Source organism: Pseudorca crassidens, chromosome 20, assembly GCF_039906515.1.
Source record: "Pseudorca crassidens isolate mPseCra1 chromosome 20, mPseCra1.hap1, whole genome shotgun sequence".
Classification (NCBI taxonomy): Eukaryota; Metazoa; Chordata; class Mammalia; order Artiodactyla; family Delphinidae; genus Pseudorca; species Pseudorca crassidens.
Window position 1 is genome coordinate 39641314 of NC_090315.1, and position 288358 is coordinate 39929671.

Below are 288358 nucleotides of genomic sequence, written 5' to 3' on the forward strand. Positions count from 1 at the left end.
CTATTGCAGGAGCCTAGCATGACCATTCATCCTTGCCTGGAATATTACAGATTTTTGTTTTTCTCCCTACATAATTGTTAATGCTCATCAATCCTAAAACTTTTCACTTTAAAAGTATCCTGGTTTTGTCTTCCCTAATTCTAAATACCCAGTACTCAAACTTTTGTTAAGTATACCATTGTATTGTTACCATGTTACTTAATGTTACGTAAAACTATTGTCAAGTAAACCCAATATTCACCTTGATTAGAGACATAATGCAGAGATGAGAATGGTTTCAGAGACAAAGATATTCTTTATAAAAAAATATATATATATATATATATTCTTTCTAAGTATTTCTCTGCTTCCTGAAGGGCAAAATAAAATCCTTCAGGTTGTGAGTTCTCTTTCTTCATAATCAGCCTGTTAGTATCTCCCTATGCTTCCATTATCTCAATTGTAATATATATTCTTGGACATTAATATCCTAATGTATAATATAGATTATAGCTCTATCCTCTAAGCCTATCATTTGGCAATGTGACTTATTATGCATTCAGAAATATTTGGAGTATAAAATTAAACAAAAGAAGCATGTAGCTATCGAATGACTACGTGTAAAAATGTCTTTGGCACTTTGTTTGCAATTAAAATATTTCTAAATATACCTAGCACACCTCTGCATCCAATTTAAAAAAAAAAGAATGTAATTGGTAAAATTTTATTTTCTATAAATAGATATTCATTTAGTTTTTACCCCCCGAGAGTCTTCAATTACAGTTAGTTTCTATATATTGTCAAAGTTCATAAAATATGCCCTTTAATTTAATATATTAGAGCTTTGACAAAACAGAGTCTAAAAATAAAATGATCCATTTTTGTCACCTGTTTGTTTTTTTTAACTATTTTTTCTTAAACAATATTGCTCCAACCATACACAGACTTTTTTGGGGGGATCAGTATGGAACTTCCATTTTAACCAAGAGTTAATCTCTTTGTGTTGATTAAAATATCCTTTTATTCTTGAAACCTCAGCAAAATGAACTGAAAGCAAAGATGTGGAAATGGGTTTAAAAAATGTAAAATCTCTGGCTCAATCTATCAGTTAAACAGTTTATTATTTTATAATGAAAAGACACTATCACTAATAGGTCAAACATTCTCTCATTCTCCTGTTATTTTCTCTTTTTTTGTGATGGTAAATACAGTGTTGTTATCTTTGGACAGGATGACAGCTTCAGGCAAGAGGTACAACCCCAGGGAATAGCACTTTAATTTAAAAAGCCAAGAGGAGAAAACACAAGAGGAAATCAGACAAGGCAAGACTGGAAACAAAAGCTGCATTTATTTCACAATCAAAAGCTGGACAAGGAGCCCCTGCTAATCTCAAGCAGACTCCAGAGGCTGTACTTTTAATAGCAAAACAGAGGAAACAGAAACAAATGGCGAAAACCTCTTCCGTGAGGAGTTGAAGACATTCACTGTAAGAGGATACCCAGGATGTTACTTTCTGGAATAGATGTATAAGGGAGAGGCATAATTTTCTGACACTCTGGGTATAAGAAATTACTTTCTCTTAATTTCTTTAAAGGAAGGTGTTTATAAAGGAAAGACAGTAGTACATCTTCCATTCCTCTGTCAATACACAAGCATTTGTGAGGACCTACTAAATAGTAAATACAGGAGGAAGACAGTGAGATAAGAAATAAAACGTAATGTTCTAATTCCAGTTTCTAGAACAGATCATTTGGAGTTTTAACAAAGTACTCGTGTGGATGAGATATTAATATTGGACCACAATCTCTTAAAAGTCTATATATGATTATAACAATATATATGGTGATATATATACCCTGCTATCTCAGCGACTAGCACAAGCTTGACAGTTAGTACTCGCATGCATTTCTTGAACTAAACCATTGAAAGATATGTGAAATAAAATTCATATTTTATGTCAAGACAAGAAAAATGTAAACATAAAAATTCTTCTCTGCCCTTTGGCCTCCCCCTCCCCCCACTCTGCATTGTGTATCCTCATTATGCATGGACCAGACCTCCCCCATTGGCAGGAATATCTGTTCAACCATAAAGAGCAACATCCTCCTAGCATCAACAAGACAATGCCTTAAAAGATAACATTCCCTCTTGATCTTATAAGGGGTCACATGACCCACCACAATGATGCTTAGATCTGGATTATGCAAACTGTCAATAATATGTCATCTGATGTCTCAAAAAACTTATATAACTGTGTTTTGACTTCTAATAGGCAGAACAGTTCTCAGAGTTTCTAAGATGCTCTTCCCGGATTATATCCTCAAATTTAGCTCAAATAAAATTTTTCACTTCTTTCTTAGATTGACTGACTAATTTTTCATCAACAGATATGAGAAAGAAAAACTTGGAGTGCTCTGGGAGTATTTAGGAGGGGCAGGACAACATTATTCAAAGGTGGTGACTTTTTAAGCTTAGTCTTAAAGAAGTAAACATTAAGTGTAGAAAAACAGTGATCTGGTTTTATCAGAGACAAAGCAGGATGTGTAGTTATGTGAAAATTTCTCTATGCTTAACTGTTCATGAAACAGAATGAGAGAAAAATAATACACGATGGTGATGATGAGGAGGAGGAGAATGACTATGGTGGTGGTGGCGACAGTAATGATTATGATGATGATAACAGAATTCTCAATATTTAAAATTCCTGTTGGCTTCAGTGACTGGTTAAACTGTTTGCAAAGTTAGCAACTGTTCATTAATCTTCATAAAAATCCAATAAAGTAAATGCAATTCCCAGGATAAATTGTCAGTATTTTTTAAAGCCTAGGGGAGAATAACAATATAGTTACATGGGTTAAATAAAATAGCATCTTTCAAATTTGGGGGAAGAAATTATATCAATTCAATATGGAAACTCTGGTTATCTATCTCATGGTAATTAAATGTTCTGAATGATATATGTGCATGCTTTTAAAAAATAAGAATGGAGAAAAATAGACATTGATTTAAAATACAGTTCACTAGCTAGGAAAAAGTAAAACATGAGTTGGTAAAAGGTAATAAAAACATCTTTATGGTGGAACATTTGCAAAATATAAATTCTATATCAACCTTTTATTTTATAGTCCCAAAACTTTAAATGACTTAAGATCTCATAGATGAACATGATGCTAGACCCTAAATCTGCTGACTAGCATCCAAGTCTTCTAGCTTCTAAATTGCACCAGCAGCACATGTGGTCTTTCTTCTCCTAGTTCTTAAATCAATTGCTTATATGAAGTCATTGTTTATGAGCTAGTCAGAGAAGTTAATTAATCTTTAGTTAATATCTAAAATAAGGAGGCCTTCTACACTTGCATTATCGTTTGTTACAAGTTATCAAAGTAACAGAGAGCCCCTGACAAGTATTTAATAATTTTAGTTCAAAATCCACTCCTTCTTCTCCTCCCTTGCTTAATATTGATTTTTTCTTACTGCAGCCTAGTTCTTACTATGGGGAAGATTTACCCTGCAATTCTCTATTACCTTTCATGCACTGCTTCTCAGGAAGGCAAAGCTGACTAATGTGACTTACATTTTATTTCAATTAATAATATTTAATATTTAGAGGAGTTTACAGAACAATTGAGCAATTGAGTTAGGGCTATTTAAATCTCAAATTATAATTGTAGGTTTGTCTATTTCTCCTTCCAGTTCTATCAGTTTTTCCTTCACCTATTTTGCTGCTCTGTTGTTTGCTGCATACACATTTAGAATTGCTATGCCTTTTTAATATTTATTTATTTATTTATTTGGTTGTGTTGGGTCTTAGTTGTGGCAGGCAGACTCCTTAGTTGCGGCGTGCTAGCTGGTTAGTTGTGGCACGTGAACTCTTAGTTGCAGCATGCATGTGGGATCTAGTTCCTGGATCAGGGATCAAATCCAGGCCCCCTGAATTGGGAGCGCAGATTCTTAATCACTGTGTTAACTATGGAAGTCCCAGAATTGCTCTTTTTGATGGATTGACCCATTTATCATTATATAATGTCATTCTCTGTCCCTGGTAAATTTTTTGGCTCTGAAGTCTACTTTATTAGATATTAATATACCTACTCCTGTTTTGATCGGATTAATGTTTGGATGATATGTCTCCTTTCATCCATTAAGTTTCAGACTGCCTATCATGTTATATATGAAGTAAGTTTTTTGAACATAGCAGATAGTTGCATTTTGTGTTTTAATCCACTTGTGCCAATCTTTGTTTTTTAATTGGTGTATTTAGATCATTTTAATTTAATTATTGATATGGAGGGCCATTTTATTTTTAGACTCTATTGGCTCTCTCTTTTTTATTTTTCTCTTTTCTTTTTCCTGTTTTCTTATGGGTTACTGGAAAATTTTTAGAAGTCCATTTTGGTTTCTCTATAGTGTTTGAGTTTTCTCTCTTTGTACAGATTTTTTAGTGGTTGCTGAATGTAAATATTACATTATATACACATATATACACACACATATTTTATCACAGTCTATGGTATCATCATTTTACCAATTCTCACAAAGCATATAAACCTTACCTTCCTTTAAGTCTCTTTACCCTTCATTTTTAATATAATTTTTCTTAAATATTTACTCCACGTACATTTAGAACCACATCAGAGAATGTTATAAATTTTGCTTCAGTTGCCAAAAATAAGCTATACCTATTTAACAACTTGTTAAAATGCAAAATTAGTCACTTATTTTTCTAAAAAAATAACCACTTCAAGCTACTAAGGACCTACTGAATAGCACAGGGAACTCTACTCAATACTCTGTAATAACCTGTATGAGGAAAGAATCTAAAAAAGAGTGGACATATGTATATGTATAACATATGTATATGTATAACTCTGTTGTACACCTGAAACCAACACGACATTGTAAATCAACTATACTCCAATAAAAATTTTTAAAATAATAATAATAAAATAAAAAATAACCACTTCAGAAATAATGTTAAATTTTATGAAGTTTGATGGCATCCTTGCATATCTTTTCAGTCATTCTTCTGTAAGTTAAAATTAACATGATGAATATAGGCCCATTATACTAAGTCGTACTTTAAAAAAATTGTCACTGGATTATGTACCCAGAGATCACTATATATTTTAAGCTTTCTTCCATTCCCCACTTTGCCTTTTATATTATCAGAAATAATTTAATAGCAGATCTCATGTACTTCATTCTACCATTGAAGACTCTGAGTACTAATAGTCTGTGAATGATGGATGTGAAACACATAACCCAGGTTCCTGGGAGGGAGAGTTTAATATCCATCACTTTCTAATGTCCCCATGTGGACAGAAATTCTCTAACAGAAAATGGAAAAAGAAGTGCCAGCTATAACTTGAAATCAACGGGCAGCCCTGTCAGCCATGGGGTTAAGTGTCTCTGTGGTATCATTTCTAGATCTTTTGCTTTGTTTAAGACACACTTGCCACACAATAGATAGGTGAGGAAACAGTGAATCAATAAAGATTTAAAGTTTTAAAAAAATGATAGTTGTGTCATGAACAGAGGCAAAAAAAAGAGAAATTGCTGAATAGTTACCTAGCCAAGTACAGACACTGCCACTTCACAGAGCTTGCCCTCTTTTTCCAGCCTTGTGCATAGCCTTAGAGCTGTCTAGTATCCCCTTCTCACAGAAAAAGAAACTGAGACCAGAGATATTAGTTAATTTTCCCAAATATATATATATATATACACATATATATAATTTACATAAATTTTTAAAATCCCCAATAATTCCTCTCCATGACACGTGAAGCAACACAAAGCTTGTTAAAGAAAAGTAAACCACCTCAAGAGCTGCTGCTACGCAAGCACATTTGGGAACTAACAGCATGAACAAAATTTTAGAAAAAAATTCAGAGAATGAATCAGAGCATTAATACTGGGACATTCTTCTTTGACTGGAAAGAACCAGATCCGAGTCTTAAATAGAGTATAAAATTGTGGCAGGAAGGAATATAGGATGATATTGAAACTGGATAAAACACCATGAATAGAAGCCTGCAGATAAAAATGCTTGAATGATAACAGAAACAAACATTTATTGGACGCTTACCATGTTTGTCTCCCTTAATCTTCACAACAATAAAAACAGGAATTCTATACATTTTATGAAACGGGGATATTTGAAAAGATCAAAAAGCAACTAAGAGGCAGGCTTAGGGTTTCAACACAATACTGGACAGTCTTACCACAGGTGTTTGGCCTTGACTGAAGCTTTGCCAAGGTGACTGTAAGAACTTTATATTCTTGACTGCATCCTAACGGGATTAGATACCATTCTCCAGGTGGTGAGATGTTTTTATGGTATTTGAATACGTAGTGACATTGTCAAAGATAAATCTGGTGACCATATGAAACCTGGATTTTAGTACCAAGTTCCTGAACACAGGAAATGAAGTTAGGAGATTACTGAAGTACTTTGGATGATCGCAAGAAAGAATCTGCCTAAAGTGGGATTAGTGGTCAAGGAAAAGAAAAATGACTATGGGGAATGCTTTGCAAGTAAATGAGTTGCATAGAATACAGTCATCAAAAGGACAGGATAAACTGTCTGTTTCACTTTTCATGTCCTAAGATATTTTTTCCAATGAATTAACAAATTAAATCAGAAAGTTGACATTTCAAAAGTGGTAGAAAATGTGGCAAAGCTTTCAGCCTCACAAAGGTGATGAATTTACTCACATAAATGTAGTTTGGATATAGTTGGTAATTATTTCAAATTATAGGAAAGGGATGTAATATTAACATGATGGAGTACTTCATAAAATTCATGAAATCTCTGATATTTTATTAAACACAGTACACTAAAATTCCAAATAAATGCATAGTAGTTATTAGGATTAGTAATAAAATATGATTATTTTTATAATATATGCTGATTTCAGCAATATCGATTTTGCCTTATTTATATTAGGTTACTGAAGCTATACATTACTTACACTGGTTACTGTTCAAATTGGCACATTTATACCTTTTCTTCTAGTTATGTAACTGGCTTTCTTTTTATTCTACCACATTATCATGGTGAACTTTTTTCTTGACTGTTGGCTTTATTTTATCATGTATTATCTGCCAAGGGGCATTAAATTAGTTCTTGAAATCTAGTTGGAAAGGGGAACAGCTGCTGGCAAAAGCAAAAACATGTATTTTTCTTATTTTCTATGTAGTTTCTTGTATAGTCCTTTTTCAGATTCGCAGTCAACTAACATTAGCTGAGTGCCTACTTTGTGCTTTTGTAATGGGGTATACTCAGAAATGCTAAAATTTGCCCAGCAACAAGAAACTTAAAATCAACAGTTTTAGAAGGAACAGAATTGGCGGCAGTAAATCCAGGCCAGATTTTTTGAGCCAGAGATAGAAAAGCTGAGAGTAATTACACTTACACACTAGTGTGAGAACTAGGGAAATCTCTCTCTTCAAGTTCTATATCTCAACATTACAATGCAGCGCAAGCTACCCAATATTACTGAGTGTGGTTCTGAAATGAACTTATAATTTCCTCATAGAATGAGGAATGTGTCAATCACACTTGGTTAAAAGAAAGAAATGTGTCTGTGTTTGATATGTGCTATTTTCTTCCTGTGGTGTTAAGGTCCCCTTGATCTTTAATTTCCCTGACTCTGTTCCTGTCTTTTCTGAGAGAGAGAGAGACAGAGAGACAGAGAGAGAGAGAATATGTGTGGTGTGTGTGTGTGTGTGTGTGTGTGTGTGTGTGTGTGTGTGTGTGTGTGTGTGTGTGTGTGTGTGTGTGTGTGTGTGTGTGTGTGTGTGTGTGTGTGTGTGTGTGTGTGTGTGTGTGTGTGTGTGTGTGTGTGTGTATTATAGTTCTGGGCCAGGACCATCGACCCTGGATGTCATGTTGAAGCAACCTGTGTAGGCAGTGTTACAGATTCTTAAATCTACAGACCTATGCACAAATCTTCATAATTCTCTGAATTCCTCTTTCATGGCACTGATAATAATTTTAATTAACTGTTGGTATAATTATTTGTCTAGTGGCCATTTCTCTCTAGAATATAACTTTCATGGTGACAAAGGCCTTGATCTTCTGGTTTATCTTTGCATTTCAGCACCCAAAGCAGTGGCTCACACACACAGTTTGTCTTAAAACCCATAATTTAAGGAAAGCAATGTGTATAATACTGACACAATGCTAAAGTATTCAAGGGTTTTGTTTGTTTATTTATTTTTGGAGGGTATTATTGATAACGTTGTTCCATTTAGGAGCCATCTACTTTTCATACTCTTAATCTTACTTTCTCCAGACCCTTTTCCATCCTTCTCCACCCTTATTTGGGACCTGGGAGGCTGACCTGTTAGTCTACATTAACCAGATATCCTTGTTCCCAGCTTCCTATTAGATTCAGCCAATGCAAGGAATGGACAGGACATGAGAAAACGATGAAGAAATGGGTCAGAATATTTATTATCCCTCCTCCTGCCCCGCTAGACCATGTGTTCCTCTATCAAAGACCATTGTTCCTATAATAAGCCTTCCTATTTCCCAGAGGTACACCGTAACTGAGTTACAGTAACCAAACTATATTAGTTTCCTAGGGCTGCCATAACAAAATACCATAATTTGGGCTACTTAAAACAAAAATGTATTGTCTCGCAGTTCTGGAGGCTAGAAGTCTGAAATCATGGTATCAGCAGGCCCATGGTCCCTCTGAAACCTGAAGGAAAGAATCCTTTCTTCATACCCCCTGTCACTCCACGCTATCCCTTAGCTTATGGATGCATCACTCCAATCTCTGCCTTCCTCGTCATATGATGTTCTCCCTGTAGCCTGCCCCCTCATGTTTCTCTGTCTCCACATGGCCATCTTTTTATAAGGACAGCACTCACAGTGGATTAGGGGCTCACCCTTCCTCCAACCTGACCTCAACTTAACTAATTACATCTGCCAGGACACTATTTCCAAATTAGGTCATGTTCTGTGGTACTGGAGGTTAGGACTTCAATTTATACTTTTTGGAGGGACACAGTTCAATCCATGACACAATCCCTCCCCTACACCTTTAGGTCTAGAAGTGCTAAGAAACACCTCCTGCTGCTTGCCTATATGTTTTTCATCATCTTGTTGTTTCCATTAACTCTGTCTTTGCCTTTGCATATACTCCTTTCATTCAGCTCCCTTGGGTATTTCTCTTGAGTGTGCCTCTGTTTCCTGCCAGGCCCCTCATCGTGTGAAACTGCTGTCCCTATTTTCCCAAAACTCAGTGCAGTATTTATGAAATTTGGCTTGAACTGGATGCGTCCAAATTTTAGAAGTTTTGGAAGAAGGAAAAAAAGCTAAAAAAAAAAAAAGTATGGATTAAGAGCTAATTAAGGTTTTAAAATAAAGGCATCATTCATATCCAACTGCAAGACACAGAGCTCTATGATTTGACCTTTAGAAGCAAGAAGGTCCATATTTGTCTGATAAGCTGGGGACATCATCAAAGGTGGATGTAGCAAACTGTTATTTTTTACTGAGGGTATCCAATTTGCCCTTTAGACATCAGCTGTCCTGGAAACTGACAGGAACTAGTAAAAAGGGTAAAGTCAAATTTTCAAAGCCATTTGTGAATTATAAATAAAATATAACACCGTATATTGAATTGTCACTCCAAACCCCTTGCTCACTGATGATAAGGAGATCTGTGCCTGCTTTAAAGTTTAACTTGACCATCATTCACCAAAAAGACATGTTAAGTCACTTTAGAAAGTGATTACTGGAATGGATGTGCTAACATGCATCTATATTTGCAACCTCTCCTTAGCACTTTTCACATACTTTTACTTCTCTTGTCTTCAACCTATACAAACACCAGTTTAATGATTTGAGAAATGCACGTCAAGTATCACTTTCAAGTGGTGGAAATTACCCATTTGGATATGACATCTTTGTTATGAACAAAATAGTTTAGAATAGTGGTGATTTTAGCTACCCTGAAAGTGTGTGTGTGTGTGTGTCTGTATGTAGGTGTGCTTTGTTACAGATTTATCAATAGTCCTCATGAAGAAATCTTCTGGTTTAAGCAGTAAAATATTGAAGTCTGCGAGACAGTAACCTTGAGAATGTGTACCTGACTTTCCTTATGCATAGACCAAATTAGCTCATTATTCCAGTTTAAGGGTCCACAAATTTTCATTTTACTTTAATGCATTTCTCAGAATAAATAATGTGAATGTATTCTGACCGAAAGTAAATTCTATCAAAAATATCAGAATAACAACATTAGCAAATAGAACAGTTTATTCACATAGTTTTACGTCACATATTTGCCTTTCCTTTCCTCAGTCTGTACCCAGAAAGAAATGAATACTGTGGGATTTCAGTGTCCATTTTGGTCTTTAAAGCACAACAAAGTGTTGTAATATCATAGAAAAAGAAAACCACTGCAATTTAAAGAGACCCGGGTTCTAGTACTAGTTCTGCCTCAAATTTGAAAATTCTAGACAATGGGAAATTTGATTTCTCTGGGGATACCTATGTGTTTTTCTCATCTATATAATGTGAATATTCTAAATTATGTCTTGTTTCTTGTTCAGATCTGTTACTATGTGACCCTATGAAAAATTTACCAACTCATGTGCCATGGCTTATTATTTAAATAATATAAACCTCTTGAAATTTGGATAGAGATGGCAAAGACATTTCTCATTAGCCTTGTAGGGTGTCTATACATGTGGTCAACACAAATAAAATACTAGTTCATGATATTCTTAATGGTATCTGTAATTTCAAAGTCCTTCTAACTTGTTTCAATTTATTTTAAAAGAAACTGGGGCAGATGTCTAATACTAGAAGTATGCGAGAAACTTTCTATGATAAACATCTTCTAAAATGGCTCCCAGTGATTTCCACCTTCTGGTATTCTTGTTTTTATGTAATCCCTTCCTTTTGCATGCAGGAACAATCTAGTGACTTGCTTCTGATAAACTGAATACGGTAAAAGTGATGAGATGTCACTTCCAAAATGAGGTTATGAAAGATTTTGTCTTCCATCTTGGCTCACCCATTCTGCCTGGCCAGTTCTTCTCACTTACTTGCTCTGATGAAGCATGCTGCCATATTGCAAGCTGCCCTATGGAGAAGCCCATGTATCAAAGAACCGTAAGTAACATTTAACCAGTAAAATGCAAGAAACCACAAAACTCTTTTTAGCAGTTCCTGAGAAACGGAATCCTTCCAAAAACCACGTGAATGATCATGGAAGGAGACCCTTCCCCAATCAAGCAAACACCTTGATTGCAACCTGTGAGGAACCTAATGCACTGGGGCCAGCTATGCCACAAGAGAATTACTAAACTACAGAAACTGAGAAAAGAAAATATATTTTTTTAAGCTACTAAGTTTTAGGATAATCCATTACATGACAATAGATAAGCAATATGCTTTCTCTTTAGCATAGAGAGTGAATGTCAGAGGACAGACAGCAAAAGCAAGAAGAACTACAATTTTGCAGCCTGTGGAAGGAAAACCACACTCAAAGAAAGACAGACAAAATGAAAAGGCAGAAGACTTTGTACCAGATGAAGGAACAAGATAAAACCCCAGAAAAACAACTAAATGAAGTGGAGACAGGCAACCTTCCAGAAAAAGAATTCAGAATAATGATACTGAAGATGATCCAGGACCTCAGAGAAAGAAGTGAGGCAAAGATCGAGAAGATGAAAGAAATGTTTAACAAAGACCTAGGATAATTAAAGAACAAAGACCTAGAAGAATTAAAGAACAAACAAACAGAGATGAACAATACAATAACTGAAGTGAAAACTACACTAGAAGGAATCAATAGCAGAATAACTGAGGCAGAAGAACGGATAAGTGACCTGGAAGACAGAATGGTGGAATTCACTGCTGCGGAACAGAATAAAGAAAAAAGAATGAAAAGAAATGAAGACAGCCAAAAGACCTCTGGGACAACATTAAACGTAACAACATTCGCATTACAGGGGTCCCAGAAGGAGAAGAGAGAGAGAAAGGACCTGAGAAAATATCTGAAGAGATTATAGTCAAAATCTTCCCTAACATGGGAAAGGAAATAGCCACCCAAGTCCAGGAAGCACAGAGAGTCCCAGGCAGGATATACCCAAGGAGAAACACGCCAAGACACATAGTAATCAAATTGACAAAAATCAAAGACAAAGAAAAATTATTGAAAGCAACAAGGGGAAAACAACAAATAACATACAAAGGAACTCCCATAAGGTTAACAGCTGATTTCTCAGCAGAAACTCTACAAGCCAGAAAGGAGTGGTGTGATATATTTAAAGTGATGAAAGGAAAGAACCTTGGAGAAAGAAGAACAAACAAAACCCAAAGTTAGTAAAAAGAAAGAAATCATAAAGATCAGAGCAGAAATAAATGAAATAGAAACAAAGAAAACAATAGCAAAGATCAATAAAACTAAAAGCTGTTTCTTTGAGAAGATAAACAAAATTGATAAACCATTAGCCAGACTCATCAAGAAAAAGAGGGAGAGGACGCAAATCAATAAAATTAGAAACGAAAAAGGAGAAGTTACAACAGACACCGCAGAAATACAAAGCATCATAAGAGCAGCTCTATGCCAGTAAAATGGACAACCTGGAAGAAATGGACAAATTCTTAGAAAGGTACAACCTTTCAAGACTGAACCAGGAAGAAACAGAAAATATGAACAGAACAATCACAAGTAATGAAATTCAAACTGGGATTCAAAATCTTCCAACAAACAAAAGTCCAGGACCAGATGGCTTCACAGGTGATTCGATCAAACATTTAGACAAGAGCTAACACCCATCCTTCTCAAACTCTTCCAAAAAATTGCGGAGGAAGGAACACTCCCAAACACATTCTATGAGGCCACCATCACCCTGATACCAAAATCAGACAAAGATACTACAAAAAAAGAAAATTACAGACCAATCGATGAATATAGATGCAAAAATCCTCAACAAAATACTAGCAAACAGAATCCAACAGCACATCAAAAGGATCATACACCATGATCAAGTGGAATTTAACCCAGGGATGCAAGGATACTTCAATATATGCAAATCAATCAACGTGATACACCACATTAACAAAATGAAGAATAAAAACCATATGATCATCTCAATAGATGCAGAGAAAGCTTTTGACAAAATTCAATATCCATTTATGATAAAAATTCTCCAGAAAGTGGGCATAGAGGGAACCTACCTCAACATAATAAAGGCCATATATGACAAACCCACAGCAAAACATCATTCTCAATGGTGAAAAACTGAAAGCATTTCCACTAAGATCAGGAACAATACAAGGATGTCCACTCTCACCACTATTATTCAACATAGTTTTAGAAGTCCTAGCCATGGCAATTAGAGAAGAAAAAGAAATAAAAGGAATACAAATAGGAAAAGTGAAGTAAAACTGTCACTGTTTGCAGATGATATGATACTATACAGAGAGAATCCTAAAAATGCCACCAGAAAACTACTAGAGCTAATCAATGAATTTGGTAAAGTTGCAAGGTACAAAAGCAATGCAGAGAAATCTCTTGCATTCCTACACACTAACAATGGAAAATCAGAAAGAGAAATTAAGGAAACACTCCCGTTTACCATTGCAACAAGATAAAATACCTAGGAATAAACCTGCCTAAGGAGGTGAAAGACTTATACTCAGAAAACTATAAGACACTGATGAAAGAAATCAAAGATGACACAAACAGATGGAGAGATATACCATGTTCTTGGATTGGAAGAATCAATATTGTGAAAATGACTATACTACCCAAAGCAATCTACTGATTCAATGAAATCCCTATCAAATTACCGGTGGCATTTTTTACAGAGCTAGAACAAAAATCTTAAAATTTGTATGGAGACACAAAAGACCCTGAATAGCCAAAGCAGTCTTGAGGGAAAAAAATGGAGCTGGAGGAATCAGACCCCCTGATTTCAGACTATACTACAAAGCTACTGTAATCAAGATAATATGGTACAGGCACAAAAACAGAAATATAGATCAATGGAACAGGGTAGAAAGCCCAGAGATAAACCCACGCACCTATGGTCAACTAATCTATGACAAAGGAGGCAAGGATATACAATGGAGAAAAGACAGTCTCTTCAATAAGGGGTGCTGGGAAAACTGAACAGTTACACGTAAAAGAATGAAATCAGAGCACTCCCTAACATCATACACAAAAATAAACTCAAAATGGATTAGAGACCTAAATGTAAGACCGGACGCTATAAAACTATTACAGGAAAACATAGGAAGAACACTCTTTGACATAAATTACAGCAAGATCTTTTTTGATCCACCTCCTAGAGAAATGGGAATGAAAACAAAAATAAACAAATGGGACCTAATGAAACTTAAAAGCATTTGCAAAGCAAAGGAAACTACAATCAAGACGAAAAGACAACCCTCAGAATGGGAGAAAATATTTGCAAACGAATCAACAGACAAAGGATTAATCTCCAAAATATATAAACAGCTCATGCAGCTCAATATTAAAAAAACAAACAACCCAATCCAAAAATGGGCAGAAGACCTAAATAGACATTTCTCCAAAGAAGACATACAGATATCCAAGAAGCACATGAAAAGCTGCTCAACATCACTAATTATTAAAGAAATGCAAATCAAAACGACAATGAGGTATCACCTCACACCAGTTAGAATGGGCATCATCAGAAAATCTACAAACAACAAATGCTGGAGAGGGTGTGGAGAAAAGGGAACCCTCTTGCACTGTTGGCAGGAATGTAAATTGATACAGCCACTATGGAGAACAGTATGGAGGTTCCTTAAAAGACTAAAAATAGAATTACCATATGACCCAGCAATTCCACTACTGGGCATATACCCAGAGGAAACCATAATTCAAAAAGACACATGCACCCCAATGTTCATTGCAGCAGTATTTACAATAGCCAGGTCATGGAAACAACCTAAATGCCCATCAACAGACAAATGGATAAAGAAGATGTGGTACATATATACAATGGAGTATTACTCAGCCGTAAAAAGGAACAAAATTGGGTCATTTGTAGAGACCCAATGGTTCTAGAGACTGTCCTACAGAGTGAAGTAAGTCAGAAAGAGAAAAACAAATATCGTATATTAACGCATATATGTGGAACCTAGAAAAATGGTACATATGAACCAGTTTGCAGGACAGACGTAAAGACAAAGATGTAGAGAACAAACGTATGGACACCAAGCAGAGAAAGTGGGCGGGGGGGGGGAATGAAGTGAGAGACTGGGATTGACATGTATACACTAACAGATAACTAACAACAACCTGCTGTATAAAAAATAAATGAAATAAAATTAAAAAAAAAAAAGTGACTGCCAATGTAGGGAGTGGGGTTAATAGCCTACTTTTGGGGGTAACAAAGTAGTAAAGTAAACCTAAGTAACGATTGCAAAAGAGACAAGTGGGTTCTTTTCTCCTGGTAGTCTTGGATTCTCAGACAGAAAGAAAAAAAAAAAAATCAGAAGCCTTGGAATTAGGAAGAAATAAATTAATACATTTTGCCTTGCTTGCTCGCCTAAGTCATGTTGTATCACTTACACGCTCTGGATCTACAGCAGCTTACTCATTACAGTCCGGTCATGTTTACTCAAACAAATCAGGTCCTTCCTTTCATAGGGTCTTTTTCCTTGACATTCCTCTTTCCTAGAACATTCCTTCTACTTCACATTATTGGCGTTTTCCTTTTCTCTGTTTCTCAGATTAATATTCACCTTCTAAGAGTACCCTTTCAAAGTATTTCTCTCTCTTTTTTCTCCATCCAAGCTACTTCTTTTTCCTGTGTAGATCAGTTACAATTTACAATTATTTATTCACTGTTTGTTTGGGGTTTTTTTTCCTACCCACTGGAATGTAAATGCCAACGAGTAGGTTTCATGTCCTTTTTATTCACTCTTTATTCCTTAGCATCTTAGCTGAGTGTCTTGAACAGCCAGGGGACGCAATGAAGCCTTTTATGTGAGGAATGTGAAAATGGGTATGGGGGACAAGCCAGTTAGCATAAATCCAGGACCAATTTCAATGTCAATGTAAGTATCAAAAGCAATTAGATACATCAATATATAGCAGATATGAAAATTTTCTTTGAATGTATCTTAGAATTTATAACTCTTTAATAATTCACTGAGCTGTTAGTCACATTTGAAAAGTTGTTTTTGCTGTCATTTGTTTGTTTTTGCTTCTTTATGGAAGTGGAATTAGAAAGCTCTAACCCTGGTGCTTAGACAAAAGTATATAATTGTAGTTAAAATAAAAAAAGAATGAGTATAATTCATTATACTTTAATTTGGAGACACACTTTTACTTTTGGACTGCCCATCATTCTATAATACTTGGCAATGCACAGCCTCGATGGGTAAGTTACCTATAAAATGAGAAGATAGATGTGTAAATAATATGAGACCCTCCTAAATCTAAAATACTTTACTATTTTATTTCAGTCTCAATTTTATTATTATATTTAATTTTATATTTTATAAGTTATACTGTATTGTTACTTCAGGACTGTGGTCACCTGAAACCATCTGTCAGTGAGCTTATTATGAAAAAAAATGTGGCAGATTTTTTAAATATCCCAATTATTCAGTACTTCACATATGCAGTCATGCTGATATATTGCTTTGCAGCCCAGTCTGGCTCTGGGCCAGATCATGTGACATGCTCTGGCCAGTGAGATGTTAATAGACATGATATAAGCAGAGACTTGAAATGGCTTTCACTTTGGGTCTTGCTCTTACCCTTACTCTTAGGACACTGACACCATAAGAAGAACATCCCAAGGCTGACCTACTAGTCTAAAAAAGAAAATGAGAGACGTGTGAAGCATAGCAACTAGTCAGTCCACAGATACATGTGCAGCTCAACAGACGTGCAGAAATTTAAGTGAGACTAGTAAATGTCAGATGTCCCTTGGCTATCTCAGCTGAACCTCAAAGATGCATGAGAAATAAATCCTTAGTGGTGCATGCCACTGAAGATTTGGAGAGCCTTGTTACACAGCAATTCCTAATTGTTATTAACAGGGAACATGTATTACAAAGAGTAATGTTATACTATGTTTTTTAATGCAACGCAAAATTGTAATGTCAGTTAGCAAGCAGTCAGCTTCTGACTCCATGAAATCATTCTGTAACATAAGAATTTTGATGTTTGATTATGTTGAAATAAAGACAAATTCCCTAAGACCTATATTTTTAGAAGCACCTATGTTTGAAAACCCATTAGGAACAAATGATACTTCTCATCTTTCTGAAGTGGCTTAAGATGCTACGAAAATTTGAAGGTGGCATGGTTAAAATAAAAAGGAAGAAAATAAGTGAAAATGGTAACTTTGAAAGGGACTGATTTTTGGAGTTTAAAACTTCCTCATATATGAATAATTTTGCTTTACTAAATTGTAAGTTTGCTATTATCTTTTGATTATATCTTTTAAATATTTGTGGTAGCTTACAACTCATGAGAAAAAAAAATAACATATGTGCTAGTGTTCTCTTGTTTGATATATCTATTAGACAGCATAGATCAGCTCAGATAATTTATTTATTTTTGCCTATATTTATCTCCACTGTTGTGTTGTAAATTCCTTCAGGGCAAGAACCGTGTCCTTTTCACTTTACTATTTCACAATAATTGTTTGGCAAACTGAGCTAAATTAAATTTAAGATCTATTGAAGCAAACAGCTGTATGTAGAAATGCACAAAATCATGACCTGAGAGCATGATAGCTGAGGTACAACAAGAACAACTCTTCTCAAAAGGCAGTCATTGTCTGGGACTTCCCTGGTGGTGCAGTGGATAAGACTCCCACCCTCAGTGCAGGGGGCCTGGGTTCGATTCCTGGTCAGGGAACTAGATCCCACATGCATGCTGCAACTAAGAGTTCGCATGCCACAACTAAGGAGCTGCTGAGCCACAACTAAGGAGGCCTGGAGCCACAACTAAGGATACCGCCTGCCATAACTAAGACCTGTCACAACCAGACAAATAAAAATTCCTAAAAAAAATGGCAGTCATTGTCCGTCATGTCTCCTCAGAGAACATGAAGACACAGGAAAAAGTATTCTGGTATCTGAGAACACTTTGTTGATGATAAGTTAATTAAAAACATATTTTATACTAAAATGCATATTGATATTTTACCAAGGAGAATGGCATCAGATTATCACAGTTTTAAGCTAAGATTCAAGAATTTAAAAAATAATTAAATAGCAAGTAATCATGGAGGAATTATTTCATTCACCTCTACCACTCATCGTACTTCAGTGAAGAGTCTGGGACATTCTAATATACTGTGATCATTCATTCTATGTCTCTCAGTAGCTCAAAAGCTCATCCCAGTGCCAGGCCCATTTAAAGGAGTTAAAGCTTTCTTAGATAGATAAATGGATGGATGGATCAACCAACTAATACCTGTTGGTGAAGGTAAAGATGAGATTGTCTTCAATTTTAATAACATATCACACACACAATATGACTAAATTACGTAGTAGAGAAAGTAATAATTTCCCTAAGAGACAGAACCATTGAATCTTTCAAAGTCTCATGTCTATATTTTTCATTGTATTAATTGTTACCTATTTTTAAGTCCTAATTATTTTATCAACAGATACCTCTTTTTGACTATTTGTTTTTCAACTTTATGGGGGTATAACTGACAAATAAAATTGTAAGATAAAATGTTTTACACAGTGATTTGGACTATTTCTTTCTTTATATTTATGTACCCAAACAATAAACTACATTTTTCTGTATAAACCAGGCACTATTCTAGGCACTGAGGCTGTTGTGAGACAACAATGGACATAAAATCGCTCCACTGGAAGTTACAAACAAGTAACTCGACGTGAGACAGGGAAATACAGAGTGCTGCAACGCTTCTGCAAGTTTTCAGACAATATTTCCTAAAAATTTAGTTATTTTTCAGCTAAAATTTGAAGAATCAGGAAGGATTAAGTAGGCAAAGTGTGGAATTAAGAGGGTTCCAAATGAAAGAACATGTGCTGACAAACTACCTTCAAGCAAAAGGTTGCACAACAGAATAAGTACAAAGATTCTTTAAATAGAGGGAAGGATGGCATCATGAGTAGTGAAAATTTACTCACTTCTAAGCACAGTGATAAGCATTTCAAATGAAATCTCTCATTTAATTAATTCAGCTATCCAGTGAAAAATGTTGTATTAATCTTTCCTGTTCTTAAATGAAAAGAAACTAAGGCTTTGAAGAGTTAACTTACAAAATCTGAACTCAAGTCATATGATTCAAAGGCTGCTTTCAAAAACCACTTTGCAAGATGATACTTTGTAAAGTGGCTGAAAATCTTTAAGGGCTTGCTTGGCTCTAGATATGATGATTTAAAACTCACATAAACCCTTAGCATTTAAAACTCACATAAACCGTAGCAGGTAGATACAAAAATAATGATTAAAAACTGAAAAAAAGCTTAATAGGGTAAGTAACTTGCTTAAGTCTATGAACTATTTGTGGTGAATTGAATCTATGTACTCCAACTTCAGAGTTAATGTTATTAACCACTGAGTTATAAAGAAACATTTGTATCACACCATACTTGTTAGTAATGGTAAGAGGGGTTAACCTTACTGTCTTCAATCTACAGAGATGGCATAAGTAACTATATGTGTTTGGTTTTGATAATATCATTCCAGGAGGATAATACCTTCTCTAATTCATAAGGTCACTGTGAAGATTAATAATACTTTATTACATATAAAAACTAAATCTTAATATGACACACAAAGCTCTTCACAGTCTTACCTCTACTTATCATTTTAGCATCATCACTTACCAAACTGCCTCTCGAACCCAAGAATTTGTCACACAGAACTTCTCAAATCATGCTATTTTCCCTGGTGCAAGCCTCTATTAAGTTGCTGAAATTAGCCAAGTTAACTAGGATTTCAAATCAGTCTATCAATACTTGCTATTTGCTGGTTGATTTGATTAGCAACAAACTTTCAAACAAAAGGGTACAAAGTATTAATAAATGCCAATTATATTTCAGGTTCATGTTTATGTATTCACATACATGCCTGCTCATAAAATTTTCATAACCCTAAGAAATATATTATTTCTCCTACTATAAAGATGACTAACTTGATGTTTAGAAAGGTAAGGGATTTTCCCATGGTTAAACAATTAGTAAAGTAGAATGAATTGAGGCCAGGTCAGTTGGATTCCAAAGTTCATTACATTTTATTAAACCAGATTGCCTTAGTTACTTTTAAAGCAAAGCAAATGTTCAGAACTAGTTTTAAATTAGTTTGAAACTTATCTTAAAACTTGCATACAGTCATGATTGCCAAAGCATTTCCATCTTTATGTAAAAAGGATGTAATAATGCATATAAATTATCTTGCACTCAATAGAGCTAGTTCCTCTCCCATTTCTTTTTTTTTTTCTAGCATCTGTGATATGGTTGATGATGGATGTTTGCAAGGTCGGATGACAGATGGGGGCCAACATGTCTAGTTTGAGATTAAGGAATTAAAATTGGAGATTAAAATCAAGTATCTCAAAGCAGGGTGTGGACTGGAAATCTTAGAGCCTGGTGATGCTCTGATTCTCATCAAGATTCAAGTTTTTAAAAAATGTCTTTTCATTTTAATTTACACCTCTTTGGAGTAGATAGAAATACTACTGCACCATTCATCTAAATGAAGAGTGGAAGATGCTTTTCACAATAGTAATGTGATAAGTTCTTGGCCATCAGTGTGGTCTCCAAGAGCCATCTGTTCCCAGAGTCGGTGAGCAGTAGGATTTATGAGCTATTCCCAACAAACTGTGTGTGTGGCAGGGAAGGGCAAATCCAGCTGCTGTTTATTTTCATCAAACATCTTGATCTGTTCTTCAAACACTGCAAATTTGATGAAACCTCAAATAGAATTTGTCAAACACTTTTCTTTTCTAATTGGGAAAACGATTTGAATGTTATGAGCAATTGCAAAAGATGGTTCTTATTCATTCGTAGTTACATAAAGTCACCAATGTTGTAGATACTATCAATGCCCCAGATTCCCAGGGCCTGCCAAAACAAACAAATATGAACGTGCACAAACTCTTACACTAACACAAACACACAAACTACCTTTCCTTTTAATCTGTCCAAAATTATGCAGCGGTCTGAACTTTGGGAAGTGTGTTTTGTTCCCTTTAATAAATATATTAATTTCAAAACTGTTGAATGAATATCAACATGATTGCTAATAATCATCCTTACTATGTATTCAGCATTGTTTAAACTCTTTAAGGGCTTTCTCACACATTATTGCTGTGTGTAACAGAACCAAAATGATAGAGTTGAAAGCTTTTAAAGATCATAGACCCAACCCTTTCATTTAAAAAAAAATCAATTCTATTGAGGTAATTTGCATATAATAAAATGCATCCAATTTAAGTACAGTTTGAGTTCTATGCGTTTTGACCATGTATTCACAGTGTAACCACCAAAATTGTGCTTTACGACATTTTCATCACTGCAAAAGTTTTCTTTGTGCCCCTTCCCAGTCAACCCCACCCACTCCTGGCCCAACTGACTGTTTATCTTTTTTATCACTTTAGAATTGTTTGGTCTTTTCTGAAGTTTCATGTAAACAGCACCTTGCAGTATATTTTCTTCTATATTTGACTTATTTTGTTTGGCATAATATTTTTGAGAATCATTCATGTTCTTGACTATATTAAAAGGTCATTTCCTCTTTATTACTGAGTAGCATTTCACTGTATGGATATTTCACAGTTTGTTTATTCCTTAATCTGTTGATGGTCACCTTTTTTTTCTTACCCAATCTTTGGCTATTATGAATAAAGTCGCTATGAACTTTTCTGTGCAATTCTTTATGTGGACATAAGATATTATTTCTCTTACAACTATCTCAGTGTAAAAGGAGACAAGGACTGAAAACTTGGTTATCCGAACCTCAGTTTAATTTCTCCCAATTTACATAGTAAGGGTCTACATCCAAACTAATCACCAAGAAGTCTAAAATATCGTGCAGGATGACTTGTCTGCCCGTGACTTCGAGTGAGTTACTCAGTGTCCATGAGCTTCAGTTCTCTTAGCTCTCAAGGCTCATTTGAATCTTTCTGAGGTGACAGGCACTGCACAAGGAGTTGTTTTATGATGAAGAACAAAACAGATATGGTTACTGTAGAACTCAATTGAAAAGTAAGACTCGTGTGTGTGTGTGTGTGTGTGTGTGTGTGTGTATAATTTCAAAATATGATGGATTCACTGAATAATTCATACAGAATTCTATAATTCAGCTTTTGTCTGGATGATTGGAGAATGCTCTGAAGTAGTGAAAATTAATCTGAAGTTCAGAGAATGTGAAGAGCCAGGAATGTGCAGAATTGCCCTAAGAGCATCAAAAAGAGAGAACAGCGTGCATAAATGTCCGGATGCGTTAGAAGATGGAGAATAGTAATTGAAGGGGGGAGTGGATTGAGATAAGGCTATGAGTCAAAGCAAACTTTCTTTTTTTTAAACTTGTTTTTTAAATCTATGGAATTGTAATTTATATACAGTAAAAATGCATACCTCTTAAGATTACAGTTAGATAAGTATTTGGAATGTATTTTGATAAGTATTTGATAAATGTATATACCCATTAATCAAACCCCAAATCAGGATGTAAAGATATAGAACATTTCCATCACCTCAGAAAATTCCACCAGATCCATTTCCTTTCAACAGAGACTCATTCTCCTACAGCTACTCCCACCAAAACGCAACTACTCTTCTGGTTTCTATGGTGGACGTAAATTAGCCTAGATTAATTTTGCCTGTGGTTAAAACACACAGAAATCACATCATATGTAGACTTTTGTGTCTGGTTTCTCTTGCTCAAAGTGATGTTTCAAGATTTATCCACATATTGTGTTTATTTTTATTGTTGAACAGTATTCCAGTAAATGAAAATATCACAACTTTTTTTGAACTCATTAATCTATTGATGAGCATTTGGTATTGTTCTAGTTTTGAGCTAAGGCTTTTATGAATGTTCATATATAAGTCTTTTGGGCAACTATGTTCAATTCTGGGAGTCAGGATGCTAGGCCATAGTACAGCAGTGTGTTTAACCTCATAAGAAAATGGCAAACAGTTTTCCAAGTCATAGTATCACTTTATATTCCCAGCAGAAATGTATAAGAGCCCCTATTCTTGATGAAATCACCAACATTTGGCTTTTTTTTTTTTTTTTTTTTTTTTTGCGGTACGCGGGCCTCTCACTGTTGTGGCCTCTCCCGTTGCGGAGCACGGGCTCCGGATGTGCAGGCTCAGGGGCCATGGCTCACAGGCACAGCCACTCCGCGGCATCTGGGATCTTCCCGGACCAGGGCACGAACCCATGTCCCCTGCATCGGCAGGCGGACTCTCAGCCACTGCGCCACCAGGGAAGCCCCTGGCATTTTTAATTTTTCCATTTTTCTCCTATTTTGACTTTTTAGCTATATTTCTTCTTTTCCTTAAATTTGTTTGCTTTATTTATAGTTTTTAGTACTTGCTCTTAGGGTTAACAAAATTCACCCATAAGTTACCACAGTAAAATGTGAGTTAAACTATTTATATTATTACGTGTTAAATAAGAAACTTATGATGGTATTCTTATATCTACTTTCTCCCATCCTTTAGGCTATTATTACTCATATGTGTTTCTTTCATATGTGTTATAAACTTTAAAAGATATTGCATTTATTTTTGCATCAAATCAGTAATTGTCTTTAAAAACAAATAAGGAAAAAGAAATAATTTTTATATTTATTCACATATTTAAAATGTCCACTGTACTTCATTCCTTGTTGCAGAAATTGAGATTATATCTGGTATCAATTCCCTTTCAAGTAAGGAACTTGTATTTCTTGTTGCAAAGGTCTATGAAGGGGTTCACCCCTCTCTGGAATTTATTCCATTAAGAGTTCTTTGAATCCACTCTCCTTAGATAGCTTTGTAGAAATGTATGGCTCTTCATTTATCTTATTTTCCCCTTGATGAAATCAAGGGAATGTTGGTCTTTTGTGACTTTCCATGAACTAACTGAAAAGTTAACTCTCCTCAAGGAATGAGATTTCAAAGATCTTGTATGTGCTTCTGTTAAGTGAACTATGGTGTTAGCTATAGCGGGGAAAAGGAAAACTTTGATACAAATAAGTTTTCCAAGTAGACTCAACAGTTTTTGTTAACGGTTTGGAGAACAGGGGTGAATAAGAAACTAAATAGGAGGGCACTATACATAGCTTGAAAGATATTGGGACGTGACAATGATGTTTCTATGTGAAAGTGGTGTGTTGTACCTGGAAGGCCCTTTTAGAAGGTGAGTTAAATATGAATTGGCTTTAGCTGGTCTTGGAGAAGACTGCACTTCTGAAAATTATCAATACATAAAAAATATATTGAAATAAGTTATTATCAAATAATGAAAATAAAAGGCACATACACTTAAACTTTTAGGTAGATGGAATGAGAAGAGATATATTTAGTTTATTAATGAAATTGTCCTGGGATAATTGCAATCTGATCTAAAGTATGAAGGGGGTTGTGAATTGGGAAGGTGACTGTATGGGTCATTGTGGGGATGGCGGCTAGATTTGTTTAAAAGTAGCCAATCTGGTTCTAAACTATGTGCAGCAAAAGATATGTAGAAAATTAGACAGGTATATATTTGACATAATATATGCTCACCAGATGTTAGCTTACTTCACTTCTCTTAATCATGCTTACCACGCACATGCACATAAATGCATGTGTGTGTGTATACACACACACACATTCACAAATATACTCTTCTTCTTTTGACATTTCCTCTAAGTGCACAGAAAAGATGATAAATGCAGTAAGTGAGAAGCATGGGTTAAAACAAACAACCCATTGCTTTGAGAGAAAGATGAACCGGGAAGATTTTTGCTGGCTATTACAAGACTCATCTGGCCACAAAAGAGGAATAATCATACCCTGTATCCTTTACCATGCAAAATCCTATTTTCTGGGGGATATTAGGAATTTTAAAAGTTTGATGACACCAGAGAATAGTGTGTTTGTATTTGCAGGATCTCTTCCATGGGAAAACCACCTCTCCCAAATTCCATGTTGTCTATTTGGAGTTGCCAGTTATCCAGTCATAGTGTTGTGCACATGACTTAAGTGAGGTCAAAAGTTTTGGCTGAGACTTGACACAAGTACATGGTATCAACTCCTCCTGGTGGAGGAGGTTGAGTAGGGAACCTGGAGTTCTACTTTCACCCTGTAGGAACTAGGAACTAGGAGGCACCTACTCCCATGCCATGCCAGAGTGGCATCAGAGGAAGCCAACTAAAAGATAAGGTTTAAATAAGATCCAGAGTCCCATAATATAATACCCTAAAACTGAGTGTTTCAACAGAAAATCACGAACTGTTTCAAGAACCAGGAATATCTCAAACTAAATTAAAAAAAAAAAAATCTCTAAAGGCCAACACTAAGATGAACAAAATATTAGAAACAGTCATCATAAAAAATACTTCAATAAGTAATTAAGAACACATTTGAAAAGCGAAAAAAATAGAAAATCTCAGCAGATAAACAGAATACCTCAGAAAAAATAAGTAAATACATAGAAGAACTAAATGGAAATTATAGAACTGAAAAACAATGAATACAATTAAAAGCACAAGAAATGAGCTCAGATGCTGAAGGAAGGGGGCAGAGAAAGAGAATTGGCAAATTGGAAGATAAAATAACTAAAATTACAAAATCTGAAGAACAAAAAGAAAAAAATGAAAAGAAAAGGAACAGAGGCTCAGGGTTTAGTGGAAATGTAACAAGAGATCTGACACTTGTGTTCCCAAAGTTTCAGAAAGAGAGAAGAAAGAGGGTAGAGCTTAAAAAAGTATTCAAAGAATTAATGTCTAAAAACTTCTGAAACATTTTGAAGAATATAAACCTACAAATACAAGAAGCTGAGCAAACTCCAAACTGCATACACCTCAAAAACTCCACACCAAGAATACAGTAAACAAACTTCTGAAAAATAAAGACAAAGAAAAAAACTTTGAAATCAGAAAGATATGACAGTTTAGGAGAAAAACCACTTGAATTACAGCAGATTTATCATTAGAAACAATGGAAGCCAGGAGGAAGTGGCACAACATTTTTCTAATGCTGAAAAAGGCCTGTTAATTCAGTATTCTATCTCTAGCAAAATTATCCTCCTCTTGAGTTTTCTAAACTATGTTTGGTGGTTGAAACAAGAGATAATACTGTCTGCTGTGCTTCAAAATGTATTTTTAAAAAAATATTTAAGATAATTTTTTCTAAGGAACCTCAACAGAGGTAAGGTTTATAAGTTTTACTTGAAGTGGTAAAATGATGACATCAGGAAACTTGAGATGATATGTATTAACTTTAGCAACCACTGAAAAAGCTATACAAAGATATAAACTCATGAGCACTATAGAAAAATAAAAATGCATTTCTAAAAGATGTTCAGGTATTGACAGTAAGGCAGGAAAAAGAAAAGAAAAACAAAATAAAACAGAAACCACTGCAACATAAAAGGCATATTTAAGCCCTAAAATATCAATAGTTTAATTAACTGTAAACGGTCTAAATATGCTGGGAGAGAAGGAGATTTCTGGCTTCCACTGGAAGTGAAACTGGCACTATAAACCATCAGAGGGGAAAAGAAAATAAAGATTTATACCATCTTCCTTTATTCTGTCTGTTTATTGATTAGTGAGCATTTGGCTTTGTGTGGTGAAGGTCTGAGCCTATATGCCCTTTCCAGAAATTGCAGAATTCACCAAGAGTTGCAGTATTAACAACCACAATGCAAAATATTATCCAAGATTATACATTTCTAAGACTAAACATTATGTCAGTGCAGAGCCAGAATGTAAACCTAGGACAAGAGACCCCTTCTTAACCCCTCCATAGAGTTTGCCATAAGGAGTTTATTGTCTAGTCAGGAAGAGTGTTAAAGAAAAAATATATATATTCGTGACACTTGTTGAAGATGGTAAGAAAGACTTTACTCAAAAAGTGTCATGGCAACAGGTGTGGAATCCACTGCAATGTGGTTTTACAGTGGGAGAGAGAAGTTGGACACAATTCTGAATACAGTATGGGCAAGTAGGAATTTATTGTGAAGGAGTAGGGTAGGAGCCAGTAGATGGAAATTTATTAAGAGGATATATCAGGATAAGGAGGGATGCTACACTAAACTGGTCTAATAGGATTCTTGCTAAAGATAGGCCAGGGTGATCAGACATCACTTGGGGGATGGTGAAAGGCGAGGAACCTGATCAGATATTGAGAGTGATCAGACTGAAATTGCAGGGGGTGGGGTGGGGGTAGTTCCGGTTAAACTGACTTAGCAGGATTTTTGTTAAAATTGGACAACACGGACACAAACAGGGAAGTTCAAAAGTCAGGGCTAGTTGAAAAAGAGTTCAGGGATCCCTCAATAGAGTTTAGTCAATGAGAGAATCTTTGTTAAAAGAAATGAGTAAGTATAATTCAGGGAGATAGAATACTTAACTAGAGATAACTAGATGATTAGAGAAGTAGTTAAGCCATGCATAGGGAATTAGAGATGCAAAGTACAGATGATGCTGACTCTGCCAGGGAATATCAGGGAAGGTTTTACTTGATTTCGTTAGCACAAGTTCGTGTGCCTGACTCACAGTGAGGCCAAACACACCAAAACATCGGAGTTTGGAGTAGAGAAAGGTTTATTGCAAGGCCATGCAAGGAGATGGGTGGCTCATGCCCTAAAAGCCCCAATCTCCTCAAAGGGTTTCTGCAAAGCATTTTTAAAAGACAGGTGAGGGAGAGGCGGTCACAGGGTATGTGACCACCTCATGCACAATTCTCTGCTTGTCTGATGGTGAGGGAACAAGGTAGTGTCCGGGGGTTAACATTATCAGTCCTTAGGCTCCTATGTGCTCATGGTCATCCAGTAGTTAACATCTTCCATTTGGTGGGGTTTTTCACATCTGTAAACAACTCTGGAAATGTGCATTAAATACTGTTATCTAGGTACTTCAGAGAGGAGCTAAAGCAGAGGATATGGGGGAAGGCCTGTCCCAGGAAGGCCCCATAGGGTCCTGCTCGGTTACAATTTTAGCTTTGATAAATTTAGGTATTTTCCAGACAACAGTGAGGAGGTATAGGAGTGAAGCATTTACAAAGGCTTAGATATATTAATAATAAAAATCCCCAGTGATACTAATTTAATTCACTTGATATTTCAGGAACACTGGTTACATACAGATATATGTGTTGGTAAATTTTTTAATTTGGAGGGGAAAAAATATCCTTAATAGCTATAAATTCTAAGGTAAGCAGAAATTAAAAACTAACTTCAAGTTTGACTTTCTTCAATGTCAATATATCTGAAATTTACATCCTCAAAAATAACTTTTCTGCTAAGTATATGATTTGAAGCTGATAGTTTTACATATCTCTTTCACTAAAGTTTTATAGATTTAGTTCTGAAAAGTTTAATTATTTTCTCTTTATATTATATTTTAAAGAAGAGCATAGTTTTCTAGTCCTTTGCTATTCAAAGTGTGGTTTGTAAATCAGCACTATTAACCTCACTTAAGTGCTTGTTAGAAATGTAGTGACTCACATCCTACCCCAGGCCTGATGAATAAGAATCCGTCTTAACAAGATTCTTGTGTAATCCTATGTACATTAAAATTTGAGAAACACTTTTCTAGTTGATTAAAATAGAAAGACAATTAATTCAACTCGGGGTTTTTGTTATTTTGTCTTTGATAGAATGAATCTGACCCTTCCCTCAGAACATCAATTCAGAAATTAATACCTAAATGTTTGTAGTTAATGGGAATTTACTCTCAGTATTCATATCAATTGGAAAATACATTTCATTTTTGTTTGTTACCTGGTATTTAAATTCAGGTTGTCTCAGTCTAATCATTCTCTCATTTAATGAAAATAAATACCAGTTGTATTATTTCTGAATCCATATCTTGTCATATCTTTTCTTCATTAATTACTTGTTTTTTCTTCCTGTGTGGCTATGTTTTATTCTTGTTTTGTGCTATGTGTTGAATCTAGTTTTTATTATGTCATAAACACAAACAGATACACACCATGTGGGATTAAATCTACTTAAGAACCCATAATTTAATCAAAATGATGAAGCCACTGATTTTTGTATATAAATACATAAATATATGAAAAATGATAATTCTCCAATTTTTTTCATAGCCAATTGCCAGCAGGAAGTTTTTTATTTCCTTGGGTGTTAACAGGATGCTTCTGTAATTCATGTGAAAATGAACTGTGCCTTAATGCATGTTCTCCTCAATGCCTTAGGGTAAATTCCTGGCCATTTGGCCTGGATTTTAACAAAATACAAGATGTATTTGTTTGTCCCATAGAACACCTTACTTCTGGCCTTCCTTTTTCCAGAAAGACTCCATTCTTCTTAAGAGGACCCCAGCTGTAGCTTTGATTGAGGCATTCATTCTACAGCTGGGGCAAGCTTTCTCTGAAATGCAGCTGGAATAGGCATTTCAAAGGCCCACCCTGTTATACAAATGCTTCTATTTTCCATGTTACAGGCAGACACCCAGTAAAGTGCCCAGACACACAGGCTGTCAGAATAGAAGCGACATGAATTTCTTAAGACTATCATCATTTTTTGGTTCATCTTTCATCTGGAATAATTCAGTAAAAACACACAGAACAACCTAAACATTGGATGTTATGGCTAAACTATCAAATTGAAGGTATCATTCACATTTCTTTGACTGACACCATGATTACTCTGAGAGATACACAAGGAATTGCCTCAGGGAGATGGTGACTGAATGAGATAGAAGAAAAGCAATCGCAATCACAATTGCTGGTTTGCCCAGTAAAACTATGACTGTTTTAGAGAATAAAACCTTCAGGTCATCATAACCTGTTCTCCTTAAACATCAAAATCATATAGCCATTTTTCATATGCAAATTTTATGCTTACTAAGCAACTTTGATAATTTTGCTTCCCACATATTTTTCCTATAAGGAAAGAATTACATGATTAACAAATACACCACATACTAAGAGAATGTCTCATTATAATGGGTAGGGAGGGTGCTCAGTAATTATTACTTTATTTTTTTCTTCAGTTCAGTGATTTGTTTAAGTATAGTTGGCCTACAATATTATATTAGTTTCAGGTGTACAACATAGTAATTCAATATTTTTTTAGATTACACACAAAATTAGATTACACATACAAAATTGCAATAACTATTACTTGAACGAAAATTGAATGGATTTATTTGCATTCCAGTTTGTTTAGGTCAATCTCTAGTGACATTTTTGAACGGGAAATAACCTCCTCAGATCCAGCGCATTCTACAGCAATGAGAAGATTTTTAGCTACAAGATCAAAGGCCAGTCATTTTGTTAGGGGAACCACTGACTGAAACCACACTGGCAAGGCACCACAGTAACCATTTGCAGGAGTTATCTTTTGACACAAGGTCCTGGTAAGGAACACGGGATTAACAAGCCACCACGAATTGCAAGAATTCAGGAAAGGTCAAAAGGAGAGAGGAGACGCCAGTCCATATGCCCTACCAACCTCCCAGAATCCTCCTTGCTGGAATCCATCTTGGCTAAGTGATGCGTGTGCTACCAGGAAGGACCCTGAGTCAGAATGATTGGCCAGAGACAACCTGGAAACTAATCCCATCACCATAAAACCCAAGACTGTAAGCCACGTGGCAGAGCAGTTCTCCTGCGTTCCCTTACCCTCCTGCTCTCTGCCCGGCGCACCTTCCCAATAAAGTCTCTTGCTTTGTCAGCATGTGTGTCTCCTTGGATGATTCATTTCTGAGTGTTAGACAAGAGGCCACTCTCAGGCCTTGGAAAGGGTCCCCCTTCCTGCAACAATTTGACCTCCAAAGTAAGGTCATCTAACATGGACTCCTGGCCTAAATCCATATTACAATATTATAAAATAACCTACAAAAGTCATATTTCACACTAACATATTACATATCACATATTCATTAGCCAAGAGGATTTGAATAAATTGAGCATACATGAATTATGTTTAACTGTTACAGAAACAAAATTATTATCAATTGATATCCTCAAATGCCATTGACCAGTATATTTATCACTTGTATATACAAGATGTATCTGTCTTATCTGTCATAATTTAAGTTAGCTTAGAAGACTTTTCTGTCTTAACTCCTAATCAGCATAGCATTGACAGGACTTTATTACTTCGCAAATCAGAGTTCTAAACTTCTGTGAGCATTATATTTTGCTTACTGATTGTTCCCATGGTGATCCCCTGAATAAAAGAATAATGCCCTTGATCAAAGGATCCTGGTTTTCATTTTTATAAGTCAGGTTAATGGTGTTGTATACTACATTTGAAGCCATTTCATTTTAGAGACACAGCTTGACTTTCAGCCACAAAACTTGAAAGTAAAAAGATTTTGGGGGTTATATTTGATAATTCCTACCTGAATAGTATGCCTGTTTCTTCCTATTTAAGGAGTCTGACATCACACTTTTTGGATAGTTTCACGGACTTCTCTTTTTCTAGTCAACCTTGTTTTACTGGAGGGGCCAAATACTGCTAAGAACAGATTTTAACTTCTAGATGTCACTCAAAGAAGCAGTAAGATATAGAGGAGAGAGGCTGGGCTGGGAGTCAGGAGGTCTTTAAAATGCCAGGATTGGAAGGGACATAGATGTCATTTGCTCCAGCAGTTCATGATGTGGGTGTTGTCCTCAGCATCACCCCTACCAATAAATCACCTATTTTTTAGACTTTTAAAAATTATGTTAAGTAATTAAAAATATTAAAAAGTTGAAACAAATGAAAAAGAAAAGAAAGAAGAGACGGAGGGAGGGAAAGAGAGGGAAAGGAAAAAGAAAAAAAAAAAGGAAGGGGGACTTCCCTGGGGGTGCAGTGGTTAAGAATCTGCCTGCCAATGCAGGGGACACGGCTTTGATTCCTGGTCCGGGAAGATCCCACATGCCACAGAGCAACTAAGCCCATGTGCCACAACTACTGAGCCCACATGCTGCAACTACTGAAGCCCACACGCCTAGAGCCTGCACTCCACAACAAGAGAAGCTACTGCAATGAGAATCCTGCATACTGCAATGAAGAGTAGCCCTGCTCGCCACAACTAGAGAAAGCCCGCACAGCAATGAAGACCCAACGCAGCCAAAAAAAAATAAAAGGGAAGGAAGTAGGGAAATAGTTACTCTTATCTCCCATCACCCAGAAATAACCGTTTAACTGTAGACCTTCTTGAAACATTATAGAAATAAGGAATTCAGTTTTGAAACATCCCGTTCTATATTTTGGGCTCTGATTATGTCTTGAAAGGCTCACCTTTGGCATTTTGTAGCTTTCACCATTGTAGCATGTCTAATTTTGATTTCTTCTGATATTTCAAGAAGATATTATATCCCTTCTGAGTCTACTTTCCTCCCAAGAGAACTAAGAGAGCATTTTTTCGAAATTTTCTGGAGTATTCAAGTTTGGAGTTTTGTTGTCCTTCCAAAGCCTGGAATTATTGCCTTCTAAGAAAAAATGAGCAAGAAAACAAATAGACAAAAGATGCTGTGTGTAACTGGAGATAAAAGACAGTGACTGACAGCCAGACGAAATTCAGTGTGTGTGTGTGTGTGTGTGTGTGTGTGTGTGTGTGTGTGTGTGTGTGTGTGTGCGCGCGCGCGCGCGTGTGTGTGTGTTATAAACTTTATTTTTCAGAACAGTTTTACTTTTACAGAAAAATTAAGCAGAAGGTACAGGGCTTTCCTATATACTCCCTACTCCTACTTGTGCACAGATTCCCCCAATATCAATATCCCCCGACAGAGAGATTTGTTACAGTTGATGAACTTACACTGACATATCATTCTCTCTCCAAAGTCCATAGTTTGCATTAGAGTTCACTCTTGGTGGTGTACTTTCTATGGATTTGGACAAATGTGTAATGACATGTATCCACCAATGCAATATCAGAGTATTTTTCACTGCCCTAAAAATTCCTCTGTGTTCCACTCTTCATCCCTCCATCCTCCTTCCCACAACTCTGGGCAACCACTGATCTTTTTTACTGTCTCCAGAGTTTTGCCTTTTCCAGAACATGATATAGTTGGAATTATACAGTATGTAGATTTTTCAGATTGGTTTCTTTAAATGCATACTTAGTAGTATGCATTTAAATTCCCTTCATGTCTTTTCATGGCTTGGTAAAACAAACAGTGTTGCTCACCAACTGGTTCTACAAGGATTAAGCCATTAGCCGCTGTAATCACTGACCTACAGTATACTCTGCAAGGAATTCAGGAAAAAAGAACAGGGTAAGGCACTCTGTGTTTGGGGAAAACAGGCAAAATAAGCCCTTAGCTAGTTAGATATATTTTAGGAGGAATTATTTTATCAGCCTGGATTCTTGCATCTTCCCCTACTTAGAAAAGCACTAAAATCATTAACTGAGATACTTGATCCTTGTGACTAGTAGTAACTTTCTACCAAGATGTATGCTGGATTGCACAAACTCCTTAGCCAAAATCTCATATATTCTGGCCACTCCCTTTACCTCTTCAGAGCAGTTCCTCAGAGCTATCTGAGAGCCTATCTCCTGGGCTATAGCCCTCAGTAAGACACTGAATAAAACTCAACTCACAGCTCTTACATTGTGCATTTTTTTCCAGTCGATAGCTTGATAGCGCATACCTTTTTAGCATTGAATAGTATCCCACTGTCTGGATGTACCACATTTTAGTTATCCATTCACCTACTGAAAGACATCTTGGTTGCTGCCAAGGTTTGATAATTATGAATAAGGCTGCAAAAAGATATCTGTGCATATTTTTGTGTGCACATAAATTTCCCACCCCTTTGAGTAGATAACAAGGAGAATGCATGCTGGATTGTACTGTAAGAGTATATTTAGCTCTGTTGGAAGCTGACAAGAGATGCTGCTCCTATCATTCAGAAACCTCCAAGGGAGCCTCTGCATCAGGAACAAAGGGCAAAATCCAAATATGAGAATAAAAGATGCTCTAGCACCTTTACTGCTTAGGAAATTACAAAGGTTTTAGGAGCTTGGGCTAAGAACTGGGGATGAAGAACAAAATATATACTTATTATATCACAATATCACAGGCAGGTTTTTTTTTTTTAATTGTTGAGTTTTTAAGAGTTCTTTGTATATTTTGGGTAACAGTCCTATTCAGGTATATCTTCTGCAGATATTTTCTTCCATTTTGTGGCTTGTTTTTTCATTCTATTGCCAGTGTCTTTCATAGAGCAGAAGGTTTTAATTGTGATGAAGTCCGTCTTATTAATTCCTTCTTTCATGTACCATGTCTTTGACATTGTATTTAAAATGTCATTGCCAAACCCAAAGTCATTTAGATTTTCTCCTATGCCACCTTCTAGGAGCTTGAGTTTGTGTTTTACATTTAGTTCTATAACCCATTTTTGAGTTGTGTAGCAATTTAATTTTACTGTGGTTTCAAAATGTTGATTTTGGGGTTGATACTGCACATGGTGTGTAATTTGAATCTGAACCTGTCAGCATAATATGCAGAACTCAGTCCCGAATAGAAAAATATATACATACATACATATGACTCTTTTGGATCCCAGGACAGGCCACACCAAAATATGCCTCAATAGCATATTGATTATTTTGAATTAAAGTTACTTAATAAACTGCCCATCAAGGGAGGGGCTATATGTATACATATAGCTGATTCACTTCATTGTACAGAGGAAACTAACACAACATTGTAACGCAATTATACTCCAGTAAAAATTTAAAAAAAAAAAAAAAAAAAGAGGTATATGTTGACCCTTCTCTGCATCCCTGAAATCAGGAAAAATCTCCCATCTGAAATGCTCACTTCTTGCATTTGGAGGTAGAAGGATACCCTTATTACCAGAGATAGGGAATTTGGGTTGAGAGCCTACATAAACAAATCTTGTTACTTCTTTACTAATTTACTACCCAAGCCCAAACTCTGTTTAGATTCTTCACTAATTAAGCACCCAAAGCCTAATAAGTTTCTTTGTCAATTCTTCACAAATTTATCGTTTCTTTGTCTAAAAAGTATAAAAGCTGCCTGCTTTGGTCACTTCTTAGGTCCCATTTCTATGAGACCTCAATGCATATGAATTAAAATTTGTTTCTTTTTCTCCTGTTTATCTGTTTTTTGTCAATTTCATTATTTCTTCAGCCCCAAGAACTCCCCCTTCCCAACAATTCTATTTCAGAACATCAAAAAGTCTTATCCATCAAATGGACACCCATCCACAAATCTTCAAGCTGAGAATCTCTAATAACTTAAAATTCAATGGCAGGAATGGCAGGAGAGGATACCAACTTTATACATCAACGATTGAAGGACAGAGGCTCCAGTTTCTGCAACTAAGCCTATCTCTTCCAATTCAACTCAATCTAATAACAATAACAACAATAGTAATGACATCAATAAGCATTTACTAGATGGTAAACACCATGCTAAAACGTTTTGCATGTAGTACCTCATTTAACTTTTACACCACCACCATGAAATACAGATAGAACAGAATAAAAAGAGGGTTATAGGCATTTAGTACCTTTCTTAAGGCCACTGAGCTAGTAAATAGGAACCTAGGATTACAAATGAAAGAACATCTGAACTCCAAATATCATAAAATTGTCTTGGACCTCTATGCCCGTTCTACCCTGTTGGGCATCTTTCTCAAGGTCTTGTCCTGATGCACAAAACATATTCCAGAGCATTCAATAACCATTGCTATCCCTTACTGGTATATGCTTCTTGCCAAAATGTACCACAAACAACTCCTGGTGAAAGTTTTATATGCATTCACTATTTGTTTTTGCTTAAATCCACATAATACTTCATAATACTTTAAGTAATTATGACGTATGCATTCAATGGGACTTTCCTGTTAATTTTAATATTATACAAACCATACAAATACTATATAATAATTCATCTTTTATTAACAGCATCATTTCAAGAAAAAATTATATTGTCACAGTTCATACTACTGAGAACCATTTATATTCATTCCATCTTCTTGATTTCCCCTAAATCCTATTTCTATACAATCCTGATATTTTCTTGTCTGAAATATGTTATTTCAGATAAAACATGCATAATTTAAAATTATAATTATATGAATTGTATAGAAATGTAAATACCATAACTTGTTGGGAACAAGAGTTTGCTGAAAAGACAGGAAATTTGGGGTCCTTGAAACGTAACCATGCCATCAAAAATGAAAAAAGTCTGGCACAATTATACAGATATTACCTAGTGTCACAGAAATATTACTGGAATGGTACGCAGAAGGCAGGCTCATAGAGTCACAGACGTAGAAAACAAACTTATGGTTGCCAAGTGGGAAAGGGGGGGCAGGGATAAATTGGGAGATTGGGATTGACATATACACACTACTGTATATAAAATATCAATAGATAACTAAGAAGAACCTACTGTATAGCACAGGGAACTCTACTCAATACTCTGTAATGATCTATATGGGAACAGAATCTAAAAAGAGTGGATATATGTATATGTATAACTGATTCACTTTGCTGTACATCTGAAACTAACAGAACATTGTAAATCCACAATACTCCAACAAAAATTAATTAAAAGAAAAAAAAAAAAGGCAGACTCCACCAATAATTAGCATGTGATTTTCTTCCAGGCTTCCCATTTGTAAACCTAATATCTTTGACTAGATCAATGGTTCTGTAACGTGTCAGGGAGGGCATCAGAATCACCAGCAAGGCTTGTTATCAATAGTTCCCTGGTCCCACTTTCCAGAATAGCGGAGACAATGAAACGTTTTAGGATATGTATGGATGTATGAATGTAGATAGGTAGGTATTCACTCATTTTGCAGCCTCTCCAGGTGATTCTAATAGTCTCTAAGTTAGTCTTTCAGAATAGATTATATCTGAGATTGTTCCCAGTGTCAGGATTTTTTTACCCATCAAAATCTTTATTATTTTATGGATCTGAAAGTGTTTTATGGTGGTGTTAAATTAATTAACAAGAGGGCCATTACACTGCGGTGGTTCTAATGTCTTAGCCTACCTACGAAAACTAAACCTAAGCCTATAAATGCCTCAAGGTTAAGAAATCAAAACCTAAGCGTAACCAATCACAAACAGCCAAATAGGCTTTTCCAAATGAGGCAAATGCTTAAGCTATAACTAATCAAATAATTTCCTTGATTTGCTTCCACTTTTTCTCCATGTCTTTCCCCTAGCTCCTGGCTGTGGAGTGCTCCTAACCATTCCCAGTTTGGTACTTCCCCCTTGGTATTGATTTTTGCTCAGATAAACTCTTAAAAATGTTTAATATGCCTCGGTTTATCTTTTAACAGTGGATGGGATAATTTCAGGGCTCAATTATGCGTACTACAGCATGACATAATGGTCAACAAAAAGAAGCAGTATGAGCTTACAAGGATGGAGAGGGTATGGCTCTTTGTGTTATGTAGTAAGAGATTCTCAACACCTTTTCCTTCTTGCAGGTATGATTCTTTTTCTGGACCAGAAAATTAATGCTCCTAATCCCTCAAATTTAAGTTTCTTCCCAAGGTGGCTGTACCAGAGAGTACAGTTTATGTAAGAGGAATGCTTTGCTATGGAACAAAATCTGTCTGGGAGAGTTCCCAGGTAGGAGAAGGGCAGCTCAGCTGGCGGGGAGGAGCTCCAGCTCTACATGGGTCACACTGACTATTGACACCCAGGTGAGGCTCTTGTTTGCTCAAACACACAAGGAAATTTCTTGATCCTGCTCTTGTTGCTGAACTGGCAGAAGGTAGAGTCTGAGTATTTAACGTGATTTCATTGTTAGCTGTATTGGCTTTCTCATTTTAGCATATTGTGTGAGAAGTCACTAAGAGCAGTCACTACAAGAGCAGAAGTGATTCTTTGGCTCTGTTATTTAAGAAATATTTATTTAGCACCTATTATATGACACTATACTAGACTCTAGGAATAGAGCAGGAAATAGGAAAAACAAGTTCCCTATCCCAATGGATCTTATACTTAAGTAGGAAACAATCATGGCAATAATAATAATTATAATAAATGTAGATACTATTTATTGAGAATGCAATAGGAAGTATGCTACATGCTTTAGCTCCCTGTGACCTCATAACATCTTGGGGGTAGGTATGATTCTTATCTTGATTTTACAGTGGGGATCTTGAAAAAGAAAGTCACTTAGCCGAATGTGAAACTAGATGCAAACCAGATCACGATCTAGTCCTATTCTGTTCTGGATTATGATCTGGATTTCAAAGACTTCATTACTCTCCAGCTGTCTGACTTAAACAGGTCACTTAATTTCCCTAAATATCACCTCTGATGATCAGATTCTACATTTGTGAAATAAGATTAAAATTGCCTACCTTGCAGTAAACTTGTGAAAATTAAATAAAATTAGAAAAAAAAAAAGTTCCAAGGTCAAAATCTGGCCAGCAATTCATAAATGTCTATTCTTTTTCTGAACCTCACCCACAACCTACTTTTCACTGACTTCCTCCGTTAAAGAAGCAAAAGGTAAATTACTGAAACACATAGTTACCATATCATGTGAAACAGGGAATTCAACCATGCAGGCTGGCAGGCCTTACACATGACGCTGTGATAGCCTTCCTTCATGCAGAAGACACACTGAGTGAGAAATCTGGGTTCTCCCCTATCTTGATACAGTGAACCAGAGAACCTGGACACACATAAAAAGAATAGAAGCCACATGTGTCTCCAGAGTTTAGATGAGAGGTGCTCCAAACCTGTGTCCCCCGAGAAGTCAAGCTTTTGTAACTAGGCTGTTCCACAAACACATCTAGGGTCTGAAGCAAGGATTACCTTTCAACTACAAATCCCCTGATTTCTAGCATTGTTTCCATTGGAAGATATGATGAGTACCATCTTGGAAGACTGAGAACTCATCTTAATTTGGCAGCAGTGAATTCCTCAATGCTGATATCGGGCACCAGTGCCTCTGCAAGGAGAAAAGGGATTGGGTTGGTACCCCTGAGGATTTTTATTATGTAACTCTTCTCTTCTCACCTCTAATCTCCAGAAGATGCTTTTCTGATGTAGATGTTAAGATGGGTCTCCAGCTTAACTGGGTACAAAAATAATTTGTATGAATAATCCCTGTTCTGGGAGGTTAGCTGGATTCAGTAATACTCAGGTATAATCACAAGTGTCCTTGTAGTGGTTGGTTTTTAAAGCAATCTCTCACCATATAAGCCTCTTGTGGTCAATGTAGACTTAGGAGAGTGTGCACTGTTAATTATTCATTCATTAAATACATTTAAGAGTGTGTTTGAAATGTTATGTTGATCCCCAGGGTAATCCTTGAAGTCTACATCACTCATTTAGAATTTGGTGCGCATCAAGGAATCTGCTAGTGAGTTTAGAAAAGGTGAAAGAAAGTCTGAATTCTCAAGGCAAGAAACTTGAGAAAGGAAAGATAATGCTAAGGGCTAGGGTATTTAGCAGGGGTTAGTGAATTAACATTTGTTTAGCACTAAGCACTTTGAAATTTTTTTTCTTGTTTAATTCTCACAGTAAAGCACAGAGAGAAGCATCATTAGCAGCCATTTTACATTTAAGCAAACTGAAACTCAAAGAGGTTAAGAAACTGTCTCCAAGTGACACAGCTTGTAACCATGTAGCAAGTTAAGATTCAAGGTTCTTTTTTCCACTGAAAATTTAGCAAAAGTATAATTTTGCATACAGGGCTGGTACAGTTTATATATTCTCTAGTCTTGGTTTACTACACTGTATCTCAAACTTTTTAAATATTAATTCACCTGGAAAGCCAAGCACTGTGCCTTTTACTCAGTCGGCAATCAATAGTCATGAGTGATAGTAATGTTTCTGAATGTGGTTGAATAGAATCCTCTTTCATCATTCATCCTTTACCACAGAGAGATCCAGTGCTTCTGTTTTAATGGTTTACATGCCTGAGGACAAAAGACTTACTTTGCTTAGGGCAGGAGAAGGAAGGGAAGTTGGAAGGGAGGAGGCAGAGAAAGAGAGAGAAGATCATTGAAAACCAGGAAATTTTAACCTAATATTCGCTAAGCCTATAACAGGGAAGAGCAAAATCTGACTCCATGTTGGATCTGTTTCTTTTACTTTAGCCCTTGCTTTTCATTGCTTTTGTTGTTATAGTCACTAAAAGGATGCTGTCTATAGCTGTAAGCATACATAATAGCCTGCCTCGGTGAACCCTGCCCCTCTGCCTGAATGTTAATCTAAAGTGCATTTGTTCAGCTCACAGGGAGATATTCCGACCCTGCCCAACTGTGAATGGCTGCAAGAAAGAAGAAATTAATACATCCCCTCCCCGAGGCTGGCCAAACCAGGAGATGTTTTGCAAGACTTATGGCCTTTTTATTTTACTTCCTCACCTCCTCCCCTCTCTGTTCTATAAAAGAAACTAGCATCCAGATTATACTCTAGAACTTTAGTCCACCACATTCTCGGACGCCTGGCTTTCCGAATAAAGTCACTATTCCTTGCCTCAACACCTTGTCTCCTGATTTATTGGCCTATTGTGTGGCAAGCAGAGTGAGCTTGGACTCGGCAAAAAGCCTAGGCATATAAATGGATAATTTAAAGTCAAACTCTAAGTGACCCTATTGGCTATTTCACTGAAATACCCAGATAGTAACTAGGCAGGATTTGTAATGAAGTTGAGTATTAATTTGAGTACTATTGTACTATGGCAATAACAGGACAAATGAGGACGATAAATAAACTACTGAGTTCATAGAAAGCAAAATGCCCTTGTACATATATTTTCAAATACAACATACTCTTTAAATTTTAGCATTAGCTTGTATTTATCATGCATTAAAGGGTGGCATTTGATAATACTTCTTATTCTCTTTCCCTCCCTCCCTCCTTCTTTCCTTCCTTCCTTTCTTCCTTCTTTCCTCTTCTTTTCCTTTTTTCCTTCTTTCTTTATTAAAGTTATTTTCTGGAAAATTCCATGTCAGTGTCCCTTTTACTTATTTATTTTTCAAATTTCTATTTGTCCAAGAAAATCAAAAGTTCTTGGAACCAAGTGCCAGACCTGAGAATACAGTTGAATAACCTATCCAACTAGTGTCCAAGCTCAATGACCAAATGGTAGTGTGACTTTATGCGTGCCACTTAACTACTCAAAATCAAATGTCTTTGTCTGTATTCTCTTGAGAGTCTGGGAATTTAAATATAGCATTTAAAAAATATATACTCTCTCAATTTAGCCAATTTTCACAGGCAAAAGTGAACAATGATGTCAAATGTACATACTATTTTTAAAACAAATAGTAATTGTAGAGAAATTAAAATGTAAAGTCTTCTGAGTTTTAAATTTGGGAAAATATTAAAATCGAACTCACAAAGTTCGACTTGAGATAGCTATTATTTCCAATCATAAAATTTTTAAGTTGTTTACAAACACTATTACTTATTATTTATGTGCTACGCATGTGCTAAGAGCGTTAAAGAGTTGTGGCACTTAATTCTCACAAAAAACTATCAATAGTATAATTTCAAGTTCTACTAAGTGGCAGATTTATAGCGAAATGTGACTGATGTCAAGATCCATGATCTTTCCTATTATGTTCGAAAAATTCTACAAAGTATGTGACTAGTAAGTAGCTAGGATTTCTCTGGGGGCTTTGGAAAATCCCATGTAGGGAAAGAATCACGTTGCATAATTTCACAGTAAAATCTCTTTTTGTCTTTAAAATGGTTGATGGCGCACTAGATCTATCTCTTAAGACTAAATTCCAAGCTCCAACTTAAGAGACACATTCAGTCCTACAGGGGAGGTTAGAAGACATGCTGCTGTTGACTATAATATCACCAATGGCTGCCATATAGTTGGGGTAGTCAGAGTGGAGTAGAATATAATTTATAATGCAAAACACAGCAAAAACAATCAGAGGCAGACCAGATCTCACCAGCCTGCTCTGTGTGACATGAGAACATGTGGAGGAATGAAGTGTTCATAATTATGAATAGCAGCTATATTACCATAACTACATTATTCATGGCTTCAAATGGAAATGCTATCTTGAAATTCCATGCCACTAATTTTTTTTTTTTTTTTAACAGCAACAATTTCTCTTGTTCATTGTTTAACCACTCAACAACGCTTCAAAATATCAGGGCAGTGCTGGGGGTGGGATGATTGTTCTTTTTAGATTTCTAAATATGACACCTTGGCTGGGTCATAAACAAAAAGGTACAATGAAAGGAGCCTTTGGAGAGAGGATCTAGGCAGAGTGGGAGGCACTAGCAGGTAATTAGTATCTCGAGTCCACTGAGAAGTGAGGAAATGGGCTGCTGATTGCTGTTCTCAAGTGCTCTCTCACCCCCTGGGTGCCAGGGCAAGAATGGGTCAGCAGAACTTCTGTCTGTCAACAGGATTTTACTCATTGTCTGGATTGTAGTCCAATTTCTTGCCTTTAAAATAACTTCAGGAAAGTAGTCTCTCAAAGGCCTTGATCTTTTACAAGGCCTTTTGTTTTTTAGAGACATACTGCTTAATTTAAAAAAGAAATGAAAAAAAAGGAAAGGGATATTCCTCTCCTCTCCTGGAGTTTAATCTGTAGCAAACATGTTACAAGCAAAAAGGAAACACACACAGACATACTGCTTAATTTAAAAAAGAAATGAAAAAAAAGGAAAGGGATATTCCTCTCCTCTTCTGGAGTTTAATCTGCAGCAAACAAATTACAAGCATTGTTTCATTTTATTCTAAATATATCATGGCCACAAACGTATGAGATAGTTATTATTATGCCCATAAAAATAAAATGGAGTATCCACAGAGTTTGTAGTGTTGCCCAAAGCCAAGTAGTAACAACAAAAAAAAAAAATGTGAGGGAGCTGTTATTCAATCCTAGGACAGAAAGACAGTAGCTCTTACTTCAAGCTTTTTCTTCAGAAGACATTATGAAAAGTCAAATGTTTTATTAATCAATTCCCAGGCAGAGGCGAGTCTATCCTTTACTAGCTATGCAACCGGAAGAAGTTACTTTACCTATGTAAATCTTGTCTACAATACAGGTATGTATAAACTAACATCAACCTTGTAGAAGTGTTGACTGAATCAAATAAAGTGATGCCAGTAGAACACTTTCTACTGGGCCTAACACAGAGGAAATGCTCAGTAAGTTATTATTTATAATCACAAAGATGATGGGGGCTTCCCTGGTGGCGCAGTGGTTGAGAGTCTGCCTGCCGATGCGGGGGACACGGGTTCGTGACCCGGTCTGGGAGGATCCCACATGCCACAGAGCGGCTGGGCCCATGAGCCATGGCCGCTGAGCCTGCGTGTCCGGAGCCTGTGCTCCGCAACAGGAGAGGCCACAATGGTGAGAGGCCCGTGTACCGCAAAAAAAAAAAAAAAAAAAAAAAAAAAAGATGATGGAAAAGTAGTTTTAGAAGATAAACTGAGGCATGTTAAAAATTTTAAGAGTTTATTTGAGCAAATACTGATTTGAATCTAGCAGAGCCAAATCAAATGTGGTTAGAGGTACTCCACTGGTAAGAGGTAAATGGAAAGACTTCATAGAGCAGACCTGAAGCAAAGCAAGGGAATAATTTGATTGGCTATATAGGTTAAGTGGTTGCCTTATTTGGGAATGTCTACTTGGCTGTTTGTAATTAGTTATTCTTAAGTTTTGTTTCTTAACCTTGAGTCACTTACATGGATTGGCTCTGGCTTAAGTTTTGGTTTGCTTACCTAGACCGCCAAGGCATTAGAGCCCTCTCAGTCTAATGGCCTCCTTGTTTAATTAATTTAACTGGGTAGAGATACATCGATAGATAGATGATGGAAGACAGACAGGTAGATACAAATGCAGATATAGATACACATACACAAACATATGCATGCATATCTACACATATACACACAGACACAGACACCCACACATTTGGTTTTACCCTTGAAATGTTTGCTCATTCTCTGTGTTGATGTTTAACATACTGGTGGTTAGAACCTGAGGTTTGATGATAGGTAGACAGATAGATTAGATAGATATAGATAGATATATAGATAGATAGATAAGACCACATTATAAGTAATGGGATATTCTTTTATCAGAAAGCTCAAAATGTATATTTGTCTCTGTTTTGTGATATTGGCAAATGTTCATCATTTTTGTCTAGATTTGTTATTATACAAGGGGTTCAACCCATTTTATGACCAAGAATAATGCTTAATATAGAGAAGAGAGATTTGGAAAGATATAGTCTTGGATAGACAACTTCAAATAATCTTGGGATGATGACAAAACAGAACCTAGACCGCTCATAAACCACAAAATATAGTAACAGTCCCCATTGGTTGAGACATCTGGAAGAATTTCCACTGGGCTAATAGCTACTGTGTTGCATATTAGAATACCTGGGCAGGTATACATAAAATAGCCATATTTCTTACAACTTAATGATTTTCATCCCAATACTGGGCAAAATTTTCAGTAGCATAAAATCAGGGTTTTTACATATTCCACATTACATAAGGTTACAAAGAAATTTCTCATCATTCATAAATATTTTTTGAAAGGATAAAACCATTCTTATATAATTTTAGAGGTTATTTTTTCTTATTAAAAGAGAAGCATGGACACTGCAGAAAAATATAAAATACAGAAAAACTAAATGAACTATTTTACAAACAGAAATAGAGTCACAGATGTAGAAAACAAACTTACAGTTACCAAGGGGGAAAGCGGGGAGGGGGGGCGGGAGGGATAAATGGGGAGATTGGAATTGACATATACACACTACTATATACAAAACAGATAACTAATAAGAAGCTACTGCATAGCACAGGGAACTCCACTCAGTACTCTAAATATCTATATGGGAAAATAATCTTAAAAAGAGTGGATATATGTATTTGTATAACTGACTCAATTTGCTGTACAGCAGAAACTGATACAAAATTGTAAATCAACTTTACTCCAATAAAAATTAATTTAAAAAATAAAATAAAATTTACGTTAAAAAGAGATTAATAATAGTAGTAGTAGTAATAAGTTTCAAAATCCCACCCAGAGGTAACCGTATTCAGTTTCCTTTCAGATATTTCCTATCTAAATAAATAAATATAGAGATAAAAATAAATTTAAACTTATCCCACAAAAGATAAAAAGATAGAATTATTGACACTATTTCTTTGACCTTTCAATAGAAGAGATCACCAGCCCTCTCTGAAGAAGTAGGCTTAGAAATTCACCCTGGAGCGTATCTTGAGGGTTCTACTTACTTATGTAGATTTATGCCAGGCAGACCTCTGCCTTAGAGAAAATATATAAAGGAAACCTTTGTTTAGTTTATCAAAGTCCAACCCTCCCCGAGTGGCACACTGAAATCTGAGAAGACAGAATAATTTGCATAAGAAATGCAAAGGGATTTTGTTTGTTTGTTTGTTTTGCAGGGAGGTAGAAAGCAAATCTCCATTCCATTCCCAGGTAGGACATAGACCAAGGAGGACAAATTTAATCGAAAACAAGGTCCAGTAGCTCCTAAAATGGTCATTGTTGAGTGTAGTGAACGGGGCTGGCTTCATGAGTGTGTGAGCTGTGTGCAGTTACACTGGGCCTGCTATCATAAGGGACCCACCCTTACGTTAATGCTCTGCTGTTGTTCTCTTGGAATTTTTAATTTCTAAACAAAAGGCTCTGCCTTCTTTTTTAACATGGGGCATTGCAAATTACTCAGCTGGTCCTGGTAGAGAAAGATGGGATCAGAAGACTGGTGCCAGCAATGAGAGCAAGAAACAAAGGGGTTGGGTTATTCTGAGTCCATGAGGAGGAGACAGAAAAGGTACTCTTTCTTGCTGACAACTTGCCTCCTTGGAGGTAGCTCTGTGTGTGTGTGTGTGTGTGTGTGTGTGTGTGTGTGTGTGTGTGTGTGTGTGTGTGAGAGAGAGAGAGAGAGAGAGAGAGACAGAGAAGAAAAGAAGTACCTACAAAGACATGGTACCACCTTGACTGAGCATGACATGCTGAGTTATTGCCTTTCCCTGAAAAACTAAGATGATAGCAGAGGCTATGTCCTTGTCCTGGAACCTAGGACACTTTGGCCCAGTCACTCCACAATAAATAGCGGTAGATAGCTCATGTTATTTTCCAGATACTCCTCTGCTTTTTCTTACGGATTTCAACAAATAAAAGACGTTCTTAAGTCTAGGGCCCATCTCCCCTTTGCTGAACATCCACAAAGTTCAAATCTTAAAACCTATTGTGACTGTAACAGTGACATTGCGCTCCATAGAAATAGGAAAACAAAAAGAGAAAGAGATTGAGGGAAAGAGAAATGATTTTTGACTCTTTAGAACATATTCTAGCATGCAGAATATATCCACAGCCTGCACACTGACATAAATGTGAGCAAGAATGGATTTCTCCCCTCTACACAGACAAGGGTAACTACACAGGAATTCTTGTGAAATCACAAGAGTTTGGAGACATGGATAGAGCTGTACTGGATTTCAATTACAGTTAGAAGATGGATCCTGAGCTCTGCACTCTGGGTCTGCTGAGGACATATAATTTATATCTCACATTTTCCAAACATTAATGAAAGAATCGCTATTATATATCTATGTTAATAACAACAACATTGCAATATGCGCATCCTTCTATAACCTGGGTGGGGGGGAAACTTAAGCATATATTGTGAATTTATTTTTGTATTGCTTAGGCCTTAATCATACTTTTAAAATAGTCACATAGAGTTCTGTGGAATGTTCCTACCATAATTATTATAATTATTTCCTAATATGACTATGTACATTGCATCTATTTTTCTCCATTTAGTCAACAGATATTTTTTGAACCCAAGACCCTGGCACTTTGGTGGTAGAAATTAGAGAAATGAGACACCTTTTTTTGTTTTTCTTTTCCATTATGGTGTATTACAGGATATTGAATATAGTTCCCTGTGCTATACAGTAGGATCTCCTTGTGAGACACTTTCTCTGACTATAGAGTTTTGATGGACCTAAGTAGAAAACACAGAACCATCCCACCATTAATCACCTGACAAGTGGCTATTGTTTTTGAAGCACCTAAAATAATAATAAAACAAATTCTGAATGTGTTAACACAATTTAAACTGCTTAAGGGATGATGACAGTATATTTTAATGAAAACAGATTTCCCCTACATAAATATGCTTTTAGTAACAGGACTCCGTGTGAGGAAGTAGATAATAATAAGTTTTTGCCATTGCTCTAGATGTTTAGATGGCTTCATAGTTTTCCTTATTGTAAACTCTAAGTAAGAGAGAAGAGGATAAAAGTCAGTTTATTCCCATCTTCCTAGCAACGAGGGCAAAGAGGGAAACAGTATAACAACAGTCTAGTGTATTAAAAAATATATTAATAAGGAAAAGTGACAAATCCATCAAGAATGAGGCATTTTTCCCAAATTTGAATGTTTAAAGAAACCATGGGATGGCTCTGCTTGTAAGAGGAAAGTGCCATACACAGGTGGTGTCTTGGAAAAAGGTTCATTAGGTTTACTGATAATGTCAAGAAAATTTAAGTGCCAACCTTTTCCCATTCTTGCCCAGATCATCATGTTATTAGGGCCATGAAAAATGGACCAGTCATCCTCTCTAAAAAGCAAGTTATCAAAGATCCTACAGTATTTGAATGTGACCCCATGTTCTGTATCACAGAACTCTCTACAGATGATCTTGAGGTTATGCTTTAAAAAGACAGAAGAGGGCTTCCCTGGTGGCACAGTGGTTAAGAATCGCCTGCCAATGCAGGGGACATGGGTTCGAGCCCTGGACCAGGAAGATCCCACATGCCGCGGAGCAACTAAGCCCGTGTGCCAAAACTACTGAGCCTGCACTCTAGAGCCTGTGAGCCACAACTACTGAGCCCGTGTGCCACAACTACCGAGCCCACATGCCACAACTACTGAAGCCCGCGTGCCTAGAGCCTGTGCTCCACAACAAGAGAAGCCACCACAATAAGAAGCCCGTGCACAGCAATGAAGACCCAACACAGTCAAAAATAAATAAATAAATTTATATTTAAAAAAATAAATAAAAAGAAGATAATAAATGCGTGATGATGGCCTCAGAATAAACCTTGGCTAGAATACTGGATTTTGAGTTCTTGGTCAATATCTTCATAAACATAGAGTCTGCGCACTATGTTCCTTTTGCTTTCACACAGTACCAACACCAGGGTGGGCACTGAGTTCATATAAATTCAATGAACTGGCAGAAAACGAACAACAAAACTTTTCTCTCTTGTGTTGTAATAATATATTGTTTTTGAAGACTCAATGCAGTTGGTATTTGTTGCATACAAAAGTTTCTTGCACCTACTTTCACCACAGAAGAAAAACAAGATGTTCATGGAGCAGGAAAATTAAGGAAAAACTGTATTATGAAATCCACTTCTCTAGTCAGTGTTTTAGTTGAAAATAGTTGATTCTGATTAACTCAAGAGGAAATGAAATTTACTGGGTGAACACAGGCTAGATCACACAATCCAGAAGGCCTGAGCCAGACTCAGGAAATAGGCAGGAGCCAAGGAGGGCTTGATAATTAGGGAACAGCCAGAAAAATGTTTTAGAAAAAACTAGTTGTCATCACCTCCAGGACTAGCATCCTATTACTGACCTTGCTGCCACTAGACAGTTACTTCTACCTCTTGAAGAATTGTTTAGAAACGGTCCCCTGTTCCTTTGGATTACCCCTTTAAATTCAAAGTCCTTGGCAAAAGTGTTCAATCTGCTGAATGTAAGTCTCATGCTTATGTTCTGGTTGTCAAGAATCAAGGAAGTGTTTGAACATGTTTGCTTCTATACTAGTAGGTAGTTGTGTTGAAAGAAAGAATAAGAGACAGAGAGGAAGGAAAGGAGGGAGGGAGGGAGGGAGGGAGGAAGGAAGGAAGGAAGGAAGGAAGGAAGGAAGGAAGGAAGGAAGGAAGGAAGGAAGGAGGGAAGGAGGGAAGGAAGGAAGGAAGAAGGAAGGAAGGAAGGAAAAGAAGGAGGATGGAAGAGATGAGGGAAGGAGGGAGGAAAAGAAAGAAAGAAAGAAAAAGAAAGAAAGAAAGGAAGAAGGGAGGGAGGGAGAGAGGGGGAGGGAGGGAGGGAGGGAAAAAAGAAAAGAAAAGAAAAGAAAGAGAGAAAGAAGGAAGGAAGAAAGAAGGAAAGAAAGAGAAAGAGGGAAGGAGGGAGGGAGAGAGAAAGAAAAAAAGAGAGATAAAACAAGTGTTCGGGCTTCCCTGGTGGCGCAGTGGTTGAGAATCTGCCTGCCAGTGCAGGGGACACGGGTTCGAGCCCTGGCCTGGGAGGATCCCACATGCCACAGAGCGACTGGGCCCGTGAGCCATGGCCGCTAAGCCTGCGCGTCCGGAGCCTGTGCTCCGCAACAAGAGAGGCCGCGATAGTGAGAGGCCTGCGCACCGCGATGAAGAGTTGCCCCCGCTTGCCACAACTAGAGAAAGCCCTCGCATAGAAACGAAGCAAAACTGTCAACAAGTAAAAATAAATAAACACTATATAAAAAAAAAAAAAAAACAAGTGTTCAAATATCATGGACCAAAAGGGCAAGGTGGAGTGGACAAATGTCCAGTTTGGTTAAGAGAGCACATTGTCCAAAAGCCTTCCTAGTTGGCCCAAGCCTCTGCTCTATGCTTCTTACACAAAAGTGATGCTCCCTGGATCTATTTCTTTGGGAAAGACAGTGAGCTCCAAAACGTGAGGGCTACTTCATTTGCAGGCCACATGATTTACGGTGAAGAACATGCATACTGATTAAGACAGCATATGAATTTGAGGAAGTCTCTCCATCTCACTGAATCACAGTTTGCTCATCAGTTTCATTGGTGATAACTAACAATGACTTTACTGTTAATGAATCGGTATATGTAGAGTAAGTAACCGTACCATACCTGAAACTTAATTTAATTGAATAAGCTAGGCATACTGTTACTGTGGTTTTCTAGTTTTATTTTCATTTCTGTGGCTAATGTAATGTCCTTACAATAAATTCCTTTTCTACTTAAACAAAACTGGCTTCTGTTTTTGTGTATTTGCAATCAAGCTTCCCAGGCCAGTCGTAACCCTCCCTCTCATGTACTGTTGAAAACCAAACCATCTTTGAAAATGGCTTAGTCACATCTTTTCCACAAAACCCCTTCTCTTTTAGATGTAATTATCAAGATCTTCCATTTGTTTGCTTTAGGTCGTATTCAAACCTCTGTTACAATAACATTAACACTTCTTTGCACTCTGTTTATTTACATGCCTATTTCCTCTCTGAGCTCTTTGAGGGCAGAAACTCTTTCTGACCTGTTTTTATATCCTCAAGATCTTTGGCAAATTGGGAATCAATAAATGCTTGCTGAACCAACGCAAGGCTACAAAGCCTACACAGACGATGTCTATGTCATGGGTGCCCAATGTGGTGTGTGGCACCTAATGATCTCAGTGACTGTCCCCTGAATTGAATGGGAGAAAGTTCTGCTTAGCTGAGTGGGTAGTCATCCTCACTTTCTGCATGGACCTGCATAAATGTTTGCAAACTATTCCTTTATCTAGTTGACTAAAATATGTTTGTTTATCTCTCATGTCTTCATTAAATCATATATTTCTTGAAGACAGAGAATATACTTTAAGCCATGGCTCCACCTTGAAATGCATAACACATCCTGTGGGGTTGCTATAAATGTTAATTGAATCTGATTTGATAACTGTCAGAATCTGAACATCATGTATATTCTTTCGTAGGGAATTAAACATATACCACAAAACCACAGAAGAAATTAAAACCTCTCCATTGTGACCCCATAGTTCCTGCTTTGTGCTGTAAATGTAAGATTTGGCAATTACAAGATATCACACTGTTGCAGGAATTTTTTTTTTTAGCTAATGCAAATGTCTTTATCACTACTGAGATGCTAAAAGGTACCTTTAAAATGAACATCTGCAAGAAAACACTGCACTAAGAGAGGAAAAAAGAGAAATAGATATCAATAGTTTTTTTACGAATATGTTCAACATAATTTTAACCAGACATTTAAAGTAATTGAGTTGTGAAGTTTTGTTATTTTTCTTATCAGGACCTACATTCCAGAAAATAAAGTTATCAGTTAAATAAATCACTTTTCCAATAATATGGAGATAATTTATGTTTTCATATATCCTAAGAAAGTTTCAACATAGGAAAGCTAAAAAGAAATCATTTTCACAAAAATAATTTTCAAAAATCACTTTAGTCTCACATTGTTAAGCACATACAGGGAGGATGAAGACATCTAATACATTCAGACCTCAAAGGCAGATACTGTGTTTCACAAACAAGCAGTTCGTTTAGAATTGATCCTAAATCACTGAATATACATCATATTTGATGTTTCAATTGTTCCCTTAAAATACAAATTGGAAAATATAATAATTCTCTGACTTTACTTCAGGTCTGCTGTTATTGGGTGACATTTCAAATTATATATTTGTCATTCTTTTCCTTGCTTTTTGTAGCACAAATAGATTGAGCAAAGTAAAGAAAATACATTTTAAATCTTAGGTATTCCCTTTGAGAGGATTTTTATAATAGTTGTCATTGCATTTTAATTTGTAGTAATAGCAGTTATGAATAAAACATTTACAAATGCATAGAACATACATTTTCAATTCTAACTCAACCTCTCTCTTTCTCTATTCCTCCTCCCACCCTCCTCCCAATACAGTCATTTTCCAGGTTGTGAAAAGATGGTCTCCAGGGTTAGTCTGTCATAAAAGGTAAGATCAAACCAGTAGAAAAAAAATACAATGAGCTTGTGCACTGAGCCAGGCAGTGCAAGAGTCAGCGGCAGTTTCTCCAAAGTAATCTGACAGACTTCATTTGTCTCCTTGTTGAGCTAATGACGGTATCACATGTCATGACTTCCCACCATGCTCCGGCTTTGCTCCTCCCACCTCTGCTCCAGGTGTTACCTGTTGAGGGCACCACTGAGGCCAGAGGACACCCAGAGAATTTCCAAAACAAATTGGACTTTTAGGAGCTTCTAAAAAGGAATGCTTCTCTGCTCATCTCTCTGCCAAAGAGCTGTCACTTTCTTGGAAAGTTAAATTTGTCACAAGGAAAGAAAATTTCACCATAGCCTGTTTAAATAAGTTAGGGAGTAGAATCTTCTCCCCAGTGCTTTTTCCACAGCAAGCAAATGTATCAATCATTTTATTCTCTGAAATAACAATTTATTATCCATGCAGGAGGCCATAGATTCAATCTGCACAGTGTTCTGAGTGTCACACTGGATACTAAGACCTGTCATCTGTCTTTATCAGGGTAATCACTCTGCTCTTGTCATCAGTTTTTAATAATAAAACTATTTATTACCTTAATAATTATTTATGGCACGAAGTCTGCCATTGGCATCATGAATAAATATTGATAAATTGCTTGGTTAATAAACTGGTGCTGTTTAAGTGGCTTGGAGAATGTGGTAATGAGAATTGTATTATTACAAAGAGCTATTACAAAGAATTACGAAATGTTTATCTCTTATTGGAAAGATTACATTTTGCCCAACAGGAATCCCATGAAAAGAAAGTGAGAAATATAATTTGTAAACAGACAAAGATTCAGCATAAAAGATTGAAGAGCCAATACTAAACCATAAAAAAATATAATTTTCAGGCATCTTATCTAGATGCCAAATTAAACTAAATGAATTGGACTCAGTTTGAGGCATTGTTAATATATATATATTTAAAATGGAAACAGATTTGGGATCTACATTAAAAACATTTTTTAAGTTGAGATCAGTTCCCAAGAGTCACAGATTTTTGTTGTTGTTGTTTAATGCCTTTTATGACAGGCTGGAAACACGAATTTGAAATGGGAGTCTGAAATAGCATTAAATCTCATCCTGTGATGAGCTGCTGGGAACACAGGGATATAATCTTTACTTACTGAGACTATTTCCCTTGGGGAAATTTTCTGGAAATCATAAAGGACTCAAAGCATGACTAACAGTTGTTACCTGGCCAGTGATGCTGGATAATAGGATATTCAACTTAAAAGTCAGAGTGGCACCAAAGCCACTTCCACAGGAGGGACTGGCACAGACCTTTCAACCATCCTGACAGTGTGGCATAGTGGGTGCAAAAGAAAAATAGAAACTAGGGGAGAGGCAGTTAGAAGCAGTTAAGAGATAATTTATTTTAAAAATGCAGACAAAGCTGGAGCCCTTTATGGAAACTTACTGAACAGAAATTGTAAATTTCATCTAAGCCATGTCCATGTTAGGCTTCTGGAGCTGAAGGAAAACAGAAGAGTGGAGCTCCATGGGTACAAGCAGATCTTAGGGAGAGCTGCCCCCAAAGTAGACACTGAAACACGGATTTGAATGCAAATAGTGAATTTGGGAGGTGATCCTAGGAAGTACCAGGATGGGAGTGGGGACGTGAGGCGGGGAGAAGAAGGAGGTGGGTGAAGGGTGTAGTACTGAGCTGGTTACTGCTGTGTGGCATTGAGGTTCATTTCCACTGAAGAGCTCTAGGGGGCAGTCTAAAACACGATTCAGAGTTCATTAAGGAAACTGGGCTGTTAATCCTCCAAATCCCAGCTACATGTGCCAGGCAAAAACATCCAGTGTACCAACAGCTTCTTTTACAATGGGGCAATTGAAAATTACAAAATTAGGTTTTTCCAAGAGTTTGGTGGTAGCCAGAAACAGGCCCATGCAAATAAGAGGGGTGTAAAGGAAACAATGAAGAGAAGGATGGATGGGGCCTTCTCTTGAGTGCCTTGGAAGGAGATGGTGAGGTTCAAGTACACATGGAATCAATTAAATGTATGCATGGAGAATGGCTATAACAGAGCAGCAAATACCAACCTCACTATTGGCAGGAAATTTGGAAAGTGCTTAAGCGTTCAGGCATTGGCTTGCCTGGGTTTGAATCCCAGTTCTAAGACTTACTTTCTGTAACCTTGGGGAAGTTACCACGTGTATAGATTATGGAGAGGATGAAATGAAGTAAATTATAGAAAATGATTAACACAATACTGGGTCTGGATAGGTACTCACAGTAATGTTAGCCATTATTAGTGTTAAGCATGTCCTGGAAAATTGAAACTTAGACACAAAACAGACATGACTAATTAGGAACACTGTTTAATCTTTGAGGTTGTCCGAACATCCACTGGCACACGAGATGGTTTGCAAAAATAATCTGTAAGAAAGAACCAGTATATTCTGCAGACCCCTGCCAATATCTGAGACAGATAGGATGAGGGTAGAGTAGGGAAAATTTTGGAAAGCCAGCATGATTGACTTAATAACCAGAGGCATTAAATGGATTGTTTAAAGCTGAATTGATTCAAAAAATTTAGATGAGGAAACTCCTATTAATCATGATTTTATATGTAGTTACTTCAACTTCACTTATTTTTTAACGGTCTCCCGTGCAGCATGTATTTTATATACAGGGCTCTGGGGTTACAGCAGACAGATCCTATGCTCTTAAAAGACTTACATTCCAGTAGTTCGAGACAGATAATGAACCAGTGAATGAAAATACAAGAATGAAAATGGTAAGACGAAATGTTGAAAGGCACAGAACAAAGACAAACGTAGGGGTATAGGCAGGTATCTTGATTAGTAATTCTTCCCATAAATATTTATTCAGCATCTAATATGTGCCAGACACTGTGCTCAGCAGTAAAATACATTACTGAGAAAAAAAATGATTAAATTTCAGCTGTAACAAATTACACTATGAGAAGGTTAGTCTAGAAAAAGATTAGGAAAAAGTATCAGTGCAGAAATCATGATGAAGCTGGATGCTGAAGGAGGGAAAAGGACTTTACAGGTAAAGTCAGAGAGAAGAGTTCAAGCAGGGGGAGAGAGTGTGTGCAAACACTTTGCAGCATAAAGAAGCAAGACAGGTGCTAAATCTTCAAAGAAGGCCGATGGAGCTGGACCATGGACAGCAGGTAAACATGGCACATTAAGAAGGTTGGCAGAGAGCAGACCACTAAGGGCCTTGAAGGCCAGCTTCAGCTTGTGGTTTTATCCTGAGAGCAATGGGAGATGCCGAGAGGTTTTGAGGCCCAGGTTGCATGATGGGATCTGCTTTTGGAAACAGAACACACTGGTTGCAGTTCAGATACTATTTCAGCATGGGCAGAAGAGAAGACCTGCTACCAAGCTGAGGCAATCATCCACATGAAGGTGGATGGACGTGGCATAGGCTTAAAAAAGAGTGGGGAAATCGGCTGAAGAGCAGTGGAAGCAGTCTAGGCAGAAGTAACCAGGCTTAATAGGAGAGTGTGATCATTTTGAGAAATGCAAAGATAATCCATTATCGCTGGAGAACTGAGCACAAATGAGAGTGTGGTGGAAGATGAGGCCTTGGCCAGATTCTGGAGGGCCTTATGAAAATATTTTAAGGACACAGGCCTGGGGAACCCCCTGGTGGTCCAGTGATTAAGACTCAGAGCTTTCACTGCTGTGGAGCCGGGGTTCACTCCCTCCTTAGGGAACTAAGATTCCACAAGACAAGCCGACAAAAAAAAAAAAAAAGACACAGGCCTGTGTTCTAAGCACTATTAAAAGATTTTAAGAAAGATTTTTGAAAGATCACTGGGTGAAAAAAATTATAATAAAAAGCAACAACTAATTCCATAGTTATTTTCATATGTCAAAAGTCTTTTGGAAAATGCTATCAGCCAAGAAGTTAGGAGCATTCAACAATCCATCTGATATCATAGTGCCTGACACAGAGCAAGTTCCACAGAAAAAATGTTTGTGAAGTTTACACTGACTGATGCAGATCTGATGATGCCCAAATTGGTGCTGCCAACTCCTCACGGTTCAGTGACTTCACCCATCCTGAGATCCATGCCACCGCTCTGTGACTGACTACAGCAGGTCACAGGTGAGCACCAGGCTGGAGCTTGGTTCTTTCACACTCAGAGCTGCCATTTTGAGTAAGAATTTTCAATTACATGGAATGAATGTACCCCCCATAAGCCACTTGAAAAGAAATCAGAGAATTATCTACTTGTATAGAAATCATAGTATTCTACACTGTTTCTTGAATGGTTTACCTGTTTTTCTGTGTTTGTTTGGTTAGTTGGTTGTTTCTTTTTAGTGAGGATTTTCTGCTTCTCTGTCTCAGTCGCCCTCAAAATTCTTATTTCGGAGATCTGGGAATGGTTTAAGTATCAGCATTAAAATAAAACTCCCCATATAACTGTGACACACATGTAGGTTGTCAACCTCACCCACTATACATTAAGCACTGAATTAAATTGAAACAACATGAAGAAGGGTATCTTAGTAATTTGTTCATTCAACCAGCATGTATTAAGCATCTGCTCTCTTGCTATCTGTAGCCATGATAGTGGGTGAGATGAACCAGAAATAATTTGTATATGAAGACAGAAGGAAGCTGAATGAGGAACTCAGGGAAGATACGCCTTTTGAGGGTAGTCGCAGGAGGAGGTGGAGGAGGAAAAGTCAAGAGAGATGGGAGGAGAACCAGGCAACACTGAATCTGTCAAATACTTCATAATAATTATGGCACTTTAATAATTCTTCATTTCCGCTTTTATCACTTGTCAGCCAAAATGTTCATAAACATTGTGAGATGGGACCTTATTTACATATTCTGCCAATTATCTGTATTTATGGATAACCACTCGGAGGTTTTCCCCCATTACCCCAAATAATTGAGCATTGGCTATAGAAGCAGTTTTCCTTCTCGGCTGAATAAATGTGCTGTATTTATATTATCCATTACCAGGTGGCAGATGTAATGTTCAGTGACGTGTGTTACTTATCTGAAACTTGAAACTTCTTTCAAGGTTCAAGGTCACCAGTTAATAGACGATAATCTGTATGGAGCATAAATTTCAAGGAGGTGTCTACAATATATCTTTTGTGAGCCTTCCATTTGCCAAGATAGCTCTTGCTGGAGTTGACTCTATTAGTAGTAACCATTAGCACTGGGATGCCCGTGACAATGATAAAGCTTTTACATTATATGATATTGGACATATTCTATTTTTTCACATTCATTTGTTTACTAACAGACCTTAAGATAGAAAGCTTTCAAATCATTTGGCAAAATATAATTAAGAATCACTCAGACATGTAATTTAATCAGGAGAATAGGAAATACATAAAGGTTATAAATGACTTCAGAATTCTTATTCATACTAATTCCTTCATGATGCAGATTAGGGAAGTGAGTTAGATGGATTTTAAATGTTTGGTTTTCATAGTATTTTAATTAATTAAAATAAAACCCATGTTGTTAACCTAAGTATACAAAGGAAACAATTATAATTTAATCTCTTTAACGTCCAAGCGTCTAAATTGTGTCTTAGTATTTTGAACATAAGGAGGTTTCATACTGAGATAATAACATTAGTGGATATGGAATGTCACTTGTGGGACTATGTTTTTTTTTTTTTTTTTTTTTTTTTTTTTGGGACTATGTTTTAATATTGTCCTTACTCTCCCAGATCTCATTTTGAATGACTCTTTTATGATGTAGATTTTTAGATTATGGACATTCTTGTTCATTTCCTTGTCATTCTTTCAAAGTATATGAAACCACTGATCATTTTATATTATTCTAATTCTGCTTTTTAGGAAAAGGTAAACTACACTCCTATTTCCTTCTTCCTATGATAAAAAATTGCTTTTGAGATCCAATTCTTCTTTGTTAAATCAATCAAATTTGATCATTGAAGCAGAAAAAAGACACATAGTTCAAATTTATATTGGAAATATTATCTTCTCTACTTCTAAATATGAAATCAGAGGAGGAGCAATATCTTAAGAAAATAAACCTCAAGTGATGGGGTGTGAGTATAGTTGTGATGGGAAAACATTCAGCAAACATTCCAGAATCTTTCAGCTCAAACTCACTCAAACGTATCTATACCATCTGTCTGCATGGTATATGGATGCAATCCAATATGACAAAGGGAAACGTCTAGATGCCCCGATGCTTAATATGACCCATACTTTTGGTTGAAGACATTCTGCAATAATTCTGTTGCAATTCACTGTTAGTTTAGTGGAGGTTTGGGCCTCTTTCATGACAAATTTCTCTTTCTTTGTTCATTGTTGCTTAAGTATTTGTCTATCTCTACCTACTAGACATACGGGGACTTAATGGAAGTAATATTTTCTTTGGAGGTAAACAGGCTTAAGTTTGATTCCAGGCTCTGCCACCTACCAGTTATGAGATATTGGTCTTTTTTTTTTTTTTTTTAACTTCACTGGACCATTGTTAATCATTTGTAAAATCTAGAAAACAGTTGAAAGCTAGATATTAAGTGGTTATAAGACTTAAATGCATAGAGGTTAAAAGAATTCCGGATCCATATTCCACTGTTAAAACCTTTAATCTGCCATTGAAAGGCTGTGTGACTTTTGGTGAATTTCTGAAACTCTCTCTGGCTTGTCTCCCATGTGTAAATTGGAGTTACAGTCGATCCTTGAACAATATAGGTTTGAACTGTGTGGCTCCACTTACATGCAGTTCTTCAATAAATATACAGCCAGCTCTCTGTATCTGTGGGTTTCCATCTGTGAATTCAACAAACCACAGATTGAAATTTCCATCTGTGGTGATTTGAATCCCCAGATGTGAAACTGGGGGATACAGAGGGCTGACTATGGGACTTGAGCATCAATAGATTTCGGTATCTGCAAGGGCTCCTGGAACCAATCTCCCATGGATACCAAGACTGTTGAATAAAATCCAACTCCTACAGTTGTGGTAAGGATTCAGCAACTAATACATATAACATTCCTTAAAATATGTCTAGAACATAAGATATTAGGAAATGTCAAGATTATAGTGCGATAGTAATGCCTCATAAAATGACTGGCAAAGTGGTTGGGATTCTGCACTTTCACTGCTGAGGGCCTGGATTCAATCTCTGGTCAGTGAACTAAGGTCCCAAAAGCCATGTGGTGTGGCCAAAAAAAAAGGCTGGCTGATAGAAGTTTATTAATTTTCATCCCTGACAACACCAGGTTTGTCATTCTCAACTTTGCGACCACAGAAATTAGGAAAATATTTTGCAGTAAGGTGTGTATAATAAATATATAACTAAATACAGATATATACACCTGAAGATCTTTAAAACTTTATCTTACTAAAAAACTATCCAAAATACCCCATTGAGCTATTTGTCTCTGCTTCTCCATTGAAGCCTCCCTTGTTTACATTGATTATTTTCTGATGGTCCTACAAAATCTATTTTATCTATCATGTATATAACATGACAGTCAGGAACACACAATATATTTTGACAAGTAAAACAGCAAACACAATCATCTAGGTAATAATATAGAGTCCAAGGGCTTCCCTGGTGGCACAGTGGTTGAGGGTCCGCCTGCCGATGTAGGGGACATGGGTTCGTTCCCCGGACCGGGAAGATCCCACATGCCGCGGAGCAGCTGGGACCGTGAGCCATGGCTGCTGAGCCTGCGCGTCCGGAACCTGTGCTCCACAATGGGAGAGGCCACAACAGTGAGAGGCCCGCGTACCGCAAAAAAAAAAAAAAAAAAAAATAGAGTCCAAATAAACACATACAACATCTAGACATCAAGCAAAACAGTTGACACAAAGTCCATGTACAGCTGACCATTGAGCAACACAGATTTGAACCACGCAGGTCCATTTATGCCCAAATTCTTTTCCCTGAATACATACTACATGATCTGCAGTTGGTTGAATCTGCTGTTGTGGAACCCTGGATACAGAAGGCCGACTGTAAAGTTATACGCAAATTTTCAACTGTGAGAAGGGTCAGTGCCTGTAATCCTCTCATTGTTCAAGGGTGAATTATACTTTTTTCTTAACCAAAGTATTAGAATCGCTCTAATGAACACAGTTTAAAGCCTACTGACTTCATACTAAATGAAAATAAACGTTGTTGATTTTGCAAAGATTATCCATTTTTTAAAAGTAAAACTGTAAGAAAGGATAGCTAATTTATGTTAATGTTTTCCATTAAACTTCAAGATAAATTGGCTTATATTATTTAGACAATTACAATAATTCCAAATCATTTTGGATTATTTAGGATGTTACAATTCCAAAATATATTTTTTTCAGGAGATAATAAAGGTATGAAATAATTTTCTATTTTACTAAGTAGTATATTGGTTTGATACTCAAGGGGCAAACACTAGAGGTTTTTAAAATTATATCACTCATTAAATAACAATCTTCTAAAATTTGTGAAAATGAGGAAAGAAAACACTATTTTTTTTGGTAGGCAGAATAATGATCTCTCAAAGATGTCCATGTCCTAATCTCTGAAATCTGTGACTATTCTATTTTGTACAGCAAAAGGGAGTTAGGGCTGCAGATGGAATTAAGGTTGCTAATCAGTTGACTTTAAGAGAGGGAGGGTATCCTGGAATATCTGGGTGGGCCCAATCTAATCACATAAACTCTAAAGAGGAAGGGAGAGGTAGAAGATGGAATCAGAAAGATGTGACTTGAAAAAGATGCAACTTATTAGATCTACCATTGCTTGCTTTGAAGATAAAGGAAGAGTGCCACTAGTCAAGAAATGTGGCAGCTTCCCAAAGCTGGAAACAGCCTTCAATTTACAGCCAGCAAGAAAATGAAACCTCAGCCCTACAACCATAAGGATCTGAGTTCTGCTAACAAACTCAGTGAGCAGAAAACAGATTCTCACCTAGAGGCTCCAGGAAAGAATGCATGCTTCTGATACCTTGATTTTAGTTCAGTGAGACCCACAACAGACTTCTGGCTTACAGAAACTTGAAATAATATATTTATGTTATTGGAATCACTATGTTTGTGGTAACAGACATACAATAGAAAATACAGGGGAGTTCCTTGGTGGCCTAGTGGTTAGGATTCTGGGCTTTCACTGTCACGGCCCAGGTTCAATCCCTAGTCGGAGAACTGAGTTCCTGCAAGCCGTGTGGCAAGGCCAAAAGAAAAAAGACAAACCCCACCCCCCACCCCCAAAAAACCAAACAACAAACCAAAAAAAAGAAAAGAAAATGCATACAGTACTTAACAGACAAACTAGAGATTTATAAGATTATATCACTCTTTGGCTGAAACTCTCTTGAAACTTCTAAAAATTAGGCAAAATAAGACTCTTACTCCTTTTAAGTGTTCTGTTGTATGGGTACAAACTGGTTCACAGAGTTATTTTATCTGTTGATATAGTAAATGTTTGCTGAGCATCCGTTAGGTTTAAAGACCTCACTGGTCTTAAAACAATACTAGCATTTGGAATATAGAGTTTGATAGCAGATCTGTGATCATACAACACTTCTAATGCAAGGTAGGTGTAACATCAATAATTCCTACCAGGGAAATAATAGCAGGGAAGAGGAAAGGGCATTTCTGTTTTGGATTATCAGGAAGTCCTTGATCAATCAGGGGGCTTTTAGAGGGATACTGAAGAATTACTAGGGCTTTATCAGATGGAGTTAGTTTGGAAGGCTGCTCTAAAAAGAGTAAGAATAAATGAACTGCGACATCAATTGAGAATAGGCAGACCTATTTTAATTTAATTTAACTACATATTTTACCCTATGTTTAAATTACATCTGCAACATCAATGAAAGATTTGTTTAAACAATTTTAGTGAAAGGGCACTTAGTATCTCAAAAGGCAGCTGATTCTATTGTCCAACGGTTCATATAACTATTAACTTCTTCCTTAGTGTAAACTGAAATACGTTCCCCTTTAACTTCTAGCCACTGGCTTTAGTCTGAATAACTAGAGCATCTGAATATACATATTATTCAGCTTTCTCAAACTTGTTCTTCAGATTGTTGAAAATATTCCTCAGTTTCCTTTTGTGTCTTTCCACTTAGACTAAGTGCTCCTAATTCCATCTACCAACAATTAACATAATGTTAGGGACATCCACCATCATGGTTATTCTTTCCTGGGTATTCTATAGTTTAGAACATTCTCTCTTATTGTTGTAGAATTATACAATTCTATAATTCCAAAATTAATTTGGAAAATATTAAGGAAAAATATTGGCTCCTCTAGGCTGTATCAGGGAATTTCCAGATAATGGTATGTAGAGACCTGTCAGATCAACATGGAATCTAATGATTTCAGCTTCCACTACCTTTGCTCTAATAGCCTGGTTCTCTTGGACATCTAGACATACACTAGAACCTTCATTTTGCCCCAATAATTGAGATTAACTTCCTCTGAACACAATAATGTTGCTTTTTAAATCATTATACAATGAAACATTTCTAAGGTAAACCAGAGATGAAAGAAACACGTGGGTTTACATCACGTTCTCTCCTAATGCTTGCTATTTATGAAACCTCCGTTCAAAATCTTAATTACTCTGAGCCTAAGATCTAACATCTGTACGTAATGAATAGAATTGCTTCATGGAGTTGTGGTAAAAAGTACATTACAGGGGCTTCCCTGGTGGCGCGGTGGTTGGGAGTCCGCCTGCCGATGCAGGGGACAGGGGTTCGTGCCCCGGTCCGGGAGGATCCCACATGCCGCGGAGCGGCTGGTCCCGTGAGCCATGGCCGCTGAGCCTGCGTGTCCGGAGCCTGTGCTCCGCAACGGGAGAGGCCACAACAGTGAGAGACCCGCGTACCGCAAAAAAAAAAAAAAAAAGTACATTAAAGAGCCTATTCAAATTGCCTAACAAGAGAGCCAAGTAAACAGTAGATTCTCAATACAGGCTAATTCTCTTTATTCTTTTTTTTTTTTTTTTTTTTTTTGTGGTACGCGGACCTCTCACTGTTGTGGCCTCTCCCGTTGCGGAGCACAGGCTCCGGACACGCAGGCTCAGCGGCCATGGCTCACGGGCCCAGCCGCTCCGCGGCATGTGGGATCCTCCCGGACCGGGGCACGAACCCCTGTCCCCTGCATCGGCAGGCGGACTCCCAACCACTGCGCCACCAGGGAAGCCCTCTCTTTATTCTTAAACAGACTATATTAAAGATCAATTTCTTTTACTTGACCAAACAAGCTCATTTTTAATATATGCTTGTATATTAAATATTTTGGACAAACGGAGAATATGGTCATTGAATCATTTATTTTTTTGCTCATCTATTCTCAACAGAATTAGCTGTAAAATGCTATCAGAATGTTTCTACTCAACATTCTATCTCATTTCTCAATTGTTCACATAAGGAAATGTCTCTGTTATGGTGCCCTGGTGACCTTGTATATATCCACTTGGCCATGCAGACAAAGGTTTGGACTGCAACTAACATAAGTCCTGGCAGCACACTCCGTGATGCTTCTGGAACACTAGAGGATGAGAGAGAAGCTACTGTGAGGCCATCACCCACTGCTTTTGTATCTCCCTTGCAAAGCTCTCATAATATAGTTTCTCATTGTCTGCTGGGCACTGGCAAGGTATGGGGCTTTCTGTCTTGCCCACCTCCAAGTAGTCTGCAGAATATAAAACTGCTTAGATGCTGACTAGAATTTGCTCATCAACAACTGGTTATCCTGCAGATGGTGTTGCAGTCACTCAGTCCCTTTTGTTTTGATGTCCTCTGGGTAAATGGCACATGGGCCATGGGGAGCTGGATCATTTGGCTTTTCTTCCTTCTACTGTTCAGTTAAACAATGCTAAATCTAAAAGCAGCTCATCATAACCTTATTGGTTACATTAGTCAAGTCTTGGCCTTATCTTGTCTTGTGTGTGCTGGACAGTTTGCAAGTAGAGGATAAAAAGTTGAAAATGTAATAAAAAATATCCCCTGCCCCCCACCAAAAGTCTTCAGAGTCTTTGCTATCTAGAGTAAAGGGATTTAATTGTTATCACATAAAATTTCATTTAGAATAATGTAATTTTGAAAATAGACACAACTACTGCTGGAACATAAACATAAGTCTTATTCTGTGTTAAGATAAATAGAAAGTCACTTATTAGTCTTTCACTGCATTTTCCTCCCACTGTTAACTGACACTTCTCATTTCTATGAAATGCTTTATTTTCCTTCCAATTAGTTTGTTGGGATTCTATTGGGTGGGGAAATCAAATAAACAAGCTTGGTAAGATTTACAGGTTAGATGATGCTAAAGTCAGAATATTACTGCGGAAGAGGAACTGTATGAATTCTCATTTCTGTTGTCAGACACTGGATCATGGAAAGAGAACTTGTGATCTTCCACTAGTGCAGGCTCTAACCCAGCTCTCACACTATATTTTCACTTACTTTTGACACTTGAATTGTTCCCCCCATAATATTTTTGAAACCCATCCTTACCCCACGTTTCCAAAACACTTTTTTTCAAATAAGTATTTCCTAGGAACCTAACCAAAGAAAACATATTGATTAACATAGTTTAAAATGAAGGCAGTATAATATATGGGTGAAAAGCACTGACTCTGAGTTCAGACTAATGTGAGCTCATATTGTTCCTTGGCTCACAGCCAGGCTATGAGTTTATCCAAGCTATTTAACCTCTCTGAGCACCAGTTTTCTTCCTATTTTAGGAAGTTGTTATAAGGATTAAGTGAAACATTTTTTAAAAAGTGCTTTACAGAATAATTTATAGATCTTATAAACTTGATGAACAGTAATCATAATGATAGCAACTATTAAAGTGTTCATTCATCCAAAACTCATTGTTTAAGCATATATTGGGTCAGGCTTTGTTCTAGGTATGGGAAATGTAAAGATCTGAAAATCAACTTCTAGAGAGATAGGTATATAAGCAAAGTTGAAGTTTCTTCTTAGCATCTGTCACTTTCTTCCTGCAATTCGGACTCAGCTTTATGTGCTTGGCTAAGTTACTAGTCTCCCATCTGATTTTCATTTTCCCAAAAGGCATCATCTTTTGTCTGCTGTTTTTCTTTTCTGATTCTTTGTCTCTTAGAGTACATATCTGTTTAGGGTATAAGGATGACAATTTTGTTTTTATTAATTTTTATTGGAGTATGGTTGCTTTACAATGTTGTGTTAGCCTCCACTGCACAACAAAATGAATCAGCCATACACATACAGATATCCCCTCCCTTTTGGACTTCCCTCCCATTTAGGTTATCACAGTGCATTAGGTAGAGTTCCCTTTGCTATACAGTATGGCCCCATTAGTTGTCTGTTTTATATATAGTATCAATATATGTGTCAATCCCGGTCTCCAATTCCTCCCACCTCACCCCTTTCCCCGCTTGGTAGAGGATGTCAATATAAATGTGGCATTCAACTGACCATGTTTAAGTGCAACACTAATAAGCATTTTTAAAGAAAACTCGAAAGTCCCCTTGAAAAATAGAGAAAACAATAATGACAACCTTTGCCTGCTTGAGTCTGGTAATATTTTAGGATATCAGAAACATTTGTGTTGAGTCTTTCAGGGTGAACTGGGGTTAGACTGAGAATAGGGTAAGAAGCAGAGGAAGCATGTACTCATTTGGGGAATGAGGCTTCAGTAGGACAAGTGCCACGTGCTCGGAGTATGCATGGGAAGTTCTGGAGGATCTGAAGAGTTCAGACTCTACTCTCTATGTCCATGGAAATCAGAAGGGTAGGGTGACATAGGCTGATTTACATTTTTAAACAACAATTTTTAGAGCATTTTGAAGAAAAACTCAACGAGAGAGAAAATACAGATGCAGAGAGTAGGTGAAAGGCTGTTGAAAGAGACAAGACCACGAATGAAGAGGGCGTGAGTAGAGAATTTGTCTGATGAGTATCACAAATCTTATTTTTGATGAACTCAATTTGAAATCTTGGGAGTCTTTCAGAGTAATGTGTTTCTCAGTCAGGCTTAATTCACTTCTCGTGATTTTCATCTCTCCTCCTTCTACCACTCTCATCCTCAAACCATCTTCTCTATAGATCCTTGCCAGGAATGTGTAAGAGGACGCTGATGATAATTTATCTTGGCCTTGTGCTCACCCATGTCATTTCATGGTGTTAAACAAATTTTTAGCTCTTACTACTGTGAGCATGAGGTGGTATGCATAAATCTTATAGATTTGCTTCTTCCTATATCCCCCCCAAACATTTATCTCTGAAACTGGCAGCACATTGCTGATGCAATCACTGAAATCCCATCCTTGTCCAGAATTCCAGATGGTACACACAGCTTTTTATCTCCTATTGGAAAATGGCATATTCAGGGCAAGTTTATGCCTACATAAAATTTTATTGGCAAATTATCTGACACTCAGATAACTGATTAAATTAATTGAGTTTTTAATGTACATTGTTTTATGCAAAACAGTCTGTTTAATCTTTTTTTTTAAATCTGGATATTAAAAAGTAATGTATTTTTGCCTTTTTTCATAAAAACTATTAATTTCTCAAACATAACTAATTAGCCAACAAGGTATCATAAGAGATGAATAAGTTTTATGAAAGTTTACACTCTCGCAGGTTGAAATTACTTTGACATTTATTATTCCCAATAAGCCACACACCTTTGATCTTAGGCCAACAGTGTAATGTTTATGGTGTATATATTTTTAAGATTCAATGAAGTAATATGGGATCTACCCATGGTATTTATTTATAAATCAAAACTAAATGATATTTGAGTTCATATACACTCAAAGAGTAGGGATTCGATTAGTTGCTGGGACTCTTGAGGTAGATTTATGTTCCCAGAACAATTAAAAAAAATTTGCTAATGATTCACAAGGGGGGTTTAGACATCTGGTAAACCTCATCCCCGATTAAAAAAAAATTCTTCCAAACATCTGTGATACTTTCCTCTAATTATGTCAAAGCAATACAGAAATAGTAGATGAAAGCCTCCCAGGAATTGAGGTTATGAGGGAAAACATTTTAAGGTGTTTGGGATTTTTTTTTTAATTAAAAGTATTTGACTACTTTCATTACAGTCGTTCTCCTGGTAGGCAGCCTTTCCTAAGAGGATATCTTCCTGGAAAAAAGGCTCTGTGAAGTAATGCTCTAAGGAAAATCAACAGCTGTGCATAAACCTGAGATTTTCCTTACCTATTAAATGCTAATTTTTTAATAGCACATGCTAGACAGAAGAGGGTCAAAATAGGATTTATAAATGAAAAGTGTTGCATGGTCAGATCTCTCAGTTCACAAAGGAAGTGTTAAAACATAATGTGACTTTCATAAATTGAGAGATATGAATGAGTTATGAACCTGGGAGATGGGAATTCTCCATTGAAGACTGTCATAAGTTTGAGTAGCTTGAGTGAGTCAAGGACCACTGGGGGGAAATGAGGAAGCATGAATCAAATGGCTCTAGGGAAACTCTCCTTGCTACAGTGTTTTAAGTAATGGCTTGAATTTAAGCTTGTTTGGAAAGAGGTTATATATTAGCAATCATTCAATCAGGTAAGTTTTAGACATGGTAGTCAGTGTCTAAATAGCTGATGTGATACAATCATGAGGCACTAATCATTTTGTTGTTAACACACTTTAGATATGTTACAATTACATCACTGAATTAGGTATTTCTGTACGTGTGTTACTTTTTTCTGCTAATGCCATGGTTTCAAATTTGAGATGTTCTGTGGCCTTGTCATGTGTTGACCTCTTTATTTTTAAATGATTTTCATAATATTTGCTAAGAGGAAAGTATTTTTTTATTCATAAATTATCTTTTTTTCTATACTGAAATAATTGATTGCTTCTGTTCTACATCTTTAACCAGATTTATAATTTGACAAAGTACCGCTTGGAAAAGCATGACTTTATTCCTTAAACTATACATATTATTTTGTTTTATGAATAGTTTTATTACAGAAATACCCTAAAATGAATGTGTAGCAAAACTGAATCTATGTAAATATAAACTTAAATACTCTTTGCTGACAAGTTATTACAAACTGATTGAGTTAAAATAAAAAATTACACGGTTTATATTACAAAGATTAATGTCAGTGATGACAATCTATATACATCATATATGAGATATTAGAACAACTAAGTTGTTCTTTTGTTAGTTTGTTTAAGGAAATCCACCTTTTGTGACCTGGTGAGATTTAATCTCCCTTGGTGATTGAGTTGTTATGATCTGCTACACCTTATGTAGCAGGGTCTTTATTTATAGGTGGGCTTTATTGGAATGGCATTGATAAATGCTGAATTTATCAGTATGGGTCAAATTGTAAATGGAACTCAACTGATTAAAATTCTATAACTCTGGAATGCTGTCAAAGTTGGAAGGGACCATAAACACATCCAGGCCAGATTATTCCTAAGTGTTTGCCACAAATGCTACTTTCTTAGCCTATTGGTAGATGTTCCCATAAAGAAGCAGAGGACACTATGTGGCCAAATAAGTTAGGGATATTTAAGCAAAGTTAAATCTGTTTCTTCACTGTAGACTCTCTCAGCACTTATACAATGATCAAGGGCCCTGTGAAGATTTCAGTAAGCACACAGTATTCAGTGGTATATAAATTTATCTTTTTTTCTCTCTCTCCCTTCTTCCATCCATTTTTTTTACTTTCATGAAATGTATCACAGGACCAGTGTTTTCTGGAATGCACCTAAGTAAAGCCTGATTCTATCCAACCTGATTTTACAGATAATAAAACACTCCATTCCTGTTAAGGGATGAATTCATGGGAGGATGGAAAGAACTAAGTGTGTGGAAAGAACTAAGTGTGTGGAAAGAACTAAAAGGCAAAGAACTTGCATTCTTATGAAAATATAAGACCTGCAATGAATCAACTGCAATGTATCAATCAACCCAAGGCCTTGATGGTTGTGGCGGGGGACAAAATAAGAGCCTGCTGGTGTTGATGCCTGATATAAATACCAAATTCAGGATAGCAAGATAAGGAACAAGATTGATTTGGCAGAGCCAAGAGCCTGAAGCTACAGTGAGATACAGAAAGGGGATAGGACATTGGACAAGCCTAAAGTTAGGGAGAGGGGAGAATATGATGATCTCTAACTCCACCTGAACAGCAATAATGAGAACAAGTCAAAAGTTAATATAGAGGGCTTCCCTGGTGGCGCAGTGGTTGAGAGTCCGCCTGCCGATGCAGGGGACACGGGTTCGTGCCCCGGTCTGGGAAGATCCCACATGCCGTGGAGCGGCTGGGCCGCTGAGCCTGCGCGTCCGGAGCCTGTGCTCCGCAACGGGAGAGGCCACAACAGTGAGAGGCCTGTGTACCGCAAAAAAAAAAAAAAAAAAAAATTTAATATAAAATCTTCTTTTTGGATTCTGTTATTGTTTAAAAAAAAAAAAGCTTTCCTTACTTCACTATCAGGCAGAATGTTCTTTTTTTTTTAGAGATTTATTTATTAATTATTTATTTATCTTAGGCTATGTCAGGTGTCTTTGCAGCATGCTGGCTCTTCGTTGTGGTGCGTGGGCTTCTCTCCAGTTGTAGCTCGTGGGGTCCAGAGCACATGGGCTCTGTAGTCTGTGCCACCTGGGCCTAGTTGAGGCGTGCAAGGCGAGCTCAGTAGTTGTGGCGTGCAGGCCTCGTTGCCCCGCAGCATGGGGGATCTTAGTTCCCTGACCAGGGACCTAACCCACGTCCCCTGCATTGGAAGGCAGATTCTTTACCACTGGACCACCAAGGAAGTCCCAGGCAGAATGTTCTTGAATTTGAGAGAGGTCTACTAAGATTTAGGAGAGGTAGTAAGATTTTAGAATTTTAGAGATTAAAGGGGCTGCATGCCCTGTGGAGAGAAGAGGACTTCAATTTTAGATAAGGAATATCTTCTCTATGAATCCCTTTCTGAGAACGGAGCAGGGACTGCCCTCACTGACAGGAAGAGGCTTCCTCTCCAGTTTCTACCAATTTAATCATGCTGGTCACTTTCTAATTTTCTTTTTCCTTCTTTTTCTTTTTTTATCTTTTCTTCCATTTTTCTTTTTCTTTATTCTCTTCCTTCCTCCCTCCCTCCTTTCCTTCCTGCCTTTCTTTTAGATAGATATTGAAATCACTACCCTCTTTTCTCACGTATGTGTGCCTTTTATTTGTCCACTTGTTTCGTATTTATTTGCTTATCCTGGTGCTTACCAGCAGAGGAACTAATCTTTCAGGAGTAACTCTAAATCCCCATGGAAATGTATCTAAATGTTGACGGCAAAAGCAATTGCAAATTTGGAATTCCACATGATTGCAAATTCGGAAAGCTTCCCTCATTTTGCTGAGGGAACTCTGGAAGTCTGATAGACTTTCCAGATGTAAGTGAATTCATCACATTCTCATAGCCAAGCGCACTTGTGATGTGTATTGTTATCTATTTTGTTTTCAACGCTCCGGCCAAAAACAACAGTAAAACAATATAAACCAAATAACATTAGAAGGCCTTCCAGGGCCTTTCTTTCATCAACTGGGGAAGTTGCAAATAATATTACATCTTCTTTCTTCTTCTTAACCTTTTTACAAAATTTCATTCTTTCTAATACACATATTGTTTTTACTCTCAGCAGGAATGAGTATAAGATGCAGCACAGTTGGGAGAAACAAGCCTAGTGAAGTCATCATTCTAAAAGGACTTGCTGCTTTCTAATCTCCTCATTCTGGGCATCTGGTCCTTTGGTTCACAAGTCATTACCACACATTATTTTTTTTAAAAAGTCGATTAGCTCATTTAGTCAACGCTAGTTTATTGAGTAACATTAAACTAGTGCTAGGCACTAGTGCTAGGCATGGGTGTTACTCCTAGTCTCATAAAGAGTATTTTCTAGAGTGCAAGAGACAATAGGGAAAGAGGAAAATGAATAACGTAGTTTAATGTGTTGATGAGCATTGTGAGGTTAATAACAGTAGATGCGTGTTGGTCCACAGAGGATGATCAGGATGGGGCGGGGGTGTCACTTCAGGATGGTCTGAAGGGTCTTAGTTTGGGTGATTAAGAAATACCTTATTAAGAAGGTGACTGTCACCTAAAAGGCAGAAGGAAATAGACATAAGCATCCTCGGCAGAGAAAACACAAGTGCAAAAGCCCTAGGAAGGAATCAATGTCTTGTGTTGGAAAGAGGAAATCAAATAAGTGTGGCCCAAACTGTGAAGACCCTGGTGAGCTATTTTAAGCTATCAGTCTAATTCAAAGTGTGGTAGTAAAGCCTGGAAGCGCTTTAAGAAGTTGAAGGACATAAATCATTTATGTTTTTAAAAGATTTTACTCAGTTTTAGATATATGTCTTATAATTTCTGGAAACATATTTAAAATATAATGAAAATATGAATGATTAAGAATTAAAATATGTATATTACAGAGGAAGAACTATATATATAAGTCAGTCCTTTGTGGTAGGGATATGTATAAGGATACATATTTAATTTTTACAAATCTAATAGCACAAATTATTCATATGTTAATATTACTGAAACCCAAATGTGTTACAATTGATGGTATGTCAAAGTTAAAATTGTAGCATATTATTCTTTCTTAGAGGTAAGTAAAAAATCATTGATTTTACAGTAGATATTCATCTTATATTTGATGAATTTGGGGGAACAAGTGTGTATACTAGTATTTACTGAGCGTTTACTATGTCATCCTAGGCATTGTTCAAAGTACTTTACATATATTAACTTTTTTTGAGAGAATTCTTTTGGGGGAACCCCTCTGCTTCTTGTGTTTCACGTGGTGCTGTTCTATCATCCAGTCTCCACTGTGAGGTGGATATGTGACCAAGGCCCAGGGCATCGGACTTTCAATCCTAAAATTGGGACAGTCACAGAAACCTGGAGTGACTGGTCACACTTATCTATTCTCTTATACCATAATTAATACTGAAATGAGCAAACAATCCAGACTGAGCCAGTAAGAGTCCTCTCTTATTATTAGTTCTTTTATTGTTAGTCTCTTTTATTAGTTTCATCAAAAATGTATGCTTTCTTTTTGAATTGTTAGATATTAATAAGGCCACTCTATGTTTAGAGTAGTTGATCACTATCACTGCAGATACCAAGTAGGACCCAACCTAGAATGGAAACCAACAGAAAAGAAGATAAGATAGTAGTCTGATAGAAAGTGTTCAGATGGTATCATGTGAATTTCTGAGTGATGGTAGACCTACAGCCAATTTTTATGTTCAGCTCATTCTACAATAAACTTCCTTCCTTTCTTATACTCTTTGAGTTGGGTTTCTGTTTCTCCTGATCATAACTGTACTCACATGCATACTATTTTGTCCAGTAAGTGTATCTCCTCTTTTATTTTTTTAAAATATAAAATCATGTTTCTGAACATTTATTTATTTATTTATTTATTGGCCATGCCATGTGGCTTGCGGGATCTTAGTTCCCAGACCAGGGATTGAACCTGGGCCCTCAGCAGTGAAAGCGTGGAGTCCTAACCACTGGACTGCCAGGGGACTCCCATATTTCCTCTTTCTAATGCATGAGAAAAAGCTGAGCAGGAAGATTCTCCAGGAAGCACAGATAAGTATATAGCTTTAAACATTTTCAAAGAGGCCCTGTTTTAACTATTACAAAATTGGTAATGTTTTAAGTATAGCATTTTAAGATTTTGGTTCTCTGTTTATTTCAATATGGTAAAATAACTAAGACAAGGGCTTTATCTTTGAGGAAGTAGCTTTTAGGAAAAAGTGTTCGGCATGAGAATTATGGAAGTTAGTGCCTTGAACATTATTTTCTTTACCAGTTTTTAAAATGACATAAAAGAAGCAGCAGAAGAGATAGTTTAATATTTTTTTCTGTGCCCCCAATCAAAAATGTAATGAAACTTCAGCTACTTATCAATAAATTCGTAAGGTGGCATGAGTAGTATGAGGTTCAAGAACATGTCAGGGTTAAAGGGAGAGTGTGTAGGCTGAACCCAGTAAGTGCAAGGGAGATATCAGGAAAACAGGGCATCAGCCCACAGTCAGACATCAGACCCACCGTGCAAAGTAAAGTGTGTTCAGTGGCAGGAGACCCAGAGTGAAAGAAGAAAACTACAGGAGATAAACAAACAGATGTGAGTCCGGGTAAAGAACTTGCAGAACCAAATGCATTAATTAGAAATAGAAATGGACCTTTGAGTCAGGAGAAGATGGGGGACTCCAATAAATACTTTTTAGTTGTTTATGGGCTTCCTCTTTTAAAAATAAACTTTTAAATTTAAGAGCAGTATGACACTTACAGAAAAGTTGCAGAGAGTTCCCATATACTCTGTGCCAATTTCCCTATTATTATTTTACCTTACGCTGTTTATGTATGATATGTTTTTTTATAAGTAACGAATCAATATTGACACATTATTAATACTTTTTTTTCTGATTCCCCTAATTTTTACCTAATGCCCTTTCTCTATTCCAGGATCCCATCTAGGATGAAATCTCTTACTGTGATAATCGTCTCCTTGGGCTTCTCTTGCTGTGACAATTTCTCATACTTTCCTTGTTTTTGATGATCTTGACAGTTTTAAGAAGTATTGTAGGTATTTTGCAGACTGTCCCTCCACTGGAATTAGTCTGATGTTTGTATCATGATTAGACTGAGTGGAGGTGTAGGGGCCCTGTGTTTTTGGTGGGAAGACCACAGAGGAAAAATGTCATTTTTATCAGAACCTATCAAGGGTATATACTATTATACCATCAACATGACTTATCACTGTTAATGTGAATCTGTTTTTTGTTTTTTTGGCCGTGCCGCATGGCACGTCAGATCCTAGTTCCCTAACCAGGGATTGAACCCTTGCCCCCTACAGTGAAAGTGTGGAGTCCTAACCACTGGATTGCCAGGGAAGACCCCTCATGTGAATCTTAATCACGTAGCTGAGGTAGAATTTGCCAGATTTCTCCAGTGTAGAGTTACTCTTTTTCCCCCTTTCTTTTGTGTACTATTTGGAAGGAAGTTACTATGCACAGCCCACGCTTAAGAAGTGGGGAGTAATGTTTCAATTCATTAGAGTAGAATGTCTATGTAACTTATCTGAATTATCTTCATGAGAGATTTGTCTATCTTTGTCAGTTTATTTATTTAAGCATTTATTTATATCAGCATAAACTCATAGATATTTATTTTATACCTTGGTTAATAACCCAATAATACTTTATTTCCTTCTCGAATTCTTCTCGCTTTGACCATTAGAAACCCTTTCTGTTGGCTCCTGTGTCTTTTTTTGGTGCATCTCCACTTTTTTTTTTTAGCACTTCCTTATTTCTGGCACTAGAAGATGCTCCAGGCTCATGTTGTATGTTTCCTACCCCAGCCCAAGAGTCAGCTATTTCTCCAAGGAGCTATGGACCCCCTTTTAAGAGGTATTTTCATTGTCAGCTGTCTTTCCAGCAATGCTCTGAACCTTTTCAGAGATGCAGATCAGTCCATATGACCGTTGGATTGAACACAACAAGTTCGGAGGTAAAGTGGGGAAGACACACTGTCATGGGAGTTTTCTAGTTTGCATCAATTCGTATTACAAGGTAATTTGAGCCTTAGAATTACCACTTGTGCTGCACAGAAGTTAGCCCAGTAAATCATGTAACCCTAAAGGAATCTCAATATGACTGATACAAACAGAACCTAAATTGTGGATTTTTTTTTGCTCTTGATTTTTTTTAACACCTGTGTACATATATATATATAAACATGGTTAATCTAAACTCACTCCCAAACCTTCTCTTAACCAGATACATTTATTATAAAACTATGTTGGTTAATAATCAAGATTTATTTTTTTTCATCCATTTGAAAACTATCCAGAACCTAGTTCCAATGAAGTACTAGATGGAATGCTTCATAATTATTTGTGAAACAGTACACAAAGTCTCACTCTGTGCCAAGCATTCAGTTAGAATGATAACAGATAAGTAAGCCAGCATTATTTTTTTTTTCACAAGGGCACAATGCTAATCTTTTGGGAATAAACATACAGAAGGTCTAACCTATTCCAGAGAAGTGGACCTCTGTTACTTGCAATAAAAAAATTTTTTAAAAAGCCTAAACAGCTTTATATCTTTGATGGCGGTGCCCAGCGTTCCACATTCTCATTCAAATGCCAGCCCATTAATTAATCACTCTTGTCTTGATCCCCCAAATCGAAGTACTGTGTCTGAACCTATCTACTAGCAATAAGTCTACTATTTTTCATAATAGGTTTTGAGTGTTTTTCTTTTCTGAGCAGGAATTAAGTCTTTATGCTTTGTATTTACCCCCCTCTGCAATACAAAGAGTAGGTTTGCAAGAACGTATGTTGAATGCAGGGATGAGTACTGTTAGGTTTTTATAAAGTGCCAGTCAGGGACGATGTGCTTTTAAATTCTAAGTATCATAGAATCAGTTCTAATTAGAGCTACCAATGACTGTTTAAAAAGTTTAATTGAAAAGAATAGATGGGCCGTCCCTGGTGGCACAGTGGTTAAGAATCTGCCTGCCAGCACAGGGGACATGGGTTCGAGCCCTGGACCAGGAAGATCCCACATGCCATGCAGCAAATAAGCCCATGTGCCACAACTACTGAGCCTGCGCTCTAGAGCCCATGAGCCACAACTACTGAAGCCTGTGTGTCTAGAGCCTGTGCTCTGCAACAAGAGAAGCCACCGCAATGAGAAGCCCATGCACCACAACGAAGAGTAGCCCCCACTCTCCGCAACTAGAGAAAGCCAGTGCACGGCAACGAAGACCCAATGCAGCCAAAGATAAAACAAATAAAATAATTTTTAAAAATAAAAAGAATAGATGACTAGACAAAGGTCACACAGCTAATATATTTGTTAAGCAGGGGGCTGAATCCAGTTCTTGCCTCTTGATGTTTGGAGGTCTTATTGTATTATATGGTCACATATTGCCATATAGCTATGTACTCATTTTCTGATCCAAAATATAGCTCCAATACATAACTTCAGCACAATAAGGGTAATTCTCAAAATCATTTCCAGGGGTTTGTAAAAGCTATGCAAAACAATAATCAAAGCAAAGAATGGATACTCCGATTCATGTTTCTTTAAGAAATTTAGATTTTTTTTAAAGGATGCTGCATGCTTTTGACTGTGTTTGATCTCACCCATCTCAGGAATTTGCTCCTGGTATTTACTAGCAAATATGTGGAAGGCTAGAAGCACTGTTACAAATATAATATTTACAGCCATACTCTGCTGATCCCTAAATATGGGCTGCAGATCAGCCCAGCAAAATGTTCAACATTAAGCATTCAAGGATGGCAGGAAGCCCTCAGTCATTGCTGCAAAGATCATTTATCACTCACTGTAATAGCTTTTAGTTCTTAGTATGGCAGACAGGACAGTGAACTGACTGTGGAGTCAAAGAGAAGTAAGTTTGTAATTTTCCTCTGCTGCTTACTAACTAGCTGAGTAAACTTGGAAAAGTTACTTCTTAAGTCTTTGTTACTTTACATGTAACAAAGGATGATGTAACTGAGGATAATATTTATACATCACCATGTTCCTGCAAACGCATTGATGTGTTTTGCTGTTTCTATCTTCCTCATGTGATCTCTGAGCTCCTATAATGTTTATTCTCCTCATTTTTTTCATTATGGGCATGTTTGTTTCCCCCTTATTGGATTGTAGTTCTGTGTGTATAAACACATAAGCTCCTCCATGCAAGCTTCCTCCATTATCTAGTAAACAGTTTCTCAACCTTGACACTACTGACATTTTGGGCTGAATAACTGTTGTGTCCTCTGCATTGGGTGTTCTGTCCTTAGCAGCATTCCTGAAATCTACTGGATGCTAGTAACAGTCCCTCCCCTCACTCTCCAGTTTAACAACCAAAAATGTCTTCAAACTTTGCAGAATGTTCCCTGGGGGGCAAAATCGCTCCAAGCAGAGAACCAGGGATCTAGCACAGTGCTGCATATAATGCAAAGCACACCAGCCCTAGATCAAGAAGTCTCTGCAAGGAACAAGACAATGCTGCCACTCTCACCACTATTATTCAACATAGTTTTGGAAGTTTTAGCCACGGCAATCAGAGAAGAAAAAGAAATAAAAGGAATCTAAATTGGAAAAGATGAAGTAAAACTATCAATATTTGCAGATGACATGATACTATACATAGAGAATCCTAAAGATGCGACCAGAAAACTACTAGAGCTAATCAATGAATCTGGTAGAGTAGCACGATACAAAATGAATGCACAGAAATCTCTTGCATTCCTATACACTAATGATGAAGAATCTGAGAGAAATTAAGAAAACACCCCCATTTACTATTGCAACAAAAAGAATAAAATACTTAGGAATAAACCTACCTAAAGAGACAAAAAACCTGTATACAAAAAACTATAAGACACTGATGAAAGAAATTAAAGATGATACAAACAGATGGAGAGATATACAATGTTCTTGGATTGGAAGAATCAACTTTGTGAAAATGACTATACTACCCAAAACAATCTACAGATTCAGTGTAATCCCTACCAAACTACCAATGGCATTTTTCACAGAGCTAGAACAAAAAATTGCACGATTTTTATGAAAACACAAAAGACCCTGAAGAGCCAAAGCAATCTTGAGAAAGAAAAATGGAGCTGGAGGAATCAGGCTCCCTGACTTCACACTATACTACAAAGCTACAGTAATCAAGACAGTATGGTACTGGCAAAAAAGCCAGAAATACAGATCAATGGAACAGGATAGAAAGCCCAGAGATAAACCCACGCACACATGGTCACCTTGTTTTTGATAAAGGAGGCAAGAGTATACAGTGGAGAAAAGACAGCCTCTTCAATAAGTGGTGCTGGGAAAACTGGACAGCTACATGTAAAAGAATGAAGTTAGAACACTTCCTAACACCATACACAAAAATAAACTCAAAATGGATGAAAGACCTAAATGTAAGGCCAGACACTATAAAATTCTTAGAGGAAAACATAGGCAGAACACTCTATGACATAAATCATAGCAAGGTCCTTTTTGACCAACCTCCTAGAGAAACAGAAATAAAAACAAAAATAAACAAATGGGACCTAATGAAGCTTCAAAGCTTCTGCACAGCAAAGGAAACCATAAATAAGACAAAAAGACAACCCTCAGATTGGGAGGAAATATTTGCCAACAAAGCAGCTAACAAAGGATTAATCTCCAAAATATACAAAAGCCGCTCATGCAGCTCACTATCAAAAAAACAAACAACCCAATCAAAAAATGGGCAGAAGACCTAAACAGACATTTCTCCAAAGAAGATATACAGATTGCCAACAAACACATGAAAAGACGCTCAACATCACCAATCATTAGAGAAATGCAAATCAAAACTACAATGAGATATCACCTCACACCAGTCAGGATGGCCATCATCAAAACATCTACAAACAGTAAATGCTGGAGACAGTGTGAAGAAATGGGAACCCTCTTGCACTGTTGGTGGGAATGTCAATTGGTACAGCCACTATGGAGAACAGTATGGTGGTTCCTTAAAAAAGTAAAAATAGAATTACCATATGACCCAGCAATCCCAGTACTGGGCATATACCCTGAGAAAACCATAATTCAAAAAGAGTCATGTATCATAATGTTCATTGCAGCACTATTTACAACAGCCAGGACATGGAAGCAACCTAAGTGTCCATCGACAGATGAATGGATAAACAAGATGTGGCACATATATACAATGGAATATTACTCAGCCATAAAAAGAAACGAAATTGAGTTATTTATAGTGAGGTGGATGGACCTAGAGTCTGTCATACAGAGTGAAGGAAGTCAGAAAGAGAAAAGCAAATACCGTATGCTAACACATATATATGGAATCTAAAGAAAAAATGGTTCTGATGAACCTAGGGGCAGGACAGGAATAAAGACACAGACGTAGAGAATGGACTTGAGGACATGGGGAGGGGAAGGGTAAGCTGGGACAAAGTAAGAGAGTAGTATTTACATATATATACTACCAAATGTAAAATAGATAGCTAGTGGGAAGCAGCTGCATGACACAGGGAGATCAGCTCAGTGCCTTGCGACCACCTAGAGGGGTGGGATAAGGAGGTTGGAGGGAGACGTGAGAGGGAGGGGATATAGGGATATACGTATGCATATAGCTGATTCACTTTGTTATACAGCAGAAACTAACACAACACTGTAAAGCAATTATACTCCAATAAAGATGTTAAAAAAAAAAAAAAAAGTCTCTGCAAGAAACTCCAAACTTAGTGCAGCTGAAATTGGATTCATCTTCTTCCCTTCTCCCTAAAACTGTTCCTATCCCTTCATTTCTGATAACTACTAGTTGCACAGTTATCCATGGATCAATCTAGGGAGAAACTTGAGACACATCCTTGCCTACATTTTTGCCAGTTTTATGTTGTTTCTGTAGACTAAAAATAAAATTAAAAAAAAAAAAGAGTCTCAAGTCAATCCCCTCTTTTCTACCCCAGCTCCTTCATTTTTAAATAAATATTTACAGAAGGACAGTTACATTGAATGTATATTATATGTAGTCTGTCCTATGCATAACTACACCTTGAATAAACAAGATCATGACCTAAGCCATGAGATAAACTAAGAACTAAAAATGAAATTTCCAAGGACTGTACTGTATGGAATGTTGTATAGGAAAATTTTAAGAATTTTTAAACATTAGAAATTCCTCTCCTCATCTCATCTGTCATCTCTCTGCCACCAGAGAGATGCTACCACTCAATACCATGTCTCAGCATAGTGAGTGATTACACTAATGTCACTTTAAGATACCCCAAAGTAGTGTTGTTGGTACAAACACATGGGTCAGCTATACTAATCTTACAACAGGCAGATTCTAGTACTTTGGTGATTTGACAAATTTAGTGGCATTTGCTCAGAATGAGGTCAAAAGAAATCACCCATAAGATTTTACTTAATTGAGATAGAATGATTAATTTGCTTTAATATTATACAATTAAAATTCACAGAATAAGAGAGGTAATTTCTGTGTGAACATGTGTGTATGCATGTTTGAGAGAGACCAACCATTAAACAATATTGTCATCCTCATATTTTTTTCTCTGAATGAAAGGCCTCTGTTTCTTTTGAACTCAATCACTTTGTTTACTTTTCTGAATAGAAATAAAACTAAAATAACTGCCCTTTGGAAATGAGAAATTAAAGCTCATCACAGATGGTGGGTGTCTCCTCTTGTCTGGTCATCTGGCTGATTTAGAACAAACCCCTATTTAATTCCTTTCTCCTGGAAAATTTCTAATCAAACCTTGGAAAATCAACTCCATCAAACATCATCCACCCCACTTCCTACTTCGAAGGGAATAAAAAGATGAAGGTAGAGGAATTCATGACCTTGAAATGTAAGCAAAACACCATCTAATAACCACTGTAGAGAACAGAATCTTCACTTCCACAGAACAGGTGGCAAAACAATTACAGATGTGCAGCTGTTTTATGCCATCAAATTCTCCATGGAGAAGCCGGAGGTGATTGTTATGTAAAAAATGTGTTTTATCTCCACAGAATATATTTAATAAAACTGTGAGGTATGTAAATGTGCCAGCCAGAGGTAGAATCATTTTATAATTTGACTATAGTTTTGTTTATATTAAGAAATTACACTTATTAGCGTAAATCATCTAAATGATAAATTAGCATAATAGAAACATCTCTGTAATAAAAACCTGCCATTCTATTACCACATAGCTTTATTTCTATGAGACTTTATTAGCAATGAATATCAAGCAGGCCAGGAGATGTAATATATTGCCTAATGTGGTATCGTGGAATGGAAAACATACTCCATGAATATGCAAACTCTATTTCCGTACATAAAAAATTGCTCTATAAATATATGTCCAGCATCACCAACATGGTGGCTGTTATACTATTTTCTTAGCACACCTCATCCTACATATACCTGTAATTATAATATATTCAAAATGAATCTTCGCTATTCAGGAAATGAAACGATAAATGAAGAAATGTATGGGGGGGCTTACCATGGACACTGCATTATGAAAGATATTATAGAAGAAGGTGGGTAGGAAGAATGGGAGAAAGAAGAACAGGCTGGAGAAGGGCGAGTGAAAAACTAAAAGAAGAAAGTGAAACATTTCTCCTTGAAGCCTTAATTTAACCCTTGAGTTTAGCATGTAATTCCTACTACAAAGATAAAGGACAGAGGCCCAGATAAATGAGGAGTTGTCTGTAGTTACCCGGTAGGTTTGAGTTTGAATTCAGTCCTGATTATGAGTTGCCTGCTCATTAGTTTCTTGGAGAGAGAATGGGAAAGGGCAGGGAAACTGGAGAAACAGTTTCGGAAGTTGGCACTTTCACATCCACCAGAGCATCCCTGCTACCATCTATTATCTATATCAGAATTCTGTACACTTTTGTGTTTGAAAAGAAGTTTGGAAACCACTGCACTAATCTGTCCATGCCTCTTGTTCTCTATGGTTTATAGTTTCATCAGTATGGCAGAACCAAACCACCCAGAACACTAAAAACGGCAATAAATGTTTCCATAAGGGTGAAATGAGATCCTTGTGAAGCTCGAAGATGTTGGTGAGGAAGCTTGGTGAGGAAAGACTGAAGAAGGTGAGACTTGCCCCAAGTCCTAAAACATGGGTTAGAAATAGAAAGAGGGAAAGGATTAGCTGATACAATTGTGAAAACACTTGCAATGTGTGGGTTTTTCTCCACACCAAGCTATTTTCCAGCACCAGCTCAGCGTCCTACAATTCGGCTCAATCCTGACACAATCTACCTGGAGGGAGCATCAGGTCCCATAGGCTAAGGGCTCAGTTCTACAACACCACCCCCACCCGCTTCAGATGCCCTTTGCAAGTCCAGGTTGTCACTGGGCTTCTGACCAATTAGTTGTAGATTGAAGGTTTCCACCACTCCCTCCTTGGGTTAATTAATTTGCTAGAGCAGCTCATAGAACTCAGAATGTTTATTTACTCACTAGATTAGCAGTTTATTATAAAAGGGTATATATAACTCAGGAATAGCCAGAGGAAGAGATGCACAGGGCAAGGTATGTGGGAAGAGGCGCTCTGAGCTTCCATGCCCTCTCTGAGCACGCCACTCTTCCTGAATCTCCACGTGTTCACCAACCTGGAAGCTCACTAACCCCTTCCTTTGTTTGACAAAGGAGTGGCGTGCTCAGAGAGCGCATGGAAGCAGCACGATTGATTAAATCATTGGCCATTGGCAATTGAGCTTATTATCTAGCCCCTCTCCGCTCCCCTAAACCTGGCTGGGACTGCAACTTCCAACCTTCTAATCACTGTGTTGGCTTCACTGGCTAACAGCCCTCATCCTTTGGTACTTTCCAGAAGTCAACTCACTGACACTACAAAAGACACCTTTATTGCTCTCAGCTCTCATAACCGGAAATTCCAAGGGTTCTAGGAGCTTTGTGCCAGAAAAAGGGGCAAAGACAAATATATATATTTCTCATTGTAAATCACAATATCACAGCTGATGAGGGAGAAGCTTTCTGATTCCAGGAACTCAGATTTTCTAGCCAAGTAACACTAAGTTTCACTAGGAAAGTGTCTTCTCTAGGAATGAGAGAAGTAGTCAGGAGTATTTGTTTATGCAGAATACTGCAGACTGAATGTGTCCTCCCCATCCCAAATTCCTGTATTGAAACATAATCCCCCAAGTGATGTATTTGGAAGTGGGGCCTTTGGGAGATGATTAGGTCAAGAGTGTGGAGACCTCAAGAATGAGATTAGTGCCCTTATAAAGGAGACTCCAGAGAGCTCCCTTGTCCCTTCTATAATATTAGGACATGGCAAGAAGACTGTGTCTATGAAGCAGGAAGCATGCCTCACCATAACACCAAGTCTGCAAGTACCTTGACCATGGACTTCCCAGTCTCTAGAACTATAAGCAATAAATTTCTATAGTTTGTAACTCACTGAGTCTATGGCATCACATTATAGCTTCCTGAATGGACTAAGATTATTGAAAGGTGCTAGGGAGTAATAACAACATTGATATTTGGAACAGACCAGGGTCATCCACTATTGAGAAAATGTCTGAGAATAGGTGTTTACTACCTCACAACTAAGCCATTTTGAATTGTTCTAATATTATTGTATTAATGTACTTCAATTTAATAAGTACTATACGTTATGAAAGGCTTCCTTATATAAAACAAAAATCAGTCAAAGACCCCTAATCCATCTGGGGAGACTGTAAACCACTGGTTGATACTGTCTTGCTCCAACTCTGACCTCCAAAGTTTCCACTCTCTGAGAATGGTGATGCCCCTCTCTGCTTCCGCCCCCCATTCTGGTCACACTTTTCTGTTGGTGGGATAAAGGGGTTAATAGCACAGACAATAGTGTTAAATTGTCTGGCTACAAATCTCATTTTCAACACTAATCCTTGACTTTGGGCACTTATTTAATTATTGTGCCTCCATTTCCTCCTATGAAAATAAAGGTAATCACAAACATCTCAGTAGTGGGTAGTGACAGATGAGTGAGATGGTGCAGGTAAGTGTTGATTCCAAGCCTGTCACAGCACACATACTTGTTGAATGATAGTTGCTGTTTCTGTTAAAACTGGTACAAGACCTGTCATATTATATAGGATTTAAATTTAGTTCTTGTTTTCTCTTGGGCCAGAGACTTCTTACAAAGCCTATCAACGTAATGCTTTCCTCCCCTTCTATTTTCTAAAGACAAAAAGGGAGTAAGAAGGGGCTAATTTCCCTGGAAATAAAATCAAGCAGCTTTCTCTCCACTGAATGGTAAAGTGCCTTTTCAGTCTAACCACTTTGTGTTGCGTAATGTAGGAAATTAGAGTTGATGAGATGCCACAAGCTTCCATATTCTTTCTTGCTGCACATAAAACTGTGTCTCCACCATCAATCAGGTAATCTTAGGTTAGCTGCATTCAGAGTTCAGCAAGATGCAAAAAAATAACTCTTTGCGTGCCAACTATAGCAGAATTACTCTGCAAGTAAGTTAGCAGGAATACTCATCTAGCATTATTTCTGTTTCCTGGGATCATGCACCACCTCTGTTTTTATTATGCCTCTTAGTAACTTTGATTGTCAAAGATGAATTACACCTGTGCAGTGTAAAAAGCAGTGAAGTGATGTGATTAAGATATGGGTACTGGGATTATACTGCAAGATCCACATTTTGGCTACTCCCCTCATTAATTTGTGACCTGAGCAACATTATGTAACCTCTGGACCCACAATTTCCCCATCTAGGAATTTTAATAGTATCTACTTTGAGGGATATTGAAAAGTTTAAATAAAATACACAAAAAAGGTTTAGTACCATGTCTGACACACATACACACACTCATGCACATAGACAATTCATCTGGTAAATGTTAGTTATTGTTGCTATTAAGGTCACATTCTAGGGAAGGGAGCAGAGAGCCTGGATTCCAAGAGGACACAAAGATCTCTACTGAATCTCAATAGGATGGGCAGTGTGCAAGTTACATATGCTCTGCTGAGAGTGCAGAATAGAAGAACAGGGAAAGAACATACATTTACATAACGCTTCACACGTGCTGGGCATGGACTGTACTTCACAATTCTTATTTCACTTGCATTCCTTTTAAAAATTTGGAAAGTCAGCAAACTGAAACTCTAAAATATTAATTTACCAGAGGTCTCAGAGCTAAGATGAGAGCCAAAATTTGTTTAGCAATAAAATCTATGCTTTTCATACTTCACCATACTTCCTCTATTTATCCTGTCTAGAGAAATTTGGGCAAAGCTTCACAGACCTAAAAGAAATGAACTTTAGTCATGGCTTGAATGGTCATAACATTGCTGACAGTATGATAAAGAGGCTGACTCTTCAAATACATATATTGTCTTTTTAAAGGCCAACCTTTTATCTAAGATTATTTATCTAGTATTTTGTGATATCAAATGTGCTTTCTTCAAGGAAAAGATGGTGGTGGAAGATACCAGATAGATAAATTGTAGATAGGTAGATTGTTTCTTTCTCCTTAGTATCCACTATATTTGGCCAACCTCTGCTAGTTTCCACACTCCCTCGTCTTTTTTTTTTTTACTAATGTTACAGCTTATTGTTTGGAATCTCAAATTCTTTCTCCTTGTAACACATATTATACCTTTTTTCCTTTACACAATGCGTGAGAGGAGGACATGGTTCCCTTAGAAAGATGGAAGTAATGGCAAAATCAGTTTTGAGCAATGACATTGGAAAAAAACGGTGATTATTAGAATTTTGAGGGGGCAATGACTGCACAGCCTAAAAAAATAAACCGGTGATATTTATTCTTTTATGTTTGGTTCAGTATGAGAGATGGAGGGAGAGGAAGGGGTGGTGGGGAGGGGGAGAGAGAAAGGGAGGGAGGGAGGGAGAGAGAGAGAGAGAAATAGGCATGAGAGACAAAAATGGATGTTGAAAGTAATGTGACCATGAAACCACGGAGAGGTATAGGAAGGAGAGGGAATAGGTTGAAGTCTGGACTTAGCATAACATAGTATCAAGGTTCAAGAGGTCAGGATTCCAACATAAATCTTGTAAGAACTAGCTTTGTGATTGTGAAGTGTCACAGTGGATTTCAATTAGCTGGCAGTCTGCTAATCAATCTCCAGATACATACATTCTATCTAGATTGGCATCACATCTCAGTGAGTCAAGAGCTTGCACTTATTTATCTGTTTAACTTTTGCACATGTGACTTTTGCATCGTCATGTACTTTAACAACATATAATGCAAGTAGAAAGTGCCTGCATTTCAAAGGCTTAGCAGCTGGGGCATTTGAACTTCTCATGCCCAGAGTGACATTCCTCATCTCCCAGGGCAATGTGATGCCACGTCCCACATCTCAGGGGAAAGCAACATTCTGAGTGTGGTCAGAAACACAAATAACACATCTTCCTAAGAGACATGTTTTCAGCACTGTTGCTCTGAGTAGGCTGCCCTTGCCCTGAGTAGATGAGTATGTTATGCTATTTGGTCCTATTATGACAAAAACAGCAATTTAATTCAGATTCAGTTGACCATTAGATTCAATAACGGTGGTGGCACTGAATTTGCAGTATGAGTGGCACTGCCAGTACCTGAAATGGAGTACTGTAAATATTACTGCTGGGAGATTCCTGCAACAGCTGCTCGGTTGTACTGTAAATGTCTCTTTCCTCAAGGGAGGGCTTCCTGTCTGACAGTTTTACAATGCTTCTATGTCCAGGGGACAAAAACTAGATTTCCCTGGAAAATCGCAATAGAGACAATTGTGATTTTCTGGCAGTTGTATAAAATGTATAGAAGCTTCTAATTTCACATTCAAATTTGAAAGTGAAAGGCTCACTCCCTCTTTGAAAAGCATTATTTCAGTGGGAACTCTCCCAAGTAAGCAGTAAATGTTATTTTTCTATAAATAGACAGGGTCTAAACACTTGGCTCAAATACAACAAGGTTCTGTGCTCCATCCTTTGGGACAACCAAAGTTAGGTTGTATATCTTCTATATTTAAGCAGCATCTTCTCTGAATTGCACTTTGTTAATTTCTACCAGTTTGTCATTACTTTACTATACTTTATAATAATCTCTCCCTGATATTTAATAAGAAGCACTACTATGTTTATGGAAACAAACTCATTTATTTTACAGTGATCTCCTAACAGCTGAGACCTGCTAAAGTCTCCCAGTGTGTGGCCCTACAACACAGGAGCATATATTTCTAAGGATTGTTAACGTTACTGTGATTTAGATGGAACACTGCCTGATAAGATAAGCTGCTGTATATGTTAAGCACAGTTACCCTAGGTAAGGATTTTGCGTGACAATGGGAAAAAATACTATATGCTACAGAAAAAAAAAATTTTTGATGATGCAAACAGAACTTGTTCCAAAATGCAACATTCTCTCAATTGCCCTTGTTTTTTTTCTTTTGTTTTGTTTTTGTTTTCTTGTACATGGCTTTATAGACACACTTCCTGTGGTGTTTGACCAGTCCAAAAGCCAAGGTCACTTTTTTCTCTAGGTACTAATCACTTCAGTTTCTTTGATAGGAGTACTTTCCTGACGAGAAGTTTCGTACTGGTGTGCCCAACACCTGGGCATAGTGCTCTGGAGTGTACTAAATGAGTATACTATACTATTTGAACTAATTATGACATAAACAGTTATTTAATTCATATTCAGTTAACCATTAGCCTACAACCATTATTTCTTGCAGTTTACAATTAGGAAATGGGGAAAGTGCTAGTCTTCTGGGGCTATAAATGTAAAGTATAAGCTTAGGGTGAGTATTACCATGCTCTCAAAATATAAAAACCCTGCTTCTTTAATGAAATGTATGCTCTTAAGATCCTTGCATGGGTTTTGGCTCTCTGAAACATTCTATGAGACATCACCTTAGATCTTTCTGAGGTTTTAACAGTGGGTCTTACATTTCCATCCTGGAATTGATCTTGGTCCAGAGAACCTTTCTTTATTTGAGAACCCACTGCTGTCTGAAAGACTGTTCTGGATACTTCATATATCCTTCAAATTATACTTGGGAACTGAATAGTTTATTCTTTAGTCCATCTCTGTCTTATTTTATTACAGAAGGCAGATGGCACCTTCTCTATTCCATCTGGAAATACCCATCACTATCTCATCAAGTTAATTAAGTACATTTCATAATTTCCACATTACTCAAGGTGACAGTTTTACTAAATTTTCTGCAACTTCATAAACTGTCTCCTTTCCTACAGCTTTTTGTATTATTTTCTTCCCAGTCTTCCAAGCCTTGACCATCAAGGTCCTTCCAGCTTTCATTAAGGGTTTCCTCAAGGCTTTGACTGCTTCTGCTTGGTCCCAAAGCCAATGTTACAGGGTTTAGATTTTTATTATGTATAGTATAGAATAGTTGGCTATAGTATAGTACTATATACAATATGCAATATTTTATAGGACTTTACTTCCAAGTTCAAAATTTCTATTTGCTTAGTATTGCCTAACTACCTACCCTAGGACTTAGTGACAGAAGACAACAACTCTACAATGATCATGGATTCTGTGGGACAGGAATTTGGACTTAGCACAATGATCTGGCTTATTTCTGCTTCATGATGTCTGGAACCTCAGCTGGTAAGACTCAATGATTAGGGGTAAAAATATCTGAGGTATCTTGACTCACATGTTTGGCTGTTGACTAGGATCTCAGCTGGGCTTGTAAAACAGAGCGTCTGCAAATGAACTTTGTACGTGACATGGAGACCTCAGGAAAGTTGGACTTCTTAGTTGGCTCTAAAAGCAAGTATTCCAAAAGCCATGTTGACTTTTATAAACCAACCATTGAAATTACCTAGTGTCATTTTCACCACACTCTATTGGCCAAAGCAGACACAAATCCAACCAGGTTAAAGAAAAAATGATGTATACCCAATCTCTCAATGGAAAGAGTGTCAAGCTAACATTATAGAAGAGTAGGTGGGATGGAAGATACTGTTACATTTGTCTTTGGAAAATATATTGAACACATTGGCTAACACAATGCCACATTTTTATAGTAGCATTCTTGTACTACACAAAGCAAAAATACACATTTCCCCCATTATCCTACATAAATATATTTTAATTTTGAAAGAAAAAATAATAAACCTCTATACATTATTTTTTGTATGAATCATAACCCATGTTCCCATCGCTGTTTTAGACCTACCCACTCATTTTATGTATGAGTAAGGTAAGTTGCAGAGAAGCAAAGAGACTTGACTCTGGTCACGTAGCACTAACATTAAAATCCACATTTTAACTGTGTTCAATGGTCCTTCAATTAAGCCAACTAGCCTCTCATCTGAGCTACTTATTAGAATATTTTCATGGTAAGAAGTATTTTCCAATCACTTTATAAATGATTCAATTCCAAAGTGATTTCATATGAATAACCAAAACAAGACTATAACAATGGGAAAATATGAAGTAACTTCATTTGAATGAACAACTTGTTATGTCAGTGTTTGAAAACTCTTTTCAAAGAAAACAATGACTTTGGTTTAGTAGTGATTAAGATATGTGTTGATGTTTTCTAAGGGCAGTAAGGCATCAGAAATCCCCATTTCAGGAAGTGTGAATTGGAGTTAAAAAAATTAAATTGCCATTAGATATTCAGACATCAAGAAAAACTTTAATGATGAATTTCTTAGATATCTACTATAGAAAAAAGCATGTAGGTCAAGCTGTCATTTAGTCTTTCTCAATCTTTTAAAATATCAACACAGAAAAATCTATCCATTGGCTATTAATTCCTATGACTAGAGAACCAAGTTAATGGATCCAAGTTAACGAAGAGGAAGAAAACTGAGAGGATAAGATTATTTCTATCATCCTAGATTACTGGTTCTACAATTGACCTTTCAACATTAGCCAGATATCTCATAAAGCATGAACTTTTGAGTTAAAAGACTTTGATGCAAGGAAAATTACTTAAGATAAAATATAGGGCTTCCCTGGTGGCGCAGTGGTTGAGAGTCTGCCTGCCGATGCAGGGGACGCGGGTTTGTGCCCTGTTCCGGGAAGATCCCACATGCCGTAGAGCGGCTAGGCCTGTGAGCCATGGCTGCTGAGCCTGCGCTCCGCGGTGGGAGCGGCCACAGCAGTGACAGGCCCGCGTACCGTGGAAAAATAATAATAATAATAATAAAAATAAATAGTATACGAACAAACCTAAAAAAATCTTTTCTCATAAAAAACATGTATTGAGACTCTATAATGTCAACCTTTACTATTGATGAAGATGCAATTTACAACTTCTTTAAGTTATCTCTTGGTTAGCGAAGTTAACCAACAGATAATTGATAATCTCTTAGCACACAATACAGGGAACACACACACATACAATTTTTCTCTCTTCTTGAAGTGATTATAGAAACTAATATCAAAAGGAGCTAGAAATTAATAAAACTCTTTTGAATCAAGCACTTATTATCCCCTATCTATCTATATATATATAGAGAGAGATTGATCTATTTATTTACCTTTATGTCTACTTATCTATAAAAATTAAATGTGCCAATATTCTTTAATGGTCATCCTTCTTTGGGGAATTTAATATACAACAGAAAAGCTTAACGGAAACAAAAAATTATAATTGTGACCAATATACATATAGTGTGTGTGTGTGTATGTGTATGTGTGTAAAAACAACCTAAATGAAAATGAAGTGGTACTAGTTACTAGGTAATAAATGTTGGAATATAACCAGAGAATAAAACTGGAAAGCAGTATACAAAATTGAAAATGCTTGAATAATGTATGATGGTTGGGGTTATGCGTATTTTTTAAATTCTATTTTCCTTCAATGTTACTATAATATAAAGTACTAGATTTTGAGAATTTTGTGGAGATTTGTGGCAAAGCATATAACTCACTTTTTGGGAGAACTACTAGAAACCAATTTCTCTCTTTGTAGACCAATGAAGTTCATGTTGAGGCTTAGAACTGCTATTGCCATTTGGCCATCCTAAGTGACTTCAACCTGTAGGATGAAGAAGACACCATGGAATGATAAGTGTGAGGATGAAAATAAACTATTTTTTTATGCCACTGTATCAAAATAATATTGAACAGTGGTAATCATCTATATGTGAAATACCTAAGTGACTTAATTTATTATTTGGGCAGAAGTGTTGACACCACTCTATGTTCCATGAGTAGATGCAGATTTATATAATCAAAATAGAGTACACAGGTGCCCATCCACTACCACCCCTTCAGCTCTTGACATTTCCATGACAATAGGAATTAGTTTAAGAATAAGTAAGGTTAATCAATTAGGCCAATGAAACATGAAGGTCTCCCGAAAGATGCCTGACCTCTAGTGCCTTCTCATTCTCTGCTTCTTAAGTTGTCTGAGATGCCAACTGCCAAGTATCCATCACCCAATAAGTGAGACCTGGTTACTTCAATGTGGGGCACATCAATTTTCTTGGGCCTTTTTCACATTTTTCCCCATGCAACACTGTTCTTGAAATGCAAGTGATTTTTCACTCTTTATGTTGAGTGTGATTCTACTCTCTTCTGGATGGGCCTTGATATTTTGTCTCCTACTGTCCCTTTCCAATTTGTCTGAGGTGTAACCTTCTGTAGTAATTCTAAAAGGAAGCTGTACTTTTGCATGTTTCTGAGGTGAGTGGAGAATACTGCTGTTGCTTGTGTCCTATACCCACTATTTTGATTTCATTGGTCTTGGGTGTAGACTGGGCATATGGATGTTTAAAGCACTCTAAGTTGAGAACTACTTCCCTACTGGAACCACGTGTTTTAGTTTTCTGTAGATAGGGTTCTCTTCCCTAGTTGGGGAATCCTCCACAATGTGGGAGATTTCGACTGCAGATACGTCAAAGGACTTGTCATGGGATTTCATTTTGTCCTAATGCCTCCACGGAAATCATGTTTGGTATGCATACTACTGGTGGTATTAGAGACAGTTTTACATACATAAATAGACAAATACATAAATACACATACATATATATTCATTTGTAACAATTAATACATATCTCAAATCTGACTCTCTCACAGTCTGCAAGAATCATTTTTCTAACAGAAATACTAACCATAATAATTAATGTTACTCTCCTGCTTAGAGAGCTTTGTTGCTTCCCCATAACATTTCCATCAAAAATTCAAACCCTTTCTTAAGTTCATATCCAGGAAGTTTAGAATCTGACGCTTTTTTAAAACTTAAGCTTCATTGCCTGAAACTCTTCCACACTAGGTCTTGTCTCTAGACATATCAGCAAGCAACAGTGCCCTTCATAAGGACGACTTCTTGAAGAGAATTTTTCTTCTTGGGTCCTTACCAAACTAAATGTAGAAAGTGGTATTTTTGGTGTTTAGGAAGAATAAAAAAAGTTGCTATCTCTCAGGAAAGGTGACAACAGCAGAGGGTCCCTGAGTTGCATCTGAAGCATACTAATGTCAGGGAAAAGAAGTGCTCCTTCCTTGGGTCTTTGACAGTCATGGCAACTTTCAGCATTACATGTTCAGAGCCAGACGCTGTCTTCATCTGTTTGGCAGAGACGAAGAGAAGCTGTGGAAGGGCTGCCAAGTTTTTAACAGAGGGGCTTTCAGATCCAGAGCAGGGACCCTCCTGGACCAGTGGGTCCAGCCCGCCAACTTCATTCCCAAGGACTTGGCAGGCTGTGAACTGTCCTCATTAAAATCCAGTTTGGATCATGGCATTTTTTCATTCCCACCCAGCTGGTAGCCAAGGAAAAATACAGATAATAGGAGATACCACACACATAAAGACAGACACACACACACACACAGACACCCTGCAAACCAAAAATTTAAACTAGAAGTAGGCAAAACATCAAACTCATTTTTAGTAGTTGTCAACAGAATGCTATCTAGGTAGCTTCATGCCCCCAGAGCCTTCCTTTAATCATCTTCTGGCTTCTTCTTTTTTTTTTTCCTTTTTTTCTTGCTGCCCTAATTATCCCCCACTTTAACTATTCCCCCTACTGGCTTTAATTAAACTTTCAGCTTGTTTCAGCTTGTTTGCCAGGCAGGTTCCCTTTCACTTTCAAAGCCCAGCCCAATTTTTGTGTCTAGGCAGTCAAGGTTATCAAGGAAGTCTGTCAGATCCTTGCTTCCTCAGGAGTTTCTCTCATCCTCTCTCTGTGATTTCTGCGATTAGTCAATATGAGCTCAGCTCCAAGGAGAGGCTCTGTTTTCCGAGATTAGAGAGGCTGATGTTCTGCACACATTTTTCTCCCTTGTCACTTCCTCTCCTCATTCCCCCTCTAATTGAAATGTAGTTTCATCACATTTTGATTCTGCAAAATCTATTTAATCTTCTCTTAAGTCTTCTGTGATCTTTATACTCTTGGAGGAAATAGCTACCATGAGCTCTGGGATGTTGAGTGAGCTGCTGAGGCCTTTGGGAAAGTAAGAGTTATTTTTATTATTGGCACAATCCTGTTTTGCTCCCTGTCTACGCTCATTATAATGCCACAATCACAAAGCTATTGCTAAGGTCATGAAAGGTGTTCCATTAAGAAAACTACATGTTTAGGTTTTATGTTCTTCATCAAGTGAAATCTGCTAAGGTTAAATTCTAATGGGGATTGTCTCATGATGAACCTATCTTTCTTTAAGAGCGTTGAGGGATAACTTTAGGGAAAATGTTGATTGTCAAATGAGAATGATAGAAAATGTCTTGTAGTTTTTTGAACGAAACATTCATTTGTTCATTCCAAGTATATTTATTAAGCATTCCAGTGGCAGGCACAGTAATAGGCATTAAAATTAGAGAATATGAAGCCATTCCTCCTTTTAAGGAATGTTGGGAAACAGATACATACAAACATCATTACAACATGGTATGGTAGGTACTGAAATAGAGGTATGCAGGTGGAGATAGTAGTAGAGGCAAGTCAGAAAGATGATCAGTGGACCAGAAATTTTGAGAGGATCCCTGAATGATAAAAAATTAGATGGGAACACATGAAAGTGAAGAAATCAGTCTCAGGTATTTACCAGAGAAACCTGGTGCAGAATGAGGAGTTGTGTGTGGAGAACTCAAAGCCTACAGTTAAGAGACTGAAAAGTGGGGCGAGTTAAAGACAAGAAAATAAGCCCCAAATAGAGTCACTTAAGCTAAGCCCCACATGTCACCAAACTGAGATTTAACTTACAGTTTCAGCTCTCTTAGAAATGGAATCTTAAACTAGTATATCAGGAATTCCCTGATCAGCATTAGCTAGGTAAACTGCCTGAGAAACTCCTACCATTCCCTATAAGGAAAGTAACCTTGTAATAACCAATCCACTTTTTTGCCTGAGTACAACTTCCTTTTTTCTGTTCCTTTCTGCTTATAAAATCTCTTGCCTTACACAGCTCTTCAGAGATCCTTTCTATTCATCAGACTGGATGTTGCCTGATTTGTGAACTGCTAAATAAAGCCATTAAGAGCCTTAAAATTTGCTCACGTGAATTTTCTTCTTTAACAGAGGCAACAGGACATCCCCTACATAATTAAAAGAGGAGCTATGCTAGGAGCAGTGAAGATGCAGGCACCATTGCTTTTTCCTATGACTAATGTAGTAAGTGTGGGCCCCAGGACCAGTCAGGCAGGACAGTGTCCCCAAAAAACTAATGATTCCAAGGCATGGCAAATCTTTTCACACAGAAGAAAAAGCCACTGGAAGATCTTCACCACATTGAACCTATAATCACAAGACAGACATCATTTATCAGAACACAGAGAATACCCTACAGAATACAGAAAATATACCCAATAGAAGGGTATTTTCAGTGAATATCCTTGTAAAAGTTGAGGGATTCCAAAAGGAATACCAGAAATATCTAAAAAAGCAGATTATTATAAACAAGATTAGTATCAGACACAAAAAAGTAATGTAAAAGGCGTTCAGTGGGAGGCACAGCACATTTTAAATGATAAAATTCAATCTACACAGAAGACATATTAACACTGACATCATTTAAATTTAATGGCTTCAACAAACCAGAAACAATTTTTAAAATGTATATTGATTCTTAACATGTGTCTCTGAAAATTCAGTTGTTTGGGTAGAAAAATAAATAAGAAAATAAGATATGGAATATTTAAATGACTCAACAAGATTTACTAATATTTATACATACACACATATACATACACGTGTGTATATACATGTGTATATTTATACATGTAAATACGAGTGAACTATATGAAAAAATGTCATTTTTTTCCAAACTGAAAATACACAAGATTTTCAAGTACACATCAAACTTTACTTGAAAAATTGATCATGTATATTCCATTAATAAGAAATAAATTTTAAAGAGCAGGGTAACACAACAAAAGGATGTGTTATAAAAGCATGGAAGGGAGACATCTATTACCAAAAAGGGTCAGGAGGGATGCATGAAAAGGGGGTTTTGATGGATGAAGGACAATGTCAAGTGGACCATAGTGAAAGGGCATTCTAGGAGAGGGAATGGCTTGGAGAGGGTTGTCTTATTTGTCTTATTCAGGGATTTTTCAGCTTTAAGCAACTCAAACTCATTTAAACAAGCTACAGCAAAAAGTGAGAATTTATTGGAAGGAAAGACCCATATGGAGCCAAAGGCAGGTACCCTACAGTCTGGAAGCAGGGACTACAGCAGGAATTAAGTGTCTCTCTTTCTCTATCTCTCCTTTGTCTTCTCCCTCTCTCTCTCACACAAGACTGTCTCTCACCACATGCTGTCTCATATTTTCTGGTCTTTATCTGTTTTATTCTTTTCCCTTCCCTGATCGCTTCTCCTTGCTTCTCTTTGCTGAGAAACATCCCATAAGTCTTAGAGATTCTCTCAAGACAAACATATAAGGAAAAAAAAATTAGCATTCCTGAGTATCAATTCCAAATTCTTTGAAAATCAAATGTGTGCTGTTTGGGGCAAGGGCTTGTTCTTAGTTCAAGAGACTATAGGGGCTCAGACAGGGAAACATGATCTCCTACCTGTCTGCTACACGCTGTGAGGGCAAAATCTTTGAGAAGATATTCAGAAGCATAGGTGAGAAGGTGACAGTAAATGTGGTTGGAAAGGGAGCAGAAATAAAATTATTAAAGATGTTGGTTTTAGCCACCTTCCTCCCACTGTAGGTAAAAGAGAATACTTGAGACATTCCAAGCAGTGTGCCATGAACTTAGAAAATGGAATAGAGAAGCTAGAAACTAAGAAACAGGGAACATGTCAAACACAAGAGTGGGAAGCAAAGGTTATATTCAACAGGACATCTTTCAACCTCCAAGTTTAGCCTGATGTTAATGACTGGCACCCATTTGGCCTGAAGTGTCTAATAATAACACTTTGACCTGGCTCATTCAGGTTTTGAATATCCACGAGTTGAAACGTAAAATACTGATATTGAGCCTCTTAATCTAAACATTGAGATAAAAGAATGTGAATAATTTGGCCAACATTTGAATCCTTGGATTGAGTATTCACATTTCTGTCTATAAATCTCAGTTATTTCTCCTTGAATTTGAACTGGCCAATTTCCTTGTCATAAGAGTATAGGTAATGCAAAAGTCGATTGCATAACAAACTGAAATAAAAAAATATACAGCTCTTAGAAAGCTACATTTACCTTTAATATGCCTTTATAAAGCTTAAAAAATTATTTTCTGCTCAATTTCACAACATTTTAAAACATAATGGGTCCCTCCCCACAGCCTGAGTGAGCCAGAGATCCCTAATCAGCCACGCCTTTAACCCTGTCCTGTCAGGGTGAAGAACAGACGCCCTCAGGCAACCTACACTCAGAGGCAGGGCCAAATCCAAAGCTGAACTCCAGGAGCTCTGTGAACAAAGAAGAGAAAGGGAAATTTCTCCCAGCAGCCTCAGGAGTAGCAAATTAAACCTCCACAATCAACTTGATGTACCCTGCATCTGTGGAATACCTGAATAGAAGATGAATCATCCCAAAATTGAGGTGGTGGACTTTGGGAGCAACTGTAGAATTGGAGTTTGCTTTCTGCATTTAATTTGTTTCTTATATTATACTTATTGTAGTTTAGTATTTACAGTTTATTATCATTGGTAGATTTGTTTATTGATTTGGTTGCTCTCTACCTTTTTTTTTAATATATACATATATGTATTTTTTCCTTTTTCTCTTTTTGTGTGTATGTATATGCTTCTTTGTGTGATTTTGTCTGTGAAGCTTTGCATTTACCATTTGTCTTAGGTTCTGTCTGTCCGTTTTTTTGTTTTGTTTTAGTATAGTTTTTACCGCTTGTTATCATTGGTGGATTTGTTTTTTGGTTTGGTTGCTCTCTCCTTTCTTCCTTTTTGGTTTCCTTTTTTCTTTTATTACTGTTAAATTTTATTTTTAATAATATTTTTATTTTAATAACTTTATTTTATTTTTCCCTTCCTTCCTTCCTTCCTTCCTTCTTTCTCTTTCTTTCTTTCCTTCTTCCTCTCTCTCTCTCTTTCTCTCTCCCTCTCTTTTCTTCTGACCTGTGTGGCTGACAGGGTTTTCGTGCTCCAACCAGGTGTCAGGCCTGTGCCTCTGAAGTGGGAGAGCCAAGTTCAGGACATCGGTCCACCAGACACCTCCTGGCTCCACGTGACACCAAATGGTGAAAGCTCTCCCAGGGATCTCCATCTCAACGCTAAGACTCAGCTCTACTCAACGACCAGCAAGCTACAGTGCTGGACACCCTATGCCAAACAACTAGCAAGACAGGAACTCAACCCCACCCATTAGCCTGTCTAACATCATAATAAGGTCACAGACACCCCAAAACACACCACCGGACACAGTCCTGCCCACCAGAAAGACAAGATCCAGCCTCATCCACCAGAATACAGGCACCAGTCCCCTCCACCATGAAGCCTACACAACCCACTGAACCAAACTTAGCCACATGGGGCAGACACAAAAAAACAACAGGAACTACGAACCTGCAGCCTGCGAAAAGGAGACCCCAAACACAGTAAGTTAAGCAAATAGAGAAGACAGAGAAACACACAGCAGATGAAGGAGCAAGGCAAAAACCCACTAGACCAAACAAATGAAGAGGAAATAGGCAGTCTACCTGAAAAAGAATTCACGGTAATGACAGTAAAGATGATCCAAAATCTTCGAAATAGAATGGAAAAAATACAAGAAACGTTTAACAAGGACCTAGAAGAACTAAAGACCAAAAAAGAATGATGAACAACACAATAAATGAAATTAAAAATTCTCCAGAAAGAATCAATAGCAGAAAAACTGAGGCAGAAGAAAAGATAAGTGACCTGGAAGATAAAATACTGGAAATAACTACCACAGAGCAGAATAAAGGAAAAAGAATGAAAAGAACTGAGGACAGTCTCAGAGACCTCTGGGACAACATTAAATGCACCAACATTCGAATTTTAGGGGTTCCAGCAGAAGAAGAAAAAAGACAGGAACTGAGAAAATATTTGACGAGATTATAGTTGAAAACTTCCCTAATATGGGAAAGGAAATAGTCAATCAAGTCCAGGAAATGCAGAGAGTCCCATACAGGATAAATCCAAGGAGAAACATGCCAAGACACATATTAAATAAACAATCAAAAATTAAATGCAGAGAAAAAATATTAAAAGCAGCAAGGGAAAAACAACAAATAACATACAAAGGAATCCCCATAAGATTAACAGCTGATCTTTCAGCAGAAACTCTGCAAGACAGAAGGGAGTGGCAGGACATATTTAAAGTGATGAAAGGGAAAAACCTACAACAAGGATTACTCTTCCCAGCAAGGATTTCATTCAGATTTGATGGAGAAATTAAAAACTTTACAGAAAAGCAAAAGCTAAGAGAATTCAGCACCACCTATCCAGCTGTAAAACGAATGCCAAAGGAACTTCTCTAGGCAGGAAACACAAGAGAAGGAAAAGATCTACAATAACAAACCCCAAACAGTTAATAAAATGGTAATAGGAACATATATGTTGATAGTTATCTTAAATGTAAATGGATTAAATGCTCCAACCAAAAGATATAAACTGGCTGAATGGATACAAAAACAAGACCCATATATATGCCGTCTACAAGAGACCCACTTCAGACCCAGGGAAACATACACACTGAAAGTGAGGGGATGGAAAAAAGATATTCCATGCAAATGGAAATCAAAAGAAAGCTGGAATAGCAATTCTCATATCAGACAAAATAGACTTTAAAATAAAGACTATTACAAGAGACAAAGAAGAAGAGTACATAATGATCAAGGGATCAATCCAAGAAGAAGATATAACAATTGTAAATATTTATGCACCCAACATAGGAGCACCTCAATACATAGGCAAATGCTAACAGCCATAAAAGGGGAAATCGACAGTAGCACAATAATAGTAGGGGACTTTAACACCCCACTTTCACCAATGGACAGATCATCCAAAAGGAAAATAAATAAGGAAAAACAAGCTTTAAATGATACATTAAACAAGATGAACTTAGTTGATATTTATAGGACATTCCATCCCAAAACAACAGAAAACAGTTTCTTCTCAAGTGCTCGTGGAACATTCTCCGGATAGATCATATCTGGGGTCACAAATCAAGCCTTGGTAAACTTAAGAAAATTGAAATCACATCAAGTATCTTTTCCGACCACAATGCTCTGAGACTAGATATCAATTACAAGAAAAAATCTGTAAAAAATACAAACACATGGAGGCTAAACACTACACTACTTAATAAACAAGAGATCACTGAAGAAATCAAAGAGGAAATCAAAAAATACCTAGAAACAAGTGACAATGAAAACACAACAACCCAAAACCTGTGGGATGTAGCAAAAGCAGGTTTAAGAGGGAAGTTTATAGCAGTACAATCCTACCTCAAGAAACAAGAAACAACGCAAATAAACAACCTAACCTTATACCTAAAGCAATTAGAGAAAGAACAAAAAAAAGCCCAAAGTTAGCAAAACAAATCATAAAGATCAGATCAGAAATAACTGAAAAAGAAATGAAGGAAATAATAGCAAAGATCAGTGAAACTAAAAGCTGGTTCTTTGAGAAGATAAACAAAATTGATAGACCATTAGCCAGACTCATCAAGAAAAAAAAGGGAGAAGACTCAAATCAATAGAATTAGAAAAGAAAAAGGAGAGGTAACAACTGACACTGCAGAAATACAAAGGATCATGAGAGATTACTACAAGCAACTATATGCCAATAAAATGGACAGCATGGAAGAAATGGACAGATTCTTAGAAGAGCACAACCTTTGGCGACTGAACCAGAACGAAATAGAAAATATAAACAGACCAATCACAAGCACTAAAATTGAAACTGTGATTAAAAATCTTCCAACAAACAAAAGCCCAGGACCAGATGGCTTCACAGGCAAATTCTATCAAACATTTAGAGAAGAGCTAACACCTGTCCTTCTCAAACTCTTCCAAAATATAGCAGAGGAAGGAACACTCCCAAATTCATTCTATGAGGCCACCATCACCCTGACACCAAAACCAGATAAAGATATCACAAAGAAAGAAAACTACAGGCCAATATCACTGATGAACATAGATGCAAAAATCCTCAACAAAATACTAGCAAACAGAATCCAACAGCACATTAAAAGGATCATACACCATGATCAAGTGGGGTTTATCCCAGGAATGCAAGGATTCTTCAGTATACACAAATCAATCAGTGTGATAAACCATACTGTCAAACTGAAAGAGAAAAAACATATGATCATCTCAATAGATGCACAAAAACTTTTGACAAAATTCAACACCCATTTATGATAAAAACCCTCCAAAAAGTAGGCATAGAGGGAACTTACCTCAACATAATAAAGGCCATATATGATATACCCACAGCCAACATTGTTCTCAATGGTGAAAAACTGAAACCATTTCCTCTAAGATCAGGAACAAGACAAGGTTGTCCACTGTCACCACTATTATTAAACAAAGATTTGGACGTTTTAGCCACAGTAATCAGAGAAGAAAAAGAAATAAAAAGAATCCAAATCAGAAAAGAAGTAAAGCTGTCACTGTTTGCAGATGACATGATACTATACATAGAGAATCCTAAAGATGCTACCAGAAAACTACTAGAGATAATCAATGAATCTGGTAAGCTAACAGGATACAAAATGAATGCACAGAAATCTCTTGCATTCCTATACACTAATGATGAAGAATCTGAAAGAGAAATTTGAAGGAAACACTCCCATTGACCATGGCAAAAAAAGAACAAAATACCTAGGGATAAATCTACTTAAGGAGACAAAAGACCTGTATGCAGAAAACTATAAGACACTGATGAAAGAAATTAAAGACGCTACAAACAGATAGAGAGATACACCATGTTCTTGGATTGGAAGAATCAACATTGTGAAAATGGCTATACTAGCCAGAGCAACCTACAGATTCACTGCAATCCCTACCAAACTACCAATGGCATTTTTCACAGAACTAGAACAAAAAATTGCACAATTTGTATGAAAACACAAAAGACCCCAAAGTACCAAAGCAGTCTTGAGAGAGAAAAACAGAGTTGGAGCAATCAGGCTCCCTGACTTCAACCTATTACCACAAAGCTACAGTAATCAAGACAGTATGGTACTGGCACAAAAAAAAAGAAATATAGATCAATGGAACAGGATAGAAAGCCCAGAGATAAACCCATGCACATATGGTCACCTTGTTTTTGATAAAGGAGGCAAGAATATACAATGGAGAAAAGACAGCCTCTTCAATAAGCGGTGCTAGGAAAACTGGACAGCTACATGTAAAAGAATGAAATTAGAACACTTCCTAACACCATACACAAAAATAAACTCAAAATGGATTAAAGACCTAAACGTAAGGCCAGACACTATAAAAGTCTTAGAAGAAAACATAGGCAGAACACTCTATGACATAAATTACAGCAAGACCCTTTTAGACCCACCTCCTAGAGAAATGGAAATAAAAACAAAAATAAACAAATGGGACCTAATGAAACTTCAAAGCTTCTGCACAGCAAAGGAAACCATAAATAAGACAAAAAGACAACCCTCAGAATGGGAGAAAATATTTGCAAATGAAGCAACTGACAAAGGATTAATCTCCAAAATTTACAAGCAGCTAATGCAGCTCAATATCAAAAAAACAAACAACCCAATCCAAAAATGGGCAGGAGACCTAAACAGACATTTCTCCAAAGAAGATATACGGATTGCCAAGAAACACATGAAAGAATGCTCAACATCACCAATCATTAGAGAAATGCAAATCAAAACTACAATGAGGTATCACCTCACAGCAGTCAGGATGGCCATCATCAAAAAATCTACAAACAATAAATGCTGGAGAGGGTGCGGAGAGCAGGGAACCCTCCTGCACTGTTGGTGGGAATGTAAATTGATACAGCCACTATGAAGAACAGTATGGAGGTTCCTTAAAAAACTAAAAATAGAACTACCATACAAACCAGCAATCCCAGTACTGGGCATATACCCTGAGAAAACCATAATTCAAAAAAGAGTCATGTACCACAATGTTCATTGCAGCTCTATTTACAATAGCTAGAACATGGAAGCAACCTAAGTGTCCATCAACAGATGAATGGATAAAGAAGATGTGGCACATATATACAATAGAATATTACTCAGCCATAAAAATAAATGAAATTGAGTTATTTGTAGTGAAGTAAATGGAACTAGAGTCTGTCATACAGAGTGAAGTAAGTCAGAAAGAGAAAAACAAATACCATATGCTAACACATATATATGGAATCTAAAACAAAAATGGTTCTGAAGAACCTGGAGGCAGGACAGGATTAAAGACACAGACATACAGAATGGACTTGAGGACACAGGGAGTGGGAAGGGTAAGCAGGGACGAAGTGAGAGAGCAGCATGGACATATATACACTACCAAATGTAAAATAGATAGCTAGTGGGAAGCAGCCGCATAGCACAGGGAGATCAGCTCGGTGCTTTGTGACCACCTAGAGGGGTGGGATAGGGAGGCTGGGAGGGAGACGCAAGAGGGAGGGGATATGGGGATATATGTATATGTATAGCTGATTCACTTTGTTATAAAGCAGAAACCAACACACCATTGTAAAGCAATTATACTCCAATAAAGTTGTTAAAAAAAAACACAATGACCTTTTCGAAGGTGCTTATACAAGGCAACTCTTCTTAATTCTCAAGTTATAAATGGCAAGACACTCGATAGATGTTCATAGACAACCAATCTGATGGTTAAGCCCCTTTTAAACACGTTGTTGTATGTTTGAGCAGAGATATGCAAGTTACTGCATCCCCAAGAAATGTGCCCCTTCTCTGGACCGTTCTGACTCTGAACATTCTTATTTCTATTGGATCTAAATTTATATTCTTGCAAAACATTGGAAAAATTATTTTTCTTGAATAGTATATAAATATTAATATATATATTACTTATAATATATTAAAATTATATACATCCAATAAAAATAAGTTTCGGGATTTCCCTCGTTGTCCAGTGGTTCGCACTCCCAATGCAGGGGGCCAGGGTTCGATCCCTGGTCAGGGAACTAGAACCCACATGCCGCAACTAGGAGTCCACAGCCACAACTAAAAAAAAAAAAAAAAAAAAAAAAAGATCCTGCATGCCACAACTAAGACCGAGCACAGCCAAATAAGTAAATAAATATTTTTAAAAATAGGTTTTTAAAATTACAATAGTTGAATCTACTTTTCATGTACTTTATTTTCTCACCATTTCATTCTTCTCCTGCTTAAACATTCCCACTGACTTCAGCCATTCCACTGTCCCCTTTTTTCCCCTAAATCTCTCATGATGTTAATTCTTCTGTTTTTGACATACTGTGATATCTTAGTTCTCCCCTTAAAGTGAGATGCTCTGAACCCAATAAAATTGCCACTGCACATTTCAGTTTGATTGCATGATCTGATGAATGATTGTGCTTAAAAGCCAAAGAACTTTTCCATTTATGAGATTATGTGATTCCATGATAAGACCTACAGTGTCACTGTACTGCCCCTTGATGTGGCTTCATTTTCAGCATGGAACAGACTCATTACTCCATGATATGTAAACATAACACCATGTCAGAAAACATCAGCTGTTGCTTTTCCACAGACGTGGATAACAGCTGTTTGTCTGACAACGTAGAAGACTGTGTGCCCTGTGCAACTCCAGACTCCTGAAGCAGCTTTTTGTCTCAAGCATAAAGATGACTCCTCACCCTTTGGAGATTGAGATGACAAAATCCCATAAGGCGGAGACAGTCAGACTTCAGAATGATGATAACTTTGAAACACTGCATTTCCTTTTCCTAGCCTGGTGAGTGGAAACCATCTGGCTATTTGCTTCTCTATACTCTGGTTAAAGATTGCTGCCTGAGGTAGCCTCAAAGAGCTTTTATCTGGTCAATTATTTTTATTTCCTATTTCAATCTCAGGGCATAAATGTTTCTTGTTGTGTGATGGCTGTGTAATCCTACTGATTCATCTACCAAGATATTAACACATGATATCATCATGTTCCCTGATATCCTGTGGGTAAGATTAGATAAATGTTGGCTAGATTCTTACTCCTTTGGATGATGTGCTAGCTAATTTTATGTGACAATTTGACTGGATCATGAGATGTCCAAATATCTGGTTAAACATTATGTCTGGATGTGTTGTGAAGGTGCTTCTAGATGAGATTAGCATTTGAATTAGAAGACTGAGTAAAGCAGATTCCCCTCCCCAATACTGGTGGCCAGAATAGAACAAAACAGTGGAGGAAGAAGGGATTTTTGCTATCTGCTATACTGCTTGAGTTGGCACATCAGTCTTCTCCTGTCCCCACCATTCCTGGTTCTCAGGCCTTCAGACTCAGACTGGAATCTATACCATCATTCTCTGGCTCCCAGGCCTTTTTTTTTTTTTTTTAATTTATTTATTTATGGCTGCATTGGGTCTTTGTTGCAGTGCATGGGTGTGGTGGCTTCTCTTGTTGCAGAGCATGGGCTCTAGACGCGCGGCCTTCAGTAGTTGTGGAGCACAGGCTGAGCTGCTCCAAGGCATGTGGGATCTTTCCAGACCAGGGCTCGAACCGTGTCCCCTGCATTGGCAGGCAGATTCTTAACCACTGCACCACCAGGAAAGTCCCTCCCAGGCCTTTTAACTATACCACCCCTGGCTTTCCTGGGTCTCCAGCTTGCAAATGGCTGATTGGGACTTCTAGGCCTCCATAATCATGTGAGCCAATTATTTATTTTAAAAAACTCATCTCTCCATATCTATCTATCTATCTGTCTATTTATCCATCCATTCATCCATTCATCTATCATCTATCTGTCTATCTAGAGTTTTTTGGTTTTTTTTTTTCTTCTCCTGGAGAACCCTGATTAATATAGATGACCAGTACAAAAAGAATGCTGGCTAACCAGTCTCTATACATTTGTGGGGAGACTGTCTCACAAACTTCTGTGCTTAGACAGTGAAATAAAGACTTGTTGTTATTTACAGAGAAGACAAAACTTGGATTAGATGTGGGATAGAGTGGAGCTAGCAAAGAAAAATGAGAAAGAAGCCAAGGAATTAACAGGAAAGTCAGCAGAGAGGTGAGTTTCAAAAGTCAAGATAGAAGAGAGTTTGAAAAAGAAAGCCATGGTTTACTCTTTTGAAAGCTACAGAAAAATCTAGTATGATGAGGACAGAGAAAGCCATTCACTGGGGAGTATGGATAGCTTTAGTGACTCTGTAAGGATATGCTCAGTGGAATAGTGTGGCAAAACCAGATCCGAGTGGGCTGAAGAGTGACGGGGATGTAAGCAAATAGAGACAGCATGTAGAGGCAGTACTTTTGAAAAGACTGACAGATAGTAGAGGACATCCACAAAAGAAATGATATCTAAGCTTTAACTTCTGGGTTGTACTTAACCAGTGAGCATATAATAAGTAATTTAAACAGAGAAACTGGAGTAAGTAAGGAAACAGAAGGGTAAATCAGAGGGGTCTTTGGGAAAATATTCGTCATCTGTTTTGATCAGAGAGTAGACATGTGGTGGGGGTGAGTGGAGATGAGGCAGGAAAGACTATTAGTTTATATTTGGCAATGCCAGAGGAAGCAAAAATATATCAGCAATTAGGTTAATAGATGAGATGGGGCTGTGGCCCTTTGCCTTGAAAAGCACATCTATCATTTAACAATTTCATGTTGGGTGCTTTGTGAGTTTCTATTCCAGTGAATCTGCTCCTCTCTGTCCTTTTTCTTATTATATCCTCTAGGTTTCCTGTAGAACTGATCTGAATAAAATCCTGCTCAAGGAACAGATTGCATATGACACCTTTAGCAGCTTCAAACTTTCCAAGATTTGCAAAATTTTCATTTTCTGGTGACCAGCCAGAATGTATTTTATAAATCTCAGTCTTGAAGAGCAACAGCTAATTTCCACTTCCCTCAGAAGAGCAATTCGGTTCCTTAGGGCAGATATTAGAGCCAACATTGAAGGGAGTCCCATATCCCAGGAGAAGAGAATTCCTTGCCAATCATAGATGTCTTTGCCAGAACAGTACTGTATCATTGTGATAGAGGCCATGGAAATAAGAAAGTAATATTTGCTTTCCCTAAACTGCAGATTTGAACTACTTACTAGATAAGTTACATCAGAGATTAAGAAAACTGTAGAAAACTTTATCAAATTTCCTAGGCAGTGATGCAGTCAAGAGTTAATAAATGCAGAGACTTGAGCTTTTGGTATGGCTAAATTTAATTATATGGTACATGCAAGCATTCAATTTTATGAAGGTGAAAATAGGATACCTTGCAAGAAAATGAACACTGACATCAAAGTGTTCAAATTTGCAGATTTAATGTGTTTCAAAATAGCTTCATTTTATCACCGTTCAAGTGCAAAAAAAAAAAAAAAATCAAACTCATCTAGGAATTAATATCTAGTATGGAGAATGACAACATGAAACTTTCTTTTCTATTTCAGAATGCACTGGAAATAAATGAATGTAAGAATGATCATACGAAATTTATTTGATGACAGTTAACAGCCTCTCCCCATGTGGTCTTTAAAATAAATACACACACATCATTAAAGGTCTCTCTATATTGAGAGAAAAGAGGTGATAAATTACAACAGAAGTAATTCTCTTTCCAGCCCTTGGACCTTCCTCCTTCCACCTTCCTCATCATCTACCCTGCCACTCTGATACTTGAAGTTCTAATTCTACCATGTGATCAAATATATGTCACACAATCTTTGAAAATGATTAAGTAGCAGTCTATGTACGATCCAGAATAATACACGACGAACATATACAATATTTAAGACAGAATATCCAAATTTCACACCAGATTGAATAAGATTATTTAATGATACATAGCTGGATGTGGCCAAGCAGGGCTTGGTGAAGATTCCCCGATTATCCAGTTCCTTCAATAGATGCAGACAGCCAAATCAAAGTTTCAGGACAAATAAAATTTATTTTGAAACCTCACTGCTTCACTGAAATTAACAGAATTAACCAGATAATTGGCAAAACTTTGTTTCTGTTTGTGTGATGTGAAATGGTTTCAGGTGACACTGCTTTCCCAAGTGTATATTAGACACAGCTGGGATGCCATCTGTGGTCCTCATTGCCTTGTTATTTAGGTTACAGAAGCAGAATCTCTGTTTTTTTCTAAGGAAGCACAGCATCATTTTAAAGGGCATATTTGCATCAGACTGTTCTGGGTTTCATCACTTATTGTAAGGCCTTGGGTAAGATTATTAACCTTTTGGTTTTAGTTCTCTCACCTAACATGAAAGAAAATGTGTTGCTGTTACATATTGCTTATTGTTGTATTTTTATTAATATACCTGTGAAATCTAATAGCCTTCCCACAGGTTACTGAGTTCCACATTAGATGATCATGTTTGAGCACTTAAAGCATAAACTAGTGGACTGACTCATGTTGAGTGGATTTAAGCTATTTCAAGAAAGTAAGTTTTTAATGAAATTAAGTATTTATTGACATCATATAACTTGAGCTACTCACTGCTTAACTATCTTTTATTTAATAAGGCATATATGTCCAGTTAGCACTTTAGAAAAGATAAACAGTTTCTATACATCAGAATCAATTTTAGCAGTTTGACTTAGGATAGATTCTCTCTCTCTCTATATATATATATATAAACACACACATACACATATAGATAGAAATATACATTTAGATATTCATGATACACTGATAAGTTCATATATATAGACTTACACATATATATACATATATACATATATGTGTGTATACATATATATATACGTTTTGAAAGTTTTAAAAGGAAACAAATGTGAAGCACTACGTTGAAAAAAACAGTTAATATTCTAGTCCTTTTCAGGCCACAAAGTTCAAAGAACACTTGTAATGAACCATGGTCAGGGTCCCTCTATGAACACCTTTTGTCACTTTGGGTTTATTCCTGCTTTAGGTGTCTGATAGAGAGAGATACATCTTTGTAGTTGTATCTCTTTCAAGAATCACACCCATTCCTTCAATTAGTTTATGAGTTATTCAGGACCCTGGAACAGAATTATTAATTACTTCACTGAAATATTAAAACTTGATTTTTACTTGTGAGTTTTATCAACCTTCCATTCAAATTCATGTTTACTTTCAAGCCATGAAGATTTTTTTTTAATCTCATGGTTTTCTGACTTACTAAAGAGGAAATAATGCAAGGACCATATGCAGAGACTGTCTCTGGAAAAATTGTCTTTCTGCTACTAACATTTCCAAGCTTTGCTTTTTCCATACTTTCTCTGACTTTGGATTAAAGATCGTTTAGTTTTTTTTTTTTCTTCTCCCTTCGGAGATTATTCTTGGTTACCTCTGCTTTTTCTGATGAATCCAAATAAGACCCATGGCTTGGAAACTGGTTTTCTTTGAGGAGGAATCTATTTCTTTGTTTTTCACAATTAAGCAAATATGAATATACAATATCTGCACTCTATAGTTATACTCTAAACACAGCTATATGTGTATCTGGAATGAATCTGGAAAGCAAACAGGAAGATGCTGAAAGAGAATCCTAACCAAATATTTCCATCTACACCAAAGATTAATTAATACACATTTGGCTAATATTTCACCTCAATTGCTATTTTGAGAAATATTTTTTAAATAATTAGGAAACAGGATTTTTCTCTTTAGAATCACTCTTTACATTTTGCATGTAAAACTTGAAATGTTCTTTGTACAATGCAAAAATTTTAACATCTGATTTTAATTAGAAAAATGTAAATCTGAAATAATCTCTTCCTGATTTGTGATGCCATTTATAACCTAATTGCAATTCCAATGGTCAACTGACAGTAAAACCTAGAGAATAAAGAATGAGCTGAATTATGTCATCCAAATAGAAAACAGTGTTTGATATATTTCACAAAATGAAAAATTAACAGTACTGAATGAATTTTTTAAGGAGATAGTTTAATACATTGTGCATCGTAAAGAAGCGTCTCTGGCATTTACAGATTAGACATTTGGGGTTCACGTAAGCCCAGTGACTTGCCAAATGTCATTCTACTTTTTAGACCAGAACTGGGGTTCACTCCTGTTCCCTACTCCATGCCTAAGGTGTTTTAATTTGTCTCTACCCTGTAACTACACGGCTATCTATTGATTGCTAGTATTTAAATTAGAGGCAACTTCTGTATGGATCTGGGGGGTGGAGGGGAATAAGAAGTGCTACCATTGGAGCTGACATTTTTGTGGGTCAGGGCAGTCTTGCCATTGTCCCAGTTCAACTTGTCCCATGTGATCCTTCCTTAGGACCCACCTCCACCATTCTGTTTACTATTTGGTTGTCCTGGGTCATGGCTAGCTGCCTGGGTGGAGGTACGGGGTTTGGGCTTCAAGAGGTAGGAAAGGAGGAAACACACATTAGTTAATGTTAAAGTATCATCCATGCATACCTACTATAATTGCTATAGTGCTAAAGACAAACAATAGCACATGCTGGCAAGTATGCGCAATAATGGAAATTCATACACCATTGGCAGGGGCATAAACTGGCAGGATCACTTTAGAAAAGCACTTGGTAATATCTACCAAAGCTGAATCTTTGCATCCTCGATGACTCTCAATTACACCTGTAGGTATAAAGCCCAAAGATATGGCCATGAAAGACCAATACTAGAATGTTCAAAACAAGACTACTAAAAACAGCCCCAAACTAGAAACTACTCACATACCCTTCAGAAGAAGAACAGATAACTAGTTTGTGATACAGTCACACACTGGAATTCTATATAGCAATGAAAATGAGAAACCCTTGGCACAGGACATGGATGAGTTTCAGAAACGATGTTGAGCAAAAGAGAGCAGACAAAAGAGCATACTATAAGGTTCCATTCAAATTTTTAAAAATATTTATTTATTTGGCTGCATCACGTGTTACATGCGGTATCTTCATTGCTGCACACAGGCTTCTCTCCAGTTGTGGCAGGTGGCTCCAGAGCACACACGCTCAGTAGTTGCAGCATGCGGCATGTGGGATCTTAGTTCCCCGACTAGGGATCAAATCCCAGTCCCCTGCATTGGAAGGCAGATTCATTTTTTTTTTTTTTTTTGCGGTACGCAGGCCTCTCTCTGTTGTAGCCTCTCCCGTTGCGGAGCACAGGCTCCGGACGCGCAAGCTCAGAGGCCATGGCTCACGGGCCCAGCCGCTCCGCGGAATGTGGAATCCTCCCGGACTGGGGCACGAACCCGTGTCCCCTGCATCGGCAGGCGAACTCTCAACCACTGCGCCACCAGGGAAGCCCCTGGAAGGCAGATTCTTAACCACTGTACCACCAGGGAAGATTTCATTTATATGAAGTTCAAACAGAAACATTAATCTATGCTGCTGGATGATAGTACGGTGATTATTCTTGGGATGGGGTGTGGGTAGTAAATAAAAGAGGGTATGACGGACTTTCTGAGGGCAGGTCATAGTCTTTAATTTAAATGTGGGTGCTGATTAAAAAGTGAAAATCTGAAAATTCCTTGAGCTATTAAAGACAATTTGTGTACTTTTCCGTATGTCAATAAAATCTGTAAAAATAAAAATACTCCCACATTTATACAAAATTAAGTTTATTTCTATCACATGGAGAAACGCTCATGTTAAAAATCTTTCTCTATTTTCTGTTTTTCCATCTTTGTATTTCATGTTCTGGATTTAAAGCCCCCAACTATTCCTTTAACTGCTTTCTGATTATTGTTTTCCTGGCCACGCAGGTTTCCTCTGTAGCTCTGCTGGCCCCTCCCATCCCTCTCCAGCCAGGTCTCTGGCCCTCGGGCAGGCAGCCTATTCCTGCATTTTCCCACCCACTGCCAATCAGTGCACTGTCAATTCTCCCGCTTGCCATTGTCATGGCAGAGCGCAGCTTTCAGAGCCCACCATGTTGGCAGCCTTCAATGCTTCTCCCTGGGGCTTTGCAATCTCATTCCTGTGATGGCCCCAGGGCCTGCTAGGCCTGGGTCAGTTCCAGCGCCTCTCCTGTGAGAGGTTCCCTCCCTCAGAATTGCCCAGCCAGGTTTGTATTATGATGATTATGGGTAATGGGTTTTCCATCCTTCAGCTGTCAAAAGCTCTCCCCACACTTTATTCCCACTGTCTTTTAATTTTCACTTTTTCACTGAAAGCAAAACAAAACAAACAAGAGCTTTAAAATCACCTCAATTTAACATTTGAAGTGACAAAAAAAGAAAAAAATTGGCAGTATCTGAGTGCCACTGAAAGCCTCAGCTGCCTGGTGGCTTTTCCCGTTTTGTTCTGTTTTCCTCTTTATCCTCTTCCCCATACCACTCTCCCCTTCCCCCTTCCTGGAGCCTGAGAACTGTCCATGTGGTGATAGTTTTCAATACCACTCACCCGAATCATTTAACCACAGGTTTTAACCTCTGGTTTCTAGCAGCTTGGTGCACTATTAAATCAGTAGTCCTGTCGCAGTACCAGAGAAGGAGTTGGAGAGCTATTAAATTCAAAATAATTGTTTTGGAAATCATGAATGCATGCTGTACCCACTGGTGCAGCCATAGTTAAAAGAGTATTAATCTGTTTTTCCTCTGCAACCAAGTGCTTTGCAGAACTTTGCAACTTCATGTATTCCCAGGCCCAGCACTAGATAAAAACTTCTGGTAAGAGAAGTTGTAAAAACATTCCTTATACTTTAATATAATCAGGAACTATACATTCAAATGTATAAGGAAGTGGAGCTTTAAAACTGGATTTGAGTGTCTATTTTGCCTTCAGCTAACTATTCAAGAGACTCCTTTTAAAGGAAAATGCCTTGACCAATGCCCAGAATTTTCGTGCAGGACAGTTTTTAGAACTGCATAACAATGATTATGGTAGGCAGTCTCCAAGATGGCCCCCGATAACCTCCACTTCTTGGAATTCACATCCTTCTGTAAAGTCCTCCACTTGAGTATGAGTTAAGCTTAATGAAATCACTTCTAATGAATAGAATATAGCCGGCCCTTTGTATCCCCAGGTTCTGCATCCAAGTATTCAATCAAACTTGGACTGAAAATATTCAGAAAAAAAATTCCAGAAAATTCCAAAAAGCAAAACTTGAATCACTGCTCACTGGAAACTATTTACATCACATTTGTGTTGTGTTTACAACTATTTACATAGCATTTGTATTGTATTACACATTATAAGTAATCAAGAGATGACTGAAAGTATACAGGAGGATGTGCTACATCATTTTACATAAGGGACTTGAGCATCCTCGGATTTTGGTATCCACAGGGGTCCTGGAACCAACCCCCCACAGATACTGAAGGATAACTGTACAACAAAAATGATGGGATGTCACTTCTGAGATTAAGTTACTCAGAGACTGTGGCTTCTATCTTGGGTACCCTCTCTTGTACTCTTGCTTTCTCTGAGGGAAGCCAGCTGCCATGTCTGTCATAAGCTGCCCTATGGAGACACCCACAGAACAAGGAACTGAGGGTGGTCCCAGGGACAACAGCTAGCCAGGAACTGAGGCTTCATTCCAACTGCTCTCAAGGAACTGAACTGCCAACAGCACTGTCAAGAGCTTGGAAGTAGATCTACTAGAGAGGAGAGGTGAGACAGTTGTACCTTGAGTCAGACTTCTAAGACACCTGGCACCAGAGAACTCAGCTAAGCCACACCCAGAGTTTTGATGCACAGCTGCTGTGATGTCATACATGTTTATTGTCTTAAGTCACTATGTTTTAAGTTAACTTTTTATTCATCAATAGTTACCCAATAATAGTAACATTAAGAATTGTTACCATATTTGCATAGTATGTTTTAATAGCTTAACATACTTTTTTTTACAAAAATTATCTCATTTCATCTTCAAAAGAAACATGTAAGATAAACATTATCACTTGCACTATTATTTACTTTTTTTGTAATTAATTAATTTATTTTGGGCTGCATTGGTCTTCGCTGCTGCCCACGGGCTTTTCTCTAGTTGCAGCAGCAGGGGCTATTCTTCGTTGCAGTGCTCAGGCTTCTCATTGCGGTGGCTTCTCTTGTTGCAGAGCATGGGCTCTAGGCACACAGGCTTCAGTAGTTGTAGCACATGGGCTCAGTAGCTGTGGCTCACGGGCTCCAGAGCACAGGCTCAGCAGTTATGGTGCACAGGCTTAGTTGCTCCACAGCATGTGAGATCTTCCCAGACCAGGTCTGGAACCTGTGACCCCTGCGTCGGCAGGCGGATTCTTAACCACCGCGCCACCAGGGAAGTCCCTATTTACTTTTTTTATTATTATTATTACTTTTGGCTGCATTGGGTCTTCGTTGCTGCTTGTGGGCTTTCTCTACTTGCAGTGAGCGGGGTCTACTCTTCATTGTGTTGCACGGGCTTCTCACTGCAGTGGCTTCTCTTGTTGTGGAGCACGGGCTCTAGGCACGCAGGCTTCAGTAGTTGTGGTGCGCTGGCTTCAGTAGTTGTGGCTCATGGGCTCTAGAGCGCAGGCTCAGTAGTTGTGGCTCACGGGCTCAGTTGCTCCACGGCATGTGGGATCTTCCCAGACCTGAGCTCAAACTTATGTCCCCTGCATTGGCAGGTGGATTCTTAACCACTGCGCCACCAGGGAAGCCCTACTTCTTTCGATAAGAAAAATGAGAAATACTTAGCAAGTTGCCACTGTCCACCTAGCTTGTAAGTGGCAGAGCTGGGGTCAGAACCCTAATGATAACTCTGAACCTTGTGTTCTTCCCAAAGGAAAGTGCTTTGCAAACTGTGAAATTTATTATAAGTGAAAGTTAAAAATACTAAAGATTACTGACATTAGAAATTCTACCAACAGAGTTTCATGTTTGGAATGAAATGTTCTGAAACCTTTGATAATGGTAATTTCTCAGAGAAATGCACTACTTTTAATTGCATCAATTCCTGGCATCTCAGTGTTACAGAAGGAGTTCATTTGAAGGGAAGAGGCAGATGAAGAATAACAGAAGTGATATTTTATGAAGTAAGAATGAAGGGGAAGTGAAGACTCAAAAATGGGAACCCAGGCCATATCTCAACTATTAGTTATAGGCCAATAACATTTCCAAAGATTTTGTAGTTATGAATCTATTTAAATTATGCTATAAATATTCAGAAATGACAACGTGAATTAATAATTAGAAATTATGGTCATAAGAAAGAAATTTGAAGATAATGCTTTCCACATAGTATGGGAAACACACACACACACACACACACACAGATACAGTTATACGGTACCCAGGACACAGTCAATGTTTTTCTTTTAATTACTGAAATGGAACCTGAAATGTTTATTTCCAAGGGTTATATATTTGTAATGAACCATAAGAATATGTTGCATTTTTTTTGTTTTATTCAAAATGGATCATGTTGCTCAAAATAATACATAGATGCAGATCTAATAATCACCATGGCAACCAAAACACAAATCTCAATGTCGTATTTTAATAACATTTAATCTTTATAACCCATAGAGAGTTGATAATGTGAATCTTTGTCTTCTATTCATTCTTACACTAACTTAAGAAGCGATATTCTTTCTTTAGATATTGAGATTGGGAACTGTATCAATTACCTATTGCTGCTCTCCCAGATTACTGCAAATTTAGTAGCTTAAAACAACACAAATTTATCTTATTGTTCATGTCAGAAGTCTAAAATGCATTAGCAGAGCTACGTCCTTTCTAGATTCTGTGTCCTTGACTTTTTCAGAGGTCACCTGCCTCCCTCGGCTCATAGTCTGTTTCTATGTCCAGCAGTGTAGCTTTAAATCTCACCTTCTCTCTCTGACCTCTACTTCCATTAACACATCTCCTATTATGGCTCTGACCCTCCTGCCTCCCTCTTAAAAGGTCTCCTGTGACTACATTAGACCCCTTGAATAATCCAGGATAATCTTCCCAAGTCCAGATCTTTAATTATATTTGTAAAGTGCCTTTTGCCATGCAAACATACACAGGTTTCAGGGATTAGGGCATGGACATCTTTGGGGACCACTGTTCTGCTTACCACAGGAGCTATTTTGGTTTGGAGAGAAGACTAAGAGAAAGAGGTCTAGGAGGAAGCCTTCTAATGTGAGAATCCACGGGAGATTTGGTTTAGGAAGAAAACAGAGGGTCATGTTTTCATTGGACCTCCGTTTACTGCAATGGCAGGGGGTTTACTGATGCACAAGCACAAACATTCCTGAAAAACTCACCTGTACATCCAATATCACAACCTCCGATACTCAGTGTCACATACTGTCATCATCTGTTTAAAGAAATTAATAAAATGAGTATTAATTAAGTCATTATTTCTGTCATTTAATATGTGTCCAGCACTAGCCAGGCACTCAGCACCTGAGGTTGGGAATATTTTCTGCTAGAGGCATTTGCATACACTGATAGTCCTCAAAAAGCTTTGTTGCCTTTATCTTTCTTGATTTGATATATGTCCTATTTGACTTTAAATAATAGTTTGAAATAAATAGGAGACTTAAGAAGACGTAATGGATTTATGTACATGTAGAAGACAGAGTGGCAAAGGACTCAAGGATTAATCTATCCACTTCTCTCTTTTCAGGTTGAGAAACTGAGTTCCCTGATGAAGAAGAAAACTTGGTACTAGTAGAAGAACCAAACTTAGAACTCGAATTCCTTCTACTTTATAGCTTCAGGTAGAAATAACTCATGGTAAAATAACAACAAAGGTCTCCTAGGAAGCTCATTTTCCCCCCCACAAAAATAACGATCTAACAGATTAAGAGACTGCCTAGGGAATTCAGAATTTATCAACAATCTTTTTTAATAAAGTGGTAGTAAGTCCCTTAAAAAGGAAGACACAAAGATAGACATTTTTTAAAAATTAAAGAGCTGATACTTTCCCTGAATGTACTCATTATTATCAATAAAAATTTAACACCTGCCAACAATGATATGACATTAAATATTTAAAAAAAGAAGAAAAAGACTCAGAAAACCATTGTTACTCTGATTTTGATGTTTTATGGTTAGAGAAAGTCAGAAAATCTAAGAGGTTCCAAGTTCTGCCATTTGCCTATGTGTTACCTTCAGCAAGTTAATTAATATCTTGAGGTTTCATTTTTTTTCATCCATACTGAAATTTACAATTTCACCAGGAAATAAGGTGACTTACTCAGATTAGCTCCTTGAAGTGCTTCTGGCCAGAGTTCATGCTGTTTAAAAACAACAACATGGAAAGTACCCACTCTGCTTTATTTTAGATTTAAATCAGAGAATAATGTTAGTTTGATAATAGAATATTTTCAAAGATCTAAAAGAGAACCACTCTCTTGTATTTGAAATTAGTGAATTCTATAGTTATTTAATCAAAAGCCTATTGAGTTCCAATAATGTCACTAACCCCCTGCCAAGTGTCATTGGGGCTGCAAAGAGTTGTATGTGGTCTTGACTTCAAAGAATAACAACACATGAAGAATGCACCAGACATTCTCAGGAATTATAGAATGTATTTAAGAGAACATCAGGAATTTTAGATTTAGTTATTCCTTAAATGCAATAGCATTGGCCTTCTTATAGTTTCTCTAACATGCTAAGCTCTTGCCCTTAAATCATTTCTTTGGACATCTACTCTTTAATAAAAGCCACTTTCAACTCAGTCTAAATACTTGCTTTCTATTTAACTCTTTCTTAGTATTTATTATAATTTAGTTTTATTTGTAGCACTTACAATTTTGTAATTACAAATATTAACTCACTTGATTTTTTTATCATTCATTAATGTATTTTTAAAAATTTGTGTTTATCTGCCACTTTGCCCCCAGTATAGCCACCAGTAAGCCCTAAAAAAACAGAGAAAACTGTATCTTCATTAAGTGATTTGAGTGAGATCTAAAGGAGTTTCCAAATTCTATCTGGAGGAGAAAAAAAGAAAATGTTATATTTTAAAATTAACTCTGTGAGGGTAACACCCATAAGTTTTGTACTATATTTCTCCAACATCTAACATGGTACCTGGCACGATTTCTACTAGTTAAATATCTGTTCTTTAAATAAGTGATGAAGTGAATGGATGTTTTACTGTACTTAAGGTCATGTAGATTAGAGGTAGGGGATTACATTTTATTAAAAATTAACTATATATATATTTCTTAATAATATATTGGTTATCCTCTTTAATTGTTTAACAGTAATATTTTTATAACACATTTCCCAGGTCAGTCCTCATCCAATAACTGGTCAGCATGGCCACACAAAGAAGTGGTTCCCTTGCCAGTTCTTGGGGAAATTCTGAAGGATCATCCTAGTTTCAGACTTTCTCGTGGAGATGGTTGAAGCTTCTGTTGCATCTGAATTACAACTCATCTTCTCCCTCTAGCCAATCCTATTCTCTTCTATTTCATAGGTGGTGACTCCAAGAATGTTCCCTAATAAATCTCTGGCAAACTAATCTGCATATCAGAGTTTGCCTTTGGGGAACTTAACCTATTTTTGCTGGTGCCTAGAATATTCTGAGAAATCAGATTCTTGGATGGGATTCTGGAGCTGGATCACTTGCCACCCAGCTGGCAATAAGGGATCCAACACTGATTACAGGTGGAGCATTGATTCTTCCTGGCACAAGATATGAGTGCAATGTCAAAACCGTCAATAATGAACTGAGATATTACACTGTTTTGAGCAAATGTATTAGTTGCTTTCATGTGCCATACAGGTGAGAACTTGCAATTATAAGAACAGTGGAATTGGGTGACCATTGCTAATCTTGATTGTTTTGGAAAAAGATAACACATATGGGAGAGTGATTAATCAATCATTAGAAGCTGTGTGCCATTCACTGTTTGCAGAGATTAGTAGTTTAGGTTAGAATACACATGAATATGAATAATATTTAGAAGGTCAGGGACAAGAAAAGTTGGGGTTAGAAGCATGCAGAAAAACACAAATGACTGGACAAAGTGTGAAGATTTTCAAATCATATTTTAACACCCATCAAACAGCATCCACCACTGAAAAGTCACAGAACAACTAGGAAGAATCTTTCTACATTTTCAGGCACGTGTTGGCATTGTCTGCAAGTACAGCTTCTGCCATTACCACTCTCTCACAGAGTGTTTAATCCACCAATATGGAATCCCACTTAACATCACTTCAATTCCAGTGACCCACTTATAGCAAAGGTGGTATGAAAATGGGCCCTTGACTTTGGGTGCCACAGGTCATATGATATACCACACTGGCCAGAAGCTGCCAGAGTGCTGGAACAGCCAGTTTAATGCACTAGTCTGGGGACAATACCTTGAGAAGATGGAGAGCCATCTCTAGGATGTGGTATACACTTTAAAGCATAGGTCCAGGATCCCAGAAATGGTCTCAGTTACCATTAATTCCTTATCAGACTATGTGATTTCTAATTTGTTCTTATCATCCTTGCAACTTTGGGCTCTGAATTTAAAAGTCCTGATTTCAATGGGCAGAACGCTTCCATTAGGGAACAGCAGAGTCCTACTGAAATATAAACCGTAACTTCTACTCTGGAACTTCAGGGTTCATGAAAAGGGACTAGCATTCAAGAAGCAGAACAATCATCTCAACAGGAGTGGTTAATCCTATTTATCAGAAGGAGGCAGGGCTACTGTTATCAGGCAATTGTCAAAATGAGGGCAGAATGAATAATTTGGCACACCCATGCGATTCACTTGGGTGCCTCTTTGAACTTCCCTGTCCAATTTTGATTGTAACTGGACAAGCTCAATAACCAACCTCTTTTTTAGAAGGGTATAAAGAACACGAGCTCACCTCTCTCAAGGATACAGATCTGGATCTCTCCACCAGGTCAGCCAGCTTGACCAGTGGAATCTAGGAAGGGTACAGAGGAGGGGGACAAAGACTATCAGTTGCAGCCCTGACACAGCTATTGAGGAGGGACTACAATCCGTCCCACTAATATTCCTTGTAGTTTTTCCTAGAAATACTGGAACACCTACTTTTTTTATACAAAAAAAAGTAAATATAGGGACTTCCCTGGTGATCCAGTGGTAAAGAATCCGCCTTCCAATGCAGGGGATGCGGGTTCAATCTCTGATTAGGGAACTAAGATCCCACATGCCACGGGGCAACTAAGCCCGCGTGCCACAACTACTGAGCTTGAGCGCCTCAACTAGAGCCTGTGTGCTGCAAACTACAGAGCCCACACGCTGCAAATTACATAGCCCACGCACTGCAAACTACAAAGCCCACGCATCCTGGAGCCCCCACCCCACAACTAGAGAGAGAAAACCCGCATGCCACAACTAGAGAGAAACCCAAGCAGACCGCTCACCGTAACAAAAAGATCCCACATGCCTCAACAAAGATCCCATGGGCTGCAACTAAGACCCGATGCAGCCCCCAAAAATAAATAAATAATAAGGAAAATAAATAAATAAAATAATTTTTAAAAAGTAAATATAATCAATGGCAGATACAGTCTAGGTAAAGGGTAGACTATATTTATACTAGGAAATACCAACAGATCCTCTTTTAGGAATGAAGGAGCAGCTGGGAATGCTGCTGTCAGACAGCCCTCAGCTCTCATCCCTCTTTGGGGATCACTTCCACTGGAGAGAGTCCTCTCCCCTCATGATACATTTCCATTCCAGAGCATTCCTTAACTAAAGGTTAATTAATATGGAAACACTAATACCTTGTTCCCATGACAACTTAGACAACTCCGGAAGAGTCATTCCAGCTTCGGAGCTCCTCATAATGATTGTCTGAGGCTTTTGTTAAGATGGCACTACAGCCTCACATCTTCCTCTGCCCAATTCTACTTTCTTCCATTTCCTTCCACAGGTGGTCACCCCCAGGAGCACTACCCTATAAAGCCCCAGCACACTAATGTCTAGTTCAGATTCTGTTTCCTAGGTAATTCAATCTGCAACATCCCTTCCACATGACACAAAATTACGCACCCCTTCCCCTCCAAAAGGCCATATTCTTAATGACTTGTCTTTGAACTCTACCAACTTTGAATATGAATGCCTGAGTTTTCTCTTTTCGCAAATGCTTCTACTTTGGTGATTGCATTAGTTATGAAAGAGGCTGTCTGGCTCAGGAGCCACAAATATTTACTATCTGGTTCTTTACAGGGAATATTTTCTAATCCCTGATTTAGATGACACCCCTTCCATAGTCTATCAATATTTCCAAGATGGAATGTTTCAGTTTAACATTCTCCTTTTGCTTTATTTCTTTTCATTATGAATTTTTATGTTTCTGATTCTGTATTTGAATTATAATGATAACATCAGACACCTCCTTATTTCCAAGTCCATTACCACTAAAATTACTTCTATTATTGTGTTTTTGCATAATAACATTGATTTAACATCAAGTTTTAAGAAACAAAGAAAAATGCTATCTGTCTGTCTGTCTGTCTCAATCCTTTACCAAGTGAAATGTACTAACAGACACATGGGAAAGAAAAATAATACAATAACCAGTATGATTGCTTCTGAGACCTATTAGCATAATCCACCAGAAGCTTGACTTTTTGTTTGCTAAACTGTTTTAGACAAGATAATTACATTAAAGTGTTTGGTATTTCCAAATTATTGCATAATGTCATGAGTCTTAGATGATTTAGTCTGGTTGTTCTCCTGATAGTGGAATCAATGAAAATGTGCTGAAATTAAAAGGGAAGATTTTCAAAGAAGTATGTGGGAGGTCTGGATGGAACTTCCTTTTGTTCAGGACGGTGGGAAGATTTTGTTGTATATTACCAGAGAAAGCAGCATGGGCAAACTTTTAGTATTGCTCTCCTAGTTACAAGAGTCAGAAAATTACATAGAACACTTTTTTAAAACGGTTTTTTGTGGGTTTTTTTGTAAGAATACTTGTGGTGAAGGACTGAGACAAGAGATGGAAATAAGTTCCTTCTCTTTCTTATGGCATCTTGTTTGTCATCTGCTCTCTTTTTCTCTCACTATCAGCTGACATTTCCTTTATACTTTGGGTATCTTTTTACTACTTCATGGCATCTGTTTACTTATGGTTTCTGCTTCCTCAGAACTGTAGCCTGCAGATGCACATATGCACAATTCTCCTTAATGGCTTTTCTCTATCTACCCTTCCTTTTCTATTCAAGCTTCTAATGTTTTTTTGGTTTTGCTTTTGTTTTTTTCCTTTTTCTTCTATTTTGTCTCATGTATGATCTCACTAAGAATCTGACTGGTCCAGCTAATTCTGTCATGCTGGAACACATCTTAAGATGTTGATCATTTTATTGCATGGCTGTTTTTATCTGCCCTCTGAAACATCAGATCATACATCTGCTTAATCTGTGGGCATATAGTCATAAGGTCTTCGTAGAGTTTTCTCCGAATTAGGAATATGGACAAGAAACTTATAAAAATGGTATAAATATCAGAAATTCTATATCAACCAGGACCTTGTCCTAGCTTACCTTAACAGCAGAACCTGAGACAAAGGCTTTCATGTAGACTGTTTATTTGGGGATCGATACACAGGGCGTGGGACTGCAGAACAAGGCTAGTGACACAGAGAGGAAATAAAAGTCAATGTAAGTATGTGTCATGGTGTTGGCCATTGTCATAGGTGATTGACTGGATCACTATGGTGTTGGCCTTTGCTACAGTTGATTGAATTTTTATGGTGCTGGTCATTGCTATAGGTGACTGATTGGATTGTTATACTGTTGGTCATTACTATGGGTTACTGGATGCTCCATCACCTGGGATCTTCTGAGTTCCTTTATACAATGTGTCTCAGAACTGACTGCTTTGGGGATGAAAGGAAGAAGCATTTACCCATCATCTACCCCTGGCCATAGATGGCTCTGTGGGCATTAACTTCTTACACTTCTCAGTTGCACATATGTAAGTATAGAGCAAGTTCTGCAGGTGTCCCTTGCCACAGGGTCAGAAGAACCTGAGATCAAAAAAGGAGAGGTACACAGAAGGTAAGGTTAAGATGAGACACTGTCTGATTGAAGCTGTGCAAAACTGTTTGAGAATCTGGACAAGATGGTTTTGAAATGGTACATGGAGATTGTCCAAATCAGTTGGTTAATATGTTCTGTTCATATGCTAACCCTTGACTTGTCATTGTGTCCCGTCTCTCTATTCTTACTGCTATTACCTAAGTTAGCCCACATTCATTCTTGCCTAGAATGTTTTTAATCTTCTGATTCACTCAATTCCCAACTATTCACCATATCATCTATAGAACAGTTGACATAATGATGCCATTATTATTATTATTAATGCCATTTGTTTATAATTCTTAAAGAGATCCTTATTATTTTAGAATGATGTTGTCTTTGCCTGCCTCTTATTCTCAGTGCCTTCTTCTCTTCCCAGAATCACTTAATCTCAATTCAAAGCATACTACAAATGTCACTTCCTCTGCAAAATCAGACCCAGCTTCTTCTGCATCCTCTGCACCCCAGCAGCACATGCCACATTATGACAAAATAATTTGTCTTCCCACTTGACCACAAACTCCATCTGACTAAGGACCAGATACTATTTCCATATGCACTTTCAGGTCCTGGCACTTTGTCATAGTGTAGGTGTCAATAATTCATACTGAGTAAATAAGTTTTAAAAAATGAAATAGAATAAGTTTTATCCCATGAATTTTTGATGTGATTCCTAATTTTCCACTTCCTAATAATTTTTGTAAAATTGGCCTGTGTGGGTTCAGAGGGTAGCATTATTTTCTTTTGCTTTAGAAATTACCAAAAACTTGCCAGCAGTAAATGTAGCGATCTGTGTCTTCACAGCAACAAAATAAGGACTCAAACCACTTTGGTTGTTGGGACATAACATTCTGCTGAGCTAGTTAGGGTACAATTGAAACAATAAAGCAAGTGTTGGGTTTTTTTGTGAATCTAAATCCCTACCAAACTAAATGAATACATGAGAAATACCTGTATATATTATGATGTATTCAGTTAACCTCTAAACTTGATGATGCCACTCTGCATATGTATGGGAAATATTCTCATAAATAACACTATGCTAATGAATAATAATCTCTGTTACATATGTGTTTGAACACTGAAAATATGAGAATAAGTATAATAGATTATGATTACTCTGAGTAATCAATGGCTTGACAGAAGACAGTTTGAGTTCACCTTCATATGCAGAACACCTTTCTAATGAAACCACTTCTTCCATTAAGAGGAAAAGAAACATTGTCTGCTTCATCATTTGGTGACCTCTGCATCACTGGGGTTGTCCAAGGAATGCACTTTAGCAGATGCAGATAGATTCCACATACCTAGTCTGGAACCCCACACATATGTCTTTGAGCAAGTCACTTTGTTTCTTTAAACCTCAGTTACTTTCTCTGGACAATAGCAACAGCATCTTCTTTGCATGATACATATAAGGATCAGCAGTAATTTATATAAAAGTGCCTGGAACATCAAAGTACTCAATTATAATATAAATAACAATATGCTTTTCATCAGTTATATTTGTTCCTAATTATTTTTGCTATTAGTAGTGGTACAATATAATAGAGGATAGGAATTTGTTGAAAACATTTACAAGATAATTCAAGCATCAGGTGCTTGACTGGACAAGATTAGTGTCCCTGGTCCCATTTATGCTGGCAATCGGGAAACCATCTAACCTTCCTTCTGCAGACATGCAGGGCACTGAGAGAAATGAAAGGAGAAGAAAAGAATATAAAATAAAGATGCAAGCCAAGATGCAAAGAGCTGAAGGAGCAAATAGGAAGTGTACCAACGTTTATAAATCCCTCAAGTGACCTTTTGTTCTTTTTATCCTCAAGGTTCCATGAGTCTGTGATGCTAAGTTCTTTAGAAAATTCCAGGGAATATCTTTCTACTTTATTTTTCTACTTTAAAAGTTGTTATTTGTTTTCACTGGGGTCAGGTCTAGAATTATCCAAAATCATGGGATTTGTCCAACCAATCAAATGAAAGACCTCAGACTTCAGATAGACAGATGGTTTAGGATACAACTGCATCTAAGGGATTATTTACGTTAATTTATGCATTAGTTTTTTCCAAGGGTACACTCAAAATATCGGAGTATTATACACATACTAAAATTAGATTTAGGAAAGTAAAGGCAGGGACAGATAAACTAAAAGAAAGGAAACTCATAAATATCCATGTTCGAAATGAATACATCTTAAGCCTCAAAGCCTGGGCTGGATGGGAAGCATTGCTTTTGTTATTTCAGTAACAGCTGAGCGAATAAGATGTGACTATACTGCCTAAGAAGGGGGGCGATATCTTGGTCACTTAAAAGGGTCAACTGAATTGCCACACTACTGATTAGCTGAATTATATCTACACAGAATAAGCACAGCCACAGTGGAGTCTGGACAATTATCAAAGTGCAATTAAATATCTTATTTTTGGTATGCCTAGAAGAGATTCCAAGATGAATCCCTAGAAATATCACTTATATCGTTATAGAATGGCAACTCTACTCAAAATTTCCTTCAGAGTTCACAGACATGTTACGGACGCCTCACAGAGTAATTTTATAGATACTTTAACCATCAGATAGTATACAACACTTAAAGTAATTTCAAGAATTTTCCCAGAACATTGACTCCCTCTAATTTTCTTTCCCAAGAAAAGTACATGTAAATGGCTTGTTTTCCTTGAAAAATCGAGCTTGAGGCAGAGTGGGATAAATGAATAAGCACCAAAATCTCTTACTTTATTGATCCTTTTTTTTTTTCAATAATTACATCTTATCTTCAAAGGTACAAAAGACAACATATGGAGTGTTCAAAATCGATGACACTAAGGATATGAATATGCTAACAGTTTGAACTGACTTTTGTATTTTTATAAGAGAGGGGTAAACTTTATTAAAGGGTAGCACTGACATGTATGGGATATTAACACCACCACCGTTCTTAGTCAAGCACCTCAATATATCAGATAAGAAAGATCACATCTTATTTATGAGATTACAATACATATATATGCGTACATTTATACATATGTATATGTGTGTATGCATATGTGTATATACGCATATACATATACATGCATGCATATGTAGACACACAGATGCTCACATATGCATATAAAAAAAAATGGAAACTCAAACTTTACTTTTATTCCCCAAATGAATTATGTAGGTTTCCTGTTACACAGAATTAATACACCACACTTAGTGTCCTACCTCTGAGACTTTTCTAACCTTTCTTACACTTCACTACTTTAAAAATAAGGGAGTCACATTATCCTGCATTAGGTTCCAAAATTAATTATTAACAATTATTCATTAATGACATGAAACCTCTTGAAAGCATTTTTAAAGATGAATAGACACACTGAAGCTACTGAAATCAAATACAATACTAACAAGAGGAAAATAGGAATTATACATCTGTTGAACACCTAATGGTTAAGACATGTCTTTTTCCTTTGGGTTAGACCTAAGGCACTGAGTTCCAGTATCATGATCAGAATTGGTTAGACTTTTTCAAGAAAAAAAAAAGGGTGGTAGGGCTAGGTCAGTTGACTGCAACTAAATGTCTTTCATAAGGTTTCAAACTCAAAGAAAAAGTAAAATAAAATAAAAGGGCTGAGTCGTTAAGGGCATGAGATGCCCCTGGTGGTAGGTGTGGAAAGCATCACAACAGGCGTACATTGTATTGTGGGAATGTAAAGCAGACAAATTATGAAGTGATCCTTGGGTCCTAACACAGTGGAGAGATTTACAAGACCTATAATAAAAGATGAATGCAGTGGCCAATTAAGGTCTTCATACATAGCTGATGCATTCAGATATGCACTCAACAAATATTTGTTTTACATTTGTTATGTTTCTCTGTTTTAATCTCTATCCTAGGGACGAGTGATGCAGAAGTAAACAAGACAAATTTACTTTTACCCCACTGAGCATATATTTTAACAGTAAACATAGAAAAAAATCAAATAAAGTTGTCCAATAAAGCAAGTTACTGTAAATCTAGCCAAGTATTGGAAAGAGGACAACACAGTCCTGATATGGAAAATAATGACAATAGTATCTAGGTGGGATGGTTGGCAATGGCATCTCTGAAGAGGAAGCATGCACAATTCTCAACTACATAATGTGTAAGAGCCAGCCATTCAAACAGAAGGAAAAATGTTCCAAGTAAAAGGATCAGAAGTACAAAAGCGCTGAGGCAGTGAAGAGTTAAGCCTGCATGTTGTAAATGCCCCACCCAGATCTCCTTCATTTGCTGGTTTACTTATTCCCTGTCTTTTGTGATATTTAACAATTCACAGCTGCTCCCTTCTCTGGATAATTGCCCATGGCCAAACAGGAGACCAGTGGGCACTTAGCTGATCCCACTACAGCCTCACTTGCTCCTTCCATGCTTGGTTTTAATGGAAAATGGGCAAGTACAATAATCATACCTGATCAGAACATGGTGACCAGCACCTCAGGGTCCTCAGAAATAAGAATCTAGACTTGCAGAAACTCTAGCCTAGGAGAACCAGGATACAGAACATGTGGGGGAGGGAGATGACAGGTTTCAGTAATGACTTTGGGAGAATTGCAGCATGGGCTGCAGTTTGTCCCACTAACCCTCCTCTCGTAAACTGTCACATATTGTGATAACTAGGGTCCTGGAGAAGCTGTAACTATGTGGAATAAACTTAATTTGAGAAGCAAGTGGACATGAGCAGTACAAGAAGTATTCTGAGAATGCACCCACCATATGGGGCTGGTATATCCACACCCAAGACCCTAGAAATGTCAACTGCTAACAGTTCATAATTGTTCCTTACTTGGAGGAAAGCCCTCAAAGAAATGGAATAGCCCACAAACTCACATGGGAAGTGACTCCCTCTCTCACAGAGGGGCAAAGACATAGCCTGACCAAGTGCAAAAGACTGGCCCCATAACTTGGAGGTGGCAGTAGCTCTGTTGTGCAATTTGTGTCCAGAACTTTTTTATGGGATTATTTAGAAGCTAGTCTCCATCTGAGACCACATTTGTTGCTTGGCATTTCTTCCCTGACTTACCTACTTTCCTCAGACCTTTCTTCTGGAAGCACACCTCCAACAAATTTAGAATATCCATCTCAGCCTCTGTTTCTAGAGAGCTGGCCTAAAGACAGCCTGTTCTAAGAATGAACAAAGTGAATGTGGCTGCAGTGTGGTGATAAAAGATGAGCCAAGATGAGACTGGAAGGATAGGCTTATGCCAGATTATTCAGAAATATGATAATCCCTTTACCTCTCATCTTGTGGGCAATGGGAAATAAATGATTTTTGGCAGGGGGAAGGAGAGTACATTTTATTAAACACACACACGATTTAATATTCTTATATATTTGTTGTAGTGTATAGTGTGTATTTGTCTCATCCACAGTAACCTGTGTGCTCAATAAAGGGAAAGGCTTTTCCAGGATGAAACACAGTGCTCAGAGAAATATAGACACACAGTAGATATGTGCTAATAATAATGATTCATGTTGATCACCAAGGGTCAATAACATGTTATAATCTGGTTTATTTGCAATTATAACATGGCTGCTCTTTTGCTTAAGAATGATTTAGTCTTGTAGAACTTTCATACAAGAAACCTCTGAAAAGCAATAAACCATAGGGGAAGAAGTACAGGCACAGAAAGGGACAGAGTTTTTGTAGCAGATTCATGAATGTATTAAATATTAAAGGGATAATCTCTATTGCTTTGTAGTTTAAGCAGTGATAAATGGGTGTTACGATTGATTAAATGCCTGCACTTTACTTCAATGTTTGTTTTGAACTGTTTATGGAAAGAATATGTAAAAGGAATAGAAATGCCTTATCAAGGAGAATTTCTTCTTCTTCTAGATGCACTTGGAGGTGACATATTCATACCTACAAATATTTTTGAATTAGGTGAGTCTGGCTAGCAAATCAAAATTAGGAAGTAGATTGCAACCATAGAGAACCCATGCTTCAGAATGAGATTGGCTGGTTTTAATTTTGGTTTGATCACCTTCTAAACACATGGCCTTATATAACTTCCTTAAATCCTCTGATCTTCTATTTTATCATCTGCAAAATTATTTCAAAAGCCAAAGTTGTGTATGTGTATATCTATAATTATACATATCTATATATATGGATATATCTATTTCTAACTATATCCATCTATCTATATCTTTAATTTAACCCTAATTAAGTAACCATAAATATAAATATACTTATATATATACACATGTATATACACACACACACACACATAAATATACATATACACACACACATATACCTATATAAAGTCATGCAAACTTCTTAGGCTAGAGTTTGACATATACTAACTAAGAGCTTAATGGACATCAGTGCTTAAAACTGCTGTTAAACATAGGATTCACTGAACGCTTACTGTGGGGCAGGTTTTGTCCTTAGTCCTTTAATGGATTAACATACTATATCCTCCAAAATTTGATACAGGTACTACCTTCATTCACCCATTTATATATGAGCCTTAGGGAACATAAATGACTTGCTCACAGTTTGTGTGCTGTAGACTGATCTTGATCCCAGACAATTTGTTTCCAAAGTCCATACATATAACTACTACTATGAAGTAGCAGCAGCAGAGTAATTATTACAACATGGAGCTAAATGAATGAAAGCATGCATGAGTGAGTGAATGCAAGAACGAATGAACAATAGTTTGATTCATAAGACAGCAAATATTTGGAGCATTTTCCTGGTGGCAGAAAGAAGGCCAAGATACGGAATAAAATAAACATTCTCATATACATGATATATCACATTTGAAACCTAAAAGAAAGGTACAACGTTTATACTAACAATTCTACAACTATAAAATTTCCAGAGGAAATAAGAAATACGTGTAAATGGATTTAGAATATGAATACTTTCCAAAAAAGAGGAAAAATAAAATACACATTTTTTCTATTTTGTATGATTGAATTTAATTACCAAGTTACCTGAACATGTATTTGGCATGCTGCTGTAAAATAAACATAAAACTAATTATTTTTAATAAGTAACTAATTACCCTATAATGATATTTAGAGCATTTTTTCCTATTCTTTGTTTTGTTTTCTTTATCATGACTAATTTTGAATATCAGTTTATCTAAAAATCAATTGCCAGGGCTTTCTGTAATGATCTGTGCATTTATATATTCCTGCATCATTACCAACATAGTTACTGTCCCTTTATAACATATTTTAGTGCATTAGAGAAAGAAAATGAGAACATAATCATTTGGTAACTAAAACTGCAGTGGTATAAAGTATCAGTACAGTTTAATAATAATAAATATGATGAGGCAGGATTTCCAGAAAACTGATATTCAGATTTTTTTTTTAGGGTCTCTTTTATTATTCTTATTTTAAAAATTCTGGACTAATGTATTAGGGGCAATCTAGATTAAATGAAATTATAGAGTTACTTTATTTTAGGACTTTTAGAACTTGTACTATGTTATCAGATGTCCCCACCCTATCAGGCAATAGATTATGATACATTTGATCATAGTTATTGCTATTTTTCCCCTAATACATCTCTAGGGATTAGGTTTTTGTAGAACAACACTGGAAATCCCAACTATTCCACTGAATAATCATCTGTCTTCTTATACACAGACTAACAACAAGGGTTTATCATTATTCATTCCTGAAGTGTTAGGATTATGCAAATAGCAGCCAGGTTTTCATTCTAAAATATCTCCAAGAGGCTTCAGAACTCGGATTAACATTCCTGTAGAACACACAAATGATATATTTAAATAAATTATGTGCTTTGTTTGCCCTTTTTGAATACCAGCCATCACTGGATATGGTGCACCCTACCAGGGCTGTTGTTTCCTCTACGACTGTACATGGGGAAGAAGAATCCCCTTCTTGCACACATGTGCACGGAGAATTACTTTTTACTGACCATGTTATCTGGTTTATGTTAAAATTATTAATAAAAAATGAACCTCTATTCTATGAATCATATTGCACCTTGAACAGCAATAGTATTGCATTTTATTCTCAAATAGGCAGGACAGGAATGATTATTCCATTCAATGGATAGAGAAAAAAGATTATAGGAGCTGGTAATTATCATTTCACAGTTCTTTATTATGATTTCAATTGGGCCCAGCTTCTGGGAGCATCCGGTTCCTGTTGGAGTACCTATGAAGGCTGAGCCATGCAGTGGTACTGATGGGAAGACAAAGCTTGGGCATGTTCCCTCCAGCTTACTGTAAAGTTACCTTCAGCAGAAGAGCATGTGAGAAGAGCATGAGGGACCAGAGAGCACTGGATCCTCCCTGTCCCTTGCTTCTTCACAAGTACTCTCAGAATCCCCCTCACAAGCCGTTATTTGCCTGGGAAACAGATCATAGGCAATCTCTTAATGGAACTTGAAGGCCTTCACTTCACCATGAATATGGAAAAGCCCTGCTACTTATACTGTTACTTTCTCGTCTGTGGTCATAACCCAGTGCTGTATAAGATAGAATATGATTGGGGTTCTTAGCCACAGGCCCAGATCAGACCTCATACCCTCTCCATGGTCTGGATCATTAGGGAATGTAGCCCAAAGGGAAGAAGCTTTTCCTTTACTGCTTGTTGCGAATTTCATTTATTCTTGCATTTCACAGTCAAGGGGTCCTTACATTTTGATACCCTCTGCTTTTTTTTTTGTCTTTTCTAAGCCTCCCAACTTACAAGCTTCTTTTCACAACAAAAATCAACTTTTCAGCATTTGGAGGGTGAGAGATTTATTTACTGCCTATTTTAAACTTTGTAGGCACTAGGTTAAATGTTTTACAAAGTTATTTCATCTTGTGAGATAAGTATTACTGTTCTTACATAACATAAAAGCAAATGATGCCTTCATCAGGTTGAGTGACTTGCCGAAGGTCATACAACCAAGCTTCAATTACAGTCTTATTCCAAACTCAAGTTCTCTTCCTTGTTTCTCTCTGCAGGAGACAGAAAGACACAAGGAAAACACAATGACTCTTAGGGAGATTCCAGAACTTGGAGAAGCATGGATGCTATCACCATCAACTAACCAAAAATCTGTGATATCCTGCATTAAAATCTATAGGGAACTGCTGAGGCATTTACAAACCCTACCTCCTATTGTGGAAGATGTTCCCTTTAAGCCCTAGTTGATAATTGGATAAAATCAGCAAGTTAAAAAGATTAAAGCAAAGAGCAAAACGATTTACTACGGTTTCTTTTTTCATTCTCTGAAAGTGTCAAAGAGACATGAAGCCAGATAGTTTTAAAAGTGGTAAGATAGATTTTATTCAGACTACTGCAGTAGAGGAGAGAGACTTCAACACAGAACCAAGCTCCACTCCACTGAAACGTTTTAAACATTGACGTGTGCTAAAGGAAAATTACTGAAATAGGTTAAGGGGGGTTGTCAATGAGATTAGGCCAGCTGGGTTTGTTAACTGCCCTTATCTGGAGGAGAAACAACTCTGTATCTTTAGGACAGGAGGTAGTTTTGCAAACTGGAGCAAGGCAACCACCAAAATTAAGCTCTTACTCTCCTACTGGGAGACAGGAGAGCTATCTCCCTGCTTATCTGCATTTCAAAGAGATGGCCCCAGGTCCTTGAGGAGACATTTCAGGGTGGTAAAAGATTTGTGTCTTAAATGGAAAGAGAAAAGATTTATAATTGTAAGCTTTCTAAAGTAAACCATCTAAGAAAAGGAAGGTCAGGATCTTATAGTCAAATTTTGGCTGGAACAAACAGTAAACTCTTTTGGCAGCATTGAGCTTTCTCAGGCAAGCATTTTAAGAAGGTATGGGATCGCCGTAGGGTCATGGTATTGAGCTGATAGAAGCCATGGTAGAGTTCGCTCAAGTCTCTTGGTGCAGGAAGTTGAATGGAATCATTTGTGCCTAGAGAGAGTTCTGTAGTTCTCAGAAGCCAAACACATTCTAACTACATTGTTCCAGTATAGCTCAACCACAAGCTTTAAAACCATGGAAACTATGTATGTTTATTATATAGATTTTTTTTAAGTTTTCATTTCTTAGTAGCAACCTTTACTTCACCTTATACAAGCTAATGATTTGCTTAGTCATGGGCCACACTATAGAGAAAGCTTCCAGATCCTATGTTGGTTGCTAAAGATGTCACTGAATATCAAAGAAAAATCAGTTAAATCTTTGGATACACTGTACCTTTCAAGAGACAGATCACAGATGTTTAGGGCAGCCTTTCAATTTACAGGAACCAGAAATTACAGCATTTTGCAACAAGCACATACTGTGCATCCTGCGTTGACTACAACAACCATCTGCTTGACATCACTGATTGACTATTCCCTGATTAATCATAGTTGAGGAGAGGAGAACAGTCAACCCCTCTCTATGTTCTGTGATTTCCTCCTCTCTCTGTATTTCAAAGTGATTCTAAGTTATGTTGTCCAAATTAAGCATGTATTTCTGGCCCACATACATAGATGGCAGTCAAGATTTACAGACTCCTTAAGAGCTGGTCCCTGATTTTTCAAATTCATAACAAACTATCTGTAGTTCTTTAAATATGTTATGTTCCCCGATGCCTTCTCTTTGCACAGGCCAATTCTACTGCCAGAAGTATTCTCCTCTATTTATGCATCTGAAATTTTCTATTATTTCTTCAATACTTATCTCAAAAATTATGTGTTTTCAGGTTTCCCAACTCACAACCTTTGTGCCACAGTTGGATCAAGGACTCATTCACATCATTGTTCTTACGAAGATCTGTTGTAATTACTTATACCCAATTCTACCAACTACACATATGAGCTCTATGAGGTTAGGGATCCACACATATCACATTGTTATACACAATGGGAGCTGTAACTGCCCTGAATTCAGAAATTCGGATGTTGGGAAAAGGAAAAGATATAACCACACCTACTTAACTTCATTGGATTTGCATTTCTCCTGCCTTAAATGGTCCCCATAATGGTAAAGGTTTGGCATGTTTTCTCAGAATGAACTGTGGATGGGTGAGGGGACATTAGGATATAAGTTAGACTTCTTGATTTTGGAAACCACAACTCAAGCTACTGTGACCGTTTACCTATCAACTACTTTTGAGGGTCACAGAGATACCTTATCAGGTTCTTTTGGGTTGGAGATAAAGTAAATTCTGAGATTCATTTATATCAAATCACAGAGAAGATTTGAAAAGTGGTTATTTACAGGATAATATGTAATTACTTAGAAAAGGAATCGATGGTTCCTAGGAAACAATATTAGTTCATCCAGGAACATGTTATAGCAGACCAGCTTCATTTCCTATTATAACTGGTGAGACAATATTTTGTCATAGAAAGAGAGCAAATGGAGAATGGAAAATAGGACGTTTCTTTAATTTCATTTATATACTAGGCAAAGTACTCTACTTATGTTGTATAGTCTCATTCAATTCTTGTACAAACCTGCATAAACTGCATAAACTATTAGCCCAAAATCAAATATGAGGAAGCTGACAATAAACAGATTAAGTGATTTTTTTAATGTAATTCAGCTCTAAGTAGCAAAGTAGGTATTCAAGTAGAGCTCTCAAATGGATAAAAATGTCTTTTTGATAAGAGTCAGTGATTTTTCTATAACTTTTCCCCATACAAGGTACCGCAGAGATCTCTTGTTATTTTTTTCTTCCCTGAAACATCAATATGATTCAGTTTTCGTGATGGAAAGAAAAACACCACCATGACAACATTGGTTCCATGATTTTTCAGAGGTCTATGACTTTGTGATTGACTCATGGTTAGCTAAATAATATTTACTTACACACACCAATTTTTAAAGATTATTTCAATTAAGCAATAGGCATGTTTCAGGGAATAAACAATATGAATCAAGATGACCCTCCTGAATGAATTGGATCAAAACACATTAAAGAGTCTATGAAATTAGCACACACTTCTTATAGCATCTACCCTAAGAATGATAATAGTTACTATTATTAATGCTCTATTAAATGCCTCATATGCATTTTCTCATTTAACCACATAGTATCCCAGTGAGATAGGTTATTTTCCCCATTACTTTCCCCACTATACAGGTAAGGAAATAAGAATTCTGACGAGTTAAATATTGCTAATAATGAGGTGTAGAAACAGTCTTCAGTTCTCAGTATTGTGATTCAAGAATCCATGCTCTTACCCTCAAGCCTCTCAATATGTTTAATCACTCATAAAATTTTTCAGAAACTTTTGTAATTATTTTTAGACATTTTAAGTTTTATAACTCTAGCTTTTCCTTCTTTGTTCCTAAAATAATTACATAAACATCAAGGTCAACAAACAGTTTTTTAAATTCTATAAAGACCATCCAGGAACATCAGTGTTAAGTTCCACTCAGTCTAGTTTCCTATGCCATATGGCATCATTCATCTTTTCAATTTTTGTTATTGTTAAGAGTAATTCTTTTCTCTAGTTTGCACAGTAACTTTTATAGAAATAATGAAGAATGGCTTTTCCTTAAAAATATCACTCAAATAATTAAATTAATTGCCAAAAAAATGGAGAACCTAAAATTTTCTTGGCCTTTCAAATCCCTCTAATAAAACATTAAATCCATTTATTTCTGGAATCTTTTCACACTGTTAAGCTAGCTTTTTATTTTTTTAAACTTCGTTAAGAAATTAATATTTACTCTCCTGGCAGCCAGTCCCTTCTTCAGATAGCTCTATTAATAGTTCATTATCTGAGTCTTTCAATGTCTTATATCCAGAAATCCTTATTTGGGCACTTTTATAAATGATAACCCTTTAATATTTAAAACAGTGTATTTATACTGATATATTTTTAATTTATTTTAAATATAATTTTAAATTTTATTAAGATATAATTCACACAACATACAATTCATTCATTTAATATGTAAAGTAGTATATCTGATTAAAATTTAAAAAGTAATAATTTTCACTACTCATGTTTGTTTCATTGGACAGTAAGTCTGTGGGATTCTTCATGCTATCATCTCAGGAGTCAGCTCTTCAACAGTGAGCATTTAATGATATACAAATTATCAAATACAGACTGAGGACAATTTTTTGACAACCATCAATTTCCTCAATACAGTTAGGCCCATTTTATAAATAAGGAAATTGAAGAATAGATAAAAAGATAGTATATGCAAGAACAGTGAGTTAGAAGGAGCCAGATTTGAAATTCAATGTACCTGTTTCCAAACTGTGCTCTTGTTATCGTTCAAAACACTGTGCTGGCTGGAGCATTTTGTGGGGCAAGATTATGAAGTGGTAAAAAATAAATGGAATGGGCATAGCCCATCTAAAGAGCACAGGGGCCAAACTGAAAGACTTCTCAATGGCCAAGTTGGGGGTAAAAAAATGACCAAGAAATAAGTAATGCTAGTACTGGATTATTACCCAGGAAATAAAATAAATATCCATAAGCCCATACTGATATAACTAATTAAATAAGGAGATAATTAAATAAATGGAGAAGAAAAACCTTTCTCACTGAAAAATTCCAATCGATAAGTTAAAAATAATGAGGGAAGTACAAAATCACTACAGTAATGGAATAAAATTTAATGTAAAAATTTCAATTAAAAATCAATTTCATAAAATTACACCACGATAATAAATTCTGCAGCTGAGATCCAGTGATAAATGCTAAAAATAGTGGGCAAGGTTGTATGCAAAATCGGTATATCTTCATAGTCTTGAAGTTTTTCCCACAGAATATTTAGTAATTAGCAAGGAAAAAAACTAATTTTATAGTGAAGATTCCTGGCAGATGCCACCTTAATCAAATGATCAAGTTTAACATCATCAGTAATACATATAAATATTACGTACATCCATATGATGACACATCACTGCCACTTTGGTTTTTTGTGACAAACGCATAACTCAATCTAATCATAAGAAAACATCAGACAAACCGAATTTGAGCAATCTGTATAAAGTAATTGACTAGTATTTGTCACAAGTGTCAAGATCATGGAAGACAGAGAAAGAGTGAGAAAGTGTTACAGATCGGAGAAGACAAAAGTGACATGACAATTAAATGCAACTAAATCAGATGCTGAAACAGAAAAAAAAGAACATTAGTTAAAAATTTGATGAACTCCAAATCAATACTTAATTTCAGTTAACAGTATTGTGCCAAGATTACACTTAGTTTTGACAAGTGTTCTACAATTATGTAAAGTGTTAACATCAAGGGAAGCTGGATAATGGTTACACAGGATTTCTCTGTACTATTTTTGAAACTCTCCAAGCCTAAATTTTTCTCAAAGTTTTTTTTTTTTTTAAAGCATAATGGCTTAGGCTTGTATAATATTTCAGTTCTGCTCTATCTTAAATAAATTATTGGGTATGAGAATAAATGCACACAATTCATCAGTAGTGATGTATGTTAAATGCTACAGAAGCACAGAGAAAAGAGGTAAATTAAACTGCAAAGAGCATGTGAGAAAAGCATTAAAGAAGGCCCCATGCAGGAGGTGACTTTCACGAGGACTGTGAAAATTAGATAGGTTTTTACCAGCTTGAGAAGGACAGGAGGCTGAAAATAACGCTAGCATATACAACAACATTTGAAGGTGCACTAAACAGTGAAAAGTCAGGCGTTCCTGTGAAATAAAGTGCATGGAAGAATCATACACAAACTAAAGTCAGAAAGGCTGACAAATCATGAACAGTGTCAAATACCTAGAAAATATGTTGGGACTCAAAGTATAGGTAAAGGCAGTCATTTGAGATTATTTATGTAGTAGAAAACACTCTGCAATTATAGTAACACGTACATATCCATGGATGCTGGTTTATTTTGCTGAAAGTCACAGATACTCTCTCTGCTTTTAAAATATGTCAGTCAAAATGCAATTACTGTCAGTAGTTTTTTTCTCTTGAGACAACTGTGTGTATCAATTCATGCTACAAGGTTTATAAATGGGTGGGCACTTTTTTTCCTAATTCTTTTCCATCTTGTTTTGAAATAGAGCACTGAGGCCAAATTTGAAAGGGCCTTAAATTTTTGATATTCTTTTTGGGGTTTGTTTTGTTTTTGATACTTTGTGTTGGGTTTTGGGGTGCATCTTTAATTTTTCTAGTGTGTTATCTCCCCTGCCTTCTCTTTTTCTTGTTGAATCTATGATCATATTAAACTTCATTCACAAGGGACTTCCCTGGTGGTGCAGTGGATAAGACTCCGTGCTCCCATTGCAGGGGGCCTGGGTTCAATCTCTGGTCAGGGAACTAGATTCCACATGCATGCTGCAACTAACAGTTTGCATGCCACAACTAAGGAGCCCGCATGCGGCAACTAAGGAGCTGGTGAGCCACAACTAAGGAGCTCTGGAGCTTCAACTAAGGAGCCAGTGACACAACTAAGGAGACTTCCTGCCACATCTAAGACCCTGTGCAACCAAATAAATATTTTTAAAAATAAAAAAATAAACATCATTTATGAGAAAATATTGTTCTTGGTTCATCAGGATTAATCAATCTTTTGCAAACACAGTTATGTCTCCTGTTACATGAATTGAAGATGGAAAATGGCTTTTGAAAAACTAATACCCTCAAATATTTTTCCATTAGCCTGCTTTTTTTTCTTCTAATTTATTTCAGTTTTTTGAAAATGATGATAATGTTTTATCCTTTATTTATTTATCCACCAGCTATTTATAGAATACCTACGAATTTTTAGGTCCTCTAATTGTGCTGTGGGAAAAACTTGGGTATGTGATTCAGCTGTCATATTCAAGGTTCTTAGAGTTTAATATACACCTTACAGGTGAAAATTACATACATACATACATATATATATATATATATATATATATATATATATTCAGATTATTTTCAAGGAGATCCAAATATTGATTCTTTCTATGGGATTTTCCTACTTCTAAATGCCCTTATACTTCAACTTTATTTTCAGTGCCTCTCACTGACTGAATGCTAACAGTTTCCTGATTCCTGCAAAATACATGAAAGGCTTTTTTCTACAAAGCCTTCTTCAAACTGCTCCATCACATGCTAACTACTACCAGTTTCAAGTTTTCTTTTGCACTTACAATTTTTTCTCCCCTGTGTTCATTGTTTTTGGTATTAGCCATCTCCAGCAGACAATGAGCTCCCGGAAAATTAAGATGAACCGTTTTATCCCTCTTCATCTCATGTCCCTAGTTCCTAACACACCGGTGGGCAATTACCCAGATGCAGAAAGTACTGATTGATTTATTATCTTAAAGTAACAATATATTTGATTTTCTAGAAAAGTCATTATTTAATTATTGGTTTTTGCAGCTTTCAAAATACAGAAGATATTAATTTGAATTTCAGCTAGGGCAATGAGATAATACTCTTGTTTCTGTACAATGGAGACAAATTCCATTCCCAGGATATTGAATCAATAAGTCATCAAGTGGTTGTTAGGATAAAACCTGTCTCCTTTCTAAGTATTACTGGTAGTTCACAGTAATGAACATATAATTCATAAATAGGGAGAATAAATAAACTGAAGCACATTCATACAATACAATGTAATACAGCAAGGAAGATGCATGAACTAGCTCCAGTATGCATAAACATGGCTAGCGTTTAAAACATAACATTGAGTGAAACATAAAAGTTCTAATAAGATAAGCTCTATACCATTTATATAAATTGTACAACATACTCTAAAATATGATTATGAAAACATGCATATGTAAAAATCTGCATAGGTATTAAGAGCATTAAGACATGAATGGAAGTTTACATACTAATTTCTTGATATTAATTGCATTTAGGGAGAAAGGAAAGGGATATACATGGAGGGGTGTTAAATTCTTTTGTAGCATGTTTATTTTTTAAAAAGTAAAACAAATACATGAAATACTATTATTTTTTAAATCATCTATTTATTCTGTATTGGAGTACATGGGCATCTGTTACATTATTTTTTGTATTCTTGGATGTTTAAAACAGTCCATACGGGACTTTCCTGGTAGTCCAGTGAGTAAGATGCCACGCTCCCAATGCAGGGGTCCCTGGTTCGATCCCTAGTCAGGGAACTAGATCCTGCACGCATGCCACAACTAAGAGTTTGTATGTCACAACTAGGAGTCCTCATGCTGCAACTAAGAAGCCTGCATGCCGCAACTGAGTCTACATGCCACAACGAAGACCAGCAAAGCCAAAATAAATAAATAAATTAAATAAATATTTTTAAAAAAATAAAATAGTCCATACAAAAAAGGTCGTGTATCCATACATATACACTAATTAATGTAACTATCTATATATGTATGTATACCTATATATAAAGTAATATAATTAAACACACATATACAGAATAAAAGTACTTTAAGCTGAAGTTAAAACATAAATAATGCGTAAAATTCTTGTTACATGAAAGTAAGAAGCAGAGTGTTCCTGAAACATGATTTGTTTAAAATGGGCAATGACAACACCTTAAAAAAGAAATTACTCAAATGGGACTTTATGAAAGTACAGCTGGTAGAATTCACAAAAACTGTTTCCTAAAGCAAATGTAGGAACTAGCAGACATTATGTTCTTCCAGTGTTACAAGTACTGTGTCAAATACTATTCCCTAAATGAACAGTGAATATTTGGGACATATGAATGATTCTAGACTGACTGGCGCATTTAACCATATCAGGTTTGACTCTGACTGTACCCAAAAGTCCCCACCAGAATTATGGGAATCATGAAATATTATATATTTATATTTTTATATATATATAAATTATATATACATATATGTATAATAGACATATGGACATATATATATATGCACATTATATACATATGTAATTTCTTTGTGAAAAAAAGTGTAGTCGTAGAAACTAAGTATTAGTGTGGCCTACTGAAGTGAAGGAGGGGAAAAAATGATGCTGCTTCTTATAATTAATTTGTAACTTGAAAACAGGATATTCAAATATTATATTATAGTTACTCTGGAAATCAGATTCTCTCCCTTCCCTAGGTTTTCTGGTTTTGATTACTGAAGGCTATAGTTGCCCATTTATTTAGGGACTTTTCCAATATTTTTAGAATAACTGTATTTTTTGTCATGTGTGGTTGTTGAAATCTCTTTCCCTTTAGCATGTGTTCAACTAGTGTTTGGCTATTTCCTTGAATGTAAGGAGCTATAAAAATGCAAGAAAACAACCACGATGACAAAAACCAACACCTCTTCCAGGGCATACAGAGTGGCATTATGCTGGGACTCTCCTAACACTTAGCCAAGACATTTACAACTCTGCCTCAGCCTTCACTTCCTGCTTATACTGAGCCTAGAAATCAGCCAGAAGTGAAAGCTTAGCTTCTTCTCAGATCTTTCCTGAGTTTGTGTACTGTCCTGGGTATGTGTGTGGCTTTCTAAATTCCTTATTTTATACAGACACATTTGAATACCCTAAAATCCCAAAGAAATTCTTTCCCCAACTTTTCCTCCAGGCTTTAGGAGATCTACTGAATGTCCTGACCGTAAACTCTTGTCCCAAATAACTGTGGGGTTTTCATTTGCCTTACAATGTTTTTGAGCAATGCCTACTATTAATCTGCCCTGAGTCAGTTCTGAAGAAGGCAGAGACCAGCACCTTAACATTAGTTCTATTTGACTTTAAAGCTAATATATTTTTATCCATGCCATAAACTGCCCTCCTGCTATTTTGTTTCATTTATGCATGCATTTTTTTCACTCAACAAAAATTTATTGAACTTTGTAACTACATGTCAGGAAATCTAATAGTGTTGGAGATAAAAGGATGAACAATGCTTGGTCTTTATCCCAAGAAGTATCCATACATCTTTCTTAGGTGTTGTCTTTACCTTTGTAGAATAAATAGGCAATTACACTACAGTGTAGTTACAGAAAGGTAAGGACAAGAAGCTATATTTGAAAGGCTTTTTTTAGCTTGTGTTTTTAATCACAAGAAAAGAAGTCACATGAAATAGCAAACTACAAGAAAGAAGAAATATATAAGAATGTGAGTGCGTGCATACATGGGTCTGTGAATATAGTCTAATATATCATTTTTAGTTGTTCTTTTCTTTTCTACTTTGCTTCACAATTTCAAACTCACCAAATATTTTTTTTACTCAGGGATAACAGTTCTCATGATTACAATATTAAAAGAATTAAGGAAGTATTGCTCATCAAAAAGTGTGGCTAATAAATTGCCTTCTTTTCTGAAATTTCTATAAAATACTGAATAGATTTTATCTTGCATATAAAACACCAGTGATTTTTGGCCACTCACTTTGAGAACAAGAAACTCACTAAAATTAAATGAAAAAAAATTCTTCAAGTACCAATAATAAAAATATGTACATTCATTGCAATTTGGTTCACATATTGATGTGTATCCGTGTATTTCACCCTTATTTTTATTTATAAGTCATTCATACATAGTATATCCAGATTCATCAAAAAAAAGATATTCAGTAAAATCATATGCTGGCTATGCCTTTTAAAAATGAATTTGGACCCTAATTTAACTTTTGACTGATAGTTTTGTACAGGGAAATGCGTCTGTACAAAACAAAGCCTAGAGTAGTCTATAATTTAAATTGGCATATTGATGAGCCCTGTAGATGGATTTGATACATAGTGAAAAGAATAAAATTATGTGTGCAAATATAACATTGCAGGTGTTGCATTTCCCGGTGAGAATATATTACAGGAAAACAAGGTTGGCTATAGAATGCAGGATACACCTGTTATTCAGCAATATTTTATATTTCCTCCCACAATATTACTCATGTAAAATGAGAGAGACTTAACCTCTGTATGTGTATCAGGCTGATTTTAAGAGCACCATAGACAGAAGGAGAATTGGTGTCACAAGATCCTCCCAGTTGAGAGTACTATGCTCGAAACAACAAAGCCCTGTTTTTGCCATCAAGAAGCTCAGCTAGCCCTGGGTCATATTTCTGCCATGTTCAAGTCATGTGACTTTTTGCAAATGACCTGAATTCTATGATGTGCATCTGTAGAGTGGGGAAACTATTAACTACTTCTTCAGATTGTAATAAATATAAACTGAGATCAATGGCAAAGTGCTTTCTAAGTGGTAAATCATACAAATATGAAAGATAATTACAAGAAGTAAGTTTTTAGAACTTCACCTTAAATATACATTTTAATTCTGTATTCAGAAAAGCACTGTAATTCTACCTTTACAGGAAGCATTTCTAGGATGGGATGCCCCTTCTCTCAGCTTCATCCATTCCAATCACTTCCATGATTCAAGACCCAGTGTACATTTCTCATTCTTCAGAAATCTTTTTTTTTTTTAGGTATTCCGAGAAGACATTGGAAATATGGACATATATTTATATATAATTCTAAAACTCAGAGTTACATAGAAATGTATCTAAGTTCATCCTACCCATTTTGCCAATAGGTACTGGGAATTCCAAAGAAAATGAATGTTCACCCCCAAAAAAACAAACACATGACTGCAGGACAAATAACCCAGATAATTTGATCCTTTGCATTATCTCAGAGCCATATGGTTGTTCTTCGATGTTCCTGGATCTCTTTAACCAACATTGCTTTAGCCCTCACAATTTGAATTTGATTACGTACAATTCTCAAATTCCACTGATTTTGCTTTCATTCTATTTGGGGAGTTAAGGGCATCTAGACTGGACAGTATATTCTTCAACGGCCTTCTTACCTGTCTGCAGCTTGCCACACAACAAACTTATTGGGAGATATTTTAACAACTGGAGAAGAAAGTTTTTTGTTTTCACTTTATTTAGGTATAATTTACAAACTACGAAACTCACCCAATTTTTTGTACAGTTTGACAACAGTCTGGTAACTGCTACCATCAGCACAATCAAGTTTTGGAATGTTTCCATCACCCCAGAAAGTTCCCTTGTACCCCTTTCTAGCTACTCCCTGCAGCGTCCCACCCAACACCTCAGCCCCAAGCAACCATTAATCTTTCTGTTGCTCCAGTTTTACCTTTTCTAGAATTTCCTTTGTGTCTGACTTTAATTCAGCATAATGATTTTGAGATTCACCTATTAGTGTCTCCTGTATCAATAGTTTGTTTCTTTTTATTGCTGAATGTATTCTACTCTATGGATATATCACATTTTGCTAGTTTATCCCTCCACCAGTTGACAGCTTTTCCCTTCCTCCCCTTCCCCCCAGCCCCAGTTTTTGGCTATTATGAACAATACTTCTAATAACATACATACAGAGTTCTGTATGTGAAAATTTGTCTTATCCTAGGAAAGCCTGGAACCCAGAAGTGCCATTGCTAGGTCATATCTTAAATTCACGTTTAACATTTTAAGTAACTGACAAGCGAATTCCCTTAGTGATGTGCCATTCTGCATTCCCACTGTATTAGTTTGCTCGGGCTGCCACAACCAAGTACCATAGGCTGGGTGACTTAAACAGCAAAATTTTATTTTCTCATAGTCCTGGTGGTTAAAGTCCAAGGTAAAGACATCAGCAGAATTGATTTGTTCTGTGGCCTCTGTGCATGGCCGTCTCTATCCTGTGACTCCTTATGCTTGTTCTTCTGTGTGTGTCTGTATCCTAATCTCCTCTTTTTATGACGACATCAGTCATCTTGGATTAGGACCCATTTATATGACCTCGTTTTACCTTAGTTTATTTCTTTAAGGGCCGTCTCATCAAACACAATCACATTTGAAGTACTTAAGGTTAGGGCTTCCACATATTAATTGGTGGTGGTGGGGAACACAATTCAGTGCATACACCCACCAGCAATGTATGAAAATGTCAGTTGTTCCACATTCTTACTAACACTTGATGTTGCTGGCCTTTTAAATGTTTATTTACTCAGTGTGCAGCCACATCTCATAGTGGTTTTAATTTTCATTTCCCTAATGACCAATGATGTAGCACAACTGATGCACTACAATGATGCAGTATTTTTAACATCCTCATTGTCCTGTTTATGAAATGCCTATTCAAATATTTGTCCACTTATTTTAACATGATGTTAGTCTGTTTATTGAGTTGTAAGTGTTCTTGATACATTCTGGATGCAATTCCTTTGCCAGATAGATATTTTCCAAATTTGTTTTCCCAATCTGTAATTTGCTTTTTCATTTTATTAAGGATGTTTTTCAAAGGCCAAAATATTTTACTTTTAACTAAATCCAATATGTCATATTTTGGTATGGTTTGTGCTTTTTGAGTTTTACCTAAGAAATCTTTCCCTAACCCAAGGATATAAACATTTTCTCCTTCTTTTTCTCTTTCTTCTTCCTCTTCCTCTTTCTTCCTTCTACTCTTCCTTCTTCCCTTCTCCTTCTTCTTCTCCCTCTTCTTCTTCTAACATATGGTGCCAGGAAAGAATCCACGTTCATTTTATTTCATATAGTATCCAGTTATCTCCATACTATTTATTGAAAAGAACTATCCTATCCCCACTTGATTACATTGACATTTTTGTTGAAAATCAATTGACCATATATAAGTGGGTCAATTTCAGGATGCTCACATCTCTGTTCCATTGTTCTCTTATAAGCTGATGGTTTAAGTCTTTCAATTTTGTTCTTTCCAAAAAAAAAAAAAGAACAGTTTTGGTTATCCTGTCATTTGCATTTCCTTATAAAATTCAGAATTAATTTCTTAAAAAAGCCTAGTGGGAATCTCAGATTAATTTTTCTTTTTTTAAATTTATTTTATTTACTTTTTTTTTTGGCTGCATCGGGTCTTCATTGCTGTGCTCGGGCTTTCTCTAGTTGCAGAGAGTGGGGTCTACTCTGTAGAGTAGTTCACGGGCTTCTCACTGCAGTGGCATCTCTCATTGTGAAGCATGGGCTCTAGGCACGCAGGCTTCAGTAGTTGTGGCACGTGGGCTCAGCAGTAGTGGCACGTGGGCTCAGTAGTTGTGGCTCATGGGCTCTAGAGCACAGGCTTAGTAGCTGTGGCACACGGGCTTAGGTGCTCCGAGGCATGTGGGATCTTCCCAGACCAGGGATCAAACCCGTGTCCCCTGCATTGGCAGGCGGATTCTTAACCACTGCACCACCAGGGAAGTCCCAGATTAACTTTCTAAAGTGTGACTTTTACGATAGGCCACCTTCAGCCAGCCATTGTTCTGATTATCTTTTGAATAACCCTGTCATCTGTCTCCAGCCACAGTTTGGCCCTTTCTGCATATATTTTGCATCTCACCTCATTTGGAAGTCCAAATGTGCGTGTGTATGTATGTCTATGTGTATGGTCGTGTGCATGTGTGCACGTGTCTGTGGTGATCATTAGAAATACTGTAAATCAAAGGCCAGGTTTGCCATCTGGCCCTCAGCAGATACTCAGTCAATATACATTTTTTTCTTGTACCTACTGTTGCCTTAGTCAGGTGACCAGGCTATATTAGGAGACATGACAGAGATATAACACCCTTGCCCATTGCTACATAATGAGAAAACAGTATGAATGGTATTCCATGCCACAGAAGAAGAATAAATGAAAGGGTAAATAAGAAGGGGTCAGAGAGAAGTTTATGAATAAAGGTTGGTTGGATCCCAAAGTAAATTCAGCAGGAGCAAAATCACTGAAGTTCCTAGTAGATCAACCTGGAATCCAGTTTATGTCTCTCACTTGCTAACTGTGATGTCTTAGATGATACATCTACCTCCTAACTTGTAAATCAGATATACTGACAACATACCATCATAGGCAGAGTTTTGATTTTACCGGTAAGTGAACTTGTTTTGTCAATGGATGGCATAATAAGAAACTTAGTAAGTGTTCCTTGAATCATAAATGTTTGGGTGCATCCATCAGTGGATTCTGAGGAAATAAACTCTTCTGTTCAAGACTCCATTTACATCCATGGCCAACCCAATCATAAGTCAATCCATTTTCATCTCCAAAATATATTTCAAAGGCATCATTCCTCTCTCTGTCCACTAACCCTGCTCTTGTCCAACCCAGCCTCATTATTTATACGAAAGTTTTCAGTATAGTCTGCCTGTATCCTGCTTCTATTCTAATGCCCTTCAAATTCTTTCTCACAAAGCATCTGGAGTGATTTTTTCCTTAGTGCTTCCTTCCCTCCCTCCCTCTCTCTCTTTCCTTCAATCTCTTCCTCCCCTCTTTCCTACCTTCTTTTGTTCTTAAAATATCTATTTAATCGTGCCGCTTCCTTACTTCCCATTGCATTTACACTAAAATAGAGATGTTCTATTGATCCTGTTGACCAGTCTCCTTTTTAATACCCTGATTCTCATGTCCTATAAGGTCTGAACCCTGATGATGTACATTTTCACTTCATATCATTCTTCCCTACACGGGTTTTCTTTTAGCTCTTACATAGGCTGGGCACCTATTAGTCTCCCAATCCCTGATCAACATGCCTTCAGTCTAAAGGATACCTCTTCAGGGGATCATTCTCTGTCCATCTAACCATATTCCCCTTTTGTCCTGTTTCCCTTTACTACATCCTATGTGTTTCCTCTTGAGCATGTTACCTAAACTGTAATCCTATGTGTGTTTGTTGGTACACTTGTTCATTGTTTGCTTTCATTAGACTGACAAGTCTGAGAAGGTTGTCATTCATCAATGCATACTCAGCATCTTGTATATTGCCTGCTGAATTCATGAGGCAGGACCTCGAATGCTGATTCTTACTACTGGATTTGGATTCAGTAAAAATAGAGATATAAGGGGTGTAAAAGTTTTGTCCAAGTTTCTTTACATAACTTCAAGTGAAATGTATTGAGTGTCACTTTTGATTTTGAAAAAGTATTGCATGAAGAGATGCTAAAAGTAAAAAAAAAAAAAAGAAAATTACATTCTTCCTCACTTATAAACACATGGGGAATAAATATTTACTTGACTAGTGTGCTCAGGTTATTGCCTTGATTTTCCTTTTTGTGGTGTTCCTATAGGTATGGTTACTTAATATGACGGTGGAAAAGACCTTTGGTGTGTACCAGCCATACCCCACCAGTGATATTCCATATTCCCCACCTAAGGGTTCATGCCTTTGTAGAATCACAACAATTCAAAGAGGTTATTTTCTTCCATGATTTTAGAAAATGATTCTCCTGAAATGGCATCACATATAAAACAGTTCCTAGAGAGAAGCCTCCATACTATACCTTTGAAAGATTATTTATTTCAAATTTCTCTCTTCCAGTGCCTTGGTTTATAGTTCCTGGTACCTATGATTTCCTGCCAATTTCAACCTTCAGCTCCACAGATGATTAGCAACACTAAGTTGACTCTTCCTTATTTCTTGTCTCCTCCTACCAAGTAAATTTCAACGTATAATGATATGCACTTATATCACCACCATGCAAAGTTTAGATACATCAGGAACATATGAAATTTGGGGCCTCGGAGAATCACTTTTTACGATTTGAGAATATTTGAAGGAAGACAGAAAAATAAACACAGCTTTGGTGAAGCAGTCACCACAGAAACAATTGCTGCTCTCATTTATCTATTTTTATAGGGTATATTTTAGTTATATTCAAAGATGCATATATTTATCGTGGGACCTCGGTTTGCATTTATTTTTACAGATGGCACAGGAAAATTTTTTCATTACATCCTGCTGCGAGTCACTGGATGACTAAAATGTGCTCATATTAATGATTTAAATGAAAAATAATAAAAGTTGAGTTCTCAGTGTTCCTCCAAAAATTAATAAATTTTTTAGATTCAATAAATTTCTTTGCATGTAACAGATCGTCTCCTTCTGGGAACTATGTTTGGGTTTGTGTGAAGGTTTTAACTTAAGAAGTTTACACTAAGACAAAATGAGTTCTAATAATTAAGAAATAACTCCTGAAATCAAGTCAGAGGGGGTCATTTCATTTAAAGAGTTAATTCTTTTGGCATTTTTTATGTTGTAAGTTTACGGATGATAACAGAATTCAGATGACTTAGGAATACCTAACTGTATCTTAGCCCAGCCACCCTCCTTTTCTTGAGATCCTTGGGGAAGAGACACAGAAAAATATATAAAATCAAAATAGTAGTTATTATTAGTCGGGCTTCTGCAGAGAACCCTCATGCAGAGCTTTGGTGGACTGAGCTGGAGGGTATGGCTTTTTACATAAATCTAAGCCTTAAAGAATACCTATTCTCCAACTCTGGATATCAGCAGCCTCTGGTTTGCACCAGAAGCAGAAGACCAAACAGGTGAGAGTACCAAGAAAAGGAGTAGAAAGGGCCCTGATGCAAATAAGGCAGGCTCTTGTTTTTAGTTATCCTGCAATCTCATTGATAGGAGAGCAAGACCCAATAATACATCAGACCCAACCAGGACTCAGTCAGTTTCTTTTGGACAGAGCTGAGTATGAAGATGATAAAAATAATGCTGAAGAGGCATTATTATCTACTGACATAAAAAAAAATTTTAAAAAGCAATGAATGAAAGATACAGTTTTGTATCTTAAAAAAAAAAAAAAAGAAAAAAGAATGGGGAGGGAGCACAGATCTGAACGTCATACTTCTCACTAAGCCCCCTTCTTTGAATCTTCAAAATGTAAAACAGACTGAAGATTCAAGTAACAATTTATTTTGTTTGTTTCTTGTTTGGTTTATGCTCTTGTTGTTTGTTTTGTTTTAGAAGGAGAAACTAGGTATTATTAAACACTAGAGGCAAGTAATTATTCTCTGGTCCATTATGGAGCAGAACTGGTGCTACAAAGTACTTTTCCTGAAAAGCAGAAGCACAATGTATTTGTTGATGGAACAAACCATAATCTGCCCATTGGTCAGGGAGACCAAACTTTCATCTTAGCATCTCAGTAAGACTTACACAAATATGTTCCCACCACATAACTAAGGTGCCTGAACATGTGCTGAGAGACACTCTCTGCTGGCCTGAATGCCTTCCGCTGGGAAATGAATGCTGACAGTAGTTATTCTGGGAACTGATTAATTAAATCTCTTTCCTGGCAGTTCCATTAATATCAACACAACATGGCAGAGATATTGACATAGTGAGAAAACATTGCTTTCAACAATAGGGCTTTGTTGACAAAACAGTGAAATGTCTAGACCATTAGCAACAATTCAGGAATCCATCTTCCCCATCAGTCTCATTTAGCTTACACATAACTCTCTCCCTTTCTCTCTTTCTCTCTCCCTCTCTGTCTTAAAATTTGTAGCAGTTAGGCAGAGAAAATGAAGTGGAAGCATTATTAAACATAAGGACAGGATGGGTTAGAAACACACTCGACCAACTGTTTCTCTCTCTCTCTCCATGCACACACACATACACACATAATGATGGGGGGGCAGTAGATATTCAATATCATCTAATGTTGACTGATGATATTATTTAATGTATCAACCATCAGAGAATATTATTTACTGATTTTCTACTACACGCCTCATACTTCACAAGTATTATTTCACTTGTGAAAAAAAAAAACACAACAACCTGTAACATGATAGTGCTTATAAGCTACTTTAGATTAAGATCTAAAAAGGTGTCTGAGGAGAGGACATTTAAGTTCGGGCCTAAAGAACTAGGACTGAGCCATGTGAACATCTGGAGAAAGAGGGATCCAGGCAGAGGGAAAAGTTAATACAGAGCCCCTAAAGTGGGAATAAACAAGTTGAGTTCAAAACAGTGGGGTCAGGCCTGCTGACCCTGGAGGGGAATGGGGGACTTCTTGCCAAAACTCCGGCCCAGGCTTTCAAGCCAAAGGGTGACATGGTGGGTACCAATCTCCTCTGCTACCCGTTCTGGAGCCTACTATGAGGTGGTGCTTACTACCGTGGGATCTAGGTGTCTGGCCCTTGTAATACCAGGGCCCCAAATGTGGACGGTTGGCCAGAGAGTCCTGGAAGGAAGCTGTGAGCCCAGAGTACCTGCCACCTAGACATTGATTTCATGGTATGCTGCCTTGGACTGCTGGAGTGGATGCAATCATCACTTTTGGTAGAACCTTTATCAGTTATACTGGAAAAAAAAAAAAAAAACATTTTTTTTTTTCCATTTCCAAGAAGTTTTTTGGGTTGTTGTACTTCCCTTATTTTGCAGCAGATGAAAACTGTGGCTAAAACAAGTTAGGGAATTTGCTAGAAGATATACAGCTTATAAAGAAGCAGAGTTGAGATTTAAGTTCAAATTGGTCTTATTACAAATTCCTTACCCTTTCCACACTAGAGTCCTCACTTACTTCTTGACCACCCTTTCAGTTCCTTTCCACGCCTAAGCATCTGTGCTTCTGCTAAGTTGAACTACAAGATGTATGCAATATCACCATTTAAATCCATCAGAGGTCCTGCTGAGTTGCTTACGTTGGCTTCTGAAAGGTCTTTGCTGGATTCACTTACACACTTGCTCCAGCAGCATCTAGTACTTCATCACAAGTATGAGGAATGAGTGGACATAAATGTTTCCAAAGAATCACATAAAAATACAATCAGAAGGGTACAAAAAAGTCCATCATTGTCCATGCTTAAGTTAATGAGCTCACTTACTTATATTCCGTTTTCTAACCCTGGATCCCCATAGTTGCCTACACTGTCTTTATGACGAATAGAGCTTTCCCTCAAAAGTATGCTGTCTGTAAACCCATACTTCTGGTCCTTCCCCCTCTCCCTTCCTTCCTTCCCCAAACTTCTATGTGCAAATATCTAGGAGTCAACAGCTAAAAAATCCCACAAGAAATAGACAGCTATGTTTTAGTGTGATCAGTACAAAGTCAGAAGTATGTACAGGGTACAAGGAGAACATGGGAGACATCTGCTGTTTCGGGAGCTCAGGAAAGACTACTTGGAGGAGGGAATTAGTGAACTGCGCCTTGAAATATAGGAAATAATCAGGAAGAAGTTAATAGAAAGTTAAGTGTTCTGTGTCTCAAGAAGAGAGACTAACATGTTTGAAGGCTTTTTAAAAATGTCATTTAAAAATCACTTTCACTCAGGTGCTCCAGATTAAGAACTAAGACATGCTGGATAGGATTCTCTGCAGGTTTGCTCCAGCTTGGCTTTTTTTTCGGGCTAGGTATTCAAATGAGAAGGACGCATATTAGGTGTGAAAATGTGTGTTTGAACCTGCCAGAGCTCAAGCACAAGATTACAGTGTTAATTCCCACTGTTCAAGGCTGCAGAGTTTGAAAACAAACTCTGTATCAGAGAAAACCCCAGCATAGAACAAGGGGCATGATATAATCAATTGCTCACAATTCTGGATACATGTCAAAATTACTTTAGGGCTTGTGTAAAAATTCAGATACCTGTGTCTCTTCCACTTGTTCACAGCATCTGCACAAGGAGTTTGCACATTTCTGTTTAAAAAGTACCATACAGTTTCTGTGTAAAACTAGGAATTCTATTAGAGTTTTAACAATGACCTTCTCTTAAAACTCCATTACACACGAGGCTCTGAAAGAGAGTGTGGCCAACAGCTGGACACATTTTCTGTAGTTGCTAGAAATAATGAAAAGCAGGGCTTTCAGTGTTTCCCAAATTATTTGTTTCCTACCTTAAACATGATTGATAAAAGGACAGATAACAGTTATAGATTTATAGCTATTATTTTTGAGCACTTCCTATGTGCCAGAAATATAGGAAATACTCTGCATAGATGCATCATCCTTTTTACATAGCAGCTCAATATATTATTCTTCATGGACTCTGTTTTAAATGAGAAAAATAAGAAACAGAGATGTCCATATAGTTTTCTAAGGTCACACAGCAATTGAATGTAAAGTGTAGAACAGAGTTGGGTGCAGGCTTTATACCACTACACTATGTTGTCTTCTGGTGTTACTAGTTGATGTGACTATACCCAAACCTAAAACGTTTTATATTATACTTTGTGTGACTATATCTGGTATAAATTTGTAGTTCTGAAATATCAATGGGAAAAACCCTCAAGTATTGTCTCTTTGAATGGCCTCTGAAGTCTAGTGCGGCTGGACTGTTATTTGGCAACTAGACGTATACGCAGTTCAAATTCCTATACCCAGGCTGAGTCATCCCTTTCTAAGCATGCCTGTACTTTCTCAGTCATTTCTCTATTAAATCCATTATTTAAGCATTTTTGCTTCTCTGCACGTGCTGTTCCACTCCACTGAGCTGCTTCTGTGTGGATTACAGGCGCTGTATCATTGTGACTGAAACCTAATTGACTTCCACGGTAAATATTAAAGGAAGGTGGCAAACATGACTTAGTTGTCCATTCAATATGATATGAAATGGCTAATGCCTATGCGTAATGAGGGAAAACTCTTCTGGGCTTCAACTCTTGTTTTATGGGGGAAAGAGAGTGAGTCCTCAAGTGATTGGTGACGAGTCTATGGCAAATGTGTGCACCAAGTGAGAAGCTGAAATAAAAAGCCCTGTACGAAGTCGTTAAACATCAAGCCTGATGAATTATTCATTTAATGGTTTCAAAGTTGGACTTGGAAAAATGTAAATAAAACACACAGAGAACTTTCTCCTTTCTGGAAACGACTTTATAGTCATGAACTAAGTGCAAGGAGCACTTAAAGTGTCGAACTATATTGTATATTTTATGTAAATTAAGAATACTGAACAAATTCCCCATTTGGTACCAAAGAGAGAAAGAAAATATACCTCTCCTGATGATCAATGCCTTTGAGAAAATGAATTATCTTTATTTTCTCCATTATCTTTTATTGCCACTTTACATACTCTATAAAATAGCGACCTGCAAGGTATTCAAATGAAATGTGATGTAATTTTTCTGGTTCACGAGCCTTGTTTTATACCCTTCAGGCATGACTACGACCTTCTCTACATCCCTGAATATGCCTCATAGCTAGCCTCTGCTCTGGTGATAGAAAGTGGTCCAGTGATAGAGCAGGTCGTGTAAAAGGAAATGTAGTCCTTGGAGTCCAAAGAGAAGGTTCAAATCCCAATTCTGCAACTGAATGGGTGGCTTTGGATATGTTTATTATAATGGCCAACTCAAAGCATTGTAAAGATGAAGAGAGACAGAATACACATCATCAGGTACATGACAGAATCACAAGTATTTGTTAATGATATGAATCTGATGAAATCCTTCCAGCAAGGGGGTCCACAAAATCCTCCTTGAATCTACAGTAACAGCTTTTTTCCCAAATCCTAATATTCATTAGCCACATATTTTTATGTACCATCTAAGGCAAGACAAAGAAAGTTACCACTGCAAACAATGATGTGGTTAATCCATAAGAGGGCAGCATTCCAAAAATCTATTGAAAGCCAACACAGACCCAGAAACCCTATCAACTGCCAAGTCCTCAATGAAACTACCCTGATCTAGCCTAGGAGTACACCTGAGTGGAATCCATAGTGAAGTTTCACTGAAAGCAGCAAAATGAAAATAATACATAAACATAAATGCTTATTTCTTAAAAAGACACACCTAAATTTCAATGTTTTAACCTTAAATTAATGTTTAAATCTCTCGGAGAGTACCTTTCTGAGTGGCTAGTCTCTACAAAGACTCATTACAGGGGTTTAGTAGAACAATTTACTAACTCCACTGCTATGGTTGGTACAAAGATAGTAATTAAAATTCATCATCAGTCTATTCTAGTTCTCATGCTTCCCTGACCTTTGGCCAGAACTTCTGCTACTCTAGGGTAGTTGTCAGAATCTTTATCCCCAGGGAGGAGTCTGAGCCCTTGATTGTCTTGCCCTCGTTGAACTGTGGTTCTTATAATTTTTTTCTTTGATATTACTAAGCATGAAAGCACCAAAACCATCCAGTGACATGATTGGGGTTCATTTTGATCAGGGGCAGTTACCTCTTTTTTGCCTGCTAGGCCACTGGCAGGATTCCAAAGTGATTGGGTGGTGGTATTAACTTCAAATTCAGGGTAAAACATATTGCTACCTCTAGCGGAAGTGATCCCTTCCCCCAGCCCAAACTAAGAACCACTGATACAGATTTGCCTAAGATCATGGGGATGGCAAGCATACTTTTATATTTCCCCTAATTAGGTCAAATTGGTCAAATGAGATCAAATAGAATAAAGGTGAAAAGAGTTATTCCTGATTCCACAGTCTGGTTCCTGCAATTATGTATTCTAGTTGCTGTGGACAAACCACCACATAGGAGCTGTTGATTCAGCAAATAGCTCACATACTAGAGTGCAGCACTTAAATCCTGCAGAGACTCATCTCTGAACTGGTGCTTTGGCTGAGGCTTCAGTGGACAAATCCCATTGTTCTTTGAGGTTGTCTACTTTTACTTGACGAAGCATCTGATAAGACCAATGGGTCATAGTCACGGGTCTATTGCTATGCCACAAAACTGGCTCCTTGGTCTGAGAAAATGTTGTGCAGAATATCATGCAAACAGACCAGGAATTCTGCAAGTATTTAAATAACGGTGCTTCCATAGGCACTGCAAGCAGAGAAGACAAACTTCTATGTGAAGAATCACTACATTGTCAGTATAGAAGATTCCCAATATGTAGTTAAAACTGCCATCAAGTGGCTGCTGGTCCATTTAAAAGAGGGTTCCTTTTTGAGGGCTCAGTCTTGGGCTCTGCTCCTTGTAGGTTAGGCATTGAGTGCTCCTAGTAACTAGGTCTTATTTGTTGGGGCTCATGATGTTTGGCCACAATGGCCATTCAACTAACACTGGTGTAGCTGGAGAAAAATGCTAGCTGATATCCACAGGAACAGATATTCTTTTGCTAGCCACCAAGTGCCTTCTCATCAGTGGGTGGCTCTCTGGTGGGCATCAATGTGAGATAAGAACATTTTCACATATTGTGCTACCTCCTCTGAGACTAGTCACATGCCTCTTGCCCAGAATTCCTTGTTCCAGGTGTTCAGTCTTGCTCCTTCTGGGCTGTCTATTAACAGACCAAGCATTCTCCCAGGGGTCTTTATGTATCCTCACCCTGGGCTACTTGCCCCTTGGCACAGAGTTGATGACTGTGCATACAGTACAAAGCTCCATTCACTGGCAGGGTTTTCACCACTGTCCTTTCGGACAAGGACCCCTGGGTGGGCCTTGGTAAGGCAGCAGCCCAGTTGGGGCTTGCACCAGCTTATCACACTGACCCATTTGTGAACCAGGCCCTGGTGTTTTCCTTCTCCATCAGTTGGCCATAAGTACAAACAAAGATGTGTTTGTTAAGGGAGTGTTTGAGTTGAGGGACAGGCATTGGTAAGACACAAAATAGGTGATGTGGGAGACTGGTCCACAGGTATATATAATTTATATATGCCCTCTGAACTAGCTGGGTCCTACCCTAGGGATAATATTTCCATTGCCTGCCCTGGCAGATTGCTGCTGTACCAGGCTAACCTCATGACAAGTCACCAAGGGCAGCTCCATCCATATGGACATTGATGTCCCCCATTTACAGGCTCTCAGTCTCTACAAGGTCCCAGCAGCATGACAGGAGCTCCTTTTTAGATTCTAAGACATTCTCCGCTGTATGAGGCATGTCTTTTCTCTAGGTCCTAGGAATCTCAGCTGAGATCCCCTACTGGGGCTTTCTCACACCGGTTTTCTCAGCCTGAGTAACTAATTGTATTGAGGTGCTGGCTCATATGGCAGCACTGCTCCCATCACCATCTGGACCTGTTGTCAAGCTCTCGCTTACTCCAGGCCCTACTCAAAGTTGGCAAGATTCTGCGTTGTGCAGCTCTGAGTGCTAAGTGAGTTTGTACTGGCTTCCTGTGCCTTGGTGTTTGAGACACAGACAAAGGAGGCAAACACCCCAGGCAGGTGCTGCCCTGGTTCTCCAGCAGACTGGTTGCCATAGTAGTGGCTGGAGTAAGAGGTGGGGCCATGGAGGTATGAAGTGAAATGCAATAGTTGTCCACTATAATGTGATAATGAATACATATCTTTCTTTAACCGAAGTAACAAATTTTATTTTTAAATTAATGCCTTTCTGACACTTTGATGTTAAAATGTCCTTTAATTTTGTAGCTATTTGGGGGTTTTTGTGGATCCCATACAAATTTTAGGATTATTTGTTCTATTTATTTGAAAAATGCCATTTGAATTTTGATAGAGATTGCATTGAATCTGTAGATTGCCTTAGACAGTATGGACATTTTAACAACATGGATTCTTCCAATTGATGAGCGTGGAATATCTTTCCATTTATTTGTGTCTTGTTTAATTCATTTTATTACTATCATAGTTTTCAATATATAGGTCTTTTACCTCCTCCCTTAATACGCTGCTTTTTGAAAAGGATAAAATACAAAAACGTTGCCAATCATAGATCATTTTTCTTGCTTCACACACATATGCACACACACACAGCACAAAAACATATGCACATCTATAAAACTAAAAATGAAAATAGCATATATGGATGAGAATTCAGTTCCATCAGACAACCTGAAATTTAAATCTCCAACTTTGTTGATTAGATGACCTCAAGTATGTTCAAAAACATTTCTGACCTTTAATTTTCTTATTTGCAAAGTACGGATGATAAAACATATTTTACTGCAAAGAATTGCTTGGAACATACACAGGAAGCACATAGGAAAGCTCTGGGAAATGTGTGAATCTATTGCAATTAAATGTGAAATTGTAAGTACACCAAGGTACAAATACATATATGAATCTTTTAAGGCCTTAGTTTTAATGAGAGTAAAAGAACACTCAGTTTATTTTAGTAACCTTATCCCTTTTTTTCTCTTCTTTCACTAATTTATCCATCTCTGACAACTTACTCACTAAAAGATTTCCATTGGAAGGCAAGAACTTTACCTGACTTGCTTTACCTTACCATGGAACTTTCTGAATATTCCCATACGTTTAAACTTTTTTGCAGGAGGTAGGGCGAGTTGCCTTCAGTCTTATCTCCTGCCAGTAGAAAGGCTGGAGTTTCAAAAGAAAATGATACATTTTCAATGGGAAAAAATGTTAACTGTGTTTTATTTTTTGAGATGAAGGCCGTCATTGGGTCTGAGCAAAGGATAAGTGTTTAAGAGGTATCATTTCCTTGCCTCTGGGTTTGAAATACTTCAGGAAGGCAAAGTTGATTCAAAACTTTTAAAATTACATGGTAGTTACAGTTTGCAAAATTATCTTTCATCTGCTTCACCTGAAACGATAATCAGACTTCCAAGAATAGGTTTCATAGGTTAGTCGTCATCACAACATAGTATATTGCAGATGAAAAATGTATTTTGCAGCACCATCAAAATGATAATTATTTCAATATGTGTTTTGAAGCCCTTTGCCACAGAAGACAGCAGCATATACAAACTGTAATGTGCCAAACCTCACTTAGTCCATAATATATCAAGAAACAGAATTCATTCTTCCAGGTATATATAACATTTGTTTACCTTGTATCCTTATATATCCATGTCCTTGTTGGATATCAATTGGGCATCCAAATCTACGTGATTGAACTATATAGTAATTTAATTATTTTAATTCAGTAGTTGACTTTGTTTTGGTAAAGTTTTTTAAAAAGTAGTATAAATAAAGAATGTCTAGGAGTTGATTTTTATTTTCTGTGGAAACAACCCATAGTTTATAGTTAGAAGACTCAGAATGTCATGGCCTTGGGCAAGACATTTCAATATTAGCCTCAGTTTTCTCATGTTAAATTAGGGTAATTATATCTCTTTCAGACTTTTTTTTAAAGTTTGAATGAGACACCCTATGTAAAGCCATTAGCACAGGCCCTGACTCATAAGGAAAAAAAAAAAAAAATCAGTAAGGGGCTATTATTATTTAATGATGTTGTTGTCATCAAAGATGATAATAATACTCTTCTACCTCTCTTTATTAAAAGCAAATAATATTTCCAGGACTTTTCACTGAAGCTAAAACTGATAATCAGAGACACTGCCAAAGGGTATTACTTACAGATAGTACAATCAGGATGGTGAAGGAACTAGATATTAAGCCTGGTGATAAAGACCTGATGGGGCTAAGAGTGTAGTCTGTACAACAGTTATAATTCATATGAATAAACACTTTAACGTCCTTACATGGAAGAGAGGAAATTTAAACTCTGTGTTTCCAGATGGCAGAATTTGGATCTACAGTTATAGAGAGTAGAAAATCAGTTCTGTTATAAAAAGGGCTTTACCAATGCAATTGTCTAGTAATGCAAATTATACAAGAAGCAACATCAGTCATTCCTTTGTGCATTTCATGGAGGTCTACAGTAAGTCTGACCTGGGGAGAATGGTTTCATTACAAACAAGCAGTTATGATGAGGGAAGAAGTGAAGCAATATTTGTTTCCTCCCCATCAGCATACTCTCTTGAGGTGTATAGCAAGGGAGAGAATAAAAGAATTTTTGTTTGTTTCTATGTACAACCTCTTGCTTCGTAGGTGTCAAGAACAATCATTCTACACCTCAGAAGGTTTGGCTATTCATTCAGTAATTCCCCATCACTTGCTCTGTGGCCCAGGCCACTCCCTGTATACATAAAGGTGAGCCAACCATGGGACTTGTTCCTGAGCACAGTCAGGAGGGAGAGATGCAGTTGTAAACCCATAATTGGAACATGGTGAAAAGTTAAGAGAGAGTTGTGCAAAGTGTCCCAAGATCTGAAAAACAAAAATAGCAAGCCATGCTAGAACCTGGGGTTAATTCAGGAGCAAGAACAAAGAGGTGTTCTTATACAGTATGCTTAATAATGCATAGTTTTGGGCTTCCCTGGTGGCGCAGTGGTTAAGAATCCGCCTGCCAATGCAGGGGACATGGGTTCGAGCCCTGGTGCGGGAAGATCCCACATGCCACGGAGCAACTAAGCCCATGCGCCACAACTACTGAGCCCACATGCTACAACTACTGAAGCCCGTGCACCTAGAGCCTGTGCTCTGCAACGAGAAGCCACCGCAATGAGAAGCCCACGCACCGCAACGAAGAGTAGCCCCCGCTTGCCACAACTAGAGAAAAGCCTGAGTGCAGCAATGAAGACCCAATGCAGCCAGAAATAAATACATTAAAAAATAATAATAATAATGCACAGTTTTCCCAGGATGTCCACAGTGGCATGGTTCAAAAAATGGGTTGACTAAGGAAAACAACAGAAGTGTGGAAAAGAACTGGAGTGATCATGGGCAGCAAGTAATTAGGTAGCTGTGGAGGAAAGAGGCTATAATGGAGAAGTAGTGGTAGATTATCCTACAGAACAAGGCTAAGTCCACCACAGAAAAGACCTTGAAAGCCAAAACAAATAGCTTAGATTATGCCATATGCTATGAGAACCTGACATTTTACTCTGGAAGTGTACAGATAGATCGGGGAGGTCAAGAAACAAGGCTGAGGAAAGAATTTGAAATATTAAAGGTAACAGGTGATGAGGTGATGGTCATGGCCGCAGGGTAAGGAACCCACTGGGAATGGGACCCCCGATTATTATGCTCTATTTGCTAAAAGGTAACACTCTAAGTGCCGGAGTTAAATAATAGACTTAGAATGAGAAGGAATCAGTACAAGCTAGGTTTCTGTTTCTAACTCACTGTATTACTTGGACCTTGGTGGTTGCACAAGATCCTTTTTGCTCTTATATTCTTTGACCATTTTTCTGACATAAGATGTTTTTATAATAAATATTTACTGTATTTTTCTTTGCTCCTTGAACTTAAGAGATCAACACAAAGGCCTCTTTTCAGCATGTGACTTAAAATTGTATGTCGTTTTGATCTTTTTGCCATACCTAAGTTAGCCCCATCTATGAGATTCATTAAACCATTTTTGTCTTGAGAGGATACATTTTTATTCTCTCTCAGACCCCTTTTAAGTAGCTGTTACAAAGTGTCTTTTTTGACTCTAACTAATAAACTACAACTATTTAATTAACAAAATATATTTAAAAACAAAAACTTGGACCATTTTCAAAGCAAAAGCCTGCTGTACACAATTTCAGACCTCTACCAGGAATTAGCAACTGATGTGCTGACATAGTACATGCATATTTACTTTTGTTATCCCCAAAAATGCATTGTTACCATGGTAACTCATGTAGTGCAGCTGCTACCAAGAGACAAGTTCTCGGTGGCTACCAAAAAAAAAAAAAAAAAAAAGGAAGAAACAAAGAAAAAATAATCAGTGGGAACTAGTATAAATGCAAAGCCATTTTTATGCACCACCATGTAAATGGCTACAAATTATCTTGGGAAAATCTAGGAAGGAAGACCACTATCAAAGAAATGCTTCAATTCTGGACACTGCTCTTAATAGTCTCTTTCTCAGAAAAGAAATACTGTAAAGAACTCTATTGGTTATCTTTCAAATTGTGTGAGTAACTTCATTCATGTTCACTTTATGCTCCCTGAGGGAAGAGACCTTGAATGCTTTGCTTAACATTGTATGGCCAGCAGCTGGTACAATACTCAACATATTATAAGCATTAAAAAAAAATGTGAAATGAATGATTAACTGAATGAATGCAAGTTTAAGGCAATGACTACAAAACAAATAATTAAAGGGGATGCTGTTGAAGTAGAAGAACAAGACTTCTTAATTTTAATGTACATTAAAAGTAATATCGAGAGTTAATGAAATACAAAACTCTAAATGATTTTGATTCAGTAAATCTAAGATGGGCCTCAGGATACTTCAGCATACATTTAACATGCATTCTAGGTGAGTCTGATGAATTTGATCTAGGAAATTCCCTTTGAATACATGTGGGGAGAGTATTAAACTAGATGTTAAACATTCTAAATTTGCTCTATTGCTGAACTGCTTTGTAGAATCATGTAGAATTTCTAGGTTAGGGTTCTCTTCTCAGAGAGAAATAAAATAGAGTTTCAACTGTTTTCAAAATAGATGCATCCCAAGGTGCACACCTCCATTTCATTTAAAATAGCTCTGACTGCAATAGGATCTTTTTCTTTTTTTAACATTTGTGCTTTACATAAGATTTCTTTTTTTTCAGAGAAGCTTTCTGCTGCTGACAGTAATATGCCAATGATGACCTGAAATGTAAAAACAAAGCAATTTTGGAAATTTCAGGAATATATAAGTTTCCAAAAGAAACATCTAGGTTTTAGAAATTACCTGATTTGATTAATGCAGGCAGTTTTTTAGAGTTTTCTAAAACAAAATAAAACTTACTGGAGGATCATCAATAAGCTTTCTTTATTAATTGTATTTAACAAAACCAATTGCTAAATCACCATGTTTAGCTTGATGCAGATAGAAAGAATAGAATGATATATTTATTTTTAAACAGATTTTCTTTGTTTGTTTTTCCCAGGAATAGCACCTCTTCCTTCATCTTGTTACCAAAATTGCAAAAGCAAGATTTTATTGTTGGGCATACTGAAATATTCTAAGGTAGTAAGTAGAAAGACTAAAAAGGAGCTTAATTTCTGATGTTCTCATTCCCTAGATTCCAAATAAAGAAGAAATTGAGTTTAAAGTAGTATAGTTGAAACCACAATCATTTTGTGTTGCATTAATATGAATGGCTGCAAGATATCAACAAAAAAAACCTTAATCAGCTGCTGCTTTTGCCTGCAAAATAATTTGTCATTTTGCATCAAACTCTGCCCTAAATGTGATCTGGGTTAAAGGTTTTGTAACTTGATCAGCTTCCAGACAAATTGGTCCAATCTTTTTTTGTGTGGATTTGGCTGATGGCCTGTTTCCTCTGACTTTTTTTAATCTTTCTGTCTCCTCCCTCTTTCCCTCTTCCCACCATCAGCCCTGAAGCTGCTGAACCACTATTTCCTGATTTGGCCTGTCTTAGTCATGAGTACTTCCCTCTGGTTAGACACATTGCTAATGCAGACAATGACCTCATAAAATGAATAAATCTGAAGATGAAAATGGATGTGCCAGTTTAAAAGAGGTCAAGCAGCAAGTGGGAATCAAGTGTGAATAGCAAGCAGATGGCGACTGCATTTCAAAGAGACCAGTACTTCCAAAATGCGGGCTGCCAACACAATTACTCTATTGCTGTTTTTAAAGAAAAGACATTTATAAAGAATTATTAATGTAAAGCTCATTTAAAATGTAAAGTCCTTTGAATATCTAATTCTTTTAAATGAAAAGCATACTTATTTGAAAATTTAAGTCATGATAGACTGACAAGAGAATTTCTAGAATCATTTGATTTCAAGTTATGTATGCGTAATAAATGTTCCCTCCCTCCCTATGTGCCAAGGTTGTAATAGTTGCTTTCACACACCTATTTGCATGTAGTTCTAATAACTCAGAGGCAAGATAAGGAGATTGTAACCAACTACATTTCAGATGAAGAAACAAAGGTTCAGAGAGGATAAACTACTTTCCACTGTTAAAGTTACCCAGTTGATTGAGTCATCACTCAACTCTAGTCATCATTAGATTATATCCCCTATAATAGAATAAGAAACTTTACAGAGATTAATAGTGACTAGAGAACATAGTAAAGTCTCATGACTCATCGATTTCATCCAGACTTTGAAAGATGCAGTTTGAGGTGAAAGAAACTTAAGTTAAAGGAGATCATGAACAAAGACATGAAAATGAGAGCTTTCAGGAACTCTGGCCATAGAGTAAGGCATGAGCTGAGGGGTTTGGGTTGTGCTGGGAAAGTTACTAGGCTGAGGCAAAGGCTCTCAGAAAAATTTTATCCATGAAGAGCTTTGGAGAGGAAAAAACTAAATTTAATAAAAGCAATGATAATAACAATAATAACAAGAGCCAATATGGGTTTGCATTCCTTGGCCCACTTGTGTGTTCATTCATTTATTTGTCCATTCATTTGCCAAGGCTTATCAAACACTTAATCTAGGCCAAAACAGTTGTGACACCCAGAATGGACGGGAGCACAATGCAGGAAGGTAAACCGAGGATATCATTGTCGTGGCAGAGGTAGTGATATAGGTTTGTGCAGGGACTCAGAAAATAGGAATCTACTTGGATTTGAGGGACAGGTGAGATTTCCTTCTGACTGAGCTGAAACTTGACAAAAACAGTAGGAGCTGTCTAAACCAGGGATGGATGAAGGGAAGGTGCACCAAGACAAAGGAGAAGGAAATATATAAACAAGCAGACAACAAAATAACAGTATAAAGCACACCCAGATGCTCAGGGAACTCTAAGGGGTGGAGTTTAACAAAACATGAGGCTACAAGTATATTTGGGGTTCATGCTGAAGTACTTCTATTTTATCCTATAAACAGTGGGAATCAAGCAATAAATGTTAAGCTTGGGAGAAACCTTAGCCGGTATTTGGTCTACGGAGATGACTCAGGCTCCAGTGTGGATAATGGTTATCAGAGCCTGGGAAGGCAGATGGGAAAGTGGTGATGGTTGTGATGGGGTCAGGAATAAAGAGGAAGAACAAACATGTATTCTTCCTACATATATCTTTAAAGAATTGTCACATTTAAGTTCAAAATAAACTTGGGGTGGACCAAAACTGAAAATACTATTTGAGCTCCTTCCCCCAAATGGTGCAACTTGCTTTGTTTCTTGAACCAAATGGAATGGATCATTGTACACCACCTCCATTCCCACACAATTAAATAGAAGATTTTTCCCCCCATTTCTGCTTCCGGAAAGATGTTTCTTTTTTACATGGCCTGGAGGGAACTGGCCCTGTGTGAACAGCAAAGTGACCCTGGCCTCTGGAGAGGCAGGATCTTTGACTCTGAGGCTGCTGTAGCCTTTGAATGACTGCCAAGATGCAGCTGGAGTCCCCTGGAGACAGACTCAGCAGGACCTAGGAAAGATGAGGAGGGATTTTTAATATGTTCAGAAATATTTATCAGTGCAGAAATGCACTATCTGGAAGTCATGGTAATGAAAATTAAACTGGAGCAATCAAGTTAATGATGGCCTGCATTTTACTGAATACTTTAATACAGGACAGATACTTTCCAGCACTTTCCAGAGATTTTATTTTATTCTGACAATTCTGTTAAGTGCTCTATCATTTAGGGTCCAAGTAGGAAATACTTAGGGTGCCCAAACTAGGGCAATTTGAGAAGAGATAAATCAATGCACTCTTTACAAAGGTGTGTCTACGATTTGAGGAAATCAAAAGATGTAGTGCAATATCCCCAGACTAGTAAAAAGTGGGCTCTGTTACCGTCACTAGTGCTGAAAGGGCAAGGAGTGGAAGCAGTAACTGAAACAACACATAAAGAGGAAGAGAGCTACGCAATGGGAGAGCTGAGTCCAGAACAGAATGGAGCCATGCCAACGCATATACTGACCCTGCAGGAAAGCCAGAGCCAGTGGAACTAATACTGTATCAGCCAGGGTTCTCCAGAAAAACAGAACTAGTAATATACATATATAGTCTCTCTCTCTCACTTTACATATATATTCTGTCTATAAATAGAGAGAGAAATTTATTTTAAGGAATTGGCTCATGCGATTATGGTGGCTTACAAGTCCAAAATACGTTTGGCAGGCTAGCAGGCAGCAATTTCAGGCACAATTTCTTTGGTAGACTTGAGGCAGAATTCCTTCTTCTCCAAGAAACCTTAGTTTTTGCTCTTAAGGTCTTCAACTGATTGGATGAGGCTCACCCATATTATGTATGTTAATCTCATTTACTTAAGTCAACTGATGGTAGATGTTAATTGTACCTACAAAATACCTTCACAGCAACATCTACAATAAGACTGGATCAAGCAACTGGGTACCATAGCATAGCCAAGTTGACAGATAAAATTTAACCATCACAAATACTCAGACCCCTCTCTTTCTCCCCTTTGGTCTCTTCCTGTGGCTTCTTAGCCAAATCCAAGCATAAACTAGAAGTTAAGGGAACCTCTTGACATAGCCTGGAAAGGCTAGGCTCCCTAGAATATATAACCCCACTGCTTCCTCTCTGTCACCACTGACACCCACAAATACACAGGTAGGAAATATTTTTAAAATGATTCTTAGCATTCATAACTCTCTATAGAATCTTTTCCCATACTTTTTATTTCCACATGTGTTTACTTAATTTTCACAACAGGTACTACTCTTAATAACTCTACTTTGCAAAGATAAAGATTAAATGGGGAAGTTAGGTGACTGTGTAGAGCTATAAAAAGCTAATGAGTGGTAGATTTAAGATTTGATCCTAAGTCTTCTAGCACTAACTTGCCATGTGCCATCCACTCTATCACGATTCTTTAAACTTCGTTGCGTACGTGAATCTAGGGTATCAGTAAAATAGAGACGGCTTAGCACCACCCAAGGACATTTAGAATCAGCTTGATGGGGTGTACAGCCTCAAAATCAGAAGTTTCAATTCTCCATTTCAATAATGTCTTTTACTAATGGATCTATCTGAGAAACAAATGTGAAATAGTTATTGACATCTAGATTTAATTTAGACAATCCATTAGGTTTCTTTACAATAAAGTGGTACACATCTGTGTCCACTGATACCGAATAAAGGTTTTTCTTTAAAAAAAAGGTGCTCTCCTATTTACAATAGCCAAGAGAAGGAAACAACCTAAATGTTCATTGACAAATGAATGGATAAAGACGTGGTACATATATATATATATACATACATATACATATACATACACACACACACACAATGGGATATTACTCAGCCATCAAAAAGAATGAAATAATGTCATTTGCAGCAACATGGATGGACCTAGAGATTATCATGCTAAGTGAAGTAAGTCAGAGAATGACAAATACCATATGACATCACTTATATGTGGCATCCAAAATACGATATAAACCAGTATGCCTACAAATCAAAAACAGACTCACAGGTAGAGAGAGCAGACTTGTGGTTGCCAATGGGGAGGAGGGGTATGGGAGGGAAGGATTGGAAGTCTGGGATTAGCAAAGGCATACTATTATATATAGGCTACTGTATAGCACAGGGAACTATATTCAATACCCTGTGACAAACCATAATGGAAAAGAATATCTATATCTATAGATATAGATATAGATATATAGATATATATAAATACACACACACACTCATACATATGTCATTTTGACGTACAGAAGAAACTAACATTGTAAATCAAATATACTTTAATAAATATTTTTTAAAAAAGAAAGGTGCTCTCTTCATTAGTATGATTATCTGTAGTTGCTATCTCAGCTATTTCAGACCTGAGTTTGTTTTTTCAGATAGTTTCTCCATCTACTACCAAACAGCATTACGTTTGCGAACAGAAAGAAAACTCTTAACACCCAAACTCTGTTGCTTCTATCAGAATGGAGATGTTAATTTCTCCGAGGTTTTGTATTTTTCTGTTTGCTTCGCTTTGTTTTGAAAGGCAAGCTATGCTTTTTTTTTTCCTCTTTGAAATGTCCTTATTAGATCATCAACTTTATTTTTAACAAATTGTGAGTGGCATTTGCTACCCTCTAATTGCTTGATTTCTTCTTGGCACAGTGAGGACAGAATGGGCTAATTGTTTTGGATACTGATTTCTAGGGTATAAACCAGTTATTTCTCAACCACTTTTAGATCAAGGGTTTCCACAGTTACTTTGTAAAGGACCACACCATAAATATTTCAGGCTTTGAGGGCCATATGGTTTTTGTCACAGCTACTATACTCAACACTGTCGTTGTCATATTAAGAGCCATGGACAATATGGAAATAAATGAACATGTCTTTGTTCCAATAAAAGTTTATTATGAACACAGGAATTGGAATTTTATATAATTAACCTTCCATTTTTTTAACAACTTAAAAATATGAAAACCATTCTCAGCTCACAAGTGCTGTGTCGGATTGGGTCCCAAAGGCTGGTGTTTGCTGACTCCTGCTTTTGGGAAATCCTTTTGTGAGACCCAGAAGGACACTTCCTAAGAGAGGGGCACTGCACGTTTTTTATACCGCTTTATATATTTTTAAAAAGTTTTATTGAGGCAAAGTTATTATATTAAAAACTGCATATATTTAATGTATGCAATTTGACAACTATACTGCTTTTGAAGGAGAACGTTAGAGATATAGGAGTAGACATTTATTGTGCCTTTATCCTGTTGGGTGTTTCGTATGTTTCTTCAGTTAATCCTCCCAGATGACTGAGGACACCAAAGTGTCTCCCTAACATCCCATGTAATTTCTGTTGGTTTCATTACAGATCTGAGCATCCAGCCAAGTAAAGAAACTGCTGAGAGATCTTCTTTATGCAACAGACCAGAGTTGACTTCGGGATCTAGAGGCATCTGAATGACTTTTATTCTTTATGAATAATGATAAGAAGTTTAAACTAATATGAATATCTACAAGAAAGTTATACACTCTATTTTCAAGTATTTCAAAAAGCGAGACCCTAAAATAGTGGTACTCAAGCTTAGTGAAGCAATGGTATTACCTAGAGAGACCATAAAATTCCTAACATCAAAGCCACAACCCAAAATGATTAAACAAAAATCTTTGGAGGTGGGATTCAGGCATCAGCAGTTTAAAAAACTCTAGGATACTAAAATGTAAGGTTGGAAATTGCTGTTCTAAAAGAAGGGAGTATGTTCATAGGTACAGAATTGTAGTTGTAAAATACATATGGATTGTAGGAAGTCAAAGCAGGTTGTGTGTGTGTTTGTGTGTATATGCATATATATATGTATATATACAGATTGTCAAAAATTCAAGACTGTTTTCTAATCAAAATAATTTCACCTAATCCTTTATTTTAAAAATATGCTTACAAACTGTCCCTATAACTACTAACCATCTCCTCCAGGAATTCTTGCCAAACACATAGTTCTGCATCTAGAAAATCAGGGAAAAGAAAAGGAATTTTCAATTCAAAAAATACTTTTATATATGTTTCTCTCTCTACCTACCTACCTATCCATCTAACAAGAGAAAAGGGAAAAGAAGCCTGCCTCTTGATTTGTGTATAACCCCATATTATCAGATTCTGAACCAGAAAATGTGTGTTACCAAATAGATTTGTAGGCAGAAATTCTGCATTTATCCAGTGTTTGGTCAGACCTGCATTTGAGAAGGTACATTACTGACTTGTGAGAAGGATGGATTCAAGGTGGGTGAGGTTGAAAGCAAAGCAGCAGTTAGGAGGTGATTACATTTGTGCACATGGGAGCAGGCCAGGGATAAATCAGGAAGCTCCAGTAGGAATGAAATATATTCAGTGAGACTTGATGTCTTACTGAATGTGAAAGATGGGCTGGAAATTCTAGGCCCCTTGAAAATATTCAAACTTGAAATTTTGAGGCATCTAGTTCAATTCTGTAATGTATGTGACAACAGCCTCTCCAGGCTGTGGTTTTGTTGACAACAATTAAATGTCTAAACACTGACAGAGAGGCCAATATCCCCTACATATTCACACCAAGCTCCTTGACGATGGCACTGACACCCATTTCTGCGAAGGTGTTGCTGGGCCCTGATTCTATCTGCTACTGAAGGTCAGAGGGGGTGAGCTGCAGAGTGGTGGGTTGGCAATGACCATAAACTCTCTCAGCAATGAAAGTATTGAGTCTGCATGCATTACAGGGCTGAACATCTGTTGGGATTATCAGGCTACTTTAGACGAAAGAACAAAACCCCCACAAATCTGTCAAACATTCTTTTTGTGTTGTGTGCATCTGGAATACTTTCCCTACACCATCTCCCTTTTCATACCTGACTTTATTCAATCAAACAAAAATATATTAATGTCCAATCCCTAACCATAATTTGTAATCCTAAAATTGAACCTTCTCTTGACAGGCATCTTGCGTTAGTCATTTTATTCATTTTTGATTATTCAGGGCATGCTGAATTGACACACAGTTGATATTCAATAAATTTAGGCTAAAGTGAACAGGAATGACATTTACCAAATGCTCAATAAGGGTCAAAACTATGCTAAATACTTCAGATATTTATTCCTTATCCACAGTGATTAAGAAGGCATTATATGAGAAGCTAAGCCCCATGGTAGTAAATCAACATGGTAAGACCACACAGCTAGTTAGATAACTAGAATTTTACCTGACGTTTCCAACACATTTTTTTTTCCCCAATCATTGAAAAAGTGTCACTTCGTGATCTAGTTGAATTCATTTTTTTAATGTAATTAAACCTACAACATAGAGGAAAGGATTATCTTTTTTAAAATAAAATGGACTGTAAGTAACTCCTCTAAAGTAAAAAGTGGGGCTTCCCTGGTGGCGCAGTGGTTGAGAATCTGCCTAGGCTAATGCAGGGGACACGGGTTCGAGCCCTGGTCTGGGAAGATCCCACATGCCGCGGAGCAACTAGGCCCTTGAGCCACAACTACTAAGCCTGCACGTCTGGAGCCTGTGCTCCGCAACAAGAGAGGCCGCGACAGTGAGAGGCCCGCGCATCGCGATGAAGAGTGGCCCCGGCTTGCCACAACTGGAGAAAGCCCTCGCACAGAAACGAAGACCCAACACAGCCAAAAATAAAAATAAATAAATTTAAAGTAAAAAGTTATTTTAATTGAAAATTCCATAGTATATGAATGCCCAAACTAATCTGGAATTCAGGAACAATCAGGGATAATCTGCCAAGAGCCATTTTAGGGAAGAATAGCCAATATTTGATTCTAGGTGAGACGGGATAACAGAATAGAGTTGCTGTTTGTCAGAAAGATGCACACAACTACTTCAAAGAAAGAAGCTCCTAACTTCTGAAACAGTGAAGAGGGATAGGCAGGGGACCATTGCAAAGACATCCTTTTATCTCTACAGACCGCTTTAACTGATCTGTATTCCTCATTCCTCCTTCCCCCTAGTCCCCTCAAAAAATGTGCCAGTAGTCCCTTACTGTAGTTCGGTTTTGTGATCTCAACTTGGAAAACAGAGAAAAAAATGGATAAATTACAGAGTGGAAATTCAACAAGATAAAAATAAGTAAAACTGCAAGTGAGGTTGAGGGAGTAGGTGAATAAAATTTGAAGTCAGATCACAGATTGTGATAACCATTTCAGACATTTGGCCTAGAAGCCTAGAGTTTATCTCTAGGTCTTCAGGCTTGTTTTGCTATCAATATATTTAAAAGAAAAAATACAAAGTTTCAGCTTTTCAAATCAGAATTTTGTAGGCTAAGTAGTAACTGAAAAATGTGTCTCATATCATGTTAAGTAAAAAGAAAAAAAAAGTCAGAATACAAAATTGCTTCTATGCAAGGAGTGTACCAGTGTTCAAATCATGCATATGTACTGACAAGTTCTGGTAGGAGATGTGTACATGTAGAACACTTACATTTGTTAAAGTTATGGGATTATTATTGGGATGTTTCTTTCATTATTATCTTCTTCAATGTCATAATTGTAGCTATATAATAAGTATAATGGTTTTTAGCAGGACTAAAAAGTTGCTGTTGTACCCTGTGCTCTCCCAGTGAGACAATTTGACAAACTTCCTTGGATTTAAAGTATATACTTTGTGGGTAAATATGTATTTTTTCTCCGGAATGATTCAGAGTTCCTTTTAATCTATAGCACAAAATAAAACAAACATTTGGTGAATTCTTAGGATCTGACAGATGTAATCAATGACTTGGATCCACAGTCAGATGTATGTCATTGCAATTTCTCCTATATGCTTCACCTGTTCCTACTGTGAGGGTTTAGCAATTGCGCTGACTTAAGTTCTATGATAAAACCAAAAATCACATTAAAAATGGTCTAATTTGCTACAGCCTTAAAGAAAAAGTTAGCTATTATGGACTTTGTTTGTGAAATATTTCCAATCCAACCCACTGTTAAAATCAAGAATGCCATGATTGTATCAGTCTGTTCTACCAATAGGAGCTTGGTACAGGGGATGTCGCAGCCTAAAGTGAGGGAAGACATCAATTTTCCCGTTAAATGAAGAAACTAGACAAGCAAGCATTTAATATCCACTCTGACAATTGGAAAATCAGTAAAATATATTTGTCCTTCAAACAACTCTGGATTACAGTAAGGACCAAATGGATGAAAAATAGATTTGTAATTTTCAAAAGGTTACGAAGATATTATTGCTGTTATAATAGTCAGCCAATAGTGATTTGCAATAATCTAATAATTCAAGTAAGTTGTCCTCTGGCTTTTCATTCTCTGAATAAATTTTATCACTAGGAATTGAATCCATTTTGACATGATTCATTTATTGACCCTTTCCTGTCTACCTTATAAACAACTCCCTTCTTTGTTAATTAATATTACAAAGTGTTCCAGAATCCTTAGAAAGAAACATCAGATGTACTTAATTGCTGTATTTAATATACATCATGTCCCTCATATTCCCACATGATAGAGGATAAAATATTGTAAATGTTGAACAACGATATATTTGCAATTTATTTTGAAATTGGTGAATAAAAAACAAAAAATACTGATTTAGGTTTTCAGAGCAGTAATGTTTGAAACGATCAATAAAACTACAAAGAATTCTTAGCCACATTTTTAATCACTTAAAATATACCAGCATTTGTGATAAGTGCATTTGATACAATAATGAACAAGATACGATCTCTGACTTCTGAGGGCTAGCATTCTAATTAAAAGTCATTTTTAATAATAATTTTAATAATAATAAAAGGAAATTTAAAAAAGTAAAATTTTGGCCTAATAATGATCATATTTGGAAACATTCAATTTATGTAGACACAATAGATATCTCAGATGTTTATTTTATTTTTTGTTGTTTTATGCAAAGATATTCTAAAAAAATTGACTCTGTGCAATTTCAAATATGTAAGAAAAATATAGGCTTCAAGAGAACTGTAAATAAAGAGACGTTGATTTTTTAGTTATAGATTCACTCTTTACTATCTTCCACTCTTTAAACTCTATCTCACTGATAATATTGATTTAGCCAACTTGTGTTTTGCTGGTATCATTTCGATACTTGCATGCAGAAGACTGGAGCATTGTTGTACACTTACAGTTACACTTGAAAGGTGATATCTATCAATTATTTAGTAGCTATCTGTAGTATTTTTTCCTACAAAGTATACAAGAAATAGGCTGTAGAATGCTTTATTATTTTCAGTTCTAATGTTACAAGGTAGAAGAAAAGTAAAGCAATAGACTGGAAGTAGGACAATAATCCTGAACTCCAGAGAGGGACACATGAAAGTGAAACTCAGGTGAGATGTTTATAAAACACTCTTGCCGGGCATCATACCTCACAGAAGCCACATAAAAAATTTTGAGATGAATGTTTCTATTTCCTTTTAGAACATGGAGCCTGGAAATAAGAAATTTTAAGCATTTTGTCCCAATAATGGGAATAAAACCTTGACTCAGATTTCCCAAGGCAAGTATTCTTTCTATTATAACATGTTTTGACCTATTTTAAAGGAAGTGGGACCTTAATAAAATTATCTGGAAAATTCTAATAGAGCATTTCTACTTCAAATACCCAAGTATACGAGATGCTTTTTTAAATAATTAAATTACTCCATTTTAATAATGATTGAGTATACCCTCTTTTTTTTATTGGACTCTAAAATTAAACAACTCATGTTGAACAAGGGAGGGAAGAAGGAAGAACGGAAAGTAGGTAAGTAGGAAGGAAGGAAGGAAGGAAGGGAATGGAGGGAGGGAGGGAGGAAAGGAGGGAAGGAAAGAAGGGGGAAATAATTCTCCCTTTAGCACATCATAGTAAAGAATTTTTATAATGTAAAAAATGTCCAATTTGGGGCTTCCCTGGTGGCGCAATGGTTGAGAGTCCGCCTGCCGATGCAGGGGACACGGGTTCGTGCCCCGGTCCGGGAAGATCCCACATGCCGCAGAGCGGCTGGGCCCGTGAGCCATGGCCGCTGAGCCTGCGCGTCCGGAGCCTGTGCTCCACAATGGGAGAGGCCACAACAGTGAGAGGCCCGCATACCACACACACAAAATAAATAAATAAAATTTTTAAAAAGTCCAATTTGACAGATTCCACAGTTTTATAAAAAAAAAAAAAAAAGTGCCGTTATTCAAAACATGTGAGAGGGAAAATATTTTATCAGAATCCTTTGACACCCCACCAAAAAATTAATGTAGGCATGGAAACAAACATAAAACAGGGATTTACACATATCATAAGCTATTAATAATCTCAAACTATTAATAAAAATCCTAAAAAAAATGTAACCAATCTTGATGTAACTCACATGGGATATGAAAGTTTGTGAATGAGATAAAATAATCTGTGTGATAATCTGTGATTTTTTACCCTAAAAGTCAACTGTTCAAATGGGCACCAAGCACAGGTCATGAACTTGAGCAGCTAACAATCTCAATAAATTAGACCTGCCACTTTCTAGTTCTGATAAGTTATGGAGTATTTAACCACTCTAGGTCTCAGGTCCATAATTCTGAAATGTTGGTGCTAATATCTACCTTTTAGCATTATCCATTCATTCAGTCAATCATTCAATCATTCATTCAGTATTTACTCACTACCTATTATGTTCCAGGCATTGTGGGTAAAATGGTGGAACAACAACAAAATGTATCTGCCTACTTGGAGCTTTAATCCAGTGAGGAAGAAAGACTTATGGATACATATAATGATGTTAGGTAGTATTATAAAACAAGTAACAAAGACAGAAAGAGAATCACAAGTGCTGGTTCATGCAATTTGTGTAGGGGGGGTCAAAGAGAACTCACTGAGCAGATATCATTGAGAATTAGGTAGAGGTGTGCATGGTGTGATCAAAGAACAGTAGGAAAGCCAGTATGGCTGAATCACAATTAAAGAAGAGGGAAATTATAGCAGAATATTTTCTGAGGGTAGCCAAGGGCTAGATCATGAATTGGTCATGATAAAGAGTCACTGAAGTTTAAAATGAGACTAGGATATATTAATCAAATATACATCCTTATTTCTGTGACTGTTTATCTTAAATAGCCAGTGTTAATTTATCTTGTATTTAAGCAATGCTTTTGAGTGTCTACATTTTCCTTGCACTTTAAACTGAGCTAGAAAAAAAATACGGAATCACAAGACTGTACTCTTAATAGGTATGAATGCTAAACACTGAAATAAACAAAAACAAACACATTAGTCCATTAACCTCATCTCCTACAGACTCAGTAAATATTGACTCAAAAATAACAATGTGGGGCTTCCCTGGTGGCGTGATGGTTAAGAATCCGCCTGCCAATTCAGGGGACACGGGTTTGAGCCCTGGTCTGGGAAGGTCCCACATGCCACAGAGCAACTAAGCCTGTGCGCCAGAACTAATGAGCCTGTGCTCTAGAGCCCACGTGCCACAACTACTGAAGCCTGCACACCTAGAGCCCATGGTCCGCAACAAGAGAAGCCACCGCAATGAGAAGCCTGAGCGCCACAACGAAGAGTAGCCCCCGCTCACCACAACTAAAAGAAAGCCTGCGTGCAGCAACAAGGACCCAACGCAGCCAAAAATTAATTAATTAAAAAAAATAATAAAGTGAATTACTGAAAAGCAAAGAACTAAAATAAAGGTTTAACGGGGCCATTTTTAGATGTCACTAATCATATTCCATTATTTTTAAAATCATCAATTGGCATGTTTCTTAATATGTTCTGGGGAAGCATGCTGTCTGCACCATTTCAAGTCCAAGGGAAATTTTCTCTTTTATCCATTTTCCTTACCTTATCACAAGTCATGTCATGGAAGCTTGAAGTATCAGGGAGAAACATGAATAGAGTTGGATGTGAACGTTCACGTGACAACTAAACTGAGCTAGAATGTGTTTCTCCTCACCAACACTGGCTAGGGTAACTATGTCTACACTTCACTGCCACAGTTCTGAGTTCAATGCTTGCTAACAAATTGTGAAATGAACATTGGCAACCTGAAGTGTAAGTAAGAGGAATTATCAAAACACGTAATAGATACGAAACCCCATGCTGAATGAGACATTCAGTAAAGAATTGAGGATTTCTGGTCTAGAATGGAGAAGATGGGAGAATAACACTTCCACACAGAAGGGCTTCCATGAAAAAGAAAAACAATCCAGGCTGGGATGGACTTTCTATGAGTAACTAGTTCAACAACATCACCAGATTTATTAAAAGAAAAGAGTTATTGCCATATAAAAGAAAGGCACAAACAACCCTGGTTCAAAAGTGGGACTAATAGAATACTAAATTCTTAACCCTTGATGTGCTTCTCTTATTCTGAAAAACTCAATGTCACATACATAGGAAACAATCTCAAGATTATTCTATCCCCATTTTTCCTACTATCCCTATGGCACTTCTTCAAACAGAAAGAAATCCATGCGAAGAAACACACTTGTTGTCTCTGAGATAGACAGATAGGTAGATTGATAGATAAATAAGAGAAGACAGATAGGTAGATTGATAGATAAATAAGAGAACAATACTGGTATGGATATCCATATATAGACTTCTTTTCCCTGTCCTTTGCCTCTGGGTCTATTCAGTACCTACTATTTAATCATATGGTAGCAGGGTTTTAGCAGCATAAAATGAAAACTATTTCCCTTATTTCATTCTGCAATATACATTTATAAGCACTGTTTCAAGAGGCAATTTCTTTAAGCATTTAACAATCATATTTTCCCACAATTGTGTTCATAATGTGTATAATTTTTCTCTTCCTTTCTATTATTATTTGCATTTCCTGTGTTAATCAGTACTTAATAAACATTATTCAAAGCACTGTATAATATTCCAAATATTTCCTACCATCCCATAATTTACTTAACCAGTTTCCTATTTTGTGATTTTTCACTATTATAAGCAACATGGTAAAAATATTTGGGCAAAAAATATTTTCCTTCATGTTTTGGATGGACCCTTATGTTAGTTTTCCAGAAATTGAGCTACTGGCTTCAGTAACATAAGTTTAAAAGATTTTTAATCTATGAAACCTAACTTTCAAATGACTAATAAGCCATTTAGACTATTTTAAATATTTCTTAGTGAACTGTAATGCGAACTTTTTGAGGACTGTAATATCTTTGTCATTCTATGCATGATACATTTAGCTGAGTTTTAATATTACAAAAAACACTGAGCAAATGTTTTTGGAATGTTACGTGGTGTTAATTCTCATCATCGCTCACACTTAGAGAGGGCTTATTGTATGCCTGTCTCTTATTCTGGTTTATCATGCTCCATTTTCAGAACAATCCTAAGAGAGGTCTTATTATGGTCTTTATTTTGCAGATGAGGAAACTTTAGAGAAACTATATTCCTTATTACACAGATAGCAAACGGTAAAGGACAGAATCTATGCTGTTTAACTCCAAAGTGGACAAGCTCTTAAAATGAACTATTCTGTTTATTTATGGATTCCAATAAGTATTCAAAATTGGATTCTTTCTTTTATAGTATTGTTTGTTCCCTATAAAGTGGGTTGTGCCCAGGGGTATACTGAGAAACTGGTTCTCCAAGAATAACGACAACAACAAGAAGCACAGAATTGCAGTGTTTGCCAATTTCTCTTTTGTACATACTTCCATGACGGCCAATTTCAACCTACATGATGCCACCAAATGTGGAGAGACGTACACATTCAACTCTCATAAGCTGGCATAGCCAGTCCCAGCACACCGTTGACTGTGCCACTCATCAGTTAAGGTCTTCCTGCTCATTCTTAATGATAGAGGAACTAGATCCTGTAAACATTTCTCCTTTACCAGCTTGCTCTGTTACGCTTTATGGAAAGAGGGCACTGGAGAGAAATTGGAAGACCAGAGCAGGAGGACGAGGTTTCCCTCTGTGGTTCCAATACGCTTTCTTTCAGCAAAGGAGCCAACAGATCAGTAAGAAAAAGGTAAGCAGCCGTGACAGAAAGTTTCTCAACCACTTGATGAGTGGTTCCCCAAAGCAGCTCAGGCCCAGCCCCTTTGCAAAGGGCACTTCATTGTCTGTGTGGTTCTGCGGCAGCCACACTCTCTTCAACATGAATTTCATCTCAGCCTTGGATGGTGGTGGGGGAACTATCTTCTAAATTCTTAGTTCTTTCCTTGTCCACTTTCCCTCACATATTTGTGAACCTAGACATATTTGCTGCTTTCTGCATCTGGAATTTCTGGATCTCTTAGAGCCTTCTTTAACCTCTTTTACTAGTTAACCATCTATTCAATTCATCACACAATTTGAATTACTGGTGTGGTTTCTATCTCCTTTCAGGACACTGATTAATACATGGGCTTACTAAAATAAACAAACAAATGAAAAGTAGGATGCAAATCGCTTTGACCCAAAATTTCCCAGCAGCATATCCAAGGCCAAAATGAAACTATTCTTAATAGTCTGCATCATCCTCCAAGGGATGAATAGTTTAACCTGTAATTAAAATAAGTAACAATAATTATAATAATAGTGGTAATAACCTGCAGTCAGTGTTTATTATATGTGAGGGATATGCCAAGATCTGCTATGAAATAAACCATACTCAAATTTCTCCTTTGAGGAGGGTAGTCATTTTAAAGCTAAAGAAAGGCCAGTGGACCTGCAGCAATAAAGCAGAGCCAGAACTCAAGACCAGTTCTGGTCTTGTTCGCTTCATAACTGTACTCTACCTTTTTAAAAAATTGTCTTTCACTATAATTATTAAGATACTAATTTTGAGGAAATATCTGCTAGAAAAAGAAGACAATCGAATGATGAATTTCATTCCATTATGATGTGTTCCAAAATTATTTTATTCTCTTATTTTAGAAGTTAAGGAATCTTCTGGAATTAAAAAAAAAAAGTAGTTTCCCAGTCACTTGTTCTACTTGAAGAAATGACTAGGAAACTAGAAAACTTGCCTGATTTGGTGAATAGTTGGAATTTTCCCAGCTAACGCTGAGAATAAAAGAGCTGCCAAACTCATTAATTACCCTTAATATTCAATTCTCAAGTATAATGAATTCCATTTTCAGACATATCTGAGAAAATTACATTGGAAAGTTAATATATTGCCTTTTGCTGGGTTTCAGTGAATACCGCAGTGTGAAAGCAGATCAGTCTGAGCTCGGAACTCACTGGCAGACTTGTATTTATTCTCTCAGCACCCGTATCAGATGTCAGTCATACTGATCCCCACTGCCCCACCACTCTAATACAACAGCTTAAAGATGGGACTCCAGTGGCACAATATATTTGCAGCAGGCTTCTGTTTTAGACCATGGCAGTACCAGCAGTCCTTATAAAATATGTCATCTACCTAACCACATGCCCCAGTTCCTCCCCGCACTTCAGCAGGGACATGCGACTACTTATGGCAGTTGTGTTGTGGATAGAACTGATGTGTATTATTTTCAGGATAAAGCAATGAAGAGCCGTCAGTCTTTTTCCATGTCACGGGATCTGAGAATGTGCTGACGGTACAGCTACAATGGGGTTTCTCAACCTTGATATTATGGTCATTTTGAACCAGGTAATTCTGAGTGTCAGAGGCAGGATGTGTCCTGTGAATTGCAGGATGTTTAATGGCATCCCTGCCCATTAGCTTCCAGCATCATTCTCTCCAGTTATGACAATAAGTGACATATTATGGCATTGCCAAATACCCTCTGGGGAGATATGGCTCCAAGTGAAAGCCACTGAGCTTCAAAATTGTGGAGCTTCCACCAGCCTGATTCTCTGAGAAACTAAATGAAGCTGAGCATCTCACTCACATATATTGTGTAACAAATGTGAAATAAAACACACACACACACAAATACATTTTAAAAGCAAAAAAAAAAAAATCCTAAAAGTAAACCTTTATGTTAAGCCAATGAGATTTAGGAGTTGTTTGTTACCTCTGTAGAGCCTATCCTGATAAATATATACTCTATATGTGCTTTTCTTAGGCAAACGCATGTATGTCTATGGCTTCAATTATTCTGAAGATTGGGATTTTATTTTACGTCCAATTTCTTCTCTAATATCCTGGAACTTTATCCATCTACCATATTGTCATCACCCATTAGTGATAATAAAGGCACCACAAACCCTAAGTACTTTTCCTCATATGTGATGTAAGCAAATTTGGCAAACTAAGAGTAATTCTTGTTACCTCCTTTTGCTTCATCTAGCAATGATTCCCCTAGACTTTATTTCATAAGTATCTCAAACACACACTCTCTTCTCTGTACCTCCTACAAACACCCACTCTCTTCTCTGTACCTCCTATAATCACTCTAATATAGTCTATCATCAAATCTGGTCTTGATCTGTACAACGGCACTGTAACTCCCAGAATTCATTCCTGTATCATGTAATCTGTTTTCCACAGAGAATACAGTACAATCTTCTTTGAAAAATGCAATTATGTCCATACCATTACAATGAATATAACCCTTTAAAGATTTTTCATTTTTCTCAGGCTAAAGACCAAAATACTTAACATTGTCTACGTCTGTACAGGGCTTACCTCTGTGGTTTTATTTCTCATCTTTTTTCCTCTACATCTCTAACATTTTTATACCTCAAAACTCGCCCTGTATTTCATCACTTTAGGTCCTTGCGCAGATTATTTTCATTGCCCAGAATATCCTTACCCTAACAAGCTTTGCGTAGCTAATCCTATGCCTCCCTCAGATCTTAGCCCAAAGATACTACTTCTGCTGCCTTCAGGTCTTCTCTGAAACTCTCAACCCATTAGGCTGTGCCATGACCTCTCTCAATAATGGATCATTTTCAGTATTACCCCAGTAATACTGTAATTACTGAAAGTAATTTCCCCAGGGAGATTATTTATTGACACCTATGATATCACTAGACCAAAAACTCTATGAGGGTACAAACCCACCTCATTAGACATTTCTTTGACTTTCCAATCTATAGTGCCTATTTTATAACAAACTCCTCATAAGTATTTTTTTAAAGGAAGGGATGAAGGAAGAAATGAACAAATGAACAAATGAATGAAGTTAATTAAGGGGACAAACAACACTTAAGGTTCTGTAAGGTAAAGAAAAACTGAGATTTCTATCCATGTTTTCTTCCTCTTTCATCTATAGGAAATAAAAAAATATTAAGTAGTAAAGGAACACAGTTAAAAAATATAGCATGTTTATTTAATGCATGCTACGTAGGTAAATGTTAAAGAATTATTTTAAAATGTATAGAAACATTTGATGAATATACTAATAGATAATAAAATATAATTATGTCAATATTTTATATAATTCAAAATATTTTCATTCTTATCAACCTACACTTATCTTGGGTTTTCGTTTTTATTCCCAGATGTGTGTGTGTGTGTGTGTGTTGTGTGTATGTGTGTGTGGTGTGTTGCGTGCACATCACCATTGGTATAAGCAATATGTCCATGCTGAGTAACTATGCATATCTAACACTACCAGTGTATTTAACACCAAATTAATTTCCTGTAAAAGCCACTGCATCTGTGTTTCAATTACTAAAATTCTAAATTTAGTGGAAAATATAAGTATGCTTTCTTGTTATCACTGCATTAGTATTTCTAGGGCAAACAAAAATAACAACTAAAGTGGTTATTAGGGAAATGGTATTTCAGTGTGAATTTATGCTCACCAAATATAAGTGTCTTATTCAGATGTCATTTATGTGATTGGCTCTATTTTGGGGACAAGTATTCCAAGATATGATTTTTCCCTTCAAACACAAATATACAGCAATAGCTTCCACTTAGAATTGGTCCTTTTGTATTCACTGAGACTATGAATTTCTTAGGAGTTAATATTCAGGCATTTAAATAAATATGCTGTATTCATAATGATGTTTATCTTAAAGCGGTATGAATAAACATATTTTTGGTTAAAACTTTTGGTCTCACAGGCTTTTCAAAATCCTTTGCTGCCCATCTTTCTGCCAACTAAAAATACGTCCTTCAACTATCCACGCAGTCTAATGAGCTAAGGTCTCAAATGCTCCCTTTTTAACAATGCCCTCTGTTTTCAGCCCAATAAGTAATTTATGTATTGATTTCAAGAAACACCTGCACCAGAACTGATTGCAAGGGTATTTATATAAGTACATTTTTCACTGAACTCTGCAACTAGTAATTTTGATCTTCTTATTAATGATTAAGAAATTTCCAAGTGACTTTGAAATGTCAGGCTATCCATATATGTAAATATAGGCAATTGGGATGCCTACACTGTTCACAGAGTTTCTTTTTATTAAGAAGTATATCATTGCAGACGGCAGAATGAAATCTTGGGAGGTGATATACTTCTCATTCTGTTTCTATCTCACATTTTAAAAAATGCTTTCCCTTTCCTTCAAGAGATTTAGCTACTTCTGGATCTTGCTGGAGTAGATAGCAACCTTGAGGGCCTCTTGCTAAATACATATACCTGGAGTTGAAAGAGTATTGATCTCAAAGCAATTGCCTTAAATCAGTATGTAAGTTAATCATGAACTTGGTTGCCTCCTGGTAAACAGGTACTATTCTTTCTTACTAAAAAAGAAAATCAGTCTTGCTCTGTGTGCAAAACAAACAAATCTCACGTTCCATATGTTATTCTAAACACACACATACTCAAATACATACACTCTTTTACCAAGTTGTTATTCATAATTTAGGTTTCAGCTCCAATATCCCTTTCAAGAAGTCTTACCAGCTGCTATAACCAAAATGCAGGGGTTTTTTTGTTTCTTTTTTTGCCTTATGCACTTATAGAGTCACTGTTGTGACATTCCTACCACTTATCTTAGGTGTTTTACACTTTTATTAATGGGCCTACTTCACTAATGTCTCTTTCCTTCATTATATTCTTCGATGTGAGAAGACATATATCGAGTTTTGTCCCCATCTTATTTCCAGAGCCAAGAGGAGAGTTAGGCATGTAGTAAGATTTGAAAGGCTTTAGTATGTGGATGAATAAAGGAGGCATATGGTTTTCAGCAGAATATGATTTGTCTTCTCAGCACTCTTTGAATTGGCACAAGTTGGTACCATTTCAAGTTGTTTTAATTTCCTGTTTAAGACGAACCATATAGATGATCTTTGTCTTCCAGCAACTGCTAATGGTAACATACTGTTAATCCAATGAGGATGCACACAGTTGTGGTTTGTAAGCTCTTAAGTAGAAAGCTTAAAGGGGAAATCCAAAAGACCAAAATGGGGGAAAGATCATTATTTGATCAGTGCAAAAGCAAGTCTTGATTCACAGAATCACTTGGTCGTTCATTTTCTTCCATATTCTTTCTCTTGCACCTTGTCATACTTATGCTTAAATTTTTTGCTATTTTTCAATGGCCTTCCAGGGGAATCCTCTGATTTGAGACTTAATGGCCTCTGTAAAACTTACTTCTACTTACCTTCCCACCTCATTTTCTTACATGTCTCTTTTAGCACTAATACACAAACTTTTTAGTCACTGACACCTCCAATCTGGGCCTGAGTTTCCACTCCTCTAGAAATGAAGGATATGGGTGACCTCAAACTTATCTCCCAGCATTGATATCCTATGATGTAGTCTTATGCAACACCATAAATAACCATATGTAAGAGTTTTACTACAATAATGAGGCCATATTTATAGCCGTTTATATTGATAATTATTCAGCAAATGTTTATTGAAAACCTATAGTGTGTTAGGCAATGCACTAGGTATGACTGGCTGTAACCAAAGAAGGGAATACAGGTGAGATAATGAGAGCCTCTGAGGATTAAATGTCATCATGTTCAAAGTATTTGAACTGGGATACAAAGCCATGACTGAGACTCCAAGGGTTTTGTTCAAATCTCAAGCCTTCTTTAATGTTCGATTCAAGTCTTATTTTCTCCAAGAAATGTACTGAACAGTGCTCTCTCATTACCAAGAAGTTTGGTTGTTCTTACAAATGGCCACGGAGATTGACATTCAGTACTTGCACTGTTTCTGAGAGTTCTGAAATTAAGTACTGCTTTCTTTATCACACTGAAAGCATTTGCGGCTAAGTAATATGATGCTTATCTTAGAGTCTGCATAGTAGGGGGTGAGATGAGAAACATATAAAGAAACAAACAAATCTATAGCATGATGGTTTAGTACCCTTTTACCATCATCAAAATACTTGACCTTGTATTTGAGTTTCAGATTATACATCTGAAAAATGGTCACATGCCTAATGAAATTTGCCTTTTAGAATTGTGAGGGGTTAAAGTAAGTTGAGAGGCTGAAGTATTAGGTACAAGTTACACTCCCATATGGGGATAACTAAGAACCAAAACACTAAATTCCAGAGCACTGAATTCAAAAGAATATCAACCCTCCCCTTATCCAAATTTGTACCAAGATATGAAGATCAAAATTTGTTTGAGGGGCTTGGTTTAGAGTAGAAAAAATTTAAAGGAAACTGCTGGCTTTAGGCAAGATAGAATCAAAAGAGTGAGAGAGTTAGAAGGGAAAAACAGAGTGTGTGAAAAGTGAGAGGGAACCAGCTGGTTTACCCATGAGACATGGTGATCCTCATGGGGGGCAAACAAGTTTTTCATTGTATACTGAGAATGAAAGAATTTGTCTTGTTGCTCAGGCAATGTCTAGAGGGCAGCAGAGAGATGGTGGTGTCCATGGCTTATCTAGGTGGAAAGGGGCAAGCCTTGGGACTGTCTGTGGACAGCATATGAGATGAAAAACTTTGTGGGCTGAGAGAAAGCCCCTACGTTATCTAAGAAGGGAGATTTACCACCTCGGGGCAGTATTAAGAATTTCCATGTGGAAGGAAGCATCAGAATGTCATTCTCTTATGGACAGAGTATGGGAGGTGATGGAGAGTATTGCCTTTAAGTTGTATTTGCAAAGAAATCTGAAAAACAACAGTCGCTGAATTAATTTTTTATCTCCATTGCACCAAATATTTCTACAGATTACATTTAGAGGTCTCACGTGATTTTCATACAAACACTAATGGAAGTCGATACGCACTTATTCATTATCTTCAATTCTATCAATTTTATGTGGATGTAATTTTCCTAAATTGTCCTTATTTAAATCAATCCTGAACTCTAACCCTTGGAGAGAGAAGAGTACAATATCACTTTGAAGCCATAGAACATAAAATTCTGTGGGATATCTTTTAAGATCCTAGGTTCGTTATCTTCTGGAGAAAATTTGACTTTCTAGAGTCAGTGAAGGGTTCCCCATCCTGGACTCATAGCAATGAAGTATATGTCTCCTTGAACTTAAATTTCTGACTCTAAGAATTTAGACAAGCACCACCTATCAGGTATTTGTTCATTCATTTTATTTATTCAGCCATATCTTAGGCATATAAAAGAAAGCAAAAGTTCTAAACCAAAAGTTGACCTGATTTCAAAATTCCTCCTACCATCTTCATATGGTTATTTTTTCCCCCTAACAAAATCCTTCTTTTGCGAAGTAAATCAGTTAATTAGCTTACTCACCTCTACTTCGAAAGTAAAATATCTAATTACGCCAGCCATCAATGCCCAAATAAATTTGCCAGTAAAATGGAGGTTATAAAATGACACTCTTGGTATTTTCTACGTATAATCAGAGCAGTTATTGAACTTTCCAACAGACCATTTTTAAAATTCAATATTCTAGCAAGTTTCTTTACATAAAATAGATTTATCTGCCTACATACTATAATTTCCTATTTTATAAATGAATTTTGTATCAGCTCTTACTATCTACAATGCAAATCTTAACATACTTCAATGATATGTATTTAAGTTTTTGAGATATATATGTATAATATACATTTACTATAATATGTATGTGTATTTGGATGTTTTTACACAAAGGTTTTGTTTTGTTTTGTTTAAGCACAGGAGAATTTAAAGAAGCTGATTCACTCACAGGAAAAACAACTAATTGCAGTTTTTAGAAAAGTGTATAAAAGTTATTTCTTATAAGCATAGAAGGGGTTAACTTCCCACGTATCTACTTTTATTCAAGTTAATGGAGGCTACATGAATGCATCGATAACATAATTCGATTCTTAATCTCTCCTTAAGTGTGACTACATTTTGTGTGTTACAATTATAATAAAAGCCTTAAAACTGACAAACAAAGAAGACGTATTAGATCCTCTACCTTGTTCTTTGAACAATGCAAAATTCTTTCTTTTCTTCCCCCTACTCAGGAGCTTTCTCAAATAAACTCTTTTATTCAAAACTTACAAATACTGGGAAAAGAACCCTTGGGAAAATATTCTGAAGCCCAGAGGATCCTTCAGGCATACTTTTACTTTCTTGAAACCCAGTCTATTTCAGATTTTTGTCTTCCAGACTGCTCTTCTGTTTTATCTTCTGCCACTCATTTTATAATACCTTAGGTCTGAAAAATAGCAATGTTCCAAACAGAGGCTCAGACTCTATGAAAATCATAACTATTGTTCTGTGACTGCTTACCAACGACCATGCCCTGTGATTTGCATAAAACATCTATCCTTCCGACCAACACTCACATCTACTTGTGGTCAGATGAAGAAATCGGGGGTCAGTGAACTAAAATAAACCACTCAAGAAAAACAAAATGAACAGCAAAAGAAATGGCATAGCCGAGATTTTAACCAAAATTATTAAACTTCAAAGTCCTTGAGAATTCCACCATGTGTATCTTCTGGAATCTACAAATGAGGTTTTGATGCAGAGGTATCCAAATAGAGGAACAAACATCTAAACACCTGGAGTCATAGTTTTTTTTGTAGAAGCTATAAACAATACTTTGCCCTGGGTTCTTTTATGGATCTGTAATTCAAGCATGAGGGTCCTGGTATGCCTTTGTGCTTGCAGTTCTCACTTGAGTTCATGCTAACCCTGCTATCAAAACTACACGTTCGGGACTTCCTCGGCGGCGCAGTGGTTAAGAATTCGCCTGCCAATGCAGGGACACAGCTTTGAGCCCTGGTCCGGGAAGATCTCACATGCCGTGGAGCAACTAAGCCCGTGCGCCACAACTACTGAGCCTACACTCTAGAGCCCCCAAGCCACAACTACTGAAGCCCACGTGCCTAGAGCCCGTGCTCCACAACAAGAGAAGCCACCGCAATGAGAAGACCATGCACTGCAATGAAGAGTAGCCCCTGCCCGCCACAACTAGAGAAAGCCCACACGCAGCAGCAAAGACCCAATGCAGCCAAAAATAAATAAGTTATTTTTTTAAAAAACCCTACACATTCATCGAGAAAGAATTTTCCAAATATCTAGGCTTGCATTTAGATCGAAGACTATTCTCTTAAAAAATGAATTTTCCTTTTCGAGGCTGTAATTTTATTAGGAACAACGCACACAGACTCATACGTAAAAATTCTACATATTGAAAGTATCCACAGCTTATGTGATAATTTGAAATAATAATAAATTTCTCCTCTTACTCTTTCTGCCAAGTCCCCACAGGTTGTTTACCTCCCTACCTCTGTATCTTCAGGTATTCACACATGCGTTCTTACTGAGATTGCTCCAGGCACACTGGTCTTCTGTCTTCCTGAATATAGTGTCTATTCTGCCATTAGCACTTACTATTTTCTTTGCTTAGAAAACATTTCTCCCCGCTCTAAAAATGACTGGTTACTTCTCAGAATAATATCATCTCCTCAGAGAGGCTTTCCCTGATGTTTTAGGCCAGATTTCTCAGAAGTTGACTCATAGGGTAACCAACCATCTTGGTTCATCCATAACTGCCCCAATATTTGTACTGAGAGTACTGCCTGCTGGTAACATTCCAGTCCCAGGTGACCCCACACCCAGAGCAGAGTGGGACAGTGAGTCACCATAGATTTATAAGGGAAGTGCTCCCAAGAGGTTTCTGGGGAGGGTGTGAGGGAAGCAGGAGAGAGAAAAGGATGCTAAGAAAGGTGAAGTCCAGTGGAGGTAGCTTAAACCAGACTCCGTAAGGGAATTCTGGAGTCTGAATCATTCCCAATGGAGGCAAGGAATTTGGGTTTTCATAATCCCATATCTGCCAGTCAATGTCTAACCACATTTCCAGATGGCAGTAGGAGAGGTAAATTTCCAGGTAGGTCCTGCTCTCTGAGAGTGCGGGCAAAGCAGTTCTGTTAGTTCAAGAAAAGATTTCCAAAGAGAGTTGCAGGTGTGGTTCATTAGAAGAAAAAGCACACTGAACCTGGAAGAAGCACAAAGAAACACCATTTTCCCCTTTAGAACCATCTTCCCTCTTAAGTCCTACCATATTATTGCATTACCCTCTTCAAGGCACTTATCAATATCTGGTATTATCCCATGCGTACAGCTATGTATATGTGCATGTATAACTGCATCTTCGTCCATATTCATATCAATTTCTATATCTGTGTATATTTTACTATTTTTTTTTGCACTAGCATTTAGCTCTAAGAGGGTGGATACTCTATTTTGTTCACCATCCCTAATGTAACAGTTGCTCTATAAATATTGGAGAAATTAGTAAATTCACAATCTAAATGATAACATTCCAGCAGAATTAAATAGAATAGCCCTTGCCTTGAATTCTCAGCTGGGTCATCTCATAATTACAGCATCTCTGTTAATTTTTCTTGGATTTTCTCTTTTCTAAGGTTTCATTGCAAAAATACAGCTCCTGTTCTGCCATTCTTTAAGTCTGTCTTCTGTCTTGTCAATCCCTATTATTTTTTTCTTTAAAAACATTTTTACCAACCATAACAGTAGAGTTTAGATCTTAAGAGCATACACTCGAGCACCCTGGAGTGTGTGATTTTGGAGTTCAGATCTGCTACTTACTATGATTATGACTGGTTTTTACTCAACCATACAATGGGGGAATATACTGCCCCATTCACGAGGTTATAGTGAACATTAATATATGTATAAGCAGTGAGATAAGGCTTAGTACATGGAAAACACTTAAGAAATATTACTTATTACCAATTGTTAATAAAACATTACCAATTTCCCACATGGACTCTGTGCCAGTTTTGATTAGCTATGATTTATTTTCCAACCACCTCAAAAAAGGATACAAGATGACTTGACTCTAGTCTGTTATTTAGAGGTTTCATTTTTAGTCATCTTACTAGAAATTGTCAACTAGATGTATTTATTAGATTATTTACATCTTAGTAGAAATTGTAATCATTTTCTCAAAAGGCATTGGAGTAATTTTCTCATGCAACACACGCAGGCACTTGCACTCACTCACATACTCAAGGCACACAATATGAAAAGTCATTTTTTCTGTTGGCCAGCCTCTTGGAAGAATCTTAGGCAGAATTCATTAAAATACCTCTATGGTCTCAAATGCATAAGTGAACACAGTGATACAGTGTTGTCTTCTCATTATTTAAATGACTTTTTGTCAGCCACTTAAGAGTTCCCTTGATGGTTCACTACATTTAAGATGGTTTGATTTGTACTTTAAGAAATGTATTACTGTGATCACTTATAAACATCATTGCTTTAACGAGTTCTAAAGGCAGGTAAATATTTATAACCTCATCCAAAATATCATCTAAAAATTATTTTTGTTCTTTTTTAGACTTCATACAATATATGTCATGTTTTAATACCTGAATAATATTTTTGCTATGGGAACCTACTATTTGTATTTAAATATTAAATGAGGAGACATTTGCATGTCAACCATTAGTTATGAAAGTCTATTTGCATGACAATAACCTGATATCAGATCTTTTAAAATATTACATACTTACTTAAATATACAAATAATATTTGAGAAGTAGTGTGTTATGGACACACAACTTAGAGTGCCTACTCTACCTCTAACTACCTATGTGTGAGCTTAGCAAGTTATTTCCATACCTCAATTTCCTCAGCTGCAAAATGTAGATAATAATAGCACTTAATCTTAGAGTTATTAATTTTCAATGGGTAAAACCAGGGAAACCACTGAAGTGGTTTGGCATAAGACTTGGCAAATAAAAAATATAATTTAAGATTTTGCCATCATTGTTAACATTAATATACCATAATCCTCTGGAGCTAATTTTATTCATTCATAGTATGGTCTGAGAGTGGTCCTATATATAATTCTTATAAAAGGGAATTTCATTCTGTTAATTTAATAGTGTACTTATGTCATGATTGCTGTTTATTCTTAGAATGCATTGTATATGATATAGAATCATAAGGTTTAGGGTCTAATCTTAACTTTATTATGTGTCCTCAAGAAACACAGCCACTCTGTGGTTCATTTTTCTGATCTCCAAATGAGACAGTAATCATATCTTCATGAAAGAGTGGCTATTAAGTTTAAATGAAATGACATCATAACAGTGGGAATTCTCTGTAAACCCCATCCAGAAAGTTGTGCTAATAGTTATTGTAATCAATGGAAGATATTTTTTTATATTTAAGGTTTATTTTACATTGTTATTCTTCTTTTATTTCCCTGGGAAATGTATCTCTTTTAGTTAGTCTTGATAAAATGTTTAAATACTTTGCATTTAAAGATCTCATCTCTAGAGTTCTTTTCCTGGCCTACTGCCCCATAGTAAGGATAGCAGATAAAATTCATTCCATGTGCCAATATCAATCTACCAGTAGTAGTTCCCTGGTAATGCTGTGATGCTAAGGATTCTGAGGCTGTATATGAAGAGACTGTTGCAAGCCATCACACCTTCCGTGGCTGTGGGAGGAACTTATATTTGTTACTGTTTTTCATTTTATTTTATTTTATTTTTAATTTTAATGAAGTATAGTTGATTTATAATGTTGTGTTAATTTATGCTGTACAGCAAAGTGATTCAGTTATACATATACATTCTTTTCTGTTACGGTTTATCAGAGGATATTGAATATAGTTCCTAGTGCTATACAGTAGGACCTTGTTGTTTATCCATCCTATATATAATAGCTTGCATCTGCTAATCCCAAACTCCCAATCCTTCCCTACCCCACCACCCATCCCCTTGGCAACCACAAGTCTGTTCTCTACATCTGTGAGTTTGTTCCTGTTTTGTAGTTATGTTCATTTGTGTCGTATTTCAGATTCCACATGTAAGTGATATTATATGGTCTTTGTCTTTCTCTTTCTGACTTACTTCACTTAGTATGATAATCTCTAGGTCCAACCATGTTGCTGCAAATGGCATTATTTCGTTGTTTTTTTTCTTTTTTTGGCGGTGCTGGGTCTTCATTACTATGCTCGGGCCTTCTCTTGTTGTGGCAAGTGGGGGCTACTCTTCGTTGTGGTGCCTGGGCTTTTCATTGCAGTGGCTTCTCTTGTTGTGGATCACGGGTTCTGGGTGCATGGGTTTCAGTGGTTGCAGCACGCAGGCTCAGTAGTTGCAGCACGTGAGCTCAGTAGTTGTGGCACTTGGGCTCTAGAGTGCAGGCTCAGTAGTTGTGACACATGGGCTTAGCTGCTCCACGGCATGTGGAATCTTCCCGGACCAGGGATCGAACCCACGTCTCCTGCATTGGCGGGTGAATTCTTAACCACTGTGCCACCAGGGAAGTCCTATTTCATTCTTTTTTATGGCTGAGTAATATTCCACTGTGTGTGTGTGTGTGTGTGTGTGTGTGTGTGTGTGTATCTCACATCTTCTTTATTCATTCATCTGCTGATGGATATTTAGGTTGTTTCCATATCTTGGCTATTGTAAACAGTGCTGCCGTGAACAGAGTGGGGCATATATCTTTTTGAATTATAGTTTTGTCTGGATATACGCCCAAGACTGGGATTGCTGGGTCATATGGCAACTCTATTTTTAGTTTTTTGAGTAACCTACACACTATTTTCCATAGTGGCTGTACCAGTTTATTCAATACATTCCCACCAACAGTGTAGGAGGGTACCCTTTTCTCCACACCCCCTCTAGCATTTGTTACTTGTATTTGTTGCTCTTAATTACAAAATACAGCTTGGCTGTCAATGGGAAAAAAAGGCACAAATGCTGGTTAGGATTTGGGTCCAAAAACTTATAGCAAGAAGAAGAACTTATGTTCAATGCATTATTTTCTGTGTAAACCTCTCCAGAGTATTTGAAAGTTGGCTTATCAAGAATAAGACTGAGGGCTTCCCTGGTGGCGCAGTGGTTGAGAGTCCGCCTACCGATGCAGGGGACATGGGTTCGTGTTCCGGTCCGGGAAGATCGCACATGTCACGGAGCAGCTGGGCCCGTGAGTCATGGCTGCTGAGCCTGTGTGTCCGGAGCCTGTGTTCCGCAACGGGAGAGGCCACAACAGTGAGAGGCCCGCGTACCGCAAAAAAAAAAAGACTGAGACATCCAGAAAACAACGTCCCAACCCATTGCAAATTTCAATCTGTCCACCTTGCTATGAGCAGTTACAACTTTCACTAGACCCAGAAACATAAACAGATAATACTTCAAAAAAATCGATTTAGTCTATTTATTGATCCTTTCTATAGGAGAGGCCTCTGGACTTTTCCATAAAAACATTTTACTACCAAATTGCATTTTTAATTAGTTCCTTCTTGGCATACCTTAAAATGAATACCTTAGAGTGGTAGGAACTTTTAATGTCAATATACCGATAAATTAATTAATATCTCAGAGAAACTCCCTTTTTTATGCTGAAATTCATTTGCTGATGATTTAGGCTCAAAACATAAATGTTGTATTTATACAACAAATGTGTCTATAAACCAATTATATCTTTACGCCTCATTGATCAGCATGTGCAAAGCTGGGTACAGAGAATGTCTGCCACTAATCTGTATGTTGTAACTTTAAATCCTTCTCAAAAGAGCCTTGTATAAACAAGAATGGCGCCTTTTCAGAACACATTTCAATTCAAATTTCAGTGCAGTTTAAAAATGTCTTATCCTTCCCCCACCCAGCTGCTTCTCCATACCTCTGCCTCCCCTCCAACCCAACCCAATTTTCATAATTGTTGGACTCATTAAAACACTCACTCTCAAGAATTTGATAACCTTGTTGTTCAAAATCAAATTAGAAAAGCCAGGGAAAATTCCACATTGAATCAATGACTCATCACCATATAAGGGTGTCAGGGCAACAGTGGAGATAATGAAGGGAATGATGGAGACAATGCAATAGGATCAAACGGTGTTTTGAGTATAGGTGTTGATACAGGACAGTCATAAATTAAAACCCATTTATGACTGAAAGGGGTATAAATATTTTTTGTTAGATTTGGAGAAAGGGGAATTTAACATGTGAGCCATTATTGTATGTGAGATAATGTGCCCAGCATTTTGTTTATATTATTTAAATAAATCCTGATAACTATCAAGTTCTTTATTAAATTATTATTTTTACCTTATTGACTAGAGAGCTTAGGTTCATAAAGGATGTGAAGTACTCATGGAATCAATGGGAAAGAAGGGATTGCAGGAAGGCTGAGAAACAGGGGGACTCTAGGCGTCTTCTGCCAGGCCCTGATGGACATTTCCTCAGGGTACCATTGTCAGGATAACTAGCCCCCTTCCCAAGTGATTTGAGTCTTTGGGTCACACTTGTAAAGATGGGAATTCTTAAGGAGATCATTTGATTGACTACCTGGAGCCACCTGCCACCATTTGGCCAGGTTAGGTTGGACTACTTTAATTGACAGCTTTAGATGGTAACAAGAGGGAAAGGAAAAACAAAAAAGAGAAATGGATGCTGGGCAAGTAAACATGACAGCCCAAATGAGATGCCCTCTGGACAGCTACTAATAATCTAAAATGAAACCCATTACAATTTTTGGATGGAGGGGCAAAATGCTCAGGTTTTTGCCTACTTTATGTTATCAAAACTACTTCTGTTTTCTCTGACCACAGAAAGGTTTTAATAGTTCTTTCACGCTATCATCATAAGACCAACATAACCTGCTGTGGTGCACAGGACCTAGGTTGCAGTTATTGCTCTTCACTATATTTTGTGCTAACACAAACCATTTAGGCAAAACTTTGGGCAAATCATTTAACCACTTCCAAACCCCCATTCCCTCAACCATAAAATAAGGTTAATAACAGTCCTTTTACTTAATAATAGTGATGGCGGGCAGAGGAGAGAATGCATGTAAAACACTTGGCACTGTGCCTAAATGTTTCACTGATACCTGTAAAACTCTTTGGCTAGCATGAAAGAAAGCGAGGCACTCAGTCTTGGGGGAAACCTTGGCTCAATAAACTGATCCAAATTAAGCAATGGTTTGGGCTGAGATCAATATTTTAAGCAAGAAGTCAGAATATTTTATTTCTTTTGGCTCCTGCACCTATCAAATGAAACTCTTGTGAATTAGGATAAGACTATTAGCATTTATGCATACCATTTTGGCCAACACGCACGTCAAAATGTCAAACTCTGTGTTTAATTGTACACAGCCTGTTAAAGTAAAGTAGTGCCAAGTACCATTAATAGCCATCAAGGAAGACAAGGTTGTTACAAACTAACATCCCCTGGGAAACATGCTGTAAAACAGAGTATCAGGCAGCCCTATAAATAATCTGTTAACTACATCTTCACCTAAGTCAGAGACAGGCCCAACCTTCTTGTAAATTACATCAAAGCAGCCCATCCCCCAAACGAGGTTACAGCAAAGCTATAAACTCTTCCCATGCACTAATATATTATTAGATATTAATTTGTCAAGTTTGGGGTGGAGTAATAATTTAAATACAAGTGAATAAAGCAGTCACCTCGTCTAATGAAAACAGAGAAGAAACATTCCTGAGAAAGTCTTATCCCTCTTTCTTTGTTCCCTGCTTTCAATCCAAAATCCGTCACTTGTACTGCGGCAGTTAGCAATGGTGATCTTGGTAACATACACATTCTTCCTGGAAGAAATGGGCTTATCCTCAGAAACATCACCGATCAGTGTTTGGGGAACTGAATTTTGTCATCAAAGACAGATCTAAATCCATATGACACTGAAATCTTCAACTTTTTGGAAAGGTTCCTTGTTTTTCTATCTGGGCCGAAAAATCAGTTTTCATGTTGAATAATATTGTGGAAAAGAGCAAACTCTGTTAAAAGGAAGACCTTGAAGCACACTGTTAAACTGCTTCCAATAATGATAGAAATAAGAAGCACTTTGAGACTTTTAAGTCTTCCTCCTCTCCTCCACCATTAAATCTCCAAAGTACCTAAAATTGTTAGATCTCTTGAACATTGTGCATGTGAATGGTGGTCGAGGTTTGGAGAGGGAGAAACTCCTTTTTTCTCTGCGGAGTAATTATGTCAGTGGGGAAGTTTAGAAATGCAAATGAGCCTCTCTCCGGCTTCTATATGGCGGTTTCTCCACGCAGTGTTTTTACTTATAACCCTGGCAACAAGTTCTGACATTTCCAAAGACAAGAATGTTATTCTTGATTTGTTTCAGGTGCGGTGAAATATGTTTGTTTGTTTGGTTGGTTGGTTGGTTGAAAAACTGCCACTTCAGCTTCAGTTTCTTTGTAATATCAACCGAATGGAGAAATGTCCTATCAGGACATACTATTCATGGTCATTTTTGCTTAATAATAACAACAAGAACAACAAAAGGCACAAAACCCAGGTCCATCTATCGAAGAAACCCCTGACTAAACACAGTCTTTAAATACATTCCATGTAAAAAAATGCATTTGCTTATTTTAAAAATGCAAGGAATTTTGACTTTTTCCAGTAGGCTAGCAAACAGTGTTATTTTCTACATGTACACTTATATATATAATAAGTAATTACAAGTGGTTTTAGGAACAATTACTAAACTCAATCTAAAAATCCAGTATAAAATATTATTTCTTCACATTATATTGTTCTATCTTGATATTGTGAAAATGTGTCCGAAGTGCTTACTGATATACTTTAATCCATTTTAATTCAGTATTGTCTAGTGTAATTCTTTATTTTCTTTTTTTAGTTAATAACGTTTCTCTCTAAAATGTCCATGATACACGTAAACATTAAGTTTACTTTTTGCTCTGAATGGTACCTGAAACGACCCCTCTCAAAAATGACTGCAATATCTTTCCAGAATCCTTGACAGTAAAATAAAACATAACATTATGGCACCATCTAGTGACCTAATATTTCTCTTTTTCTTCTGTTGTTATTCCACTTAAAAGTGCATATTGCTATTGATTATATAAAGCTGTGTATACTCTAAGCAAACGTACAGCTGGAAATAGTTTCTTTATGCTATTATACATGAATAAAAGAAACTGATCTTGACAAACTGAAATTTCAAAAATAATTTTCTGGAACAGAAAATGTTTTACACACGAGTTAATAATTTTGGACCTAGCCTAGTTCTGCAAACAGATAATAAAATTTCTATACACTCATATTTGGAACTGAACAAGACAAATCGAATTCTAGAAAATGTTTTCATGAACAAATGAAACTTTTTTGTACAACAAAAGTGAAAAAACTGGTATTATTTTTCTTATACAAGCAAACATAAGTATTTATATGACAGCAATATAAGTCCAAAAACACTAGTAAAGAAAAAGAAATACCTCTAAACCTACCAGAGATAACTGTTAACTTAGTTCAGAGCCATGCATACTCACAGCCAACAGATATGTACTGTTTGGCATTATGATATGCAAGTTGGTTTATATTTATTTCTTAAGTTCATAAATGTCTTATTATTTATTTTAACAATACCTTATTATTCTAGAGTTAGACTGCACTTTAAACAGGAAAGTTCTATATTTTTATGTGTTTGTGAAAATGTGAATTATCAAAGTATTCACCTATCTTTCTCTGTGGAGGGTGCTGTTTTATATTCGTGGTGGGATGTAGAATTCACAAAACGGAGCTTGCTAAAAAGATACTTAAAACTAGAACCTTTAGTCTATGAAAGAAAGTTGAGTGGCTTATACTATAAGTAAACGGAATGTGCAGTAGTTGTCTCTGTAACATGGAATATATTCAAGAAAAAAATATCTTCACTGAGGATACTGAATTATATACCTCCTCCATCTCTGAAATCAGAATTTGACTGTAACAGTGAAGTAATATCTATCATGAACAATTAATTTGTTTAAAATAAAACAATGCAAAATAAAAATAAAATTGTAGGGGTTTCCCTGGTGGCGCAGTGGTTGAGAGTCTGCCTGCCGGTGCAGGGGACACGGGTGCGTGCCCCGGTCCGGGAAGATCCCACATGCCACGGAGCGGCTGGGCCCGTGAGCCATGGCCGTTGAGCCTGCGCGTCTGGAGCCTGTGCTCCGCAACAGGAGAGGCCACAACAGTGAGAGGCCCACGTAACTGCAAATAAATAAATAAATAAAATTAAAAAAATAAAATAAAATTGTAGTTTTTTTAAAACTCAGAACTTTATAAAAATAGTTTAAAAAAAAGAAGCTGGGAATGATTAGTCCATGCTTTGTAAAAAGAAACTTGCATATTTTATTCTACTATTATTCATTGATATGAAGGAGTATAAAGACTCTTCAGTAGTTTCTGATAATTATCTCCAGTTCCTTTTTTCCTATGAAACTGGCAACACCCTTTCACCAGTGTGGAAAAGGGAATGGTTCTAAGAAATAAGGGAACTGATTCATCTTCTTGTTAAGTGCCTACTATGCATCTCACTATCTACAATGGTCTCGCTTCAAGATCTTTATTCTGAATCACAGAATGTGCTTACTCAAATGCAATCTTTAACTAATCTTTATCAACTGATTTCCATGGAAGACCTGCCGTATCTTCTACACTCTCTTTAAATCCCTGGTTGCTGAGTTTAATTATTCTGGCAGTGCTTTGGTGACTCCATTTCTCTAAAGTATATGATACACATGTAGGTGAACTCAAAGGTGATACCCTCCTCTATAAGCACAATGATGGTGGTGAACAGAAGCTTATTTCAAACCCTATTTGTATTAGCCCAAAACCTAGCAGGGCAAATTCCATTTAATTTCAAGGCTTGAGGATAACTGTCTTCTGCTTGAAGCTCTGTCCTTTGGGTTCACTAGGGAGAAGGTCCCACCTTTGGAGCCCACTGGAGTGGCAGCAGCACCCTCCTTGGCCCTGGGCAGCAGCCCCATTCCCACAGCACTTGGCGGCCCTGCCTCTGAGGCCCTGGGCAGCACCAGCTTGACCACTGAAACTGAACATGGGGCACTGCCCTCTGAAACCGAAGAGAAAATAGCCTTGTTCCCCAGGCCCATAGTGGGGGTGACAGCTCTGCTGATTTCTGAATCATCTTGGTGGTCATTCTTCCCTTTCCTTGAAAGGTACTGCATGTTCCCAGCTATACAGCTCTATTGTCCTCTTGTAGAATTCCAGAAGTCTGACAGCTTTCCTTCATTAAGTCCTGTCTCTATCCCCTTTGTCAGATTTGGCAGTGTTTCTGTTGGTATAACCCCATCTCTGTTCCTGGCTTCTGCTGAGATGGTTGATTGACCCACAAGTCCCACCTGTAATCTCTTTATGGCGAGATTGTCCAGTCAAACCCTTCGGGTTCTCTCCACAACACACCTGCTCTTTTTTGGCAACATGGATGGGCTGAGAATTTTCTAAATCTTCAAGTCCTGGCTCCTTCTTAACAATTTTTCAATTTATTTCTCTCCTCTCACATTTTACTACAAGCAGCAAGGAGAAACCAAATTGTACCTCCATCATTTTGCTTAGAAATCTTCTTATCTAAATATTCAAGTTAGTCACTTATAATTTCAAGCTTCCACAAACACTAGAACACAATTCAGCCAAGTTCTTTGCCACTTGATAACAAAGACTGCCTTTCCTCCAGTTTCCAATAACATGTTCCACTTTCTGCCTAAGATCTCACCTGACTCCCCTTAAGTGTCCATATTTCTATCAACAATCTCTTCAAGGCAATCTAAGCTTTTTCTAGTGGGCACCTCAAAACTCCTTCAGTTTGTACCCATTACCCAGTTCCAAAGCCAATTCCACATTTTTGGGTATTTGTTACAGCAGCACCCCACTTCATGGTACTGGAATCTGTATTAGCTAGGGTCCTCTAGAAGAGTAGAACCAACTATACATACAGGTGTGTGTGTGTGTGTGTGTGTGTGTGTGTGTATACACACACACACACACAAACATATATACACACTAAACATATATATATATATATATATATACACACACACACACAGTTGCCCCTTAATCAACATGGGTTTGAATTCCATGGGTCCACTTATACTCAGTTTCTTCAGTACATGTACTACAGTACTACACAACCCATGGTTGGTTGAATCCACAGATGTGAAACTGTGGATATGGAGGGCCTGTAAAGTTATATTTGGATTTTTGACTGTGCTGAGGGTCTGCACCTGTAACCTCCCTGTTGTTCAAAGGTCAACTGCATTTTTTTCCCCAAGGAATTGGCTCCCATCATCATGGAGGCTTGGTAAATCCAGAATTGACAGAGCAGGCTGACAGGCTGGAGTCCCAGAGAAGAGCTGCAGTTTGAGTCCAAAGGCAGTCAGCTGACAGAATTCCTTCTTGCTCAAAGGAGGTTGATCTTTGTTCTATGCAGGCCTTCAAATGATTAGATGAGGCCCATTCACATTATGGAGGGTAACTGGCTTTACTCAAAGTCTACTGATTTAAGTGATAATGTCATCTAAAAAACTCTTCATCAAAACATCCAGAATAATGCTTGACCAAAGGGCTCGGTACCATGGCCCGGCCAAGTTGACACAAAATAAACCTTTACACACTATTAATGATTTTCCCCACCAAGGAAGAAAGTTCTTACTAAATAGTTAATATTTTCACATTTGATCTTTATAACATAAAGGCAGAAGACTTCAATTTTAGAAACTAGATATATATTTTATGGTAGCAATTTATTTTGGTTTATTTATATATAGACATATATGATCTATGCAATATATACTGGTCATCCATGATTCAGTAAATTCCTCTGTGACAAAAAAGCATGACCCTTTAACTGAATACTTTAACAGTGCTTGCTAGGCGTTAGCATAATTCTATTTGCCCTACACGCATTTTGCTCATTTAACCCTTACAACAACCAGATTTTTCAAGATTTTTCACTGCCCAGATGATTTCTAAATTTGGAATTAAAAAAGAAGAAAGACAGATTGCATACGTATGGTATGAATATATCCTCCCCCTCCTATCTCTCATATAAATGAATATATATATATATATATATATATACACACATATATATATATATATTCTCCCAGAACTATTGAGATGGCATCCCAGCAGAGCTGAGGACATGAAATCAGGGCAGACACAGAAGAGACTTTTTACCCACTTTGACCCTCCGAGGATTTTGGTCATCTGGGGTCAACTATGTGCACTTCATAACACTTTACTACTTCACAGGACTGTTATGAAGATTGCATGATAACATATGCAAAGAGTTTAAAAGAGTAGCTGGCATCTAACAGCACGATATAACTGTTTGACATTAAGTTTGTTAAAAATATTAATTCATAAAAATTACCAATAGATAAATCACATAAATATACTAAGACATTTTCCTTCTCGCTCTAAGCCAGTTCAAGTAAGTTTTAAGTGAAAGAACAGGGGAGCTTTCCTTAGTAAAGTTTAATCAAAAAATATATATTTGGATGCGGAGGGCAGGGCAGTTCCAATGGGAATAATGAACAATTCTAAAGTTGAGTCACTTAGGACTTCTTAAGCTTGGAGTTATACTAATAACTCCATTTATTAAAGCTTAATTCAAACACTCAAGGCACCAATCCATTTTTCTAGGTAAGCAAAGTTATGTTATCTAATTAGGAATAACAATGACAGGAATATATTTTATACTAATATGTAAATCAATGGAGCCCAGTGTTGTGGTGCAATCTGTAACTCTGCTGAAGGAAATCCTGAATGTGGAAATCCTGAATCCTAAAAGTTTGTTGATGGTACATATGACAGATTGTATGATAACATATATGGTATAGAAGATCCAGACTTAAAAAAAAAAAAGATTCACATATATACATGTGTAAATACATATAAATGTGTTCCCTATACCTCTGCTCCAAGAGATCAGGCACCAAATGTCCTTTTTGAAGCAGCATGCTACTTAACGTGACCACATTCTTCCTGGTTTATAAATCTGTCCTCCATTCAGTTTCTCAAATTTTCAGGGTCAATTTGTCATTATAGTCAGCCCCCTGTATCTTTGGTTCCACCTCCTCAGATTCAACCAACCGTGGATCATGTTTACAATCCATGACTGGTTGAACCTGCAGATGGTTGAACCCACAGATGCGAATCCATGGGTACACGTACCGAGTGTCAAGTAAGAGAATTGAGCATTCGCAGATTTTGGTTATCTGTGGGGAACGGGGTGGGGGAGGGTGCAGAGGGAGTCCTGGAACCAGTCACCAGCTATACCAAGGGACAACTGTTCTGTGCCTAAGTGGGTTCCATTGTCCTTTTTTCTATCCTTCTTGGACTCCCAAATGAGTCAGAGGTAGTCTTAATGGGGCCACCAACAGTTGTGTAGTATCAGGAACATACTCTCTTCCTCTGTCCTGTTCCCACAGCCTCCTTCACACTTCAGGACAATATCAAAATAAGTATTTACTTGTCATTTCTTCCCAAGTAAATTTTGCACCAACCTCTCCAAATATCTAGCTATTCTTTGAACATCATGTCCTTTGCTGCCTCAGTAATTTCCCAGACGATGCTTGTTTTGTTTATAATACCTTTCCTATTTCTCCTCAAGGTTAATACTTTCCTGTCCTTTAATGTTCACCTCATGTGTTATTTCCCCTGTGAATGTATTCTTATTCTATCCTCTCTCCTTTATACTTCTATAACTCTTTAGCACATATCTACTTTGAAGCATGTTATATTTTAATGCAAATAATCTTTATATATTAAATTAGTATTTTTTTTAAATTACAAGTGACTAAACTCTGACAGATACTGATGACATGTGCCTACTGAATATATAACTCCTCTTCCTCCCTACTAATAGGACCCAGATTTTGTGCAGTGTCAATTTGATGAGTGTGAACATATCTTTTGCCTTCACCTTTCCCTGCTTCTTCTTGCCTAGAATATGATCAAGGTACTTAAGAGGGAGGAACATGAGTATGAGCAGGAACCATCCTGTAACCATGAGGTTGAGAGGTCCATGCTAAGAGCGATGAATCAGAAAGAGAAGAGTGTGGGACACTGATCCAAATTGGCCCCTGTAGCACTATTCCTGAGCTACCTGTCCACACACTTCTTATTGCTTGAGAAAATATAAACAGAAACTTCACTTTTCTATTACTGTAGCCAAGCATGATCCTAGCTAATGCTCCTAACTCAAAATGATAAAAAAGGTAAAAAAGTAACTGTCAAAAATGACACAAATTCTCTACAGTCAACTAATTAAAATGTCTAATTAGATGCTCAAATTATATATATATATATATATATATTCACAGAAATACATTTCTCTCTATGTATCACCTCTGATTTTCTCTATGTCATAATTATTCACAGATGGACTTTCATTTTGGATTTGGCAAAATGGTCTCTGGAGGTTTCAGGTTTATATCTTATTAACTAAACACTCTGCAGAAAGTGAACTCCATTTTCTTGATAATTTTAGCACAAATCTTTGGACTGACCAGATTTCATGTGTCCACCACCCAAACAAGCATTCTTATTAAGGAATGGAACATAAGGATTGCTGTACATATAAAAAGAGTTGTTTTTTTTTTTTCCTTAAGCAAAATCAGACTGTGATTACTATAAGAAGGATGATGCTGAAAGGCAAAATCAACAGATGTCCATTAGTTATGTTTATCTGAATTTCTGGAGAACATAAATTATTTCTTATTCCTCTATGAATCCTACACTTACACTGAGTTGTTAGAAAAAGATAATAATAATCTTACCAGTGTATGTGTATATGCATATATATATATATATATATATTTTTTTTTTAACAAGAGAGGGAGATGGAGAGTGAGAGCTAGAGTAAGAGAGGAAGAGATAAAGAATTGATGTTTTTTAAAACTAGAAGGTTTCATGACAACCCTCTTTAAGTTATCAGTCCAGATTTTTCTATCCCATATCCTATCTGTTACAACCTTGGGAAGAAATCTCACTAATTATTTTTCTATTTATTTTTCACTTTGTTTCTCACTGTTTTATTTTCTTGTGTTAGATAACGGGACTGAAGGCGGGAGAACTTCTGCTCAGTTACTCACACAAAGAGTCTGGATAATGCAATTATGATAACAAGAATAGATTTGAGAGTTTACTGACACACTGAATTTGATTATCTCTTTTATACACTTGATTCACCTGTTTTCTTTTCTCACAACTGAACCAGGAAGAAGCAGTCATCTCTAGATAGTGGTTATTACATTTTTGCCTAATATTTTTTGACTCAAGTAATTCACAATTCTGATAAGGTTGGGGGCTTCTGAGATGGTGCAATGATTGCTAGAAATGAACTCATTTAAAGAGTCCCTATCCTCATGTCACAAGCCATTAGTTCAATAAACTAATGTCAGATCTTGAAATTTTACCTAAACATCTAGAGCCCATTATTATAATCACACATCTAACCATGTGGCCTTAGATGTTTATGGACAGAATGATGTGCATGACCTGGTTTCTACACAGCACCCAGCAGCTCCCTGCTTGCTACTAAAGAGATAATTTTAACGGTTTTATCTGGGTTGAGGTGGGAGTAACCCAAATTATATTTCTTTCAATATTTGCCCAAAAATCCAGAGGAAAAAAATGAATGTGAGTCCCTATTTAAATTTATAGAATGATAGATAAATCCAAGATGTTCCATAGCCTCAAGCCCAATGCCCAATACCATAAATGTAGACAAATGAAATATTTACCTTTAGACTATATACTATTAACATATAAACATCCTAAGATTTGAGATTTGAATATAAAGATACTTGTATTGAATTTTTCTTATAAAAATGGACATATCATATATGTAAATAAGATACTTGAGTCTGACAATAAGAACACATTGCTTCTACTTATAAACAGATACTTTCTCGAGAAGGTTAGGTAAATACTGAGTGCAAAGATCTGGGAAGTGATTGACATCTTAAGTCACAGATGGGGATATGATTTTTTGGACTATATTTTACAGTTAGTTTTACAGTATAAAAAGCCATAGTAAATCCATAAGCATTAAGAATAAACAATATTTAAAATTAATAAAACATTTATGAAGTGCTTGCTCTGTGAAAGGCACTGCTCAAATGATTTACATGTAATAACTCATTTATTCAACTATTACATAGGTTCTTTTATCTACCCATTTTAGAAAGAGAGAAATCACCATAAAGTCTAAGATTATCAAATAATAACAGGCAAAAAGATGAATACCTACTATGAGTAAAGCACTACCAACCCCAGGTGTTATTTATTCAATAACCTATAATTTTTGAGTTCCTACCATATGCCAGACAGGTTCTAAGCACAGGAATAAGGCATAACTCTTGTCCTTAAACAGTTCAGTCTAATGGGAGGTAGCTGCATGTGTAAGTAATTTCAATAACATCACATGTGTGATACAAGCGATAAAACAAAGAATTTTTGAAGCATATATGGAATCAATTAAATTCAGGGAGTCTTCATAGAAGAGGTAACATTAGAACTGATATGAAAGATGAAGGATGGGGGCTTCCCTGGTGGCGCAGTGGTTAAGAATCTGCCTGCCAATGCAGGGGACACGGGTTCAAGCCCTGGTCCAGGAAGATCGCACATGCCACGAAGCAACTAAGCCCATGAGCCACAACTACTGAGCCTGCGCTCTAGGGCCTACGTGCCAAAACTACTGAAGCCCACATGCCACAACTACTGAAGCTCGCGTGCCTAGAGCCCGTGCTCTGCAACGAGAAGCCACTCCAATGAGAAGCCCGCGCACCTCAACAAAGAGTAGTCCCGGCTCAACGCAACTAAAGAAAGCCCACGTGCAGCAACAAAGACCCAATGCATCCAAAAACAAATAAATAAATTTGTTTTAAAAAAAGAAAGATGAATGGTGAAGAGAATTTAATCAGATATAGAAGGAGGATATATTCATTCCACATCTGTGTTTCTGAACCTCAGTACTACTGATATTTTGGACAAATTATTCTTTGTTGAGGGGGCAGGAGGAGGGAAGCACTTTGGTGGACTGTATTATATTAACAGCATCTCTGGCCTCTGCCCACTAGATACCAAAAGTAACCACCTAGTCATGACAATAAACAATGTCTCCAGCTATCGGAAAATGTCCCTGGGGCAGGGGACCACAATTGTCCCAAATTAAGAGCCACTGTTCTCCAGAGAAACAACATATTCAAAATCAAAGTGCTTAAGAAACAGAGGTTCAGCATGGTCACAAGTTCTAATGGAGATGGGGAGGAAGGATGCCAAAGGGAGAGCTGTGGAGGCAAGTTAGGTCACACAGAGAAAAGCCAGATGGCTATACATAGCAAGTTAGACTTAATTTCATAGACAGCTGGGAGTCAAAGAAAAGTAGCATAATTACATTTGTTGTGTTAGGAACTAACTGGGACAGCTGTGAGGAGGAGAGTTCAAGATGGAAAAATGATACCCATTCCCTGTCTCCAAAATACACTCTTTGGAACTGGAAATTTTTATTATTTCTTATTGTTTCCATAGGAAAAAGGAACAGTGTACTCCTATCAGTTCAGGTTAGATTGGTATTTATACATAAATATATCCAAAGCTTCATCTAATTCTTCAACTTCATGACTGTGTGAAATTTCATGTCTCTCTGTAAACATAAAAGTACCATCTAACACAGTAAACACTGCCTTATAAAATAAAATTATAGTTAAAAGTAAATATATGCACTTACTAATGTTACTTCTGAATTGCATTTTCTAAATTGTCTTCAAAATTCTCCAGAAGTCCTATATTCCCCTAGGTATTATTCTCAATGCTGCCTTTCTTTGACAATTTTCCAAATGTGAGATTTCTTTCTTCTTTCCTCTTCTGAAGATTACAAATGCCATGACCCCCAATGATCCCACACAGAGTATTTTTTGTGTATATCATGACAACTGTAACAATTCAGTCTGTCAAACTCACCCCAGTCAGGAAACCACCAGAGAGAATCCCAGGCATTTTGATATATGCTACATACCCATGGCTTATAACTTTAGAAGTATAATTCTGTTTGGTAAGAAACTTTGGAGCAAGTAAGAATACAATTAAAATTCCCTACCCAAAATATCTCTCATTTAACTTGAAAAAGAACTGGATGTATATGTGTATGTGTATGTATGTGTACATGTGTGTGCATGCAAATGCACATATATATTACTGTTTGGGAAACTGTATAGCAGTGTCTCGGGAATTTTTACACACTTCCATACTTAGATATTTCACCTGGTTCTTATCTATTACCCCTTGTTGAATTTCTCTCATAAATAAAATTCATTCCAACTTGTTTTCAAATATACTGAGGTCACTTAAGTGCTCAGTGGGTCAGACCATTCATTTTTAGACCATAATATTTTTATTAAACTTAGGAATAACCTCAGAACCAGATCACTCTATCTCAGAACTCCATGAGAACTCAGAGTTTATGGATCCAGTAAAGTTTAACATCTGTTTAAATGATCAATTTTAACAAATAATGGTAAGATTTTTAAAAACTCATCTAATCTTACCTTGTGCCTTTGTCACTGGACTCTGGACCCGAATTCATGAAAAGTCTGGTTGTTTTCCTTAATTTTATCTTCTTAGTTGATGCATATAATCTCAGCATTTTGGAATCTTGTTGTTTTAGCCATTGTATTCTCTATCCAAGCCTCATGTCATCTGTCAATTTGAAAAAGAAGAAACAAAACAAAAAAACAGAAAATGAAAAAATACTTTATATCTAAGGCCAGGGCTGAATAATAAGCCTACTACTAAGCTTCTCATAGAAGCAGTTAGACTTAAAAGAAGTCTTACCTATTTCTATTCTCAATGTTTTGCATAAAAAATACATCAAATATGTGTGTATTTAAAATAAAGGAATGGCAGTTTTCAGAAAAAAAGAAAATTGCACAAAAGATAAAACTGACAAACCTTTTCTTAGATTAAGAAAAAAGAGAAAACTAAAATAAATAAAATGAGAAATGAAAGAGGAGACATCACAACTGATACCACAGAATACGAAGGATTGTAAGAGATTACTATGAACAATCACACACCAATAAATTGGATAACCTAGAAGAAATGGATAAATTCCTAGGAACACACAACCTACTAAAACTGAATCAGAAGAAATAGATCAGAACATACCATTAACAAGGAAAGAGACTGAATCAATAATTTAAAAATTTCCAAAAAAGAAAAGACCAGAACAAGAAAGAATGCTTCATTGATGACTACTACCAAACATTTAAAGAAGAATTAATACCAATCCTTCTCAAACTCTCAACTGAGGATGAGGTAACACTTCTAAACTCATTTTATAGGCCCAGCATTACTCTGATACCAAAGACAAATAAGGGCACTAAGAAAGAAAAAAAGAAAACTTCAAGTCAAGATCCCTAATGAACAAGATGCAAAAATTCTCAACAACATACTGGCAAACAGAATTCAACAACACATTAGGGCTTCCCTGGTGGCGCAGTGCTTGAGAGTCCACCTGCCGATGCAGGGGATGTGGGTTCGTGCCCCGGTCCGGGAGGATCCCACGTGCCACAGAGCGGCTGGGCCCGTGAGCCATGGCCGCTGAGCCTGCGCGTCCGGAGCCTGTGCTCCACAATGGGAGAGGCCGCAACAGTGAGAGGCCCGCATACCACACATAAAAAAACAAACAAACAAACAAAAAACACATTAAAAGGATTATGCACCATGATTAAGTGGAATTTATCCCTGGAATGCAAGGATAGTACAAATTATGCAAACCAATAACTGTGATACCCTACTCTAATAAAATGAAGGATAAAAATCATATTATCATCTCAATACATGCCAAAAAGGCATTTGACAAACTTCAACAACCATTCATGATTAAAAACGCTCAACAAATTACAGAAGGAATGTACCGCAACATAATAAAGGCCATATATAATATTATATACTCAATAGTGAAAAACGGAAATATTTTCCTCTAAGATCAGGAAGAAAGCAAGAGTGTCTAATCTTGCCACCTCTGTTCAACATAGTACTGAAAGTCCTAGGCAGAGCAATTAGAAAAGAAAAATAAATAAAAAGCATCCAAACTGGAAAAGTAAAACTGTCTCTGTTTGCAGATGACATTATCGTGTATAAAGAAAACCCCAAAGAATCCACAAAAAAATGGTTACAACTGATAAACAAATTGAGCAAAGTTGAAGAATACAAAATAACATATAAAAATCTGTTGCATTTCTATTCACACACATGAATTATCCAAAAAAGAAATTAAGAAAATAAACCCATGTACAATAGCATCAAAGACAGTAACATACTTAAGAATAAATTTAACTAAGGAAGTGAAGATCTGTACACTGAAAACTATAAAACATTGATAAAAGAAATTGAAAAAGACACAAATGAATAGAAAGATATCCTGTGTTCATGGATAGGAAGGATAATTGTTAAAATGCCTATACTATCCAAACTGAGCTACAGATTCAATGTAATCACCATCAAGTTCCAATAACATTTTTCACAGAAACAGAAAAAACAATCCTAAAGTTCATATGGAACCACAGAAGAACCCAAATAGCCAAAGCAATTCTGAGGAAGAAGAACAAAGCTGAGGCACAACACTTCCTGATTTTAAGACAGAGTAATCAAAACTGTATGTTGTTAACATAGAAATAGACACACAGACCAATGAAACAGAACAGAGAGCCCAGAAATAAACCCATGCATATATGGCCAATGAATTTACAACAAAGGAGTCGGGAATATACAATGGGAAAAGGACAGCCTTTTCAATACATGGTGTTGGGAAAAATAAACAGCCACATACAAAGGAATGAAATTGAACCACTATTTTATGTCATACACAAAAATTAACTCAAAATGAATCAAACATTTGAATGTAAGACTTGAAACCAGAAAACTCCTAAAAGAAGTCTCGAGTATGATTCTTTTTGGACTTAAATCTAAAACAAACAAAAAAAAAGGAAAAGAAAAAAAAAAAAAGAGGGCTACACCAAACTAATAAACTTCTGCACAGCAAAGGAAACCATCAATGAAAGGAAAGGGCAACCTATCAAATGGAAGAAAATATTTGTAAATCATATACCTGATAAGGGGATAATATGCAAAATACATAAATAACATACAACTCAACAGCAAAAAATCAAACAAAATGATTAAAAACTGGGCAGAGGATTTGAATAGACATTTTTCAAAAAAAAAAAGACATACAGATGACTAACAGGTGTATGAAAAAGTGCTCAACATCACTAATCATCAGGGAAATGCAAATCAAAACCACAATAAGATATTACCCAATACTTATTAGAATGGCTATTACCAAAAAGACAAGAAATAACAACTGTTGGTGAGGATGTGGAGAAGAGAACACCTGCACTGTTGGGAATGTAACTGTCCCAAAACATGTTGGTGGGAATGTAAACTGGTACAGCTACTATGGAGAACAGTATGAAGGTTCCCCCCCAAAATTAAAATAAATAAATAAATAAAACTACCATAGTATCCAGCAGTTCCACTTCTGGTTATCTATCTGAAGAAAATGAGAACAGTAACTCAAAAAGATATATGCACCCTCGTATTCAGTATAGTGTTACTTATTTACAATAGTCAACATATAGAAACAACATGTGTCCATTAATGGATAAAGGGATAAAGAATATGATACACACACATACACACACACACATATAGGAATATTGTTCAGCCATAAAAAATACTGCCATTTGCAACTACATCGATGGACACTGAGCGCATTATGCTAAGTGGAATAAGTCAGATAAAGACAAACACTGCATGATCTCACTTACATGTGGATCTAAACAAACAACCAAACAAAGCCAGCACACGGATACAGGGAACAGACTGGTGGTTGCCAGAGGTGAGGGGGCTGCGGGGTAAGGGGGGTAAGGTGGTTGGGGCAGAAACAGGTGAAGAGGGTTAAAAACTAAAAACTTCCAGCTAAAAAATAAATAAGGCATAGGGATTTAATGTACAGCGTGATGATTATAATTAATCAGACTGTATCGTATATTTGAAAGGTGCTGAGTAAATCATAAAAGTTCTCATCGTAAGAAAAAAATTGTAGTTATGTATGGTGATGAATGTGAGCTAGACTTACTGTGGTTATCATTTTGTAAAATATAAAAATATTGAATCATTATATTGTATCCTTCTGAAACGAACATAATGTTATATGTCAATTACATCTCAATAAAAAAAGAAATCTATGCAAAAACAACAACAAAAATATTTACCCCAAATCACATGACTTATAACTAGGGAAGTCAGGATGTTAAGCCAATTCTGACTGCAGTGTTGGAGACCTTAACTCTTATGCTTTTCTTCTTCTCTTCCAGGTTGCACTCAATAAAAAGACAGTGTAAGCCTACGATGCTTTCACTGTATTGAATTGTAGATCCTTTGTGGTGAGTGATATGATGACAGATTTCCAGTATATCTAACAAATCATTTTTTTAAGACAATGTTTCTTAGACCTGCCTCACAATATGTGTCATGACATAATGTATATCTCAAATATATGTCTCAGAGTGACTTAACAGTCTAATTATATTTTTTAACCTAAATAATTTTGAATTTAGAGAAAAATTGTGAAAGTAATATAAAATGTCCATACACCCTTTTCCAAACTTCCTCTAATGTTACTATATAACATTACTATGTAACTACGGTATAGTTTTCAAAACCACAGGACTGGGACTTCCCTGGTAGCGCAGTGGATAAGAATCCGCCTGCCAATGCAGGGGACATAGGTTCAATCCCTGATCTGGGAAGGTCCCATATGCCATGGAGGAACTGAGCCCGTGCACCACAACTACTGAAGCCCGCGTGCCTAGAGCCCGTGCTCCGCAACAAGAAGCCACCGCAATGAGAAGCCTGCACACTGCAACGAAGAGTAGCCCTCGCTCGCTGCAACTAGAGAAAGCTGGTGGATGGCGACGAAGACCCAACACAGTCAAAAATAAATAAAATTAAATCTTAAAAAAGAAACCACACAGGACTAATGCTGGTATAATATACCTTGGAAGTTTTTAAGAAATTGTCTTCAGAAATTTTTTTATGTTCAGTTACAATCATATAATTTAATTTTCACCTCAAATTTTGGTTATTTAAAATTTTACCTAGTTGCCTAAACTTTTTTTTTTTTTTTTTTTTTGCAGTACACGGGCCTCTCACTGTTGTGGCCTCTCCCGTTGCGGAGCACAGGCTCCGGACGCACAGGCTCAGTGGCCATGGCTCACAGGCCCAGCTGCTCCACGGCATGTGGGATCTTCCCAGACCAGGGCACGAACCCGCATCCCCTGCATCGGCAGGCAGACTCTCAACCACTGCGCCACCAGGGAAGCCCTGCCTTAACTTTTTAAATAGTTTCCTTCTAAAATTTCAAGGTTTCTGATAAATATATCCAGACATTTAGGATGCTCTCTATGCTACTAGAGTCTTTGATAATGTAATATGTGTGGTGTCTATGGCTGCCAAATGGCATAAAGTATTAGAATCTCTGGAGGACAGACATAAAAAGAAACGAAATTGAGTTATTTGCAGTGAGGTGGACGGACCTAGAGTCTGTCATACAGAGTGAAGTAAGTCAGAAAGAGAAAAACAAACACCGTATGCTAACATACATATGGAATCTAAAAAAAAAAAAAATGGTTCTGATGAACCTAGGGGCAGGACAGGAATAAAGACACAGACATAGAGAATGGACTTGAGGACATGGGGAGGGGGAAGCGTAAGCTGGGATGAAGTGAGAGAGTGGCACTGACATATATACTCTACCAAATGTAAAATAGATAGCTACTGGGAAGCAGCTGCATAGCACAGGGAGATCAGCTCGGTGCTTTGTGACCACCTAGAGGAGTGGGATAAGGAGGGTGGGAGGGAGACGCAAGAGGGAGGGGATATGGGGATATACGTATGCATATAGCTGATGCACTTTGTTATACAGCAGAAACTAACACAACACTGTAAAGCAATTATACTCCAATAAATATGTTTAAAAAAACAAACAAACAAAAAAAGAATCTCTGGAAAAGAGGAAAAATATCCCAATTTCTACTCTGAGAAATCCGAGAAGGCTTTCGAGAAAATACAGTTTTAATGTTTCTTGTATAATTCTGATGTAATCAATTTATAGATTGATTTAGAAGAACTATTGTATAAATGTTTAGATTTCAGTTATATAAATTTAATATTTTCTGTCTAGTGATATGAGAAAGTTCCCACGCAAGTAGATATTCTTCTAAGGTAAGTCTAAGTAAACTTGTAGACATATAGTTCTTCAAGCCTTCTCAATCTACTCTCCACATATTGACTTGATAAAAGAAAATGAGGCAGATATTATCTAGACTAATATCCATCTTCACTATGAAAAGAAATAATAAGATGGAAGAGAGGGAGGAGAGACGAGGGAGTAACAGGGGAGGAGAAGAGGAGAGAAATGAGAGAATGAATACAGGATTTAAAAAATTCAAAAGGTGGAATGGAGAAAGAGATGAAGTGGGAAAGAAAGAAAGATAAAAGAAAGAAAAGTAAACAGTATTGGATGGGAGGTAATAAATGGTATGAAAAGAGAAGGGAAGAGAAGGAAAAGAAAAAATAGCTAAAATATATAACTGCAAATTATCTATTAGATATCATATGTCACATTCCATGTGATGTGATTTACTTACACTATTTTATTTCATCCTCACAACTCTTGAGAAATTCATTTTATGCCTGATGCTATTACCTGTCCCTAAATAGCCTTGACTGCTGACCATTTCTTTTAAAAGATGACTTACAGAAATTATAATCAGAATTTAAATTATTTTTGACACTGACCTCAGCTCCATTTTATTATTTCTAAATAAAATTATTGCATCTATAGTATTATGTCTAACATTTGATTTTTTAAAATCTGAAAATATCTTTATTTCACCTCAGTATTTAAAAGACATTTTTGTTGGGTGTAAAAGTCTCAGTTGAAATTCTTTTTTTTCCCCATCTGTTTTCTATGTTTGGAGACCAACATGAGAAGAAGAATATTTAAATATTCCCAAGAGTTAAGCTGTACAGGTTTAATAAATTTGAGATACACTCAGGTGAGACCAGCTCTCAAAACCCAGCACTGTTGCAGCCTAGGGCTGCTCACTTTTATTTTATCAGTGTTTGAGTTTTCAGCTAGGAAGGTATTAGACCTGGGTTTCACCTTTCTATTTTGTCTTAGCAGAGACTCTGATGCCAACCACTGTGAAAATGGGTAAGAATGCATGGATTCCTTTGCTTTTCGACGCAGGCCTTCACTATCCTGTAACACTGAGAAAGGGGCTTTAAGAGAACAGCTATACTGAGCGAAGTACTGTTGATTCCAAATGTCAAGTCTTGCAAACTACAATCTATTCCACCAACCCCCTCAGCAACAGTAACTTTCCTGTCCTCTTCTCACTGTTATCAAGTAAAGCCTCCGGTTTGACAGACCTCCAGCTTCCAACCACCATCTCATCTCTCTGGAAATCAGTTTATCCGTGTTCTTTCTCCATTAAATATGTTTGACTTTTATATTTTCTGGATTTTTCTTTGTGTTACTGAGGGGCTAATGATCTTATAGTTCTTTAATATCCTAATTGGAAGTAGAATTCTTATTTATGGGCTTCTTGAGGAAAGAACATAATTCGATTTGGCTGGGACCCAGTACCCAGGCTGGCCAACATGTGGGGAATTTTCACAGAAACAAATCTCTAAAGTCTAAAAGGTTGTATGTTTAATTTGAGAATATGTGAGATGAGTAAAGATTTTCACTTCTAATTATTCTGGTGAAGCCTGGATATCCAAGAATACTGTTCTGCCATCTTTGGCAAGTAGATTTCAGTTGTCAGTTTTCTGACTATGTCTTATAATTATGTAATCTTATCACACATTTACAAACAGTCTGACACTTCTCAGTGACAAATTATCGAATAAACAGAAGCTAATGATGTTATAAGAATAAATTTTCAATAACTAACAGGAATCATGATGTTTCCAAGGGAACCTAAATGACCAGGAAGATGTTTTAGGAAGTAAAAAAACTCACTTTGCAAAGAATTCTTTTAAAATAGGAAAAAAAAAAAAAAAAACAACCTTTTTCTAAATTTTAATAGAGTTTTGAGTATCTTTAAGTTCCATAAAATACAAATCTAACAAATGGCTCCGTCTGCATGATGAATGACTATTCACATTTAGTTCTTTTATTACTCCTAGCAAGGCAGAAAATAGCTCTTTTGCATGCTTCTGCAGAAACTAATTGTTTTTCCTTTCTCTATGGTTGTTTAGGGTTCACATTCTCAGTATGAAAAGATGACAGCTATTTTAAGTTCCTTAAGTGATAATTAGTCCTCTATGACAGTTTATTATGTTGCCACAGTTTATTAAAACTCTTCATTTTCACACAATTATCAAAATCACCATTGGAAGGCCACTTTCAAAATAGAAATTTGTACGCAGTTGCTAATTTCTGAAAAAAATAACATTAAAAATTTTATTATGCAGGATCAAATGGCAGGACTAAAAGGACACACAAGCACATACACACATTATTATTTTTCCTTTTTTTTTGTTTTTTTTGGTTAAACTTAGTTTTCTTGATTACTGCGAACTTTCCAGAAAATAAACTTAAAGCTTACATCTTCTGAAAACGAAAAAAATGTGAAAATAATTTTCTCCTTTTGTTTTCCTGTGTGTATGTATGTTGTACTTTGTGACATTAGTATATGCTAAGAAGTTTTAGCATTGCTTCAAAATTCACAGAAGAATGCCATGATGATTTCATATACTAGAATACTGAGAATTTTTAAAACCATTTTCTGTTGTGCAACAGAATTAGTCATTTTCAAGGCAGAAATAGTCAATTTTTTGAAAAATGAAATTTTTAAATGAGAAGATTTAATTGCTAAAGGATTAAGAGGAAAGCCAACAGGCTCCCTATAAAGAAACCTGAAACCATTTTTGGCTCTTACTCCTTATAAAAGTGATTTATTTGCATACTTGATTTCCTATTTATCAATTTTACATAATGCTTATTTTTGTCAAATACTGTTATAAATGTTTGTATCAGTACAGATTTGTCTAATCCTCATAACAATTGTATGAGATGTAATGATTACTCCAACTTCACACAAGAATAGTTGAAGCAAAGAGACGTTATTTACTTTGTCACACAGCTCATAAATGACAGAGATAGGATATGAACCCAGGAAATTAAAATCTGAGTATTCACTATAATTAGTAAAACTGAAATACTCTACTGAAACTCTATTGCTGCTTGACTTATCTAAGCCTCTATAGTATTCTTTTAGCTGAGTTCTTGACACCTTTGTTCAAAACAGTAAAACATGACTATTTGACTAACTACTTTGAAATTTTCAGTGGTTGCTCATGGCTCACAGGATAAATTCTCAACAATTTTGCTTACGGTTCATACTCTTTCTTTGTTTCCCTCCAGTTTTATGGAGATATAATTGACACAAAGCACTGTATAAGTTTAAGATGTACAGCATAATGATTTTACTTACATACATCATGAAGCAATGACCCACAATCAGTTTAGTGAACACCAATTATCTCATACAGACACATATTTAAAGAAATAGAAATTTTTTCCTTGTGATAAGAACCCTTAGGATTTACTCTCTTAACTTTCACATATAACATACAACAGTGTTAATTATATTTATCATGTTGTACATTACATCCCTAGTACTTATTTATCTTATAAGTGGGAGTTTGTACCTTTTAACTATCCTCATCCAATTCCCCCTTGTCCCACCCTTCACCTCTGGTTACCACAAATCTAGTCTCTTTTTCTGAGTTTGTTTGTTCTGAAGTATTACTGACCTACAACACTGTGTTAGTTCCTGTTACATAACATAGTGTTCTGATATTTCTAGATGTTTCAAAGAGATCACCATGATAAATCTAGTTACCAACTGTCACCATACAAAGACATTACATAGTTACTGATTATATTCTGCATGCTGCACATTTCACCGCCTTATTTATTTTGCAACTCAAGTTTATTCCTCTAACTCTCCCTCACCTGTTCCTTTCCTCCTCTCCCCCTCTCTCCCTCTGGCAACCACCTATTTGTTCTCTGTATCTGTAACTCTATTTGGTTTTGCTTGTTCATTTATTTTTTTAAATTCCAGATGTAAATGAAACCACACAATATTTGTCTTTCTCTAATTGACTTATTTCACTTAGCATAATACCCTCTAGGTCCATCCACATTGTTGCAAATGGCAAGACTTCATTCTTTATTATGACCAAGTAATATTCCACTATATATAGAAATATACACACACACACACACACACACACACACACACCCCCAACATCTTTTTTATTCATTCATCTATTGATGGGCAATGAGGTTGCTTCCATATCTTGGCTAGTGTAAATAATACTGCAACAAACATAGGGGTACATATATCTTTTCTAATTATCATTTTCACTTTCTTTGGATAAATACCCAGGAATGGAATTGCTGGATCATACATTAACTCTTTCTTAAGTTTTTGAGGAATCTCCATACTGTTTTCTATAGTAGCTGCACCAATTTACATTCCCAGCAACAGTGCAGGAGAGCTCCCTTTTCTCTGCATCCTCACCAATGCTTGTTCTTTGTTGTCTTTTTCATAATGGCCATTCTGACCAGCGTGAGGTGATATCCCATTGCAGTTTTGTCTTGCATTTTCTCTGATTAGTTATGTTGAGCATCTTTTTATAATGTGCCTGTTGGCTATGTGTTTGTCTTTCTTGGAAGAATGTCTATTCAGGTCCTCTGCCCATTTTTTAATCGGTTTCTTTTGCTTTGTGTTTTTTTGGATATTTAGTTGTATGAGTTCTTTGTATATTTTTGATATTAACCCCTTATTGGATATATCATTTGCAGATATCTTCTCCCATTTTGCAGGGGTCCTTCTCATTTTGTTGATAGTTTCCTTCTCTGTGCTCGTTTGATATGGTTCCATTTATTTATTTTTGCTTTTGTTTTCCTTGCCTAAGGAGACACATTCCAAAAAATATTACTAAGACTGAATTCAAAGACTGTACTGCCTATGTTTTCTTCCAGAAGTTTTATGGTTTTCGTTCTTATATTTAAGTCTTTAATCCATTCTGAATTTATATTTGTGCACGGTGTGGGAGAATAGTCCAGTTTCTTTTGCATGTAGCTGTCCAGTTGTCCCAAGACCATTTATTGAAGAGGCTGTCTTTTCCCCACTGTACATTCTTGCCTCCTTCATTATAGATTAATTGCCCATATAAGTGTGGGTCCATTTCTGGGCTCTCTATTCTGTTCTATTGATCTATGTGTGGTTTTTGTGCCAGTACTATACTGTTTTGATGATTGTAGTTTTGTAGTATACTTTGATAAGTTGTCAACAATGTTGCCTATTGTTATACTCTTTCTTGATTTGGCACTTGCCAAGCTATCCAGCTTAACTGTTGTAACTTTTTCTGCCCTCTTAAGAGCTCCATAGTTACGTAATACTTAAGCATATAATTACCAGCACATGCCCATTCTTGTGTTTGTACTTAGTTTCCTATATCAAGAGCAGCTGATCTCTGCTGATACACCTAGGGTCATTCCATTTTTTTTTTTTAATTTTATTTTTTGCTGTGTTGGGTTTTCATTGCTGTGTGTGGGCTTTCTCTAGGTGTGGCAAGTGGAGGCTACTCTTTGTGGCAGTGTGTGGGCTTCTCATTGCTGTGGCTTCTCTTGTTGAGGAGCACAGGCTCTAGGCATGCAGGGTTCAGTAGTTGTAGCACGTGGGCTCAGTAGTTGTGGAGTGCGGGCACTAGGGTGCATGGGCTCAGTAGTTGCGGCATGCGGGCTCTAGAGTGCAGGCTCAGTAGTTGTGACGCACGGCCTTAGTTGCTCCGTGGCATGTTGGATCTTCCACACCAGGGATCGAACCTGTGTTCCTTGCATTGGCAGATTCTTAACCACTGTGCCACCAGGGAAGTCCCCTAGGGTCATTCTTTAAGGCTTAGAAGAAACACTGCCTTATACGTGAGGCCTTGAGTTCCTTCTTTTTTTTTTTTTTTTTTTGCGTACGCGGGCCTCTCACTGTTGTGGCCTCTCCCGTTGCGGAGCGCAGGCTCCAGATGCGCAGGCTCAGCGGCCATGGCTCACGGGCCTAGTTGCTCCGTGGGATCTTCCTGGACCGGTGCACAAACCCACGTCCCCTGCATCGGCAGGTGGACTCTCAACCACTGCGCCACCAGGGAAGCCCAAGTTCCTTCATTTTTGATGTCCTCATTCCTGTACACTGGTCTTGTGCCTTGAATATACCATTAAAATAATCATCATACTTCATTGTTTTCACATAGGAATGATTTTAACCCACCTTAAATATGAGATCCTTGAGGTTGGAAGCATGCCTTTGACATTAGCATATACTTTGAATAGGTGCTTTGTGGATTATGGACATACCCTCAGGTCATACCCTCCTATGATATACCAGTTGGCAATGCATTCACAGCCAGTAATAATAAAACTAATATGCAGGGCTGTATATTCCAGGGGGCTGAATATTCCAGTTGGCTGAAGTTGATGGTTCAGCAGCTCATAATGTAAGCTAGGGATTCTGCTGAAATATTTGTGTATTTGTGTTTGTGTGTGTGTTTGAGCGTGCACACACCTTTGACTCATGTTTTCAAGTTATTATTTACAAGATGGCTGCCCAATTCCAGATATAACATCCACATCTGGAACATAAAGCAGGGAAAGAAAGCAATGAAGCAACATCAGTGCAGGAAACTTACATCAATACTCATAAAATTGTATCACTGGGCCACAGTGAATATTTAGCTTTTCCAGCTTCTATAGTGAATATGAGGAAGGGAAAAAAATGACTGGAATGGGATTTGGAGCCAAACCTCAATGGAAAAAACATAATTTTATTGGGATCTTCAAGATCCATGTCTAGTGTCTAAAGATTTTATGAGTTACTTTTCTTAGTGCAGACAGAATGCAATTTCATTGGGAAGTTTTCCACACATAGCAATTTCACATCAGGAAAATCTACTGTCTTCGTTTCAAGGTGCACATTTACTTTTCTTAACCGGTCCATTCTTCAAGGTCTGGGAGAGTGGGGGACGCCTGTGTGTGCGTGCGTGTGTGTGTGTGTGTGTGTGTGTGTGTGTGTGCGCGCGCGCGCGCGCGTGTGTGTGAAAACTGGATGCACAGTAGCATAGACGAGAGGTTTTGTTTTTTTGTATGCTTTAATGCAGCTAGCATAACATCTGTTGTGATAACTACATGTATTTTCAACAGTTTGGGAGGACATGGCCCAAAATATATCACATGATATTTTTCCATGAAATGATCTCTCTTCCTATAGTTAGAGAGCTTAGAAGGAACCTCTCCTCTGTCACTGAAATAGTAATATTTTGTACATTGTCTTTCTTCAGCTTAGGAAGGCTTCTGAGAGAAATATCAACACAGGCATTTCTTTCTACTGACAAAAAAACACACTGGAGCAAATTACCCCAGGTAGTGACCAGTTTAAATAGCTAAATAAATCTCTGCAAAGGATTACATTTGAGGCAGTGGTTTATTCTGCTATGATACTGGTGAAGAATAAACTGTAAGGAGTTTCCAGTATTATTGTTTAAATTTTTAAAACAATATTATGGTTTTAATAAAAATAATGATCAATAATATTTAATGATCATCCTTATTTTACGTCAGTCACTATGTTTATCTTCCTTAATGTGGTACAGTACTTTGTTTTCTGAAACCTTCACAACCACTTCATGATGTGGGAAAGTATTTTACATTGATTTTTATAGATGTGGAAACTAAGACAATAAGAAATTACTTACTCACAGTCACATGATGTTAAGGAATAAAGGTGACCTGCAAGTTTATATTTTATCACGTTATATTAGTTTCTTATGGCTGCTCCAAAAAATTACCACACATTTGGTGGCTTAAAACAAAAGAATGCATTATCTCACAGTTACGGAGGATAGGAGTCTGAAATCAGGGTGTCTGCAGGGCACCACTCCCTCCAGAGGTTCAAGAGAATCTATTCCTCGAATCTTTCACCTTCTTGTGGCTATAGGCATTCCTTAGCTCGTGGCAGTATCATTCCAATCTTTACCTTCATCTTCACATCAACTATGTGTGTCTGCCTGAAAACTCCCTCTGCTTTTCTCTTATAAGGATACATATGATTGCCAGATAATCCAGGATAAACTTTACCTCTCAAGATTCTTAATCACACTTTTTTCCACATAAGCTAATATTTACTCTTTTGCCATACTGGGTGATATTCACATGTTTCAAGGATTAGGAAGTAAATATACCTTTGGGAGGCCTGTTTTTTTAGTTTACCACACACACACACGTAGTGAGGAATCTGCAAAACCTGCTTTGAAAGCTCAGAATTACCCTGTGGAATTTGGTCCATATGTATTCAAACAGAAATATAGACATTCCTTTGAGAGAAAATAATGATGGGAATCTAACGTAGTTAGAACAAAACAAAACAAAAATACTACAAGAAACTATGAGGAAATGACTTCATTCCATTCAGAGAATTTAAGAAAAGACAGGGAAGAAGTGGTGTCTCTCCAAAACCCTCATGACAAAATGTGGCTTAGAGTCAAGCTTGGGTACTCATCATGCCTGTGATCCAGTTTGAAAACAATAGTATGAAGAATCTGGATGTCTGTAGTAAGGAAGGAAGGGATCCTTGAGGTGGGATGTTTGGAGTGTCCCCTCCGTAAATTAGCTAAAGACTGACACTAGAGGTAGACTTACTAGAGGTAAACTTCTTTTCTGGAAGACTCAGGTCAGATACTGGTATCCCAAAGGAAGAAATGTGCTGGTGAGTTCTTATGCATTTTCATCATTTTTGGAAGATAATTCATCTGTGTTTATGCAAAGCCTCTGAGTTATAGGGTGCTGTCTTTCATTTAAAGGTCTCCATTTCTTCCATATGATAAAACCATACTCCAAGCAAGCTACATGAGATTGTGATGTTTATCTTAAGTTTCTTTTATCAGTGAAGCAATAAGATGTCTATTGCCCATTTTTTTCTTTTCCTTTTCTTTAAAACAGTCATCTTGAATCTAAACAAATGCTTTTACCTGGTGTCTAATGGAGACATAATGTAGACATATACTTTGAATCAAGATCCATCCAATTTGAGACCATATTCTAGATCTGGATAAGCATACCCATGGGCAGGTAGTCACTGTGCAGCCAAAAGGGCACTTTCATAAATACTGACGTATCCAGATGATCAACAGATTGAACATGTTGTAATGCTTTAAAATTAAAATTAACACTTTATTTCTTTTCATGACTAATTATTCTCCATCATCACAGCCTAGGCCTAGATTTATATTTTTGATTCATCAACCTGTTAATTTTTTACCAACATTTTATTTCTATCCATCTATGTCTGTCTATCTGGTATCATCTATCATCTATCCTTTTCATTAAAATATCTCTTAAAGCTAGAATTGTATGAAAAATTCTTCAATCAGTCAAATATTTCACTTGCATAATTTTGGTAGAAGTGATTCAGAACTAGTGATTAAAATAAATGTTCTGAATATTCTATGAATTTTAAAAAGTTGGGTTAATCATAGCACTATTTAATATGACAATGATAATTTACTCATAGTAATCAAGCTTTTCAAACTATATTTCTAAGGTGATTCATTGGCTATACTGAATAGAAGGATATCTATATTTATATCTACTTCTATATCTAGACAGATATAGATATGTCCGTATCTTATGGTATTTCCCTTAAAGATTATTAATAAATGAGGTATTTTTCTCCATCACAGCCAGGTTGAAATCATTATTTAAATTAATTATGACAGCCATATCAATTAGACATAAGAGATTTCTAAAGCTAATTAGAGTCTGAGAGTTTTTAATTTGATGTCTGTCTCTGTGTAATATGTGCTTTATGCATTAAATTAATGAAATTAAGCCTGCATCATTATAAATTTCCACTTTCATAGTTCCATAAGTTTCACAATTACATGCCATATTTGAATGATAATTGAATGAAACTAAATAATTATGTTCACATCAGCACTACTAGGATCTTAAGAATATATCCCTTATTTTTCACTTTCATGTCTTTCCAAACAGGACCTAGCAGAACACAACTTGTTGCGTACCAAACCACCTTGTCATTTCCAAAATAAGGCCACTTTAATAGGAACTGCAAGGGAGATAAGGCACATCAGAAACATACTAATGTTTGGGCAGGGCAATAACTCAAGGCCAAAATAATTCTGAAATCTGACTACACATAGTGTATGATTTTACTCTTCAGCTAAAAAGAACCACATTCACCTGAGATAATTATCTGCTGTTAGACTGAATGCATATATGAAAGAACTTTTATATTTTAAAATAAAAAGTTGATTGTCTCTGCTGCATACACACACAGACACACACACAGAGTAAGGTCGTATAACCATATAATGTTTTGAAATAAATCGTTAGTGTTGCCTGTGAAAAGATGTATTTAAAATAAAGAATTAATTTGCATGCAAATAGGTCTAAAGCATGATATATGAGAAGACTGCAACCCTGCCTTTAAGATTTGCTTTTGACATTTGTGTTTTAACAGGCAATTAAAATTTAATTTGTCCTAGAATTAAAAGCAAATTCTTTTACCCTATTTCAGCAGTCTGGAGAGGTACTGACTCTATTACAAAATAAAACTGTGGCAGGAGGTTTCTTGTGCCCTCCTGACCTGTAGTGTGAAATTGATGATAATCCAATCAGACGATTGACATAAAAATAAGTCTGCATATAAACAATTATGAGAGGACAGACAACGTCCAAGAGAAAGGAACCATCGGTCATGCTCTACAGGAAGTTTTAGATGAAAGCTTCACTTGTATTTTTTGCAATAGGTACGCCATCACGCTAGCATACTGTTAGTATGTTGCAATAACTAATTGGAGATTCTGCCAGGATAATATTAATGCAGAAAACCAGGTGGGATGTCTCTAGGCTGCCACCTCAGAGAGAAATGAAGAGAAATGGGAAAAAAAAAAGCGGAAGAGATTTTACCATAAGCTGAGGTGATAAAATGTGTCTACATAACACTTAGAAATCTATAAGGTGTGAATAATTCTGTATTGCTTTCCTTTAGACTCGTGATAATTTTATATTATTTTAAAGTGATACAAATAATCAACTAAGAATAAGTCGTCTATATATCCAAAATATGTTTCCCACTTATTTGGCCTTATGCTTTCTCAAATAAGGACAGGGATTTAATTCGAACTTTACAAATGGGGCTAACTATAAACTAGGATAAACATTCTGAACAAGGGAGAACCATATTCTGGAATGGTGTTCAGAAATATATGAAGACATTTTTCATTGCACATTGATTGTGACTCTCCACCTTCATTTAAATTGTGGGGCAGCCCTCTTCCCCCAAAAAATATTTCCCATATTCAACACAACCTGTGAATCTCTCTCTGATCATTCGAGGAGGAAATATAATTTATTTATGTATATTATGTGTATATGTATAAAACTATATATAATTTGAATCTATAATGCAATATAGTCTAATATGCACTAAATTCTGGAGAAAAACTACTCGGTATAGTGAGGAAATATTTACTTTGTTTGGTTTTGAGGTTTTGAGGTTTAGCAAGAGTTATGCATTATTTCAGAACAACTTTTTTATAGCAATACTGCTTGTCCTGATTTAGTCACCAACACAACCCAACTGTAGCAGTCTGGTTTTGTAGCTGATACACTGATAATATTTTTGTGTTTAGAGGTAAGCACTCAGTTACTTTATTCTGTTTTAGTGTAGTTATGCTCAGTCATCTCCATATTAAAAAATGATTTTATAGTAACTTTTTGTTTATTTCTCTTTTATATTACACTTAGGGCATTCCATTTTTTTTCTTTGCTAACTAGTGTGGTAGGATATACTATCCATAAATATTATTTCAGGAGAGCAGAGCAGACAGCACTAGCTAAATAAAATCTATATTAAATAGGGTGATAAATCAGTAAGGGCCAATAATCTGTGATCAGGTGATTAGGTGTACTATGTGATAGGTGTGAGTATGAGTATCATAAAATAGAATGTCTGAAACCAAAAATACTGGTGAAGCTAGCTTCATGAAACAGGATGGTTTTAACATCCAATGCATTGTGGTTTATGAAAATAAGAAAGATTTGATATTAAAGGATTTGCAAAAAAAAAAAAAAAGGTGAGGATAGAGTTGCCTGAATTCAAGATTTTAACATATCCCTCAGGGAAATTTCACCCAAGAAAATGGAGCTTTCTAGGTAGCACTTCTTCTTGCCTGTTGGCTGCTGAAAACTGTAATATGCAAATGTATATGACAGCAATAAAATTCTTTTTATTCAATACCATATGAGTTAAGTGTCTTTAAATTTTAATAAAAATGTCCATTCTTCTAATATAGGTATCACTCAATTTATGGAGCCACTGAGAGTTTTAATAATATTAGGCTACAAAAGAGAAATGTGTAAAATATGCTGCTTTTTGATTGGCATATGGATATATAACTCTGATATGATGAAGAAAGTAAAATATTTGCTCCTAAACTGAGTTGACAACTTATCAAGAACTGGGTTTTGATATGGACAAGTCCCACGTTATGCCGAGCAATACAGAGTAGAGGCATTTTAATAACTGCCAGCAAGATAAAATTGTTACTTCTCTGGTTATATTTTCTTTGAAACCACCAAGTACTGGGTTGGCCAAAGAGTTCATTTGTTTTTTTCTGTAAGATGGCTCTAGTAGTGCTTAGTTGTCTTTAACTTCATTTGAAACAATTCTGTTAGATTGTATTGTGACAGCTGTCACATCAATGTGCATTAAAAAAAAAAAAAAAACTTACAAAATTGGTGAATTTTTGTGTAGCCATTTTAATATTGAAGATGGAAGAAAAAAAGCAACATTTTCAGCATATGATGCTTTATTATTTCAAGAAAGGTAAAAACGCCACTGAAATGCAAAAAAAGATTTGTTCAGTGTATGGAGAAGGTGCTGTGACTGACTGAATGCATCAAAAGTGGTTTTCGAAGTATCATGCTGGAGATTTCTTGCTGGACGATGCTCCATGGTCGGGCAGACAAGTTGAAGTTGATAGCGATCAAATCAAGACATTAATTGAGAACGATCAATGTTATACCGCGCGGGAAATAGCCGACATACTCAAAATATCCAAATCAAGAGGTGAAAATCATTTGCACCAGCTTGGTTATGTGAATTGCTTTGATGTTTGGGTTCCACGTAAGTTAAGCGAAAAAAGCTTCTTGACCATATTTCCGCATGCGATTCTCTACTGAAACGTAATGAAAACGTTCCATTTTTAAAACAAATTGTGACGGGTGATGAAAAGCGGATTCTGTACGGTAACGTGGAACAGAAGAGATGGTGGGGCAAGTGAAATGATCTACCACCAACCACACCAAAGGCTGGTCTTCATTCAAAGAAGGCAATGCTGTGTATATGGTGGGACTGGAAGGGAGTCCTCTATTATGAGCTCCTCTGGAAAACCAAACAATTAATTCCAACAAGTACTGCTCCCAATTAGACCAACTGAAAGCATCACTCAATGAAAAGCGTCCAGAATTAGTCAACAGAAAACGCATAATCTTCCATCAGGATAATGCAAGACCGCATGTTTCTTTGATGACTGGGCAAAAACTGTTACAGCTTGGCTGGGAAGTTCCGATTCATCCACCGTATGCACAAGACATCGCACCTCCGGATTTCCATTTATTTCGGTCTTCACAAAATTCTCTCAATGGAAAAAATTTCAATTCCCTGGAAGACTGTAAAAGGTACCTGGAACAGTTCTTTGCTCAAAACGATAAAAAGTTTTGGGAAGATGGAATTATGAAGTTGCCTGAAAAATGGCAGAAGGTAGTGGAACAAATGATGAATATGTTGTTCAATAAAGGTCTTGGTAAAAATGAAAAATGTCTTATTTTTACTTAAAAACCAAAGGCACTTTTTGGCCAACCCAATACATTTTGAGGAATTTTGCCTTCTTTTCCTCTAGGTAATCACTCTGGAAACATGTTGTTACACTCATTTATCAGAACTTAGAATATTTTCTGGGTCCTGTTTACTAATGAGGAGGTGGATTAGCTTGGGTCTTTCAAGAAACAGTTGCCAAGATGAGAACTGATATGCTGAAAAAAATCAGAGAGAGCGCCCTTAGATTGGGATGAAGTTTTGATCCCTGTGAAAGAGAAGGGAGAGGAAGGAGGATGGTATAGCAATGATTTGAACTGCAGTGCAATTTCATCAAAGTTTTGGTTAAAACATTGGGAGTCGTCAGGTAGAAGGTGCCCTCTGTAGGAGTCCCACGTTTTGCTGCAATGATCCTGCACTAGTATCACTGTCATGCTGGGTCAATGGCTGATTTTGGAGCACATGTAGTAGCAGATCCAGTGGGACAGCAGTTGGAAATGTCTGTCAGTTATGCTCCCTACAGCAGGCAGGATGAGCAGCACATTTCATGGTTAGAAAAAGGTGCTTCCAAGATGTGGAGCTGTTTATGATTGCCCTCTTTCACTTCCTGCTACATATTGGAATCCACTCCAGTAGCTCAATCTGAAACAGGTATGCACATCAGTTCTGTTCTGCTCCGTGCCTCTGGTCCCCTTGTCACACAGGAAGCTATAAAGAGATTCTAGGCCTAAGGTTTGTTGTCTAGCAACAATCATCAGAGATAACTTTGCTATTAGCAGTGAGGGAAGGGGTAGGTAAGGAACAGGTCTTAATTTGATTATGGGGAATAAAATAAACCTTCTCCATATGACTGCCTATGACACTCAAAGCAAATTCGACTTGTGGAAAGCATCTTTCTGACTTCTGTTTTGAGAGCAAAACTTTTGTTGCTCAAAGTCTTCAGATTATTATTGATACTTCCATTTTATGATCCTTTGCAATAAGTACAAATGTGTCCTAAGCCGTTCTTTCTTAAACTATTTTAAAGGTTGTGTGATGTGTAATGTTTGTTTTCCATAGGAGCTGCAGGCTGCATATACACTTGCCTTGTGTGCAGTTAACATCCAGGGGCACTCAAGGTTAATTAGAAATGGTAATAAGTTTAATCATGATGAACTCATTTGGTGCTGATGCGGATGTCACCTGTAATTCCATAAAAATTCCATTGTAATTTAGCATTAATTAATGTCCACTTATCAACGAGTGTTACAGCAAATTAGTACAGAAGTGACAAGTTATGTGCTTAAGAAATACTTAATGGGGGAAAAAAGCATTTACTAGGTCATCTGAAAATATAACAGATTGAGACATCTTTATTATTTAAAATATGAGATTAAAATCAGGTAAAGTGGCAATAAATAGGCAAGACTTTTTGCTAAGGATTTGTCTGAGAACTAATGGGGTTACAACAAACATTAGGAATATAGATTTGCTTGGATTACCAATTTTTAAGATAAATGACAGAGAAGAGATGAAGCTGTTCTTATCATTACTCTATAATAAGAGAAGCTGCTGAATTTTCAATAATCATCATCAGGAAGCAATGGTCTTGTTCATGTAAAAGTATTTTTCTCCGTATGTAAAAAGGCTATTAGCCATACTTGAAGGCATTATACTCAGATATCATTTTTCCATTTCTGTAAATGACAACCATTAAATGCAATCGTAGCTACATGACAAGACTATTTTTATTACATCAAAAAGAAGAAAGGGATTAAAATGAATTTATTCAAAGGTGTCATTTGTAACTTTCTTTTTCCTTTATCGAGGCATATATGGGACAGCTTTAAACCTAAACACTGAAATCTGACCTCATATTTGAATAAGTTAATGTGATCTGGTGTTCTTTGGGAAGTACTGAAACCTCTCTTTTGTATCCAGAAATCCCAGGAGAAATTTTGGCTTTCAGGCCGTCAGCTCCAAGGTTCCATTTTTTTTCATCATTTTCCCTTTTATTATTTGGCAGTTCTTGACAGCTTAGGGGGTCTTCTGGTGTCCGTCATGCACAGTGCAAAGAGGAATTTATAGAGTTTCTTTCCTATTGCCTAGGTCTTTCAGAGGCATGTTACTACTATTTAGAAAGCCATATGTGAAGGCATTATACTCAGATATCATTCTCAGAGAGGGAGACTAATTACTGTAAATGCAAACTTAAAATGCATACTTTAGAGAAAAATTAGAGCTATCAATTTTACTAAAGTATTTATTGGATTTCAATTTTAAATTTGGTTCCATTCATTTGTATATGTTCTTAAACATTCTAAATGATTTTTAAATTCAGACAAAAGACATACTTTATTAAAGGTTTAGTAGCATTCTTCTGGATTTGTTCATCAAGCCAGTTTTAGTTTTATAGACTTATCTACTTTGGCTTTGAAGATGTATGTTTCCCCTAAACATTCAATGATTATGACATATATGCTCAGGGAAAATAAAAGAGATGTTGATAACATAATAAAACAATTGACAGTGAATACTGACTTTGAAATATATCTCTGTTTCTACAGCTATTTAAACATGGCAGATATGACTGGTGACCATTATTCCTTAATCAGTGGGGGATACAAAGTGGATATTTTGACAAGAGCATCAGGTAGGTGTAAATGAACTGGGAATTCCCTGAAGTAAGAGAACAGGTGGTTCTATTCCCCCTCTGAATTTGCAGCCCCCAGTACGGTGCCTGGTACTCATGAGGTGTTCAGCAAGTGGATATTTGTATTTTGAATGGAAAGTGTAAGTGGGTTCTGCATCTCATGTAGAAACACAGCATTTCAGCATTGAATTGACCTGAACTGTAACATCTTCCAACCTCGATTAATTTCCCTATGAAAACATCAATTATCTCCTTTGCTCATACGTCTTGTGATTAACATTGTTTTCAGGATTTCTGAATGCTTAGATGAATAAATTAATCCCTCTAACAACATGGTAGACTATTCTTTTTTAATTAAGGTATTATATATAGTAAACTGTGCAAACCTTAAGTGTAGAGCTTAAGGAATGTTTACATTCATGTAACGACCACCCAGAACAAGGTACAAAATATTTCCATCACTCTGATAGGTGTCTTCTTGTCTCAACTCAGTCAATCATCCCCTAAGATGTTATCGCTGTCACAAAGAACAATTTTGAACACAGATGAGTTTGAGTTCATATAAATGAAACTGTGTGTTTAGCTTCTTTCCTTCAATATTATATCTGAGATATTCATCTATGATGCCACATGTAGCAGTAGCCCATCCTTTCTTTATCACTGTGTAGATTTTATATTATAACTATATTACAATTTATTTTTCTATTTCATAGTTTTTCAAATTTTGGGTTATATGTGACATTATTAAAATAGTTTTGTACATGTAGAAAAAGTGATCATAAGTATTTATTTCTGTTGGGTTTATACCCAGTGTGAAATTACTGGGTCAGGTTATATATGTATGTGTGTGTACTATATGTATGTGTGTGTGTGTGTGTATATATATATATATATATATATATATATATATATGTATGTGTGTGTGTATATATATATATATATATATTTCCCAAATTAACTGTACTACCAATTTCCATTTCCAAAAGTCATGTATGAAAGTATTAGTTTTCCTATATACTCACCAACACTTGGTATGGACAGTCTTTTCAATTTTATTCATTGTGTGTGTGAGGGTGAAGGTAGGTGATATCTCATTATAGATTCTATTTGCATGCAATCAAATATATTTTCCAAAGAGTTGGGGTTCCTGGCTATTTTTGAACACTCCAAGTGATTAGAAACTCAATTACCGCTATATACCTTTTGATTTAACACAAAAAACAAAAAGAAAATATATTATAACAAAGTCTTCCAAATGTACTTTACCCAATACCACCAATATATTTCTTTTTGGAGTGTTTCTAGAATGTTCCTCATTGAAACTATGCCTAATAGTTGCTCAAATAAAATTTCAGATCCCTTATCTGCTTCAGTTTGATTTGAATCCCCCTCTACTCTGTTCCTTGTCACTTTGTACTTGTGTTTATTGAGAAACTTGGCATTCTGTATTGTAGTTAATTCTCTGTTTATCTGGCTCTTCCACCAAACTTTGGGTATCACACAGGTAAATGATGTGTTATTTTACATTGCTTATTTTTTGTCTCGCAAAATATTTGGCACGATAAAGGCTCCAGAAGTTTTTGTACAATGAATGACCGTCAGATTCACTGACTCTCCACTTTTCCTTGGAAAAGCTCTCTGCCTATACATAAAGAAGATGAAAGAGAGGGAGCTATAAATAGAAGTTAGATGGACGGATGAATGGATAGGGTGAATGAGAGATTGCTACCTTAATATCTCATAGTCTTATTAAATTCCTCCCATATTCTTATACTAAATCTCCCATCCCACCTTGATTGATAGGGTGACCCTTAATTTATCATATGAAGGAGGATACTATTGAGAGTGAAATAGGCATTTTAAGCTGGAATATAGGGACAAGAGATATAATTTATTTCATATTAAAAAGCATACAAATCTTAAGTAGTTTGTGCTTAAGCAAATTTGAATGGGTTTCTATTCCGTGTACCCCAAATACCCTTGATAAGCTATAAATATTTCTTTGATACTATATGATCCTATAGATTCTTATAGAACCATACCTCATAACTGGAAGAACTTTTAAGAGCAGCTTTGTTGCATGAATCGCAAGAGGACACTGAGGTGAAAACCACATAACTCCAGATCGTGTCAAATATAAATTATTAAGGATTAGCTGAATACCCCATTCTGATGATACCATTGGATTCAACTGTATACCCCATCTGAAGTTTTATGACATTCAAATGCACAGGTATTGCTACCTAAAGATGTCTGCTACAAATAGGGGAAGAATCTTGTAAGACCTAGAAAATGTTTAAAAGCCAGGGGATGCATTTTATGAACTTTCTCTTAGACCTAATAATTGAAAATTACAAATATGCCAGGCTTTGTGGAACAATCTAAGTGAATCCAAAAACACAGTCTAAAGTGTAGGTTTATGTAGTTTATATATTCTTAAAAAAGAAAGAAAGAAAGAAAAGTATTTAAACAAACGGGCGTGAAGAGTTCCTTTGGAAAAGAAGGAAACAAGGTCACTGTTATGCAAATTGCTTCTCACTCCACAGTCAGAGTAGGTGTTGAAGGGGCTCTAGAGAGGACACGTAAGAGGTGGAATCCTGGGAGCCTTTAACATGGGAAAAGGTGTTCAAAGAACGTAGACTAGGAAAGAAATATCCCTAAGACTAAACAAGGGCCTTAAAGTTTCCCCAGCTGTCATCCCCCACAGTGAGTGTTAGGGGGCTTCGATTTTATCACGAGATCACTGGCTATCCAGACAATTTACAATTTCATCTAGGACTCCTCCATATTCGTTGCTCTTCCCTTACGACACCTCAGAAACCCAAATCTGTTTTATAACTTCTCAAAAGCCTTATAATACATTAGGTTTCTATATATGTGTCCTCTGTAGACTGGGCTCTCAAGGTGCAACTGTTTGGCAATCATCTAATTTCTGTGCACATAACCCTGTGGGTAAAATATTATAAAATATGAATAAATCTTTGCTGAATAAGTGGAAAAATAAACGAATTAAATTTCTCAATTTCTCTGGGTATTTGTGTTTATCATCAAAAATTTAAAGAAAAGACCAGATAATTTGTAAATATAACACCAACTTTAACATTTGGTGTACCAACATTCTCTAAGTAATTATTAAAATATACTTTCACAGGCTAAACTTACTTGCTTTGATCCAAAAAATATGACTTTGAAAGCCCTCTGTTTCCTTTTTACGTTTGCTGTATTAACATTTAAAACCCTGGTAGTTATACATGAGCATTAGAGAGCCTATCTTAAAGGAAGTAATTATGATTGAATGGGAAATGCTAGGAGGCAGAAATTCCAAATAACTTTATAGTGTTATTGCACTTTAAAAAAATGTCATTGATTTTGAACAACAGGTTGTGTTTTTATGTGCATGACCCTCTATCCTCAAATGCAGAGAATTATAAATTGCATTTCTATAATGATAAAGAGATTATAGAGCAGTTTTTTAATACACTATTTCATTGATTTGCAAATATTTTTTAGGAGAAAAAAATGTTACCTCATAAAATTTTGTTGTTGCTCTTGAATCTATTCTGTAATTTCAACAGTAACACAGAGTCAAATGGAGTTACTTTGAATGGAAAAAGATGGGATCCTGGGGCCCCAATCATTTGGTCTTGCTCCTACCGCCTCCAGAGAACTCTGAGATGCTTCCAATAAATAAATCCTAGGCTCTGTGGAACTCAGTTTGAATGCCATTAACCATGTACCAAACCTTTAAGAGTCTGTTTTACTGAATATCAAACTAAGTCAGAGACATTAAACAAATTGCTCAAAGCCTATATATAGTGGTGAAGGGATAAATCTGCATATTCAGACACTAACTCATATCCTTTCTAATTCATCAAACCTGGATATGAAGATTTTAAAGGGAGTCTACTCAACCTTCCACTAGATTGTCAAATCCTCTCTATAGTACACCTGTAAAATCACTTTTTCCTCCTCTTTCCACATTCACGACTCTAGAGAGATGAACACTTTTATTAAGTTTTTTTTTTTTTTCTCCTTCATTTCCACTTTAAAGGAGTTATTCTTGGGAGGAGGCATTTACCTATTTTTTTTTTTCTAACCTGTCTCTCTCTAAGGCCAACTTACAACTACCAGCACCTGCAACTTCTGTCCTGAGTGGCTGTGGAGCCTGCTTTACTCTATGCATGGCAGAATGGAAGTGTTAGAAGACTATCACCACCCAGGAATAGTCTTTGACCAATGGCTGGCAAGAGTTTATATATAAGTAGCTCCTTTAAATTAGATTAGATTAGAAAACTCCGAAGGAAGAACTTGCACTCTTTGCCAGAGTACTGTAATAGAATTAAGCTATAGTTACCTACAGTGGTAACTTGCTTGATAACACACCCAGTTCTACCTTCCTCCATTTTGTCTCATTTTCTTACACTCCTACCAGAGTTTCTTAGAATTGCTTCTGAATATATTACTTACATTCAGATCTTTTTTTTTTTTTTTTTTTTTTGGTAGGGTATCTTTCTGAGAGAATCCAAACTAAAACAGAAGTTAAAGTGTTTCATAATCATTTCATAAGGGTCATGGGTTCTTGCTCACCAGGGGAAAACAGGCAGCGCTGGTGATTCTGGGATTTTTGAGGGAGAAGCCCTTGTTATCTAGGTCCAGAATGTACCATGGGAAGTGGCTCTGTGTTTATGCCCTGACAGAGTAGTAAGTGGCTAGTAAAAGTGGCCATATATATTGTACAAGTTTTTGTTCATTATTGGACTGTGAGTTCGTTAGATCAGGGCTTCTTAAACTTTAATGTGCATACAGAATTACAAGGGGGCCCGTTAAAGTACAGATGTTACTTCAAAGGGTCCAAGGTGGGGTCTGCAATTCTGAATTTCTAGCAGGCTCCCAGGTGATGCTGATATCTGATGTTACTGATCCCTAGACCACACTTTAGTACTGAAGCTTTGAGCAAGCTTTGAAACAGCTTGTTTCTGTTTGGATCTTAACTGCCTGGCATGGAATTTGGCGCTTCACAGGTACATCAGCGTTTATATATAAGTGGTTTGAGCCACATGCTGTTATTCTTTCATATAACTCCAATACCAAATCACAAAACTCCTGGACTTCTTTATTTTCTGCACAAGACCTCCTTGAATATTGTATGTACATGGGGCTTTCTGTAATTGGAAATATATAAAATGTGGTGAAATTGTAGCTGAGCTTTGCAAGGTGACTGGCCAGAGTTGTAAATTAAAATGTAAAATGTTTCTGACATATTTAACTCTCGAAGCATAGTAATATATTAAAGAAACATACTTATGTATCCAATACCATAATTAAATTTTAACTCATAAAAAATAATCAACTCCCTACAGGAACAGAACGTTTTCAGTTAAAAAGCTACTTATCATGTCTATAGCCATACAATGTTGAATGTGCTGCTTGATCTTTTAACAATTTCATTTTAAAATATTCACAAAAGAGTGGTAATTAAATTACACGGGTGCCATGGTTACCACTGCATTAATTATGCTTAGACCCCATGCTCTAGCATTTTGGTAGTGAAAAGGGTATTCTTATTCTGTGACAATTACAAACTGCAGGTGTTTAGGTCAACCTCCACCAGCCTGCCAGTATAAGGTAAGCAAATCTGACTGAAGCTGGATCTGGGAGGTCAGGACTTGCTCATTGCTGTAGAAGAATCCTACAGCAGATTAGAAAGTGCACTGGACCGAGAGTCAAGATTCTCAGTTCTAGTCCAGGCTCTGTCCCTGACTAGCTCTGTGTTCTTCGGTAAGTGGCTTAATTTCTCTGAGCTGCAAACTCCTGATATATAACGCAAGAAGGTTGTAGATGGGACCAGATATTCTAGAATTCAACCTAGTTCTTTCCAATTCCATGGAATCTTTATGATTTAATAAGCACTACTGATTTTCACACATACTTCCTAATATATAATTTCTGTATTAGTTTCCCAGGGCTGCCTTACAAAGTACCATAAACTGGATGGTTTAAAACAACAGCCATTTTTTCTGTCACAGTTTTGGAAATGAGAAGTCCAAAATCAAGATGTTGGCAGGGCTGTAATCCCTTTGAAGCCTCTAGGGGATGATGCACCCTTGCCTTTTCTAGCTTCTGGGCACCCTAGGCATTATTTGGCTTGTGGAAGTATAACTTCAGTCTCCACCTGTCTTCACCTGGCTCTCTTCCCTTCGTGTCTCTGTCTTCTCTTCTTATAAGAACACTAGTCATATTGGATTAAGGGCCACCCTACTTCAGTATGATACCATTTTAATTAATTTCATTTGCAATGATTCTGTTTCCAAGTAAGGACATTTTGAGGTACTGAAGTTAGGACTTCAACACATCTTTTTGGGATACACAATTCAACCCATAACAATTTCCTCTTGTGAAATCAAAATTATATTGTGTTCTTCCAGTTTATAATCTGGTTATAAACTGCAAACCAATATCATGTAATCCTCTGTGTATTGAGGGAGCTGGATATAGTCAGTGACTATACTATAACCCATGACTACAGAGCTACAGTTTTAAGCAAGTACACTTACTCAGGACACAAGATAACAGAATGCTTCAGTGTTTTGGGAGCATGCAGCGGATCTTTATGATGCGCTTCACAGCAATATCTCAAGCCACCTGGTCTCAACACAGCTAAGGTGTATTGGCCATGCACTATTGCCCATTCTCCACATCATGCATCTACCATAGGGCCTCATTGCTCTACTTTACTTTTTTATAGTTGTAGAAAGCTATTCAGCTATACCTAGAGGAAACCCAAAAGTAAGGAAATTAATGCCTTCCAAGAACGAGGGACATAAGTCAATGGGTAAATATCTATATGTCTATCTTCTGATGAGACAAGAGATAACCAGCTCAAAAACACAACATCCATTGTTTTTGATTTTTGTTTCTTTTTTCTTCTCCATATCCTGTCTCCCTTTACCATCTCTTTACTGGGATCACCTCTAAAATAAACCATCTGCACACAAATGTCTATCTGCATATCTCAGGGTCTGCTTTAGAGCAATCCAAGTTAAGGCAGAGGGTCAAGTAGGTGGAAATAATAGCATGTGCAAAGACCCTTAGTTGTGAAAGAGAAAGACACTGAGGGAGCTGACAACTCAGGCGTGGCTGCAGCAAAGACAATATAGAAAGGAGATGGAGACGTGAGGCAGGATAATGAAGGTTCCTCTCTACTGCATTGGGAAGTTTTCAATCTCTTCTTTATTTAGTAGAGAACCATGTAAGCTCCTAGGGAGATGGGGATATGATATAATCTGTGCCTTAGAACAATCACTCTGAGGAGACCTGGGAGGCAGGAAGACTAGTTGTGATACCCTTGCAAGAGTTTAGTTATGAAACAATCAAGGTCCAAACTAAGGTAATGACAGCCGAGCCAGAACTAGGATGACAGAGAAAGGCCACACAAAACTATTTTGGATTAGACAGAATTTACTGATTGCATTGCTGCAAAAGATGGGAAAAAAGACCTAGGAGTGATTCCTAGGTTTTGTCTGAATAACTAGGTGGTTATGATTAAGAAAGTGAAGAAAAGCTTGATGTAGTAACATGATTGCCCAATTTGATTAGAGCCACTTTAGTTCAGTGTTCCTTAAATTTAAATATGTATATGAACCACCTTAGGATCTTGTTAAAATGTGGATTCTAATTCAGCAGTTGTGGACTAGGGCCTGTCCTTCAAACAAACCCCCAGAGAGAGGGATGCTGCTGGTATTCAGCACACCCTACCTGTGAGATTCAGACCCAGTCCTAGTTTAGGCATTTACTCAAAACCCTCATCCTTCTTAATTTTATTTCCTTCCAGCTCTTACCTGATGGGGTCTTTGATGTACTCTCCCATGAGCAAACTCCCAATTACTTTGCTGGTCCTTCCTCACTCACATCTTTTTAGCAGTACACATCTTGTATTTTTGCTGCCAATATTCTAATCATCTCTATCCTGGTAACCTTAACCTATACCTACCCACCTCTGATGATTCAGTTACATTAACTACTGCCTTCCCCTTTCTCGTTTGCCAGTTTGAGTACTTTACCTCTGTCTCCCAATTTCATGGACTTGACACTCCTCATGACCTTTCTGTCAATTTCTCAGGCTTTTAGTCTTTCAGAATTAGTGCATTAGTATAAACTCTGTTCTACTGACTTTCTCACTATTTTACACATTGGCTTTTGCCTCAACATCCCCTACCTTTCCTTGTTTGTAGAGAAAATTTACAATGTACACAACTTCTCCCATTTAAGAATAATTAAAACATATCTGTCTAATTTGATAGAAAACTTTTTGGGTCTTAAAACTCAGTGCTCATAATTCTTCCAAGAATTGAAGTCAACCATGGGAAACACAAAGAATCAAACAACTAATGAAAGGTAGCAGACTTTCACATCTATCCCTTCTCTCTTCTGCTATGCTCTTTAAACAGGGACATGTATTGTACAGTAAGATTCATTTCTCCTGAGGGAAAAAATGTGAGCTGTCTTCAGTCTCATGTTAATATAATCCCTGTCTTCAGATTCCTTTGCTTCCATTCTAATAATATTGTGGTGTCTTCCTCAAAATTTGGTGCAGTGGCTCTCAACAGTGAGTAGTATCCCTGACCCAGGGAATGGTTGAAAATGTGTGTGGGTCTGGTCTGAGTTGCCGACTAGCATGACTAGCATGGGCGATGCCACGGACACTTAAGAGGGGAAATTCAGGGATGTCAAATATTCTCCAACATATATGGTAGTCCCATCCATAATGACATTGATTCCCCACTGAGAAATATACTTAGAATATGACTGCATTATATATAAGTCTGTATTATACGACTTTGAAGGGGAAAGAAGTACTGCATCAATAGATTGCCTACAGGACTTCCCTGGTGGTCCAGTGGTTAAGACTCTGCGCTCCCAATACAGCGGGCCCAGGTTCAATCCCTGGTCGGTGAACTAGATCCTGCATGCCTCGACTAAGACCCGGGGCAGCCAAAATAAAATATGGAAGGGAGGGAGGGAGGAAGGAAGGGAGGGAGGGAGGGAGGAAGGAAGGAAGGGAGGGAGGGAGGGAGGGAGGGAGGGAGGGAGGGAGGGAGGGAGGGAGGGAAGCAGGGCTAAAAACAAATAGATTGCCTACGTAGAGGAATAATGTAAAATAAACATAATTGTTCAAATTTTTAAAAATTGAAAACAAAATTCCAGGCAGAGAGATACTGAAATTGTACACTGTCTTACCACAATTGCCACACAGCAGTGTCATGTTAGTTGGAAACAGGAAATTCCAGCCATACTTTTTACAAAATATCTTGAACTATATGCAAACTATGGATTGTGGGAGTTGTTATCATATCTCTGACATCTTTTCTGTTTACTTTTTTAATAGTCTGCATTGATAGGAAGGATAAGTTCCCTATCTGATCCATAAATTTGTTTTACTTTAGACATTTGATGCACCATGTTCTATACTCCAGAGAGGAGGCAGAGAAGTAAAACGGCTTTCTGGAAGACTGAAATGGCTATCGGATAACCTAACTGCGGATGTTGTACATCTTTGGATGTCAAGAATTCCTGAGAAGGTACATATTTGAAGAGTAATTCCCCCAAAGAGACATCGAAACCCTTCCCTACTGGCTCTACTGCTCAAGGCTCCCATTGTTAGTACAGGTTGAAAATTATTATTGTTTATGGACGAGCTTGAATTAGGAGGAGATAGCATATAAAACTTTTATTCTGAGATTTAGCATGGAGATATATTTCCATTGACAAAGTATCAGAATGTCAATTTTAAAAAATCATGATTCTGTAAGTCAAACTTTCTCTCTTCTCTATATTGACCTAAGGGGTCATAGCTTTAATGAGGACAGTTGTATCAAAAGTAGTCAAGTCCGTTACATCTTCTCAACAATCTTTATATACCTTACTGTAGAATGTATGTGACGGTGCAGGCATGAGGAGAGAGTTGCAAAGGGAGGGATAATTAATTATAAGAGAACAAACACTGGATGTAGAGTAAGGTAGACTTAAATTGAAATTTCAAATGAAATTCTCGCTCTGCTTTTTCTAAGCTTTATGATTATGCAATTGAATATTTCTCAATATATGCTTCCTTGGCTGCAACATGGAGATGATAATGCTTTATTTGATCAATCACATGGCTTGTAAGGCATATGTAAATCAGATAAACTGGGTGAGAGCAGCTAAAGGTTCACTTTTTGCATTGTAGACACTCATTACAATTGTTGATTCTGAATAACATGCCACATTTTGAAAGTGTTTAGAAAGACTGAGCTTTATTTTGAATTGAACACTGCAGCACACTGGAGTTGGCTGTTTGACTTCTGTTAAATGTAGAAGCAGTTAATTATAGTAAGAGTGCTAAAGGTCTTCAGGGCATAACATATTGTCTTTGTGTGGTCTACAAATAACTTTAATATCCAGTGGTGACCAGATGCATTCCTCACAGTGGCATGAAGTCTATCATGCTAAATGGATTTCAATGAAATATGGTTCTTGGGCAGAGGTTGCAGCAGTATCAGATTGTGTTGCATCAAACATGAAACTCACAAAACTGGGAATACAGAAGCTAGGTGTTTGATCATGATGTGATGTTTGGATATATATTCCCTGCGACTCCCCTCTTTCCACCAACATTTTCAAAAAATAAGAGAAACTAGATTATTTAAAGCTTAGGGACTGGTTCTTCTCATATGGTATCAATAATGGGAAATCTATGCATATTTCTGAGATTGGTAGTTTCTATTAGTTTTCCTCCAAGACTTGAACATTTATTTTTTCTTTCCTATTAAATACAAAGAAATGAAACCACTCAGCATAGTAGAAGTAAAGTACTAACTCTGCTTTTAAAGGGCAAAGCAGGGGGGCTGGAAACCATAAAGTAAGCATGAAACCCCTAGAGCTTTATTAGTTATATTAGGTAAACAGAATAATTATTGTTTGTGTAGCATTTCACTGTTTACAAATCATGATTTATACTTTATTTTCCATGAAGAAATTAGTACTCATTATTATTTCTATTTTATAAATCAGGAAACCCGAGGCCCAGAACAGCTAAGTGAACATGTCAATATCCTTAAATGCCCAATGACCCTTCTCATTTCAAGGTCTTAACAAATGCTGTTTTCTGTACCTGGAATTTGATCTTGTTCTGATCTCCTAAGAATGCTCCTCTTTGCATAGTTACTTCCTTCTTAGCCTTCAGATTTATATTTAAACATCACAGCCTCTGAAAGCCATCCTTTCTAATGTACCCCTACAACTTTACATCTTCCATTTTATAAATTATATAAATTTTACATTTATATAATACTTTCCCTTCAATGTGTAATTATGCCACATCATTACATCATTATTTGAATGTGTTCATCTTTCAATTATAAGCTGCATAAATTAAAGAATTCTATGTCTTAATATCTGTCGCAGCCAAGAGCCCAAATTAGTGTTCAGAACATAATAGATGCTCAAAAAGTATCTGCTACATAAACAAGGGGAACTTAAAATTACAAAATACTAGTCTTCTTGATCTACAGGTGAATTAATAGAACTTTGATCACTTTTTCCATTTAGATCCTAAGAGAATCACGATGTTGAATTATGCTGATGTTGATTCTTTACTTGATCATCATTTAAGAAGATAATGAATGTACCCTACAATTTAGAAAAGCACTTTCTCATATAGTAACTAATTTTAAAACTCTCTAGAATACCAAGAAGAGTACAGGAAAGTAACAACTACTGATTATTTTTAAGATAAGGAAACTGAACTTCATAATATTTGTGTACGAGGTGTGTGGGGTGCAGAGAGAGAGAAAAAAAAGAGAATATATCTAGAGCAAGGTCCCATATCTGACAAAAAATCTTCATCTCCTTTGTAGTTTGACCTTCTCTTTTCATGAGTAATTATGATTTGACAGAGCATGAATTCTTATCATGCTAAAATAATCTTTTAACAAATTTCTATTTGAACCTGGTAGGAGATTAATTTGTTTTGTTTTGTTCCAAGGTCCAGGAGTAGCTGGTAAAGCCCACCAACTGGTTGGGACAGAATCTACTAGTTGGTCCTCAATTCCCCTTCTCTGGTACTTTCTCAATAATACAACTACCATGTTAGCGAGTCACAGGGACAAAATGAAGATTATATTTTTGTTATACCTTACACATGGTAATGTAAGTAAATCATGATAGAAGTGAATCTATGTGGAATGCATAATTCTAGAAAGTGCCTTAAAAGTGAGTATACATTTGTTCCCTCTTTTCAATTCTGGTTACTGTAGCTTGAACAGCCATATTGAACCTTAAGGCAAGAAGGCATATATTGAAGACGGCATGACCGCAAGTTAAGAAGAAACATACGTCTTTGATATCCATGGGCACATCTTACAGTGCCTGGACTGTTTACCTTCTCTTTTTTTAATAAACTTATTTTGAAATAAGCTAATAAGCTTTAATCTTGTTTAGACTTTTTTTTTCTTGCAGCTAAACCTAAATCTAATGATAGAATAGTTAATTGTGAAATAAAGTCCAGAGCATCTCCCCAAAAAAAGTATGAGGAAAGACTTATGTGTAAAAATTGTAGAATTGTGTAATTTCAGAAAACAATGATTCAAATTTCTGGAGCATATGGCATCTGGAGCCCAAGCTGGAGATGAGACTACAAAGGTAGCTGTTGGTTAGGAAATGCCGTTTAAGCCTAGCTAAGGAGTTTAGACCCTAAGGAGAACTCTATGTCATAAACAGACTCTAACCTGCGATTAGAATTAGAGTTCTGTCTCATATAATGGTGGAGGATTTTAGTGAGGTTGTAGGAATATCCTTCTGATCCTGACATATGGCTCTCTCGTATCACTCAGCCTAAAGGAGGATGTCTTTATTATTTCTTCAAGTGCAGACATTCTGCAACTGTGCTTGCCAGCTAGAAGCTGACATGAGAGTTAATTGTTATTTATATTTGATAGCAGTCCAAAAATCAATTTGATCCCACTGCCTCTGCTCTTGAGTGGCTACAGACAATGTGACACACAGGAGAAGTCTAATTTAAGAAAAGCACCTGTCAGGATATTGAGCACCCTGCCCTAAGGATATCATCAACCCCAGAGATTTAGTCTCCTGATGTAGTATGTCTGACTTGTCTCATTCGCTGACTATGTTGACATACAATGCATGGCAGAAAAATAGAAACTGAGGGAAGGTGCAGAAATTTTTATGACTTATTGACAGTATATTCAGTGCTATACAAAACCAGGAAGAAAGATATTTTCAACTAGGACTGAGAACAATTATGAAAGGAAAGAATATGTTTGGACCACTATGCGCTCCTGAAACTGAATATCCAAAGACATGCATAAGATTTCCTTCCTGGGAAAAGAAATACTCTTTAGGGAATGTCACATAAAGAGAGACTGGCCCTTCATATGCCAGAAACATGGCAGTCTGCTTCACTGTCACGATACAACATTTCCTCTTCACTGCCATGTATCTGAGAGACAAAACATAGGTAGCAAAAGTGGCTGGAGTTAGCTTTATGATGCTATAGATGGTGGTGATCTGCAAACATGTGGAATACCAAGTTAAAAAGAAAGTAGGAGAAAAATATTCCTGGAGAGGACGAGGCTCCTCTAGGGATATTTGTGGTTTCTAACGATTGAACTCTTCAGGCAGTTCCAGTTAACATACTAAACTTTCTGGTTCCTCGTCTACATATCCCACTACATAGGAATTCTCTTTCAGTGCTTAGTAATCACAGACTCCTGTGAAAGCCAAAGGAGGGGGAACTAAATCATCTTTCATCTTCTTCCTGTGTCACAGAATCCCTGACTCTTCTATATTAAGTTAATTCAGGTAATCCTTAACTCCTCATACCTATGACCTTGAACGTGGCCATGAATGCCCTCTTTCAAACATAGCTCTGGAATATAAGTCTGATTTTCTTTTAAGTAGGTTAATGACCTTGAGCATTCCCAGCCTCAACAGGAATCTTCCATTCAGTGACTCCAATTTTAATTGTTTCAGTTTTAATCAGTAGCACTACCGTGAATATCTCGTATTATTCTAAACATTCCTAGTATTGGCAACTTCTAGAATTATAACTGGTTAAGTTTTAAAACTTCACCTGACACTCCCAAGAATCAGTCATTATTACTACAACACAGCGCCAGGTGACATCAAGTGTGTGGTTTCTTCACAAGCCATATACCATCATATCAAAATCTACAGAGAGCATAAGGGAACAGCAGATAATGATAGGGCCATTACAGCAACTGAGGATTGAGATGGTCTAAGAAGTAAAGCTAGAGATGTAGACTTTCCACAGGTCAGAAATGAGGGAAGAATCAGAAAACAGGAACTCTAGAAATAGCCTAAGACAAGTTGAGGACAAAACACAGTAATTAGTAGAAGCTATTAGATTAGAAAGCAATGTAGTTTGTCAAAAGCCAAGTGATCCACAAAAAGAGATAAACAGAAAAACACTGGCAGTGATATGACCTTAAAAACGGTCAAGTTCTGCCTTTGCCAGACTCTTATATGAATTCTAGTTGATGGAAGCCAATGTCAGAGTTGGTAGATGAAAGTAGTTAAACTTTATTGGGGAGGTGGTAAGTTCATTGGTAAGACCGGATAGGGAAATATGGGCTTAGAGCTAAAGTCGAGTTGTGATAAAAAGACTTGCAAATTTCTCTTTGATGAGTCTCTTTATTCACACATGCTACTAAGTACTAGCACTATTCTGGGCATAGAAGCATCAAAGTTAGCTTAAAAACAGGTCCTAAAATATAGGAGTTAATAGTCTACTTGGGAGAAGTCTCGGGAGTAATTTGTTATTAGCAAGAATTTTTGTGGTCACATCTTTTATTTTGCAATACTCAAGAGTTATTATAGGGGATGGGAGTTTGTGACATATCTGAGTAAAGAATAATAATAGTACTGGCTAGAACTAATAAGGCTTTGAATTAAGGCATGCCAGATTTGTGTGTATGTGTGTGATTTGAGAATTATTATGGGATTAAATTGACAAGATAGAGGGGAGAAAAAGAGAATTACACCATGTTTCTGGTATCTAAAAACAGCTGAGAGTATTACCTAAAATAAGGGGCAAAAGAAGAGGACAACTAACTTTCTTTTGTGTCAGAGGGGGAAGGGGAAGAGTTCTGAGCAGCTGAAGCCTATAATGCCTCACTTATTTGTCATCTTTATGAAATTGCCAGAAAGATGGACATGCCAATCATGTTTGATCCATGTGATTTGGAGAACAACTCGGGCTTCCATAAACTGTGTTAGAGGCACAGTAGTAAGAAATTTAGCATCAAAAATAACTGGGGTTAAATCCAGAATCTTCCACCTACTAAACAGATTAGTATTAATCATACTATTCAATTTCAATGAGATTTAATTTTCTTATCTAGAAAAAAATATTAGCACAGACCTCACAGAACCACACTGTACCCAATATACTCAGCACTATTCCACACTCTAAAAATATGTACAATCATAACATCAATCTTTTAAGGTATAAACTCTTACTATCCCTATTTTAAAGATGAGAAAATTGAGACAACAAGGAAACATTAAACAAAGTCATAAAGTGGTTAAGTGGTAGGGTTGGAAAACTAACACCAGGAGTAGATGCTCATAGAATGCAAAGTCCTTTCCTTTTGCTTCAGTGTGTGTGTCTCAAAAGCAGGGAAAAATTATGTCTTGAGTACTTTTTACTTCACTTCAGAATGTACTACAATATTTCTTATAGAATAAACAGAAATGATAATTGATGAAAAAACAAATAAAAGAATTCCAATAAATTAGTCTATTACTAGTTCTTACCCAAACAAAAGTCTGTTTCTCTCTGAATATAAAAATAATATAAGTGAGTGACATCAGCAACATGGTAAAACAGGATGTCTCCCATTCACATCCCTCCACAGAAACCATAATTTGACTATCTATAGACAAAAGTGCCTTTGTGGAAACTTTTTATTAAAAGTACTGAAAAAACAAACAAACAAACAAACCTGCCAAACAAAATACTATACCTGGCAAAGCTACCCTTCAGCAATGAAGAAGAGAAACAGCCATTCCCAGACAAACAAAAGCTGGGGGAGTTCACTGCCACCAGAGCTGCCAAATAAGAAAGGCTAAAGGGATTCTTCAAGTTGAAATGAATGGATACTAAGTAACATGAAAACATATGAAAGTATAAAACTCATAGGTAAAGATAAGTATATAGTCAAATTCAAAACACTCTAAACTGTAACACTGACGTGCAAATCACTTTTTTTTTTTTGCGGTACGTGGGCCTCTCACTGTTGTGGCCTCTCTTGTTGCGGGGCACAGGCTCCGGACGCGCAGGCTCAGCGGCCGTGGCTCACGGGCCCAGCCGCTCCGCGGCATGTGGGATCTTCCCAGACTGGGGCACGAACCCGTGTCCCCTGCATCGGCAGGTGGACTCCCAACCACTGCGCCACCAGGGAAGCCCGCAAATCACTTTTAACTCTAGTATAAAAGTTAAAAGAGAAAGAGTATTAAAAATAATTATGGGGCTTCCCTGGTGGCGCAGTGGTTGGGAGTCCACCTGCCGATGCAGGGGACACGGGTTCGTGCCCCAGTCTGGGAAGATCCCACATGCCGCGGAGCGGCTGGGCCCGTGAGCCACGGCCGCTGAGCCTGCGCGTCCGGAGCCTGTGCCCCGCAACAAGAGAGGCCACAACAGTGAGAGGCCCACGTACCGCAAAAAAAAAAAAAAATAATCATGGCTACAATAACTTATTAATGGATGCACAATATAAAAATATGTAAAGTGTGGCATCAATAGCACAATATGAGGGACAGGGAGTTTTTGTATGCAATTGAAGTTAAATTATTATCAGCTTAAATAGTCTAACTACCAGATGTTTTATGTAAGTCTCACAGTAGTCAAAAAGAAAAAAAAAATCTGTAGTAGAAACACAAAATAATGAGAAAGGAATCAAAGCATAATGCAACAACAATAACAACAAAACCCCCAAATCAAAAGGAAGAGAGCAAGAGAGGTAGAAAGGATCAATGGAGATACAAAATAGTGAGAAAACAATTAACAAAATGGCAATATTAAGTCCTCACCTACCATAATTAAATTAAACATAATTAAATTGAATTATCCAATCAAAAGACACATAGTGGATAAGTGGATTAAAAAAAAAAAACAAACACATAACTGTATGCTGCTCACAAGAGACTCGCTTTAGCTTCAAGGACACACATAGGCTGAAAGTGAAGGGACAGAAAAAGACCGTCCATGTGAATGGTAACCAAAAGAGAGCATGGGTGGCTATACTTAGACAAAACAGGTTTTCAGTCAAAATCTGTCACAAGAAACAAAGAAGGTCAGTACATAATTAGAAAGAGGTCAATTCATCAAGAGTACATAACAATTATAACTATATGTGCACCTAATATTGGAGTGCTTAAATATGTAAAGCAAATATTAACAGAATAGAAGGGACTAATACAACAGAAATACTAATAATACCAATAGACAACAATGGATAGGCAATCCAGAAAGAAAATCAATAAGGAAACTGCAAACTTGAATAACACTATAACCAATTATGGATCTAAAAGACATTTACAGAATATTCCATCCAATAATAGAAGAATACACATTCTTCACCAGTCCACCTGAAACATTCTCCAGAATAGGGCATATGTTAGGCCACAAAACAAGCCTTAACAAATTAAAGATTGAAATCAAATCAAGTATCTTTTCTGACCACAGTGGCATGAAACTAGAAATCAATAACAGGAGAAACCCTGAAAAATTTACTAAACAACACACTCTTGAACAACCAATGAGTCAAAGAAGAAATCAAAAGGGAAATTAAAAAGTATCTTGAGAAAAATGGAAGTGGAATCACAAAAAACAAAATTTATGGGCTACAGCAAAAACAGTTCTAAGAGGAAAGTTTATCATGATAAATGCTTACATTAAAAACATCTCAAATAACTAACTTTACACCTCAAGGAAATAAAAAAGAAGAGCAAACTATGCCCAAAGTTAGCAGAAGGAAGGAAATAATAAAAAATAGAGCAAAAATAAATGAAATAGAGAACAGATCAATGTAAATAAGAGTTGGCTTTTTGAAAAGATAAAATTGACAAATCTTTAGCTACATAAGCCAAGCATAAGACAAAGAGGACTCAAATAAAATTATAAATTAAAGAGGAGATATTACAACTGATACCACAAAAACACAAAGGATCAGAAGAGACTAATATGAAGAATGATATGCCAACACAATGGATAACCTAGAAAAAATGGATAAATTCCTAGAAACATACAACCTACCAAGACTGAATCATGAGGAAATAGAAAATCAGAACAGACCAATTACTAGTATGAGATTGAAGCAGTAATCAAAAACCTCCCAACAAAGAAAAGCCCAGGACCAGTTGGCTTCTTGAGTGAATTCTGCCAAACACTTAACGAAGAATTAATGCCAATCCTTCTAAAACTCCTCCAAAAAATTGAAGAGGAGGGAACAGTGCCTAACTGATTTTTACAAACCCAGCATCATCCTCATGCCAAAGCCAGATAAGGGTACTACAAGAAACAAAAATTACAGGTAAATATCCCTAAACATAGATACAAAAACTCCAAACAAATTCTTGTAAATCAAACACAACAGCACATTAAAAGGGTCCTACATTATTGTCCAGTGGGATTTAACCCCAGGATGTAAGGATGGTTCAACATACACAAATTAAATAGTGTGATACACTACATTAACAGAATAAAGGATGAAAATGATATGATTATGTCGATAAAAAAATTATAAACTTCAACATACTTTCATGATAAAAAAAAAGTGTCAGCAAATTTGGTATAGAAGGAATGTATGTCAACATAATTAAGGTCATACACAATAAGCGCACATCACACTCAACACTGAAAAACTGAAAGCTTTTCGACCAAGATCAGAGAAAAGACAATCGTTCCCCCACTCACCACTTCTATTCAATATAATACAGGAAGCCCTAGCCAGAACAATTAGGCAAGAAAAATAAATAAAATTTATCCAAATAGCAAAGGAAGAAGTAAACTTGGTGGGGTTTTTTTTTGCATATGATATGATCTTATATATAGAAAACCCTAAAGACTCCACCAAAAACTGTCAGAACTAATAAACAAATTGAATATAGTTGCAGGATACAAAATCAACTTATATAAATTACTTGCATTTCTATACACTAACAACAAATTATCCAAAAACTAAATTAAGAAAATAATACCATTTACAATTGCATAAAAAAAAATCCTAGGAATAAATTTAACCAAAGTAAAAGATCCATACACTGAAAACTAAAAGACATTGATGAAAAATTGAAGAAGACACAAATAAACGGGCAGATATTGTGTGTTCATATATAGGAAGAACTATTATTGCTAAAATATTCATACTATTCAAAGTAATCTACAGATTCAATACAATCTCTGTCAAAATTAAAATGACATTCTGCACAGAAATTTTTTAAAAATTTCTAAATTTTGTATGGAGCCACAGATGACTCCAAATAGCCAAAGCAATCATGACAAGGAAGAACAAAGCTGGAAGCATCACACTTCCTGTTTTTAAACTATATGACAGAGCTATAATGACCAAAATAGTACAGTACTGGTATGAAAACAGTATATTGACCAATGGACAGAATAGAGAGCCCAGAAGTAAACCCACACACGTATGGTCAACTAATCTTTTACAAGAACACCAAAAATACACAATGATGAAACATTTATTAAATTATTATTAAATTTATTGAAATCTCTTGAATAAATGGTGTTGGAAAAATTGGATTATATGTATGCCAAAGAATGAAATTGGACCCTTGTCTTACATCATAGACAAAAGTTAACTCAAAATGAATTAAAGACTTAAATTTAAGACCTGAAATTGTAAAAACCCTAGAAGAAAACAGAGGAAAAACACTTCTTGACATTGTTCTTGGCAGTGATTTTTTTAACTGTAATACCCAAAATACAGTCAGTTAAAAAGTGAGACTAAAAAGTTTCTGCAAAGCAAAAGAAACAATCAACAAAATGAAAAGTCAACCTACAGAATGGTAGAAAATATTTGCAAACCATGTATCTGATGAGAAATTAATATTCAAAATACATAATAAACTTATATAACTCAATAGCAAATAAATGAATGAAAGAGTAAATAAATCTAGTAAATAACCCAATTAAAAGTGGACAAAGGAATACTCTGAACAACTCTATGACCACAAATATGACAACTTAGATAAAATGGACCAATTCCTTGAAAGACATAATCTGCCAAAACTCACACATGAAGAAATAGACTATCTGAATAGGACTATATCTATTAAAGAAACTGAAACAGTTGTTAATAATCTTCCAAAAGAAAAGAACCAGGCCCAGATGGGTTTACTGGTGAATTCTACCAAACATCTAAGGAAGAAATTATACCAATTCTCTACAGGCTCTTTTGAAGGATAGAAACAGAGGGAATGTTTACTAACTCATTCTGAGGCCAGCATTACTCTAATACAAAAACTAGACAAAAATATTCCAAGAAAACTTCACACCCAATACCTCTCCTAAACATAGATGCAAAAATCCTCAAAACTATATTAGCAAATCAAATCCAATGATGTATAAAAAGAATTATAAACTATGGCGAAGAGAGACTTATCCAACGTACACAAAACTAGTTCAACACTTTAAAATCAATTAATGTATTTCATTACATCAGTAGGCCAAAGAAAAACAAGAAAAAAAAATCATACGATCATATCATGTAGGAAAAGGAAATGCAGGAAAATCGTTTAATAAAATCCAATACCCATTTAGGACAGGAATTCTCAACAAAATAGGAATAGAGAGGGAAATTCATCGCCTTGTTAAAGAATATCTACAGAAACGTATAGCTAACATCTTACTTAATGACGAAAAACTTGAAGCTTTTCCATAAGATCAGGGACAAGCAAAATGTCCTTTCTTACCATTCCTTTTCAACATCATATTAGACATTCTAGCTAATGGGAGAAGACAAAAAAAGAAAATAAAAGATATATAGGTTGGGAACAAACAAACAAAAACTGTCTCTGTTTGCAGATGACATGATCATCTATGTAGAAAATCCCAAGAATTTACAAAACAAACAACTCCTGGAATTAATAAGGGATTAAAGCAAGTGTGGGATGCAAGGTTAATGTATCAATACAAAAGTTAATCACTTTCCTATACATCAGCAATGATTAAGTGGGATTTGAAATTAAAACACAATATATTTACATTAGCTTTGAAAAAAATGAAATATTTAGGTATAAATCTAACAAAATATATAAAAGATCTATATAAAGAAACATATAAAATTCTGATAAATGAAATCAAAGAAGAACTAAATAAATGGAGAGATATTCCAAGTTCACAGCTGGGAGGACTCAGTAAGGTCCAGATCTCTGATGTTTCCAACTTGATCTATAGATTCCATGGAATCCCAGTCAAAATCCAAGCAAATAATTTTATGGATATTAACATACAGTTGCTAAAGTTTATACAGAGAGACATAAGACCCAGATTAGCAAACACAATATTGAAGGAGAGGAACAAAGTAAGAGGTCTGGCACTATGTATAATACAATAATCAAAGTGTGTTATTGGTGGAATAATGGACAAACAGATCCATGCAAGAGATTAAAGAGCCCAAAAACAGACCCAAATAAATACAGCCAACTCATTTTTGACAAGGGAGCCAAGGCAATACAATGGAGCAAAGACAGTCTTTTCAACAAATTGTACTGGAACAACTGGAAATTCACATGCACAGAAAGTGAATCTAGACACAGATCTTATGCCCTTTACAAAAATTAAGTCAAAACAGATCACAGACCTAAATGTAAAACACAAATTTATACAATTCATAGCAGACAACAATAGGAGAAAGACTAGATACCTTTGGATGTGACAATAACTTTTTATGACAATAACTTTTTATATACAACACCATAGGGACAATGCATGAGAGAAATAACTGATAAGATAGACTTCATTAAAATAAGAAACAGCTGTCCTGCAAAAGACAATGTCAGGACAATAAGACACGCCACAGACTGGGAGAAAATATGCAAAAAACATATCTAATAAAGGACTGTTATCCATAATATATACAGAACTCTTAAAACTCAACAATAAGAAAACAAACGATCTGATTTAAAAATGGGCCAAAGACCTGAACAGACACCTTATCAAAGAAGATATACAGATGACAAATAACAATATGAAAAGATGCTCCACACCATATGTCCTCAGGGAAAATCAAATTAAAACAACAATGAGCTACCACTACACAGTTACTAGAATAGCTAAAATCCAGAACACTGACAACACCAAATGCTGACAAGGATGTGGAACAACAGGAACTCTTATTCACTGCTGGTGGGAGTGCAAAATGGTACAGCCACTCTGGAAAACAGTTTGGCAGTTTCTTACAAAACTAAACATATAAACACTAAGATCCAGAAATTGTACTCTTTGTTATTTACCCAAAGGAGTTGAAAACTATGCCCTCACAAAAACCTGCAAATAGATGTGTACAGCTGCTTTATTTGTAATTGCCAAAACTTGGAAGCAACCAAAATGTCCTTCTGTAAGTGAATGGATAAACTGTGGTAAAACCAGACAATGGAACATTATTTGGTGCTAAAAAGAAACTAGCTATCAAGCCATGACAACACACGGAGAAACCTTACTTGTGTATTATTAAGTGATAGAAGTCAATATGACAATGCTACATATTGTATGATTCCAACTATATGACATTATGTGAAAGGCAAAACTATGGAGACAGTAAAAAAGGTCAGTGCCTTCCAGGTTTGGAAATGAGGAAGACAAATAGGCAGATCAGTGAAAATAATGTGTATGATACCACAATGATGAACACGTTACTATACATTTGTCAGACGCATACTATATACAAACCAAAAAGTGAACCATTACATAAACTATGGACTTGGGATGATTATGATGTGTTAATGTAGGTTCATCCATTGCAACAAATGTACCACTTTGCTGGAAGATGTTGATAATGGAGGCTATGTATGATAATGGGGGCAAGAGGTATTTGGGAAATATCTGCACCTTCCCCTCACTTTTGCTGTGAACCTAAAATTGGTCTAAAAATAAAGTCTTATTGAAAAAAATGGACAAAAGGCCTGAATAGACATTTTTTCAAGGAAGGCCAATAAGTATGTGAAAAGATGCTCAACATCATTAATCATGAAGGAAATGCAAATCAATACCACAATGAGGTATCACTTCATACCTGCTAGGATGATGTTTATCAAAAAGACAACAGATAACAAGTGTTGGCAATGGTGTGGAAAAAAGGGAATCCTTGTACATTGTTGGTTGGAAGGTAAATTGGTACAGCCATTGTGGAAAGCAGAATGGAGTTTCCTTGAGAAATTAAAAACCAGACTACCATATGATCAAGCAATCTCACTTATGAGTATATATCCAAAGGAATTAAAATCAGTATCTTGAAAGATATATGTACTCTCAAGTTCACTGTAGCATTATTCACAATAGCCAAGATATGGAAACAACCTAAGTATATCCATCAATCAATGACTGGAGAAAGAAAATGTGATATATGTGGCACAACAGAGTATTATTCAGCCTTAAAAAAAGAAAATCTTGCTATTTGTGATAACATGGATAAGCCCGGGGAACATTACACTAAGTGAAATAAGGCAGACACAGAAAGACAAATACTGGACGATCTCATTTATATGTGGAAAGTAAAAAAGTCAAATTCATAGAAACAATATAATGGTGGTTTACAGGTGCTGGGGGTAGAGGAGATAGGGAGATACTTTTCAAAGGGTACCAACTTTCAGTTATAAGATGAATAAGTTCTGGGATCCAATGTATAGCATGGTGATTATATTTAATAATACTGTACTGTATATTTGAAATCTGTTAGCAGACTAAATCTAAAGTATTCTCACTACATCAAAAAATGGTAACTATGTGAGGTGATGAAGTGTTAGCTTGCTTGATTGTGGTAATCATTTTGCAATGTATATGTATATCAAATCATAATGTTGTAGACCTTTTTATATAGAGAGACATACGTATACACAATATAATAACATACATATGTACATATGTTTATATATTTGATCTTTGAACAAAACCAGTTTGAACTGCATGAGTCCACTTGTATGTGGGTATTTCTCAATAAACACCTACTGCAGTACTGCATGATCCTCAGTTAGTTATCCCCAGTTAGAATACCCAGATGTGGAATCCCCAGATGTGGAACCCTTGATATGAAGGAACAACTGATACAGAGGAACCACAGATATGGAGGGCCGACTGTAAAGTTGTACCTGGATTTTCAACTGCACAGAGGGTTGACAGCCCCAACCCCTGTGTTGTTCAAGGGTCAATCATATATACAATTTTTATTCGTCAATTATACCTCAAAAAAGCTGGGGGGAAAAACAGAAAAAAAGGAGGACAAATCAAGAGTTTATCACTGGGAACTGAATAGATGTAGTGAGAATCCGTGGCCAGTACTAGAGAAATAAAGATCATCTCTAATCATCTGATAACAGCTTGGACTTAGCCCAGAGTCCAAGAGATCAATCCCATTACATTAAAACCAGGTTGATTATCAAAATATCCATATAGCAAGAAGTGTCCTGATATGAAAAATGTCTTTCTACTAACACATGGAACGTAATTCCAGCAGGATTTGTTTTGTTTTACCATAATAAAGAAATACATAAAATGAAAACCTTAATCATGGAAAAAATAATAGAAGCCTATTTAGGATTATAAAAATAATAAAAGTAATCTGATTTGAAGATGAAAATAAGAAGAATGATCCCTATTTAGTCACATTAATAAAAGCTCCTCAGAGAAACTACCAAATTTCAGTAGGTTAACCGAATGGAAGATGATCTCTCATTTACTTAAAGTCAAAATGAGTGTAGTAACCTCAGTGCTTCCTGTTATCTAGTAGTTTAGTCATCTCCCAAGGGCTTTGAGTTCAATGATGGGTCCTCTGCAAGTAGAAAGAGAGTTGAGAAGACACATCTCCTTCCACTGGTGATAGCTAGTCTCATGTCTCCACCTACATGCAGGATGGAAGAAGAGAATGGATTTTTGTTGGACATCTGCATAGTTTCCTAAGGCTGAGATCATACTGCAAATTTTATCACTGTGTGTCGTAAGAAAAGACTTAACTCTTCCGAAGATGTGCTGGAATGAACCATAGCACTCATGTCTCTTCCAAAAACAGAGCAGTGAGAATTTTTAAAGCACCTACTACGTGCCTAGTACTATACTCAACACGGTGAGGAATACATAGTATACGGGATACGGATACTCAACTAATAATGCTGCATTACCAACAGTAAGTGAAATAGTAATAGTTAGACCAAGGTAAATGTAATCAATTTCAAATTCTGTGAGCAGGGCAAGTAAGGAACTAAGAAAGGCACTTCACAGAACTTGAAGCATGAATAAAATGTAGACAGGCATAGAAGAAGGAGAAATTCCAATACACAGGAGATAGTGAAAAACCATGAATCATAGTTCAATGCTTCCAAAGATCACCACTGTTAATCATAATTCAAATATTTTATGAGGTTTTCATAAATGACACTCTTAACAAATGACAGAAAGCTTTTAGGCTTTCACCAATTGGTGATAAAAACTGAATTAATTAAAATTTACAAGATCTTTCAGAGTGTTCCAAACACTGTACTTTACTCATCTATTTTGAAAAAGATTGGTCTAATTGGTACAGTTTCATCATTTTATCCCATGGGGATAAAGAATGTTTTACTATGGCATAGTATTTATTACAACGGCTTTTCCTTTTTTGTATCCATTTGGTTTAACATTTAGAAAGAACTTGATTATATCAAAGAAAACCATAGCACAAATCACAACTGTCAACTCATAGTTTTAGGCTTTAAAATGACTAAGATAAATTACTTCATCATTGAATAAATCATTACTAATCATAATTTGTGTATGTTCTTGGACTGTGCAATTGAGACTGGAGGCACTACAGCCTGCCCAGAACTAATTGCTATAAATGTGCCAGATGTTGTAAAAATCTGGACACATTTGTGATAAAGCTGAATGGTGCAAATTCCGTATGAAGCAAGAAGGGCATGATTTAAGGGTGTAATCTATATTTCTGACATTACAGGTCAAAGAAATATAGTAAGTATAGAGAGCCTTTATTAATATTGTAAAAGGTTATTTCCCTCTGCACTAAAACCCATTTTTTTCTTTTATGTCTTGATCCTAATAGATTGGGGTTTGGCTATAAATTTCTGTGCTCCCACAAAGGGCATCAGTCTGTGGAAAAATAAGAAACCACGGTTTAAATTAGAACACTGTTTTTTTTTTTTAGATATTAACAGAGACCTCTGCCTTGTTATACACAAAAATGCATCATAAAATAGAATGTTTCTATTCTTTAAGAGTCCTAAGTCTATTACGACAGAAATGATATGTTAGGAAAAAGAAAAAAAATGCCTTGGCACTTTCTGATTCATTTAGAATTAAGCTGCATATCCCTACATTAAATAATAACCAAACATCACTTAGAGGTTATGGGTATCAATATTTCCATTTTCTGAGCATTGTTATGGTAATAAAGCCTTTTAGTCAAGGAAAATATGAAGCCATAAAACTTAATGCTCTATTTGAGGAGCAATTACAGCAAATTATAAGCAACTGGGTTGCACAGAACTGCTATGAATAAAATTTTAAAGTATAATAATATACTGTAAGGATTTATATAGCTGATACTACCCATTTATTTTAAGTGTTTGTCTTTCTAAAGACAATTACCAAGAAAAGCTGGATTCCTGAAATAATTATCATATTAATTACTTAGAAATGTAGGCTTCAAATGAATTTCAGATTAAGAATTTTTAATAGAGTTTGGGTATAAAATACCATATATTCTCTTCCATCTCATTTAATGCAATAGAGAATTTGTGGTATGCTTCATAGTAACATTGTGTGTGTACAGTGTATGTGTGTGCATTTAATTACTTTTGCAAGACAATTGTGTATTTGCTATTAACTATTTTTGACTAAATACTGCAGACACTTTACAGAACTTTAAGTATTTTACTCATGATATTCTCCAAATTAAAATCAATAGGCTCTGAAACCTACTAGATGACTGGATTCTAGTATATATGAACTATTAAATATAGTTTATAAAATTCACCTCAATAGATGTTTTCCTATGTATGCTTTCATCAAACCATAAAACACTCAAATCAATATGTAACCAAGCAGACATATGTATTGTATCAATACATGAATTATACACCATAATCATTATTATCATCTATTTATTAAAATCATTTCCTAAGTTTAATAGTGATTTAGTAATTTGAGTAATATTTAAGTTTGTCATTTAACTATTTTCATGCTATTTTTGATGGACATAATATTAATGAACCAGTTCACTTGAATATTATTGCAAATTTTAATTATATATTTACAATTTACTTTATATCTAATATGTTTCCCTGCTAGTCTTTTTAAAAAGGTATTTTCTCTTTTCTTCTATTCATATAGATTATTTGGGAGGATTTGCAGTTAATAATGAAATATATTGGCTAGTTACTGGTTTCCTTAATAATCTTTTAGCACAGCTGTGAGAGAACCTTTTTGCAGTGGGGAAATAAGTTATAATGTACTTAAATGTACAGTGAATCATTCTAATCTCTAGAGTATTCTATAGGGTCTTTGGTATTCTGAATACATATAACACGTCTTTGTTGACTGAATGAATATACGAATGCAATGCAAGACTATACCAGACTATACCATAGACATATAATTGAGTGTCTGCCTTACTCATTTGTCACCAGCTTCTCTGAGATATATCAAGCCCATAGAAATTGCTAAAATGGTAGTCCTAAGTTATAATTTTATGTTTTCATAACTTGACCCACTGGCAACCTCTGATTAGCTCAGAGATAGGCACCTGTCCCTGTCCCTTGATTGTCTGCTAGTGAGTTAATTAATTTCACTTAATAATGCAAATAAGAGAAGCTGAGCTGCATTTAGGTGGTGTTATCTCTGAGCTGCATTCTCTCTTGGGATGGGATAAGAGTCAGGGCTATGGAAACCCAGAGACACATGCTAGCCAGCATAGTGTCGGAGGAAAAAAACATTTATAAGCAGATTAAACTTTTATTCAGAGAGCAAACATACCCACACACACAAAGAAAAATTAAACCATGCCATCTTCATAAGTGAGAACTGGGACACTGCTTCAGTTTTTGAATTTTATATTCAAGTTTAAGTTTCCAAGAGGTATGTGTTACTTCCCTATTGTTTGTTAATAGATATCTAAGGAATTAAATTTTGTATTCTCAATTACTACCTTTTTATTATAAGTTACTTTCAGTAGGTTTAAGTTGCAATTGTAAGTCCCTGACATGGGAAGAAAAAGACCAAAAAAACAATGAATAAGAAATAAAACTACAGAATTCTAAGATTGTTTTTTACTTAGTTAAAATTTTAAACAATAAGTTTCAAAGAACTACCAGCCAAACATCCACAAGCTGGAAAGTATGGATATTAAATTCCCTGAAATATGCTTCCTGTCCTACAAGCCCAGGGTCCTGGTCCCTGAAAGCATTTGAGAATTCTTCAGAAAGAATTCACTCTTGGGCACCCTCTTTGAGTATATATAATAAGCTGTGGGTTAGCCCTTTAGACAACTAATTTTTTCTTCATAGATTTATTTTCTAGATTAAGTCCTTTAGTGTTCAACACTCACAAGTTCAACTAAGATAGGTGGAGAATTTCATACCCTAATAATTACAGGTAGTAAGAAAGAAAAACTGGCAGATACAAAAAGAGACAGTAGTGAGTTGTGAGAGAAGAAGCAAATAAGGATCCAGTGGCCACAACCCAAGAAAAGGAGGAGAAAAGATCAGAAGATAACAAGGGAACTGCAGCAGAGTTTCACCCATCCAATGCTCCTACAACCTGAAAAGGAATTGCCGTATTTTAGAGTTAGTTTCCACAGCAACTGAGCCCTTGTTCACTAAGTACGTTTATTCTAGACGTTTCTGTACACCACCCCCCAGTTGGATGAGCTCTAAGGAATGAAAAAACAGTCCTTCAGGGCTTCCCTGGTGGCGCAGTGGTTGAGAGTCCGCCTGCTGATGCAGGGGACACGGGTTCGTGCCCCGGTCCGGGAGGATCCCACATACCGCGGAGTGGCTGGGCCCGTGAGTCATGGCCGCTGAGCCTGTGCGTCCGGAGCCTGTGCTCCGCAACGGGAGAGGCCGCAATAGTGAGAGGCCCGCGTACCGCAAAAAAACAAAACAAAACAAAGCAAAAACAAACAGGAATACATTTAGTTAGCATTACCTGAGTCTAACTAGGACTAAGTCATAATCTACTTCTTCTAGTTGACTTCATTACCAGGTTAATCATTTGGGTTCTTGAATCATCTTTTAAGTCCTTAGAGTTCAGATTTTCAGCTTCTGGTGGAACAATGAATGCACCTTTGTTCATATTTGATGCAATCTCCTCAACGCTGGTCAAAGTCTGTGATTTGATCATGTGTTTTAGCCACCAAGCTAGAATGTTCTTAAATTCTTCCTTGACTTTGCATGGGAAGCCACTAGAAGTGTGCACATGTTATTACTACCTACCTCAAGAGAACTATTAAATAGTGAATGGACTTGTTTCTTCCATATCAAGTAATTATTTAATTTTCTATTGCCTAGAGATAGAAATGGGAAAGGGAAAGGAAGATAGCCAATCTGAAATGTGCTAAAGTATCCTAAGATGCCAGTTTTCTATCCATCTATCATCTTGACATTACAACACTTACTAGCTATTAACCTAAGAGACAGGCATTTAAATCTTAAAGATCACAATGGAGGAAAGTACACTATTTTGATGTCATTATTTATATTTCATTTCTAGCCCTTCTTTTGATTCTCATTTATAATGGGACCAGATTATAAGGGCTAAGGTTAATGAGACAATTAACTTTATACATGATACCAATCACAAATATTGTTTTACTGTAATTAACCATGGTGACTTCTGGCAGAGTCCTTTGTACTCATAAATATACTTTTTTCAGGAGTTCTCAAGGCTTAAGGGAATTATTTTGCAAGTTTCAAAAGCATATCAAGAAGCCAGATGTAGAAATATTTAATTAAGTTTTGCTATGGGAGATGCAATGAGCATGAATCATGTGAAATGCAAGTTTGTGGTAGTCAGCAGTAAAGCAGTTTCGAAATAGACAGACACAGGCATTCACAGAGAGCTTTTAGTGGGTTTCTAGAACCTCCCGTTTGACCTTTTCTTAAGTCTGTTTTTCAAATGTGCTTGTTTTCTGACTGATGTATTCAAAATGCTCCTTTTCTGCTGACAGTGTCCAATTTTGTTGTTTTATGGGGATGCAGCTTGAGAAATCTGCAGACATGACCAGCCGCTCATGTACAAAAATGGATTTTAGAAATTGAAGAGCTGTAATGTTTCTTGTGTTTTCCTACCCTCACAGTGAAGCTTGTCAGCAATGCATGCAAATGCATCTCATAATTTTCCAGACTCAGACCTTTAAAGGTATACCCACTGTTAAGATTTCACTTGGTTTGGTGGGGTTTCCCCCTCTTGTATATCCCTGGGATTTTAAGTGACTTCCTTTATGTGCTCAAAGAGAATAAATAAGGAGTCACGTTGACAAAGTAATAGGCCATCAGGAGGACGCAAACAATTGCTAGCTGAAAAACAAGTTATTTTTTTTATCTTTAAACACATCTCTAGAGGTTCTTATTTCTATTATGTTCTCTGTCAGTGTTGAACAAAGCTGTGATTAATTTGCTTTCCCACTATTAAGTGAAATAGAGAATTTCATACAACTTCTTTGGAGAATTTCAAGGCATTCTTCTTTCTTTTTTTTTCCCTAGAATGACACAATGACACACCTCTGTACACTGGTGTCCTAATTTATCTCCTGACATAATTTTACCTAGCTTTAGGGTATGTCTGGCTGAGTTTTCCTCATTGACAATTGCTCCTGCTTTTTGAAAAAGAAAATGGTGATATTTATGTTACAACCTCAATTACTTTTTGAAATCCCCTTATATCTGGCACAAAAAGAGAATGTTTTCCTTTTCACTAACAGGAGGCAGTTACAGTAAAACAAACAATGGATTTCTCCCCTGATGAGGCCCTTTTTGACATCTGGGCCCTGGACAGCAGTAAAAGTATTTGTGTACAGAGGCAATCAGTCACTGCATCCTCCATCAGAACTGGGAATTCCCAGCAAAGTCTGCCGACCAAAGCAATACGTGGATGGCCTAGAGGGAGCTGAGCCTGTTTTTTCGGTTTGTTTTTTTGTTGTTTGTTTTTTGTTTTTTGATGCTGGTATATAGCCCTATGAAGGTTTTCTTATATTATTTTACTCGCCTTCTCTACCATAGTTTTCCTGTTCTTCTAAATTGGAAATATAATTCTCATTCTATTTGGCAATTATTGTTTCCCTAGTGGTTTAGTGTATATGAATCATTTGTAAGATGGTGAACATTCAAGATATCTACAGCCTCATTCCCAAATTACCTGAAAGATGTAAAGTGGTAGTTTGGGATTTAAAGTCTGTTGTAGAAAACCCCTTTCCTCCCTTTTATCAGCTACTAAATTACTATTTGAATCAGTTATTGAAAACCAGCATGTAATCTCTAGTTCTCACTCCTGCTTTTTTAAGTAAAGAATGGATATAGCTGAAATACTAGAATCAGGAATACCCGGTCTGTCATCTGTATCTGAGATAACCATACTCACTTTTAAAAATGTAACTAGTATATTAACAATAACAACAACAAATTCTGATATAGTTTCTATCTGCTCCTTCAGTTTCTGATTTTGAATTCCAAACTCTTCATCTGAGCCAAATGAAGGGCCAAATTATGCACGCTTCAGAAATTCTCAAACACTGGTTATTTAAAATACAATTTTATTTGTCATAAGGAAAATATATCACATTGTAAAGCAATGGTGGTATTCCAGATGAGCCAAGATACTAGAGACAAAAGATTTAACATTGTTTTTTAGGAAAACATACTTATGTCTTCACAAAAAGTTATTAAATAATTTAATAAACTAATGCCTAAAAACACAGGGTTGGGTTTCCCTGGTGGCGCAGTGGTTGAAAGTCCGCCTGCCGATGCAGGGGACGCGGGTTCGTGCCCCGGTCCGGGAAGATCCCACATGCCGTGGAGCGGCTGGGCCCGTGAGCCATGGCCGCTGAGCCTGCGCATGCGGAGCCTGTGCTCCGCAATGGGAGAGGCCCGTGTACCAAAAAAAAAAAAAAAAAAAAAAAACACAGAGTTTGGGATCGGCCAAATGAAGCTTGTCTCTATTCTCAGACTTGCCTTTTGTTGACTACGTGATCACAGGAAAATTACTTAATCTCTAGGCTCCAACTGCACCATTTAAGCAATAGGTGTGATTATAGCACCTACTTGAACAGGGCTGTAAGAAGTAGATAAGCCAAAGCATACAAAAAATTTAGCATTAACAAAATGATCCCTTATAGATATTACTATTTTTATTATTGTTGTTGTTGTTAAAGCATTCAGATTTGGCTGAAGTTGGATTTGTATGGGATTTTATCAACCTGATTGTGTTCTATTTGTATGAATTATACTTTTTTGCCCATGGTATTATCAAGGGTCACTTTTTGACTTTTACTACAGAGGGAACTTTTTACAAATTTCTTGATTACTTTGATTGATTCAAGATCATGACACAAAGAAGAGTTCCTATAAATTGTTACAGTCACTGAACGACGCCAGTCACCCTCCTCCTATCTTAAATCTTAAAAGAAAAAACATGAACTTTCTCTTTCAGGGTTCGGTGAAATTCACTTGACATTTCAAAAGCTGAGAAAATTTGTCTTTTTTCCCCCCTTCGCTTCAAACATAAAATTAGTGACTTTGCAGCCAAACTGATAAGAGCACTATCATCTAATGTCTCAGATGAAATAATAGGGGGCAGGAGTAGTTTGTGGATTCTCAGGTGTGAAAATGCTCCTAAGTGGCAAAGCTCTTAATACATGGCTTTACCTTGTCAAGAAATTTAATACCTCCACCTGGAATACTGATGCACCTCAAGGTATATCTCACTTGTTCTCACATGATCAAAAGCACTTGGTGCCATAATGTGTGAGTGAGAGATTCGCACCCAGGAGTTGCCCACTGTGAAAATGTCCTCCAAAGTCTGATTATTCCAACAGCCTGGTGATTCCAGTCCCTGATAATGACGTGGTTGTCCCCAGCCTGACGCTTAAGGCAGTCCTCTCCAAGGTCACTCAGCAGTGTATTTATTTCTCATGTGTTTATTGTTTACTGTAGCTTTTAAGCACAGACCAATTATAGTTACCTGGAATGCCTGTGTCTTTCTGAGGTTACCTAACAGAGGCTGCTAAATATCCTTTTGCAAAGCCAAGGGAAGGTAGGTGAATCTTACCAGAAGTTTTCTTAAGTAAGGCATCTATCTGAAACCAAATTCAGGGTTGTCTTTGTTTTTCTGCCTCAAGGTATCATAATATAGGGAAAATCATAGATTGTCTTGGTTCTTTCCCTCCTTCTTTCTCTTCTTCCTTTACTTCTCTTTCCTTCTTTGTTGAAATCATTCATGGCATTAAATGAGATTCTAAATGTGGTAACACCTAGCATGCAAAATACTCTGAATGAATAATTAATAAAATGTCCTTAAAAAAGTCTCAACTCAAATATTGCTATGTACTCTGATCAATTAGTTCTCACTATAGAGATTGTCCTCAGTTTTACACATACATATTTTTTCCTTCTTTCTTTTCTTTTTTTTTGTTAACTGCTTTTCCATATACAAAACAGCACACGCTTATAGTGGAATGCCCAGAAAAATTCCATCACTTCCCTGAGGACATCAGCATATACTAAGTGGCTAAGTGGACTGGGCTGCTAATGTTGCTAAAAAAAAAAAAAAGAAAGTAAAAAAAAAATGAGGGCTCACATCTTACTCATTTGCAAAATCACCGTACTCATAACGGAGTCCTTTGCCTTTTATAATCTCTCCTTGACTTTTTTTTTTTTTTTAATTTTTTTGGGCCACACCCCACAGCATGTGGGATCTTAGTTCCCGACCAGAGATCAAACCCTCACCCCCTTGCAGTGGAAGCACAGTCTGAACCACTGGACCACCAAGGAAGTCCCTCTCCTTGACTTTAATATATCTTTTGCATTTCTGTATGGTTGTATAGTAAGAAAAGCATATACTTGGGGAATGAAACAACCTGGATTTGAATTCCAACCACATCTAGCATTTGCTAGATATGTAACATTGAAAATATTAAACTCCCTTGCATATTTTTTTCATTTAGAACATGTAGATAATATATTCACCCCACAGGGTTATTGTGATATATTTTTGTGTGTATATATGTTCATATTTATGAGGACTTTCATGAATACACACTGCTAGAGTTAGGCTCAGAGCCTCTATTTGCAATTAGATATCCAACTACCTAAAACATTTATGTCTCACAGAACATTCTGCTCCCTCAAAAAGGTACAAATAGAGGTAGAATGACAATGCTATTACTATTTTTTAGACACGCATTTATATATTTGTGTGCTTAATGTTTGCAAGTGTGTGCACATTTCCTCTGTGATAATGTGATATTCCACTTCTGGATTCTTAGAAAAAATACAAAAGATCATGTTGAACTCCATTCATTTATCAAAACTCTTTTGAAAGACTGTGTATTTTGAAGGAATATCACAATTCCAGTATTTCAGGGAAGAAAAATAAAATATCTAGAATTAATAATTTCCACATTTCTATATAATAATTACAAGTTTTCCCACTTGATTTATTTGTACAAGAAAGGAACACTGTTTTACTATGTAAGATCAATACCATACAATTCTAGTGGAGCCATACTGTATGTTGGCCTGATTTCTTCAATACCAGTGAAGGTGCCAGATGTGGATGTGGAATAGACTGATACTTGGTTTGATCACCAGCTTAAGATAATTAAGCATTTGGTGGAGAATCAGCTTGAAAGAGCTGACTATGATGAGATAGAGAAGGAAGCAGAAATAAGAAGAGATGGAACAACTGGAAGAAACTGGGAGTGTAAAAGGTGCATATTTTAAGTAGGTGAGCCGTCATGCAGTGCTTCCACATGTATGTCAGACACAAAACATCGCACTCCATTGCAGCCCAAAAGCAGCTCCCTAATTCTTCTCAACACAGCCTTCCAGGAAGCACAAGCAATCGACCCCCACTATGCCTCTAGATAAATCTTACCTAGCACCATGATTCTCCATCATGTGACCTTTCTGTAAGTCATTGCATTGGTAAGAGAATGGAAAGAGAATTGTGTTTTGGGTAGGTGATCTGAAGATTTAGTCCCATATGATTTCCCTTGGGAAATTCACCTCAACCTTCTAAAATTACCACATTCCTTCCCACAAAGGGCTGTTGGAGAGATCATGTTAAGACGATGCATGTGAATGTGCTCTCTAAATTCTAAATACCAACAGGTTCTCCTGTAAGTATTAAAATCCACATTTCGGGCTCTCATTTTCAGGAATTCTGGTTTGTTATGCCTGAGGTAGGGCTGTACAATCTTCATTTTAGGCGTTTCCTAGGTGATTCCGATGAGCAACCTGAGAATGCACTACCTCAACATTTTGCATGCAGATAGGAAAATAAACTATGATGATAGTAAACATCAGAATGACAGGATAGTGATGATGGACATGGCAAAAGTGGAAGACACCTTAATGTGAATTTGGACTAAAGTTTTCTAGGAATAAGTACACTTCTATCAAATTAACTTTTTAGAAAACCGTACCTGGATAAAAATAACCATCCTTCTTTGAATTTCTTACATTCCCTTGCATAATTCACAGTTGTGTCTCATCTACTGTGAATGCCATTCTAATTATTTTCTTCCCAGTAAACATCTATTTAGTGGTGTCACATGTTCTTTCATTATCCCTTATTTGAAACATTTCAATTCCATTCAGATTCCATTAGTCATTAGATTTTTTGTGTTTGCACAGCACTTTGCCCCTATAGTTTTCTCAGCATTTTACTTCTTAACACATCTGTGCTCCCCACCGTACTTTACACATATGGAGCTCTGGAGAGGTGTGTTACAACTCTGTATATCCCTTGAGTCTAGCTCTGTGCCTAACGCAGAGCAGATAATCAGCTAATGTTTGCTAAGTGAATGCATAGATGGGTGAAGACACGATCAAGCTAGTCTGAACCACAATGGGGCTTGAGGGAGTCTCTAGAACCCAGTGTGCAAATGGGTCTCTGACCCAGGACCATAAATAGCATTTGTTTTGATTTGCTTTTTTACAGGGAGCCTTTGTATTGCATTTAAGGTCCATTGGCTGCACGGCAGTTTGCACATCACTCTCTAGATGCTGTGGACCTTCTGAAGCCAAAGCCAGCAGCCTGGCTAAAGGACACCTCACAACTTTCTGTCAAGCAAACAGAAGTTACCTCTCTGCAACATTTTCAGGGAGGTCTTGATTATTCCTGCAAAACCAGTTTGTACATTCAAATCAAAAACGATAGTAAAATAATGTGACACAACACAATGAAAACCCGGAAGTTCATGTGGAGGGCTGAATTGCACCATATGGCTTCCAGTTCTGTACCTAGACCCAATGGGGTGCATTATGAAAGTCATTTAGGCAATGGCCTGTTGTGCCTGGTTATAGACGGGCATATGGTATATTATCCCACAATGGAGCAATTATGAATTTCCTTGTGTTAATCTTTGCCTCTCTCAAAGTTTTGTTTTTTGGCACAAAGGAGGCTTCAGCAGGGATTTGTTAGAATTCTGTTCTTTTGCTTTCTTTACTATTCACATCTGAAGAACTACAGTTGAGGTGTGTGACTCTATTTCTTATGACAACTACAGTTTTAAAAAGGAAAAAAAATAGTGGTTTTTGAGGACTTAGGGATTTGCAGTCATGACAGAACTGAGTGTTTCTGACAAGCATTCACCTCATATCTTGCCATTAGGGAAAGGGTATGGCAAATGGAAGGAGACCCTGGGTGTGCTGAGTAGGAAGAAAATAATCTAATCACACAGTGGATAATTTCTGTGTATTTAACCCGATTCTACATATGCTGTATAATTAATCTAACTATAATTCACTCTCACAATGGGTTGAATTAGTGTGATTTTTTTCCCATGTCATTTATCACCTTCTATCAGAGTAAATGATCTGCGTATCTATTGGACTTGTTATTTACTGCCTGTTTCTCCCACTTGTATATAAACTCCACAAGGGAAGGTATTTTTTTCAGTTTTGATCAATAAAGTATCTCATGCACCTAGGACATTGTCATATAACATAATCGATGCTCAATGAATGTTTGTTGAACGAATTATCTCCACTTTGCAAGCTGAAGAAACTGATGATCATCCATGTTACAGAGCAAGGTAGCCATGAAATTTTCACCTTTATGTATAATTGCCAAGAGTTATTCTTTATTCTAGCATGTTGTAGCATATGGAAAATATCTCTGTCTGCTCCCAAGCACATTACTTACTAGTTTTTAATCTAGGGGAACAACTTATTCTTTTTTCAATCTGTGAAATGGAGATATACAAACAGATAAAAATATAGTTATATAGCTATAGATTATATATAGATATGGGCACAATTACACAAACACACTAATAATTATTGTTTCTTCACTTAATAACAATTTTAAAATGTAGATAGGTTAGGTATTATTATGCCCATTTACATATATATCTATAAATCTATATCTAGTTCAACAACATAAACATGAATTAATGGATGTAAAACTCAATGTACCTGATTACCATAGAGTTACAGAATCTGAATTGTTTACTGAATGAGACTGCCTTTTGGTGTCAGTCTGTCAAATCCCTGGCTCTGACACATTAAATTAAAAGTGTAGCCTTGAACTTACTCTGTAAATATCTCTGAACCTCAGTTCTTCCTATATTAAATAGGGATTATGGAGTCTCCTTCACAGGGTTGATAGGTTAATCAAATGAAAAAAAAAAGATAAATTGCTTAGCACAGTACCTGAAACACAGTAAATATGCAATATTTATTCCCTTTCATTCTTACTATGTCAGTCAGCTATTTTTTTTTAATAGCATTGCACTCATTTCAAAATTAGTACACCAGACTAAATACATATGGATAGTCGTCTAATTCTATCTCTAGATTTATATTAACTCATAGTTACACATTTATGCTGCTGGTAGACAAATCTCTTCTGATACCCTGATTTTGACCAGTTGTTAGATTTGCATATTTTTTCCATTTGATTAGAATTCCAGGCAGTAAGGGCCTGTTTGGTAACTTTCCAGTCACCGAAGTAAAATCCAGTTTTGTACTGAAGCAATACTCAGAAAAGGACAAATGGTAAGAATAGGTAATTTTCAAATATCAAGTATTCAGCCACAAAGTGAAGTAAAAACTTCAGAGACTGTGGTTTATGAACACTTTTTGCTGATGTATTTTTTTTCTTTTAAATGAAAATCTATATATATAATTTAGTGTGTGTGCATGTGCATGTATGTGTATAATTTTAAAATATTTTTATATAAACCTTTCACTTTCTTTTTCTTCAATCTAACAGAAGAAATGGTCAGCTTTGAAAAAAATTATCTGCCAAAGGCAAGCAAAAATGCTGAGCATGTTGAAATGCAGACGGTGTGAGCATGTTGAAATGCAGACGGTGTTCTGTTGAATGCACTTTTCTCTTTTTTAACTTGAAAAAAAGGTAATTTTTAATGAAAGCTGTATAAACCTAAATATGTCCCCAACATTAAGCTCTTGGTAGGTCTTAAATGTTCTAAAAATGGCCTCTAAGTGACATTTTTGCCCCACTTGTCAATTTTTTCTTTATATGGTTTCAGCGGTTTGAGAGTTGGGATACTGCTGCTAGGCACTTTTCAGCAAGTTTGAAGATTTTAACGTCTCTTCCCTGCTGTTTTATTTCATCCTCAGGATTTATAAAAGCATGAGACAGGAAAGATGTGGTTTGACCATTTGAATCTGGCAACACACTGATGGTGTTTGCGCCCAGAAAGAATGCTGTCTAGTAATATCAACATATGATGTTTACAAAACAACCACAATGTATTAATATTTATCAAGTGATTAAATAGAAATTTGAATAGAGAAAAGTTAGCATCTTACAAATGGAAGGATAGTTTTTGTGACATTGGGACCCATTAGCCACCAAAACCCTTCATCACTGAAGGCAGAGAACCAAATGTTGGCTTCTCCATGGGTGAAATTTCGGCAATTAGTTGTAGCTGCAAATGCATAATTGCAGGTGCAACCCAGCTGGTTAGTCAACAATTTGTTAATGTTTGATGCATAGCACACTAAGTACTTTAGTAATTAGAGACCTGAAATAACAATTAATTAAGATCCTAAATTAAGTCAGGCAAGAAATGTCATTACATTCAAAGATTCAAAGACTAAATGTTGCTAAGAAAGACCCCAAAAAAACAACTTCTCAATTGATACACAGAGAACTTTGTAAACAGATGACCTATTTGGCAAACGTTATCGAGTTAAATATATGTTGTAAAAATTTTCTGAGTTAGCACCAATGTAAATCCTTGAAATAAACAGAAATTCTCAATCACCCAGAGGAATGTCAGGCTAACTCCTTACAATCTAGCTCCTTACAAATTAACCACTTCTTCAGTTTCTCACACTTACCCCATCCAACAACCCAAAGCTGTACTTCTCTTTGGGTGGCATTAGCAAACACTGTTCTCTACATTTCTAAAGAGGAATAGTTATGAATACACTCTGAGTCCAGAGGAAAGTTTACTTCCCTTCAGGTTACCTTCTACACCATGCCAACTATGCCTTACAAGACTGCAAAACAACATCCCTTCATTGGGTTTCCTGATTCCTCAGTTGTCTGCCTGCTTTCAAACAGCATCTCTGCTTTCTCCTTCTACCATCCAGTCAGAGAGGTACCCAGTGGTATTTGAATGAGCCTCCTCCTATATTCTGCACAGTCCAGCACTAGAGCAACACACCTCTCTCTTGCACACACTAACTGCCTCCCATAGCACAACCTCGTAGCCTTGCTGGGCTAAAACATATGCTCACTGCCAGGAGCATGAATGCAGGGGGACAAAGTTAACCGAGAGCAGGAAACACGCATGGAAAATCATGGTACATCTTTAGAAATAGTCTCTCTAACTAAACAGGCAAAAAAAAAATTGTTGTAGCTGGTAATATATTCCATTCCATATGCTGAACCATTATTAGGGAATAAAATGCTAAGATCATAGGGTCTTATTATCAAGGATCTCTTTTAAACACCAAGGATTTAGCAAAGATGTAGAATGAAACTGACTGACAATCAAGAAGAAAATAAAAAGGGAAATGGAGGAGGGACTAATCAAGAAATCACAGAGTAACAGATTGTTCTGGTCACCTCCCCTTCAACCTATTGCTGATGGAGGAATTCCCACCCTGGAGTTACGGAGATGGCTGAACATACGGCACCTGACACTGGACACATGAAATCAACAGCAGTTTATTAGTCACATACACTCACAGCCCACAGGAAGAGGACACAGCACCATACAGTGCCATGTGGATGCTGCACTCAGGAACAGAGTGAGAAACAAGGGGCTGTGGGACGCAGCTCTGTAGTTACAAGAGGGTGAGGTGAATCCTGATTCTTGGGAGAGGACGTAATTGGCTTAAGTAATTCCATGGGCTGGCAGGCAACTGAAGCCCACTTGTCAGGGATGAGCAGGCACTGCTCCTGGTCCTCTGATAAGGACAGGTATAAAGACAGTTGTTTGGCTATGTGACATTCACAGGAGCACACTGGATGGGGGAGCTTGTGGTTAGGCCATTTGAGGCTGTCAGATTTTAAGATATCAAAGAAGCATCTTATGTTGAATCTTCATTTTAAGCCTTACACTACACAGATGAGTGGTGTGTCAGTATGTAAGAATAATCATAAATGTTCTTCATGACAGGGACTGTGACAATATCAGATGAGTTAGTTGGTCAAAGTGGGAGGTTTTGAACTCCTAGGACCACCTCTTAAGACTTGCAATTGACTACTCAGCCATAAAAATAAAAGAAATTGAGTTATCTATAGAGAGGTAGATGGACCTAGAGTGTGTCATACAGAGTGAAGTCACAAAAAGAAAAACAAATACTGTATGCTAACACATATATATGGAATCTAAAAAAAAAAAATGGTTCTGATGAACACAGGGGCAGGACAGGAATAAAGATGCAGACATAGAGAATGGGCTTCAGGACACGGGGAGGGGGAAGGGTAAGCTGGGATGAAGTGAGAGAGTGGCATGGACATATATACACTACCAAATGTAAAATAGCTAGTGGGAAGCAGCTGCATAGCACAGGGAGATCAGCTTGGGGCTTTGTGACCACCTAGAGGGGTGGGATAGGGAGGGTGGGAGGGAGATGCAAGAGGGAGGGGATATGGGGATATATGTATACATACAGCTGATTCACTTTGTTATACAGTGGCAACTAATACAACAATGTAAAGCAATTATACTACAATAAAGATGTTAAAAAAAAAAAAAAACACTTGCAATTGTTTTAAAGTAGCCAAGTTTGGGACTTTGTGACTGAAAACTGCTGTGTTTACCATGTTCTAAGAGGACTGAGTAAACAATGGTTAAATACAAACTAGAGTCACTAGTGAGCCTTACTTAGCACTTTGGAGAGTTTGAGATTCCTTAACAGATAATAACCTGCTTTTGTGTGTGTTTTACCTCCTTTATTTTTATAATGGCAGTAGAACTTGTGTGGGGCCATTCCACTGAAATTAAAATAGTGTCTCCATTGACACCATAATGGCTCAGGCAATGACACAGTAATGACTCCTGTGGGGCTGTTACTATGTCTGTGGAAGTATATGAGATACTTCATTGACGTTGTAACAGCTCCAGTACTTGCGAAGAGATGGTAATGGCTCCTCTGGGGCTGCTGTTAGGGCACTGAAAGTATAGGTGCTACCTACATGGACACTGCAGCAAACCTTGCACTCATACTTCAAATAAACCCATGCTAAATACACACATACATATAAACATACACAAAATGTGTAAAAAAATGAGCTGTAGCTTTGACCACACTTTTAAATAATATTGATTAAATATGCTTTATCTAGGTATTTAATTGCAATATAAAAATAAGAGATTCTCAGGGCTTCCCTGGTGGTGCAGTAGTTGAGAGTCCGCCTACCGATGCAGGGGACACGGGTTTGTGCCCCAGTCCAGGAAGATCCCACATGCCACGCAGCAGCTGGGCCCGTGAGCCTGCGTGTCTGGAGACTGTGCTCCGCAGCGGGACAGGCCACAAAGTGAGAGGCCCACGTACCACAAAAAAAAAAAAAAAAAAAAAAAGAGATTCTCACTAGCACATTGTAAATCAACTATACTCCAATAAAAATTAAAAAAATAAGAGATTCTCTCTATATATATACACATATATATGTAGACATACATGCAAACACACAAACATCAGAAGTTTCATGTTTATGGGCTTAAAAATTAACTTTACTTCTTTTAATGTTGGAAATTTTATAGAATTAATGGTGGAAATGTGGAAAACACCAAAAGCTACTGTGGCAGGCAGAACTCTTAGATGGCCCCAAGAGTCCTGTCTCTTATGGTACACACCCTATCTAATTCCCACCCCTTGACAGGCAGAATCTGTTAATATGACAGGGCATCAATCTTATGATTAGGTTAACTTATATGTAAAGTTGAAGGATTTTGCAGATATAATTAAGTCCCCAAATCAGTTGATTCTGAGTTAATCAAAGGGCAGATTATCCTGTATGGGCCTGACTTAATCAAATGAAAGCCCTGAAAAGAGATTCACAGATATTTACTGCAAAGATGCTCTTGCTGACTCTGAAAAGGGGCCATGTTGTGAGGGGGCCTGAGAGAGAGTCATGTAGTAAGGAATTCAGAGTGGCTTCAAGCAGCTCAGACTGGCCCTGGATCACAGTCAACAGGAAATAAGGACCTAAGTAAGACCTACAATAGAACTGAATTCTGCTTGGAAGAGGACTCCAAACTCCGAAAAGGAATGTGCCCGGCCAACCAAGCTCACCTTGATTGCAGCCTTGTGAGAGACCCTGAGCCAGAAAACCAAGGTAAGCTGTTCTGGGACTTCTGACCTACAGAAACTGCAAGATGATGAATGTGTGTTGCTTTAGAAAGTTCTTAAATTTGTAGTAACTTGTTACACAGCAAGAGAAAACTAATACAGTTTTAAAAGATTAAATATTACCTATAACTCCTTAATACAATCATTTAGCATTTAAGGCATCCTCTCAGTTCTTAATTTCAGTTTGTCTGGGATTTTTGTTTTCAATGATTGAGGTCACCAAATATGTAGTTATTTATTCTTCATAATTAACCAGAGTGTCTGTGAACAGTATTTCAAAATCTTCTGAATTATGATTTTAAAGGCTTAATTTCCTTATGATAAAGTAACATCCATTCATTGCGAGAGACAGAGAAATCAGTAAAGACAAAATCATTCATAATTCTGTGGCCTAGGATAACCTTAATAATTAGGGTCATAATTTAATAATTTATAATTAAATTATGTAATATTTTCCATTATTATTAAATAATAATTGCATGTATTAATAATTTACATATATATTATTCTTTTTTGGATTGAAAAGTCATATATATTAATGATAATTTAGGATGTAAAGTAAAAAATTATAAAAATAAAGTTACCTGCTATCTTATCTATCAGCTCAGCTTTGTTAGTATGTTTACATTAGGTAGGAAAGAAGGTTAACTGGATTGATACAGGATTAGAGATCTGCCTGGCATATGCAACTGTACAGTCAAAAAAGAGTGGGGAAGGTGTGCTTTGGTTCCCAAAGGTGTGTACACAGAAGAATTATCTGGTGAGACTTTTTTTTTTTAAATGCTAGTGTCTAAGTCTTACCTCCAGATATTTTGATTTACTTGTTCTAAGGTTGAGCCAAGTTTGCTGCTGTTGTTTTGTTTAATTGTTTATTTTTGTAATAAAAATAGGCCCTAGACTTGAAGCTGGATGCAAAACAGACAGACAAGGGGCAGGAATGAGAGAAAATAGATATTGAATCATCCATGAAATCAAAGTTTCATGAAGATCTCAGTGAGGTTAAGATGGTGATAATAGAAACACTAAACAGTGCTACTCAAATTTAATATGCATACAAACTACCCAAGTATATTGTTAAAATGCAGATTCTGATTTATGACCTCTGGGTGTGACCTGATATTCTGCTACATTTCAAATAGCAAGGCAGCAGAAAATATAAACTTGAAAGAAGAAAGTTGTGACTAGGAAACATAAGGTTTGATTTAGTAGCTTTAGAGGTAAAGTGGTTTCAGGTTATGGCAATTTTCAAATATGACCTTAAGTGAGATAAATGAGCAGGACTTAATAGGACACGAAGATGCTTATTTCACTTCCAAAATTCCTAAATGAGAAGTTTTCAATACTGTAAAATAGAAGTATTTCCTCCCATTTGGTGTTTGCTTCTAGTCTCATGGGCAACTGAAGGTGGCTGGGGTGAATTAATGGGTTTAGAAACTTCTAGCCCATAAGTACGGTATTGGAGCCCAGACTGTGGTTTGCATACACGCTTGTCCATTCTTGCATTTGAACATGGACAATCCTAATTCTTGCCTCTTACAGTTCATGTTAAGAACAGACATTATGGAAAGCAACAGGTATATTGCTTAGCCAAAAATACATTCTCAACAAAACTTTTCTTCCTCCAATTCCACTTCCCCCCTCTACTAATCTTTTTTATATATCTGGGAAGCAGAGGTCACCCAGACCTGAATTTCCATTCAGAACGGTGACTATATGTGAATGAGCCTAAGGGTCCAGATGTTGATATGAATTGGTATCTGCAGTTGCAGAACATATATTTACCATCTAAATTATAACAACAATTACTGCTGTTGACAGGCAGTTTGGTGAAATCATAATGTAATAATTTCCATTATTTACAGTTGAGTAGTCATTAGAAAATGATAAAGAGAAGAGCTATGTTTGTTAAACAAAGCAGGGCTTTATTTCATTTTCCATGTAAAATAGCAAGCTAAAATAAAATACCCTGCAAGATCTGGTTTTTAAATAAATCCTGATTGCAAATGTATGTTGAATTTCTTCAATATATTTCCCAGTAATAAATAAATGATATGCTTGTTTAAAATTATGAAGATCCCTATATGTCGACCTAGTCCCTTCAAGAATTTTCATCTAAAGTTCAACATGCTTTTCCTTGTGAAAATGAACAAAAATGTTCATTTACTGATTAGACATATTGCAGGGTTGATGATGTCTAGATACCAGGTATATTGTGGTCAGCTCTTCATGGGTCTTCTCTAGATAACACAGGCATATACATTAAAAGACTCAGTAAGAACTCTTTGGGAGTCAAATATGGGGGTTTCGTTAAGGATAACTGAAATGGAGACAAAGGACTTTCTCTAAACCATTTTATTCTAATAATTTTGAAGGACCCACAAGAGCTATATTTTTTTTAATCTTTAAATATGTGTTGTGTTTCCCTTACAGAAAATTCCTTTTAAAGTTATTACTGAATAGTGGGAAGTGAGACAGATGGGAATCTGAATAGTTGTTATGCTTCTTATTAACTATTTGGCCTTGAAAAATAAACTTTCTAAGACTCAGTTTCTTCATTGGTGGAATGAGAGTTACAGTACAAAGATTTGTTGTGATAGTGTTATCATATATACTGTGTTTAAATGACTACACATAGTAGGTGCTTTAACAGTTTTTTTGTTTTTGTTTTTTCCCATTCTCCAGACCCTACCTATGACCTGGGCTCATTTTTCTTTTGGAGTTTGGGTGTCCCAGAGGGATACTGAGAGCCATTGGTTGGCAGAAATGAGGCCCATGGTTCCACCATCTGTTACTGATACAATCACAAAGACAAGGGAGTCTTCCCTAGTAATGACACCCATGAAAACATATATTTGTAACAGATTAAAAGGAAATACCCTTAGGATATAAAAATATTTATGAAAGTAAAACAAAACAACCAGAATTCTTAAATTGTCAGTAGGGAAAAATGGCGGGGGGCAGGGAACACAGAGAATGTATAAAGGTGAAATAAGCCTGGCTAATTCACAATCAGAAAAAAAAAGTTTAATTTTACTTATTTATCCAAAATTATTGAGAAATACCTAGTATATACCATATACCTTTATAGGTATCTGGGGTCCAATGAAGAAATAAACATGTGATTATTGTCACCAAACATGACAACCTATTATGAAATATAAATACATAAGGAATAGTAATTACAAAGATTTTATGCAAGGGATACATTTATGAAGTTATGAATACAATTCAAACCTTGCTTGGCTGAAGCAGTGATTTCATAATAACTATAAGACCCGTAGTGTGCTCTAGAGCAGGTACTCTCCCAGGATGGGTCTTTGTTTCCTAAGCATCGTAAGACTGCTTAAGGTTTCACTCTGCCTTTTAGATGCTTCAGGTTACCTCCCGAGCCCCACCATGCTACTCCAGAACCCAGGAAATGTACCATGGGGGAAACAGTGACCATGTGCTTCAAGCTCTTCATTTTCAGATGTGTAATCCAGTCCTCCACACTTGCCAGAAGAACTGCGGGTTTCCCTGGTTTCTTTTCCCTCACGCTTCTACAGGCTTTTGATCCCTAAAAGTACAGATTTGTGTGTGTGTGTGTGTGTGTGTGTGTGATTTACCCAGCAGTTTCTAGTTGTGCAAAGGAAGTGCTGCTCTGCTACACACTAATACACCTGGATCTGGAAATAGAAGTCCTCCTCCACTTTTAATAATGGAAATATTCAGGGTGGGAAGCAACAGCAAATATATAAAATACAAGGCTGGAGAGAGAGAGACTATCAATATCCAAAGTAAGTATAGAGGGGTTGAAGTGTTTGTTACTTAAATAAGAATACTGGATATACTATTATTTTTCTTTCCATGATAAGTTCAACAAGCTGGAATTCTTGGAGTGAAGGCAAATGGACACTGAGTAACTGATATGCATGTGGCGTTAAGAAAGTCAGGGCTTCCCTGGTGGCGCAGTGGTTACAAATCCGCCTGCCAATGCAGGGGACACGGGTTCGAGTCCTGGTCCAGGAAGATCCCACATGCCGCAGAGCAACTAAGCCCGTGTGCCACAACTACTGAAGCCTGCGTTCTAGGGCCTGTGAGCCACAACTACTGAAGCCCGCGTGCCTAGAGCTCATGTCCCGCAACACGAGAAGCCACCGCAATGAGAAGCCCGTGCGCTGCAACGAAGAGTAGCCCCTGCTCACGGCAACTAGAGAAAGCCCGCACGCAGCCATGAAGACCCAACACAGCCAAAACTAAATAAATAAAAATAAATAGATTTTTTTAAAAAAGTCAACTATCTTTCCTGATACTCAGATTTCTCATTCGTAAAACAGGATAAATAATCTTATTCACATTTTCCCGTTGCAGAGACTACATGTCAAATCATGACAATGAGGCCCTGGAAGCAAATTAAATGGTGATCACTTCTCAAATTATTATGCCTTAATAAGCACGTACATCCTATGGGAGCATGTTTTAAGTTGCTCTGGGATTTGCACAGTTACAGTAAGTTAGAATAGATGTCTTTGCTGTTGGCACAAGCAGTATACGATAACTGACTAACACCCAAGTTGTACCATTTTCAGAGTTTCAGTTTCTAAGTCTTCACACAACTTTGTATCATGGTACCAAAACTGGCACATTTTTGCAGGAGAAAAATTTAACTCTAAGGGTTTGGGAAAGAAGCCCTTTTTAGTGAAAGAAATGTATTTCACAGGTAAAAATTAACTTCAAATGTAAGCAAAAAAAAATCTTAACACAAATAATCCTTAATAATCTGCTTTGTTTTCAAAATAGTTTCTTAGAATTACACAACCGTTACAAGATAAAAAACACTTTACTTCCCTGATTTCAGTTGACCTGTACCGTTCTCTGTGTTTATCCCCATTTTACAGAAAGAAAAAACCAAGATTATGACATGCCTAGAATGTGGCAGAAACATTCTGATCGAGACTTTAGTCTCTCTCACTCCACTTCTAATAAGTAAAATCTTCATACTTTAAGCAGGCATAAGAAGTGCAGGCCAAATATTTTGTATTTAAAAAAACTTTTTTTTGTATTTTGTATGTTGAAGCAGGTATTATATGCTTCAATAAAATATTAGAAAGTTTAGATAATATTTTTAAATCTTAAATGGTAATATATTAACTCAATTATATAATCAATTCCATTTGTACTTTCCCTCACATTCCTATGACAAGTTTCCTGTAGTTGCAGCTAAAATGTACATACAATCTTATATCATGTGTTTTCCAACTAATGCAGTGCCTCTTGCATTTTCCCATGTACTTGCATAGTCTTCACTCCTATCATTAGAATTTATACAAGAAATCTTTCAAAAGATGTGCTTTAATTTGCTTAACGCATCCTCTCTTCTTGTACTTTAAAGTTGCTGTTCATGATTTCAAAGTAATTTAAATATACATATCACAAATAAAGCATAGGCTAGAATCTTGGAAAAGACAATAATAGATCAAAGGGAATGAAAATTGACATGGCTCCTGAGAATTTATTTTAAAATTTCATCCCAGATTGAACAAAGTAACTTATAATTTTGCCAGAAACATTTGCAAACCTCTTTTCAGGTTACAATAGTGGTGTAACAACTAACTTAGAGGCTTAACATAACAACAACCATGTTATTTCTCAAGGTTTCTGTCAGTGAGAATTTTGGAAAAAGCCTGACCGGAAAGTTTTGCCTCAACTTTCTTATACAGTTGAAGTCAGATTGCGGTTGGAACTGAGAGAGCAAAGAAGCTGGAGTAGCTGGACCTGACTGAGCATTTTTCTTTTTCTTCTTAGGCATCTTTATGGTTTGGGCTTCCTCATAGCATGGTAGCCTCAAGGCAGTCAGCTGAGTATTCCAGCAAGCAGTGAACAGACTTACAAGTCAAACAGGGTCATATGTGCACATTCTACAGTTAAAAAAGAGTCTCAAGCCTGCCCAAATACAGGGGAAGGAGAAGCAGATTCTACCTCTTGATGAGAGTGTGTCAAAGATCTAGATGAGCGGGCTTCCCTGGTGGCGCAGTGGTTGAGAGTCCGCCTGCCGATGCAGAGGACACGGGTTCGTGCCCCGGTCCGGGAAGATCCCACATGCCGTGGAGCGGCTAGGCCCGTGAGCCATGGCCGCTGAGCCTGCGCATCCGGAGCCTGTGCTCCGCAATGAGAGAGGCCGCAACAGTGAGAGGCCCGCGTACCACAAAAAAAAAAAAAAAAAAAAGATCTAGACGAGCATGTGGAGTCCAAGGTATTATTAAAGCTTTGCCCCTAAAGGTCACTAGGATAAATCAGGAGAGAATACATTCTGTTTTAGATATAAAAATACTATTCACACGCTGGCTCTTAAGTGGTTTGGCCTTGAAATGATCAAACTAGCTCTGATTATGGTTTCATCACATGGCCCCTTTCCAGTGCCCTTCTAGGTATGCAGAAAGAGGGAAACTCAAAATATTGCTGAGTACTAGTCTACCACAGGCATGGCGGATTATTTTTCAATCTTGTGAAATAAAAGTATATAATCTTCTATAATAAAAGTATTCATAATCCAGTGTTACAATATTTTCTAATATTACTCTATGCTTTTTAATTTGTATAAAACTATGCTGCTTTGGATTATCACTCAACAAATATTCAATCCCCTTTTCCTTCTATAGTAAGCAGGGTTTACTACCCTGGTCCATTAATTTCAAACATATGAAAATGACTTACTTTGACCAGTGGCCATGACTCAAGTACAGGCCATAAATGCACTTATACAGTTTGGCTTGGCATTGGCTATGCCAGTGACTTGCCATAAGAGGAGAATGTATTGGGCAACCACTGCCCCTTCAACCTGGCCCAAGAATAAATACACGAGGAGCAGACTTCTAAAACCAGCCTGCAGTGTGAAGTAGTGCTACCCCACTGAGTCCATCCTAGAGAAGCCAAAACATCACTGACCTGAAGAATAATGAGTATAATGCAAATGTGTGTTTCGATAGGCCACGGAGTGTGGGGTGGTTTGTGATGGAGCTCTTTTATATCAATAGCCAATTAATATAACATCCAGACCTGTATATCATTTTTGTTACTGTCCACAGATGCCATTTTTTCCCTACTAACACAACTGACTCAGTTGATTACTTAAACAAACATCAGAGATATACAAGGCAGGCTCATATGTAGGGGAAGAAAAAGACCAACATGGATAGTGTTGCAATTTTTATGGCCACTTTTTGTATTTACCAAATTAAGGATGAAGATGGGCAATCTTCCCATTAAAAAGCTATGTCAGTGTGCCAGCTGGCTCAGGGCCATGATTTAAAGGAATAGTAATGAATGAGGCAGAAGTAAATGGTCACCATCTGGGGAAAGCTCAAGTGAGCTTGTTTGGACAAGGCTCCAGGGTCAAGTAAATGAAGCAGACTTTAATTTCAAGATGCAGCTGTGAGTGGATAATTCTCTACTGCTGCAAGACACTGCAGGTGTGGGAAGTCAGCAATATGTTTTCAAATGGGGTGGGATACGGTTGTCTTGAAGGCACTGGCAGTTGTCATGTCTGAAGAACCATATGCAGTGGCCCCTGAGCCAGCATCAAGAAATGGGGAGGTATTATTAGAGCTTGCCTGAGCCAAAAGAAACAGCATGGGGGTTACACTAGAAAAGGTATGTTTCTGCAGGGCTTATTAGAACATGCTGATTCCTTTTTCCTCTGCAACCTGGATTACAAGAATGATACTTTACTGAAATGCCTGAACTGCTAGGGTTTTGTTGCTAAGTGCTTAAATTGGTGGAGAAAACATAGCTAAACATAAGGATCCTGGTGATTAATGTTTCCCTCTTGGCAATTGGGCTCTATGCATTCTGAAACAACTTGGATTGCACTGAATAATTTTAAAAGGAAGACAGACATTGGATTAAAAAGAAAAAATCAAGAGGGCAAAATTGGGTCCAGGACCACCCTGTGCTAGGGTTCATATCTGGAGCATTTGACTTTGGGATTTCTGATTGTGTCCTACTGTGTGGTTGAGCCAGTCTAATAATCTGCTCAGAATAACAGTTAACGGCTTAAAAGAAAACATCTGTGTCCCCTACACAGCCCGTGTATGTATACTATAGTGGCTGACTAGACTGCACACAGTGGCATAGATGATAAATGATTAATAAATGGCAGCTAATAATATGATTTACCACCCTCCAAATTTCAGGAAATTATTTCTAAAATTTGACACCATAAAAAAAAATAAGCACTCAGTGAGGAATAACGCATTTCTTTTTGTCTGAAGCCTTCTGGTGAGAGTAGGTGGGATGGGGGCTGTTGAGAAAAGGTAGCCACCTTAAAATCCCTGAGTGGGAGGGGTCAGGGAGCTGCTAGCTGAGTTACTAAGTTTGGAAGAAGTGAGGGCAAAGCAGCACAGTTTGCCTATAACCCAGGCACAAAAGTAAATGAGGCAGAAAGGAGGAGGGGTGACAGAGGTGTCCTAAAACATAAATATTTGATACAGGAATACATGAAAGGCCTGGACATACAATTTAAATAGAGATTACATTAAGTAATAAACTTGTCCAATAGCTCCAAGTATGTCTTTGTGGAACCTTTCTCCCTACCCTCCTGTATTGTCTGCCTCCCTCAGGGCATCTTTGAACTGGATTAGGATTTTGTGTGGAGCTATGTCTTTGACCTCTGGAATCAGAGTTCCTACAGGGCAGGAGTAATGTCTCATTCCCCTCTGCCTTCTCAACAATTTAGCACAATGCCTTGCTCTACTGTATATACCTAGTGCATGCTTGTGAATCTGAAGGGAACAAAACATATTAGTTAGTACTTAGTGGAATTCAACAGGATTTATGGAGTTGTATTAGAAAAAAATAGTCATGGCAGCCAATGTGAGCGTGGATAAGGAGAAAGAGGTCCATGTTTGTAGTTAGTATCCGTGCAAATTGATTTAATCTCTTTTGGAAAAACTGGCAATGTATATTATGACATATGAAAATATGCAGATCCATTAGACTAGTAATACTGCTTCTTGGAACTTATCCTAAGGAAATCAACCAAAGAATAAAATAGGATTGTGCAAAGAAGTAGCCACTGAATATACTTTCCAAAAATAAAAGTATGAATTAATCATGTTACTTTTATCAGACAGGGTAAGAAGCATTAAAAACAAATAATGAAGTACGTACAAACCATGGGAAATGTTTGAATTATAATATTAAATGAAAAACCATGAGTTAAATAGTATGCATGCAAAATTTCTAATTATGTAAAATTGTAAAGTACAAAATGACTGCAGACAGTATGTTACAGGTAAAATGAGTGTGAGATGAAGCATTTTATTAGTAAAATTTTTATTATGATTTCCAAATTTCATGTAACCTACAGTTTCACTATGATAAAAATAACTGAATATAAACTAATTTAAAATGTATTTAGTATTTTCCACATAGTACAAAGCACTCTGCTAACTCTGGTGTTTCTGTCCTGAAGGAGCTTATTGTATAATAAGGGATAGATATATATCAAAATATTATAGTAGATTACTATGTACTAGAAGTTTGCACAGGTGCAGCTTGGGGGGTGGTGGGGATGGATTCTAAAGGTAGGTGGAAGGATGGGGGTGATAAATAGGATGAAATCTCCAAAGAGATAGCAAATGAATTGAGTCTAAAAAGATGAATATTTTTTTGATGCAGACAGAGGTGAGAGGTTGTGTTCAAGGCAGAGGGACTAAAGTTCGGAGGCAGAAATATAATCATGAATTCAAGTAGAGTGTGGAAGATGCTATGACAAAGGTAGGTAGGTATAAATCTTGGGTTGTGGCGTTAATCTTAGGGACAATGTGAAGTCAGTGAAGTGCATTGAAAGGGGGAATGCTCTGCATTCCTTTATGAGATGGTCATTCAGGTGTGGCCACAAGAGGAGAGGCTCAGGAACAAAGTTTATTATCCTCATAGGTTCTAGAGACAGGAGGCAACACCACACCATGCAGGGCCACATGGGGAAAACAGCTGAGTGTCTTTAGGAAGCAGAAAACAACACCTAGGAAAAAGCTTTAGATGAAAGCCTTTACTGAGGTTTCTGTGGGAAAGGCAAAAGAAGAGAAGGTAAACAGTTTAGGACTAGCTAAGTCTGAATACTCTCAGCAGGCTTTGGGCTACAGAGGTGGTCTCTAGCTGCCGGGTTCCTGGCTCTGGGATGACTAAGGCAGAAGACTATTGCCTCCTGGGGTGTGTGCACCAGATGGGAGGGGCAGGGCTCTGCACCGGTTAGTCTGCGTGTCAAAGACATGGTCTAGAATGGGTCCTTTGCTCTAAGAATTGGCTTGCCCAGGGAGGGATAGTCTCTCCTCAGCCAAACAGTTGAGATGTCAAAACATCATAATATACAGAAAATTAAAAATATTTATAATACAGGGAATAGGTTTAAATATTAAAGGAGAAAAAAGACACATTCTTCTAATTTATTAATAAACAATGGATCTGAGTTCTTGTTCTCAGATTTCTTTGTATGACCTCATCATTGACTCTGTACCTAAGCCTCATATGACATTGGCACTTGTTTAATGTCACCAAAAGCAAGAGTTTCCACCTTTTCTTTTAAAATATTTTTTTTTCATGTTTTAAAACTAATCCTGGATGTTAAGGCAAATTGTTATTTTTAATAGAAAAGAAAGGGGGTAATATGTAGCTCCAATAGACTTTGTGTTTAACATCTGCCTTTGGATGTCAATTACATGGGCCAATTATTTAACAATCCAGTAATAATCAGTCTCAATAGATAAGGATGAAACATCGTGGACTCCAAGAGAAATGGTCTGAGCTTTGCTCCACTGAGTCAGAGCTCAAATAACAGTGACTATATGTTGAGAATTTATCCTCAGGGAATTAAACCAACATTGTTGTGGTCTACTGACACTATTTCATATCTTCTTCAAACAACACCCAGAGAGAGCGTTTTAAGTTCTCATTTTCCATACAAGAAAACTGCATTTCAGAAGGGGTAAACTTTCGGAACTGTACTGTAGTCTCCTTAAACTACAAAAAATACTCTAGTGCATCTGTGCCTTGAATATCAAGAGTGCATTTAATGGCACTGTCACAGGAGATGCCTACACAACTCAGTTCATTCAATAAGAAAAAATTCTGAGGTGTATGACATGCTCCAGAACCTGGGGAAAAGGAGATGGATCAAAACCTGTGCTTGTAGACTTCTTGGTCTAGTGGAGTGACTGATATGTAAATAAATGGTTGACATACCTTGATGAGGATAACTGAAGTAATGCCATGCCAGATTTGATATGATTATTTATAATGGACAGATATTGTCCAGGTAAGAGAGTCATGATTTCCACTTGAGAGATGGAGAGAGATAAGAACACAGTTTAAAGATGCAGTGATACCCTACTAGACTCATCCACTAGTCTCTGCAATATCAATTAGCACTGCTGATATACAGCCTTAATGAGTACCATGCACTTAGCCTCTCTCTGTCAACATTAGTCTAGTGAAAAGGGAAAATGTCACCTTTTATGATGGAAATGTGGTACCTTTACTGAGTGAGAGTAGTTCATATGAGCTGACAATGTGTCACTCTGCATCCATTTTAGGAATGACTGGAAATTATTCTGTTGGGAGAAGCTTGGACGAAGAATTGGTTTTGGGATGCTGGTGCCTGCCCCTCACAACCAGGCATCACTTTTCAAATCTGGGTTGCCATAACAACCAGATAGCACTTTTGGTCCCAAACACAACAGACTCCTTTATGGTGATGATTATTATTAGTCAGTTTGCACTCCAGGCAGAAATCTGATTTACTTTCCCTGAGGAAACTCACCATATGACATGCAAAATGTCAGAGAGAGAATAATACAAACTGGAAGTATGGAAGTGCTATGAAATAAAGCATGTGTGGGAAAATATACCTTGTGAGCCATTTATTATTTTTAAATGAAAAGTTGTCAGATTATTCAGCCTGAAGTGTGATGTTAACCGTGTCATGCCTGTGAGCTACATAATAGTTATTGTGAAGGCAGTGCTTGTAGATTATCTATTATGGCGTGGTGGATAAAATGTGACACCTGAAAACTTTGAAGGTGCATGAATTTTTGACATTATTCTGTATACCTACTGATTGAACCTGAAAATACATAAAAAACGAGGTGTTTTCCCTAGTACACCAGGCAAAATGAAACATATGTCTTCCTTCCTTTGCAAAAATTTAAGAATGCCAGAAAGCAATTACACTCCCAGAATACAAGTGATCACAGTGACTATGAATAACGTATCCTGCCCCAAATGTGCTGCTTCCGAAAAGTAGAATTTAAGCAGTTTCCTTCCCACTCAAACTGAGCCAATCCGTTATTTTAACCTTTCCTGAGGTTTGACCTTCAGGCCAACCCAGAAGAAGAAAACTTTTGGGAATCTCTTGCATGGAAAAAAATTGCATCTGCTGTACAAGCCAACTATTTCTTTGTGGCATGTTTATCAGCAATGTGCCCCTGCCCAGCAAAATTGTGTCCTTGAACCAGGGATATAAAATGATCCTATTAAGGGAGCCAAGCCAAGTCTGGTCAAATAAAGCCATTTATTTTCACTGACCCAGCTGGTCAAGTGAATTTAGGTTCAGCAGCTTCACTCAGTTGAGAATCAAGCACTGCCATCATGCCTGTAATTACAGCAGGGAAGTGATTTCCAGCAATGAACATTGAAAAGGAAACAGACTTTCCCTGGCAATGTTACACTTCAGGACAGGAAAGTTGGCAAGGTGCATAGGAAACATATATTTTCATGTGATTTATATACTAAAACCACTTTCTATTTGTATACATCAGATTTTTACATAACAAACCACCCCACACATAATGGATTAACATGATGAACATTAATTATTTATCCAAAATTCTGTGAATTGGCTGGGCAGTTTTTCCACTCTGGCCCAGCTCATCTGGTCTGGGATGGCTGTGCTTAAACATATGGGGCTTCAGCTGGGACTGCTGGTGGGGCTAAGATGGATGGGGTCTTTCTCCATGTGGTTTATCATCCAGCAGGAAGCTAAACAGACTTCCTTCATATGGTCTTTGAAGGGTTCCCAGCATCAAGAGTGGGCAAGCTCCAATGAAGAGCAATTTCTAACTTCTCCCTAAATCATATTTACTACTGCTACATTGGCAAATACATGTCATATCACCAACTCAAAATTCAAAGGACAGAGAAACACACAACCCTCTGATGAGAGGTCCAGCAACGAATCTGTGGCATTTTTTTTAACATCTTTATTGGAGTATAATTGCTTTACAAAGGTGTGTTAGTTTCTGCTGTATAACAGAGTGAATCAGCTATAGATATACATATACCCCCATATCTCCTCCCTCTTGCATCTCACTCCCACTCTCCCTATCCCACCCCTCTAGGTGGTCACAAAGCACCAAGCTGATCTCCCTGTGCTATGTGGCTGCTTCCCACTAGCTATCTATTTTACATTTGGAAGTATATGTAGGTCCATTCCACTCCCTCACTTCGTCCCAGCTTACCCTTCCCCGTCCCTGTGTCCTCAAGTCCATTCTCTATGTCTGCGTCTTTATTCCTGTCCTGCCCCTAGGTTCTTCAGAACCACTTTTTTTGTTGTTTTTTAGAGTCCATATATATGTGTTAGCATACGGTGTTTGTTTTTCTTTCTGACTTAATTCATTCTGTAGGACACTCTCTAGGTCCATCCACCTCACTACAAATAACTCAATTTCATTTCTGAGTAAACTCTGGCTGAGTAATATTCCACTGTATGTATGTGCCACCTCTTCTTTATCCATTCAACTGTCAATGGACACTTAGGTTGCTTCCATATCCTAGCTATTGGAAACTGAGCTGCAATGAACACTGTGGTACATGACTCTTTTTGAATTATGGTTTTCTCAGGGTATATGCCCAGTAGTGGGATTGCTGAGTCATACGGTAGTTCTATTTTTATTTTTTTAAGAAACCTCCATACTGTTCTCCACAGTGGCTGTACCAATTTACATTCCCACCAACAGTGCAAGAGGGTACTCTTTTCTCCACACCCTCTCCAGCATTTACTGTTTATAGATTTTTTGATGATGGCTATTCTGACTGGCGTGAGGTGATACCTCATTGTAGTTTTGATTTGCATTTCGCTAATGATTATTGATGTTGAGCAACCTTTTCATGTGTTTGTTGGCAATCTGTATATCTTCTTTGGAGAAATGTCTATTTAGGCCTTCTGCCCATTTTTGGATTGGGTTGTTTGTTTTTTTGATATAGAGCTGCAGGAGCTGCTTGTAAATTTTGGAGATTAATCCTTTCTCAGTTGCTTCATTTGCAAATATTTTCTCCCATTCTGAAGGTAGTCTTTTCATCATGTTTAAGGTTTCCTTTGCTGTGCAAAAGCTTTTAAGGTTCATTAGGTCCCATTTGTTTATGTTTGTTTTTATTTCCATTTCTCTAGGAGGTGGGTCAAAAAGGATCTTGCTGTGATTTATCTCATAGAGTGTTCTGCCTATGTTTTCCTCTAAGAGTTTTATAGTATCTGGCCTTACATTTAGGTCTTTAGTCCATTTTGAGTTTACTTTTGTGTTTGGTGTTAGGGAGTGTTCTAATTTCATTCTTTTACATGAAGCTGTCCAAGTTTCCGAGCACCACTTATTGAAGAGGCTGTCTTTTCTCCACTGTATATTCTTGCCTCCTTTATCAAAGACAAGGTGACCACATGTGCATGGGTTTATCTCTGGGCTTTTTATTCCGTTCCATTGATCTATATTTCTGTTTTTGTGCCAGTACCATACTGTCTTGATTATTGTAGCTTTGTAGTATAGTCTGAAGTCAGGGAGCCTGATTGCTCCAGCTCTGTTTTTCTTTCTCAACATTGCTTTGGCTATTCAGGGTCTTTTGTGTTTCCATACAAATTGTGCAATTTTTTGTTCTAGTTCTGTTTAAAATGCCTTGGTAGTTTGATAGGGATTGCACTTAATCTGTAATTGCTTTGGGTAGTATAGTCATTTTCACAGTATTGATTCTTCCAATCCAAGAACATGGTATATCTCTCCATCTGTTTGTATCATCTTTAATTTCTTTCATCAGTGACTTACAGCTTTCTGAGTACAGGTCTTTTACCTCCTTAGGTAGGTTTATTCCTAGGTATTTTATTCTTTGTTGCAATGGTAAATGGGAATGTTTCCTTAATTTCTCCTTCAGATTTTTCATCATTAGTGTATAGGAATGAAACAGATTTCTATGCATTAATTTTGTATCCTGCTACTTTACCAAATTCATTGATTAGCTCTAGTAGTTTCCTGGTAGCATCTTTAGGATGCTCTATGCATAGTATCATGTCATCTGGAAACAGTGACAGTTTTACTTCTTTTCCAATTTGGATTCATTTCTTTTTCTTCTGATTGCTCTGGCTAAAACTTCCAAAACTATGTTGAATAACAGTGGTGAGAGTAGGCAACCTTGTCTTGTTCCCGATCTTAGTGGAAATGGTTTCAGTTTTTCACCACTGAGAATGATGTTGGCTGTGGGTTTGTCATATATGGCCTTTATTATGTTGAGGTAAGTTCCCTCTCTGCTTACTTCCTGGAGGGTTTTTATCATAAATGGGTGTTGAATTTTGTCAAAAGCTTTTTCTGCATCTATTGAGATGATCACATGGTTTTTCTCCTTCAATTTGTTAATATGGTTTATCACATTGATTGATTTGCATATACTGAAGAATCTTTGCATTGCTGGGATAAACCCCACTTGATCATGGTGTATGATCCTTTTAATGTGCTGTTGGATTCTGTTTGCTAGTATTTTGTTGAGGATTTTTGCATCTATGTTCATCAGTGATATTGGCCTGTAATTTTCTTTTTTTGTGATCTCTTTATCTGGTTTTCCTATCAGGGTGATGGTGGCCTCACAGAATGAATTTGGGAGTGTTCCTTCCTCTGCTGTATTTTGGAAGAGTTTGAGAAGGACAGGTGTTAGCTCTTCTCTAAATGTTTGATAGAATTCGCCTGTGAAGCAATCTGGTCCTGGGCTTTTGTTTGTTGGAAGATTTTTAAGCACAGTTTCAATTTCAGTGCTTGTGATTGGTCTGTTTATATTTTCTATTTCGTTCTGGTTCAGTCGCCAAAGGTTGTGCTCTTCTAAGATTCTGTCCATTTCTTCCATGTTGTCCATTTTATTGGCATATAGTTGCTTGTAGTAATCTCTCATGATCCGTTGTATTTCTGCAGTGTCAGTTGTTACCTCTCCTTTTTCTTTTCTAATTCTATTGATTTGAGTCTTCTCCCTTTTTTTTCTTGATGAGTCTGGCTAATGGTTTATCAATTTTGTTTATCTTCTCAAAGAACCAGCTTTTACTTTCACTGATCTTTGCTACTGTTTCCTTCATTTCTTTTTCATTTATTTCTGATACGATCTTTATGATTTCTTTCCTTTTGCTACCTTTGGGGATTTTTTTGTTCGTCTTTCTCTAACTGCTTTAGGTATAAGGTTAGGTTGTTTATTTGAGATGTTTCTTGTTTCTTGAGGTAGGATTGTACTGCTATAAACTTCCCTCTTACAACTGCTTTCGCTGCATCCCACAGGTTTTGGGTTGTCGTGTTTTCATTGTAACTTGTTTCTAGGTATTTTCTGATTTCCTCTTTGATTTCTTCAGTGATCTCTTGGTTATTAAGTAGTGTATTGTTTAGCCTCCACGTGTTTGTATTTTTTACAGATTTTTTCTTGTAATTGATATCTAGTCCCACAGCATTGTGGTCGGAAAAGATACTTGATGCGATTTCAGTTTTCTTAAATTTACCAAGGCTTGATTTGTGACCCAAGATATGATCTATCCTGGAGAATGTTCCACGAGCACTTGAGAAGAAACTGTTTTCTGTTGTTTTTCGATGGAATGCCCCATAAATATCAATTAAATCCACCTTGTTTAATGTGTTATTTAAAGATTGTATTTCCTTATTTATTTTCATTTTGGATGATGTGTCCATTGGTGAAAGTGGGGTGTTAAAGTTCCCTACTATGATTGTGTTACTGGCGATTTCCTCTTTTATGGCTGTTAGCATTTGCCTTATGTACTGAGGTGCTCCTATGTAGGGTGCATAAATATTTACAATTGTTATATTTTCTTCTTGGATTGATCCCTTCATCATTATGTAGTGTCCTTATTTGTCTCTTATAGTAGTCTTTATTTTAAAGTCTATTTTGTCTGTTATGAGAATTGCTACTCCAGCTTTCGATACGCATTTGCATGGAATATCTTTTTCCAACCTCTCACTTTCAGTGTGTATGTGTCCCTAGGTCTGAAGTGGGTCTCTTGTAGACAGCATATATACAGATATTGTTTTTGTATCCATTCAGCCAGTCTATGTCTTGGTTGGAGCATTTAATCCATTTACATTTAAGGTAATTATCGATATGTATGTTCCTATCACCATTTTGTTAATTGTTTTGGGTTTGTTATTGTAGGTCTTTTCCTTCTCTTGGTTTTCCTGCCTAGAGAAGTTTCTTTAGCATTTGTTGTAAAGCTGGTTTCGTGGTGCTGAATTCTCTTAGTTTTGCTTGTCTGTAAAGGTTTTAATTTCTCTGTGGAATCTGAATGAGATCCTTGCTGGGTAGAGTAATCTTGGTTGTAGCTTTTTCCCTTTTACCACTTTAAATATGTCCTGCCACTCCCTTCTGGCTTGCGGAGTTTCTGCTGAAAGATCAGCTGTTAACCATATGGGGATTCCCTTGTGTATTATTTGTTGTTCTTCCCTTGCTGCTTTTAATACTTTTTCTTTGTATTTAACTTTTGATAGTTTGATTAATATGTGTCTTGGTATGTTTCTCCTTGGATTTACCCTGTATGGGACTCTCTGTATTTCCTGGACTTGATTGTCTATTTCCTTTCTCATATTAGGGAAGTTTTCAACTATAATCTCTTCAAATATTTTCTCAGTCCCTTTTTCTCTTCTCCTTCTGCGACCCCTATAATTCGAATGTTGGTACTTTTAATGTTGTCTCAGAGGTCTCTGAGACTGTCCTCAATTCTTTTCATTCTTTTTTCTTTATTCTTC